This window comes from Juglans regia, chromosome 12, assembly GCF_001411555.2.
Source record: "Juglans regia cultivar Chandler chromosome 12, Walnut 2.0, whole genome shotgun sequence".
Classification (NCBI taxonomy): domain Eukaryota; kingdom Viridiplantae; phylum Streptophyta; class Magnoliopsida; order Fagales; family Juglandaceae; genus Juglans; species Juglans regia.
In genome coordinates, this window is record NC_049912.1 from 25,162,822 (window position 1) to 25,395,254 (window position 232,433).

The window sequence follows — 232,433 nt, forward strand, 5'->3', positions numbered from 1 at the left end:
TTTATATTAAATATATAATATATAGATAATTAATAAAATAATTTAATTAATTTAAAAAGAATAAAACTATTTTTTTAATAAAAAGAATGTAGTATGTGATGTATATAAATAATGAATAGCAAAATTCTTATGATTGTATAAATATCATGCATTTATTTTAAAAAATAATAATATCTATTATTAAAATTTAATTTTTTAATATGAATTTATTTATCTTAAAAAGAGTTCGTAACGTTTATATTTGATGATTATAAATACCATTTATCAGGATGAAGATTTGGCCTGATACATAAATGTACATAAAAAATAAGATTTCATGACATATTATTTACTGTTTATAAAGGAAATTATAACTCTTTTACGACTGTCTTTTTAATATAAAGTAACAAAGACCTGCCAGGAATTATAATAACTATTCCCTGAAAATTAGGGTTAATCTGCAAAGTCTCAATTAGAAACAGTACTGGTAATTTTCCTATCAAACAAACAAGAAAATAATGCTGCAATGTAAAGATAGATTCGTTTTTTTTTCTTTTTTTGTTTGTATTAATGATCATCATCTGTCATGGCATCAGATGCGTGAAACATAAAAGGTCGACATGATCTGACACATTTGCAAAATGACAGAGGTCGTGATCTTTCAATCTTATCAACCCCTTTTGTTCTTGTTCTTTTATGGATGGCTTATTGACTGGTTGCTGTGGTGTGGGGTCTCTCTATCTCCACCCTCCAAAGTCCAAAGATTCTTGTGTCCCATTTGCCTAGCCACACCTCTGGCAAAATTTAGGTACAGTACAAAAGTATTCTGAGGGCTTCTAGAAGATTATTTTATTTTGCTCCACCAAATGGTCTTTTTCGTCCATGTGGGTATATATGAAAATTTTATTAATAAAAATAAAGAATAAATTAATTCTCAATCATTGTCCACTACTATAGAGCTCATCATCTTGATGCGTAACAATATTGGTATTGGATTAGTTAAATATTTTTTTATCTTTAAATTTAACAAATATCATTCATATTTACTCCACATTGAATTGGCTAAATTGTTTTCATCCAAACTATAAGCTATAGTAAATTCATTCTTCTTTTCAAATATGAAAAGAACTATAACTAGTCTAAAAGTATTTTTTTAGATTATTATATTATAAATATAAGATTTTTATTCATATGAGATTTTACCATCTATATACATATGAGATTATTATATTATAAATTGTTAAATTGTGAAAATAAAAATAAATATGATTTGTTTGAGGTTATTGAAAATTATGAAAATTAATTAAAAATATAAATAATAAAATTTTATTATTATAGAGAGTGTGATGACTAATCCAATGTAGACTTCAAGTTTTGAATGATTAGTTAAAAGTAAAAAAGTTACATATTAGTCAAAATTTGAAGAATAAGATGGCCAATCCAATACTAATGCTCAGAGGCAAAAACCAGGCTACTCAGGATTATTCCTCCAAAAAAGGAAAATTGAAAAAGAAATAAGGATTATAATCGGAATCAGCATCACGAAAATGGGAAATTTTTTTTTTTTCTAGAGTTAATTGGCTTTTTTTTTTTTCCCTTTATTTTTTCTCAAGTCGAGCACTAGGCAAATGCTAGTGAAATCTAAAGTGAGAATTCCTGCAGACCGTTCTGACTGCTTCTCTTCAATAAACAAAATTTCAATAGTTAGGCGCCACCACGTAAGTCTTTTATTTTACTTAATTTGCATTTGCTTACATCCGATTAGAGACCTTATATAGCCCTACCGTGCCTCCCTCACTTATTCGTCTCCTACTTCGTCTCATTCTCAAATGAAGATCTCGACCCTCACACTTATCCCGGCAGCAACTTAATCTCCCGATGGAGCTCGAATCTCGACCCCACACTCATCCCAACGGCAACTCGACCTCCCGACAGAGCTTGACCCAAACGGTGGCACGGACGAAGCTCAATTTCCAGAAAAAAATTGTGAGATCTCCACCCCTAAACCAAACTGATTTTCACTATTTTTCTACTTTACCAGTATTTTTTTGACTTTTTGATTTTGTAATACAGTTTATTTGTTGTGAGATCTCGACCCCAAGCCATCGTCTCCTTTTTTTGGTTGTGAGATCTCAACCCCTAAACCAAAGATTAGTTTGAGATACTAAGAATAAATCTATTAAATTTGTGTCTGCAATCAGTTGTGGGTCTTACTCATCTATATCATCATCCCCCTTTCTTTGGTATTTCAAATTTATGCATACAAGCTATAATTTTTTGTTTAGGGGTCTGCTTCAACAGGTTAGGCTCCTGTAATTTTGCAAGATATGAACACAAATTAAATGCATTTAGGAAAAAATGTGAAACATAATGAACTCTTACAACTAGTATTGGATTTTGATATAGCTTGGAGAAATATTGAATATTCATTAATCATGTATTATATTTATCATAATTGTAAAAAAAAAAATATTTACTACAATATGCAGATCATGTTGATGTGTTTTATAGAAAGTAGAAGACAACAAGAATTATTGAAGTTTCTTTGAGATTTATTCAACACAAAGAAGATGCATGATCTTGAAGTTTGGTCTTGGGCGGTAGACTGAGATGGTGGCAGTGGAAGAGAGGCACAACGAGGAAGAGGAAGAGATGAAAACGCGAAGTGCTCTTAGGTGAAATCAGTGAGGGCTGCTTTTGCTTGGAAGTGTTTATGTGTGAAGGAGTCTATTTCTCTTATGGTGTATTTACTTACGTGGCAAGCACTGAATGTAGGGCTGCTATTCTCCATTTATTAGCCCGACCATTGCAAAGCGACTTGATCTAAATTTTAACTTTTTGTGAGTTAAAACTCCTACATTGGACTAGTCAAAAATATATTTATGGAACTTTTAGCTACAATAATTTAGGACCCCTGGTCATATTTTGAGGGTTACTATAGAATGACAAAATCAATATTTTATAATTTTTTCATCTAACTACCTCTCTCTCTCTCTTTGCGCTTCCATCCAATTTTTCTCTTTGGGTACGTTTCACCTCAACTTAAGCATTGTTTCCTCTGGACTTTGTTGTAATTTAGTGTTCACAAAACCGGTATTGTGTACAATGTGAATTAAATATTAAATTTTAATATTAATACAAAATATTAAATATAAAATACAAGTGCATTTATAAAATATTATATATTAATATTAATAAAAGTGTATTAACAAAATGTTAAGTTTTTTCTTAAATATTATTAAAATATATAATATTATATTACTATTTTAACTTTAGAATGGCTAGTCTAATATGAATTAACCTCTTTAAAAGTTTTGATTATTGCTAAAATCTCAAATTCTAGTCAAAATTTAGGCTGCGTTTGAATGTTGAGTTAAGTTGAATTCCTTATAAATAATAGTAAGTTGATATGGTAGAGTGATTTTTGTAGAGTCTACTTAAGACGAGTTTAAATGTGTCTGGATATTAAGATGAGTTTAAATATATTTATGAGAAGTTAAAAAATGTTATAGATCTCACGTGTAAAGATATTTTGAGTTAAAATAAATTTAATAATTTAAGAATTAAATATTTAAATATTAAATTTATTTTAAAATTAAATTAAATTAAGATGAATTTAATAATCAAATGGGACTACTCGACAATAGTTAGGTCATTTCAATACTTTTAAACTCGACAATAGGAAGGCTAGCCTTCCAGTTGGGTCCCTAAAAGGGCGGCTCCATTATAACGATGGAGAGTTATAATGACAGACACAAGAAATTAAGAACCCATTTTTCTCGTCGCATAATTTATTGACATAACAACCATTGCCTTCCGCTTAATCTTAAAATAATGACGTGTTAGTTATTGAAATAAAGCAGATATTAAATTATATTTACATATAACACTACTTGTTTTCTTTATCCTCCCTCCTACTCTCTAGAGCTACTTGGCATAACAACCATGACTGTACTGTCATGGCGGTCACATCTCATAGGTTAAGCCTATACAGAGGTAACTTAACACCTTCGGCTTCGAGGGTGCCTTGAGTCTTGACCTTAATTCTATGTAGGTAAGTTGATGAGGTATTAGGTCACATTCTCTTATAAATTTAGGATGCGACAAAAAATATCTCTGAAAGATGAATGTTTCACTGTTCACTTTTGAGAAGATCTTTTTTTATTTTGGATCATGCTACTATATGTTTGTTGGCGTGTTGTATTTTTTTTCTTTTAAATATATTTAAACATTTAAAAATATATATACAAAATCACTAATAATAACTTTCTTAATCATTAAAAAAAAAATAAAATAAACATGAGCGGTTAAATTCAGAAAAGCAAAACAGGGACAGCCTAGTATTTTACTTTTCTTTTATTCATTTAAGTTTATTTTGCTGTCATTCATTGCCTTCTAGAAGACTTGACATGATATACCCGTCGGTCGGTGGGGTTTTGCACGTTCGCTTTACTTTGTAGCCAGCCACTTAATGGGGTGGGGCACCGTATAGCGTTGGTATTCACTCATCAAAAATTTAATTAAATATAAAATATGATAAATTTTATTAAAATATAATTATATTAAATAAGTTAAAAAGATAAATAAAAAGTTTTAAATTACAGTAAAATTAAGGCTTTCTTCAATTTTGAGCTACGTACTGTCCCCTTCTGCAATTTTCTTTTATTTTCCCTGATTTATTATAATCAATATATTTGGTTAATGACAAGAATTATCTATATTTATGAAGGCGGTGCGAAATTCATCCAAAAAGAAAGAATGTCTATCTCTCTATATATATAAAGAGCTTATTAAACAGAATTTTCTTATTTTAACAGAAATTTCTTATTTTAAAGAAATATGTTAGTTTTCATTAACTTTTCATCCGTTTGTAATAATTACAGAATATAGAAATACAATTATATTTTTATTTACATTCTATTTATGACTACTTTTATGATTTCTGTTAGTTTCTATTTCACTATTAATATCTTTAAATATACTAATAAAACAGATTTATTATAATAATAATCATGGATTCAATTTCTAATTTCAAAATACATTATAATAAGAAAACAGATTTATGTAGATTTATCTTTTCGTATTCATTATAATAAGAAAATATTATAATAATTTACAAATAGTTTATCTTTCAATAACTTTTAAAATATATATTAGTAATAAAATAATAAGATATATGTACTTTATTTATATTTTAATAAAATATATTAATACTTTGAACTGCACATACGTGCCTCAGGCACGTAACATCTTACTAGTATATAAATATACTACTTATGCTAATGCTTGATGTAATTTTAATATGTGCAATTTATACATATTTTTAAAGTATATTATTAAAAAAATAAATTTTTTTTATATAAATATCATATTTATTTATTTATTTTTAAAAAATATAAAATTTATACATTTTAAAACTTAAAATATCATTCCTCTCTCTCTCTCTAAACATACTAAGGTGCAATTACAATTCTGACAAGAAGATAGATTGATTGCACCGATGGGTGCATTTTTTTTTCTTTAACGCTAGGAGATACACTGAATTGATTTTTTTCTTAAATCTTAATGTATTTCTTAATATTTTTAAAAAAAATTAAAAATACGTGCATTCTATGGATAGACCTCTTGGTCTCGGTAGAAGCACCCACAAAACAATTATGTGCAGAAGAATTAGAGGACAAATCTCTACGAACTGCCTCGTTTATTTTTAAGATGAATTAAGATTAAGATTAAAATTTAAAATTAAATAAAATATTATTATAAAATATTATTTTAATATTATTTTTATTTTAAAATTTAAAAAAATTATAATAATCAGATAAGATAAAATAGATGAATTAAAAAGAGTTGCAAAAACAAAGTAGCGCTGGTCTCACCCCCCAGTCCCCACTCATCCTCCAAGGAGAGAGACTACTTAGTAAGTTGTAAGTGTATATGCCTAATGCCCCAACCTAAAGGTCACAGTGCCCCGTCTCTCCTTCTCTCATAGTCCTTTACTAATATATATGCCTGTTCCTATCCTTAAGAATTCACTGCCTAATTGTCAATTGTTTTTGTGCCCATCCGTTTACATACAAAAACAACATTCACTCTGCAAGTTTACTAAAACTTATCCTCACTGTTTCCCTACCCTATTCTTCTTGTTAATGTATTTTTCAAACATCTTTTACTTCTTTGTGTATCTTGTTCTGCTTTAAATCTTTCTTCATCTTTTATAATAATTCAAGCAAGTTTTGTGCAATTTTATTCGTTTTTGGAAGATATCATAGTATAGGACAGGCAATGGGACAAGCAGAGAGTAGTACTGGGAAATTCAAGAAACATGATCAGCAGCAGCAACAAGAGCAGTTGATTCCGGGCCTGCCTGATGTGATAGCCATGGATTGTTTGGTTAGAGTGCCCCACCAATTCCATTCCACCATGACTTTAGTGTGCCAGAGTTGGCGAAGATTGCTCATGCATCCTTCATTCTACCAAGAAAGAAGCAGATCCGGCATGGCCGAGCATATGGTTTTCCTTATTCAACCAGTTCCATGTCTCTCACCACCAAAAACAGAGTTCTCTGTGTCCAACAACAGGGAAGATGAGGTCGATGCAAAGATCTCTAGCCCGCTTCTAACTCAATATGGCCTGAGCATCTACAACGCCACCAATCAGACTTGGCGCCGGATGATGATGAGGCAGCCTGGTGGCGGATATATTGGAATCCCCATGTTCTGCCAGTGCGTGGCACTTCCCGCATCTGGGAAGCTCCTGCTCTTGGGTGGCTGGGACCCCAACACCTTAGAACCGGTGCCTGATGTGTATGTCCTGGATTTGATCGGCTGTTCCCGGTGGAGACGTGCAGCCCCCATGTCAGTGGCACGCTCTTTCTTTGCATGTGGAATCGTGGGGCAATCGACGGTTTACGTGGCGGGGGGGCACGACAACCTGAAGAATGCGCTGCGATCGGCAGAAGTATATGATGCAGATGCGGACAAGTGGAGGACGCTGCCACCCATGGCAGAGGAGAGGGACGAGTGCCAGGGTCTCTCCTGGGAGGGGGATTCCAGGTTCTGGGTCGTCAGTGGGTACAGCACAGATAGCCAAGGACGATTCAGGTCGGATGCCGAGTGCTACGACCCAGTTACGGGATCTTGGTCAAGAATCGATGGGGTCTGGCCATATTCGAGTCTCAGTCCCAGAGGTCTCACCGCAAATGTCACCATCACCAACGAGAACAACACCAGCGGCCACCAATACCAGTGGTGGTGGTTCTTGGGAAGCCAACAACAGCCCCAAGATAATGTGGGGGTAAAGGATCAAACGGATAACTGCAATAACCTCATCTGGAAGGTGGTGAATTCCGTTCAGCTTCCCAGTGAGATAAATGGAACAACATCAGTACTCTGTGTCATCAACGCTCTTGGACTCACTCAAGATCAATGCTTTATGAACAGTCGCAATCAGCAGAGGCAGCGGATATTTTTTATGAGCAGTGGTGGCGCTGGCGGTAGAGGAACATCGTCATCATCACTAACATGCGGTGAATGCAAACGTGAAGGGGAAGGAGCATACATCTTGACCACCAAGTGGAATCATATCTGTACGTCTCATGCATTTTCAGGGTTCCCTCATTCAGCTTCATGCCTAGTTATCTGAATTTTTTTTTTTAGTCAGTTGTAATTTTCTATTCAGTTGGCTATGACTATGAGCCTATGATAACATCGGGAAGAAAATATTTCCACGAATTGTTACTCAAATTTGAGTATTTCAAATGTGAAATAAATATATTGAGTATTGCTATATATTATCCCGCCTAGTCATTCCCTCATTTTGCTTTATTCATGCGGTACTGCGAGATTTATTAAAAAGAATAAAAATTATATTTAAAATAAAATTACGTTAAAAAATGTAAAAAGATGAAAATTAAAAATTTTAAAATAACTATATGTTTGTAATTTAAATTATTTTAATAAGCCACGTGGTCACATCAATGAGATAAAATGAGGTATAACTGAAATAGCATTTCTCAAATATATTTTGTAAATATTCCAAACAGACTTATATTTATCTCTCTCCAATTTGAAGCCTTCGAATTCGAACAGTAATTTGAAACGAACGACCTTAATCCGTAACATGTTTTTGGTAAAACGAGCTACGATGTTGACTTTTCGTTTGTTTTGAGAAAAATTTCATGTAATTATTATAATTTTTTTAATTTTTAATACAAAATAAAATAAATAATTCAACTTTTTCAAATCATAAAATAAAAATAATATTAAAAAATATATTCTAACAATACTTTATTCAATTTTTTAATTTTAATATCAACTCATCTCATCTCATCTCATATTATCTCTAAAAATAAACGAACCGTTTTATCCCATGAATCACATATATATGGGAAGAGACTGAGCCATAAAACAAACTATATATCTAGGATCACTTTTATAATTGAATCTGATGCTTTAAATTATAAAGTTTCTAAGTGCCCATATTTCAGACTAGTCGAGCTAGTTACTAAGGTAAATTTCATAGGGCAAGCCACCAAGTGCCCAAACAGTTGCATGCAAAGCGGTTCAAAATTCCTACACTACAAAGAAGCAAAACCCAAGTAACATTAATAGGCAATAGCATACTCATTCGGCTCCAACCACCTCTCTATGTAGGATGGGAGGAAGGGCAGGTGGTGAAAGAACAGCATGCATGATGGTCTTTGACCTTGGAGAATATGGTCTGTTTGCTACCACTAGATCCTAACAAACAAATTATTTACAGATTTTCTCCTTTTATGTACATGTGTCCCCGCTTAACCATCTAACCAAGCAGATACCAGATAAAATCATTTATCTCATATGTTTTTTTTTTTTCCCTCAAGGTAAGCATAACATAAATTAACTAAGTGGTTACAAAGATATAAGATTCAATAAGGCGGTAGTCCCCAACAATCATCCCAAAACATACAAAAGCAACATCAGAGAAAATAAAGAAGCGGGATCTGGAGTCAAAAGTTTGACTCCCACCCATTTACCACTAAGGGAAAGCTACTTAAAGCGGTTTTAAGCATAATAACAAGCTTATCCTAGACCATTGGTATTTTCGAGGTTCTGTTTTCGACTTCATTGGCTATCACATTAAGTCTAGTAGCATTTCTTCATTTCATTGACCCACTAAATTTTCATTGACAGTGTCCCCCTTCAATCTTTCCTCAATAAGCTCAAACAGAATTCAGAAAGGAGGGGGGGAGCAGGGAGGGTTAAGAACAGTTTTTGGAGTAATTTATTTTTAAGTACTTGATCGATGCTCAACTTTCAATTTACTAATTCATCCATGATTGTCCGGATACAATATGTAATTACCACGTATATAGCAGCATATAGATAGGAAGTAATCAATTCAGAGAGTAAATTATACTGGCTTGCGAATCAAGGTCGAAAGCTTTTGAGAACTTGCTGCTGCTGGATCCAGGCTCTGAGCAAACAGTGGTGGACTTCTATTGTGGTATCAGTTAAACTTTTAGAAGAACATTTTGTAGCAACAGCCCCTTTACAAAACCGTTCATTATCCAGTAACAAAGCAGCTAGCATAGAGTAGTGTGCTTAGCTCATATAATAAGCAACCCAGAATTTAAGTTTTGCCCTGCAATTCTGATGTAAAGATAGCAATAAGTTCTAAACAGAAACCAGAATGTCAGAGTAGCAAATCATTGTGCTTTCAGAGTGGCAAAACTGATGAGAGAGTGCAAGAATTTGGAACAAGTGAAATCAAGGTTGAAGGTTGTATACGTAAATCAATAGAATACAACCTTTGTTCATATCCTGGTCTCTTGTCATTCAGACATCTTCATCGTGATATGCATAAACTTCTCGAAAGATTTCATAAATTCAAGATGTTCCAAAGAGGAGGATCCTTCCTCGTTTTCATTTGGAAATTTTTCGTTTTTAGAAGTAAACAAGAATCTCTCCTTATCTTTAAATGATTTGGAGAACCTTAATCCGAACAAGATGGAGTTCACTTGAATAAGTTCCTCGCCATTCATGATCTCAACCTAAAGACTAAAGCTTCGTTTGGTTTCCAAATTCATCTCAACTCATCTCAACTCATCATTACAATTTTTTCAAATCTCAATACAAAATATAATAAATAATTCATCTTTTTCAAATTTCAAAATAATAATAATATTAAAAAATAATATTCTAATAATATTTTATCATCTCAACTCAACTCAACTCAACTCTCTTCAACATCCAAACACTACCTAAAGTCGTATCCTTTTTCAAAATTTCATACAATGTATAGAGAGTTTGTACACCACCGCAGACATGACACCCCAGAACTCCAATAAAAAGAGCATGATTCCACATTGCAATTAGCATTGCAAGGATAATGGAATGATTAAGCAATGGTACATAGCAAAACTCATATTACCATGAATGTAGTAAGAAGAGTGCGAGAAAATAATTGTAAGGAAAATAAAAGAAGAGGAGGGCTTACGTGAATCGAATGAGAGACATTGTGGTTGATGATGTTTTTTGAATGAGTCTATGCTATACAAAAGTCTCATAGATCACTTAAAAATATGTAATTTTATTTTTTTGAATACTTTGTGGTTGATGATGCTTTTGAAATAAGTTTGTGCTATACAGAAGTCTTACACACTACTCAAAAAAATAAAATTACATATTTGTAAGTGGTGTACAAAAAATTGAGACTTATGCTTAGAAATTTTCTTTTGGGTTGGCGATAGTGCTGAAAGGTTATAATTGATTGTTAAAATGATCTTAATCTATTTCAAATCAATTATTGATAGAATCATTATTAATTTTTAATAAATAAAATAAGTTAAATCAATATCAACATATTTTATACTTTTAAAAAATATTATTATCTATAAATTAAGTCACGATGTAGCAGTTAGCATCACCCGTTGCCGACACAAACAAACGAGTCTGTCTACGTACGTAACTGCCCCCATTTGGGGGCTGCCTACTCACTCCTGGACATTTTTGACATTTGATTACGAATTTATTTAAATTACAATAATGCCCCTACATCTGTTTTTTTTTTTTTTTTTTTTTCCACAAATTTGTAATATGTAATATACGGTAATTCGAGGAGCCAAGTCCCTCCACAACTCAACTTGTATGAACTTCTGAATTAAGAATATTGCAGAAATAAATACAAGTACAAAGTAACTGAAATGGACTCCACGAGCACGAACCATAGTGGCCCATCGTGACCCACGTGACACTGATAACTCTCCAATTGGCTCAGTGTAATACAACTGCAACCCAGCTCGCTACTTGAACATAAAAGACGAAAATAACTTTGGAGTTTGGACAATATAATTAAATACACAATACATAAATATCCTAAACAAACCCTAGATTCAGACATCACCCTACAAACGGACCCATTTTTATTAGTTTTGGCTATTTAAGTTATTTGCCGAAAAATCATTTCAACACGCCATGCGGTCTTACACATGCTACATATAGTAAAAAAGTAATTTGGAACCACCTTTATTTTTTTGTCATACTATACTATACACACCACGTAAATAAAATCAGAGCCCAATATTCGGGCTTAGCCCACCAAGTTAGTAGCTAGGGAGAGGCATGAGGTGTTAGGGGAGTCAGAAAGTGAGGCATGAGGCTGTCAGAAGGCTCAGGGGAGTCAGGAGGCGCGGAGACTTGGCCTTACCTGCAGGTAATTTCCTTCAATCTATCTTTCAATCCTGCAGGTAAGTTGAGGCTGTCATTAAAAAAATGATCTTCTTCTTCTTCCTCAACAGTCGGCTCCTTCGATCTCAAAACAAGCGCTCCAACAAAGGCCTTTTCTTCCATAAATTTATATTCAACATTATTATTATACAGTAAAATATAAAAAATTATAAAAGATTATAAACAATAATATTATGGTTAGTTTCTCTTCTCTAAATCTCTATAGATATAAGTATGATATCGAACCACGTAAATCTTGATGTCGTCTTTTTTTACTTTCTCTATACTTATTTTTCATTCACCATTATGAATATACATACCGTTACTGTATAGCTACACCAAAACATTGTTGGGAGCTCCATACAATATCAATTGAGGCCCAAGTCGCCTTAATGGCCGGGAATGACTATTTTCTCCTTCCTGCTTGTAGAACGATTTTTACAGCATCAACAAATTGAATAAAAAGTATCGATTACTTCTAACAAATATCATTTTTACTAATTCTTTAAATAAAAAAAAAATATTGTTGATGATTTCATTAACCCTTTGAACCAATAGTTGAATTATTATAATTCATATAATCACAATTTATCCTTTTAAATCTTGGCATGAGTCAAATGCTACTTATTTTTTTCACACACTACATACTACATTTTTTTAAAAATTTTATTCATCTTAAACTAATTGAATTATTTTACTCATAATCTATATACCACATATTTGATAAGAGAAAAAAAAATATATAGTATGTGGTGTATAAAAATGATGAATATAATTTTTCTTTATCTTTTTGTTAATAATCTAAGAAAGATTCAAACTATTTCAGACTTATATTTTTAAATGACTAGTTAATAATATAATTTGAGTTATTTAAAATCATTATGATACCTATGATACATAAAATTTTATTTTTGTCAAGTAACATAAGATAACATAAACCAAATTTCTATCTCGCATAGCATAGAGGATATCATACAACCTACATGCAATCTTCCCCTCTTTCAAGTAAAGTAATAATTTGGGTGAATGGCTAACGGGGTGTGACCTGATAGCACAAGACTCACATATTTAAAATAGAGATTATGGATTCGACCCTCCTTTTCCAAATGTTCAAAAAAAAAAAAAAAAAATCTTGGGTCAATGAGTACGAGTTAAAAATTTCATCTAAACATAATTCTATTAATTCTCGATAGTGTATGGATGCAATGTTTAAGATGGACTAAAATTATAATACGATCTCAACACAATAATACTAATAAATCCATGGACAACATAAATTTTATAGTCCAGTAACATCCATATTTGGTATCATGAAAAAAAATATATATATATATTTTGTATATTTTGAATTTTATTATTTTTCCTTATGGTGATAACACTTTTTAAAATATCAAAACCTAAATTATTTTAGATTTTTTCAAAATTTTGTCCGAGTTTGATGATCTAACGTGTGTGTGAGAGACCTATAAAATAGACTATACAATATTTATTACTTTATATATAAATAATTTGGACAACATTAGTTGAATAATAAATAATATAAAATATATTTCATGTGTCTTCTTTCTCACTCGAGATTTTCAAATTTGGAGAATAATTTTTTGAGAAATGACAAGGGTAATTCACAAACTTAATATTATTAGGGTTCGTTTGGATTTAGATAATGTTTTATCTTATATCGTCTCATCATTATAATTTTTTTAAAATTTTATACAAAATATAATAAATAAATCAATTTTTTAAATTCCAATTAAACTTTTTTAAATCTTAAAATAATAATAATATTAAAAAATTATATTTTATTTAACTTTCATCTAAAATCATCTTATCTCATATTACTATTTAAACCATCATAATATAATACATTAGATTCTAAATATAATTTTATTATAAAATAAAGATAATATATTATATAAAATCATATCAATTTATATAATTATTTTTTATGAGATACCTTTTACTTCTGTAGGATATTTTTTCCGAAGAATCTAACCAAGGGAGATCACAGTAGTATAAAAGTTATAACAGCAAAACTTGTAGTTAGTTCTATGGTTCCAACTTCCGTAACGCATTTGTGCTCGTTTGACATTTGTTCGTTATGGGTAAAAGAAAAAAAGAAAAAGAAAATACATAAATACGAGCAAACGGGCAAAAAAAATAAACGAGCGCGCCTAGGTTTTTGTAAGAGTAAATCTGTGTGGGATTAGGTCGGGCGCTGGTGGAGACTGCCGTGCCACACTGGTCGCGGTTAGCGGATTCCTTGTCTCCGGTGAGCCTCAAACACTCCCTACTACTTCCCATTTCTTATTTTTCTTCTTCTTCTTCTCCTGGTGCTGCTACTATGGTCGAATTACCAACCAAGCATGAAATCCACTCTTATTCTACGGTTCATTCTCTTCGTATTTCCATTCCGGGGCTTTGATGCCGTGAAATTAGGTCTTAAGCAGGCTTCTACTGCCTCTTATTTATTTTCAACCTGGCATATCTTGACGGTCCTGCTCTGAGTTTTCTTCGTCGATTCTATGAGCACATTTCTTTATCTGTTTCTATTTTCCAGGTAAAACATAGTACTTCCAGATGTTTGACTTTCCCTATCTATTTTGTAGGCCTTTGTTTTCTCGGGTTTCATGCGGTTTCGTTGCTATTTGATTCCATGCCTGCTACAAAGAAGGTTCTCTGAAGTTTGGATGCTTTGGCATTAATACTCTTTTTCTTATCAATCATATTCTATGCCCCCGTTATGCTTTGCTATACCTCTGATGTACACACCAAAAAGAAAAAAAGGGGATTCTGACGTCTTCCTTTTTCTTTCCCTCCAATTGTGGTGTCTTTGCTAAAAACAAGTGTATGAATTGTGTGAGATCACATCCATTCTTCTATTTTCTTTTTCAAGTCTTTCTTGGCATCTTGCCTAAGTAGTGTTTATGAGTTTGTTTCATTCAGGTTTGTTTCAGGATACAATATTGTCTGTAATTGTAATTGAATTATATTTCTTGTTATTAAGTTCCTGCTTCTTGCCGTTCTGTTTATATCAGAATCTTGAGCATATTCACGTTGGAGGTGTATTCAACAATTTGATGAAGCAGATTGGAAATCCTGTTGATTTTGAACTTCCAGATTGGTTTAACAAATGGAAGCCGACGCCCTACACTTTTATAAAGCGCAGTATCCTTTTAAAATGTATTATCAAAATCTTGTCTATGTACACGTGCTATACTTGTGTAAGTTGTTAATGTGAAGTTTATGAAGAGTTTTCATGACAAGTTTACTGACCAAATTGGTTGGGGCTCCAGCATATGTAGCATTGCTGCAATTTTAATCAGTTCTTTTGTCTATTAAGTCATCGTTTTTTTTTTGGGTCACACTCATTTATAGTTTATATGTATCACCAATTTGAATTGCCCAATTTCAGTCATTTTTTGTTTGGCTCAGCTGAGACACCAGTTTGATTTGTAATTTAATATGTTCTGAAGTGTTTGGTTCTCTCTCTCTCTCTCATCTGTCTATTTAGCTTCTATGGTTTCCTTTTTGTTGATATTGACAAATTCAAGATATATATCTCACAAAGAGGATTAAAAGACGCCTCGAGGATGATGGTATATTCTGTTCCTGCAGTGTTTCACCTGGATCTTCTAGTGTGTGTGGTAGAGATTGCCATTGTGGGTAAGGAATGTCTTGGTGAATCACAGTTTTATTGCCTTATATGTCTATAGTTTGAGTTGGTTACAGTTCTAATCAGATCATCATGTAATTATATTTCACTCTGAAACATCTGATGATTTTAACATTAAGCTTTTGTTTCAATGGATGAGCAGTTAAAGATTTATTTGAACAATATTGGTTCAAACATCAATGGTGTTCGAATTTCCTATTGTCTTCTTATTTTATCAAACGCAAGGTCACTCATGCATTTAGACAGTATTCCGATTTATAATGCTGTTTTATGAGGACATTGTATGTGTCAGAGCCCACTTCTCGTGCGTGTGGCTGTGCCAACACTTACTTCATCTAAGCACAGATTCTTGATACAATAAGGCCTTTCCATCTGATTATTTGACAATTTCTTCCTATAGGATGCTTCTCTCTAGTTGCTCCACTGGATGTAAATGTGGGAGTTCATGCCTTAACAAACCATTCCAGAACCGACCTGTGAAGAAGATGAAACTGGTGAAGGTATAAGTTCTGACTTCTCTTTGAGATTCTTCTATGCATGCATTCTGTGCAGCTAATTTTTCTTTGTTGCCAATTATAGAAAACGAAAAAAAAAAAATAATTAAAAGGGAGGGTAGGAGATGCCTTCAAGGATAAAAAAGAAGCCTAAAAGCTATAGAACTGCAATCCCCAACAACCAAGCATTAAAAAGTTGAAATTCCATACGAATGTAATAGCCTAGGCACCATGTAGTCCCCAAATATTTGTCAAGGCAAAGAAGGGGCACTGCATTTGGAGAGATTGAGATATTTACCAGGTCTTCGCAAAATATTTGAGATAATTACCTGCCATCTTACCGGTTTGACTGATTTCCATGAGATTTTTCTCTTTCTAAGAACTGAATCACTGAAAGCAAGTTGTATTTTTTTAATAAGTGAAAGCAAGTTGTAATTGAAAAATTAGTAATTTAAAAAAAAAATTAAACAAGTAAGGTGAAAGTCAATCTGGTTCTGCTGTTTGAACTAATGGTTTTTGTTTTGTTTTGTTTTGTTTGAAGAGTGTCGGATTTTTTTTTTTTGGCACCGGGTGTCCGAGAACAAAGTCCACTAACCCCGGGGGTGCACAAGAAGAGTGTTGGATTGTTATTATCAACTTTCTCCTGTTAGTCTATAGGGTTCATTTTTTTTTGATAAGTTAGTCTATAGGGTTCATTATGGCTATCGTTTCTATATTATTGGTTTGATAAAACTCTCTCTCCTTCGCATACACATGCACTTATGCAACACATAGCCAAACATTTTAATTGTTTTGATAAACATGCAAACATTTTTTTTTTCCATAATCAAAATTGAAGAGTGCCAAATAGTTATTATCAACTTTCTCATGTTCTGGAGTATTCGTTATGGCTATCAATTCTCATTATTGGTAAAGCTCTCTCTCTCTCTCTCAGAGACAGACACGCTATGCTCGTGGTTGCACATGCACACACACAACACGCTGGCAGATATATTCAGTGTTTTTGATACTGTCATTCGAGTTGATTGATTGGTACTCCTTTATCTTCTATTCTGAGAGTTCGTGTTTGTTTTGATTGATCTTATTTTTTATCATAACATTCTCACGTTGTCACTTTGAACACTCAAAATAAAATGAATTTGCATGTAAAAATACCTATTTAAATTAAGGCGTTGCTTGCAGACTGAGAAATGTGGTTCTGGAATAGTGGCAGATGAAGATATCAAACAAGGAGAGTTTGTGATAGAATATGTTGGAGAAGGTGGTCTCTTCACCATTTATGTCTATCATGCTCAGTTACTTTAGATGCTGATTCATTGATGCTGCTGCTTTATATGCAGTTATTGATGACAAGACGTGTGAGGAAAGGCTTTGGAATATGAAACACCGTGGAGAGACAAACTTTTACTTGTGTGAAATTAATCGAGATATGGTAATTGATGCGACATACAAGGGAAACAAGTCAAGATATATAAACCATAGTTGTTGTCCAAATACCGAGATGCAAAAATGGTTCTCCACTGACCCTTGATGTTGTTTTTGTGCTTGATAGTTTTATTTAATCTTATATGCACTACTTTTCTCTTAAAGGATAATTGATGGGGAAACAAGAATTGGCATATTTGCAACCCGCAACATAAAAAAGGGCGAACATCTGACCTATGATTATCAGTATGAGCCCTCACACAACTTTTTAGTTGCATCCCTTCACTTGCAATACTTTTGAAATAACTTTATAAACTATTGTGTTATCGTAGTCCAGTCTAACAGTTTTAGCAGGTTTGTTCAGTTTGGTGCAGATCAAGATTGCCATTGTGGTGCTGCTGGCTGCAGGAGAAAGTTAGGGGTCAGACCTACCAAGCCTAAGATGTCTTCAGATGCCGCATTGAAACTAGTAGCATACCAGGTGGCTGTTTCATATCTCTAATTGAAAGCAGTTCTGTCTGGAAAAGATTTAAGTATAGGATGGCTGTTTGATACGAAACTCCAATTCCATTTTCCAATTTATATTTCCATTATTGAATATTCTAGACATTTTTTTTATAAGTAAAGATATTTATATTAATAAGAATAGGCATAGCCCAAGTACACAGGGGATATACAAGAGTTTACACCTAGCTAAGAGGAAGAGATAGAAACAAGAAAATTATGAAAATTTAGGCCATTACAATCTACAACACTCGCCCATAGGAACAAAGTTTTAACAAGGAACACTCTAATCTCCTCCAATGTTAGTCCGATCATTTTGTTCCTTCCATAGGCACCAAAGAGTACATATAGGAACCAACCATCTGCCACAGCTGAGATTTGTGGAATTCCGTCCAAATTCTTCCAATTGACCAGGAGCTTAACCACCGTAGCAGGCATTACCCAGGCTAACTTCAATCTTCTAAAGACATCATCCCATAGTGATCTAGTGACCTCACAGTGCAATAGAAGATGATCCACAGTCTCACAATTCTTTCTGTACACACACCAACAACCACCTGGCATTTACTTATCCAAAAAAAAAACAACCACCCGGCATTTTCGTAGGTTATTCATAGTCAAAATCTTGCCTAGAGAAGTTGTCCCAGAGAAAATGTTCGCCTTAAGAGGCGCCTTGTTTCTCCAAATACTTCTCCATGGAAAGCTATTATGCTGCGAATTGGTGAGGGTCTTATAAAAGGAGCAAACAGAGAAAGCACATTTTCTAGCGGGTGTCCACCACAACTTATCAGTTCCCTTAGTGCTTAATCTCATGGCATACAAGGTTCTGAAAAAATCAGCAAAGCTGTCAACTTGCCAATCATGAGCCGCCCTTGGAAAATTCACATTCAATTGGATTGAGCCACTGGACATCTCCTTAAGATTCGCCACTGATGCTTCTTGTTCTCACATAATCCTGAAAACTGTATGGAATGTGTCATTAAGAGTTTCAATCTCCACACCATAAATCATGCTAGGATTTTATTCTAGATCCGTCACCCATCACAATTCTAGTGTGTCACTCATGTTATATCGCCACAACCATTTCCCAAGAAGAGTCACAGGTTGAATACCCTACAGTTTTTAATTCCCAACCCACTAGTAGAGATTGGAGTGGGTTGGAGGATGAGTTTAAGTTCCACCTGGTCAAGTGGGTAAGGTTTTCTAGACATGCATGTGTGTATAAATTTTCTAGACATACACATGCACACATTTGTGTACATATGCATGTGTGTATAAAGTGTCTGCAAGTTATTTAACATCCCAAATACTTGGGGGTGGATTGGGTATTCATAACTTGACGAAGTTCAACCAAGCTTTATTGGGTAATTGGTTGTGTCGGTACCAACAAGAACGGGGGGCTTTTGGAAGTCTGTCATTGATGCACAGGTTGGGGAAGCATGGGGTGGTTGGTGCTCGAATGAGGTACGCGGCTCACATGGGGTAGGGTTGTGGAAAAACATTAGGAAGGGTTGGGAGACTTTCAGGAGACATACACATACTGTTGTGGGCGATGGATCTCGCGTCTGATTTTGGCATGATAAATGGTGTGGTGAACGTTGTCTCAAAGACACATTCCCCGCCATATTTGAATTAGCATGACGAGTAAATGATGCAGTGATGGCAGACCTTCTGGCTTTTTCTAGTAGCCCCTCAATGGAATGTGGACTTCACTAGGGCAGCCCAAGATTGGGAGTTAGAGGTTATTTCAAATTTCTATGTGGCTCTGTATTCCGTACGTATGACCGAGGCTACGATGGATAGGATGTTTTGGAGCCCCTCCGAAAAAGGTAAATTCATGGTTATATCATTTCACAAAGTTTTATCAAACCCGGGCAGGCTCTCATTCCCATGGAAGAGCATCTGGCAGACCAAAGCTCCTTCAAAAACAGTTTTGTTTTTGTTTGGACAGCAGCTTTGGACAAAATTCTCACCACAGATAATCTAAGGAGACGTCGATTAATGGCATTGGCATTGGATTGGTGTTACATGTGTAAGAAAGATGGCGAATCTGTTGATCATTTGTTTCTACATTGCGAGGTGGCTAGGACCCTGTGGGCTGGTTTTTTTACAGGACTTGGTTTATCATGGGCCATGCACGGCAGATTGGTGGACTTTCTAGAATGCTGGAGAGGCCTTCGAGGAAATACACAAGTCGCAGCAATATGGAAAATGGTCCCTATATGTATGTGTTGGTGTATTTGGCGGGAGCGGAATGATAGAAGTTTCGAAAACTAAGAGAGAACAATGGAGGAGCTGAAAGTTTTTTTTATTTAAAACATTGTTTTCTTGGGCGGGGGCTATTGTTAGTAATGGACTCAATGTCCATGACTTTCTTCTTTCAGTTGTAAATTATAGTTAGGTATTTCTCATGTATACTCTATGTGTACTTGGGCTTTGCCTATTATTATGAATAAAACTTATTGATTACTTATAAAAAAAAAAAAAAAAAACATCTCAAATACTAATTGGGAAGTTGGTGTCCTTATTTGGGGGAATGCTTAGGGTTCTATTTCAAACATCAAAATTCTTTATCACATCACATTAATTAGGCTGGCGAGTATCTAGGTTTGAGTAGTGATTCAGACTAGGTTTAAAGCATTACTCCTCTTTTCATACCAAATTTAAGAATAGGATCACTAAAATAGTAAAATATGAATACTCTGGCTTCTGCAATCCTCTAGATAGTGGACTTAAGCAGGAGTTGCCTTGTATAGCATATGACCATTGAAATCCCCCAACTGCTGGATCTGTGAATATTAATTTGATTGTGATTCATTGCATCTTGGTTTTGTAAATGTCTAGCTGCATCAATGACTGCTTATGTTATTCCTGTGTGTCTTGCATGCTTAATTTCAAAGTTCAGAATAAAAAAAGACTAATTATTGGATTTTTGTGTGGGAAGGTTTATCGGAATGGAGGATTACATGTAGGTAAGGATTTTTTTCCTGCATATCTTCACATTTTAATAATTTTTCTTCATGTTGTCTTGATTTCTATGATTGGTTTATTCGAAGGTTTTCCTTGATTTTCATATTTGTAACTTTCTCGTTCAGGGAGTTCGCATATTCGTAACCAGCAAAGAACAAGCTCCCGTAATTGCATTGGTGAAGTTATTAGGATAACTCGCCCCATGAACGAGAGGTATTTTCGGAATGTCGAAAATATTATCTTGTTCAAACATTTGATATTGATTTAATTCAGTTAATTTTTTTAATTTAGTTTAATCAATCTTATTTGCTTATTGTTCCGTGTTATCCTCGATGACCTCTTATTTTACTCAAGTCTGTAGAGTGCCATTTACTACAATTTAAGTGATAAGTTGTAACAGAAAATGTTTCATGTCATTTCTTTGCTTTATTTGCTCCAGGTCCTTTGGGATTATTAAACGTTTTGATAAATTTTCCAAAAGACACTCGGTAAGAGACTGCTCTCCGTTAGTTGATGTTGATTAGATGAGCATAATGAGCTTATGGGAATATATGCATGTTATTGCAGATTATGTTTGAAGATGGAGCTGTTGAATTTCTTGACATGACAAAAGAAGATTGGGATTTTGTGAGATCGTGATTTAATTGTGGGGGTATGTACAAGTTTTGGTTACTTGGCTTTCCTGTTAAGTAATATCATCTATATCTTCCAAGAGTTTTTCCTAACTCTTTGCGATTATGACTTAACAACGTTGAGGAATAAAATAAGAAACTAAGTTCTAGTATTTTAATAACCCAGATAGAAGGAAGAATTTACAGGGGAATGGCTTGCGAACTTTCAGTGGGGGTAACGGTGAGCTTTGCTTGTGGTTTATGTTTTGATCGAGGGTGATAATGGAAGTAACTTAAGTGGGTTCTCTCCATTGTGGTAGGTTTAACATACGCAATGGAAAAATAATGAAGTATATGTATCAGGGATGAGGAGGCTCATAGTGTTGAATTTAAGATGTTTTGTGTGTTAAAAGTTGCCATTGGTCTGGACAGGGAACTGCCCCAGGGGGAGGGGGGAACTCTCTCTCTCTCTCTCTATTTTGTTTATTATTGTCTAAGATGCATGATGGTTTATTAAGCCTCGGTATCACTTGTTGCCCTACCTGTTGCTTTTGTTTTTATTTTATATTCAGAGAGCTCGTCAATCTGGATGTTTGTTCTTTCAAATGTAGTTGTAGTTGTTTGGTATAGAATGGATGACTTGTGTATCTTTTATTATCTCTATTGCCTTCCTAGTTTAGCATAGCACGCATGACGTTTGATGATTTTCCCTTCTTATTTTGATTGAATTTTCATGGCTGAAGGATTTTGTTCAAGCAAAGATCGCACATATGGTCGCAAGCAATTGGAACGTGTTTCACTGTATGTGCTTATTCCATTTTTGCGCTTGGGCAATGGCCGTGAAATATGAATATGAATTAGGTCAAACATGAATAAAATGGTTTATTTTATTTTAGGTATCAATTAATTGCTGCTTGATTTGAGTGTTGCTCTCGTAAAACATGGATCCAGCTGCCCTGCACATGGCGGACGAGAATGTTGTATACCAAATGGAAGGACCATCGTTGTGCTCTGATAAAATAAGGATTCTGACGTTCCCCCGTGCAGAGAGTTCACAAGAATGTTGTACCATCTATATTTTTTTCCTCTCTAATAAGGAGTTTTTAAACCGATTCCATTGATGCTTAAGGTACTGCTGTTATGTAGAAGGGAAAAAAATGGCCGGTAAGGCACCCTTTCTGGATATGAGTCCATTGGCATTGCTTGTTGACGTTCCCAAATCCCAAAAGGGGTTTTTTATACACTCGTATCCAATAAATGAACTGTTGTCGTAGGCCGTGATTTCAAAGCCCAAAACGTCCGCCGAAGTTGGTAAATGGCCCGAGTCCAAAAATGTCACTTTCTTATTACTATTATTATCACACGCCACTTACGTATGATTTGTAATTTGGGCATGGGAACTTGATAAATGCATTCAATGGTGCACGTGTGAATTTTTAGCCATCGTGCGACGAGGAATTAGCGAGGATATGAATTGGGGTGGGGGTAGGTGCAGTAGGCCCACCGCAGCCACCAACCCATGATCCTACAGTACTCTGTAAATTCTGGGTGCTGGTGAGGGTGTGGGGACAGTAGGAGTAGGAAAATGATGGTGATAGGTGGCCCCACCATTCACAAATTGAGAGATCTAAACCTGAAGCCGTCTTCACACGGTTATTATACGTCTCTATTTTTTTTTTTTTTTTTAATTTTTTGTAGTAGGTTATCTTTTGGTTGGTAAAGAAAGTGTTAGGGAAGAGCAAGAGGAGAGGAATTCCTCTAGCTTCGTTAAACATTGAGCTGCTCGCATTCTTAAATTTGATTTTTGGGGGGGGGGAGAGATCTTATTTCCTCAAGTGACCACTAACTTTAACTACTTTAGGATAACTATTTGGCAAGTCGAATTTGGTAAAGTAGATGTCTCTTATCTCATATCTCTCTATAAGGCTCGTTTGGATCTTAGAAGTAGTTCAGCTCAGCTTATTTTGAGATTCCATCTACCATCAAAATGCACTTTGCCCTGAGTTTATATTTGTAAAAGCATTCAACTCGTTTTATATTGTAGACCGATGTAATTCATCCCTGACTTTGTAAAGATTGTTGACTTCGTCTACTAGTGATTTATATGAAAAAAAACAAACGAAAGGAATGGATAACAGAATTAAAGAAAAAGTAATATGAAACAAAAATATTTGAAAGAAAACGGAATTGTAAATATTATGAAAATGAAAAAAAAACCAATGGCTACTCCAGCTCTACGTTTTGAGTCTTTGACCATTGTTTTCGTTGACGCGAATGGCTGTAGGACATGCAAATGCAAAGTTTTTTTCTTTGTTGTATTTGGCGTCAGAGGAGCAGATTATTTCAATTTTTCTTGTCAGGTGAACAATATAAAATAATCGTATGACTCATTTTTTTTTACAACTTTCTATAAATATATATACACTCATCTTAATATTCAAACATATTTTAAACTCATTTTAAGTAAACCCTACCAAACTCATTCAACTCACCACTACTTATAAATAACTCGACTTAACTCAGCTTAGTTCGACATCCAAACGCAACTTAAATCTGGATACACACTAATGTTCAATTACTTACCACTATGTCCTTGTGGTTAGAATCAACCATGATTCTAGTTGTCTCGAAGGAGTGGCTATGAAGTTCCTATCCAATAGGAAGTGGAAAAAAAAAAAAAAAAAGGGGTCCTAAAGTCACTCTGGGAAAGAGGCTTAGGATTGAACAATCTTAAAAAAGTGCAACGCGAGTCACTTGTGGCCCGGGACATGTCTCATGACCAAGACTCCTGAGATCTAGCCATGATAACCACTGCCTTCAATTTGCACAAATTTGTGACATAATTTGGCATTAACTTACGAGCTCATTTTGATGAACTTGATATAGTAAACCCAAATTTAATGCTATAAGGATAAATTTGACGTGATAAATACCCAATATAAAGAGAAGCAACTTGCACCACACACACATGACTTAAGTCTTTGCATCAATTGCCCAAACAGAGATATGTCTTGATATGAATATCGACTCAAGTTTACATGAAAGATTAAAACCATAACACCGTGTGATGGAATCAAGCTCACCGTGAGGGAAACTCGTGATAGCGGATTGGAGCAATACTGGGTGGATGTCGACAGAGGCGCAATTGGGAGTAGCGATAAGGCACTGTAAAAAGGGAGGGATATAGTGATGAGAGAGAGAGAACTAACATGAGATGAGAATCAAGAGGGGTGGAGGGCTGGTCATGATGGTTGGCCCTTGATAAGCTCAATTCAAGGACAAACCACATTATGGAACACATAACTCATCGTTCATGTTTTAATGTAAAATTGATAAGTGAAATGTTTGAAATAAATGTTTGCATTAAAATTGATACTATTTAAGCTTAGTTTGTTTTGTATATAAGATAAAATAAAAATAGAAAGTTGAAAAATAATATTGTTAGAATATATATTTTTAATATTATTTTTATTTTAAGATTTAAAAAGTTAAATTATTTATTTTATTTTATGTGAAAATTTAAAAAAATTATAATAATTAGATAAAATGAAATAATATGAGATGCAACACAATAACGAAATAATAATTATATTTTATTGCACATTGTTATCGTTGTTGGTGTTTTATTTTATTGTTATAAAATATTAAATTAAAATAAAAGACAAAACAAAAGGAAGAAAGGGTGAAATGATCGGGTAGGGGTGTAGAGTAGCATTTCCTCGTCTCCTACTTCGCAGATCAGACTTCAGAGTCCCGGGGTTGTTGGTGCAAACTTTTGAGTCTCTCTCTCTCTCTCTCTCTCAGCGTGTCTATAAAAATGGGAAGCGCAGACTGCTTACTGCGCGACAACAACCACACATTCCCTTCCATGTGTTGTGTTTAACTTGTGCCGCCCCACTTCTCTCCCTCCATCCCACTTCTCACATTTATTTTCTACTAAATCTAAATCTGAATCTGGATCTGAATAAATTAAGCTTAAGGTATCAGTTGTGAGTAAACCAAATCACTACTACATAAAGCTGAAGGATATCTGTTGTCGGTTCAAATCAGAAGCGGACAAAGATGAAGGTGATTGAGAAGATCCAGGAAGGTCTTGGGGACGACGGGAAGGTGGTTTTCTCCTTCGAGTTCTTCCCGCCCAAGACCGAAGATGGTGTCGACAACCTCTTTGAGAGAATGGACCGTATGGTCGCCCACAATCCCACTTTCTGCGACATCACCTGGGGCGCCGGTGGCTCCACCGCCGATCTTACCCTCGACATCGCCAACCGTATGCAGAACATCATCTGCGTCGAGACCATGATGCATCTCACGTGCACAAACATGCCCGTCGAGAAGATCGACCACGCTCTCGCCACCATCAAATCCAAGGGCCTCCAGAACGTCCTTGCTCTCCGTGGTGACCCCCCTCATGGCCAGGGAAAGTTCGTCCAGATCGAGGGCGGCTTTGCCTGCGCCCTCGACCTCGTACATCTCTCTCTACCTGCTAAATTGCACTTTCAAGTTCATTTTGTCTGATCTGTTTGTTCCTCTCTATGCTCTGTATATCGATATACCCGATTGTTTACATCACATTCTTTTCAATGGTGAAATAGTGTCTCTGTTTCTTTTTTCTTTTTTCCCTTTTAGGTGAAACATATCAGAGCTACCTACGGTGACTACTTCGGCATTACAGTTGCCGGTTATCCAGGTTTCTTTATTTTTGCTATTGTCTTTTTTAGTTCTATTATAGCTGAAGTTTGATCTTTATTGAATTTTTCCGGTCTATCTATTCCTTCAAAGTATTCACCCACCACACTCCATGCTCTTACAATCTTTTTGGGTTCTCCTTTATCTGCTCAGAGGCACATCCCGATGCAATAGGAAGTGATGGCTTGGCTACGGAGGAAGCTTATCAAAACGATCTTGCTTATCTCAAGAGAAAGGTTCTGCTACTGTTATACAATAACTCTTCTTTTAATCCTTCCATACATTTGTGCAACGTTGGCATTCCAACTGAGCACGCACTCAAAATTCCCCTCATTTGTGTACACAAACATATGCCTTTCGCCATTGTAGTAAAATATATTCAATAATTTTCAAAAGAAAAGTAGAAATTTTTTATATTGTATTCGTACTTATAAAAAAATTGTAATGGAGTACTCTGCTGGAGTAATTGACTATAGAATTTCCTCTTTTAGAAGGAGATAAAATCTGAATAATTAGCATTTCTTGCTCATTCCACCGAGTGATCATAAAATTTAGTCTTGTTAAGAATTTAGTTCCCGTTTGGGAACACAATTGGTCTCAAGTATTCTCAATATTCTCAAATATTTCATTTCCAAACATCACTCAAACACAAAATACTTTTCAATTTCAAATCTTCTACTTTTTAATCTAATAATTACCTAATCATTACAATTTTTCCAAACTTACAAACAAAACACAAAAAACAATATAACTTTTTCAAATTTCAAAATAAAAATAATATTAAAAAATAATATTCAAACAATTTTTTAACTTTATAATATTCTTATTCAACTTTTTTTCTCTTTTCCCAAAACTCAATAAAACATCTTAATTCAAACTATTTCACTACTATTCAGAGATAATATCAGATATTCTTAGTATCCAAACGAGCTCTTACAAAAACACGCTGGAGCATACAAGTTATCTTCCTGAATTGACCACCCTGTTGTTTCATTTTCTTCTGGTCATATTTTGTCCTTTTGTTCTGATTTTATGCTTTCTTTTATAGGTTGATGCAGGAGCAGATCTAATTGTTACTCAACTGTTCTATGATACTGATAATTTCCTCAAATTTGTGAATGATTGTCGCCAAATTGGGATAACCTGCCCCATTGTTCCTGGAATTATGCCCATTAATAACTATAAGGGATTCATCCGCATGACTGGTTTTTGTAAAACAAGGGTACGTAATCTCATTCAAAACATGTACTTGCAGCAGTGCGTGCTACCTGTAAAAAAAATGTGTAGCTCTGTGTGTGTGTGACTGGACAGATGAAATGTCAGATGTATTGGATGCTCGTGCCGCTTTGAATGAATTGCAGCTTATCTATCATGATGAAGCATGCGTTGAATGTCTGATAGGAAGCATTAGACTAATATGAGTATAATAGTACTGAAGGCCCTTTATTTATAGGTAGTTTTTTTTTTTTTTTCACTCATCAAATAAAGTTCATAGGTAGTTTCTTGAAATACCATACAACCAGAGTTATGCAAAAGTTTTATTAGTACATGGTTTGGGGTTAGAATAGCATTATGGAATAAAATGAACGAGGTCAAATTTGGAGATGACATGGTCCTTATCCTTCCAATTGGCCCACTGGATAGAAGTTTGGTTCCGTCAAGACTCAAAATCACTAGCTAAGAGACTGGAAGGTTAATTACCCTTAAAATCATGCAGTAACTTCTGACCTTGAAATCACACTGTTGATAGCACCAACAGTGTGTGAGTTAGCATGCACATGCATGTACGCTTGGAACAGGGGAGGGGGTGTTTGTGTGTGTTTATATCCTTCTAACGGTGAAGCTTTTTGGGATGCTTTACTTTCTCTTTGATCATTTGAGTACAGATTTAGAAGATGTGAGATCCCATGCAATAATATTGTGGGCATTTTCATTCCCCAAAGCTCTTAAATGATGTCGAACTTAATATTTGTAGCTGAATTGGTGCTACACTGGATGGTATAATCAATGTCTAATAGTGTTTTAGGAAACAGACACAAATCTTGGAGCAGGTAGTGAGGTGAAAAATCTGTCATTGGACATGTTTGCTAAATGTGCCCTCTTTGTTGTTATGGTGTGTTATGTTGATAAGATGTTCTGGTGGTTATGCTATTTACAACCGGATTTAATGTCTGCATTTATTGACATACCGTAGATACCTGCTGAAATTACTGCTGCCTTGGAGCCTATCAAGGACAATGAAGAAGCTGTCAGATCATATGGAGTTCATCTTGGGACTGAAATGTGCAAGAAGATTTTAGCTCATGGGATTAAGACATTGCATCTTTATACATTAAACATGGAGAAGTCAGCCCTAGCTATATTAATGGTTATTTCTCATAACCTAATCAGTTGTTCTGGCTTGAGATGTGGATGATATCACTTGCATGATTAATAATCATCACAAAATGTAGGCACTAATAGAAGTGTACTTCGCAGAATCTTGGTTTGCTTGAAGAGACCAAAATATCGAGGTCTTTGCCTTGGAGACGCCCGGCAAATGTTTTCCGTGTCAAGGAAGATGTTCGTCCAATTTTTTGGTATGCAACATATGGAACTGCTATAATTTGGACTAAAATTCAGTATCAGTTGGGTACACAGTTAAAATGTGGTGCAGTTTTCAAGAGATCTAATCTTCCTAGCCAATTATGACAGGGCTAATCGTCCAAAGAGCTACATAACAAGGACTATAGGCTGGGACCAATACCCACATGGGCGATGGGGTGATTCTCGTAATCCATCATATGGAGCATTAGCTGACTATCAGGTGTGCATGATCATACAACTTGCCTCTTTTTTTTTTTTCTCTGAACCTAACATATATTTCATCAAATTGAACCTTTCACTAGACTAGATTTCTCTGATGGGAAAATTAAGTGTATCCTCTACTTTATTCAACGTAAGTGTTTTTGACAATCTTGTATTGCATGATAACAAGTTTACTTTAAAAAAAAAAACAGTTATGCTTGCACTTTGTGTCATATGATTTCATTGATATGAATAATAATTATGCATCAATTCAAATCCTGTGGTACAAGTTTAATGGTTTCTTCTCACTATTGTGCTTTTTTTTTTTTAATAAGTAACGCAATTAGCTTCAGTGTTGGCTTGTACTAATAAAGAGGTTTTTCCTGATTGGAGTTGCATTTGTACCCGTTTTTCTTCGTTCATACGTGTCATAAGTGTATCGATTGTCAGCCTTTAGAACAGTGGCAATGCATTTTTCTTACTTGGGTTGAGAAGATTAGTTACACGTTAATGGTGAAGGAAAAGTGATGCTGTTTACAGAAAGTGGAGGTCATCTGTGAAGGCTCTTTATTGAATCAATAAATAAATGACTGGGTTGTGGTATGTCGTGTATATAGGCACCGTCATCATATTCTGACACTTCAAATGGTGGTATCTGGGTTGTTGGTTTTAGAAATTTATTTATCTGGATCCTTAAAGAACCCTTGCCCAACTATAGAATGCAAAACCTTGGGCTCTGTCCTGATGAAACTATTTATGTGGCTGTTTCATTCTTCAAGTTGTTTCTTCCTGCAACTCCAGGACGTTTCTTTCCATGTGTTTAGCACTTCTATAACTGCCTGCTTGGGTGGATGATATTCCTCCATTAATTTAGTTTTTTTTTTTTTAAAGAAGTAGATTAATTAATTATTGATGTGTTAAAATTGACTTTGATGGGAGACATGCCCTGGTAAATCTCTTTTCTTCAGCATTGGCTATCTGTGACCTGTGTCATAAATTTTTGAACAGTTCATGCGGCCACGTGCACGTGACAAGAAACTTCATGATGAATGGGCTACACCTTTGAGTAATATTGAAGATATTCACGAGGTACAGTTTCCATTTCAAGTCTGTTAGTCTTGTCTCATTGTGAGATAGTTGATTATGATTTCATGTTGGATTATTTACATGTCAGAAATTTAAGAAATTCTGCCTCGGAAAATTGAGAAGTAGTCCCTGGTCAGAATTAGACGGGCTTCAGCCAGAAACACGAATCATAAATGAACAGCTAGGGAAGATTAATACGAAGGGCTTCCTTACCATCAATAGCCAACCAGCGGTCAACGGCGAAAAATCTTCTTCCCCATCTGTTGGTGAGTAAAAGCTCTAGTGTGTGTGTGTGTGTGATCATAACAATTTTTCAAATAACCCAGTTTTCTTTTGTGTATAGGTTGGCTAGATTAGTTTGGTTTTCTTTCGAGTCCTAATACGAAGAATCTTAATTGAATGGGGCCCCTTGATGCTATAAGCTAATATTGAACTTTGATGCCTGCGAAATTCCGAAAGTAATTTGGCATTTGTCCACGTTCATGATAAGAATAATGGTTACTTTATATTGGGCTCTCATTCCATTTAGTTCAGAGATAGAACAGGGAATTCTGAATTTAACCACGCTTTGATTTACCAAGATTGCGTTGCTGAGATTTCATGTTCTAGTATCTGGAAGTACCTTTTAATAAATAAATGTAGTAAATGATAATTTGCATTGTTCCATGTGATAAGTCCTATAAGTCTGTTCTGTACTTTTTCGCTATAAATTGTGTGCTTAGGGTTGTACGTTTGTACTAAAAAAAGTCTTGTTGCCAAAGTCTAGCAGTACTACCTACTGTAGGGGAAATCGTCTGTGTTTTCTTACTTTGAAAGGTATCTGATTAAACCTTTTGTAGTCCTCTGAAAAAAGATTTGCATCGATGTGAACCAAATTTGATGCCCCACTGATATATGTTGCCACGATTGATGTAATTCAGGATGGGGTGGGCCTGGAGGGTATGTTTATCAGAAGGCCTATGTAGAGTTTTTTTGCTCAAGGGAGAAGTTGGATGCACTTGTTGGCAAGTGCAAGGATTTCCCATCTCTAACTTACATGGCCGTAAACAAAGAAGGGAGCTGGATATCTAACTCTGGCCAGACAGATGTAAATGCTGTAACATGGGGAGTCTTCCCAGCAAAGGAGATCATCCAACCAACTGTTGTGGATCCTACCAGCTTCATGGTGTGGAAGGATGAGGCCTTTGAAATCTGGTCAAGGGGATGGGCTGGCTTGTACCCAGAGGGTGACGCTTCCAGAAAATTGCTTGAAGAGGTTTGGCTCTTTTCCTTAATTGTCAAATTCAGGTGTTCTTAACACGACTGACACACACACAAGCAGACATAATATATATAAATATTCTTCATAACTTTTGCAGGTCCAGAGCAGCTATTTCTTGGTCAGCTTGGTAGACAACGATTACATCCACGGTGATCTTTTTGCCGTTTTTGCCGACTTCTGAGACGAGCAGCATTTATTCCCCTCTTCCTCAAAGCCCACACAACCCGACTTCAAAGTGGTGCTTTTCTTGAGTCGGATTATATAATTTTATTGTTGGAATGTATCAAGTTGTATTCTAATTGCTTTCTAATAATAAATTCATTGGGGGGAGGGGGATTTGAATACCTCCCCTGCTTTGGTACTGCAAATTATACACTTATGGAAGTAAACTAGCAATTCATTCTTCATTCGTCAATAACAAAGGTAGACGTAGACCCCGAATATTCAATTACTTTGCATTCTCTATTGGGTTCTACAGAGAAGGCAATCTGCAATTCATAGACAAAAGGAGAACTGACCATGGATTGGAAGCCAACTTATTTATGCCATAAGCACGATATCCTTAATAATTGGCTTTCAGTTATGATTTTTCCTGTGGAATTTCTGGTCTTCCATCATAAAGAGAGAGTTTCATCTTTGTGCGCGCCCTCTACTGAGGCAGCCCTGCCTTTACACCCCGGTTTGAATTAAAAATTTATCTCAACTCATCATTACAATTTTTCTAAATATCCATACAAAATATAATATAATAAATAATTAAATTTTTTTAAATACTTAAATAATAATAATATTCTAATAATATTTTATTTTACTATTCACAAACTATCTCAATTCATCTTTAAATCCAAACGAGGTCGTCTATTTTTGGTCTCTCGTTTGTGTCCGTCTGCGACTACAGCGGTTTGTTTGAGGCAGGAGGCATCCCCGCTCTGGATTCAATCAAACAAGTCAAGCCTGAGTGTATTTGTGAACAGAATGAGTGGGTAGGACTGATTTAGAATCTTGCGATTCCTTCCCCCTACCCAAAAATAATAAAAAATTAAAAATAAAAATAAAAAATCGTAGTATCTAACTTATACGTTGAGATGCAAAACATCCAAATATTTTATTAACAATAATAGTTAAGATTGAAGAACTTCGTTGTAGAGTTACCAGAAGACATGTAGACAATCCTGATCTCCCGACTGCAAGTAAACATTCCCTGCCTTTCAGCTGGGATGCTGGTCCACTACAGCACCCCCAAGAACTCATCAGTTGCAGTCAACCTGAAACACCTTGCACCTGCCTATCAGTACCTTTTAAAAGAATCTGACGTGAAATGCAAAATTTTCTAGTGCTTGCTTCAATGCTTTCCTCAAATCCATTTTAGAAACATGAGGACACTTCATTGATAAAAAAACGTCAAGAGGACAAACAAACAGTGACTACTGGTATCTGAAACAAGGTTAAGCCATCACAACAGCATCACAAACTGTGACATATATAAAGCAATTGAAAGGAACTTAAACCTCTAATTGCTAGCAATACATGATTACCAACTAGAAATTACATTAGTCCAAAAAAATAGTCAAAAATACATCTTCTGGTGTCTAGGATACTTTGGTCCTAGACACCACCACTGTTAGAGAAGCATGAAGTTGCCCATCTGATCAGGATATATTTGCATTCTTCAAAGATGTGGACACCACCACACCTGCAGATGTCCGCATGACATGCACCCCAAGCATAGCAGTACAAGAAGCATCAGTCTTAAGATGAGGCTGCACCAACTCCCATATTTTTTTCTTTTGGATCTACGTATTATTGTAAAAAAGAAAAAAATTAGTGTCTGAACATACATATAGAAATGGAGAATAAACTGTATAAAGTTAATTATCAATTATTAAAAAAAGCTTAAGCTGGAACTTTCTATGACACCATCTCTCTGTGTAAAAACAGTGGGCGCACTCCTTAACAATTTTGTAGATTTCAGTGTTTATTTTGTGGAATCTATATGGCATGTCAAACTGAAGCAAGAGTCCTGTTTTAAAGTCTGTGCCCTTAGGAGTCTAGGGTTCAAAACAAATTTTAACTTCGGTCATCAGTTTAGGAGTTGTAGATATCTTTATGTGCAGAAGCAGATCAGAAATTGCTGCAAAATTTCTGGAAACTAGAGAACAAGACAAAATTTCTGCGAATTTTATAGAAACTAGAGAACAAGACCATAATTGCTGCGAAATTCTTATTTATATAAAAAATAAGACTAAAACTAATCTAATAAAGCTTGGAGTCAATAGACTTCGACTAAAAGCCCAATTAAATAGCTAATACAACCCACAAATAAAATTCCAAAAAACATAGGACAGTCCCAGATAAGACCTAATAAACCAAAGTACAGCCCATGAGAATTTATAGATATACCATTGACTCCTAAAATTAAATAAAACCAAATTAAAATAAAGTAGGCTTCTTGCTGCCAACAGCATCTGGACTTCTGGAGTATTGTGAAAGATCTAACAGAATTAAAGAGTTCTTTATTAGATTTTATTATGTCTTCATTCTAACTAAATTAGGAATCCTATCACAGCATGTGAAGTAAAGAGTCAATAACTCTGCACTTGTTTATTTACTTTATTTGCTATGCAATTTGAGGGGCATTTATGTGATTAGTACTCAAGAGTTTTGGACTTTGATGATGTCGTATTTGAGTTTTGAGGGCTGGGGCAAGAGTGCCTAATTCTTTAGTGATTCAATTACAGCTTTATTCTAACTTCTTTAGTGATCCTAATTCAAGCTCTTTCCCTTTTCCTGTAAACCCGACAAGCCCTCAGGGAGAATGGATAGTTCATCTTCTTAGGGGATCCAATTTATCTTTATGCAAGTAAAAGGTTTTCAAGCCACCGTCTTCAAGTGAGTTGGGGGTCCTGATTCAAGCCAGGGCTCTTAGTTAGTTAATATATCTAGATACGACACCTCATCCTACTCCCAACCTCACTTCAAAACAAAGAAATTATTGAAAACGTCATCTAGCAACAAAGGGGCTCACTGGATAATTGGAAGCATTTGGGAATATTTTTGCTAATTTTGGTAAAGGATTGTGCATCAACTGATTGAAATTCAAGCAAAATACTTACCGAAACTTCTTTCCCCCTTTTTATTTTATCTTATGGGTTTAATTGGCTTGAATTTTTTGAAGCAAAGAACTGACCTGGTTAGGTGTGGCAGCAGCAGGTTGATTTTCCTTTTCTTCTTCTGAACCAAACCATATTCTTTCACCAGGAAGTGAACCCTCCGGAGGCACAAGAAGCTCAACGTTCTCATGCGATGCATCAGAAGCAGCCATAAGCATTCCAGATGACTTGACACCACGCATGTTCCTGGGCTTCAGATTTGCAAGAACGATTACTCTCTTATCCTGCATGAAGATTCTTATCAAACATGCTCCAATGAATATGATCTAGAAGCTTCAACTGAAAATATATGCATGCAGTTTCATTGTATATACCGAAACAATTAACTTCGGCTCCCACAAATGTGAGTGACGTGACAATCCAACCGAAAGATAATCATGTTGATCCTCAAACCTAATTAGGAGTCTTCCTGTTTGGACGAAACTAGTTATTATCAAATTTCGTGGTTGGATTGTATCCCCACGAAAGATTTACTCCTATCACAAGATAGAGTACCTTTATAAGAAATTATTGAATAGTCTTTTTTTTCTTTTTGCTAAGTAGAGTCCCAATTTATTTTTTCCTTTTCTTATCTCCAGGTAAAAACTCCCATTAAACATGAAGTCCAAGATAGGAGGAAAAAATGAAGTGAAAAATGGGAAAAATACCTGGAGGTGTTGAAGGGGTATATAATTGACGAGGCCGCTGCAGATGATTCTGGGCTGAGGCTCGCCAACATCCACCTCTTCCACGTAAAGGGAGTCGGCCTCCTCATGCCTCCACGCCCTAAGGATACGCCCAACCCTTATGTCCAGCATTTCAGCCGCTTCCTTTATCATCCTCTCCTTCTTCTCATCGTCAACATCAGCATTTCCATCGTCACCGGTGGCCACGGTCACTGCCTCCGCCGCAGAAGCATCGGAGGTAGAAGCCGTGCAAAACGAGGGAATCCAGTGCCTGCTGCTGCTTCGTCTGCTTCCCGCGGATGTCTCATTAGCTTTACCTATTGAGAAAAGGGGAAGAGAGGCGGTGGAGGAACGTATGGGTTGCAGGGGACGACGATGACGATAAATTTGCAACGGGTGACTGCATTTTGAAAAGGAAGAAAACAATAGCGCGCCGCCGCCTCTCAAAACGTTTGCAGAAGAAGCAAAAGCATTTGTCGGCAACGGCATCGCTACTACCATCACTACTCGCTCCTCCTCTCAACTTCCCACCCGTTTAGCACTGCCACACTCGTTGCCTCTTCAATGGAGTCCTTGCGGTTGCGGATATATCATTTGTCTACATACGATACACGCGACAAAAAGAAAAGAAAATTGAGAGTAATGACCATTTTTTTTATAAAAATTAATTTAGCACTCAATTTTATCAATAAATAAATAAATTATTAAATATGCTCTACACATCAATTTAAAAATAATTTTTTTTAAATGTAGTATATATTTATATAAGATAAAACTGTAAGAGTATTAATATTTTATAAAAATATCTCTAATCTAAAAATTATGGTGAAAATTTAATTTTGAAAAAATGTCTTTGCCACTACTTTAAAAAAATATCTTAAAAAATGAAGTGATTTTATACAATATGTTAAACTATAGTTTTTTTTTTTTATTGTAGAATATATTAAACGTAATAAATCATTTCAATTTATGGGATAATTCTTTCATTATACTTAACAAGTCTCTTATTTTATTCATAAACCAAATACAAATTTAAACTGTTTTGCACATTTATTGCTTTCAAACAAATTTATTTACAATACGTTTAAACCAACAAACTAACTACAACTAATAAATAGGACTACTGCCCAACTTATATCATGTCATCTACTTTTAATCATGTTAGAAGATGGATCTTCACTAAGGAGATCTTGGTAAGAAATATAATAGTTTGTGAATAGTAATAAGATGAAATAAGATAAAAATTTGTGAATAGTTTGTGCAAGCTAATTTGGAGAGTGAGATGAGATAAAAATTTTATAAATAGTAGTAACATAGTTTGTAAATAGTAGTGATATAACTTGAGTTGAATATTTTTTGAGTTTTGAAAAATAAGAGAGAAAAAATTGAATAAAAATAATTATAAACTTAAAATATTGTAAGAATATAGTTTTATAATATTATTTTTATTTGAAGATTTGAAAAGTTGAAATTATTTTTTATTTTTTATTTAAAAATTTGAAAAAGTTGTAATGATTAGTTTGGTTATAATGATTAATTTGAAAATTTTGTATTTGAATTATATTTGAAAATAAAATGAGATGAGATGAAATGAGAATTTTGTATCTCATATGAGGCACCAAACAAGTCGTTCAGTGTTTATATATCTTTTCATTTTTTTATTTTTTTAGTTGACACGGGGGGCAAGCTATGTTTATATTTTAAACATAGAGATTGTGTTTAAATGCTAAAAACAAGAAAGCAGTCGAATAGGTTGTGTTGTGGATGTTTCAGTGGACAGTGCATGGAGTTGGAGCATGCAACTCCCACCTCAAGTGTAAATATATCATTTGTATCCTTTCCGAATAAATATACACTTTTTTCTCAATCAAATCTACAATCTCGCCCAAGGGCTTGTTTACTTCATCCCCGGAAATGAATATTCACTACTGATGGCTGCAAGAACAAAGTCTGCTGAACAGAGAGTGCCAGAGGTAAAAATGGATGGAACAAGAATGATGCGATCTTTTTTGTCCGACCATCCGCACTGCCTGCTTCAGGACCTATTTAGAAAAGAAAACCAGCCAGGGCATATCATATCCAAATTTTGATTACAGAACAGAAATATGATAAATAAACAAATGATTCCCTGTATGAAAAAAATATGATCAGTGAAAAAGCTTTGCATTTTGATTCAAACACCACTCTCTAAAGATTCAAACACCACTCTATAAAGCTTTGTATTTTGGACTTTTTTATAATTGCCTTAGTCCCACAGTAAGCTGTGTGTTTACACGATGACTTGTAAGTTATGAAACTAGTGCAAAGCAAAGATATATACCTAGTTTGATCTTAAATTTGAGGGAACATGGTTGCCTTCTTAAAATGAACTTGATGGGATGGTCTGTTGACTGTCTAGGCCGGTCGCTTGCAGAAATCAGCTGAAAAAGCATATAAAATAAAATGGAGAAAAGCATGGTAAAGGGTTTCAGATGGCATAACCAAAGATTGCATGATAGCAACTTAGAGAGAGAAACAGAAAATATGTTGGTAGCTTTGCGTTCAGCTTTCAGTTACTGTTTATATTGTCATAATGCAAGCCACAAGAACATGCCAATGCAACAGAAATACTGGGTACTGAAGAGCACGTCGAAAGGGAAAAAATTTGCAATATGTTTTGATCTAACCTTTTCGTCAAACCGAAAGAGAGATTGGTCAAAATAGGGAGAAGGACTCAGTGACTGACAACTGTAAGGCAAAGATCCCAGCATCTTTTTCATAAACTGCAGAATTAATTAGCTGATGAGATGTGAAGTTATGGGATAAAGCAATATAGACTCTGAGGCCAACAAAGCCACAGATCATACTAGTTCTCATATCCTATACAAAGAAAAAAGTTTCCTGAAGTCTACAGAATAAGATAAGAACATTTTTACATGTAGCAAGTGCTAATAATAAAACTTCACCTGGGAACTTGCTTTATTTTTTACGGATCTTATTTGCTCCAGAGCATGAATGTTATTTGAGTGAGATGATATGAAATTCATATACACAGAATTTTTAGATGCCGTGTGGAAGTGGTCACAGAAACGCTCAAACAAGAGATAAAGCTCCTCCGCAGAATTCTGTAAAAAGTAAAATATTACAGAGATAGAAAAAAGGGGGAAATAAATTTGCACCCTCTAATTAATTAACAAGGGCCTTGTAATACACACTCTAAACTCTCAAAACTGACACATTGCATATTCCAACCACTGCCGTTTCTCAAATAACACCCTTTGTTCAAAGAAAAATGCTAGGTAGACCGAATGGTGTACCTATGAAATGCACTGAATGGTGCATTTCTTCAGTACACCATTCGGTACCCGTAGAAGGCCCCTTGTTCAAATATAACAGTTTTTTTTTTTAGTAAGTAGATAAAGAGGGAAAGTTCAAATATAACAGTTAAGACGAAGAAAAAAGGTGATGTGACACAATTTTGACAGTCTGATCTTAAAGCATAGTGCTATTTGACAGTCAACGGTAGTTAGAGGATACAATGTGTTGATTTTGGTAGTTTACGGTGCAAATTACAAACCACATGTTAGTTAGATGGTGGAAAGGTTATTTCCCAAAAAGCAGAAAGCAACTTTTACTTGATAAGCACTAGACTCGGTCATAGAATTATTATTATTATTATTATTGGACAATGTATTAGTCGGTCAAAGAGTTAACCTGATAAAATGCAACAATTTCAGTTGTCTCCATGTTATATACTGCTAAAAAAGCTGGGTGTTGATCGGCATTTCGTGACACCTGAAGGTTCAGACAAGTACAATCACCATAAATTAACAGTTTCCAATAAAGAAAAAAAATGCTAATTCTTATCAAGAAAGAATTCAATAACCCAATTTATATATTATGAATCCGCAACAAGATAATAAGCTTCACCACCCTTCAATTTAAGTAGGTATCACTTGAAAGCTCCTCGAACCACCACAAACATCATAAGCTGAACTGACCGGTGATTGGGCTAAAGACTGGATGACTCGGGAACCAAAAGAAACTGATCGGCATTCCTTAAATCAATATCAACTTTTCCACAAAATCCAAAAATTCTTTGGAGTGGTGCTATAAGTCGTTTGATATATGGTTTGACTTGAGATGGTAAAAAGCATCCACAAGTAGAGATTTGAAGTGAAATCAGCAACAAAAGCTTGAAGTGAACTACTTACTCATAAAGAAATTGCCGGTACAAATTTAAGTAGCAGGCAAAATGTTAATTTTCAAATAATTTAGATGCACCCAAACTACCAATAAAGAAAAGGCTGGAATTGATATGTTAAAATGGAACTTTCAACAAAAATCAAAATACCAAACATCAATAAGATCTAACATACACTTAACAGTAAATTCCCAAATGCCATATATACTCAAACTCCTTCAATTATCAAAGTCAGGTTTGAAAAGCATTTATCTGTACATACTGCATCACAGGATCTATGCTAAGGATGGCATGCATGTAGTAAGAAACTTTAATTACTTCGGAATCTTGCACTCTGCTATATTTCTCAGTCACAGCCTTCTACATATAATCCATGGTACTCAGTTTCTGTGATCTGGGACAAAGGCACTGATACCAAATGGACGCAGGAACTGCAGCAACGGAGGACTCTTAGGCTAATTTCTTGATATATTTTGGTGGCCCAAAGGTCAGAAAAGATATGATGATTAGGTTTAGAGATTGGAAACATTGATTTGAACTTGAAAAGATCAATCTTGGTGGGTTTTAAGTTGCTGGAAAAAAATGAATTATTGAACAATTTTCTTGCAGCAGTTTATCATAGGGCTTAGGGATTCTAGGGTTATGTTTTATGGTAAAAAAGGCTGGAAAGAAAGTAGGCCAAAGGCTTGTTGATGGTGACCAAAAAAGCGTATGGTTGCAGAGGTATAAAGTTGCTGAAGAGATCAAGGCAGGATCAGCAACCCACTACTACATATTAAAAATCCAAAGACTTCCAAAGGCCAAGAATGATGTGAATTAGCATCACAGAAACACATATCAAAAGTAATATATTATATCTGAGATGTGATCAGATCTAGTGAATTCACAGTAGCATCCAACTAAAGGGTTCAAACCCCAGAGCAGTCCTGTTTTGTATTCCAAAGTGAGTAGTCATCAGTGTTTAAAGCCCCATAAGGGAAAGGCAGGGTTAACGTGATATGAACCAGAATACTAGAAGGAAGAAACCTCACCCCGCCATCCACACTACCAAACTTGATCAGCAGGTGCTGCCGGTCCAAGAATTGAACCTGTCAGAGAGTTGTGTAGAAATGACTTGTCATGTTACATAATTGGTGTGAAATGTGCAAGTGATGTTCACATTTAATTAATGCTGCAAATGACCCAAACGGTCATGTGTACCATAACCCTTAAGGACCTACCTTCCAGATAATCAAGTCCACATAATCTTGAAAATGAAAGTAAAACTTCTTCTTCAACCACTGGGCTCTCTGTGGAAGCCAAGAGACAGTGCAATCAAAGCAACGACATAGACATACAAATATGAGTAAAACTGTAGAATTATTGGATATCTGTCAGTCTTTATTAGGGGCTGATCTTTAGGAGATTTACAGCTAAAGTTGATTTGTTAGCCATTTTGGTTCCACGATTTTAGGGGATTCAGGTAGCATGTTACCCGATCCTTTAGATGGTATTTTCCTATTTTACCGTTTTCTGTTTTAAATAGGATTGATCCTATTTTCATTAAGTTGTAAATATCCGAGTAATTAGATGAGCATTATCATCTATTTTAAGGGAATGTAATCTTTTTCATAGGCAAGTGGAATTTTCAGTTTTTCCTTCCACAACCACATCGTATCAGAGCATCCTATGAACTCTAATTCTCCCATATGACCAAATACAGTATGGTCACCGAGAGACGCGACTCCACCTCTTCAGTTTCCGAAGTCACCACCAGTCAGGAAGCCATGGTTTCAGGCAACAGCAGCAGTTCAGATAGCAGCCTCATGCCCATTACAGGACACAAACTTAATGGGAATAACTATCTCCAATGGTGCCATTCCGTGATGATGTTTATATGCGGGAAGGGAAAGGATGATTATCTCTCAGGAGTTGCAGCCCAACCAAGCAAGGATGATGCGAAGTTCAAAACATGGAATTCGGAAAATAACATGGTCATGTTATGGCTCATTAATTCCATGACAAATGACATTGGAGAAAATTTTCTTCTCTACAGAACAACAAAGGAGATTTGGGAAGCTGCCAAGGAAACATATTCTAACAATGAGAATACATCTGAATTATTCGAGGTGGAAAGTGTTCTCCATGACTTACATCAAGGAGATTTGACAGTGACCCAATACTTCAACACACTCAACCGCTATTAGCAACAACTGGACTTATTCGAGAAGCACAATTGGAGCTGTCCCGAAGATGGAATCAGGTATAAAAAAATTGTTGAAAAGAAAAGAATATACAAATTTCTGATTGGATTAAATAAAAATCTCGATGAAGTACGAGGAGGAATCCTAGGATCCAAACCACTGCCAAACATCTGAGAAGCATTTTCAGAAGTTCGCAGAGAGGAGAGTCGAAAGAAGATAATGATAGGCCCTCAAGATTCTACGACAAACCCTGAGAGTTCAGCCCTTGCGGTTCGAGGAAATCCATACAACAACAGTGACAGTAGACCGAAGAAAGGGCGGCCGTGGTGTGACCATTGTTGACGTCCTGGTCACTCCAAGGACACCTGCTGGAAAATCCACGGTAAACCCGCAGATTGGAAGCCTTCCCGCTTTGCCAACAACAGAGAAGGACGGGGCAATTTCGTCTCGGTAGATGAAAAACCGACGCCACCCGAGCCTAGTCTCTTCAGCAAGGAGCAACTAGAATTATTGCAAAAAATGTTCAACCAATCGTCAGCAGCCCCTGCCACCACTGTGGTTGGTACCGGTTCTTTGGCACACAAAGGTAATTTTTTAAGCACTCTTAATGTGAAAAAGGAGAAGATAGGTCCATGGATTGTAGACTCGGGAGCATTGGACCATATGACCGGAGATGGAAATTGTTTTTCTACTTACAATCCCTGTTATGAAAATTTAACAGTCAAGATAGCAGATGGTTCAGTCACAAAGGTGGCTGGTAGAGGTTCTGTTAAAATTTCAGAGAACCTAACACACAACTCAATTCTCTTAGTGCCAAATTTGGATTGCAATTTACTGTCTATTAGTAAACTCACTCGGGATCTCAATTGTGTTACTAAATTTTTCCCAAATATGTGTGAATTTCAGGTCTTGGATTCGGGGAAGACAATTGGCAATGCTAAGATGTGTTCAGGGCTCTATCTTCTCGAGGTTAATGATCCTCCTCAAGGAACAACTCACAACTCCGATTGTTTAGTGTATAGAAGTCAAAGTTCCTTTTCTATCATTCATTCTAATAATGATAGTGCAATTATGTTGTGGCACTATAGGTTAGGACATCCAAATTTCTTGCATCTCGAGAAGCTTTTTCTTTCATTATTCAATAATAAAAATCCAAATGATTTTCAGTGTGAGATTTGTCAATTTCAAAACATGTTCGCAACTCTTATCCCAACCGACCCTACAAAGCATCTCAACCCTTTTCAATGATTCATAGCGATGTGTGGGGGCCATCGAGGATCAAGAATATTACTGGATCTCGCTGGTTTATATCTTTTATAGATGATCACACTAGACTTACTTGGGTATTCCTCATGAAAGAAAAGTCAGAGGCAGGTCGGATTTTCAAAATTTTTAACACCATGATCCAAACACAATTCTGAGCAAAAATACAGATTATGAAACCTCTTAATGCCAAAGAATATTTCAAATCCATTCTTGATGATTATCTCTTGAGTCAAGGTATAGTACACCAAAGTTCCTGTGTCGACACTCCGCAGCAAAATGGAATTGTCGAAAGGAAAAATTGGCACCTACTTGATGTTGCCCGCTCCCTCATGTTCTCTACACATGTACCGAAACACTTTTGGGGTGAAGCCATTCTTACTACAGCCTACCTCATAAATAGGATGCCCTCTCGCGTTCTCAAATTCCAAACTCCCTGTCAAACTCTATTTCGGTCCTTTCCCTATACTCGACTCATCTCCACTATTCCCTTCAAAGTATTCGGGTGCTTAGCTTTTGTTCATATTCATCATCAACACCGGGGGTAAACTTGATCCTAGAGCCCTTAAGTGCATTTTTCTCGGGTACTCTCCAAATCAAAAGGGGTATACGTGTTATTCACCAGTCACTAAAAGATATTATCACTCCATGGATGTCACATTTTTTGAGCAACAACAATATTACCCCAAATCTGATATTCAAGGGGAGAGCAATCTTACACAGGGATACCAACTTTGGGATATTGAAGAGTTATCTCACCCTTTTTCTGATTCTGCATTTCACCCATCACAAACTCTTGAGTCCATTACTCCTCTACATCTCTTCTTAGAATCTCCTGTGAGACATCAAACTACTGATCTGCCAGTTCCTACAAATCCACCTCAGCATCTGGACACTATTCAACCAACAAACAATGATGAGTTGATTACCTATTCACGGAGGAGAAGGAACCAAAAGGAGATAGAACAACGAGCATCTCTTGAGCAAATCTAAGAGACTAATCCAAGTCCTAGATCAAGTGAAGATCCACCAGGTAACTCTAATCCCGAGACTTCCCATAGTGATTGTCCTATTGCTATGAGAAAAGGTGTGAGATCATGCACAAAACGCCCAATATACACATTTGTGTCATATTAGGGATTGTCATCAAATTTCAGAACCTTTGTTGCCAACCTTGACAAAATCCAGGTCCCTAATAACATACAAGAAGCTCTCGATACACCTGAATGAAAGTCTGCAGTTTGTGAAGAAATCTGTGCACTAGAAAAGAATGGAACATGGGAGATCACAGAATTACCAACTGGAAAATGACTAGTAGGTTGCAAATGGACATTCATTGTGAAATACAATGAAGATGGAAGTGTTAACCAATTCAAGGCTCGGCTGGTCGCAAAGGGATTCACTCAATCATATGGAATCGACTACGAGGGGAAATTTGCCCCTGTAGCCAAGTTAAACACAGTGCGGGTCCTCCTATCTTTGGCTGCAAATTTAGACTGGCCTATTCACCAACTAGATGTCAAGAATGCATTCCTCAATGAAGACCTAGCTGAAGAAGTCTACATGGAAATTCCTCCTAGATTCGAGACACAAGCTACACACAACAAAGTCTGCAAACTCATAAGATCCTTATATGGGCTCAAGCAATCCCCAAGAGCCTGGTTTGAGAGATTCACAAAGGTAGTCAAGAGGCATGGCTATTCTCAATGTCAAACAGATCATACATTATTTGTTAAATACTCTCCTGAAGGAAAACTTGCTATCCTCGTTGTATATGCGGACGATATCATTCTAATAGGAGATTATGAGGAGGAAATGAGTAGTCTCAAAAGTCTTCTAGCTAAAGAATTCGAAATCAAGGACCTTGGGAATCTCAAATACTTCCTAGGCATGGAAGTAGCACAGTCAAGAAAGGGAATCCTTGTCTCCCAAAGGAAATACGTTCTGGATCTCTTAAAAGAGACTGGGATGCTCGGATGCAAGCCAGCAGATACTCCTATGGATTCAACAACCAAACTAGGAGCCAAAGAAGACAGTGCACCAGTGGATAAAGGCAGATATCAAAGACTAGTTGGGAAACTTATATACTTGTCTCACACCCAACCTGATATTGGCTTCTCTGTCAGTATGGTGAGTCAATTCAAGAACAATCCCAATGAAGAACATAAGGAGGCAGCTTATAGAATCCTACGATACCTAAAGCTAACACCAGGTAAAGGATTATTTTTCGAGAAAACTCAAAGAAGAGATATTGAGGTATTCAATGATGCGGATTGGGCAAGATCAATACATGATCGAAGGTCAACTTCTGGGTACTGCACATATGTATGGGGAAACCTAGTTACATGGCGAAGTAAGAAGCAATCAATTGTGTCAAGAAGCAGTGCAGAAGCTGAATTCAGGGCAATGGCACACGACATCTATGAAGGAATATGGCTAAGAAGGCTTTTGAAGGAATTAAAGATTTCAAGTGAAGAACCTATGAAGATGTTCTGTGACAATCAGTCAGCCATCAGCATTGCAAAGAAACCAGTGCATCATGATAGAACAAAACACGTGGAGATTGATCGAAATTTCATAAAGGAAAAAATAGAAGAAGGGATAATCAAGATGTTGTACGTGCCTACATGTCTCCAAACAGCCGATATCCTTGCCAAGGCTCTGCCAAGAAAGAATTTTGATGATCTGATTCCAAGTTGGGCCTAATCAAAATTTACTGCCTAGCTTGAGGGGGAGTGTAGAATTATTGGATATCTGTCAGTCAGTTGATTTGTTAGCCATTTTGGTTCCATGATTTTAGGGGATTCAGGTAGCATGTTTCTTGATCCTTTAGATAGTATTTTCTTATATTACTGTTTTCTATTTTAAATAGGATTGATTCTATTTTTAGTAAGTTGTCAATATCCCGAGTAATTAGATTAGAATTATCATCTATTTAAAGGGAATGCAATCTTTTTCATAAGCAAGTGGAATATTCAGTTTTTCCTTCCACAAAAACTTTTAAAGTTTTTAACATGGAACATTGACTATTATCTTGCAAAAAAAAAAAAAAAATGTACTAAAAGCAATAAGGCTTTAAACTATAAATACCTGATAATAGAGCCAAAAGCCCCAGCTTTCCCCAGATAATATCCATACCAAAACAGTCTGACTTCTATTAGATCCACTCTCACCCTTTCATAATCATAAGCCTGCCCTAGAATTCCAGTGAACCTAACTCGCCATAAATTCACTCATTAATCAAGTACACTCGGATCCAGATTCTTAAACTTTTTACCTTTCTGCTTATTTATACTACGAGAATAACACACTAATAGACCCTAAGCAGCATATCATACCCCATACTGCCTTTTCTAACAATTGTCATGATTTTCTACATCAAGCTGCTTTTTTTTGGTTTAGGTTAATTAAAACTTGTAACAAGAAGTTTGGTAAAAAACCTCACCCTTGAGCCTCAGCACTAGTCTACACAGCAAATACACAACTGGTTCTTTCCGTTGAAGCAACAAAAAGTGCATTTAACGACATTCCTGAACCTTTCTTCTCAGTTTTTTTTTTTCCCTTTTTCCCCTACAGTGTTGCTTCTCAGCTGGCTCTTGTGGCATTGCAAGGTTATCCCAACATACGGTTGGAACCAGCTGGCTTTTCTTCTTTCTTTTTTTTCAAATCTAAGCTATGCCCTCTTTCTAGGTGAAACATCTCTTTGAATCTTACAGTCGGTCTAATAGCAAATGGAATGCATTCCTTATCAGAGTAGGTCATGATAGTGTTTGCCAATTGATAACTCAGTCAAACATTTATGAGGAATCTTTATACATGTCCTTATCAAACCAGCCCACATAATAAGGTTTAAAATGCAAACCAGGTGAACAACTGTTAAGAAACAAAAATAACGCTGCTATCAAAATCAATGATTATGAAAAGAAAAAAGGTCAAATTGTCAGGTAGGATAAGATATGATTTTTTTACACTGCATGGTCAGATGACAAAAAGAAGTAAAAATAGAGAAGATTTCGAAATAGCCTTTCTTGTTCACAGATAACTGAAACAATGCCAAAAGAAAGATTATCCAAATAAGATATTCTGAAAAATGAAGAATAAAAAAACACAAAGTTAGAAAACCAACCAAGGCTGGGTCTTTTTCTTCATTTGATATTCCTTGGAATATGAATGAAAGAAGGCGTTGTTTGATGCCACTCAGGAGAGAATCTTCTTGATTAGGTTGGCTAAGATGTGTACCATTCTGAACATTATTCCCAGGCAACTGATGCAGTTTACTTTTGTCAGGAAATGCCATGCACTGCCATCAATAGCTGAATTGTCAATTCAAAGATCAGAACATAACATGTGAGAAAAAGCTCTTATTCACCAAACTGTGTTGATTGAAATAACAATGATATGGAGGACAATACCTAGAAACTAATAAATGTCCAGATGAATAAATGACTATATTAATATTTTGTAAACCATTATAGAAAGCATGTTGATGAAACCAACCCACCATGAAATGATACAACCACTGAGAACAAAGACATAATAAAACAAAATAGACCACTGTAGGCATAATATGAAATTAGTAGTTGTTGTGCAAGGGTATCATTCTATCTGTCCTACTGCCATCAAATTATCTTTACGCTCAACAAAAACTAACTAAACATTCTTGTTTCTGGTATAACATGACAAATGGAACAAGAAGAGAACAACCTTTTATGATGAGCTGACAAAAGTAAACATTTACGGACATTTATGATCATTCTTTTACAAGTCAGTCAATTTGGTACCCTTCTATCTCTAACAAACAATGTTAAAAGAACTTGGTATAAAGATTTAGCAGAAGAAAAAACTTGTTTACCCTATTTTTCTAAAGATAACACAAAAGTTTATGTTAAAAACTTATCAAAAAAAGTTTTTGTTGGTCTATCCAAACAGAAGAAAAAAAAGAAAAGAATATTTCTTTTTTTATTGAAGCAGACAAACTGAAGTAGAGATTTGTCATTTTTTACCCTACCAAAGGTACTGATGCTTTTCCAATTTTCAAGGAAGTCTGAATTGTCAAGCTAAAGCTAATCATTAGAATTCTAATTGAACTTTAGTGAAGTCACATCAAAAGCTTAAAAATAAATGCCACTTGCCTGAGCATTTGAATTGAGAAAAAGTTCATCATCTTCACGACAAAATGCCCCAATAGCTCGTACATCTACAAGGTTCCCAGAGTCTCTAATTTGGATAATATGTATTGTTTGATTGCGAAGTGACGCAATTGCCAATAAATCATCATACAAGAAGACGCCCATGTTATGGGTCAGATTAACAAAATCATTGTGAAAGACCTTCGCGTCCAGTATGACTCCATCTTCCAACCTATTTGTATAAGAAAATATAGAACAAAAAACAAGGCATAAAGCAACCTCCACAAATGAGTTAGAACTTTTACAAAGAAATCTCTTGAAAATTTTCAAACCAGTAATTAGAAATCAAGAGCACATACCTTATTAAATGGAATGTCAACTTTTCTATATACGGGACACCCTGAGTTGCACCACCATTAGCAGCTGCATCATGAATTGGTGGCGTAGAAGTAGCAAATATTCCATATTGGTTACTCTCCATGTAAAGGAAGAAGTCTTTGCATATGAGCTCATTGCAGGAAGCAAGCGACACACTATATAAATGAGTGAAGAAACTTTCAAATCTCTTTGCTTTTGGAGGGAGATCATGAGCATCACAATCTTCTTCTTTGCATGAAAATGAAAGCCATGTTGGTCTGTAAACAACCAGATCTTGTTGATTTCTGCTGAAACTTATTAGGTATTGCCCATCATCAGTAAATTTGCGGAATGATTGGTCTGGGCATTCAACATCATAAATGGTACAACTTGGGACTAAATTTTCATAAAATCGCCTAGCGCAATAAACCTGCAAGCAGAAAAGTATGACTTGGTTTTCTTAGTAGTGTAATTGAAATAATTTCCCAGCTATCTCTTTCATTGACAAATAACAAATACAATTCTAAAAAATGACAAACATATATGTTTCTGGCCTGAGATGCAGGACTAGAAGAGTTTTTTTTTCCTCTTCCAGACATTTTTTTTCCTTCAGCAATCATGTTTATTTTATGTTCTGATTAACATATGTAGAACAAGATGAGAAGGAGATGGAAAATAAAAGAAAAGCATGGGATCTTCTTCAAGAAGAAAAAACAAATGTTGATGTTTAATGTCTCAATGAGCTTGATATAATTACTTGTAGAGACCCAAGGAAAAGCCCAAGTTATGTATAAGCTTATACTTCAAAAAAGCCATTCAAGGTAACAATTAGACCTTATTGGAATCATTATAAAGTCCAGTTCTACCTAATAAGGAACCGGTGTGGAACTTGACATTCACTACAACTTTATCATACTCATTTATCTCTATCATACTTCTTCCACCCAATTTGGGATTTAGCGAAGCAGCACAGTCTCCTCAACTCAAATCCCTAACATTCTCATCGGGGTCCACATTGCACTGAGTGTCCAATGCCACATGGAATTATTAGTCTGGCTCTAATACCACTTGTAACAAACAAAAGAGAAGGTCAAACCACATTTAGGCTTACACTCCAAAAGGACTAGTCAATAGTACAATTGGAACTCCTTAGTATTATTATCAAACCCAGTTCTACCTAGTAAGGAACCAACATGGGACTTGACACGTAATACGACTTTACCATACTCAATCACACTTCTCCCACACAATGTGAGACTTATTGAGGCATCATATTGCTGGCCTATATTCTAATAGGTTAAGGTTTTGATCGGATGCTTAATTGGTATAGTCTCATTTTTTTCTTGAACTCCATGGGCCAGGCATAATTTTCCTTTGTATTGGTTGCATTTTCTAAAGCAAAAAAAGATTGTAAGTTCACAGGAGACCATCTTTAATCCTCCATTATGCATCCCAATCATTAAGTAGTCACTTCAGCTAGTCGATTATAGTAAGAACACAAAGTAGTAGAAGTTCACAAAATAGCAAATGGCCAAGTAAGAAGAAAATACACTAGTTCCGGGAGCAGGAGTGTAGATTTGGCGCTGAAAAATCCTTGAAGCAATGTTGTTTCTTCTAAACATTACTGCTGATGCACAATTGATATCTCCCCTGGAAACCAGATTATGAAAGTGCTATAAGTTAACCATCAATAGGAACCATCATTTTGAGAGTAGATATGGATAGTCAGGATCCACTGTCGATATACATTTCTTTTTTAGGGACTGAACTCAGTTTGCAGTCCAATTATTGGATTTGGATAGGAAATGAGGATTCTAATGAGTTTTCTCAACTGTGAGATGATACCAAGATTTATCATAATATGAATCACAAAACAAATATTTGCTCATATACAGCATGGAAGAAATATACCCTACTTAATAGAAAAAAGGCCACTTAATGGCATCCTTCTGAGAAATAGATTAAAAAAAAAAATTTGAAATTGACTAGATTTAAATTCAATTGAACGAAACAAATTCCTACTAAAAAAACAATTACTTGATTCAAAGCAGTAGCCTCACAAACAGCCATCCAATGGCTCCATTAGTACTTAAACATACCAGATGCTTGAGTTTTCTTTCTTTTCAGAGCACGAGAGAACCGCTTGATTGTTGCCGCCATCTGGATAATAAACAAACAGCTAAAACAAGGGAAGTGGTGCCCACCGTGATCCAGTGGTAACCATGGAAGAAAAAATTTACAAAAAACAAAAAGGATTTACATTAAAGGATAAGTGGGTTACAAGAATGTAAATCAAAAGGGTAAAGGGACAAAACGGATAACCCTCTTCGACACCAGAGAATTATTACATCGACAAGAATGCCGGGCTCTTTTCTTTTTTGTTTTTTTGTTTTTTATGAAAATACTATATAAAACAAATAACAATGAAGTCTTCCAAGAAAAAAATTTGATCTTCACCGCACAAGTATACTCTTTCTCATTCTAGTCTTCTTCTCCTTTCCCAAGGGGCTCGAAACATCGCAACAAATTCCTTATGTTAAACAAAAAGCGAATGAGCACAGACCCAGTACGAAAACCAAACTGTACTGAGTGAGCAAAGGAAAGCAAAAGACGAGCGTTGTATGCATGAAGGGCTCCAAGCTTTTGCCATTGCTTTCCAATGCGTGTGTACGAGTAATTAACATGATAACATGATAAAAGGGTTTGAAAGTCTAATCCTCGGCTGACCCATAAAAGTTATTGTGCGAGAGAGAGGGTTCCTCACCCGTCGGAGGCAGCGAGGAAGTGAGGGAGAACGCAGGGGGAGGAGAGAGAAGAGGCGGAGGAGGAGGTGGTGCCTTCGCAAACGCAGGGTGTGTTTAGACCACAAGGTTGGCAACTGACGTGGGACTTTAGGAAGCCATCACCTTATGGTCACGTTCGATTATACAATTAGCTGAGTTTGAATGTTGAATTTAATTTAATTTTTATGAATAATAATGAATTGAATAGTAAAAAAAATTATGTGAAATTTATTTAAATTAAGTTTAAAGTGTATTTGAATATTAAGATAAATTTAATATTTTTTATAAAAAATTAAAAAATATTATAAGTCTCACGTATAAGAAGATTTTGAGTTAAGATAAGTTTAATAATTTGAGAGTTGAATATTTAGATATTAAATTCAATTTATAATTAGATTGAATTCAACTGAATTTTAAAACTAAGCACAGTCGATTTAACTTATAAAGAGGTCGAGACTCGACAACATAAGATTTAATTTGTAAAAATTTAAATTATAAACTTCTTATGTAAATCAAGTTTAACCATGTTAACAGTATAATATATTTAGCACTATGTACTCTATTTTTTTTTCTTTAAATAAAAGAGGACAACGTCCAGACCCACAACATACCATTGTATTTTTTCCTTTTTCAACTAATATTAAATATAGTCTTAAAGATTTCGTGTACTACAAACAGAATTCTTTCATTATTATTAAAAAAAAAAAATAGAACAAATATTAATCATTTCTTCAAGATAATCTACGAAAAAGGGGTACATAGCATAGTTTTTTTCCAATGCAATAGAGTTATACAGTGTCTATTTTTCGTTGAGAAATGGGTATTTCCATGGATTTACCTTGGTATCGTGTTCATACCGTCGTATTGAATGATCCGGATCGTTTGCTTTCTGTCCATATAATGCATACAACTCTAGTTGTTGGTTGGGCCGGTTCGATGGCTCTATACGAATTATCGGTTTTTGATCCCTTTGATCCTATTTTTGATCCAATGTGGAGACAAGGTATGTTTGTTATACCCTTCATGTCTCGTTTAGGAATAACCAATTCGTGGGGCGGTTGGAGTATCACAGGAGGTACTATAACAAATCCGGGTATTTGGAGTTACGAAGGTATGGTCGGTGCACATATTGTGTTTTCTGACTTGTGCTTTTTGGAAACTATTTGGCATTGAGTATATTGGGATCTATAAATATTTTGTGATGAACGCACAAGAAAACCTTCTTTAGATTTACCTAAGATTTTTGGAATTCATTTATTTCTTTCAGGACTGGCTTGTTTTGGGTTTGATGCATTTCATGTAACGGGGTTGTATGATCCTGGAATATGGGTGTCCGATCCTTATGGACTAACCGGAAAGGTACAATATGTAAATCCAGCATGGGGTGTGGAAGGTTTTGATCCTTTTGTTCTGGGAGAAATAGCCTCTCATCATATTGCAGCAGGTACATTGGGCATATTAGCAGGTCTATTCCATCTTAGTGTCTGTCCGCCCCAGCATCTATATAAAGGATTACGTACGGGAAATATTGAAACCGTCATTTCTAGTAGTATCGTTGCTTTTTTTTTTGCCGCTTTTGTTGTTGCTGGAACTATGTTGTATTATGGTTTAGCAACTACCCCCATTGAATTATTTGGTCCCATTTGTTATCAATGGGATTAGGGATACTTCCAACAAGAAATATATCGAAGAGTTGGCGCTGGGCTAGCCGAAAACCAAAACTTATCAGAAGCTTGGTCTAAAATTCCTAAAAAATTAGCTTTTTATGATTACATTGGCAATAATCCAGCAAAAGGGGGATGATTCCGAACGGGCTCAATGGACAACGGGGATGGAATAGCTGTTGGGTGGTTAGGACACCCTATCTTTAGAGATAAAGAAGGTCGTGAACTTTTTGTACATCGTATGCTTACTTTTTTTGAAACATTTCCGGTTGTTTTGGTAGAAGGAGACGTAATAGTTTTAAAATAAAATAAAATAAAATCTACTATTAAACAAATTATTTTTTTATATAAATCTTATTTTTATTCACTTTTTTCAAATCGGATGTGAGAAAATAAATACAAAGCAAAACTATAATTATCGCATATCCTGTTGGTAATGAGTAACAAAAAAATATTTGTAATCTTAGAATGTGCAAGACTCATGTATTTCCTTAGAAAAAAAATGAATACATATGATATACATATGACAAAATTAATTTTTTAAAAGTAGACTTCACTTATTTTTAAAAGAAGTACATGGAACTTGCTAACCTTAAAATTTCATATGATCTTATCTCATCTCATCTTATCATTATAACTTTATCAAATTTCCACACAAAATATAATAAATAATTCAACTTTTTCAAATCTCAAAATAATAATAATATTAAAAAATAATATTCTAACAATATTTTATTCAATTTTCAACTTTTAACTAAAACCATCTTATTTCATCTCACTATCCAAACGAGCCCCACTTTTTTTAAAACGATTGCACGACGCTTGTTCACATCATGGCTGCATTTAACATTACTTTGCTAGGGTTATGAGCTAAAGGGCATGGAAGCTGAGTTCAGTTTTGAAGACAATGATCGAAGTGATGGTTACAAGATAATAAAGCATCTTGCAACGGTGCCATTTCTGCCAAGGAGGAACGACGCCGTTTTCAATTCAGAGAAGATGCCTGCTACGCTGCTGTTTGGAATGCAGCTCTCAACATTGCCGTTTAGTTTAATTCTTTTTAAGTATTTTACGTTGTCGTTTTGTATTGCATTTTAGTTATAGAACACTCTGAATTTTGTTCCAAGTTAGTGGGTGTAAAAAGGGAACGAGAGCAACGACAGTACTATCAATAATATTGTGTAAGAACTTATTTCCTAGAAGAAGGGTCTGCCTCGAACAAGATCCTGTGTGACACTACTATCCGCATTTATCCATTATGTTTCTCCTTCATTCATTCTTACAGTTTCTTCTTTACATTCATACAATCCCAAATACACTACCATTTTACATAACTCCAAGCAGCATCATAGCAATTGGTACCAGAGACCTCGGTTCTGATGGTTGATGGAACAAGATTCAAGCAACTGCAGGAGACTTTCCAACACCAGATTGATGGCCATGAAGAAGCACTGCAAGAAGTAAGTGGAAGGTTAGATCAGTTAACTGATATGTTAAGAACTATTATTGCTCAGCAGAATGTAGGAGGTGATAATCCTGAAATGCATGATAATAGAAGAAATGCAACTAGAGGAGTGAGATTAGATTTTCCCCACTTTGATGGCCAAAATCCTACTGGGTGGGTTTTTAAGGCTAACTAGTATTTTGATTACCACCAAACACCTCCTGCACAGATGTTACTTATGGCATCTTATTACATGGAAGGGGAGGCTTTAATATGGTATCAAGATACCATTGAAGGGGGACATATCCTAAATTGGGAGGCTTTCACTTGTGCTATTCAACTCAGGTTTGGACCTACTACCTATGATGACCCGATGGAGGCCCTTACTAGACTAAAACAGACCAACATTGTAGCAAGTTACAAGGCCTAGTTTGAAACTCTCTCTAATAGATTGAGAGGCTTGTCTGAAACTCACAAACTTAGTTGTTTCCTTAGTGGCTTAAAAGATGAAATACGTTTACCTGTGAAAATGTTAAACCTTATTAATTTAAGTGCAGCCTTTGGGCTGGCTAAGATGTAAGAAGAATATTTGGTTAGCTCAAAGAGGGGTAGCAAAACCCTGGGAAAGAAAAGTACAAACCAACTAGGAAACTCATCTAATCCATGGGGATATAAAATTTTTGTAAGAAACCCAAGAGTGACTTCTTTCAAATGGAGGAGAGAAGAAAAAGTTTTTGTAAGACACCTAAGAGTGACTTCTTTCAAATGGAGGAGAGAAGAAAAAAGGGTATGTGCTATAATTGTGAAGAGAAATGGAACCCAGGGCATGCCTGTAAAATTCCCAGAATGTATGTGCTACAGGCTGTGGAAGACCTGGAAAATGTTTCAGGTGGTGAAGGCAGTGAGGAACTTAAGCTGATTGAAGAGGAAGAAGCACTAGTGGGATCCAAGGTGGAACCCAAGATCTCCCTAAACGCCATTACTAGTACTCCTAGCTCCAATACAATGAGGATAGTGGGGAAAGTGGTTGAGGAAAGAGTAGTGGTACTGGTGGATTCAGGAAGCACTCATAACTTATTGGATCCCTCAGTTTTGCAGCAATGCAGAGGCACAACGGATAGATCCAAAAAAATCACTTTCAAGGTGGCAAATGGAGAGATCATCACCAGTGAAGGTTTTGTACAGCTGGAACTAAGAATGCAAGGTATCAAATTGTGTCCTACCTTGTGCTTTCCTTGGGGGTTCTGATGCAGTCTTAGGGATCCAGTGGCTTGAGAGGCTAGGACCCATTACTTGGGATATTGCAAAGCTAACAATAGAGTTTGGGTGGGAAGGAAAAATGGTTCAATTGAAAGGACTCAAAACGAAGGGTTTGTCATTTGAAGGGGATAACAAGTTAATGTTGGGGTCAATTTGTAAAGGGAAAGGGTTGCTGGTCCAGTTGTTGTCTATGGAAGGTCAGTTGGTAGAAGAACCTAGTAGTAAATGGGTGGCTGACTTGTTGAGTGAATTTTCTGAGGTGTTCTCAGAACCTTAAGGCCTTCCTCCTGTGAGGACTCATGACTATAGGATCCTCCTCAAAGAAGGTACCACCCCAATCTCCACAAGGCCTTATCGATACCTACATTATAAAAAAACCGAGATAGAAAAAATAGTTTCAGAGTTACTTAGCTCTTGAGTAATAAGACCTAGCACTAGTCCATTTTTAGCTCCTGTGTTGTTAGTGAGAAAAGCTGATGGAGGGTGGAGACTCTGTGTTGATTACAGAGTCTTAAATCAGGAGACTATTAAGGATAGGTTTCTCATATTTATCATAGATGAGCTACATTGGGTTCGAATTTTCTCTAAGTTGGACTTAAGGTCAGTATACCACCAAATTAGAGTGGTATCAGAATATGTGCCCAAAACAGCATTTAGGACCCATGAGGGGCACTATGAATTTTTGGTGATGCCCTTTAGACTTACCAATGCCCCTTTACTTTCCAAGGGTTGATGAATACTGTTTTTAAGCCTCTTTTAAGAAAGTTCATACTGGTTTTCTTTTATAACATACTGGTCTACGGTAAAAGGGGAGATAAACATGAGGGACACTTAAGGCAAGTCTTACAAACCTTAGTGAACCACCAGTTATATGCAAAGAGGACCAAATGTCAATTTACTGTAAGTGATGTGGGGTATTTGGGGCACTTGATAGATGCAGAAGGGGTAAGAGCATACCCTACAAAAATTGAGGCCATCTTGGACTAGCCAAGCCTTAAAAATCCCAGAGCTATGAGGTGTTTTTTAGGGTTAACAAGGCATTATAGAAAATTTATCAAGAACTATGGATTGCTTGCTGCCCCTCTAACTAGTTTACTAAAGAAGAATGCTTTTAAATGGGATAGTGGAGCTAATGAGGCTTTCATTGAATTGAAAAGAGCTATAACCCAGCCCCCTGTTTTGAGACTACCCGATTTCACTCAGCCTTTTACAATAGAGTGCGATGCTAGTGGGGGAGGAGTTGGGGCTGTTTTGATGCAAGGTGGGCAACCTATAGCTTACCTTAGTGAGGCTTTGAAAGGGAGGGCATTGCTACTATCCACCTATGAAAAAGAGATTTTTGCTCTAGTCATTGCAGTACAGAAATGGAGACCCTACGTGTTAGGGTAGTCTTTTGTGGTAAAGACTGATCAACATGCTCTAAAATTTCTTTTAGAGCAAAAGATTGGAATCGTGGCCCAACAAAAATGGATAGCTAAGCTAATGGGGTATAATTTTGTGATTGAATAAAAGAAGGGAAAGGAGAATTGTGTAGCATATGCTCTTTCTAGGAAGGAAGAACCTACTGAATTACCACAAGGGGGTTTGGCAGTTATCATCTTCTCAACTCCACAATGGGTTGAAGAATTAAAGGAGAGTTATTTTGATTCTCCTGAGATTTTAAATCTGTGGACCAGGCTTAAAAACCAGTTGGAAGTTCCCAAGGGATACACCTTGAGACATGATTTGTTACTTAAAAAGGAGAGATTACTATTAATTCCAGGGAGCCCATTCAAAGGTAAGGTGCTAAGTTTTGTCCATAGTGATCCCCAAGCTGGACATCCTGGGTATCTCAGAACTTATCAAAGGGCAAAAAATGACTTTTTCTGGGTAGACATGAAGAGGGACATCAAGGCATTTGTAAGGGAGTGTGGTGTATGCCAAGTGACCAAAAATGAAACCATACCCCCAGCTGGTCTACTTCAGCCTCTCCCTGTTCCTTAGTAAGCTTGGGAAGATATTTCACTTGATTTTGTTGAAGGGCTACCCAATTCCTATGGGTACAATGTCATATTGGTGGTGATAGACAGATACTCGAAGTATGGACACTTTCTGGCCCTCTCTCACCCTTATACAACTTAGAAGGTGGCTCAGCTATTCTTTGATGAGGTGTTTAAACTACATGGAATGCCTAAAACCATCACTTCTGACAGAGACACTGTTTTCTTAAGTTCCTTCTGGAAGGCAGTGTTTGGGTTACAAGGATCTAGCCTCAACTACAGTCCAGCTTACCATCCCTAGACATATGGCCAAACTGAAGTGTTGAACAAATGTCTTGAAGGGTACCTCAGGAGCTATGTAGGTGATAAACCTAAGGTTTGGTCTAAGTGGTTATCTATTGCAGAGTAGAGCTACAACACTTCCTTCCAAACTTCCCTAAAACTCTCACCATTCGAGGTATTGTACGGGTATCCCTCTCCTAAGTTGGTCTCATATATACTGGGTACAACATCAAACGAGCTAGCACATTAAGAGCTAAAAATGATGGATTAAATCAGAGAACTTGTACTACACAATCTAACAAAGGCCCAAAGCATAATGAAACACTTCGAAGATAGAAAAAGAACAGAGAGGTAGTTTATTGAAAGGGATTGGGTCTACCTTCGTTTTCAACCCTACTGGCAGAAGACAGTGGTCATGCGGCACAATTTGAAACTTGCCCCAAGGTTCTACGGCCCCTTCCAGGTGACTCAAAGGTTGGCGATGGTGGCATACCATTTGGATCTATTGGCATCTTCAAAAATTCATCCCGTGTTTTATGTTTCCAGTCTCAAGAAGAAGCCGGGTGCTCAAATACTGCCATTTCCCACTCTACCTCCAGTGACTGACCTCGGGGAGGTGATGCTAGAACCAGAAATGATTGTGGACGAAAGGCTCAAGAAATTAGGAAATAAAGTTGTAACGGAGGTTCTGGTAAAATGGGTTGGGGCTTCGGTTGAAGGTAACACTTGGGAAGTTTTGGATAGGCTAAGAGGGCTTTACCCTCACCTTGTGGGCAAGGTCCTCCAAGTGGACGAGATTGCGAGGGTTACGAGCTGAAGGGCATGGAAGCTGAGTTTGGTTTCGAAGACAATGATCGAAGTGAAGGTTACAAGATAATAAAGCATCTTGCAACTGTGTCGTTTTTGCTAGGGAGGAACAACATTGTTTTCAATCCAAAGAAGGTGCCTGCTGCGCTACAATTTGGAATGTAGCTCTCAACGCTGCCATTTTGTTTAACTCTTTTTAAGTCTTTTACGCTGTCGTTTTGTATTGCATTTTAGTTCTAGAACACTCTGAATTTTGTTATGCTCCTTCTAGTAATTGTTTGACACATGTAAGAATATTCGAAGTTAGTGGGTGTAAAAGGGGAACGAGAGCAACGGCAGTACTATCAAGAATATTGTGTAAGAACTTATTTCTTGGAGGAAAGGTCTGCCTCGAACAAGACCCTGCATGACACTACTGTCCGCATTTATCCATTATGTTTCTCCTTCATTCATTCTTACAATTTCTTCTTTACATTCATACAATCTCAAATACACTACCATTTTACATAACTCCAAGCAGTGTCGTAGTATACTCATAAATTTTATACATTACAAATCGGAGAGATTTGGATTGTTAAAATGAAAATGAGTTGAAAATTCCAGAGTGCCACGTCAGAGCGTAAAAAGCAATGCATAAAAGTCTTCGTCCATGTAGCAGCGCTCTTTTTCAAAAGAGAAACAAAAGGTTTAAAATAATGAGTATTTTTTTAAAAAAAAAATCAATGAATGAGTAATTTAAAATTTAAATCCAAGGTTAAAAGGGACAAATGTAAATACAACTTGGTTCCTTGGGCTTGGCCTCGGGTGATGAAATTATGAAAGGGGATACTAAATTTTAGATGATAAATGATATTTATAATTTTAGAATCTTCAAACTTAGCGCATTATTTTTTAAAAGAATGGATAATTCAGATATCCACAAGAAAAAATTATTTTTTAATATTAAATCATACTTTTTTTAAAAGGAATGTGCAAAACTTACACACTATAAGACTATATCTAATTTAAAATTTATATAGACTAAAATTGTTCTATAAATATCGTGCGTCTAGTTTAAATGGACGTGTCATATTAAACAAGTAACAGCTCGAGATCAATTATAATAAAAAATAAAAAGATCGTATCAATTCACTTTTTAATAGATAACAATCCAATAGTCATCTATGTTAGGGGATTCTTTGTTCTTTGCACTCTGACCACTTGATTTACATTTATTATAGTAATGCTACGTATTACGCCATTATCTCATATTTAATCTGTAAATATGATGATGCGGATGGCTGATATCTCTTGATTTTTGAAAAACAAAATAAAAAATTGATAGACAACGACAGCTCATTATAGTAAGATAAGAACGAGATTATGCTATGATAACATATTTAGATAAAGAAAAATTCTTCTCATCAGTTACTATTTATCACTTCCCACACCATACTCTATAAAAAATACCTCATCTCTTATAAAATATATCCAAAAACACCCCCACACTCTATTAAAAAGCTATAAATATAAAATGTGAAGTGTGTACAATGACTGATACGTAAAATTACTCTTTAGATAATAAGATTTATAACTTATTTCATAAAGTAGGCTAGTTTAACGATCTGAAGGCTGAAGCCATCAAGTTGGGTTAATTTATAACTTATTTCATAAAGTAGGCTAGTTTAACGATCTGAAGGCTGAAGCCATCAAGTTGGGTTAATTATGGGCTATCAGAGTAAATATATAGACCATTCATGGTCGATTAACGCAAAAACATGGAACAGATGTCCCACCCGTTTGGATTAAGTGTTTCATCTCATCATTACAACTTTTTAAAATTTTCATACAAAATATAATAAATAATTCAACTTTTTCAAATCTCAAAACAATTATAATATTAAAAAATAATATTTTAACAATATTTTATTCAACTTTCAACTCAACTCAACTCATCTTATCTCATCTCAACTCACTATCCAAACGGCACCTAAAAACCTTGAAATTGTCATTATCTCATGGAAGAAAAATTTTATTCTTAAGCCTCATACACAACAAACCATCATTTTTATGATTTTTTTAATTTTATTCTCTTATTAAATATGTGGTATATAAATTATGAATAAAATAATTCAATTATTTTAAGAATAATAAAACCAAAAAAAACTTTAAAAAAATAAAAAAAATAAAAAAAATTATAGTGTGTGGTGTATGAGCTTATGAATAGCAATGCTCCTCATGGAAATATGGTTGTTTCTGGTGGCGATATATAAATCTGACTTTTTTTTTTAGCACCTAAAACATATAAAACTGAGAAGGCTGTTCTTGAATATCAAACAATTATCTTCCAAAACTGTTAAAATTATCTACCAAATAACATCTGCCAACAAAAGATGAACTGGAAAATTAAAATCATCCCATATTTGCAAGGCACGAACCGTCGAAAGTTCTACATTAGTGACTAGAACTCAAAGCCAGCTTTGAGGGGGCTGCTACCAGGTGTTGGGCAAGACGAAACTCTCAAGTCTCCAGTCTCCCCCCAACCGCCAAGAGAGGCTTAGGTCTCCAAATGTCAACCCATGCTTTTTTTCAACGAAAAAATAATCCTAGCCCCAATTCCTTTCATAAATCCTCAAGACAGCCATGAAGGCAATAAAAAATGCAAAGACCCACAAGTAGATTTTCTCTCATCATATGGGTTTGTCACCAACATAAGGGGCAGCGATGCCTTCAACTCTTCCACAATATTCACATAATTAGGCCTTTTCTACCGATTCTGCAACGAGGCCAAGATGTATCGGTTGCTCCACTAACAATAATAGCAATAAATAAACCCACAGATGCCCTCTACGAAGGAAACTGCTGCGAATTTATGCACTCAGAAAATGAGACTTGCCTTCAACTGGGCACTGAGTGTCAGAATGCATCCTTTGCTCCCTAACGTCCAATTTTTTAGCGTGTCCAGATAGTCACCAAAATTGGCCGCAACTTTTTAATGGGCAGCAGAAGGCACATCATCTGAATCCACCCTTAGCTGAAAAGGCCAAAAAAGAAAAAAAGACAGAAAATGATGACAGGCAAATCACAAAGAGAAGCTGAATTTATACAATGAAAAACTGGATATTGAGCATACCAGCTGAAGATGCTTCAGCAACGCTCCATGTAAGAGCCTTTTGAGCTTATCACAATGGTCTACCATGCGACCGGAACTGATGAATTCCTCAAGTTTGCACCATAGGTGCTCAATTGCTGTGTATGGAAACCAAACTGCAAGAGGTTTTTTCCGATTGATTATGTCTGCCGGCCTCTGCAGAAGGGAAGAAAGTAATTAATTTAATATCCTTGATATACACCTAGCAGAAGGCTAAGAAAAGTATTTCACAGGTTGGTGGTAACAAAGGTCCAGATGTCAGTGTTCTCCATATTTGGCATCTAATGGGTGGTGCCAAGCATGTGATTAAGGTGCCTGAAAGTTGTTTCAATGAGTATAATAATCTGAATGATATTCTTCTTCTGTGTGACGTGGAAAAAAAATCTGCAGAGGAAGAACAGTATGACATTTGATGATAGGCTTTCCTTGTCATGTTATCAAGTCTTCACTTTAGAAAATTGTTGCATGATTGCTTTCACCGGCATCCATTCCCCATTTATTTTTAAAGGTCTAGACATTACATTTTAATTCTTTTAGAAGTACCTTTCCTATACTCCTTGTGCGTTTGAGCTTTCTGCCTTATTTAATAAAGTTACTTGACTCATGTTTGGGATTGCGGTGGGTAATAAAGCCTTTAGCTTAAAGCTTAAAGATGTAGAGCTTAAGTAAGAAGCTCTACTATTAAAACGCTATTTAATGTTTGGTAACCATGTCTAAAACACAAACATGTTACATTTGCTATTATTGTTTGGAAACAATATAAAAGTGTTTTTTGAGGTAGAAATGACATAAAGGTCATTTGAAAGTTGTAGTGTTGTACATATGATAAGATCAAAGGGCAAAGCTGTAATTATCTGAAAATTGTATGAATATTTTTTCCATGAACAGTCTTTTTAAAATTGGAACTACATTCCGCATTATCCGAAAAAACACGTTTGAGGAAAAACATCATTTAACCATCAAAATGATGTTTTTTCTCAAACGTAATTTTTAGCTTATTTGAGATTAAAAAGTACTTTAATATGTAACATTCAAACAATCTAATGTTATCATTAAAGAGATTTTAAGGATATTTAAGCACTTTTTAAGACCCCTAACGCAACCCCAAACAGATCCTTATTATCAAAAGAAGAGAATAAGCAAACTAATAGGTTGATTCAGCAATTTATGGTTCACCAAGCGATATGTAAATTTTATCTCCGTACAATTTTTTTCTCCGTAAACTCGTTCCGATGGTGATCTTAGGCGTTTGATTGTGAGATTTTGCTTGTACGGGAAGGAATATGGGTCTTTTGAAAGCTGTTGTTATTTAAAGCCATTTGAGGTGTCAAGGGATGGTCGTAGGGTGTTCCTTATTGAAAGAGGGTGGAAGTTTGTGAAAAATATGAGCTTGGAGTTAGCCACGGCACGCTGGTTCACTAAAACTTTGAAAGATTGTTTGAAGGTTAGGAGAAATGAGTTATATACAGCACATCGGGAAGGTGATAGGGGGCTTCATAGCATAGAGGTGCTCAAACTTCCAAGGCGCTTTCATGCCACTGGTGGAGTACGGAATGGGTGGTCGCCGTAACTACATCTTTATACCTGAAGAGAGGGATGAAATGGGATGGAGGAAGCTGGCAGAGGTTTTGAGGGAGGCTGGACAAGAAGGTTGTTCCTATGGGTCGGCATCGCCAGCGATGACGGTAGCTCATTCTTCTACCCGGTCATACATGGAGGCTCTCCAACAAACGAGGGCTTTGGACCTATCTCATCAACCTGTCAAGCTGGATGCCAGGTCTAACACTTCGGCTCGATTGAGAGAAGCTGCAATGCTACAACAGTCAGGAAGCGCCGCCGCTTTTGTAAGGGCCCATAGACTTGGTCACTTGAGGGTGGTGGCAAGGGAGCTGTTGGTCTAAATAAGGAATTGATCCTTTGGGTTGTGATGAAGATGCAGAGTCAAGTGGGGGAATTGCAGCATAATATAAGCTGTTTGATACGATGCGTTGACGAGGAAAAACGGGTGGGAGTAAAAATAGGGGAGCCCCTTCAGGCGCTGGCTGTGTTTAGCCGTATGGGCTGTTTGTTCTAATGGGCCAGGATAAGCCAAATGGGCTGTCTGTGGTGAGTAAAGGGAAAGAAAAGATAGAGATGGGCCCAGGAGCTGGGCCTCAACTCATGGGCAAATAGAACACCCATCATCTATTGGGGCCCGTTTGGAGGAGACACAACCCGAATGCCTTAGGTCCATCGACGGGTGGGTCTTAGCCACCATTGCCAGCAAAGAGCCAGGGGGCCCTGGCGAAGGCTGTGGAACCACCGACGAGGGCTATGCAGCCAGAGACCACACCCGCAGAGCATCAAGGCGCCGGATCTAACCCTTTTCGAGCCCCCCTTGCCTATGACGTGCTGGGTCCATCACATATCAGTTTGAGGGAGGATGTCGGTGCTTTGATTGCAACATCACTGCCGTCTAGATAGCCGGCGGTCGCACTCCCAACAGTGGGGGTATCGAGAATCGAGGCCTCTCCCATCTCCTTGGTCAAAGAGATGCTTGAGATGGGTGGGCTCCCAGAAAACACACGGGAAGAGGATATGGTGGGCTCTCAGGGCAATCTAGTGGAGATGGTGATGATCGACAATGGAACTTTGACTAGTGAGGGATCCATTCAAGCTCCCATTTCAGACTCGAATATGAGGGAGTCAGACTCAAATTTGCTATTGGCTATTTGTTACAGTGAGTGCTCTTGTTTTTTTTTTTTTTTTTGGGGGGGGGGGGGGGGGGTTGAACCAATCCCTTTATGCACACTCCCACCTAGTCTAAATCCATAGAGTATTATCTCGGAGTGGGAGTTCAAGAAGGTAGAGGAGATGCAAGCTTGCATTGGGATTTCTTGTGTAGGCTTTTAAGAACAGTTTAGGGCCCTTCTTTGTAGCCATTGAAGATGGTCGAGCGAAGTAGGTTACAAAGCGAGATAGGAAACTCAAAAGGCTCACATGTACTATTAATTATGAAGTGAAGGAGGGGAGTGGCGGAAGGGATAGATTGAAAGGGAGGGGCACTTTTTGTACTCATGAAGCCTAAGATTCTTTCTTGGAATGTGAGGCTTAATGATCGCAATAAGCACCTTCGCATAAAATCTTTATTGCGGATGTGGAAGGTTGATGTGGTGTGTCTTCAAGAAACAAAATTGCGGGTCACCGATAGAAGAATCATCCGTAGTTTGTGGGGGTGTTCGTATTTGGGTTGGTCCTACTTTGCCTCTTTGGGAGCTTCGGGCGGCATTCTTTTAATGTGGGATAAAAAAGTGGTGGAGGCGGTAGAGGAATGTGTTGGACACTTCTTAATCGCTAGTTTATTTAAAAGTACGGTTAATGGATGGGAATGGGCTTATGTAGGCACATATGGGCCTAACTTGGATAGAGATAGGAGAAGGCTATGGGAAGAGTTGGCGGGTTTATATTATTTATGGGATGTGCCGTGGTCTATGGGTGGAGATTTCAATATTACTCGCTTTCCTAGCGAGCGATCAAGGAATTATCTCAGCTCCTTGGCCATGGAGTTCTCTGAGTTCATTTTTGAGTTGGACCTCAAGGATCTCCATCTCGTCGGGGGCGAGTTCACATGATCAAATAGCCGGAGTTGGTCAAGATTGGATAGGTTCTTTGTCTCTCCTTCATGGGAGGCCCACTTTCCGGTGGGGGAGGAAACGAAAGTCCATCTTGTTAACTGGAATAAAGTTTGTTCTCCAATTACTAATGGTGGCTTGGGAGTGTGCAACTTGAGGACTTTCAATAAAGCTTTATTGGAGAAATGGTTATGGAGGTACCACTAGGGGGGGCTTGCTGTGGAAGGAAATTATTAACTCTAGACATGGAAGTGCTTGGGGGAGTTGGTACTCTAATGGGGGGGGGGGGGGGGGGGGGTTGTAATGGAGTGGGCTTATGAAAATTTCTTAGGAGGGGATGGCTGAGTTTTGTTCACATGATGTTTGGTGTGGAGATCGCACTCTTGATAGGGCCTTTCCAGCTCTCCATCGTATTGCAACTAACATGGATGCTTTTGTTTTCAGCCATTGTGCTTAATGGAAACAATGCTCATGACTTCCTGTCCTTAATCTTTTTTTTTTTATAAGTAAACAAGTATTATTGATCCAAGAATGGGCAAAAGCTGCCAATTACAAAGTCATATGCCCTATCTAAGTAGGCCCATTAGAAACTAAGAAATCATGAAGGTCCATGCCATTAAAATCCACAGCAATGGCCCAAGTACAAAGAGTTCTAAAAAAGAAAACTTTTAGCTCCGCCATCGATCGCTCTTTGTCCTCAAACGTCAGCTTGTTGCGCTCCTACCACAAGCACCACATAATACAAATAGGAATCATCTTCTAAATCACTTTGATCTGTTGCATGCCTCGAATAGACGTCCAGCACACCAATGTTTCCACCATGGTTTCTGGCATAACCAACGCTAAGTCCGTTCTTTTGAACACCTCATTCCAAAGAGTCCTGGCTACCTCACAATGTAAAAGAAGAAGATTCACCAACTCACCCCCTTTTTTACACATACAACACTAATCTGAAATGATTACCATCATCTTTCTCAGATTATCCGTGGTAAGAATCTTGCCTAAGGAGACTGTCTACACAAAAAATGAAGCTTTGTGGGGGGGCTTTGCCGCCAAAGCCTTCTCCAAGAAAATTGTATATCAGGTTCTTGTGTGAGGGAGGACCTTATAAAAGGACCGAACGGTGAACATCCCTCTCCCCGCAGGAATCCACCACAAACCATCTTCACGCTGAATATTCGGACGAAAGGAATATAAGAGACTATGAAAATCTACAAAACTCTCCATCTCCCAATCCTATGCCGTCCGGTAGAAATTGATATTCCAGTGAATACTCCCTCCCTAGATTCCCATGACCTCAGACACTGTGGCATCTTTGACACTTGCAATTTGGAACTGTAAAGGAAACAAATCTTATAGAGCACTGTTACCACACCAAGCATCTTTCCAAAATCTGATCCTAGAACCTGTACCCAATTGGAACCTAGTATGATGATGGAAGACCTCCCACCCTCTTCTTATATGCTTCCATAGCCCCACTCCATACGCCCCTCTAACTTCTCTAGCACACCAACCCCCCCTAAACCACCATATTTGTTTTCGATCACAGTTTTCCATAAGGCTTCTGGTTCCTGTTATATCTCCACAGCTATTTGCCAAGTAACGCCCGATTAAACAACCTCAAATTTCTAATACCCAACCCACCACTAGAGATAGGACGACACACCATCTCTCACTTGACTAATTGGAAGTTAAACTCCTCCCCTAAGCCGCCCCACAGAAAATCTCGCTACAACTTCTCGAGTCGACCCGCCACACTTGCTCTATAGGAAATAAAGATAAGAAATAAGTGGGTAGATTAGAAAGTGTACTCTTGATCAAAGTAATCCGACCCCCTTTTGACAAGTATATTCTCTTCCAACTTACCAATCTCCTCTCTATTTTTTCAATCACCGTATCCCAAATCGAGCACGCTCTTGATGCTGTCCCCAACGGAAGTCCCAAGTATGTCATAGGAAAAGAACCTATCTTGCAACCCAAAGGAGTATGTTCTGAACACCCACAATCGGCACCAACTCGGATTTGTCATAATTCACTTTTAAGCCAAACACTGCTTCAAAACATAGAAGCAATGCCTTCACAGCACGCAATTGTTCTCGATCGGCCTCGCACATAATAAGTGTCATCTGCAAACAACAAATGAGAAATAGTAATACCCTTGCTCAGAGATCCAATCTGGAAACCACTTACAAACCATTATCCATCAAAGCCGAGATCATCCTGCTTAGCGCCTCCATAACTATAACGAAAAGTAAATAAGATATCAGATTCCCTTGTCTCAAACCACGGGAACTCGGAAAGAAACCCTCTAGGTTGCCATTGATCAACGCAGAGAACCTTGTCGTTGATATACACCAACTGATCCAAGTCCTCCACATTTCCCCAAAACCACACATACCCAGTAGATATAGAAGGAAATCTCAATTAACATGATCATACGCCTTCTCCATATCTAACTTGCACATAATACCTCACTTAGCCGATTAGCAAGCACTTTTGAAATAATCTTGTAAACTCCATTCACTAAACTAATAGGCTGAAAATCCGTGATCTCAATAGCCCCCACTTTTTTGGGAATTAATGCAAGGAAAATGGTGTTAAGACTTTTCTCAAATTTTCCAACCAAGAACAACTCCTGAAACACCTTCAAAAGATCTTCTTTAATCACCTCCCAACATTCTTGAAAGAAGTCCATAGAGAAGCCATCGGGTCCGAGAGCCTTATCTTTTACAATTTTCCTTACTACATCATACACATCTTCCTCCTCAAAAGCACTCTCCATCCTAGCTACTTCCCCCGACCCAATGGTATCAAAAACCAGTCCATCTAGAGTAGGCCTCCACCCCACCTGCTCAGTAAGAAGCTTTTCAACGAAATCAACATGATGATTTTGAATTACATCCTCATCTCTGCACTCCACCCCCTCAATTTTCAACACCTCAATGTTATTATTTCTTCTATGAGAGTTTGCAATTCTATGGAAAAATTTTGTACTTCAATCCCCTTCCTTTAACCATAGTGCTCTTGACTTTTGGCGTCCTGACATTTCTTCTTGTAAAATTATCCTCTCCAGATCTGCGACCAGCACAGTTTTCTGCACTTGCTCTTCCTCAGGAAGCGGCCACCCCTGTTGAAGTCTTTCTAATTCCTGGATTTCCATCCACTTGATATTCTTGTTTTCCCCTACATTTCCGAAAGACTCTATATTCCACTCCTTCAAGTCACTTTTTAAAGCTTTCAATTTATTCGCAAAAATGAAGCTAGGTGTACCATCGAACTGGGTACAAAATCCACTACTGTTCAACCCTTTCCACAAAACCCTATAATTTCAACCACATATTCTTGAACTTAAAGTACCGTCTACCACTATGAAGGCCTCCACAATCAAGCAAAATAGGCCAATGGTCCGAAACTAAGCGTACCAAACACTTTTGCCATACGTCCGGAGAATGGCTTTCTCATTTTGGTGAAATTAAGAAACGATCCAATTGAGATCAAATCTGATTATTCGACCATGTGACTGGACCCCTGCGAGTGGAAGATCCACCAAGTTCAAGTCAAAGATACACTCCGAGAACTCCAAGCTTGCGGGCCTCACTCTTCTACTTCCAAAATTTTCACTTTAGAATCTAACAACATTGAAATCACCCCCAATACATCAAGGAAGATCCCACCAACTATGTACCCCTGCTAGTTCATTCCACAATAATCTTCTATCGGCATCTAAGTTTGGCCTATAAACACCAGCAAAAGCCCACAAGAAATTATCAAACACATTTGAAAGAATATGCTACCGTATATCTCCCTATATAGTCCTCTATTTTCTCCACCACCCGCCTATCTCACATCACCAAAACTCCTCACGAGGCCCCTAAAAAGGCCATGTATACCCAATCCACATGATTGCCTCTCCATAAACTTCGCACAATCTTCCTATTGATCATCTTCAGATTCGTCTCTTGTAAGCATATAATGTTCGCTTTATACTCACGAAGCAAGTGCCGAATCCGGAGACGCTTATTTGCCTCGTTAAGTCCACAAACATTCCAAGATACAATCTTGGGTTTCATTGGGGAACAGCCAGCCCCTTCCCTTTTATCCTACCCCTGCTGGAACTACCCTCCAAATTCATCAACCATGTCAATCTCTTAAGCTCCCGTATTTCCTTCGAGTCCCCTTTCATTTTTTGTTGATGTCCTACTTTAATTGCAGTTAACAAAGACATGAACTGCTCTTCATACCCCCCACACTCAATCCCCACATAATGTTGGATCCCTTTCACCTTATGCATTACCCAATCAGTGGCTTGATCTGGAAAACAATAGTTCAATGGGATAGGATTCCCCATCCTATTGTTCTGAAAGTCCTGTCCATAATCTATCGATCCTAGAATATATTTAGGTGTTCTTTTGTACACTTATGAGTACACGGGCTATGCCTATTTCATTTGTATCAATAAAATTTACCTCTTATAAAAAGTTTTTTAACAAAAAAAAAAAAGGAAACTGATAGACTATCATTTATTTGAACTTGCAGGATGAACACACTTAGGCCTGGTTTGTTTTTTGTGATGAGATGAGTTGAGTTGAGATAAAAGTTGAAAGTTGAATAAAATATTATTAAAATATATTTTTTAAATATTATTTTTATTTTGGGATTTGAAAAAGTTGAATTGTTTATTTTATTTTGTGTGGGAATTTGAAAAAGTTGTAATTATGAGATGAGTTGAGTTGAGTTGAGATAAACTCTAAAAACAAACGAGGCATTAATATTAAATTCAGTGATAGATTTGAGATAAAAATCACTTATTAAAAAAAAGATTTGAGATAAATATGAATTTGCATGTCAGAACATTGACGTCAGTTACAGCCATTTCTCAACACATTCATAAACACGCATGCATGCCATATATAAAGTTATGTTCATATACAGGTTTTATTTAACTAATGTTAACAGCCATCCAAAGTAATTACTGCAGAGCAATTGCATCTTAATTTTTCTCCTAAAATGTTTTCAACCTTTTGCCATTCAACTCTCCATCAGCATTGGTAGTGTTAATGGCTTTATCTGATGGACCCTTTTTATTTCTTCGTTTCATTTTTTATCCTTTTGATTTTTCTGTAAAACATGCTACAGCTTGATTTGATAAAAAAAAAAATTGAAGAAATTACCCAAATATGGTATATTGAAGTTGTAACAAACTTCTGACATAGCTTACTTTTTTATGTTATTACTAGGTAACAAACGCTGTCTTGGTTTATTAATTTTTTTAGTTGTTGAAAAAAGAAAATTAATTGAGTTTGTAATGAAATGTAATGCCATAAAAATTCTACAAAACTTCAGAGATGAGTATCCAGGAAGAAATGAATAGACCAGCAAGAATGCATAAAAAGTAGTTTAAACAAGAAGCTTAAACAAGCAATGAAAAGAAATAGAATTTACCACTGATGCAAATGATTCTATGTAATCAAGCAACAGATTTGTAGCCTCTGTATATCGACCATAATCAACATAGAGCCGAAACAAGGATGCAGGATTTGATTCTTTACCAGTCATCCCCCATGTCCTCTCTCGTCGACCACCCTGTCACAGCTCATGTGAATGTAATTAGAGGGGTGTAAATAAATTCATATCTAATCTAGGAACCCCATCCATCTGATTAAAAAGTGAAAGAAAATAGCACTAACACAAAAAATTGTGCTCCATAGTGCATGCAAAAAGGGGTGTTAGATCCGCATATGATAGAGGTCCAGAATAATCGCCCAAGAATGCAGTCTATTACAAATTTCTAGAGGTTTTCAACATGTTCAACATACATTTAGAAGGATACATATACAGAGGAAAAAGAGTGCCTTAATCAAGTCTTATGTGATGCTGATGTGAAGCAGAGAACTGTTTCTGTTTGCATATATATAATAAGGTTGATATTCGAACAATAATCTCAGCCTGAATATATCAACTCTATAAACTAATTGCCAAAAAAAGGGACAAATGGACTATGGAAAACATCTTTGAGATGAAACGTAACATGTACTTTCATCAGACCAACGAATGGGAACAACGATAGGCCACTCAATGAAATAGGGCTTTTTGACTTCTCATCTGATACACACTAGTGTACTAGCGATAAGGCTATTTATGATGTACCATGCTTTTTAATCCATATTTAACTTCTAAGCTCATCAAATCATGCTCCTAAAAAGTTGGCCCTATGTTAAAAAGGAGAAACTAAAGACAACCCCATATAATTTGTCTAATGGAAAAGGTAAAACAAGTTTAAAGCTAGAAGATGGTTCCACTTATTCTACAATTATTCTGGCTAGAGAAAGTACCTTAAACATTTGAACCAGCCAAAGAGGCAATTCAATCTCAGGATCTGCAGAAAGAAGAGTTTCAGCAACAATTACTGGTAACTTGGCATGAAAACCCCTATATTTTTCCTGCAATTTATAAGTATTTCACAAGGTTAAATAAGGTGGAGACCAATATTAAAAATTCAAGGATCAAGAGGATATAAAAATGAAAAGATCAAGAAAATGTATACCAGATAAATCTCAAGAGTTTCCCATTCACTATTCCCCTTATATTGTTGAGTTGCCGGAACCAGATTGGCTGAACCATGGATAACCACTTCATTCTTAGATGACGTCAACAAAAGACCCTGTGTCCTGAGATCATCCCTGAAAGTCATCATAGCACATACTGTTACATTCACTCTCATAACAAGGAGATTAAATTTACATTCACTTTCACCTATGTGTAACTCAAAGTATACAAAGTGAATCCATAACAAGGAGATCAATTGTACCGAATAGATGAAGAATCTACTTTATTTGGACAGCATTTCAATGACATAGCAGAAAAAACTCTTTCCAATTCCCTGTGCAAGAAAGATCCCAAGTCAAATTTACAGGCATCCCAAAGGAAAACTTCATAATGGTAGTGATATTAAACTTCAAATATGCACAGTAAGTACACCTTTTTAACGCTGAACCCCTGAAGAATCTTAAGAGAACCGTAAAAGACATATCGTATAAATTTCTCTGGACTAGAAGATCAACCAAATCCGATGGAGCTCTATGAACTTCTGGAAGTAAATAGAAATGCAAACAACTTATGAAGAATATAAAGAAAATACAAGAAAGCTAACACTGAAACTTCTTTAGATCAATTCCCCTGAAAATCATTTCGCATGGAGGTGTTTAAACATCCATTTGACAAAATATCACAAACCTTTACCAGTAAATGTCCATCTGATGTTTGCCAATGAAAGCAAATATTCTGCTGACGTTAGCACAAACTCATTCTCAAGTTTCTCAATATCAATATAATACTGCTGCCTTTGAGGCAGAACATCATTGCCAGCTGCCGCTGCAAAGAAAAAACATTTATTGACTCAAAGTAGTATAACTAAAAAGTTTAAAGTTCTATATCCAATATAAATATTAAACACAAACAAATCTCTTAGGTGTATTGTTTACTCTGTTCCTCCATTGTTCTAGCCTTTTTACGAGGAAAATGCTCGTTTTGAAGAGAGTTTCCCTCAAGCAAAGGATCAATCCAAGCATATGCAGGATGAACAAGATGCAACGCGTTGATAGCAGCAGAGAGCCCATTCAGCCTCTCTTGCAGCACCAGGGAAGTGTTCAGGTAATCTTTCAGAACTGCTTCATTTCTCAAACGAGCTGAATATAGGTACATGTAGCCGGCTGCTCTTCGCCAGTTATGTCGATGCATTTCAAATGCATATAGCAACTTAAATAAGTTTGGCTTCACCAAAATATCAGAACGCTCTGCCTACATATTTCGGGAAAAAAAATGCCATCAACGTTAATCTGCAGATTACTACATTGAGAAAAAGAAGAGAGTGTTTCCAACTAGGACATACCTTCCAGGCAAGCTCTTGTTCCACTTTATCACTTAAGCCAATGAAGGGTAGTTGACCACCACAAAGAATCTGCAATCAATAAAGAATAAATGAAAATTTTCTAGGAACAGTCTGGTTGGAAAACTAACTTCATAATTATCCATATGTATCCACCACTCGCAACCACATACAACAAATCAGCTTCCTACCTCCCCCACCCCCCGCGCGGCTCAAGGCTCCCTAAACTACTAATGGCATAAAGTAGAAAATAATATCAGAAACAAATGCAAAGGGAACCTTCATGGCACCGCATTCGTAAAGAACGATTATGAAACGCCTCAGGCAGATGTATTTGCTCTCCTCATCTGGATTTGTAATTATTGCACAGTATGCATCATAAAAGCGATTGAGATCTAAAGTAAACTTAAAGACATTAGCCCAAAGTCGTCCTTTAATAGTGGCAGCCGATTCACACAATGGATCTCTATCATAATTGCAATCTTTAGTAATTAGAGATTCATCAACTTGTTCAAGTGCAGCAAGTGCAAACTGGCAAGCCCCTTCACCAATATTATATTGCTCAAATATCTGCATTGCCCACTGGTAGTAATGTAACTTCCATGCGGCATCTGATGCACCAGCTGGAACAGAAAAGGAAGGAAAGATCAAGAAATATTTTTTATGACAACAATAATAATAAGAAAATTATTACAAAAGCTGGAGACATAAATTGGATGTCATCTAATGGTAGAGTGTATTAAAGAAGAAAATTACTTATGTAACTGTAAAGAGTCACAATTATTTCTGAATAAACTTACAGAAACCAAGATGTGGAAATCCTAGTTCATCAGACAGACTCTGCAAAGCCTGGGAAGCGCCTTTTCCAGATGAAGCACTAAACAGAACAACCCCAATGACAATCAGAACCTCCAGAGAGGCATAAGGAAACAAGCATTTAAAACCATAGAATTTGAGCACTATTAAATAAAAGATTCATGTCCAAGTCTAATTAGACTAAAAAACAGAGCTTTTATCCAAAAAAAAAATGATTATCTGACATTTATGTCGCAGAGATTTCACCTATTAATGATATTTTTTTATCAGTGCAATTCTCTTTCTATCGATAATATTACGAATTTGATATTCTATATCAGCTCTGGACTTGGCCATCTTGGCAAAAGGTGAGAAAATACAGTGAAAGACTACTTTTAAATGCATTGGATAAGGTCACAAATATTTTACATTTTTACTTGATTGAAAATGTGATATATTAGATCTTCACATGCACATTTCTTCTCTTTCCGGGTCTTCGAAGTAAACAGTTTTTAATTTGTACAGAGCACTAAGAAAATAAAATAATTCAATACAGGTTGCTAATTGGATCAGGAACAGTCAATCAAATGGGTAAATTATGCATTCTAGAGTAAGAGGCAAAATTTTGATCTATATTAGCTAAGTACCTGCTTAAGTTACGTATGGAAATCACTATTCTGCTCTGTATAAAATCATGAGGAACTAGTGAAACATCAATAGAAAGTCATGATTAATATGGATATTTTAAGTCAGAGCCTAAGACTCCATAGTGTGTACTGCCCAAAATAGTGGAAAATTGATTATCCTTTTCTTTCTGATTGGTAAGTTAAACATGCAATATGGTGGGTGTTGAATGCATGATTTAAATTTTTTGCATCTCTAAAATGTTCAACTATGCCATTAGAAGAGTATTGGTCCAGGAGGAGCACCAAAACCGAAATTATTATCCAAATGACATTCTTTTAAGAGTAAAAGCATAAAGAAGTTTCAAACTTTTGAATCTTGGACGAGTATTGAGATTCCTTCGGACGAGTTTTAGAGATATTGAGTACCAGAAGAAACATCGAACAGCTTCATTGACTTTCTTCTCTTTCACCACCCCATGTGCCACAGATTGTGCCTGAGCAAGGAGGCAACATCCTAGAAGATGATGAAGAACGCACCATCGGCCATCAGTGTCTTGAATACTTTGAGATGTCTTCTCTTTTCTTAAATGTGACTCCACAGTTGTGAGTAGATACTTAATGAAAATTTAGGGGAGCAGAAACAGAAAAGGTTCAGCCAAAATTTTCCCGAAATATAGCACAAATGCTTTCATTGTAGAAAAGGCAGTTCTTAACTACATAAAAAAATCATAGAAAAGATGGAGGAATGACCTCAACAGCATCATATTGGCCATGCCTAAGCAGGATCAGTGCAAGCTCAGTGGAATGGCTCAAGAAAGCAGAAGATTCTCCAGACTTGCCCCAAATGATCCAGCTACTAAAGTCTCGCATTGAATTCATAATATCAAGCGAATTAGGGAGACTTTTTGAAGAAAGGTGATTATGCTGTACTGAGGAACTTTGAATACTTAGTACGAGTATAAAAGCCAAGGTGAAGTGACATTTTCCAAGCTTCTCATCCCATGATCTTCTACACACGTTGCTGTCTGGACAAGGAAAAAACAGGATGATTACTTACAAAATCCTCAAGTAACACGACCTACATAGCATACAACTCACTGAATCCAAACGCACCTATTGCTATGTACAACAGGGAGACTTGTGTGTCATTTGTCAACAAGGATCAATAACGCAGAGAAGGCTAAACTCACTGTACGTTCATGTTACCAAGTAACCAGTGGTTTGCTAAGCATTTAAATTTTGCAAAAGTATATGCGACACAGCTATTACAACTAAATCTCAACTCTTTAAAATGAAAGTGTAACGTCCCAATGGAAAGCCCAAACCACATGGTGTATACTCCAAAGGGACTAGTCAATGATACAATTGAAGCCCCATTGGAACATAATAAAGAGCAAGAACTTCTTCCCAAGCAATGTGGGATCCCACACACCACCTACCTTATCCTCTCATCATATGGTATCACAGAAAGGAAAAAAAGATCTTTCCTCTAAAATTAATAGTGTTATTCCATGTCTTGAGAGAACTGGATATCAATAACAAAGCTATAGAAACCATAGCATAAACTTACCAATTTGTAGTGATGAAAGCTGAGAACTGAAGTCTTCAATTGCAGCAAGTTGAGATGGTGTGGTAGCAAAGAAATGAATGATGACCCATTCAGAAACAATTTCCTCTATCATTGGGACCAGCTCATGTTGTATTCTAGATATATCATCATGCGGCATATGGATCTGCATGCAGATTAAAAGAACTTTCTAGATATAAATGATACTTAATTTTTTATGGATCAGAAATTCTTAAAAGATAATTAAAAAACCCTTATCCTGGGAATAAGGTTGTAAGAATAGTTTGCATGTGCCAAAAAGAGAAAGAAATGCAATAACTAACAGGTAAAATTAAAGAAACTAAGTATCAAAGCAAATGTTTGCAATAATAACAAATTATTTCTTTTTATAAGTGCAATAATAACCAATTATCCTATAACCAAAAGCATGATACAAGCAAATTCCTTTTTCTTCGTGTATATTGTCATTGTTTTGCTTTATTAAACATAGCCATGCTGTATTTAAAAATTAAAGGTAAAGACAAACTTTGCAACTCATGCACTGGTATGAGATTCAGCTGATAAATGTCACATTCCACCTTTGTTTAAGAAAAGGGGGAGGGGGGATGCCATTTGATCCAAAGGCACGGAGAATTAGAAAACAGGTCCAAAAAAAGGATATAAAGCAAGAAAACTGCTGCTGTATGCCAACCCAGTTTCTCAGGTCTCGCCATAGGCTGTGAAGTAAATGTCAAAAAAACATGTAACTTTTCAGAAATATTTTCACAAGAACCAAAGTTTTTAGAAAACTGGACCGTTCATGGATCCATAAACATATATTTAAAGTACTAATCATAACACTACATTATAGAACAGGGTACCTGCAAACAAAAGTTTAAAACCAGAAACATAGAGAAATTGAATCGCAACATCATGGCTATATCTATATATCAGAGCAATTTTCTTGTGTATATTTTCTCCAATTTTTGACATGTAACGTCTCAAAGAAGGCCCAGGCCACATTTGGGCCTATTTTCCAAAAGGACTAGTTAATGATACAATTGAAGCCCCATTGAACCCATTATAAAGAGTAAGAACTTCTCATTCACAAGCAATATGGGATCTCATACACCACCTACCCTTATCACTCAATATGGGGTATCACAATCTCCCCCCTCAAATTCCCAATATCCTCGTCAGGCCAATCCATTGTAGATGGCATGGCTCAAGTCCCACATTTCCGGTTGGAATATGCTCTGATACCATTGTAACGTCCCATGGGAGGCCCAAGCCACATCTGGGACTATATTCCAAAAGGACAAGTCAATGATACAATTGGAGCCCCATTGAACCCATTATAAAGAGCAAGAACTACTCATTCTCAAGCAATGTAGGATCTCATATACCACCTATACACCACCTACCCTTATCACTCAAATGGGGTATCACACATAACCTCACACAAGCAAGGATGGCATAAAGATGTGGGGATAGCAATCTAAGAATTGCAACCTCAGTGGAGTTTGAATCATGAATAGCCTATTAAAGCCCAAACCTTTTGTACTGTATGATAAGAACTATGACAGAACAATTTTCCCTTTTAACATTGTCAAAACTCCAGGGACATCTTCCCAGATTGCCTAGTCACGGTTTACTACCCTTTTTTAAACGACACATTTGAGACCTACTTCACAAATCGTTCCTAGGCTCCTCTCTAATCCTCTTCATCCTCACAAGAGATTTCATTTGTTCCAGGTTTATGGAAAAGGTGGTACTGATAGTAAGAAGGCACCAAGTGCTGAGAGGCTTCTATATAAAAGTAAAAAATAATAACTAAAAAAAAAACCTTACCAGTTAGAGCTTTATCATGTTTTCTGAGCACCGAAAGCCACATTGGACATCCAAATTCAATATCATTACTGCTGTTTATATATAATCAAATCTAATAATAGGTCAACGGCACCCCTCATGTATCATATTAAGGAAAGATGAACTGATTTTGAGTAAATCCGCCATCTATATCACATATTTAGCAGAAAATAAGTAAAAAGAAATTCCAAGCATGCATAGATTGATTAAGACAAAATAATTACACTTGCTTTTTTTTTTTGGCCTTGAGTTTTCTGGATTAAGTCCTCAAAAGAGATCATGTAAATAATTCAGCTGTTAGAGTGACAATGTATCTTTGGGTCATTTTATGATTTTAATCTTGGAGGAAATTTATACACTCACACTATCAGGCACTTATAAATAATAAATGAACAGGAGAACCCCTAGTTTTATTGTTCTCTTCTCACGCATGCCATCCTTTCTGTCTTCTTCTTCTTCCCCTCTCTCTAGCTCTCTCTCCATCTCATTTTATTATATCTCAAACCTTATCTTTGGAAAAACGAAAAATTCAAAATACAGACGCACAAACACAGACATAGTAGGCATTGATTATGCTCTTTATACAAAAACTTTTGAGCAGAGCAAGACTACTGGCAAAAGAAAAATTAATTTTGCTTTTGGACTACAAAGCAGATGAGAATGCATGACAAAATCAGTATATGAGATACCAAATTGCTATTAAATTTCATTAAACCTCTATCGCTAGAACCAAAAGAAAGCCTGCTGATAACAAAAACTAAAAGGAGAAAAAACAGACCTGCCCACTGATTTTCACCAGATAATTTAGAAACAGAAGCATATCCAGTGCAGACTCAAACATCACCTTCGAAATTTGAGTAGTAGCCTGGACCAAGACGGAGGCATTTACACTTGATAATATTTCAGCATCAAAATTATGTGTGATCTTGCGAGGTACAAGAAATTTTAGAAAGCTCTCTATGACATTCAAAACTTTGCCCCAAGTGGCAGCTTTATGGCACAATGTATGAAGTGATACCAGCATGTCAATAGAGAATTTCCGAAGAGTTTTGTGGTCTGCCAGTTTCTTCTCCCAAGCAATATCAGCTCCAATATCTGACATATGGAGCTTCGATACTGATGAACCATATCCAGTCACAAGCATCTTCAGCAGGCAAGGAAGAACTTCTTCAGACGATATAAGTGATGTACTAACAAGCGACTCAAAAAATACAGCAGAAGCGGTTTTGCTCAATCGTCGACTGATGCTAATAACACATCTGAGCATGTCACTAAGAATCACATATTCAAGATCATCATCAAATAAATCCAACCCAAAGCTTGCAAGATCACCAAGCTCATCAGAAGAACCTAGCAGGATAAAAAAATGAAAAAATACACAATTAGGGGAGACAGGGAATGACTAAAAGTTGTTATTTCTAATCGTTACTCGTAACTGTCAAAAAGAAAGAAGAAATTCGGATTTAATTCTACTTCATATTAAGCTATGACCTCTGGCATACCATTGATAAGCCGCTCAATATCCTCCAGACCACGAAAAAGAGAGAATGAATTCTTTCTGATTAAACCAACAGCACCTGATAAAGAGTCAAGATGCAAACTGCATGGTGCATTGTAATTGCACCAGTTATGGAAGTATCGTGTACAGAAATTTTTCCAGCAGTAAGATATTGTCAGACTTTCTGTCGAACCCTAGCATACAGTGCTTAGTTTATCAGTTTTCACATAAAACCATTACTTCCAACTCATGAACAAAAGGAAAGAGAATTATATGGAACAAAAAAAAGTGAACCTCATATTCAATAAGTGAAAGAATTTCCTTTCTCAATCCATCAGCAGTTAAGGACTGGAATTCTGAATCAGTCCAGTGCCTATTGTAATCCAGCAAAGTTGCACGCAAAGAAATATTATGATAAATCCCAGGGCAAAGCAGCTTGCGTAAGAAAATTGAAGACACAAATGGCACCATATGATCCTGCAAAAGTTTACATGGAGGAAAGCACTGTGAGCAACACATTTAACATATGAGAACTTCCTGCAAGGCACTGGTGAGCATTTCATACATAAAATACAGCCAAAATAATACAGGGAGACCAAGGATTTTTCTTTTTCATTAGGAGTGGTAGTTTGGAGAGAGATGAAATTTAGGGAGCGGGGGGTAAAGTTGTAGCAACTTGAACTTAACAACTTAATTCTAGAGTAGGGATCTTTTTGTAGAGCCGAAAAGTTAGTTGAAAATAACAGATAATGCGAGAATAAAAAGTTCAGATTTTAGAGATCTTTGTTTTTATTTTTCTTTTCTTTTTTTTTATATGATCTTTGTTAATTAGTGCAAAAGCGCAACCGAGTACCCAAGAATTATACAAGAGAGACACCTAACTAGCATAAGAAAAAGATTATAGAAAATCGTGTAAACCTTTCTTTTGATGAGTAAGATAAATTTTATCACTGCATAAGATAACCCAAGTCCATTAAAGTTTATGGATGCAGTCCATGGGAGAATATTATATATAAGTCTTGAGTTCCTTAGTCATCTGTTAGCGGTCCTGAAATATTCTATCATTTCGTTCATTCCATACACACAAAACAAAGCATATAGGGACCATCTTCCACACTGCTACAACTTGTGGACTGCCAACGATCCTTTGTCTGCCAAAGGCCCTTTCACGGGAATGGGTAGTTATCACGAGGGTAGAGAATATTCTAGAAAGAATGTTACTTTGAACAACCCCTTCTTTGATTGACCTTAACAAATCTTATCCTCTCTTTCTTCTCGATCTAGTAGAGCATATCAGATGACAGAACTCACTAGATGCATCCATCTCCGAATCTTGTGCTCTCTTATGAAGCTAACACGCCAATGAGCAGCATTACCGAAAATATCCAAATTGTCCCCCATAGAAGCCTCCTTTGCACAAGCAACACGATACACATACGGCAACACTTCCTTGAGCACCCTATCCCCACACCATCTATCATGCCACAATCTAATCCTAGATCCATCTCCCACCTCAAGTCTGATATGAGCAAAGAACTTCCCCCAACCTGTCCTTATGAAGCTAGCACGCCAATGAGTAGAGCATTACCCAAAATCTCCAAATCTTCCCCCATAGAATGCTCCTTTGCATGAGCAACAGGATACACATCCAGAAACACTTCCTTGTGCACCCCATCCCCACACCAAGTATCATGCCACAATCTAATCTTAGATCCATCTCCCACCTCAAATCTGATACGAGCAAAGAACTTCCCCCAACCTCTCCTTATATTCTTCCATAGACCTACCCCATACAGCCCTTGTACCTCATTTGTACTCCATTTACCCAACAACCATCCATATTTGGAATCTACTATCTTCCTCCACAGAGCATTGTCTCATTTTGATATCGCCACAACCACTTCCCATAAATGCACGGTTGAACAGCAGCACATTACAAAACCCCAACCCACCCTCCGAAATTGGAGCACAAATCTTGGCCCAACAAGCCAAACGGAATTCTGCTTCTTCCCCTAATCCACCAAATAGGAAGTCTCGATGTATTTTCTCAATGTGCATAGCAACACTAGAAGGAAGTGAAAAAAGAGAAATGAAATATGTAGGTAGACTAGAAAGGGTGCTCTTAAACAAAGCGACCCTACCACCTTTAGAGAGCTTTGCTACTGTATAAGTCTTTCAATATTTATGTACCTAAAAACTTCAAATGTCAAATGAAAAACTTTGTAAATCATGCTAAATGCCAAAATTCAAATTTCAATTTGTAAATAAATCATAATTTGTTGCTTCTAAAGCAATGAAGTTGGGTTTTGTTGAAAACAACAGCAGCAACTGTACACATTTGTCCACTCGTGTGAGAATGTGTTGCTTCTAAAAGCAACAATGTGTTCATCCAAAAAAAACTCTACCAAGAAAAATTATTTTTCCTCATTATGCAACCAGGAAAAGGTGATCTCATTCTGGTTTAAAACCTTTACTTGTCCATTAGAAACTTAAAAGTCACGCAAATAACAGCCAGTTAAGAAAAATAGGATTAAAAATGGCAGATGCAGTACCTTTGCAGATGAAAATACTGAATGCGTTATCCAAAGAAGGTCATCCAAAGATTGTTCAGGACTTTGAAATAGCTGATCAGCAACAAATTCTTCCTGCAAAGCAAAACATTGCTCTTCTTCCCTACCAACAGAGTTTCAGAACAAATTAAGCTTGAATAGTCATATATAAGCACAGGTTACATACAAAAAAGAAACAAATACAATATTAGATAAGTAAATGAACATCAAAATTAAATATCATTGATATGCATGAAAAAATTTACAAAAAGATATGTATGCACAAAGAAACAATGCTGCCTATGAAACCCCAAGAAACTCTGGTTTAACTCATCACTTTACTGCAGTTTTGAGAACAAAGATATACTTGGTGCTTCCTTTTGTAAAAGCAAAAACACATGCATGTAAGACTAAAATATTAACAGGAACAGAAAAGGTTTGTTTTATGAGTAGGACTAGAAAAGGATGCGTTTTAAAGAAATCATCAGTTCTAAAAGGACGAGAAAAGGTAGCATAGAAGTATTTGTCTAATTTTCAATGGGACAGAATAAGCCTAAAGCATCAAGATAGCCATAATGATTTGCAAATCTATGGCATATGTTAGCATTAGAAAGAAACATGGCCAAATTGTGAAATACAAACAAATAATAGGCCAAATTGACTTACACATTAACAGTTGGAAACAAACTTTGAAACACCAATCCAGTATCTTTCAGTATCCATATCTTGTCTGAGGTAAGTTTGACATCAATGCATCTCCCCTTGACAAAATCAGAACAGTACCAAATTTCATGTGACTGATCTCTTCAGGTTAGATAGATAGAAAAAGCAATGTATGCAAGACCAATTGTTTACCTCCTCCAAACGCATATGTTGAACAGAAGGCTCTAGTGATATTACAGTCCTGTCACCGAAATTACAATGCAGACCATATACATCAATCATCTCCGAGCTGACTTCCTAGGTAGCAGAGCCATCAAAACCATTAACATTATGACTACATAGGCACTGTAGGCAAAATATAAATCCAAGCTTGTATCACTAATTATTTATTAAAAAAAATTGTGACTTATGCTAGCAATCAGTCTACAGTCTTTTAAGTGTTGCATAGGATTGTTACTCCTGCAAGCTTGAGTGCTGGTAAACCATAATACAAGACTGCCTCCTTTTTTTTGATAAGTACAAAAAAAAAAAAAAAAGATTACAAGCTACAGATTTATCTCAGAAACAAAGATAATCAGTTATAAGGACTTGCTGCAAAAATGGTCCAAATGAATGGACTTGCTTGCACATCATCAATTGCAGTTTAAAAAAAGTCATGATGCTAAAAGATCTAATTCAATTCCACCAGATGTATCTTTCTCTGACTTCACTCTTATGAAGGCAAGATTATGGATTAGATATGGAAGAATACTTTAGCAAATCTGTTTCTCTAACTCAACCCAGAGCAGCAAATCAAATAGGAAATCAGTCATATGATTGTATACATAAATAAAAGATAGCATCGCTTCATAAAATAATTAAAACATGTGTCAATCTAAACTTAAACTTGATGGTGAAGATTTTGATAAGAAAGACAATCCTATCAAAGCATGAAGGGGCATGATCCAAGTATGCATGGAGAATACATGAGAGAGCACCCATTAGGGGTAAGAAGAAAACAAATAGACATGATTTCTAGATAATTTGAGAAGCAAGAATTGTTATGGCCCTTCATTCAAGTGAATAGGGTGTTGAGCATAACAAAACCACCCTTAGTTCACTTCATCCTCTCACAATCTTAAAACTTTCGAGCGCTGCAAACTTTTTACATACACCGCAAAAAAAATTATAATTTGTATGTTAATGATCCCACATACGAGCAACAATATATTGTAGTCTACTTTGTTAGGATACTCAACTCTCACCCGAGAGACCCAGATTTGATTCTTGAAAATGAATAGTTTCTTTTTGTTTGTTAAAATACTTTTCATAGATTGACTCGTTGCCTGTTTTGTGATAGCTAGCTAGATCCATTGTCAAATTAAATGCATGACCCATGCTATCCCAAACACGTGAAATACTGATGCCCACAAAGCTCTAGCCACTTCATGGTGCAACAAACAAACCTCTTTCAAAAAAATATCCGTAGTTAGAAACTTCCTTAATGTCGATGTCGATACAAAGAAAGTCAACCTCTGTGGAGCAGTTTCCCCAAATACCTTTCCAAGGGAAAGGAGGCCCTTGAGAGGAACGTAAGTCAGGGTGTGATAAAAAATTTAAAGATCAAACTCCCCTCTTTTGGAGGGGGTTCACTATATTTTATCCTCCCCACCTCCTCCTACCATGAGGGAGTACAAGAGGTTGAAATTGAAGAAACCAACTCAAATCCCCACTCATGTACTGATCTAATGAAAGTGGTGTTCCATTGTTTTTTTTTATGAGTAAAAAGAGATTTTATTAATCCACGTAATTAGGCAATGCTCAAGTACACAAGAAGTATACAAGAATGAGCCTAATTACAAACTACGTGCTACGGAAAATAGCATAAAACTCATTAAAACTCATTCCATTCAATACAATAGATGAAGCCCAAAGCAACAATGTATGAAAGAAAAAGGCCCTAAAACCATCCGGAGAGCATTCCCTACTGTCAAAACAACGACCATTTCTTTCATTCCATGTGCACCACATTAAGCATAGAGGCACCAACTTCCATACGGCTGCAATGTGACAATTTCCCCGAATCCCTCTCCAACATAGCAATAAATCTATCACCCTCCTAGGCATTACCCATGCGATACCGAGCCTAGTGAAGATTTCATCCCACAAAGCCTTGACTACTTCACAATGAAGAAGTAGGTGGTCTGTTGATTCACTATTGTGTTTGCACATGAAGCACCAATCTATTATGTAGATACCACGCTTTTTCAGCTTGTCGATAGTCAATATTTTCCCATGGGATGCCAACCAGCCGAAGAAGGCAACCTTGAGGGGAACATTGCTCCTCCAAATGTTCTTCCAAGGGAAGGCATTGGAAGAGTGAGTCGTCAATGCCTTGTAATATGATCGGACTGAAAATTTCTTTTTCCCTACAAGTGTCCAAAGTAATATGTCCTCCCCTCCTGCCTGTAGTTTCAGCGCATATAACACACTATAAAATTCAGCAATGTCTCCCACCTCCCAATCTTGTACAGCTCTAGTAAATCTCAGGGACCATTGAAGGGAATAAGTGGAGATGCTCATATTATCGGCGACAAAGGCAACCTTTTCTGACGCAATCCTATAAGGAGAGGGGAAAGCGTTTTTCAAAGCAACGTCACCACATCAAATATCATGCCAAAACCTGATTTGCGTGCCCTTTCCCACCTCAAATATGAAATTACTGAGTAAATCTTCTCCTCCATTCCAGATAAATTTCCAAACTCCCACATCGTAAGCTCCTCTTACTTCATTAGAGCACCAATCTCCCCAAATGCTCTCATATTTAACATCAATGATGTTCCTCCAAAGAGCATCCCCTCCTTGATGATACCGCCATAACCATTTTCCAAGAAGGGCCTGTTGAAGGTTCTCAATTTCCTTACCCCCAACCCACCACAAGACAAAGGGGTGCAAACTTTATCCCATTTAATCAAATGGAATTTTTATCTTTATTTCCTTTGCCACCCCTGCAAGCAAAGGAAATAAAGATAAAAAGTACGTTGGGAGATTAGATAACGTACGCTTGATTAGTGTGATTCTACCGCCTTTAGACAAGTAAATTCTCTTCCAACCCGCCAGTTTGCGTTTGATTTTCTCAACAATCCCACCCACATTGCCTTGGATTTATGAGGAGCCCCCAAAGGAAGTCCAAGGTACTTCATAAGCAAAGATGACACCTTGCAGCCCAAGATGGCAGCCACTTCGCTTAAATTATTAACTAAGCCAACGGGAACTATTTCAGATTTTGATAAATTCACCTTAAGATCGGAGACAACTTCGAAGCAAAGTAGAAGGGCTTTCAAGGAGCAAATCTAATCGGGATCCGAATCACAAAAAATCAACGTATCATCGGCGAAAAGGAGATGAGAAACTGATAAGCTACCATGTGGAGAACCACCCACCGAGAAACCTGAGATGAAACCCCTGTCCACCACCCCCTCCAACTCTACTCAGCACATCCATCTAAAATGAAAAAAAGTGGGAGATAATGGGTCCCCTTGTCTCAAGTCCCGAGAACAGTTGAAGAAGCCTTTAGGAATGCCATTAACCAAAATTGAGAATCTGACGGTTGTAATGCAATGTTTTATCCACTAACACCGTCTTTCCCCAAAGCCATACCTACCAAGTATATACAACAAGAAATCTCAATTCACATGATCAAAAGCCTTCTCCATATCCAATTTACATAATATAACTGGGGTGCCGGCTCTGACTCTACTCTCCACAATAAGGACAGAGTCTAGAATTTGTCTTCATTTAACAAAGGCATTGTGACTTCAAGATGATCTTCCCCATAACTTCACTCAACCGCTTAGATAGAACTTTTGAGATGACCTTGTAAACCCCACTCACCCAATTTTTTTGTTTTTTTTTATAAGAAAACTATATTGCTCAAAGAATAGGCCTAGCCCAGTATATACAATAGAAAGCCCTGACTAAGAGAGCGCTAGAGAGACTAGAAAATCATGAAGGGCCATGCCATTAAAATCAACAGCAATGGCCCAAATACAAAGTGTGCTATAAAATAATGCACACTCACCGAACTTATGGGACGGAAGTCTTGCACCTCCACCGATCTCGCCCTTTTTGGAATAAGAGCAATGAAAAAGGCATTTAGGCTTTTCTCAAATTTCATTAATGAGTGAAATTCAATAAAAACCTTCATGAGATCCTCCTTGACAATGTCCCAACAAGCCAGAAAGAAAGCCATTGTAAAGCCATCTAGGCCCTGTGCTTTGTATTTGTCCAGCCCTTTTAGAACGCTAAGCACCGCATCCTTTTCAAATGACCTCTCCAACCAAGTAGCACTTGATTGGTCAATCGAATCGAAAACCAGCCCGTCTACCTTGGGCCTCCATTGGTGTTGCTCCGTTAGAAGTTTGTCATAAAAGTGGACAGTGTGATCCTTAATAGCGATTGTGTCCCAAAAAACCATGCCTTCTGAATGAAGAACCTCAATGGCGTTGTTTCTTCGATGGGAATTAGCTACTCTGTGGAAAAACTTTGTACTCGTATCCCCTTCTTTCAACCAAAGGGCCCGAGATTTTTGTCTCCAAGAAATCCTCCATAAGAGTGATTTTTTTCAGCTCAGCTACTACAATCATTTTCCTTGCCTTATCATCAGCCGAAAGAGCCTCATCCGCCTCTTATTCATCAAATTGATGCAGCTCCTGAAACAAATTGTTCCACTGGTCATTAATGTTCCACTGGTCAGTAAAAGGGCACCACGATCTAACTTTATCTATAAACCCGTCAACCTTCAACCACATGTTCTTGAATTTAAAGTATTTTCGTCCCTCATTAAGACCCCCGCAATCAAATAAGAGGGGAAAGTGATCAGGGCAAAGCCTAAGGAGTCGTTTTGGCATAGGTTGGGAAAGTGGGCCTCCAAAGAAGGAGAGACAATGAACATGTCCAACCTACACCAAGCCCTCCCGTTAGACCAAGTGAAGTCTCCCCCCGCTAAAGGTAGATCAACCAAGTCCAGCTCGAAAATTAAAGCTGAGAAGTCAGCCATGGCTGAACCCATGCTAGAATCCTCCGACCTTTCGCTCAAAAACCGAGTGATGTTGAAATCTCCTCCAATACACCACGGGACATCCCACCAACTACACAAGCCAGCAATCTCATCCCAAAGAAGTTTTCTATTGTTGTCATCATTAGGCATGTAAACTCCTATGAACCCCCAACTGAAACCATCTTCCACATTCAAGAAAGAACAAGCTACCAAAAATTCGCCGACGTATTCCTCCACCAAATTAACTAATCTCTTATCCCATGTCACTATAATGCCCACTAAAGCACCCTTGGAAGCAAGGGTGGTTCATCCCGCGTAAAAGCAATTCCCCAAACTTCTTATTCAGTGCCTGTCAATAGACTTCAACTTAGTCTCCTACAAACAAATCACGCCTGCCTTCCATTCACGTATTAAATTCTTCACTCTGAGGAGCTTGCTCGGGTCATTCAATGGCCGAACATTCCATGAAAGAATCTTGGGCTTCATGGAACGCCGAGGTTCACCCTATCATTGTGTCTCCCCCTGCTCGCACTTCCTTCCCTTGCATCATAATTTATGGAGCAAGCAAGCCTCTTAAGCTCCCTATCTCTTTTAGAGACAGACTTGGCTAGGAGGGGCTGTCCTGCTTCTATGGCGGTGAGTAGAACTTTAAATTGGTCCTCAAATCCTTCACAGGAAATCCCGATGCAATAACAAATTTCGTTTACCTTTTGTAGGACCCAATTTGATTGTAAGTCAGCCCATGAAGGCGCTGGTGCCAAGGAACAGATAGGACTAGGCACGTCCCCGGAATCCCCTAGTTCATTTAACTGAGCATTTCCATTGTTATTGCATTGTTGAGAGTTATTTGACATATACAAGTAAATAAAATTTTGTTTACCTATCAAAAAAAGGTAATTTGCCCACCATGGCCCCCTTTATTATAGCTAACCTAAAATTACACCATGGATCTTCATGGTAGTTCTTTTTTCCCTTGGAAGAAAATTTGGAGGAATACAACTCTGTTGAGAGTCATGCTCTTTGTTTGCACTGTAGCTCTTAGGAAGGTCCTCACCGATGAGAATATTAAGAAGAGGCACATTATTATGGCAGATTGGTGTTGCTTCAGTAAGAAGAGTGGGGAGACAGCCATCTATTGCTTTATTGCGAGGTAGCAATGCCTTGCAGAACCCAACTTCCAGTTTGTTTAGGCTTAATTGGATTGTCATATAGAATGGTAGACCTTTTGGCATGTTGAAGAGACTGTCAGTTCGCTTTGAAAGGGCTGCTTTATAAAAGCCAATCCCATCTCGTGTTATGCGATACATTTGGAGGGAAAGGAATGACCAAACTTTTGAGGATAGATGAAGGTATGTAACATCTAGACCCAAATTTTTTAGGTTTTATAAGTTTGGACCACGGGCCCAATTGTTTTAGGCTTTATTATTTGAGGATATAGTATCGAGGAGATAGGATTGGATATGAAATTATGAACCTAGATTCAAAATGGAGTCAGTTCGGCCCACAAGGGCAATATATGGATGGATAAGCCCAAGTATTTTTTATCCAAAGCCCATTTGATTTTTGGCTGTTAAATTTGTGATAATTGGAAACTAGCCCATTTATGACTCCTAGATGGATCCAAAGAAAAACATATTTACCCTAGAACTCCTAGCCGTTAGGATTCCAAGAACCCCTTTTCAAAACAAACTGAGTTAAATTCGTACAGCCCTATTACTAGGTTTTTCATGTCTCACTAAAAGGATTGCATGGCTTGAAAACTAGAAAATATAGAGACTGCTGTGAGTCTGAAAAGTTTTTATAGCAATCCCATGTGATTTTCTTCAAGAAAACCAATCCCTAACCCTAGATAACTGCTGCAATTTCAGGAGATTGAAAAAAGAACCAGCCTCACCCTATCAAGTCCAACCCTTTTCTAGCAACTTCAAGTATGTGATTGTTGACACGTTTGTTATCGAAGGAAGCAAAGAGGTAAAGTAGCATAAACATGCCCTTACATGTATGGTAAATAATTTTTTTAAAAGTATTATGTGTATGGCCCTTTATTTAAAGTTCCATTTTACGTACCAAGTTATTATACGATGAAAGTGAGTTTCAATGTCATGGTATTATATGTTTACATGCATTGATATGTTTTCATTTATGATTACGATCAGCTGTCATTATGTCTTCTACATGCATCATGGTAAGAAAGATAAAAGACAAGTTATCAAAAAAACTTTATGAATGGTTATAAGAGATGCATGGCACCAATGCAATTATGGGTGGATGTGCAAGCCACAAACCTAAACATGGTCCAACATAGTATGTTATGATAAGTTAAGCGATTCCCCTTGTGGCACAAGCAATGGAACCGGTACACAACCCTGCACACGGGAGTTAAGGTTTACTAGCCATTAAAGAAAGGGAAATGCAAGTTTAATGAGTTATGCATAGTACGTTACATGTTTATGTTAGTATAAGTATTAAGTATGCAGTATCCAGAGTAAAGAGCCTAAGAAACTTTCTGAATACATTTGATTATTCCTCTTGTTAACCTTCAACCCTTCAAGCTTCCACCGCTTTTCTTTTGACGGTCTTGCTCAGGTAAGATCGTTGCAGATCCCCACCACTGCCATAGACAAGACCAACAGGCTCCGGCGACTCCTCTGAGGGCACTCTGGCTGTGGTCCTCCCTCTGGCGACCGGGATTTTCTCAGGAAACCTTTCTCTTGGTTTCGTCGGCACAGATTTGGTGTAGTTTAAGCTTAATAAGCATCAAACCTAGACACCTCCCTCTCTCTTTCTCTCGTGCCCTAGCCTTCAACCCTTCAAGCTTCCACCGCCATTCTTTCGGCGGTTTTGCTCAGGTAAGACAATTGCATATCTCCGCCACCGCCACAAAGAAGACCGATGGGCTCCGGTGACTCCACTGAGGGCACTCCAGAGCCGGTGCTCCCTCCAACGATCAAGATTCTCTCAAGAAACCATTCCTTTGGTTTCGTCGGCGCAGATATGGTGTAATTTAAGCTTAATAAGCATCAAACCTACATCAGATCTGCATTTTATTCTCGTATAACATTTTTTCTCCTTGAGATGACAACGCGAGATGATACTGGGAGATGATCCTGTGATTTGGGATCAGAGGATGACGATACGCGAGGCGGAATCATCTCAGAAGGAAGGTGAGAGGTGGTTAAAGGTGGAATAAAAAACTTTCGTTTTTACAAAAGGAGGAAATAGCTTTCGCAACTTTGAACATAGCAAAAGGATGGCTAAGTTCACGTGTCTATGTGGGTCGTCAGCTTTATGGATTGCTAAAGGGATAAAGGATTGCTTAGAACTCATCTGTCATGACAGATTCTTCAGGGAGCTAAGGATGGGCAATGGAGTTCTAACTTCTCATCATTCAACACCATATTAACGCAAGGGGCAGTTTTCTGCAACTCTCGGAATTTCATAATGGAAGAAGGATAGGTTTGTTGGTGATCCCTGAAGGCGCAAATGGCATCGGATGGAAAAGTTTTGTGCATTCCATTCAAAGCATCACTGGGTTCAAAGCCCCTATTCTAGAGCATGCAAACATAAGGGAGTTCGTTGATGGAAAGATTGTGGGAAGGCCTTTCTCGGTCAAAGGTGCCTCGTACACCTTGGTGTTGAGGTCACCAGCGCGTATTCCGGCAAAGAATAGCTACGCAACAGAAGGAAAGGGTAAGGCACTTGTAGGAGACAAAGGATGTCAAGTGAAATTGGGAGAAGTGGAGGGTACGCATGCTCCTCATGTGTTGCATGGTGGAATGGGTGCCTCTGTAGCGTGTTTGAGGGTGGGAGAAGTGGAGGGGGTCTTGTGGGCTGTCAAAGCTCAATCGATAGGAGTTATGGAGTATATGAGAGATCTTATATTAAAGTGGTTAAAGGGATAGATCTGGTCATGGGTTGTGGTTGTGGGTCGAAAGCAGACGAGGGGGGGCAAGGGGTCGATCCTACGGGTTTGAAGGCCTCAAGTTCGCCGACCAAGGGCACCTCAACCTCGTCACATATAGGGTCATTGGACGCCAGCATCACTATTCACGCCGGTGTCACCCAGATCATCAACAACTTGCCGTCTAACTACCCTTAGTCACCACTTGCAAATGGGGTTGGTACTTTTGTCTAGAGTTCACTTTCAATTGAAGATGGAGTCCTTCTAGGGTTTTGAGGACTTTGGAAGAAGCGAACTAGTCTCTTTCAGAAGATGAAAATGGTATAACAGAAGGTAGTGCTTCCCCTATCTATTCTATGCATCTTGAGGGAGCAGTAGGGTCTGATGAAGTGGCACAAAAAAGGGGGGGCGCACCTACAAGCAATGTTCTCGTCGATGGAACGGAGACACCTACATTAGAGGTGAAGGAATCTCCAATGGCGACAACAACAATATAGTTGTTGAGGAGGTTCGGGATTTGAATGCAGAAGATGGTGGGAAGGAAATTATGGGTTTGTTGTTGGTGCCTTGAGCGGATGAATGTTTAGGGTTGGGAGTGCAGTTGGGAGCAATGTCTAGGGAAAATGTTGTTCCCCTAGTATCTCTTCCTCTGATAAACAATATAGTGGGTTCATCATCAGATTGGTTTCTGCATAAGGTTGACGAGGTTCAGCAATGTTTGGGGATTTCACATGAAGGATGTGACAACCAATTTACAGCACTACTCACTACGATTGAGGCAGGTCACTCGCTTGAAACCAAATCAATATTTAAGGAAAGCAGGGAGTTAAAGCGTCTTTTTTGGGCAAACAACTACAACACTAAGTGAGGTAGTTCAAGTCGAGGGAAGTCTAAACGGAGAGCATTATGAAGTCGTCCTCGTAGAGAGAGTTTCACCTGGAGTATTAGTCTTACGGGAAACAAGGGGTTGGGGTTGAGGAGGTGTGTTCTATTCCCATTCGAGGTTTTTGTATTTTGGATAGATTTCTAATTTTCACGGGTTTATTGGTCAATAGGGGCTCTCTAGTATGGGCTAGGTGTTTCTTGTATACTCCCAGTGTACTTGATTATTCCTATTGATATTAATATATATAATATTTTTACTTATAAAAATAAAGTATCAAGTATGCACGCTTTCAAGAAAACCCTATCTTTGTTATGTGATGTACTATTTATTGAGTATTCGACTCATTTTTATTGATGTTTTTAAAATGTCCAAGTAAAGAAGATAGTGTTGATGAGCTGAAGGCCAGGCATAGATCATGTGTCAAGAGATTTTCAGACTTAGTTAATAAGTGTCTTTTCTTTTTATTAAAAGATCAGTTTTAAATTTTCTTGCCTCGAGATATATGGAGTTATTTCTTCAGCAAAATGGGAATAGCTTGGGTAATGCCGGGTAGGGTGGTGGAACTGTTAGCAAGCTGGAGAGGGATCACTGGAACACCACAGATCAAGGCTGTGTGGAAGATGACTCCCATTTGTATGTTTTGGTGTATTTGGTGTGAAAGAAACGAGAGGCTTTTTGAGGATAATGAGCGCTCCATGGAAGAGTTTAGGAATTTTTTTTGCAAGACTTTATTTTTGTGGGCCATTGCTCTTTTGGATGGCCTCGGCTTCCATGATTTCCTTGTAACTATTTCTAGTTCTTAAATAGGTGTATTCACATGTATACTTCCAGTGTACCTGGGCTATGCCTACTTTCTTTATCAATGAAATAATTTATTACTTATCAAAAAAAAATTTTCTTGCTATGAGACTATTTTTGTTATTTTTTTGGAAATTTATTTTTGAATAATTAAATCTTTTTATTATGTTGGGTCTCTTTACTGGAAACAGTTACAAATGTACGTAACACTCCTAACCTATGGGAAGGGGATCTTACAGGGTGTTAGAAGTTAAGGATGTTTTCTTTATAACCGATCAAAAAAAAGTCATGGATATTTTCTCTATAACTCTTTTCCACTAGATGGTTGCCCAATCTTGTTCTTCAATTTCTAGTTATTCAGATTTTTTACTTCTTTTCCCTTTTTTTCTAGGGTGTATATTGTTTATCTGTGTACTTGGATTACAACCTTTGATTATCAATAAAGTTTAACTTACATTTTAAAAAAATTGCGTCGAAACCTCCCTACAAGTTTACAACACGAGATATGTTGAATAACTCTAGACATGCTAACCTTCATTGTTGGTCTCCAAACCATATATCATGTCAAAATATGAGTTTTGACACATCACCCAACCCGTTCGTTATATTTATCTATACCCCAGTCCCGTAAGGTCCACTTCATTAAAAACCATCTTCCCCGCATGTGGAGATACTTAATTTCCATGATCAACCACCAAAAATTCTCCCTTTTCTCTGCATACCACAAACAATTTTTCTAGTACGGTTCAGTTTTTTTTTTTTTTTTTTTTTGATAAGTTAAACATGTTTCTGACCCTTAGAAATCTTGAAGAAACCAGAGTGCATATTTTGGACCACCCAACTAGGAGGAACTTCAACTCATCATTAACTCCACATCTCCACCACACAGGAAATCCCTCAGATGATTTTTTATGCAAAGCCAACCCAACTAGAATAGGGAAAAGTGACACCTAGATTCTAGAGTAGAATGACAAATAAATGGAATCTTCTCGATTGACAGAATAACACCTCATAGAAAATGTAGCATACATTAGAAATGAAGCATAAAGTTGAGGCAAAAAGCCAAAAACATCTTCAACTTTTTGAACCAATGTTTTTAACATGGTATCAACCTGGTTGTTATGAGGTTCAGGTCTAGGTGACTTGTTGGTACCCTTATATTGTTGTTTTTTTCTAGTGCTTGTTTTGATTTTGTCTCAAATCATGATCGCCATTTCACCCCCATTAAATCAGTGGTTGTTAATGTATGATATGCTTGATGTATATTGATATCCGCTTCCTAATAGCTTTTAAGTATGTAAGTGATGTTTTCAAACAGTTCGGATATCACATAGATTCTAAAATTAAAAATGATATACATTCCATCATAGATTCATAATTAAATCGTAAGATCAGAACACCCCCCCCCCCCAAAAAAAAAAAAAAAACTCCAACCCTCAACTAAAAGGATAAAATTAGCTAGATCCCAGCATCTGCATGCTCCTAGTTCACAAATGGCATGATAAATCATACTACAGATCATAATAGTCAGCGACTGTAGTTTTATATTACGACATTCATAACCCATTAATATCTTTCCAGTTTTAAGGCCAAAATCATGATCAGTACAAGAATACAAGTTCAATAATTAAGTTCGGCAAGTTCATATTCCCTCGAATGAAAAACTAGGAAAAAAGAATATATACAAGACATCAAAGTGGCCGTAAGAACCGGAAAACATGCATCATATATAGATTAACACAAAGCAAGAGCTATTAGAGTTTGGCCACATACTTTAATCATAAAACTAGTAAGATAATTATCACCCATTGGATTTTATGAGGATCTGTATATGCCTAATGCGACTTGGTCTAATATTTATGGAAAGAACTTGTCTTGCAAATGCAAAATAAATGAAATCCTATTAGAGTTTTCAACATCCAATTGTTGAAATTATTATCCCATGAATCAAATCTAAATGCTTGGTTAATATTGTTGGCCAACTTTTTAACACTAGAATTGATAGCCTTCACCATGATATCAATCAGGGTAGGTTTGACAAACAAGTCTCCAGTTTGAATTATGGAAACTGTACTTCTCTGTCATGGTCATTCAAAAAACAATTTCAACACTTGAGATCATTTTGTGTTACATACCGAAGTTTGATTGAATAAAATTGCCAATGGAATTACACTCGTCTTATTGTCAGCTTGGCCCACCCATAACCTTCTAAAAGTAGCTCCCGAAACTACAAGATAGGAGAAAACATTGTAGAAATATATAAGTACACTAGCAACAGAAGACATTCCCCCCAATATATAAAACAAAAACGTAGATAAAAATCTGAAAGAAGAAACATGTACAAATAGTTTTCATAAACAATGTCATCTCAATAAGACATTCTGAATGCTTGCAAAATTAGTGAACAAAATATCCGTTGTTACAGGCAGCATGAATAATAATGATGCCTATCAAAAACATTTTTCATTTATTCTGGGAAAGAGTATCCATTGCAAATCTTTGATACAGTTTTGAGAGGCTTTGGTCATGTGCTAGAGATGTGCTTGTTTCATGTGTGCAATTTAGAAGGAAAGAAATGCTGGAGATTTTAATGAGATGTTCAATTATGTACGAAAAGATAAGGAGAAACTTAATTAATGATCCAATCACAGGAAAGATCACTTAATGCTGGGAAGAACAGAAATAAAATACACAATTACAGGAAGAAAAAATGAAAGGGTGAAACTAGTATAGAAATTGCCTGCCAGTCCTGGATTGCTCATTGTATGACTAAAGATCTTGCTATAACTTTTACAATCCCAAACTCGTAAGATCCCATCGGAATGAAGTACAAATAGAAGTTGTTTTCCATGCACCTCAGATATAAGTAAGTCCTGCACTGCCCCAACAATCCTACCTCTGCATGACAAATATAATATATAATTATCACCTAATAAGAAGATTGCAAATCTATATGTCAACACCCACATAAGTACACATGTATGTATGGATGTTATTGGAAATATACAAGAGATCCACCTAACTGGCAAAAGGAAAGATCTCTACAAACAAAAATCAATTATCAAAAGTATGAAATGGAATTTCTAGCTTTCAAGACAATAAATCTAAAATGAAATCCTTGTTACATATTGAAAAAGCAACAAATAAACAATCTGGCACTGCTTATGACGTATTCAATGCTTCAAGAGTAAACTTATTAAAAAATCAAAGCTTTCACGGGTATCAAAAGATGTGTAAATACATGAAGGATGTGAACACTACACTCAATGATTAATACACTTGTATTGTTGTGATATCTGAACATTTTTTTTAAGTGTGATATCTGAACATAAATTGGCATAAACCAACAAAAGTGCGTTTAGTCAAATTCTTTAAGGCCCCATTTGGATACAAGAAGAGTTTCATCTCATCTCATCATTACAGTTTTCCCAAATTTTTCCACAAAATATAATAAACAATTCAACTTTTTCAAATTCCAAAACAATAATAACATTAAAAAATAATATTCTAACAATATTTTATTTTCATCTCAATTCATCTCATCTCAACTCACTATCCAAACAACACCTAAATCTATCCTACACACGTAAATTTCCAATATCAAGGAATCAAGAGGACTAAGCATTTAAAGCACCACATCTACTCCCCAAAGGCCAACAATCACCCTTGTTGAATCACTAGCCAAAATTCTACTACAAGAAGGGAAATCTTGATGTAAGCATCTCACACTGGAAATAAACAGTTAGAAATATAATGGACACACACCGCCTAGCTTCCTTATACATATGAGGGGATCATCTTGAGAGTAAATGATTGGCTAAAGGCACTTTCGTTCAGTGATTCCACCCGTCATTGCCATTCTTCAACAGAGGTAGATATATTTTTCACAAATGCTTCTCAAAATAATACTCTCCAAGGTTAAGACAGACATTAATGTATGAAGTCATCTAAACAAGTATAAATCACACAAAATTTGTAAAATATCTGAAACTTCTGCCACAACATTTTCTAGAAAATCTTATCAACAACAAACATCAAAATATGTTTTAAAGCTAGAAACTATCTTGAATTTTTTCTTCTTTTTCTTTTTGTGATAAGTAATAAAATTTTATTCATCGAATGAAATAGGTGAAGCCCATGTACACGGGAAGTATACAAAAGAAACACCTAATTACATTCTAGAATTATGAAATGAAAACAAAAACTCATGAACAGTCCCTCCATTAAGTACAATAGCTGAAAACCATTGAAGCCACTATCTTGAATTATTTACAAGTAATTGGGTTAAAATGGATACCTCGAGATGATACCCCACAAACGGCCAATTCCTGAATCATCCTGCAGCTCATGTACAAAACCTATGGGGAAAAAATTAGGAACGATGAAAAACTGCAGAATAACATCATAAAATTACAGAAACCAGGATTATAAATAAAATTATCCCATTGTCAAAGCCAAGATCTGCATCCATTCAGCTAAATCAAAGCATTTGAAATATAATGATTAAGAGGCCAGACAAGAAGCAAGAAGGGAAGATGAGTATCATAATATGGCTTACAAAGAACTTTCTCGTGAGTTGCATGAGCCCAAACAAATTTCTCTGTCTTACAAAGAACAATAATATTTTTTTTATACAAGCGATTAAATCTTATTAATAAAAACAAGAGGTGTGACCCTAGCACACAAAAAGTATGCAAGAGATTCACCCACCTAGGAAAAGGAAAAAGTCCTATAATTTAAGAAAGGTGGAAATAGAAGACTCTACACTATTGTGGACCACTATCCAATAATTGAGAGAATTAAGAAAGGACTTGAGTTCCAACGCCCTTTTTTGGTCTTTGAGATTAAGCTCATTTCCTTCCCTCCAAATACACTACAACAAACAAGCCAATGTCATCTTCCATAATGGTGCACATTGATGGCATCTTCCAGAAAGAACAATAATATGAATATCATTTCAATCAACCATAAAAAAAAAATGATTTGAGATTCTCAAATCCATATGAAATGGATTAAAAATGGATATTTTACCTCCCCCCCCCAACAAAAAAAAGTAAGTAATAGAACAGGAAAACACATGTTAGCTGCTGTAGATACAGCCACGTAGGTGGGGCGTGAAAGTTTAATGATACCAGGAGCACTCTGGTCAAGTATGCCAAGTTGGAAGCAACTAACAGATCCATCGCTGAACCCAACTACATGACATCCCGCTGTTGCTGCTACAGTTGTTATCGCTCCATGATTGGAAAAGGCGTGAATATTAAACTCTAAAAGCTCATCTGGTGGGAAGACGGAGCTGGACGCATAAGTAGAAATGTTTCCGAGTTTGAGAAGGTAAGCGACTCCCGTGATGGTCAATGAATAGACCACGTAAGGGTGTTTGGCAGAGTAAGAAATCTGCATGTATACAAAATAAAATACACTTATTTTTTGGATAGACAACAGAATATTCACGCTACGCAGGAAATTATCAGGGAAAAGCCAAAACCACCATAGGAAACACAAAACGACCAGAGAGAGAGAACTTGTATTGTAGTGGGCAAATTAACCTCATTTCTGCAGACAAAAGCAAAGGGAGAGAGCGGTGCTGGGAAAGTTATTCGCAGTCCAATCGTGGGAAAGTCTTTATTAGCAGAGAGCTCCAGTAATTCGAGAGCATAAGGAAGGGTCTTGTGAATTCTCCTGTCGCAGTAGCAGGGGTAGTGAGTATAAACAGTTGGGTGAATGTGTTATAAAAATGATATGCAATTTGGGATATTCTACAAACACGCGCGCGCGCAGAGAGAGAGAGAGAGTACCAAATGAGATGGATAGGAGGATCTTTAATGACAGAGGAAGAGGCGTAATCCTCGGTGAGAGGAGCGAAAGGCGGTGAAGCAGCAGTGCCGTAGGAGGAAGAAGAAGAAGGGACAGACAGCTCAACCCACCTAACGGAGTCGCTGCCGATGATCGGAACTTCCATTCCCGCCAACGTCGAACGGCCTCCCATCTCCGACTTCAAAAACCCTAGAACCCCAGTTTTATTGAATCAGTCCATTCTCAGTAATTTTTGTTTCCCCTTTTTGTCTGCTTTCTCGGTTTTGTCTATTATACGATACGTCGCTCAGAGTCTGCATATTTTATTATGGCCGTAAATAATTCGGTCCGGACCAGTGAAATACGACCGGTCGGTCGGTCTCTATCTCAAAATATATAAACCGATGAAATTTGGTTTAGTTTTGGAATCTACAAATTTTGGATCCAATGAGAATGAACTTCTATATATATTTTTTTAAAATATTTTTAATAATTTTAAATATTAACTATATAAATTAATGATATAATATTTATCTAATTTATGTATGTAGATTCTGATGATTTGCCCCTACGTATGCAAGGTTTACTTCAATTGAATTTTCTTAGTTTGCCTAGCATTAAGCTTTAATGTCTAATTTGTTTGATGTTGGTTTTATGTTAGTCGGGATTTATTTGTTTAGGGTTTTCTCTTGAGGGTTTTTAATAATATTTTGGATATATATTAAAAAAAAAAAAGAAGGCATGATATGATATAAACAGTATAGTTTTGGATGGGCTAGAAACTTAGAACACTTGATGGGAAGATTGTAGGTGAGGTATGGGCATAGGGCTGAAACAATATATACAAATAAAACTTTGGAGCTTGGACCATCATGGCCTTAATTGTAACCCTCGACTATAATTGTGCTGGCTGAGTGAAGATCTGAAGCCCTTTTCAGAATGCAAACACTGATCTTATTATTATATACACATTCAAGCCCAAAACAATCAAATAAAGCTCAACTCTATCTGATAACTATGATTGTTCATTCAAGTTCCGACATGGAAATCCGAGTTTCAAAATCGAATCAGAACTCGGACCAAGTTGACCCAGGCCATAACTCAATTTTAAACTGATTTTTAAAAATCAGAAACCCGACTTCAAACTAAAAAAAAAATCAAAACATTCAAATTGAAAAAAAAAAAAAACCAGGTACCGGGTTTACCCAAATTTTTCTATGTCTATTAATATAACGAGAGGTGCTACTCTACCGTTCAGAGTATCTCACTCAAAGTGACCGTTAGGCCAAAATTATATTTTTATTTTTTTTTCATATTTTTTGTTATCATTTAAAAATATTTTTTAAAATAAAAAAAAAAATATCAATACACTAATAGTCATTTTCTTAACTATTAAGTAAAAAAAAATATTAAAAACACACGAGGTGTTAAAATGAGAGACAAGTTAATTGGGCAAAGTAGCATTTTTCTAGTACAAGATGGACAATTGGATGAGCTTGCCACCTTTACATGTTTAATTTACATCCAAAAGATCAAAAGTCACAAAGTTATATATATATAAGCTTCAAAAGATTTATCAAATATCCAAATTCCGAGTAAATATCATAGCATACTTGAAGAGAAAGCCAGACAGAGTAGTACTGGACCAGATTTTAAGCCTACATGAGTCGATCGAGCTGGATTCATATTGAAATCAAAAGAAGAAAAATAAACTTCCAATAACGAGATAATAATATTTATATATTGTCTTCGTTTTAGACGTGTTTTGAATTCGGTTTGATTTGGAATCTAAACTCAATCTTAATTTATCATTACAATTTTTTAAAATTTCAACACAAAATATAATAAACAATTCAATTTTTTTAAATCTCAAAATAATAATATTCTAATAATATTTTATCATCTTAACTTAACATCCAAATGTATCCTAACTCCAACAACCTGCAACCAAATGGTAATTAAGAGAGACTGATGGTTGTGCTGGGGATTCAAAAGTTACATTTGATATGTATTTCATCTTTTATTTATACGAACCAGGCATCGATCAAATGGTAAGACTTGCCTTCCGGCCTAATCCCCTCTAGCCCAGCTTGTTGGGTTATGGATCATTAGGGCTTTAATTCAGTTTGCAAAGTGAATGTTGTGTTGGGAGAAATTAATGTAGCGGGCGAGTACCGTGGTGAATATTACGTTGGAGACTCGCCATTAATGACAGTCGAATTTGAATTCCAGAATCCACACCACACATTTCGGCTGTTGCGACCTCGGCCTTTATTGGGCAGGCTTATGGCTCTGGGTCCATGGCCCCTGCGGTGTGACCTTAGGCCCAACTTCTTAATTTTGAGAAAATAGAAATATTCGTCCTACCTGTTTTACTCGGAAAAGCTCCCAATAAATTAGAAAGAAAAACTCATGATACCAATCATATCAGCTACCATCTACAATTATATTTTATTTTTATTTTTATTTTTTTTTCTGAGAGAGAGAACCATAATTTAACAGGGTTCAATGATGGGATTAGATTTTATGCATTAAAATCGATTTATAAAATGACTTTTTTCATTGTTGTGAAAAAATATCACAAATTCACAAATTTAATTTATTGAAGTTTTACAATTATATATTAATTATCTTCTAAATTCAAATGAAAAAAAGAACACATCAATATAATGTGAAAAAATTATATATATTCAAATTTATATGCTTATAAGGATTATGTTAAAACCCTATATATATAAAAAAAATAAAAAAAATAGGATGATCATGTTCAAACATTCAATGATTCAAGGATAGAATTGAAATATGGCTTGCATATATTATATCAGAAATGCTATTGTTACCGAGAGTTGGGTCTCGACAAATTTTTTTTTCTTACTTATTGATTAAGGAAATAATTTTTAGTGATATCGTGAATATTTTATATATATATATATATATAAGGTTTAAAAGTATAAAAAAAAAATGAAAGAAGAAAAATTAAAAAAATTAAAAAAACTTTTTGTTCTTGTTGGGTGCCGTCTCGTGCTACATGCACGGCTTATATTATATTATGCATGGGTCGATCAGAACAAAAATTAAAGTTTAAAACAAAATTAATTTAGGATAAATAATGAAACTAAAGGTACATACGTAAAAGAAATCAATTAAATACAAGCATGCATGAATTTAATTAAGCAATAATAATTGAGATGTATATAGGGTGGTTTTAGATCAAGGCTTTTCATGTTATTGATCACGATAATGCTCCAATATTAATTAGTCCTTGTCCAAAACTTTGTCCTTGATAATCTCGGCGGCATTCTTGGCTGTTCCCCATACGCCGGAGACCGTGCCCTTTGTCTTCTCTGTGATGTTTTCCGCTGTTTCAGATACTTTTTCGGTCATTTTGGTGGCCTGATCAGATCATCCCATGGCATGCACATGAATTAAGTTATATACGTACTATCAATATTTAAGTTACATAGTCCGCTAACTGAATCATATATATAAAATTTTAGATTTAAGTATTTCTGTTGTTGATCAGTAGTCGATCAAAAGGAGACGAGCAGATATTCATGACGACTCATGTTAAGCATAAAATGTTAATATTCTTTTTGGTAAAAAATAAAAATAATACTAATTCACTGCAAAAAAAAAAAAAAAAGGGATCACTTTTTGCGATCAAACACTCATCATGACGATGGTCTAATTTTGTAGAGAAAATATATATATATATATATATATATTCTCCAAACACTCACCATCCATATGCATAACTTTAAAGAGAAATGTTTGTACAGATCTAGCTAGGACGTGCAAGTTAAGTCTCGTGCAATCTCTTTTTTAAAAATAGATAAATTTAAACCGCATATAGAAAAATTATATTTACAATCTTATGGTATATAAGTATCGTATACTCATTTTTAAAAAATAGAGTAAATCTAAAAATTACATAAAAAATTAATTTTTTAATAATAGACCTATTTTTTAAAGAGAGTGAGTGAGAATTACACACCCTATAATTGTATCTAACAATACTTTTTTTAAAAAAATTAAACGATATTACACCTTTTTTTAAAAAAAAAAAAAAAGAGATTGCACAAGACTTGTACATGATCTTATCTAACATCAATCAAGTACTTTAAAAAACTAATGTGTACTGTTGCATCCACAAAATAATCACACAAACACAATCTCACAAGCTGACGTGCCTTCATATGATCTGTTAGATATGTTTTACAATAAAAGTAAATTTATAATATGATAAATCACATTAAACTATATCAGTTTGTGAGATTATTTTGTTGTAATCTCTTTGTGACTTTTGTGACTAGCTGAGTATTTCTCAAAACTAATCTAATATTCCTAACGCTCAATTTACACATCATACGAGTAATTAAGTTCAATATATATATTCTATCAAAAAATAAAAAAAACGTTCAATATATATATAGATGTAAATTGTAGAAAAGAAAATCAAAGTCCTACCAAATTTATACTGCACGATCGATATCAGAAGTACTTTCTTAAAAATTATTTTAAGTTACCCTACGTACGTATATATACTCGTATAAATGTAACGGGCTTCTTGTCCAGCATGCGCGCATGCATGGTTTTAGGTCTTACACTTTTGGCAGTAGAGCTGGCGGTGTCCCTTAAGAATTCGCAGGTCTGCCTCACTTCTCTTGCCCCTTTTGTGACTGCCTCTGCAGCTTCTATCGTCCTCTCATGTGCATCTGCATCCTCTTTATCCTTCTCAGAGTACTGCATGCGATATATATATCACAATATCATCACATATATATATACCCTATATATTATATATTCAGAAACCTAACGATGTCATGATTCGGCCTAAAGCTGTAGCCTAGCTGTATATATGATCTTTGCCCAGATCAAGAACATGAATTATAGATGAAGGAACAAACATAAACAATTTAACGTACGGGGTCCATTATATTCTAGCTAGAAACTACGGGAGCGAGCAACTTTTCGCAAAATAATTTCCTCACTCTAAACTCTCTTTTTACATATATATCTTGAATCAACGTACATCACGATGAAATGCAATCAGGGAAAGGCAGATTACGCATTTTCATGCATGACAGTTTAAAGTTTAGAGCACACGAGATTTGCATGCAATGGATTGCAACTCACTTGCAATGGTCTTGGGGCAGCACTGACAAAATTACCCCTAGCGATCCAAGTACTCCTTCTGGCTGTGGCCGCTCCGGCGGAGATCAGATATTCAGGAAGCTTTGCAGTAAACCTTAAGGTTGACATTTTCTTAATTAGCTTAGCTTTATTCTTTCCTAGCTAGTGGATGCGCGCTCTGTTCCTCGTGCAAATTAATGCTAGCTAGCAGTCAGAATCATTTTAATAAGGGTCTAATCTTAATTATGCATAAAAACAGGAGCAAAGCACTATGTGTTAATCGTGGAGCATTTTTCTGCTGCAGTTGCATTATATCTGCCTCAAACTGGGTCATCCATTCCGGGTCTGGTGGTAGATTCATTTTCAGGGATAATTGTACGTATTGACTGAAATTAATACATTAATAAATCTGAACACAAATCTTCGAGATATTATATTTAATATTTAATATGTTGATTATTTTATTAAAATTACAAAAAAAAACCTCGTTTAGATCTATTTTATTACATATTAAATTTAGAGTATTGCTATATCTATAAATGAATTATATAAAAATAATCTTATAAACTGATGTAGTTTTATCTGAGCCGTTCGATCTACTTTAAAATAAAATTAACTTTTTAATCTGACGAACTATGTTAAACAATATCAATTTGTGAAATTATTTTGTATAATCTTTTTTTGTTAGAGTATTTCTCTAAATTTATGCAGCACCCCCATTCTGGTTATATATAATATATATATATATATATATATATATTTAACAAATTCGATCCGATAATGTTCATAAAGATCGAAGCATGCATGTTATGCTGCATGAATTAATTATAATTATATATAAAGAAGCATGGTAGCTAGTAGCTAGTACCCCTTCGGATTCTGTTAATTACAGGTACCCGATCCACGAAGGCCGGTCATAAACAACGATTTAGTACAAGAATTATATGCATGCATGAGTTGCGTCGTACGTCTTAGGTACGTGTACAGTATACTGTCACCTTGAAACAATATTGTTGGAAACAGTACACAATTAGAAAGACATGATAGCTGAGTTCCTTCAATTCTCTCTTCTTTTGATACCAACTAACTGTCTGATTCGAATTCAAAGAATCTCTCTTCTCGAGATTGCTTGCAAGAGAGATCGAGCAATGTCTCATTAATCCCATTTACTCCAACCCTAATTACTCTCAACTGTCCCCCACCGTTTAATCTCTTATTTAAAGGCCCCCATGCATCACAAGTAGTCAGATGTCCTTTCGAGAGAGACAAGAGAAACAGAGCGGGAGAGAGATGCAGAAGTACTGGTGCGTGATTTTTGTTCTTTTTTCAGTGGTTGTCCATGCAAACGCACGGGAAATTCCTAGTAATGGTGGTTATGACGACCAAACACTACTTGTGCATGCTAGTGCACCAGAGGCGGCAGAGTCACCTAGCGTCACTGGCGTTGGCGACAAGAAGAATTTTATATACGGAGGTGTTGGTGGCTTTGCGGGGATGGGTGGTTTTGCGGGAGTTGGGCCGGGTGTGCTGCCAATCCTTGGTGGCGGCGTTGGGGGTGCAGCTGGTATCGGTGGTGCCGGCGGTCTCGCAGGTCTCGGAGGTGCTGGCGGTCTAGGTGGTCCTGGTGGCTTAGGTGGCGGAGTTGCCGGTGCCGGTGGCCAGGGTGGTGCTGCTGGCGGTACTGGACTTGGCGGTGGCCATGGTGGAGTTCTCCCACTTCCTTGAGTTACCAACGGCAGTTGATTTTCCAATAATTTGATAGCGATCCGTACGTAGGTTACTGGTCTTTGTCGACCAGCTTGTGTGTTTATTTTATGTTGGTTTTTAATTAGCACGTCTAAGTGTGTTCATTTTGACTGCTTCTCATGAGATGATCGGTTGCCGATGATGACAGTTCACAGTAGTAGTGTCTGGTTCTGTCCTATTTCATGTTTTAATCCGAATCGTAGCTGCAATTTTCTTTTGAGTATTGTGCTTCAAGCATTGCCAAAGGCCCAAATTAAAGCATTAAAATATGCCAGGATATTATATGTATATATATATATTTTTCTTTTAACACAAAGGAAATTTATTTACCATAAATCGACAATTGGAATCTTTATACAAACATGCATGCAATATGGAACGTTCAACTTATTCTCAAATTAAAATGTTCATGAAATTACAAATATCCTCCCGTCTACGTAGCTTAATGGCCGGAGGAAAGTATAAGTACCGAATGCGTCTGATACTGATCAACTTCTTGCGCCGGCGTTTAATCTGTGTGATCAGTACTACTGTACTACTGAGCTTCTAATTTTTGCATGCATGGTGTCCACCTGTACGGATTTCACTGTGCTAGCTGGTCTATCTTTGTTTTTAGTGTCTGACTATGCAGTCATGTCCGTTTATTAAATGCATGCATTTTTCAAAGAGTAGTGATTAACACATAATATTTTATATAATACTTTTCACAATACATATAAAATAAAAATATTTTATAAAATAATGTTAGTTTTATAAATCATTTTATAAAAATACTCTTTATTTTAAAATATTATTATATAAAATATTGTGTGTTTATATTTTTTCAAAAACCAAAATAGGAAAAACATAATTAATTAAAGAGAGACTCGCAATGAATAGTTTACAGATCTACATGCGTACAATGATTAGACATGGTTTATTATCCGACCCACTTGATCGGTCGTAACTAGGACGTATCCGCTGCCAAATTCACTTTCTAAGAAAAAGTCTCCCGCTCCATCTCCTTCAGCTGGCGGTGAAGGTGGTGGTTGTGGCAGAGGTCCTATGGCTCTGGGTTCGGAATGGATTCGGGCAGCAGCTCTGGCCAAGGTAGCAGTGGCAGAGGTGGTGGTGAAGGAGGAGGTTGTGGATCGAGGTGGTGTGAGTGGTGGCACATGTAGTGGTTGTGGCTATTGTTATATTTATCATAGATTGTGATATTAAATATGTGAATTTATTAAATGTGGGTTATTATTTATTTTAGTGAACCATTATCTCCAAAAGATACATTGGTTTAATGGTAAATGTGTGTTGTTTCAAATGAAAATATAGGAGTTCAAAATTCTACAAGTGCAATTTGATTTATAATTTTGTGAAGTATTGGACTTTGACATGCACAATGATTGGGCCAACCAAGCCTTGCACGTGGGCCAAAGAGTCATAACACTTAGGTGTTTGCACATTGGCCGAATAGGCACTTTGATAGGGTGCGATGTTTCAAAAATTAATTTAATTGAAAAGACACTTCTGGAGACTCAAACGAGTGCCCTCCCTTTCCCAAGTGAGGCGCCTGTTGACCACTGGGCTAAGGCCTAAGCCGTACCCTTTGGTCTCTAAGTGAAACATCATAACCTTTAAACCAGTAACTGCCAGTAGAAAAGTCACAAGTTAAGAGTTGTGATCTTTCACGTGGTGTCACTTCATTCTCTATAAATAGGGGATGAGACCCACGAATTTCATTCATTCCATTCTCTCATTTTCTCAGTCACTTGCACAATTTTGTAGAGAAACTCTGAAGGAAAAACTTCAGAATTACTATCTGTAGTTGGTGACTTTGTTGTATCCTAGAGGTGAATTGCCTGTAATCCGATAGCAAACTCTTTTGAATGAGGGCAATTATCACCTTAAATATAGTGATCAACATGCCTCAAAGTCGCATTTATTTTCCAGATTACTGTATCCGCACAATTTTTCTTTAACAATATATATATATATATGGCTTCAACAGTACTGGTGAACTTGGGGCCGTGTTTTCCTTCCGCTCGTGTCCCAATTAATTTTCATAAAATATATCGTATTATTTATAGAGTAACGATACATATAGTTATAAAGTGCGCAAATATCATGTGATCGCTTTAAAAAATAGTGGATTTTACTTTTAAAAAATTAATTTTATTTCATGTAGATCTTATACTTATTTATTTATTTTTAAATAATCATGTCACATTTGTATATTCACGTCTGCTATTATCATTTTTCGATTCACATCAACGCCGTGGACATGCATGTAGACTTTATTGTCCTATATATTTATAGAAAAATGCTAGGAAACCCGTTTATTTTGTCCTATATATTTATAGAAAAATGCTAGGAAACCTGTTTATTTTGTCTGATTGGTTTTTTTTTTCTTAGTGATTAGGAAAATATTATTTAATAATATTGTAAATTTTTTTAAATATTTAAAAGTATTAAAAAAATAATGTAAAAATATGCCAATTTGCTGTGAACGAATATCAGTTGGATTAAGTCTTTTATGGCAGAAAGTATGCCTGTTGTGTATATATATACACGCACACAAATTTTAAATTATGTTATCCTTATATGAATTTTCCTTGTAAATGCATAAACAGTCGAACTGATAAATCGGTGAACCTTTCACCCTTTTTTTGACAGATGACATTCGATCAGATTCACTTTCACATAATGGAGTACTACTATAAAAGAAGGAAAATTAACGAAGTAACGAATTAAAACTGTTTGCAAAAAAAAAAATAATGCTAAATACAATAATTGAATGTATAGGTCCATATTTATGATTTTAAAAAAAAATAAAGTCTATTATTAAAAAAATAATTATTTTTATGTAAATTTTAAAATTTATCTAATTTTGTAAAAGAAGTGTGCAAAACTTACGTATCCTATAATTATAAATATAATTTTTTATAATAATATATATATTTATAGATATATATAATAATATATATCTATAAATATATATATATATATATAGATAAAAAGTGCTCCGATTGATTAGCGAGATCGAGATGGAAGTCTTGCGAAAAGATAGGGCTATCACAGATTGTCGGATCAATTATATGGTTTAGGATTCCTACGTGATGCTACCGACAGTTTTGTTGGAAATGATATTCATCGATCAATGGCAGAGATTAGATCTAATTAGGAGTTAATCATGCGCCGGAATGGTAGAAATATGTCCTCATATCGTCCAACATGCATTATGGTATGCTATGGTATATATGGGAAATCTGCTCACTTCAAGTATTAATTTTTACGAAAAATGATATTTAAGATCGTGAGTATGTAAACGTCATATAATCATTTAAAAAATAAATAAATAAATAAATATAAAACTCACATAAAAAAAAATTAATTTTTTAATAATAGACTCTACTCTTTTTCAAAACGACTACACAGTATTTGTATACTCTATGACTATATACGTAGCATTACTCAATTTTTACATACCTCCCTAATCACTCGTATCAATTACAAGTTTGGTACCATGCATGCATTATTTATTTCCTTAATTAATAAATATGAAATGGGTTTCCAATTCACAAAAATACTTAATAATGCGCGTTTACTTCTCTCTAAATTAGATAATCCAACATATGCGAAGAATTTGCGCGAGATGATATTATATATCAGTTTTGTTACATATAATTGGCATGCATAAATGGGATGCAACTGGCTGTATGTGGCAAAACTTATGTGAAAGAAAAAAAAAAAGTAAAAAAAAAAAACAAAAAGTAAAAAGGTAAAAACAAAAGAAAACGATAAAGTTCTATTTCTTCTTCTTCCTTTGGTAGCAGACCACACTTTAAAGATTTTCTATTTTTATTCTTTTTCTTTGGTGGAGTAGCATACCATTGTAGCAACCAAGGTTAACACAAAATTTCTTATTCCTTTGGTGTAGCAGACCACACTTTGAAGCAAACAACATTTTTTATTTTCCTTCTTTTTCGATCAATAGTAGACCATTGCAGCAATAAAAGTTCACACATTTTTTTTTCTTCCTACGTAAACCATACTTTTCGTTTCTTTTTCAAAGGAAAAAGAGAAGCATCAAAAGCAGAGGCCATTGCCCCTTTTTATTTTTCTTCTATTTTCCTTTGCTCTTCTCAATTCAAGCTTGTCAGTCTTTCCTCTTCACACTTCCTTTCATTTCCTTTCTCCTTGTCCTTCCCCTATGGAGATATTCAAATTGTAATTAACGCATCACTTTTTATGAGTTACTGGCTCTCAGATAATTTTATTTTATCTAATTGCTCTAAATCGTGTGTGCTTCCATTTTAGATGTGGGTTTTTTTTTCTTCGAGTCATTGTTCTTCCATTTAAGATATATATATATTTTTAAAATAACCAGCCACGTGGGATGCGGTGCCCCCGCGGTTCCCCTGGCCGGTTGTAAATAGACTTTCTCATTATATATAGTTCATTTTCTTCCAAGTAATAAGTAAAGGTAGGAAGGGGCAACCATGCATATTGGAGTTTTCTACCGGGACGTAACTTTGGTAGCACTGTACTTACTGAAAACTAGATGAAAATGGACCTCGATCTATAACTAATAGTAGGTTGGTTTGGATACACAAAATCCAATTATTTCATTTCATATAATCATTACAACTTTCACAAACTTCCACATAAAATATAATAAATAAACCCTGAGGGATAGCTCAGCTGGTTCGGCCTTAGGTTTGTTCCCCAATGGTCACCAGTTCGAGTCTCTTTAGGGCCACTGGAAGTTTACCTGGTCATTAACTTCAGGGTTTCATGAGATTAGTCGAAGTGTGAGCAAGTTGGCCCGGACACCCATGGTTATAAAAAAAAATATATATATATATATAATAAATAATTCAATTTTTTAAAATCTTCAAACAAAAATTATATTAAAAAAATATTTTATTCAACCTTCAGCAAAACATCTCATCTTATTTTCTCTGAACTGCGTAACCAAACAAGGTCTTATAGTATAAGGTGAATCCCTACTCGGATTTGAATTTAAAACTTAATACATGTTAAGGTATTTGGAAATAATTGAATAACCATCGAGCCATTGTCATTGATGGTGATGAAATGGTTCATTTGCTAATAATGGTTTAAACGTAAAAAGGGACTAATCAAGCAAAAAGGAAAGAAAATTGAGGAGAACAATAGATGAGATCCCATTTAAGTAATTTCCGGTTGCGGCCCATGCCCGATAACTCTGCCGACATTAATTCCTGGAATTTCCATATCTTAAAGCATTTACCCATCTTTTTCTGGGTATCAAGAAATTAAGGCAGCATTGCATTCGTGAAATCCAAGTAAATCGATCTATAAAGGCAAGGCTATCAATTTATTTCTTGAAAGACAAATATTCGGTGTTTGTGTTTAAACTTCCAAGAAGTGAAAACACATGATCCTGTCCTGAAGATCTGCAGTACTCCGCAATTTTGCATGCAAATCTCACTGTTGCTTCACGTTTTTTTTTTTCCTTCTACCGTGAAAGGTTCCTATACTTTGGCCTTAGAATTGGGTGGTAAACTCCTTAAACCGCGGGTCACAGCCTGCATGTATTGACTTTTATTAAATAAATTTGTGGACTAGAAAGTATCTTGTGTTCATGTATAGAATTTTCGAGTATTGTGAATTGAATCTCACGCTAGGATTAAAAGTTTATTTCTTGACATTACCAAATACACTATTGATCATATAAAAAGTTAACAGCTCTTCCTTTTAAGATGCCATTTGAAGATTCTTCAAACTTCTGCTTTTGGGGACCCCTCCACGAAAGTTTGTCTTCAAGTGTACCAGAAATCAATAATGAAAAGAATTCTTATCGAAAAGTATAAAAAAGAAGGCCTACTTTGAGTGCATCCCCCACAAAGCTTGCCTTAGTGGTTTCCTTGAATGATAAAATCAGCATTGATGGTCATTTGTCGCAGGAGTAAATATATTTATAATAGTAAATTATGTAATCATTGAATAATAGTTTTGAAAAAAATAAATAAAATATAAAATTTATAAAAAAATAAATTTTTTAATAATAAATTTTATTTTTTTTTTAAATAATTATACAACATTTACGCATTTACGAACATTACCATTTAGTCCACTGATTATGGACCTACCTTCCACGAGATATGGTCACTGATAATCCCTGAGTTTCTGCAACAAGTACTGTCAAGTAATCGACTATAAATTGAAGACCAAACGACAAGGAGACCTCAAAATTAGGAAACAAAAATATATAGAAATTTAAATCCAGAACTTCACTATTTATACACACACCTTTGGCATTCCTTGTGTGCTCCATATTTCACAAAATGGCAAACAGGGGAGTCTCTCTCTTCCTAGTTCTTGCATGCATTTTTGTCAGTACAACAGCATCTGCAAAAGAGAAAGGCAATCATCATTTGCCAGCTGTTCATGTGATCAATGCTTTGCCAAAGAACTCAGAGCCGATGGATCTCCAATGCGATGGAGAGAAGATACTCAACGCTGGGGAAGATTACCAGTGGACTGTAGAAGAAAACAAGTTAGTTTACTGTGAAGCTTTCTGGGGAAAATTATTTGCTTCCTGGCATGGGTTTCAGCCCAGAAGAGATGTGGGTCATAGGGCAGTCTATTGGCTGGTAAAGGATACTGGTTTCTTTCTTAGCTGGGATAATCGTAGTTGGGTGAGAAAACATTTGTGGGAAACTGAGTGATTCCTTCATTTGGAGCTTTAATCATGATCCATACATTCTGTTCTATCTGCAAGTGTTTTTATCTGATTTTGAGAAAATAAAGAAACAGAAGGAGTTTGGTTGTTTTACAAGTCTTTTTTTTTTTTTTTTCCGTTTTAATTCTTGTTTCTCTTATCTTTTTCCTTGCCATGCTTAGTATTGTTAAATTCCAGGAAATAAATCATCGTCATACATATTTTCATCTCCCAATTCAGTTGCCATCTTTGTTCATAACCTCCATGGCTGTGCATCATCTTGCACTTTCATCCATACTACACGTCTAATCCCTACAAAGAGATTTTTCCATGGCTCTCTTCTGTGTTTTGTTTTGTTTTGTTTTGTTTTTATATCTCTGGTCACAAACTGTATTGAAGGCCTAGCTTCCTCGATTCTTTCTTCTTTATTCTTTGTCACAGTTTGACTTTGAACGGGGAATCCAAATTCCAAAATCTTATTTAAGCTGCCTGGTCTTATGCTAATGCCGAATAAAATAACCCCCCAAAATCAGCATAATCACAAACATCACGCAATTCCTTTCACGTTTCATCTCTGTCCCAACTCCAGGCTCCTTCCATCGTAGCACTTTGCGCTTTGGCAGTCGACTAATGGTGAAAACAAGTTGAAGGCTCGTTATTAAGACGCCTAGGAAGGAAAGGATAGGGCTGATAGGCCGTCTAAGCATGCCACCACTTATTGCATGGGTTCCTAAACTCCATAAAAGACGAGCACGACTTCCGGCCCGGTGGGGGTCCATAACCCCCCTATAATAACGCAATACGGCGGAAAAGGTTAAAAACGATACAATAATACAACTCTCGGGCCTCAGCAAAGTATTGCAGGTGGCCGGGAGATGAGAAAAGCTCTACAAGAGAGGCGTTGTACCGCCATTATTGATGGCTGTGTAGAAGATCAATAGTTTGGAATCGTACAGAGATTGATTATCAAAATACGTTTAGAAAATCTCGACTCAAAATCGTTATTGTTTGAATAAAGCAGATTTTCATTCTCTTTATCCCCACTGTTAAGTCTTTCCTTCATACACAGACCAAACGTGATAGCTATACATAAAAGTATGGGTTTAAGCATATGAATGATGTCTATGGCGATCCTTCTCCCTTGAAGAATAAGAGGAACTGTGGTAGTCACGATCTGAAAACGAAAATAGAGATTCAGATAACGAATTCCGGTTAAAAAAGAACCATACCATCATAAAATAACAAAGGGGAACAAGAGCATACCTCGTGATGAGTGATGTCTCGACTTCCCCGAATGCCCCCCTGAATCGACAAGATAAAGACTACAAATCAGAGAATACTCCAAAAATCAAGGACCTCCACAAAGCACAATAAAGATGGCATGAGGTTCATGAACAAAATTGGCTGCAAACATACCTGAGTCCTTTCCTCTATCCTTGGATCGATGACTGCGGTCCTTGACTTTGTCTTTGTCCCTGTCACTTTCCTCTCGGTCACGTTCCCGGTCAGAATCTCTGCCCCTATCACGATCACGGACCTTTATTCTGTCCTCCCTCTCCCTCTCTCTCTCTCTGTCCCTGTCCCTGTCCCTCTCCTTGTTCCGTTCCCTACTTGCCTCTGCTCTGTGCTCGGGATTGGATTTTAGCATGGGCTCTTCTCTTGCATCTCCCTCAACAGGCATATTCTTTGGCTCATCCTCACTTTTCTTAGACTCCTTCAGCTTGTCAATGGCTGCTCTTACCAGTACATCCTTGGATCCAACAGATTCAAGGTTAACTGCTGCTGAAGCTGGCTTGGTATTAGCTGTAGGGCTAGTCTGCAGAACTTCCTACAGTGAAGCATCGAGAGAAAAATCTGACCTTACTAAATTGTTCTTTCTCCTCGGAAGATAATATTTTCACTGAGTAACATTATATGGTCAAACAAATTTTCTTCAGACCAAACAATTGCGATCCTTTCTTTCACCAAAAATCAAGTGGTCCAAAAGCCAACTATACAGTAAGAATCTCCCGGAAAATAGATGCAGTACTTGCTAAACAATTATCCAACACTAATTAATAAATTGTTAATTGCAAAAATCATAGAAAGAATATTAGAAAAGGCTATATGTTTCCCATGCAAGAATGAGACAGTACTACCTTAGGAATGGGCTGAGACTGTGAATCCTTTGACTTGTTAGAAAATGTGAACGAGTCTCCATCCTTGCAGACTGGAATGTACTGTGCCTTAGGAAGGCTGTAAAGGTGAGCCAAAACCTTACAAACTTCATCAATCCCAGACTTGTCTGCATCAAATGCCTTCCACCATGGAGGATTCTCGGGAAGGGGTACATGGAAGCGACGAGCAGCAGCATAGATAACCCCGCAAGCCACAACCTCGCTCTTAAACCGAACACACAAAGTTGAACGCAAACTGCTCACATTTCAATGTCGAAACAAAAGTAAACAATAAAAAGGCCAATGGAAGTGTAAAACGTAGTGGAAAACAGAGAAAAATTGTGCAACAATCAGAGAGCACTGAGTGCCACATACAATTGGGGAAAGTCAACAAAAATATTGCTGCATCATTCTATTATTTTCAAATACTGGTCAGTATCTCTCTCTCTCTCTCTCTTCTCTGATCAGTGATATCCTTCACCAGCAGCTTCATAGAGTATCATAGCTACAATGTGAGGAACAAACTCCAATACTCAAAAAAAGGGGAAGAAGGCTCACACATATCAAAGTATACATAAACTGACTCAATTCTTAAACTCAAAGCACTCGAATTGCAGATGGAAAAAGTTTTCATGTTCAATGGATGACAAAATGATAAGAAATCAAGGCACATAGGTTGTGTAGTAAGTACTAGGAAATATATCCATACGGAGTTAATTGCAGAAGTTACCTATCATTTGCTAGATTCCAAGCTTCTTGCCTCAGTTCTGGAGGTGTTTCAAGGGTGGCAAGGTAGTTGGATATGAATTTATGAGGATGTTCAACATGACAAATGAATCCCATCTCTTTCAATATATGCCTTTCTGTTCGGCTCAGATCAGTCTTGAGGACATGATATTTCTGTTAGAGAAGAAACACAAAGAAGTACAACAAAACCATGATTTTAAAATAAATAAAAAAACAAGAGGGCTTTTACAGGCTCACAAACACTTAAGCAGCTAAACTAAACCAACGATGTAGAAAAAAGTTGCCATAATTGCAATAGGCCAGAAAGGAAAGGAAGACTAAGTAATGAAAAATTCACTTCCTGTGCCAAAGAAAGACAACAATAAACAATAAAAAACATAATTCAAAGCATAAAAGAAGGTGGATGATTAACCTGCGATCCAACCTCCAAATGCTCTATGGGTAAGTTCTCCCTCCTACATTCCATTCTATGGAAAACAATAAGCACTTGTCTTGCTTTCCTCGGGCTTTCCTCCAACTTTGACGCAAGCCACACACAGCTTGCAGCAACTTTCTGCAAGACATTATCAGATAGCAGATAAGTTCAAGATGAAAAACATGGGCACCAAGATCTTGCGTTGGTTAAAGTCAACAAAACAATCATTTGTTTCCAAAGAAAATGTAGGAAAATGAAAAGCCATTCTAGAAAACAAGGACCTTATTCCGATAAAACTACTTGGCCTAGCATAATATGTGGTGTTATCAATATGAGATTAAAACATCATTCATGTACTTCAAAAGACCCTTTATTTTCCTTACTCATTCTCTATGTCTGAGCAAGGAAAGAGAGAATAATGCGTGAACAAAGCTTAACCTTCACATTGAAGCGGCCGAATGATTTCTTGCAATAGAAACGATGGAATAGAACCTGGCCAGTGGCCATTACAGCTTGAGGCCTGTAAGTAATATGATCAAGGAAACGCTGAAATAACAAACAATGGCAAAAAAGAAAGCATTTATTCCCCTTCTATATCTTATATTTGTAGAATCTTTGCCCTGGGGGGTCTCTCATGAATAATTCTTCTCATCAGCCACTATTCACTACCTCATACCCCACACCTTATGAAAAACACCCCACATTCTATAAAAAAAAAACTGTTATGTGTGAGTGTGGGGGTGAATAGTGGCTGATGTATAGCAAAACCCGTCTCTCATTTACTAAGAGTCTGAAATATTGGATTACTAATTGGTGGGATACTATGGAATCCGAAATCATTACAGCTTGAGGCTAGTAAGTAATACGATCAAGGAAATGCTGAAATAACAAACAATGGCAAAAAAGAAAGAATTTATTCCCCTTCTATATCTTACATTTGTAGAATCTTTGCCCTGGTGGGTCTCTCATGAATAATTCTTCTCATCAGCCACTATTCATTACCCCATATCCCACACCTTATGAAAAACACCCCACATTCTATGAAAAAAAAACTGTTAGGTGTGGGATGTAGGGGTGAATAGTGGCTGATGTATAGCAAAACCCGTCTCTCATTTACTAAAAGTCTGAAATATAGGATTACTAATTGGTGGGATACTATGGAATCCGAAATCATTACAGCTTGAGGCCAGTAAGTAATACGATCAAGGAAACGCTGAAATAACAAACAATGGCAAAAAAGAAAGAATTTATTCCCCTTCTATATCTTACATTTGTAGAATCTTTGCCCTGGTGGGTCTCTCATGAATAATTCTTCTCATCAGCCACTATTTACTACACCATATCCCACACCTTATGAAAAACACCCCACATTTTATGAAAAAAAAACTGTTAGGTGTGGGATGTAGGGGTGAATAGTAGCTGATGTATAGCAAAACCTGTCTCTCATTTACTAAAAGTCTGAAATATTGGATTACTAATTGGTGGGATACTATGGAATCCGAAATCATTACAGCTTGAGGCCAGTAAGTAATACGATCAAGGAAGCGCTGAAATAACAAACAATGGCAAAAAAGAAAGAATTTATTCCCCTTCTATATCTTACATTTGTAGAATCTTTGTCCTGGTGGGTCTCTCATGAATAATTTTTCTCATCAACCACTATTCACTACCCCATACCCCACACCTTATAACAAACACCCCACATTCTATGAAAAAAAAACTGTTAGGTGTGAGATGTGGGGGTGAATAGTGACTGATGTATAGCAAAACCCGTCTCTCATTTACTAAATGTCTGAAATATTGGATTACTAATTGGTGGGATACTATGGAATCCGAAATCTTCTTGAACGATATTCAAGATATGAGTATGGAATTCCATAAACCAACATATATTCTACAAAGAAATCAGCAAAGGATACAGTTTAAGCAAGATGCCACTTTCTTGGACGAGATCACAACCATAGATTCGCAGAGTAGTTTCTGTCGCTTCATCTATACCGTCTTTCCTAGAAGGCGAGTCCTTTAGTTGCTCATCAGTTAAGTAGAAATTGTCCATCGCTGTGTAAATCATCCTTACGCAAAGAGCTCAACTACCTTCAATAACCTGCCACAAAATAACAAATCAAACTTTCAGTCTCCTAAATGAACATGCGGAAATCTTTTTTCTTTTTTTAGAAATGTTTTAGCTACAAAAAGATTCCACAAAAGTAAATCTACATACTGACAAGTGACATGGCTTGATATGATATGTTAGATCTACTTTACAATAAAAGTAGTTTTACAATTTAACGTATTGCATTAAGCCACGTCAGTCTATGGGTTTACTTTTGTGGAATTTCTTAGTGGCTGTAGCACTTCTCTTTCTTTTGTTTTTTGGTTGGAAGGAGGGCGGGTAGGGTGGGGAGGAGGAACTTTTTGACACGCAATTACAACTAGAGTGAAACCCAAGATTAAGTTTATTTATGTAAAATCCAAAAGGGATTCGCTTATTAAACTGTCTTTCTTTCAATGTTAGTGAATTAATGAACTATATTGAAACCAAGAAAACAAAATCAGAACTGTTTTAACTGCATTCATATAGGCAACACACGCATTAATTTGCGCATACACGTCAAAACATAAATGGAAAAGACGAAGCTAATTTAGTTTATGTGTCTTAACGTTATGGGCCAATCATAAAAATCCTCCCTGAGTTTTAGCGTGGTTTCAAATAAAGCCTAGGGTTCCTTATCAGCACCCATTGCATAAGCTCAAATATAATACACATGATGTATTTCAACTCGCTCACATAAAATCATATTGTACTTCAAGGTGTTTAAAGTATGCGATCTGTCCTTCATAGCAACTATAGCGGTTTCCAAGTCCCATTCTGGGATTCATCGTGTAGAATAGGAATCCGGCATTTAGATAGAGGAATTTAGGAAAATTACCTTAAGTTTTTTACGACTTGGCGAACCGAAAGAGACTAGTTCCTGGCTCCGAAAGCGAGCTCTCCGTAATTGCGGAGCTGGGGAGGGTGATGGTGGCGGGTAGTGGGCGATCCAAAAGGTGTCGCGTGGGCGTCAAGTTAAGAGAGGGAGGAGAATCAGAAAGAGTCGAGAGAGACTGACTATTGCGACGAATTTTGGCTGCGTTCTATTTGCTTCTTGCGACGAAATTAGTCCCTGGTACTTTTTAATTCTTTTAAAAAACTTAATAAAAAATAATAATAAAATGCTATAAGTCGTAAAAATAAACTAATATTAAGGAAAAAAAAAACTATATAACCAAAAAAACTAAATGATATTAAAATTAAAAAAATAAAATTAAGGGAAACTCTATTTGCAAATATGCTTACTAACACCCCCAAACACATTTTTGATATAGTAACTTGCTATATCGGTTAGCATAAAAAATAAATGTATTTTAAATTTCTAAGTACTAAAGTAGTTTGATATTGAGTGGTGTGCTTAGACAATATATATATATTTTTAATTATAAATGAAACGAGGGGTTTCGAAACCAAATTTTCTATTCAAAAAACTGGATCATATGCCATCAGGTCATCAGACTCTTAATAATGGTATACTTAAACATTGATTGATTTGCCAATAGCATAATTTTAAAATTAAAAAATGAAATATAAACTTGAAATATAAAAAACCTCCCACCAAAGGTGCCCTTTGTGGTGGCCATCGCTTAGGGCCTTAGGCTCCGTTTCACAACACAATATATATATATATATATATATATATATATATATATATAATTTTTAGATATTTCATTTCTAAACATCATTTTATAATTATTTAACTATTTAACCTAATAAAACATCACAATTCAAACTATTTAACTACTATTTGCAAATATATTGAAATATTCTAAATATTTAATATAGACTCAGAATATTTTACTACTATTTATTATTTTATTATTATTTTTCACTACTATTCAATATTTTATAATTATTTTTTTATGATTTTTTTATTATTATTCACAGAACATTTAAGATCAACTCACTATCCAAATGCAACCTTAAGGACCCTAGATCTGGTTTCTCTCGAGTCTAGAAGTGGTCAGTGTCCGAGCACACAATAGGCCATTCAGGGGTCCCACGACCTAGGGATGGTATATTTCAATTTATAATTTTTTCTAAAAAAAAATATTTAATTGTTTACTTGTTTTTCGAAGTTTTATTTTCCATTTTTTATTGATTTATATTATTTTTCTTGTTTTGTTGTTGGTTTTTTTAAAAAAAAAAAATTGGCGATTAAAAAAAAATTATTTACTGTTAAAAAAAATTGTTTTCATTTTACTTTATTACGTTTTCAAGAGATGAATGTGCATTTCTGGCTGTGTATGTACATAATTGATCATATGAAGTGATAAAAGACTGCCACGTCAATTACTTTCGTCATAAATTAATAAAATTTGGATGAAGCGGCCTCCCTAGCTAGCATAGTGTGTAACCTTAGAAATCGTCTTGGAGTTTGAAAAGGAGGCTGATTCAATGAGTTGGTTTTCTAAGCTTTGTGCTTTGATCTGCCCTTATGTGCACATACATCTCATGGAGTTGGAGGCAACCACATTGCAAACTGGAAACCTTACATATGGGAATGGGATCCCTTTTGAAATAAATCCACTTTTTCCAAGGGTGATGGCATGCATCAGAGTTTGTATCTAAATATCATGCATACAAGCAGTTTGTAGCTAATCTCTACTCAAGTCAAAACTTATGAGGGCATTTATATTCTGTCCGTAATATATAAATTTAAGATGTGCAAGTCTAGCGCAAACTTCTTATAAAACGTAAGACCCAATTCTACTTTTCTAGCGAGTTCCAATTATTATAAAAAGGATAGCGCCATACTTGCACGACTTAAGCCTACATAAATGACGATTTCACAGAGAAGGCTTTGCTAATCACAAATGGCGATTTCAAAAGTTTATGATTTAGAACAATATATGAGAAACAAAAGTATTTTCTATGAAAATTATCACTTGTTCTAAAAATTTAAACTGATGAGAATATGTAGATTTTATTATTTATTTTATATCTTAACATTCTCCATCATAATGAGCGAGAAATTATTCACATATTTGGGAAGTACTATACACATGAAGATAAAAAGACAATCATCTCTCAACCAATTTCATTAACTCGAGGACCTTTAAGATACATATAGAAAAGTACCGCAGCTGTACACCAGAGTGATAATGTTGTAGCAATTTCAAAAGGACTTGCGGTATTTTGAGAGAAATATCAGTCCCCCCCCCCCATAAACTAAAATCAGAAGCCAAGTAATGATATTCTTTCATGAGAAATGTACAAGAGATTGTCATTTTTGCTGTCTGTGAAAATACCTGGAAGAATCAGCATCAAGAAATAATCTCAGTTAATAGATATTGGAAATGGTCACATACGTGCAGGAGGCATCAACTTTAAGCAGAAGATCATAAGCTGGAAATAGTAAAGTTCCATTCTCACTCATTAGACTCTATAAGCATCAAGACGACTTCTCGCATTGATGGTCGGTCCAAAGGAGTCATACTCGTGCACATCAAAGCAATTTTTAAGACAGTAAGCATGTGAGCGACTGTACTCTTGTCTTCAAGGTTCAATCTGGGGTCAAGTATCTCAGATATCAATGAATGATCCCGAATGTACTTTCTCACCCACGAGACAAGATCACCCCCTTGATCTAGTGGCTGTACAGGGGTTTTCCCTGTCAGCAACTCCAATAGAACAACCCCATAGCTATAGACGTCACATTTTTCTGTAACCTTCATAGTGTATGCATATTCTGCATGCAGAAGCATAAATATCTCAGTCATTATAAATAAACTTACTCTCAATTGTAATATCCAAAAAGCATGACTCTCAATTGTCATATTGATGAATCAAAGATGCCCATGATGACTAGAACAAATAACTATTATAAACATTTCATTTTGACCTTAAAAAAGACTATTTGTATTAGCAGTATTCTTACAGAATACTGATAACATTATCTTTGAGAGTCTAAAATGGAGTCTGAAAACACTTAAAGGATGCTTACCTGGTGCAATGTACCCATATGATCCTGCAACTGCAGACATTGATTTAGATTGAGGCATGTCAACTACTTTAGCCAAACCGAAGTCACCAACATGGGCTTCGAAGCTATCATCAATTAGAATATTATTGGACTTTATATCACGGTGAATAATCCTTGGTTTGCAATCGTGATGCAAATAAGAAAGACCTTCAGCTGCTCCAAGAGCGATTGTGAACCGAGTTGGCCATTCCAAACTACAATAGGCCCCATGAAGCATTTCACCCAAGCTGCCCCTAGCCATGTACTCATATAGAAGCAGATTGGAACCATGATGACGGCAGAAACCGTATAGCTTTACAATGTTACGATGCCTAATCTTTCCAAGAGTTAAAATCTCAGCCCGAAAACTGTTCTCAATGTTGTTCCCCTCCCTGTTAGATGCTAGTTTCTTAACAGCAATAATCTGTCCAGAATGCATAACTGCTTTATAAACTGTTCCACAAGCTCCCTTTCCAACAGCATAACTGTCATGGAAATTTTCTGTGGCCTCAACCAGATCTTGGAAGGTGAACCCCTCTTTTGGAGGGAAATAGATGTCTGAATCTGGAAATGGAATGTCCTTATCTTGCAAGGAAGGATGCGTCTCAGCTGGACGTCTCATGAAATACAAAAGAATTACAATTAGAATGAGAGAAATGCCACCCACAGCAGCTGCGGTTGCTGTAATAATTTTACCCCGAGGAGCATCAACACTTTCCAGAGATGGAACAGACGGTGAGGATAGAAGTTCACCGCAATCTACAAGAAGGCCGCCACAAAGCCCTTTGTTCCCAATGAAGCTGCTGATGGCCATGTTACTAAACAGTGATCCAGAAGGTAAAGGTCCAGCAAGGTTATTGTATGAGAAATTGCAACCCAATAAACTAGACAGATTTTTAAATGTGTCTGGAATTTCACCACTCAATTGATTATTATTGAGGAATAGGTATATCAGTAAACTAAGATTGCCAAGCTCTGCTGGTATTCTCCCAGTGAGATTGTTATTACTGAGATCCAATGCAATCTGCAAGCTTGAAAGGGAGCCCAACTCAGGAGGTATTTCGCCAGAAAATGAGTTTCCACCCATCTGCAACTCTGTCAAACGGGAGAGGTTTCCCAATGCCAAAGGTATATCTCCGGAGAAATGGTTTTCAGATAATCTGAGAATCTCCAACTGCGAAAGGATTCCAAGCTCATTTGGTAATGCATCTATAAAACTATTGTTGCTGAGATCAAGCCGTTGAAGCATCTTGCAATTAACAATTTCAGGCGGAATCCTTCCCACAAGCAAGTTCGAGGAAATATTAAAAGTCACCAATCGAGACAGATTTCCTATTTCCTTAGGCAACTCTGATGTAAAGTAATTGTTGGCAATATGAAGCCTCTGCAACTTTTTGCAGTTCCCAACAGCTGGGGGAATTAGACCACTGAACCCGTTTTGATCCAATTCAACAGCTGAAAGGTTCGCTAATTTGCACAAGTCCGATGGAAAGCTCCCAGTAAGTCTGTTTCTGACCAGACGAAGTTGCACCAAAGATTGGCAATTGATGATCCCAGTAGGGATATTTCCATATAGTTTATTGGACTCCAGATTCAACAACATCAGGTAAGAATGCCGGCAAAGATGAGGAGGTATCCTTCCTGTTAGTTGGTTCTTAGAGAAATCAACCACCCAAAGTCGGCTGTAAAGACCAAGCCCTTGGGGAATGCTACCAGTAAGAGAGTTGTCAAAAAGCTGTAACTGGGTCATGTTAGTCAAATACTGAAACCCAGTTGGAATAGAACCTGTGAGGTTATTGATTGAGAGGTCAACTTTTGTCAAGTTCCTCAAGCTACTGAGCTCATTTGGTATAACACCCTTAAGCTGGTTCTGGAAAAGGTATAGTAAACTTAGGTTTGTGATCTTACTGAACTCAGAGGGAATCTCACCGGTCAAATAGTTTTCCGAGAAATCAATTTCTAATGCCAGAGAAAGATTCCCAATCTCCCTTGGAATTGTTCCATTCAGCTTATTTCTATAGAGGTACAACATCCTCAAAGATTTGAGGTTCCCAATCTCCTTAGGTATAGATCCCACAAGAGCATTCTCATACAAAGCAAGGGTAACAAGCCTTGTACAGTTCCCAAGTTCTTTTGGGATAAACCCTGAAAGCTGATTAGACTGTAGAATCAGATCTTTCAACTTCCCGAGCATCCCAATTTCTTTTGGTATTTCCCCTCCTATCTTATTTTGGGTAAGGCCAAGTAATTTTAAGCTCACGCATCCACTTATTTCAGCTGGTATGCTACCAGAAATAGCATTTTGCCCAGCTCTAAGTGAAGTTAGATGCTTAAGATTCCCAATAGAACGAGGCAATTGGCCTGTGAGATTGTTGGTGTATGCCACCAAATCAACCAATAAAGACAAGTTTCCAATCTCCTCCGGAATAGGGCCGGATAGTTTATTGTTGCATACATTCAATTTTTTCAAATTAGACAGCAAACCCAACTCAGCAGGAAGTTGCCCCTCAAAATGATTATTATTCAAATAGAGGTATTCCAACATGGAACAGTTTCCAATCTCCCTAGGTATATCTCCAGTGAACCCATTATCAGAAATATTAAGCACAGTTAGATGGACCAAACCACCAATGCTAGGGCTCAGGGTTTTAGAAAGGTTCTTTGAATTCAAGTGAAGCATGTTGACAACAGGATCATTGTCGGGAGTGCAACTCACACCAACCCATCCACATGGTGTTTGATCAGAGGGATTCCAATTTCCCAAAAGGTTAAGTTCATCATGAAGACTATTTTTCAGCACTAGAAGGTGCAGCCCCTCCAGATTTAACCCCTCTGCAATACAAAAAAGTACGGCAGTAACAAACAAGGACCCCACAAACCTCAATCCCCGAATGCTTCTTGAATTGGAATGCCCTGACATTTTAATAGCACCCGGCATGATAACAACTATGGCATAACTAGATTGTATAACACCTGCACTGCTGCACATACATAACTGCTTCAGATTGCAAACCATTGTATTAAACACAAAAACAATCATATTTCATACTTGCAAGAAGGAAACTGTATTTTGAAAGAGTTAGTCTACATACAGCCCCCATTTGGAACTGCTCATGCAAGCCCATACAGTTATGTTTAAAAAAAAATTTAAAATTACAATAATATCCTTTTTAAAATGATGATTTTTCTCCTCTTAACCCCATTCATAAATGGAACTGCACATGCAGTCCCTACTTAGGATTGCAAATAGAATTTCTGATTTTGAAAATGACGAGATACTCGCAAAAAAAAAGGGATGAATCGATCACAGGAAAGTGTATTCAAAATCAGTATTCAAATAACTAAACAAACCAAAGTGGATCCTTGAGAAATGAATCTCTCAATTCAATGCAACCGCCTAAAAGAATCAAAAGACTAGCCTAAGAGAAATTAAAATACAAAACAAAACTGTGATAAACCCATCAACTGAAAGTACCCAACAACTTAAAAATATAGACAGTTGACAAACCAAATAACCATTTTCACTTTTCAGCAACCACCCAGGAATTCAATAATCAAAAGAAGCCATCTTGTTACCAAACCAATGACAAATATGTCAAGCCAACAATTCTATAAATTAAAAAATTCCAGCAGATATCACAGAGACTATAAAACACACCTCTCAAAGCCCGAGATCACTCATCAAAAGAGAGGAGATTGAAGCTGCAAGACCACCACTGCCAATAGACTTCTCCTTGCGATGACAAACTGAAATCCGTGTAATTCATGGATCAAAGGGCGAAAAAAGAAACCCGGGTTCGCCTTTCTCGTAAATGGTGAGATCCTCGAACTATGGGCCAATATATAGTTACAAATGGAAAAGAAGAAGAAACAGTTACAAAAAAGAATCTGAAAAACTATCCTCCTTCCTGCCGATTTTCAACAAGGAAGCTCAAAGTGCAATGAATCCAAGAGAGATTTTCTGTATAATACTTAATCGAAAAAGATGGCAAAGCGGAGACTTTGTGCTACAGTCACGGTTGCTGTCGTGACTCGTGAGGGATCTTGAAGTGGATTAAGGGACGGGCAAGAGCTCTCGGTCGAAGCTCTAATGGCCGACAAGGCATGCTCTCATTTCCTCCGCAACTCGATGGCCATGGCTGAGTCTCTCTTGGAGTGGGGCTATCTGTGTACAAGTTTCTCTCCCCATTCTAGTGCTTGATAGAAGTAAAAGGAAACTGTATTTCATTTTGTAAAGAACCTCGGGATTTTGCTGATTGGGACGGCCGCTGGGTTGGGTAGGTACACTTCAATTTGTACCTCTAGTTTTGCAGAGTCCTCTGCCCTGCTCTCTAATCTTCCTGCAAAGTTATCCATGAATAAATATCATTTTTTTTCGTCTGTATAATTAAAAGGAACTAACATATTAATTTATTCTCCTTAGAAAAAAAACCAATCATACAGATTATAAAAAAAAAAAAAAAATTCAGCAACAGAGGAATCTGAGAATCTAACGTGCGCCAAGTTGGAAAAGAGAAAACGAAAACCCAGATGAATTTACTCGGTCATCCAAAGTTAGACATGACAACTCTTCACTTTCGATGGATAGAATTTGAGGAGTTAACTCGTTTATCAGACCAGGTCAGTTCGTATCCTTTATATACTTCACATATTTTATTCCCCCGTGTGCATGAATTTTTATTTTTATTTTTTTATATAATTTTATAAAAAATTCTAAACATAAACTCTATATTCATATACACTATTAAATAAAAAAATAAAATTACATATTTTTAAATACTGTACCAAAATATGAGACTTCCATCTAACTCTAATTTTATATTAAAAAGAACAGAAGTTATTATCAAATAAATAAGTTCGTTCTCTTTTTACAACAAAAAAATAGAGTTTGGTTGACCAAAAGAAATATTTTTTTTTAATTTTTCCTTGGAACTTGAAAATGAAAATGACTTACTGATAGATAAAACAACATGATTCAAACTTAGAAGTGAAAAAAAAAAAAAAAAAAGAGATTCAAAACTCCCATCAAAGTTTGGGGACTCAGAAGGAAGGAAGTGGGGCATTAAGATCAAAGACATGCCCCACCAATCTAATTTCAAAAAATCTACTCAATTTTTTACTATTTATACAACCTCCACACTTCACATTATTTTTAATTTTTATTATTTTTTTCTTTTATTAAATATTTATTATATGAATAATGAATAAAAAATTTGAAATAATTTAAAAAGAATAAACTCAAAAAAAAATTTTAAAAATTTAAAAAATTTAAAAAAATGTGAAGTGTAGAGTGTGGTGGAGGTTGTATAGCAAAGCTCATCTAATTTTCAGGGACGCGTTACTACCAACACTCGTATAATTATTTTCATCTTCAATATATATTTTTTTATTAAATAAATATCTTGTATTTGCGAAATCACTTTTTCTTTTTCCAAACCTATGAGTACTGTAGGAGGGGTGGGGCCAAGAAAGCTCCCCAAGCTGTGCAGCCACTTGCGTTTATGTCCCTATTGGACGGTCCACGTTTGGGAAGGAGATGGGTCGGACAACAAATGATGCAATCTTTGGAAAGGAAGGACTGGTGAGGGTCCCACCTTGAAGATTGTGGAAATTTAGAGCAGGAAAATGTGGAAATCCGTTGGTTGGGGGGCGCATCCTTGGACTGTGCAGTTGTGCTTGTTTGAACTGTAAAAACTGTAACACATTTTTTTTCCATCCTTGTTGCGTTTCTTTTCTGGGTTGGCTCATCTCCACTACCAAAAAAAAAAAACATCCTTTTTCCATGGCCTAGCCTAGGTGTCTTTGGATATTCATCCATGCATTTTAGTAATCCCGTGGACTTTCAAATCTTGTTCTTCTCCCAAGTATCACCACTCACGTCTGCACACCTCTTTTTTCAGCTTTTGTTTATGAGATGCTTATCCATCTTGATCTTACCTTATTTTATTTTTTTCAATGATATAAAGTGATAACCTAACATTTGATTTTTTCTGGGATATGATATGAGAAAAGATTTGTCGTTCTTTCTTGACGTAACATTAAATTATTGATATATATATATATATAAATAAAAATACTCGTTTTAGTTATTTAGCGATCATGTTCGTGGCTAATATACAGATTATCTTATAAAAATTAAATTTTATCACGTAGATGATATTTGATATAAAATTTTTTAAATAAAATTATTTATATACAGATATAATTAAAATATTTGTGATTTACATGTTTCATGCATATACGAGACCTTAATAATATGATGCATATACGAGACCTTAGTTTTATTTGATCCCACGCTTCTATTTATGGGTTGGAGTGCAATCACTGACCGTTAATTATAAAGAATTAGCTTTCTTTAATAGCTTAATATTAATTAATTAACTTTGACCCGTTAGATTAAGAAGTAAATCTGCCAAGCTTGAGTACGGTCCAGATTTTTTAAATTCATTCAAATTTATAATCCTTTTCTTTTTACCTTCAACTTCAAGTCGGTCTGATCACATTTTTAACTCTATTCCATGAAGAGAAATGATAAACTACCAACTAATTTACCACTCTTAAACTATTATTAAATAAAATAATATTTTTTTCAAATTTGATTTTACTTTTTGATTTTGATTTGATGTATCTAAAATTTTAGAAAATTATATTTTATAAGGAAATAGTAGACAAATTGTAAATAGATTGTTAGGACAGGTTTGGGGAGTGAGATGAGACACAAAATTCTCATCTCATCATTACACATTTTTCAAATCCACATACAAAATATAATAAAAAATTTAACTTTTTCAAATCCCAATTCAACTTTTTCAAATCCCAATACAATAATAATACTAAAACATAATATTTTAAACACTAAAATAAAACACAAAATTCTCATCTCACCCTCCAAACCTGCCATGTGTATCATTACTTATTGGATATATTCCAGTTGAAAAATAAATAGATAATATTATTTTAAATAATAAAATAAATTAATTTTTTTTTCTCTCAAGTTGTTATATTTTGCAGTGATATTACAGTAATATTTAGGTTATGTTTGGATACAGAAACAGTTTTATCTCATCTCGTTTCATCATTATAATTTTTTTAAATTCTCATATAAAATATAATAAATAATTTAATTTTTTCAAATAATAAAATAAGAATAATATTAAAAAATAATATTCTAATAATATTTTATTTAATTTTAATTTTTATATAAAACTATCTCATCTTATCTCACTATCAAAATGAGGCTATATTCTATGACCTGGCTCTTAAAACTCACAAATTTAGGTGTTTAATTAGAATCGAACTTCAAATTATTCAAAGAAAATAAGTTTTTTTTGACCGGATTTAATTTCTTAGAAAGTCTTAATTAGGCCACAATTATTTTATACAGCTTTTTTATTTTTCTAAACGGGACCCACAGGGCCACACTCACAAAACCTCAAGCACATCACAATTGCTAGAATGTCCAATTAAAAGGACCCACAAACCTAAAACTTCCCGATAATTGTTGAATTATTGAATATAATTATTTTTTATATTATTATTATTATTATTTATATTTTATTTAATTGTTGTCCTGTGCTGTCCTGGTTGCTTACCCAATTCTCAAGTACTTTGATTTGGGTAATCAAAGTCAATTTGCAAATAGAAAAGAAAGAAGTTGGGGCGTGGCATGATTCATGATTGCCAAACCTGACTGCCAATTCCATGGTGGGGCTCTTTTAATCCTTCTTCCTTTCACGCGTTGCTAATTAACTTTAGTTGGCACCCCTTGACAAACCAAACCTAACTCTCAGATGTAAGTAAGTCCATTGCATAATATTCTTTCAAATAAAGTTAGAAAATTTAGTTATTTCAAATATAAAAATAAGTGTAAATCAAATCATATTACGAGAGCATTAACATTGGTTTATACATATATATATATATACAAAATTACCTCTTTTATATATCTATTTTGTCATTCAAACAAAATTTTCACATTGACTTATACATGTTAGAGACAAAATAATAATAAATTATTATTATTTTATTATTATTATTTTTTTGCTAAAATCAATTTTTTTTTTATATATTTTGCAATTAACATTCATTACATACATTTGACATTAATAATACAAATGTAATAATAAAAAATATAATTTTTTAATAATAATATATTAAAAATATAATAAAATGAAAAAAAATATATAATATATTATAATAATAAAATGAATGTGCAAGTGAATGTTTGTTGTGTTGTTGAAGGAGGGAAAAAATGAAAGGATTGTGAGAGAGAGAGTGTGAGGAGAGAGAAATAATGATTAAAATATTATTTGTAGGGTGAAAAGTAGTTATTCAAATTTGGATAAGCACTGTTTATAGGTAGTCATATTATATAAATATGACTTTGCATATGCATAGACATAGACCAATTATATTCTTAGATATGGTCGGGAAGGTGTGAAAGAGTAGGCAATTATATCATGTCAACAGTATGGAGAGTATATTCTCTATGCCGACTTGTAAACATATCATCATTTAACAGTTTTAGGTATGGCCGGGAGAGAGTAGGCATAATGGAGGTTAGAACTAGTTAGGTTAGACCAACAAGGCCACCTTATGCATTAATTATTTAAGGCTCGTTTAAAACTTGTATTCAATCTAACTTTAAACTGAGTCTAACATCTAAATATCAAACTCTCAAATCATTAAACTCATCTCAACTCAAAATCTCTTTATAGGTGAGGCCCATAATTTTTTTTCAACTCAATACATATTTACACGTGGGACCCATAATATTTTTTAACTTTCTATAAATACATTTAAACTCATCTTAACATCTAAATACATCTAAACTCATATTAGGTGGGTCTCATAAAACTCACTTTATCATCTCAATCCATTACTATTTATAAAGAATTCAACTTATATTAACTTAGTTCAACATCTAAAAGTAACCTTACTGTATAGTAGTTCACATTCATTGTTTTCCTGTGATTTTAATGTCCCATTCTGGGACCTGGTGTGCAACATGTATGTATCAACCTAGCTCGACCATATATAGCTTAATTGTTCACGGACAAGTACTTACGGTTGAGACTTCTTTTCATTTTTTAATTAAAAAAATAGAAGAAAATGTTGGGCTCTGAGTGAGAAAAAAAGGTATGTACTTTGAATTGAGCCTAAGTTAAAAATGTTAGCCCAACACTAAACATAGACTAATTAACATGATCTATCTCTATGCCATTTAATTTCAGCCAACAATCTAGAGATCATCAGCGGCATATTCACTTGTTTCCCTAAGAATATCCAAAAAATTATGAAAACAAAAAACAAGAAAAAAAAAATTCAGAATTTTTCTTCGGATGGGGGGAGTTAGAAATATTTTGATATATCGAGCCTGATCAGCCCTAAGTCCACCAAGCACATGAGAATTGCGACCACACTTCTCCTTTTCCCAATAGTCAATTGTGTCATTATTAAAACCCATAAAGTGTACCAATTTTAGGTGATAACTTTGAAGATCCTTATGGACATATATAGCTACAAATGAAATTATTGAAACTTCTCTTAGGGCCGAAAGCGCTCTCAATATTCTTTATCTTATCTTTTAAAATAAATCACTAAAATTTATTTTTTTCTATTTTATATACAGACTTTTATAATATACTTTACATTAGTTTGTCTATTTTTTCTATATATCATTTAAATATTATATTTTTTAATATATTTTATTCATTTCAAGTAAAGTAAAAAGTAAAAATTAGATTAAAAAAATGAATAAAGAGCAAAAAGTAAAGAGAGAAATGAATTAAATGTTTATACAAATGTGAATAGTATTCCATAGATATAGAGATGATTATGTAGCAAACTGGATATTAGTTATAAAATACATAATCTATTGAATGGGCTATATTGAGCTATTTCCTTTAAATTTGACAAAAACATGAGTTTTACATAATTCATTGAGAATGTTCTCAAGGAATATTGATTTGCTGAAGCCTTATTACTTTGAAAACATACCAAGGGGGAGTCGGAGTCTGAGGCTGAGGCATCAATTAGGCAGAACACACTGCTGTTTGAGGCACAAGTTTGAATAATTCATATAGATCGTTGACAAAATCTACACAATCGAGAAGGTTTCATCGATTACCAAAATGAAAGCTGTGACGTAAAGTTACAAACAAAGACTCTGAAAGAATGCAGAATCGCATGTACCACCTTCACCACAGAGAGAAACAGACAAAATAAACACAGCTTTTTTTCCTTTTTCCATTAAGGTTTGCGCACAAAGTAAGAGAGCCCTTGGTGGGATTGTACAAATGGCACTGTACGTGAAATTGGGGTTCATAATATTGTCTTCCACTCTTATGCAATAATGCAAAGCTAGTCTTTTGTTTGCAGCTCTTGAACTGTGAAGTGGTTCTGTTCATAGTTTCTTATCCCTTTGACATCACACGAGTACCAATTTTATTTATTATTATTATTTTTTTTATTTTTTCACCTACTTATTATTAATATTTACTATTATTTAATATTCTATCATGATTTTTTTATTACTATTTACAGAATATTTGAGATCACCTTATTAACCAAACGTAACTAAATAGTTTAACATTAAGGATGGGAGAGGTCGAGTATCCCTTATTATTCACTTCACTATGGGTATCACGAGGGCACTCTCACGCATATTGCTTCAAGCTCTGACCTTTTTTTTTTTTTTTTTTTTGTGGGTCATGGAGTTGTCGTGAAGAGGTAGAATTAAACATGTACCACCATCGTCAAATGAGGAGTAATAAAAATCACGTTCCATTGTTTGATCCAATTAGATAGTTGACTTTTAAAAAGCGATAGACATATTATCATGTGGAATGCTGTTTATGTAAGATTTTTTAACAGTGTAGACTTCACATAAAAGTCTATCTCTTTTTGTATTAGACAGACATTTGGAGATTATCTCAATGGAATGAAAAAGTGTCCATTTACATTTTTTCCCGCAAAAGAGTGTGGAGGGGTGGCCAGTGTAGCTTTCCTCTCTAGACGTGACAATACATATCCCCACTCTTTGCAAGATGTTTGGATTGAGCCATAGCTACTGATTCTATGAAGGAAAGCCCGTCAATGCAATCCACCAAAATGCTAGCTAGCATGCAAAAGCTCCCAAGGGCCAAGACTTTGGTTCAAAAGTTTTATTAAAGCAAGCCGTTTCGAATCGGTGATCTTGGACAAGAGAGAGAAGAACAATATCCTAAGCTTTGTCAACTGGGCTGCCACCTCGATGGTAAGTGCCCATTTACTTATCTGGCAAGGTAATCCTTAATCCTTATCTCCCCCCAACTTCCATTCTAGCTAGCAGGACTACCTCCAACACATGACATGAAAGAAAGTGGAATACACATATAACGTTGACATAGCACATACCAGCTTGTCTAGAAAGGATCCCCAAATTTTATGCATGGGACTCAGTCAGTTGGGAAAAGTAGACAAAGCATGAGTCCACTTCACAATGTTGGCCAATGAATATGCCACCCCTTCACCAAAAAAAAAAAAAAAAAAAGATTCCCTCACCAATGAACAATATTCCCTTTAACTTCATCAAATAAAGATAATCAGCTCATTAATTTTAGAGAAATACTTTGGATACAAAGAGATTACACAAAAGTGAATTTACAAATTGATATGACTTGATCAACACACCTAAGCTAGCTTTATTTGAGTCTTTTTTACAAACACTTGCAATCCAAAGCCTTAGTGGATGTGATGATTGACACAATACCAACATATTGCCCAGCTTACAAGCATACTATAACAATTATAAAGTGAAAAAATCAAACCATTGAGTGGGCGATAGGAACTGTGGTGGGTGATGTCGAGTGCATAGAAAAGATAGAAACAATCTATGGTGGGCAACAGCTTGGTGGGCGATTGAGCTTGGTGGCGGGGCGACGGTTATTGTGGTGGGCAATAGCAGTGCTTTGCTTTGGCATGGACAAGTGAAGTTTTTTCATCTTAAATGGTTTAATCAGGTGAGGAGGTGCGTTCGAATGTTGAATTGAGTTGAGTTGAAATGATAAAATATTGTTAGAATATTATTTATTATTATTATTTTGAGATTTGAAAAAATTGAATTATTTATTATATTTTATGTTGAGATTTAAAAAAATTATAATGATAAGTTGAGATAAATTTAATTTCCAAACAAACCATTAGAAATTTTCTGCGTGTCTAATTCTTGTTAGGAGGCTGTTAAGCCCATAACTACATGTGGGCTGTTCCGAAGAGGAAATGAACGAACTTAAACGATGCACTCGCCTTTTCAATAGGCTTCAACGTACATGTCATAGAACCAATGGGAGTAAGACGCCTGGACATGTAGACTCTGCGAGCATCTGAATTTCGAAATCTTTGACCCGACCCCACCATAGACACTGCACGTGGCGGCGAGTGTAGTATTTGCATGATTGGAATAACTATCATTTTAAAATTAATAGAATTACTCAAATCAATAAATTAGAACAATTTTAAATATTTCTCATTTAAATAATTACTTCATAAATCATTTATAACAGAAAACTTTTGCCAAGTGCATAGCATGAGCGTAAAATATCCCATTCTTATTTCACTGTGAGGTGGTATATTCCAACAGTTTTTAAGATTTTCATTTTAAATATGGTGTACAAGACGAACATTTTTTTTAAAATAAAGTTTATTATTAAAAAATAATATTTTCATGTGAATATCAAATTTTACTTTTTTTTAAAAAAATATATATAAGTTTTGCATACTCTAAAATTTTATAAATATCATTTATCTTTTTAGACACGTGGATAAGTCCAAATTTTTATCATTTTTCTACAAGGATATCCCTTAAAAGGAAGTGTTATTAAGGGGATAAGATTTTAGGTAAAAAAAAAAAAGGTTTATCAAATATTTAAAAATATTAAAAGAAATTTATTTTATATAATTATTTTTATTTTATTTTATTTTATGTGTAAATTAAAGGTGCATGAGATATCTCCACTGTCACCTTTAATTTTTAAATATATTGGTGTGCTGAAATTGGGAATTAGGTTGGGTAGACTAATTAGGGTGGTGGGACGGTGCATGCTCTAATTGCCATGTGTAAAAGGGTCCCACCCACGGTACCCATTCAAGACTATTTACTATTTACAATGCCATGTGTAAAAGGGTCCCACCCATGCTCGAATTAGAATGCCATTATCACATCTCACGTGCTTCGAAAATAATGAACATTCTTCTATGCATAAAGCTTTTCAAAAGAGCAATTATAGACCGATAGGGTGATTAGTATCAATTTATACAAACAAATCACAATCTATCATACAGGAGATGCAATAAATTATAACATAGACTCATACATAAGTGATACATAGACTCATATATAAGTGATTTCTTTTTTACAGTTCTATCTTATCCCCACTCTCCGTCGCTCTCTTTCTCTACTTCCCTCCATCTTGTGACCTGTTCAAATCTTCGATTGTTGCTCCCCCCTCAAGGATCGAGAGAGATGTGGCCATCAATACGAGGTGAACTTGGCCACCTTTCATGCTGCCACTGCTTCTCAATCTTTGGCTCAGAGAGGAAGCAAGAGAGATATGAAATGGTTCTCTGGTATGACCTGGGCTGAGAATTGATTTGGAAAGCTTCATGGAAGAAGAGAATAGACGTGAGGTGAAACAGATGAAGAGCTCACTAGTGTTACTGCCATTTGTGCTTGTCATGCGATGGGGTCTATCTGACTCCATTCTTTCTCTCTCTCTCTCTCTCTCTCTCTCTCTCTCTCTCTCTCTCTCTCTCTCTCTCTCTGCGCGCTATTGTATTTCTTCAATTTGTGTGAGCCATTGACGGTGGAAAATGTGAGACTTTGCGTTGGGATAGTCAATATAAACTGGAGAGTATTGGGTGGATAAGATCTTTGTGTGTGGGTGGTATGTTTTGGGGCTGTGGTCGCAGAGGTATAGACTGCAGAGAGAGTGAGGGTGACGAAATGCTCTTTGTGCTTTGAAAAATATAACCCAGTGATCATAGGGTTAGGCTTGTTATTCTTCTATGCTTTGCATAAGTTTCCTCCATTCTACACAACACCAAATGATACCTTGCCTCCAAGATCACATTAGTCTCATCTTTACTTAATGGCCTAGAAGCCTTCTTCATGCTCTTGATTTGAACATGGTTTAAGCATTAATGACCCTCTGAATTTCTTCAACATGTCTTGTTTATTCCCGACGAAAACGGCTTAAGGGGAGAAGAAAGCTTCTGGGAAGAAGAGGAAAGAGAGAAGGGAGAAGGAAAAAGGGATATGGGGTTTAACTGGATGCACACCCAACGTAAGTACTATAAGTCTATTATGTGTTGAGTTTTTACTGCAGGGTATAAATGAGAAATATGCACCCGATTGTTTTGAAAGTTTTCCCTTTCAAAAATTATATTCTATCATCTTTTAGATAATCATCTTTTTATTTGATATCGAATAATTAATAAATACACAAAAACCAATTGTTTTAATTATTTAATATCGCAAAATGAGATGATAAAATGATGATATTTAGTATTATTATAATAATTAAAATTAAAATTAAAATTATTATAAGCTTTAGATAATTCAAGGCAAGAAATATGTCATCCTTTCACCTTTGACATTTCTACTCTTAAAATTAAAATTAAAAATTATTTGATCTACAAAAAGTTTTTATATAAAGTTTTAAATAATGTGATCGGATCAATTAATTTTATTCTAAATTAAATATTTTAATTTATATTTTGTTGAGTCAAGACTAACATTGCGATTATCAAATCAGCCTATAACTTGCCTTTATAAATTAAAAAACAAATTTGAAATTACCTTTAATATCCTTTAAGAAAAGAAAAAAACTTAATGATCGAACAACCTCTTTATTCATCCACTATTACGAATTTTGCTCTTCAAAAGATGGGATTGTTGCACACAAGCGATCCCACACGTTGACAATTCACCCATTGCGATGTGGGAAAAGTGAAAACACCCTCGCGATGGGCCACATAAGGAATCTCCTCTCATATAGAGTGAATTATGAGATTACTGATTACTCTCTCAGACCCACAATAAACAATGAGTAACTAGACATTATTAATTTTATTTTTTGTTGTCTTTTCTAAAGGCAATTTCAGATGTAAGAGGTTTTTAAGATCAAAAGTTAAATGATTCTGGTCTCACATAGTTTTTCTTTTTTATTAACTTTGGTCTTAAAAGTTCAAATATGTGTAAACTAATAACAGAATTGTTAGAAATACTTGATCAAAGTATACATCAGAAGCGATATTACCTCGTTAAAAAATCGTAGATCTAGTAGAGTTGTTCCATGGATTCTCCATCTTCATTGTTCATCCGAAATCTTTACATCGATTGTGGAGTATGCTACGTGGTAGAAAACTAGAGCAACACCCACATATTCCATAGCCTAAATGCCGGGATTAGAAAAAACTGTTTTGAGAGAGAAATTTTCTGTTTTGCCACACACGTATATCATCCAAAGGGGGGAGGGGCTATTTACATAGTCCCTCTAAGTGTAACCCCCAGCTAGCCATAAAGGTTCATGAAGTTCATAACCCCCAAGAGAATGGGAAGGGGTGCCTACTATGGATGCGCTCACACTCGCACATAGTGGGCAATACCCTAAGTCTACATCTCTCAATATATTCTCAATCTTATTCATACTGGCAAATAGGCTATGCGACCATCGAGCACACCTGTAAAATAAAAATGGAAGCACTATACCAAATCTCTCCGAAAGAATGCTAGTATAGCAACATCCATAAAAGTGTCTCGTTATGCTCTGACTCATTTGGTCACATCAGACTAAGCATCCCTAATCCCCCTCAAGTCCAAATGACTCAGAGTAATGTTCAATCTTCATAAAACATGATGTACTCACAGTTATGTCGCAAATCCCAATAAGCAACATAACTAGTCGGCAGTGAGTACACACCATTATCGATATGTTATTAAATAATCTTCCATTCACCCTCGTGTCATTTAATTTCAGTCCAGTCACTTTCCTGGTAATGTCTCTTTAGGCCGCATCATTCATGGTCATAGATAAAATGTTAAAGTAGCAGACATTAAAACATGAACCTCGTGACATAGTCAAATGTCTCCTAAGAGCATAAATAATTAAGATCATCAATTATGACATACAAAACTCACACAGTAAGGAAGCAAGGATTCATTTACTCACCTTTAGTGTTTATCGCAAAAGCATATGTAGTATGAAATACATGTTATGGTGGAGTTCTCTTTCCAAAGAAAGAGCGTATATCTAATCTCAACACACCGTAGAGATTTTAGTCTAATCCCTATCTCAACCCCTAACCTGGGTCCCTCAATTTATTGCTATCTGAAGCGCCATAAAGGATCTCGCATATGTTTAAACCATAGGCTATATGGATTGTGGCTAACCATACACGTTCCTTTTAAATATGATGGACCTCATCATAATTTCCACTAATGCGATATATTTTTTGTGTCTTACAACTTATCCTTGTTTGGACAAGTACCGAGTGACACATTGTCTCATCTTTACTCGCTACCCCTTCATAATGCCATTTGTAGTGTCAAAGGCGATCGCTCGTGTGAGTGAGCATATATATGCCTGTCGACATACGTTTTTCACTATAACTCCCAAATTTATGGTGAATGTGAGCGATTATAAAAAAAATACTTCCAATCACGCCACATGATCATAGAATATATTAGTATCATGTGCATGATGAGTAATATCATGACAAAGAGAAATCACATGGTCAACTAAAAATAATCAGACCGCAACTCTCAAATGGTGTTTAATGACCATATCTCTCCATGTGCAATCTCATTTGTAGTAACTTTCCAAAACATGCTTTTACCAAGAGACTATGCTTTTATGTATAAAAGATCTTTGCACAACCAAGAAGTCAACGATTCATTGCGAATCTTACTAAGGGTCAAAACAATAAACAATATAAATCTTAAATTCTAGTCAGCAATTCCTATTGGAACTTTTAAGAATCTATAAGGTGACCACAAATGTTATTCAACAAACTTAATTTGTGATTTTAGTATTTTATATGAATATCTTATACTCAACAAAAACATGTGAGATAACTCTCATTTATTTTATTTTAAGAGTAAAATAATTAAGGCCTTTGCCCCCAAGGACAATCACAATAATGTAGCCATTACTTTTGCCCAAATCACATCACAAACTCACTTTATCAAGTAAGCCATATTTATCCCTAATAAAATCACAACCTTTAACTCCCAAGAGCAAAGCATAATGGAAACACCGAATAGTATATACAAAACTATATCCTTTGGTATTTTCCAACTCATTAATTGTCTATAGATTTTAAACAAGAGCTCATAGAAACTATTTTTCTTGTAAACAGTCTCAAAAGACATGAAGTCTAAGTTACTTTTTATAAACCCATATCCATTATCTCGTAGTATGGAAAATCATTCATTAGGCGACAATTAATTATCTAAGACAATTAGATCATTATTTCTCTTAGGAGGAATTTTTCTAAGATCATCAACAGAATTCAAAGAACCTCATTTTATTTAATAGGTCGTTAATAAAAAATGACTAGGTACATTAGGTATCTTTGAATAGATGGTTCATTTTGGCTGCATATAAATAGTACCAGCAATATTAATTTGCTTTTTGTACCAAATAATACAAGCAACAATTATGTGCTCATAGTACTTTGTGCCTAAACATCACAAAAAGCTAACCATCTAATTCTCCTCCGAGAATTAACTATTTGACTCTTTCAAGAAAAATTTCAATAAATGTGTGATTAATGGTTATCTAAATACAACCCAATTAGTGTCAATAGATGGATTTATACCTCTATCAACTCCACTTTTTCTTTGTCAATCAGATCAACAACCCCACATTGGATCATATAAGTGAAGTGAATCTAAGATTCTATGTTCGAATTCATACTATGTGAATTCAGTACCTTTAGAGAAGTTATATTACAAATATTCTCTTTTAATCTCTAAATCACGAGAGAATACTAATACATATAGTTACCACGCTATTTATGAGGATCTTATATTCTGTAATTTTTTAGAGTCACTATCACTAGTGGTACACCATCACTTAAAGGTATACTCACACTAGTTGTTGAATTACTCCCACTATTTTCAGTGATTTTTTATTAAAAAAAAATTGAAAATATTAATATTAAGGCAATGTGGAATGAAACTATATTTCCAAAAAACAAGTGTTACAAAAATCCACAATATCCCACCTTCGCCGAAAATACGAGTAATTTTCTTGACTCAACAAAAAATTATCAAGCTTAGATCCTCTAGATTTTCATTTTAATTGAATTCACTTATACACAAAATAATCACTCTGTCTTACTTAAAGGTGAATGAACTATATCTAAGGACGACAAGTCATAATTAAGGCCGCAACATCGTATTACATCAACCCAAGTGTGATGTAACAACTGCTTTGCGCCATAATTCACTTATAACTAAATTCTCAGCAAGTCATAACACTGCAAGATAATTGCTCTCATCATATATTTCATACAATTGCGACTTAGAAAATATTTTATTTAAAAAAAATATTTTTCTTTTGTTTAAGAAAAATATTTGGAATCGCATTTATATGATGAAACAATATTTCTTATTTCATGTCCTTAGTGTGCATGTATAGGAACATTAACATAGAGAATGCTCACATTGTCTTTTCCTCATTGACTTTTCTAAATAAAGGAGTGGGATCTCATTAACAAGAATACTTTTAATTTCTCAAACTTCACATCCATCATCCTATGCCTCTATAACACATTTTAGTATATCATCTCTCCACCTGAGAAATAATATATCTGAGTCAATGAGTGACCATGAAACTCCTAAACCTCTAGAAATTCTCACTAACACCACTATTTTAAATTAGTCTTAAATCAAATTCGGTCTAGACTTCTTTATTATCGCATTAAAAGTGCTAATAAAAATATCGCTTTATGCAACAAATGCAGTATATGACATCTTAGCCACTAACTAGCGATATATCTCAATTTCTTGTTTACTCAATATTTTTTATATTCTCCAATCCACTATAGGATAGAAAAGAAAAACTTTGCGATAAATTATCTTAGCCTAAAACCTATATTGCATTAGTGCAACCATGAGTAAGATTTTTAGGTTTAATTAAGTCGTACCTAATTATTAGACTTTTGCCACGATTACTATGCAAACCTCCAAGGTGCTTGGTATTATATTACTCTCAAGGGTGCTCCTAACTCCTAAGTTCATATATCTGCAAGAACCTATTTGTTTTGGCTAGAGAGAAATAAAATTTGAGCAATATTACCAGTGCTAATACCACAGAGACATTGATAAAACCTTTAAATTGAATGTGCCAATTAAGAATGTCTTCAACACTCATGCACACTCAAATTCCAATGTCTTTACTTGCTAGACATATTAGCAAGTTTAAGAGAATATGTGCTTATTTGTGAGTTAATATAAATTGCTTCAAGATTATAATGTTCAAACTCAAATATAGGAGTAATGAATCTTTGTTTTACAAAATAAAGCGCAACTTCCGTTATTACCCACAAGATTCTCAAATGCAAAATAGTGGTTTAGCTGTATCTAATAATTGATCATTTCAACTTTTATGAAAATTGTAGTGCATGGGTCCCAAGCGTACTTCCAATTTTACTTTATACATTTAAGAGGTTTTTATAATAATGATGGTTTAAGACTATCTTATACTCACAATAATTTTCATTCGTTTCCAATTATTGCTCATGGGGGAGATTAATGCAACAATTAAGTCGCATACTCAATCTTTAGGTTTTCTTTTCGGTTATTTCAAAATTACTAACCTATATGCATTTAATTGCACACACATTTAAATAATTTGCTGCATCAATCTAAGTCAGAATAAAAATAATTAACACACGGCGCAAGATCGAAAACTCACTTAGCTTCCTAATCATCTCTTGCGCATCAATACCTAATTATTAATTTCTAATTTAATTTTTGTGCAAATTTATATCGTATAGGAGATTAATTCTAAATCAATCTCAACCATGCTCTCACTATGATAAGCAGTCTATTAAGTCAGTCACATGAAAGAACAATTTCCACCTAGATTGAAGAAATTCGTTTTGGGTCATTCATAAGCATAGACTAATCAAACACATACTACTTGATCATTTATTTTATCATATTCTATAAAACATTTAAAGACTAATTTCTAAAATTAGCCTAGCAAGTTCTTGTAATAAAATAAGCTCACATAATTATATGTAATGAAAATACATGTACAAAAGTTTCATCACATTTCATCCAAATAATTATTATTCACAAAAAAATAATAATAATTTAAGCAATTTATAACATAAAGTAAAATGTCTAACTGCATGTATTCAATAACCATAATCAAATGCAAAAAATAATTCAAAATTATATTTATGCGTTACAATTACATGCTGAATTAATAAGTAATTTAAAATACAATTCAGCAAATGCAATTAAAATAAGCTTTAGCCTAATGGTTAAGCTTGTTGTCTCTGTGTGTGAGGTCTTGGATTCAAAACACCACAAAAAAAATTTAGCTAAAACAAGCTTTTGAACAACCTCGAGTGTCATTGGACCTGGCCATAGTCAGTGGACCGCACCCTCTTGGGTGCCCAAATGAAGAGCAAGCCTTTGCTTGCTGGGCTCACGGCCCAATTCGCTTAAAAGCCTATTTCTTTGAAGAAAATGGAATGATTTTTTGCTTTTTTAAAAACATGAAAATGATGTGGGCTGGATTAAAAACAAAACTTATTAAAATTGCCCAAAAACGTTTCAGTCCAAATAAAAAAATTGCTTTCAATGAAAGGTGATTTTTAGTCTGGATTTCGACGTTGAATTGAATTGAGTTGAGATAATAAAATATTATTTTTTAATATTATTATTATTTTAAGATTTAAAAAAATTAAATTATTTATTATATTTTATGTTAAAAGTTTAAAAAATTATAATAATAAATTGAGATAAGTTTAATAACTAAACGTACCTATAACCTATACAGTGCCCTATTTCACATGTATAGACATATAGTGTTACTGTTCATATACTAGAAAAAAAAATTTAAAATTGCCGCCACCTCCTCCATCTTCTTCCCCCAGCACCCAACGGTTACAAAGACTGTTTGTCTGCCCAGAAATGTTTCTGCCGTAGCTCCTAGAGGAACCAAAAGACCATGGTGGGCGCTGCCTCACTCGGCGTAGCGTGCAGCTTTGAACCTCCATTGCCTGTGCTGCGGGCAGCACCCAACTGGTCCACGCAACGACATGGAAGACAACACAACTGGTACGCGCGACTCCTTATACGGCGCAGCATCCAGCCCAGATTTGTTTTCTGGCTAGTAGATCGTGCTGCACCGCCCTGGTGCTTGACTCTTTCGCACAACAGAGCCGCTGCACCGCCCTGGCTCACTGTTCTGCCGTAGAGCACTGCAGGCTGCGCCGTCCAAGTGTGCGGTAGTATGTGCAGCAGAACCTCCAGCCCTGGCCTGATGAGTGGCTCTGCGCACGGTAGAGCCCGATGCTCCATGGTGCGTAGCTCTGGTAGCACTGCACCTCGTAGTGCCGTGAGTATCTTTGTGCTCCTCTGTGCACAGCAGAGTTCGCAGCACCACCATGGTGCGCAGCAGAGGACAACGCCTCTGTCGAGGTGCGCGCAGCTCTGCTTGTAGCAGAGGCGGCCATGCGCTCCTTGGTGCTTTTTACATCTCCAGGTGCACCGCAGCCCTTGGCAAATTCATCAAAATCGTCGCGCGCTCATGGGTGCGATGCACCGCCACATCGCAGTGTACCAACTCCGTTTGATCTGCGGCATTAGCACATGGTGCCGCAGCACCTCAGGTGCATACCGCTGCCATCTGGCGTGCGCAGCACCAAGGTGCTTCCATGACCTATGGTGTTCAGTATACTGTAGTGAACACAGTGCATCCATGTGAAGCTCGTGTATTGTGTGGCCCAACACCAAGCTGCACAACCACCTCCCAAGTAGCCCAGGCATAGATCTAGTTGAGTTGTTTCACGGATTATCTCTTCACGTTGATGGTAAAGTGTACTACGTGTAGCAGGGGCATACCTATGAAGGGGCTGGGGAGGCCATGGCCCCCCAAGGTTTGAAAATAAATATATATATTAATTTTTTATGATTTAATAGGATTATGTTAATCTCATCTTATATTAGTATCCTCTCTAAAAAATTATATTGGCCTCCTTTACAAAATCATTTTGATTATATAAATTATTTTGATCTAGAAATAGAACAAAAAATATTTTATTATAGTTTTAGCTTTGTTCAGCCTCCCTACAATAAATTTTTGGTTCCGCTACTGCGTGGTAGAAAATCAGAGCAACACTCACATATTTCACAACCTAAATATTAGAGAGAACTTTTTTGAGAGAGAGATTTTCTGTTTTGCCACACACTAAGCGTAACTCTCGGATAACCATTAAGAGCAAGTCATTAAGGCTCATGAAATGGCTGCATAATCCAGAATGAGAATGGATGCTGGCTATAGGTGCCCCTTTATTACATAAATATGTCATATTTTTCTCATACAATCATATTATATTGGTTCTGATAAAAGCAATGTCATGCCACGCTGAAATTGAAAAGTTGTATAACAGTCCACCCAAAAATAGGTCGAGGTTATCGATGATCATCAATAAGAATATCTTCCATTTCTTATACAATAACATCTTGCATCAATTTACTCACATTGTATGGGTTGGGCCCATCCTGTTTCTAAATATCATTTAATTAAAATCCGTATTTTAATTAAATATGCATGTATTTCTTTGAAGCTCAGGTTCATAATAGGGATGAAGACTTGCACTTTCACGGCCAAAAGCTCAGGTCCATGATAGGATTGACTTCGTTTGGATGTTAAAGTGATCTCAGATGATCTGAATTGATATGTAAATAGTAATATTTTGTAAATCTCATGTGTTTAAATATAAATAAATTGATATATATGTTTGAATGTATAAAATCCGTTAAAATAAACTGAACTTTTTATGAAAAGTTGAAAAAGTATAATTTCTCTCTCAATAATTATAACTTTTTAATTTTGAGATGGGTTGATGTGATCTTGAAATCCAAATATAGCCCAACTACTTTCACGACCAAAGGCTCAGGTCCATAATAGCCCAGGCAGGTCCTTTTAATCCCCCGTTCTTAATTCAACAAAAAAGGGCTTTAGATTCAAACTAGAACATAATGGAAGTCGTAACCACGTAAAATCCAATAGCTTAGTGCGTATCCATACAATAAATACAAGAACTCTTCCAGTAGCTTTGTGCTTTGCAATTATATCATGGCATGGGAATCGTGCTCATAGCTAAATGTGAATTGTGACATCTTTTATGTAGTGTGTGTGTGTGTATAAGATATATATACACACACGTGTGTCACTCGTGCTTTTAAAATTCCTTAAAACAGATCTCTCTGTATCGGTATGCGGTTGTGTACAACTGATAATTAAAGAAAAAGAACAAGACCAAGAGCCTCTACCTCCCACATAAGTTCTACACAAAATAATATAAGAATCATTCAATAAAACAAGGCTAAAAGCACTGACACACATAGAATATGCAATAATAACAAAGATAAATTAGAAACCAAGTTGAAAATACATGAAGTTGGTATTATATTTCACACTAGGGCAGCAAATTCCTAACAACAGCGTTTCCTGCAAGAGCAGTCCAGTTTTATCTACCTTTACGGCGATTTTTCACCACAGCACAGTCCGAACAATACCATTTTCCTTTTGGTTGTTCTTTCAGACCAACACAACCAAAATGGAACCACTCTATTTTGCACTGTTGAAAGAGGAACGGGGCTTTCATCAGATCATAGGTAGAGAATGTAAAAGAGAAATTTAAACCCAAAAAAATTATGAAGAAGAAGGGATTACGTACATCAGGATTATCGCAAGCAACCATCTCACCATAGCTAACTTGGTTACAGAAACAATATGTGGGTTCATTTGGATCCACAGGTAGATCTAAATCCATACCGGTAGGATTTGCCGCTGTAGCTGCTGTATCCGTTGCAGCTGCTGTTGCCTGGCGGGTTCTGACAGAAATAGGTTATTTAAATCTGTATATCATGTCTTCTGCCAAGTAGGTCGAATAAATATGCCACTATACTTCACATTTTCAAATTTGGCATAGGAAGCTACCATATTTTGAATTTGAAAATTATGAATTTGTCACATGAAAGGGTTCCAGAAAGAATACTTCTCCTTCTCAGCTCTCTTTCTTGCTTTATTTGAATGTCCTGGCAACTCCTTCTATAGCTAGAGGAAAACCCCTCCATCCTTTCCAAAATATTTTTCCATATCCAATTGTATTTCAAAGCCAATGTTCTACTCATCTTTGAGGGGACAAGAATCTATAGTTCTCATTCCCCTTAATCCCATACAAATAAAGCAATATAGCAAAAGATATTAAATACAAAATTAATTCAAAAGACATTAAAAAAAAGCTTCAAGAGAAGAAATTAAAAACAACAATAGAATAAGCCAAATTAATAAGCATAAGTGGAGTAATCTAACTAAAACTGACTATGAATGAACATATATTGGCAAGATAGATACTTCTTACGCCCTCTGCCACTTTCACTTGTCCTTCCAGCTTTCATCTTACCATCATGGCTTGGAGCAGCAACTGCACTTGCAGCAGCGCTCTCTCTCTCTGTCACACACACAATTAGAAAACCTAAGGTATTCACAAAACCTTAACCCGTGAACAAGGTAAAAACGTTGATCAAAAAGGAAAATAGTGGAGTACCACGTCGAAGTTCTTCGTCAAGTTTTTTCAAATATTGATCAAGTTGCTGTATGTGTGTATCTACCTGAAGAATTATTATGAACAGACACAATCAACAAAGCCAAGTTATTTCCTTCAATAAAATGGAAAGATTATATCAGAGTAGGTGCTGTAATAAGAATTACCTAGAATTAAGGCATGCACATTTTAACTCCATCAATGAGGTCACAAAATCAGAATATAGAAGAAACTCCTGTCACTACCCCATTAGCAACTAATAGCTAATTAATCCAGGAAAGCTACCAATTTTTGTTGTATGGTATTGATTCCTGGATCTAGTTCAAGTGGCTAATAAATTGATTAGAAAGGTTCAAACTTTGAGGCTTCAAGGGTATTATTCTAAGACTATAAAACACTTTATTTTTTGATCGGTAAGACTATAAAACACTTTATAAAGTAATTAAATGTATTAAATATCAATTTTCAATAGAAATAATGACATAATATAGAACTGATAAGAAACATGGATAAAACAATGAAGCTTGGAACCATAAGTTTGATAAAAATATCACAGAAATCTCATGTTCATTTATATTATTGTGCAGCAAAGTGAGAGAAAACACCAAGTGAATATTGCTATCTTAACCATTATTCTGAGCATATGTCCAATAGACTCTTTCAAGCCACAGTCAGTCCCGGTAGGTCTAGTTCATGACCCAAAACAGATTATCAGAATATAAATGAATCAAATGGGCACATGCAATGTCTACTCTACAAGAAATGCAGAGACTTTGATTATACTAAAGATTGTATTGATAGGTAAGATTATATTAAAGATAAAGAAAGTACAGAATTAACATCAAATGCAAGACCCATTTGAATTCAAATATGCATTAAACCGTATTTAAGTCCACACATAAGATTTATTTTGTTAGTGTGTAGGCATGCCCAAAAAAAAATAAAAAATAATAATAATAATAATAAAACACACACACACACACACAAACACAGATTTTTTTATTTTATTTTATTTTTATAAAGAGTCGGTGGTCACAAACACACAGAGATATCATAATACAGATAAGCTAAGTATAAAATTAAAAATCAAAGGCAAGACCCATCTGAATCCAAAATCATTAAGCCAAATATTGGTCCTTTTTTTAATCTGCGCACAGTGCACACGCACACAGGTCCATACATAAGTTCATTTTTTTTTTGTGCGTGCACAAATAGGTCCATACATAGGTTCATTTTTTAAGCATGCGTGCGTGTCATCAGGCATAAACTTCCCTTCAGAAGTATATTCCGGATACCTTAAAAACAAACTAATATCATATTCATACTTATAACTAAACCTAATAAAATATATAAAAAAGAATTAGTAAAATATGTCCTAAGGGAACTCACAAATTCACAAACAAATTATTTTGGCAGCAAGCAATTTAACATTAAAAAGATGGAAATTCCACCTACCAAATCATATGCCTGAACAGCCAAGGCAACCTTTTCATCTGCAATCCTGATGCTATGCTTTTGCTCATCAAGTGCATCATCTGAGAATCTGATAAGTGAAGTATTGAGTGTAATATTTCCAGACCTAACTCCTTTCCTAATTTCCTCTATTTCTTGTTCACAACGCTGTTCATTTTGTCTTTGAATATCTGTTCAAATTCATAAGAACAGCACACAGTCAATATATACGTGCACAAACTTTAGGCCTTTCTTAAAACAAGAAGGTGCACATAAGTACTAAATATGAAAGAAAATTATTTAATTTAGCTAATTGGGTCAGCACAATCATAATTAATATCTAACGACTTGAACCCACAGGTTCTAAGTCATAAAACCAATAATGGTATCATTACTTGTCAAATTACACTTCCAGTGCTAACATATATAAAAAAGATCCAGCACTAACTCACGCTAACAATGGAATCGTTTGCATCTCCCCTTTTTGTGCCGCAATTAGTAGTTTGGTTGAAACAACAGAGAATTGCCATATGACTACCTTACAACTCCTAAAAATAAGTACATAACCATGACCATGGTTATAACAAGAATGGTCAAGTAGCATGGTGCTATTTTCTCCTTGTGAAGGTGGATTTATGAGGTTCAATCCACAGTGCATATAACACATTTGTAGGATTAAGTTCTTCCATCTTTTGAACCTAATCAGGGTAAATGACACCAAATTGATGGTGACCGAATTATCCCATCCATAGAGAAACCAAATTATATTTAAATTTTAGCACACCAATACATGCTATATAATTATAACTATAAAAAGACAATAAAGGTTATGACGATAATGATAACAATGATAATGATATTGTTGTAGTTACGAGCCAACCTTGCAGACTTTTATCCAGGTCACGCAACAATGCATACTTCTTTTGTAGAATGCCGGGAAGTGAATCCAAATCTGTGTAAAATACATGTTATTAAATCATTCATCATGGAAAAAATATTCTTTTGTATAATATTAACATTTTTTTATATAAAGTTCATTAGAAGCAAAAAAGGGTGTCACCCAAGTACAATCTGGAAGCATACGTAGGAGAACACCGATCTATCGCACACAAGTTGACACAATAAACACCCACAACCAAAGGTAGAAACTTATTAAGTCAATTTAGAGTAAAACTGTTATGATCCTGAGGGTTAAAGGTTTGACCAAATTAGTATTCAATAGTCCTAGGGTTTTTGGATCAATGGTTGGGTCTTTAATAATTGGTATCAGAGCAGAGACCACGTCATGAGTTCAAGTCATAGAGGTGGCGACCTATACGCTCGATTAAAATGTCTTGGTACTATGTATGGGCATAGTGTTAAGTCATTGAATAATGATAGATGAGTGAAGGCGCCAAAAGGGAAAAGGCTACCACCGGGTTAGTGTCGATAGAGTGGGCCGCCATTGATGTCGGATTCAGAAGTGTGGTGGAATATTATGATCCTGAGGGGTTTAAGGTTTAAGTTTTAACTATATTAGTATCCAAAAGTCGGATCAATTGTTGGGTTTTTAACCAAATTAATATGAAAAACAGAGATTAGCCATGAATTATGTTTTCCAAACAAGAAAAATAGCATTGATATCGAAACAGAAAAACACGTTAATGAATGAACACAAGTGTAACAAATTAACGCAGAATTATGTAAGATATATGCTGTTATGATCCTAACTGTTGGATGTTAATTTGGTTAAGCCCCTAACCCTTAGGATCATAACATATATATATATATATATATAATTTTAATTTTCAAAAACTTAAACAGAGCATTTCGTTTAATGAAAGAGAAATTGATAAATTAAAAGAGCAAATGCTACAAGATGTGATTTTATAAACATTAGAATTGTAATTAGAAAAATAACCTCAGTGAAGAGAAGAAATAGTGAAGTATTAGCATCCCGTGATTACAAGATGGAATTTTAGGGTTTATCGCGATCATGCAGCAACAACAATAATAATACTCATAATCTCGTTGGGGTTCGCTTACTGGCTTGAAACTCGTCGAGGAAGGACATGATGGGGATTTGAAGGATTGTTTAATCGTCAACTGCGGGTATTTTGGTTGATTTGGGCGGAATTTTGTGTTGTGGCGTCGGAATACTCTACCCGCCACTGATTGGTACTGATATAAACGATCTTCCTGCCCTGAAAAATCGTCATGCAATTAGGGGGAATTCGTAAAGTGAAAAGATAGATGTGGCCTTCAGAATTCCCAATAATTCCAATCCTTGTTGAGTCACGAGTTGAGTGCCATAACTAACCCGGTTCGCCCTTGGCGGTGCCTGGTGCCAACTGCCAAGAAACGCAATACGACGCCGTTTGAATGATTCCCCTTTTTGTGATCCATAAGCGCCGCACAATTATTTTAAAAAAGAATAGATCTATTATTAAAAATTAATTTTTTAATATAAATTCTATATTTACTTTTTTCAAAATAGTTATTTGCGCACTCCACAACGACAAAATATCATTTCTCATCTTAATGAATGAATATGCCATAAATATGCTCCAGATTAGGAGATAAAAGTTACAATTTTGATAGTTTATTTAATAAGAGTGATTCTCCCACATTTATTCTACTTTTTTTTTTTTTGACATCCACATTTATTCTACTTTTAATAGAGCATTCTTTAAAAAGAAATGATATTTGTAGTTTAAGAATGTGCAAATCTCACAATCCCTTTAAAAAAATGGAAAAAATCTAAGGTTCATATGAAAAAATAATTTTTTTAATAGTAATCCCTATTTTTTTCTAAGAAGTTACATAAAAATTACATTTCTTAAGATTGTATCTAACATTATTCTTTCTTTAAAATCCCGTATGAAACATTTTTTACTACAAATTGTTAAATACGATTAAAGTATTTCATGCGTCAAGGCGGCTTGCAACACCTGTTGCTGCAGTGCCCAAGTTAATTTTTTATTCATGGCTGAATGGCATGTCTTATGCCCTTTCACCTATTATATAAACTGAGAATGCAATGCATGCGCAAGTTACAACATGCTACTATGAATTACCCATTTCAAGCGTCAACTGGGAGTAATGTGCGTCTACAGGGCGGGAAAAAAGATCCCAGAAAGCTAAAACATCATTTTTTTTCCTTGCTGGAGAGAGAGAGAGAGAGAGAGAGAGAGAGTTCCTTCAGTAACTGATCCCAGAATTTATGTATTGGACTAACATCTGTTTTACATGTTTCTTATTCGATCAGCAAATTACAAGTTACCATCTGCAATCAACAACAAAAAACCGTTCAAACTCTTTCCCATACGCCCCCTTTTGGAGGGGGAAGGCGATCAAAATAGTGACAAATACACAACTGTAACCTTAATTTGTACTGCCTACCACCAATGTTCACAAAATATACCTAATCTAACAAACCTCTTGTAGCAAAAGTCATCTCTGATTACTTTTAACAAATTGATAATACTCGGGAGATGGCCAATATATAAATAGCAAATTGGAGTTCCTGTTTTTTTCTTCAAGAGTGCCACGACCGGAGGTGATCAGAACTTTTATATCACACGGAAGAAGCGTGAACATGATCAAGATGTCATTTTAATTTGGATTTCCCGGTGGACATGAACTAGAAACTCGACATATGAGGGGCCAATTGGATTCTTATCTTCTACCATATGGGAGAGGAACGATGCTCCTGGGGACAAGAAACAGTAAAAAGCTTTTGAGTAAACCAAAAAAAAAAAAAATTGCCGTCAAACAATTTAGAGAAATTTCATTTGATGCATTTAATAATGACAATACAAGGGACCATAATTTGACCACACGACAAACGAAGATAATATATACTCGAATTGTGATGTGATTCCATGCAACAAATAACAACATACTCGAATTGTGATCAAGAAGTATCCCAAATTATTTTAATATGTACATGGTGGGTGAAAATGTGTCTGAAATTCTGTTGCTGTATCAGGACAGCCACATGCAAGGCATACTATGAATGGTGCTGACTGCATTTTTCCCCAACAGATTAGTGCATTTTAATTGTCAGCTTAAAGAATTCAGTCTGGAAATCTGTGTAGTGACTGTAAAATTGTTTAACTAGGAGAGCTGATGTGGGCGTTAGTATTATATCCAAATCCCACTTTATCTCCCTCCCAAAACAAACAAAATTAAACTGATAAAACTGAATGAGACTATGGACAATGTAGCTACACGAGAAAATTCTGATGCTGTTTATTTTAATACATAGTAGCTGGCTAGCAGCACACAGAGGGGCTCAGGGCTGTACTGACCTGATGGATCTCCTTTCCTGCACAATTTTAAGCTGCAAAAAGAATAAAAAAATATTATTGAATATTGACTACATAACATATCATCATAGATTGAATTAGATAGATAATCAAAAGATACTGTTATAATTTTACTTAGGAATAAGAAAAAGTAATCTCCCCGGAGGTAGGAACATCTTTGCCGCCGTATTTCGTTTACCAAATCATTTACCTTCCGTGATAGTGGATTGTCATATTGCTGTAACACAAACTGTGCACAAAATCATAGGTTATAAGATGCCAAGTTGCTTAGCTGGGAACATATCCCAGCAAATGGATTCTGGAGATGCACCACTGATATAATATTCTCATTTTCACAATACAACCCTAATATCACCTTGAAGAATCAGGTTCGGGTGCTTAGCACCTTGGATCTGAGTCACTAAGACAAGTTGTTTCCATGTATATGGTAGACATTATATATTCCAAAAGGATAAGAAAAACTACCTGAGTAGAGATTTCTTCAGCCGAGGAGATCCCAAACAGTTGTTGCAAGATATTTGAATCCACGGAGTTCCCAACATATATCAAACAGTCCACACCATTCTCAAGAAGATATATTCCCTGTTCGTTAATATACTCGCTAGAAAGTGGAATCACAGGAGGAACAAGAGATTCATCCTCATCCTATTAATTAAGAGAAAGTTAACAGGTGGTGGTTTTAAAAGCATAATAAAAAAGCATCATGGAACTTTGGGGCATTATTCACACCTTTGAGTTAAGGTCATGGATAGCCACCATCCTGGGATACACCAGTGGAATTGCCAAAGGAGTAGAGAGGTAGGATACGCAGTTGATCCAAATAGACCTATCATCTATTCTCACATCATTTCGCAGTCCTGTGCTTTTCATTAATGCTGACCCAAAAAACAAAGAACAAGATATATGGACCAATGTACAATAGTTAGCCCAAAAAGATCACTGACATCATGCATTATATGTGGCAAGACGTTTCATGAAAACTATGTTTAACTACAAATAAGATCAGGGATTGCCAAAACCAACTAGAAACAAAAACGTACTAATCAAATGTTAAAAAAAAACAGTACAAGTGATATGGTACATGTGTAAAACAAAAGGCAAAACTTCACAGAAATTTACTAATCAGCATTCGCAATGCCTGGGTACACAAGTATAGCAATAAAGAATTTGATAGGTACTCGAGAAGTTTTATTCATAATAATAGTAGGCATAGCCACTGATAAATAAATAAATAAATAAAAAAAGGCACAGCCAAGTGCATGGGACGTATACATGAGTAATAGAATACATCTGGAGCGGTTATTCAAGTTAATTTCTCTTAATGTTTGGATGGTGGCCAACAATAACTTCCACTCCCCTACCTTTCTAGATTTCATGAAATTGTGTTCTTTTTTCTTCATCCCTTTAGTTGGGTGTTTCCTAATATATACTTCTTTGTACTTTGGTTGTTGGCTGTATGAAGTTCTACCAAAATTTGGCAGCAAAAACTGAATACGTTCGTGTAACACAGCACATATATATCAGGAAAAAGGAATGTACCAATGGTGTATAGAGGCAGGAGTTTAAGTGCCTCGGGAAGAATAAGCTGTCCAGACGATGTTACTGTAGCACAAAATTTACGATATGAAAGCAGAACGTTGATGCAAAGATTTGTCACTTGTTCCCGGACTTGCAAGAGTGGAGTGGAAGGAATTTTACTTGCCGCTACAGGAATGAAATCAAATTAATAATTAATACTGTCATTTCACATGGAACTAATAAATTTACAAAATAATAATACTAATGAAGTCATGAAACATAACATTTCAAGAATACATAAAGCAATAGTACCAACAAGGAGCCAAAGTAAGACCCCTTAAGAGGGGGAAAAAGAGCCTTTTACATTCACACACATCTATGATGATGACTAACATGAATTACAAATAATAATAGCTCTAAATACATATAAACTTCTTACAAAAAAAAAATACATATAAAGCTGCTGGGAATAAAAGGATTGTTACAGACTTAAAAAAATGCATAGAATGCAGAAGACACAAGATCAAATACCTTGTTTCAAGAGACACACATGCAAGCACGCACACATCTATGATGATGAGTAACATGAGTTACAAATAATGATAGCCCTAAATACATATAAACTTCTTACTTGCAAAAATAATACATATAAAGCTGCTGGGAATAAAAGAATTGTTACAAACTTAACAAAATGCATAGAATGCAGTAGACACAAGATCAAATACCTTGTTTCAAGAAACATGCAAATTGAGTGTCCAAGTCAGCTGAACGGAAAAGATTACTTAGCATATTGGTGCAAGGGAGAGATAAAGTTGTGACTCGAATTCGTCTTTGGCCATACACAGTGGTGTAAAGAAGGGCACACTGCACAAAAAATCAAGTCTACAAATAATACTAGTAGCACTGCTAATGGTAGAAGCTCTGCCCAAACAGATAGCAGAAACTCCATCATTAATAAAATAACAGCATAATTATTTCAAACTCTACAAAGACTGCAGAGAAATTTGTTGGTACCTGAAAAGAGCATTCTGAGCCATCCTGCAACTTATCATCATGTTTTAATGTTACCATTAAGGTTTTGTCAGAGTCAATCTGCAAAGCAAAAATGTGTTTGGCTTACATACAGAATTCCGAAACACAATTGGACCACAATAGGAGAGAGAAAACCAGAAAATAGACCATAGACCAAGGGCAAAGGAAGAATATTTTTTACTAAGGGCAAAATATGTATATTTATGTACATATTATACGGCTCTCTCCATTAGCTTACGATGGGGAAGAGAATTCCAAGACCTTCTTTTTCTTCTCTGTTTAAAGCAGAAAGTTGCATCGTTGATATGACTTTTATTCAGCCTGATGCTGAGTTCACTAAAATTATAATTATTTTTTTATAGGTAACTAAAATTATAATTATAAAACCATCTCAGGAGGATGCCTCGTTTGGACACTCAAACATTCTCAGATATTCTCAAAACTTTTTATAATTTCCTTCCCAAGCATCACTCAAACACAAAACACTTTTCAATTTCAAATCTTCAACTTTTTCATCTAATCATTATCTAAATACAAAACCTAATACAACTTCCTCAAACTTCCAAACAAAATACAAAAAAAAAAATACAACTTTTTCAAATTTTAGAACAAAAAAATATTAAAAAATTATTTTCAAACAATTTTTTAACTTTATAATATTTTTATTCAATTTGTTCTCTCTCATTTTCCAAAACCCAATAAAACATCTTAACTCAAACCATTTCATTACTATTCACAAACCATTTCACTATTAGTCACAGAATTCTGAGATATTCCAACTGTCCAATTAGCCTATATCTCACTCACACAGTTCAAAGATACAATCCAACGTATCTTTCAGATTATTACAAAAATTAAAACTATCTCAGTGTTACAACTGGACAACATAAACTGTCTTCAGTGACATTAAAGTTATGTGGAAGACACTATATAACTAGTAGGACCAACATAATCAAGCATTATGTAAATATACAAACCCCAGGTAGGTCAACATCTGTCGGGATGCGTCTGCAAAAGTTTCCATGGTATTCTTGAACTTGAATACCCTATAAATGATGAAAAGAAAATATGAACTCACTAGAATAGACCAACTATCAAGAACATAGAAGCTATAATTACTTACACGAACTCCAGTATACCAAAAAGCTTACCTGGCTGCATCTCACACGCATCACTGCCTCAAAACCTTGAGGCCTTGTGATATTCCATCTAAGATCATTGTAAAGCTTCGCAGGATCAGAAACAGCTGAGAATGGGTAATAATAATAAACCTGTAAGATGGTAGACAGAATTTAAAGATTTATCATGAAACATCCATTACACAAGGAAAAAAATAGAGTACATATATATTAGATGTCCATATGAATAAATAGTCAACAATTACATAAACTAAATGATTTTAATTTTCAGCATCTGCTTCGCTAGTTCATTTTAGCTCAAGGAGTTAAAACATCCTTCAAATGGGCACTTACTTTTTGGCATTACGGTAGTAGCTTTCAACAGACAAATTGCAATTTTAACACCAAGTATAAAGGCCATAGCTAATAATGTCTGCCACATAAAGCTTTTTAGAATATAGATGACTGCTTGGTGACATTTGATTGGGGAACAGAGTACACCTTCAAGCATCCAAATCCCTAAGAATGTGATGCAAAGGAATCTATAGGCTGGATATGTAACAAAGCCTACTTTTGGTTTGATAAGAAAGTCGAAACAATCTAGAGGATATGAGATTCCTATGGTTAGCTTATTCCTAACCTGGAGGAGTTACTCTTTTTCCAACCTAGCATAAACTCAAATAAAAGTACATTGCAAAAGCACCTTGAGATTTTAGTCTACGAAACCATTATCATGCTGAAATAAAAAATAAAAATAATATAAAAAAAAGTTCAATAAGAAATGATGTCCCCCAATACATGTACAAAGGTCAGGTGAACGAGCGAGAGAAGAGGTTGGATGAGGAAAAGAGAATTTTTTTTTTTTTTTTTGACAGGTAATCAAAGATAATATATTCATAGAAATAGGTATAGCCCAGGTACACAGGAAGTATACATGAAAACATGCCTAGCTAGCAGATACAATAGAAAGAAGAAGATCATGAACACTATGTCCGTTACAAACTATAGCCCTCGCCCATAAAAACAAAGTCTTAAAAAAGAAAACTTTAAGCTCTTCCCTTGTTCTCTCTTGATCAACAAAACATCTAGCATTTCTCTCCCTCCAAATGCACCAACACATACATATTGGTACCAATCTCCAGATTGCTGCTACCTAAGAATCTCCATGTAGTCTTGTCCAGCTTGCGAGGAAATCCACCAATCTCTAAGGCATAACCCAAGACAATCCGACTCTTGAGAAGAAATCATCCCATACAGCCTTAGCCACCTCACAGTGTAAAAACAGATGATCAACAGACTCCCTATGCTTCTTACACATACAACACTAATCTAGGACAATGACCCGCCGTTTCCTCAAATTATCTATAGTGAGGATCTTGTCCAAAGACGTTGTCCAGACAAAGAAAGCTGCTTTTGAATGAGCTTTCGTCTTCCATATGCTCTTCCATGGGAATATAGACAAATCAGAGTTCATGAGCTTTTGATAAAAAGAACTAACCGATACCTTTTTTAGAATGATTACAATGCAACTTGTCTCCAGAGCCCCTTGGAATGCTTGCGGAATATAAAACCGCAAAGAACTCCGTAAAAGACTCCAATTCCCAATCATGGGCTGCCCTAATGAATTCAATATTCCATTGAGGGGTGCCATTTTCTAAAGAATGAAGGTAGGCAATTGATGCCTCATTTACTCTTGCAAGCGCAAAGATGGCAGGGAAGGTATCTCGTAGAAAATAGTTACCACACCATATATCAAACCAAAAAGGGACACGCGAACCATCGCCTACAACAAAATGTTCATATTCTCGGAAGGTCCCCCAAAGACTCCTAATGTTTTTCCACAAACCCACTCCATAAGTGCCTCGTACCTCATTCGAGCACCATCCTCCCCAAGCTTCCCCAAACTGAGAATCTATAACCGCCTCCAAAAGGCCTCCCTTTCATTTTGGTACCTCCACAACCACTTACCCAAAAGAGCTTGATTAAATTTCAGCAAGTGGTGAATCCCCAAACCTCCCCTAGAAATTGGGGTACAAACTGTAGACCAATTAACCAGGTGGAATTTGAATTCTTCCCTCAATCCACTCCATAAGAAATCCCTTTATAGCTTCTCAATGCGGTTAGCCACCTTTGTGGGAAGCAGGAACAAAGACAAGAAATAGGTGGAGCGCAGATTGGCTGCTTGGAAGAGGCTTTACTTGTCGAAAGGTGGTAGGTTGACTTTCCCACGTATTAATCCATCATATTAATACTTGTCGAAATGGGGATAAATCCATCATATTAATAGAAAAGGAAAAAGAACTTTCCCAAGCCTAGGGAATTTGGACAGCCCAGCAGTTTCAAAGGGAGTCAGTCATTCTCACATATATGAAGTCTTAAATGGAATCTAGATACACTTGAACATCTAAATTCCCTTGAGCCATTTGCAACTGAGTAAAAGAATATATGGATTAGGATTGCTAGGAAATTTAAAACTAGTCTGAAACCAAACAACACCTGAGGTAAACGTCCATTTAAAAATTTACTAGTCACCCTTGCCACACAAGCGAGCTCTCTTCAACGCAAGGGATAAAAAATGGAAAACAGAAACACTTCGACTGTCATGTTTTTGTCAATATAGACATTGCTACAAAAGGATCACAGGCAATAATCATAATATGCAACAGAAAGTGTTCTTCTGTTAAGACAATTCGTGAAACTTCAAGGGGCTTATTGTTAACAAAAAGTTCATACACACATATGCATCCACGCAAGCACACACAGAGTGATCAGTGATCAGAAAGCCATGATACCTGTCCTCCAGTAGTTCTTGGTATGACAGAGATAGAAGCGATGTCTATATAAGTCTGGGTAGTAATAAATACATCAACACAGACCTGGAACAAATCACGATAATGACAATTAGCCCAGACACATTTTGCTCACTAGCAACTCCCCAGAAACAAGTGTCAGTTGCAATAATTTATAATCAAAATCTTTATCGCACTCGAGTGAAAAAGAATTAAAGTTAACCTGATACTCAGCAAATTCAATTGCCATTGTCTTTAAAGTTTTGTCTGCTGGTTGGAGTAATTTGTGGAACTCCTGAAATGGGGAAAAACTTTCAATTAAAAAAAACTAAATTATTCTCTTGTATCGATCAGTACTAGCACTTTCACAATGAATATTAAGTGTAAGTATTACAAATAATTATCAAAAGAACACACAGGAAAAGGCAAGAACAAGCCAAAGGACACACGATGGTGGGATAAAACATAATACAAGGTATTTATACCTTCTCCCCTGCAGAAATATTAGTCCGCCCTTCAGCCTCTCTAGCAGAAAGCGATCCAATGCCAGTTGATGGCAAGACTGCATACAAAAAAACAAGCATCAGCATTCTCTGATGCAATAAGTTTTTTGTAAGTTTTTAAAGATTTCAAGGGAGCCGCATCTTTAAATTTGATACTGAGAGCCATTTATGTATTTGGCTATGGTCATTTCTGCTTTCATAAGTCTAACATTGGCTGTGGACTTGTGCCCAAGGGGTTGTGTTTGACTTTTAACCATGCTCAGGGCTACTTATCGGGAAAAAACAAATATGCTCAGGGCTCCCTATTTAGCAAGACAAACAAAAAAATAAGGAAATTTCAATTTAATGGTATCATGAAACCATTCACAGACTACTTTTCCATTAGCACCAACAGAGGCAACTTAACAACTTTTGCAGACAATTAGATCATTAACATGTGCTACCATTGCTGTGAAGAAAAAGAACCAATAATTTCAAGTTTTCCAGCTACTAGCTATTAAGACACCAACTAATCAGACCGCATAGAAATCTTCAAGAACTGATATCCAGTTCCTAACTCCATATTACACATACATTATCATCTCCCACTTAAATATATTGTTAACACACTGCAAAATGCAAAACGAATCTGCCCCTATAATCTGCTCAATGAACCACTTGGCCTAGTTACTACAACTCAAACCATTCAATTAGAATACATGTCCATTTGTCTGACTTCAAGTTACTCACCATTTGCTTTGACCTTTTCTGATAGGTGACTTTTTTTTTTTTTTTTTAATAAGTAAACGATTTTATTAATAAGAATAAGCATAGCCCAAGTACGCAATGGGGTATACAAGAGGTAACACCTATTTAGGAAGAAGAAAGGAAACAAGAAAATCATGAAAATCTAGGTCATTGAAATCTACAGCTTTAGCCCATAGGAATAAAGTTTTAACAAAGAGTAAACTAATCTCCTTCACTGATCACTCCTTGTCTTCAAAAGTCCGATCATTTCGTTCTTGCCATAGGCACCATAGAATACAAATAGGAACCATCTTTCACACAGTTGTGATTTGTGGAATACCGCTCAGTTCGTCCAATTGGCCAGAAGCTCGACCACAGTAGCAGGCATAACCTAGGAAAGCTTTAAACTTCTAAAAATATCATCCCATAATGCTCTAGGAACCTCACAATGCAAGAGAAGATGATCCACAATCTTACCATTTGTTTTTGCACATACAACACCAATCTACTATAATCACTCCATGTTTATGTAAATTATCTATCGTCAAAATCTTATCCAAAGATGCAGTCCACGCAAAAAATGCCACCATGGGAGGCGCCTTGTTCCTCCAAATCCTTCTCCATGGAAAGTGATTGTTCTATGGCTATGTTAGTTTCTTAAGTGCTCGGTCTCATGAGTACGAGTCTGAAAAAATCCGAAAAGCTACCAACTTTCCAATCTTGGGCCGCCCCAACGAAACTCACATTCCATTGAACTAAGTCACCAGACATCTCCATGAGGTCAACCACTAATGCTTCTTTCTCATATGCAATCTTGAAAACTGTAGGGAATGAGTCCTTAAGGGCTCCGCTATCTCCACACCATAAGTCATACCAGTAATTTATTCTAGATCCATCTCCCATCACAATTCTAGTGTGGCGAGTAAAAACCTCCCACCCTTGTCTAATGTGCTTCCATACTCCCACTCCATAAACCCCACGCACCTCTCTAGTGCCCCCCCCCCCCCCCCAAAAAAAAAAACCAAAAACAAAAACCTCCATACTTGAAGTCAATCTCACCAACTTTGATAAAGCTTCCCGTTCCATATTATACCACCACAACCATTTCCCAAGAAGAGCCCAATTGAGTACTCTTATATTTCTAATTCCAATCCACCAGAAGAGATTAGGGAGCATACCTTGTCCCGCTTGACCAGATGGAATTTGAATTCATCACCTAGCTCATTCCAAAGGATCCCTTCCCTTTCACAACCTTAGGAAACAATTCTGAATTTTAACACAAATTCTAACTTAGTAAGAACAACCTTTGAATTTTTGGCTCTCTTCCCTTTCACAACTACAATTTAACATAACCAATTCTAAAAGAGTTATTTTATTATTAAGTCAGTGTGTAGAGCACACCATCCACACCACTTTAATAATAAGATTTGATTTGTAAAATTCAAATTTTAAAATTTATCTTCCAAATCAAATTATGTCATGTAAGAACTTTACTAGATGTGCTCTACACACCGGCTTGAGAATAGAATTTTTCATTCTAAAATTATTTGCTTAGAAAGAAAAGTTCTAAAAATTATACCCCTTTCCATTTTTTCCTCTTGGTATAAGCCTAAATATACCAATTCCCTAGCTATAAGCTAATTTCCTAATATCTTCAACATCGGGTTTCCCCATTGACTTGGTTGTAGATAAACAAGCAATCGTCATAGTTAGTAATGATTATACACATATCTCCACGATTTGCTTATGTGCAACATACAATATGCAACATCAGAATGCCACGGTTAAGGCTGGGCAGCGGAGCACCACCACCCGCCCCACCCAGTCCAGCATCCACCTGCATGCAGCTGGGAGTCGGGGGCGGGGTCCAAGCACTCCCGATGTTTACCCCATCCCGCCCGGCAAGCCCATATGTGTGTGTGTGTGTATAAAACAATTTTCTTTAATAAAAACGTCACTTTATCTTAGGTTTTATTTTATTTTTAAATAAAAAGATGTAAACAACGTCGTTTCAAGGTTACGTTTAACTTAAAACCTAACCCTCCCCTCCCTTCCCCCAATCTATTTCTTTCTTCTCTGCCTCTCTTCCTCCCCCCCCCCCCCCCCATCACTGCCTCTCTCTCTCTCCTCAACAGTGCCCCCGTTCTCTCCTGATTCTCCTCTCCTCTTCTTCTCCTCCTCCTCCACTTTTTCTTCTCCTTCTTGAAGCACAAATGGCCGTGGGTTTGTGAAGAGACCCACAGCCATTCAGGGGCAGTGGTTTTGTGCTCAGATATGTTGTTGTTTTGGATTTTTTTGATGTTTTCCGATTTGTTGGGGATAGATCTGTAATCTAGGCACGGTATCAAAAGCACATGAATCAAAATAGAAGCAGTGTTTGTTTTGTTCTTTTGTTTGTATTCCATCAGATTTATTGAAGAAGAAAACTGCAGCAGGGGCACCAAATAACTGACTGCATACTCCAAAGTATTATATAATATTTTCACTAACAAACATTATATAATATCAGACAATAAAGAGAAATACTATTGTATGGGATTATGAGCTTACCTGATTGAAATACCAAAAGTTTTCCTCCGCTATTCTTTATTGCCAAGAAAGTAGCCTGAATACGGACCAAAACTTGAAAATCTTGTAATGGAGAATAATCAAATATATTTTTTCATTGAATGGGGTAATTTTTATCACTAAAAAGTATAATGTGCCATGATTAAGTATCAGTTCAAGGAGATACATATGTGTCTCACTAAATTATACAAAATTCAATGTTCTTGCAATCTGCTGACACATGATAACAGCAAAAAGAATAATTTTGTTGTCTATCTTACTGACAGTAGAATAAAATAGAATAAAAGCAACAAGCTTCTAGTGTAGTAAAGAAAATAATTATTTCCTTTTCTTTAATTATTGTTCTCAGAACCAGCAACTGAGATCATGTCCCAAGTTCGAGAGCTCCTAACATTATTTTGTAAATACGCAATTGATATGTGTGCTGCAAATTATTGTAAGTATTCATATGGTGACAAATGATTAACAAAAAATACATGTTGAAGATTGGGCTATGAAGATTGTGAAAACTGGGCTATGAAGATTGTGAAAATTTGTAGGACAAAGCCCTTTATATTTAGGTGGCTGCTTATGTTTTTGCTCGTTTACCCAGCTTTGAGGGTTTTTTTTCTTCTTTATACTTTTTCTGATTAAGTGTCTCTCTTGTGTACTTCCAGTGTACATAGTTTGCACCTTTTCTTGAGTTTCAACAAAATCTTATTCATGAGAGAGAGAGAGAGAAGGAAAATAAAATTAAGAAATACATGCTAAATGCATTTTAATTGGAATCAAAACTAGAATTGGGGTCAGAATCAAGACAGAATCCATACACAAATTTGTACACCACAAAACTGTTAACAAAGTTTCATAGTATCAATGGAAACTGGATAGACACCATGAATGGACAGAACTGCCTTTTATAGAAAGCCATACCTGGACTGCAGCACCAAAGGCTGATTCAGCAGTTCTATTGTTATGAAACATGGTTGGGATGCTTTCCAGCAATAGCTCTAAATGTTGACGGCTCTAAAACACAGAACAAACAAGTAATTATTATATTAAGGCATTCGAAAATTAGTTAAATTAATACAGATAAATGAAAATGCTAGAGATCCACTTATTAGTAGAACCATCGAAAACATAAATGGAGAAGACATTTAACAGTTCAAATCCAACCTCAGAGAGCGGAACAACGACATCAGTATGCAGAGGAGTATAAACATCTTGGACATCAGGAACAATTAGCATTAGTGGCTGCAAACATATGTTGAAAACTGAAATCAGCATGGAACGTTTTCATATTATAAAGAAAGGCGGGCTAGAGTTGCCAAACTATAATTGTTAAAGCATAGTAAATTATTAATATTCACCCTTCCCATCAACATAAGCTTTTGGGAAGAGTTTGACAAACTCCCATAATGTCTTCTCTCACCAACTCATTGTGTGTCAATTCCAACATTTAATTATGTAAAAAAAAAAAAAAATCGGAAAATCTTTTCACACAGCAGCTTTCAAATGCTACGCCTTTTTCACTAAAAATCCAATACTTCACATAACACTAAATTCCCATTTCATCGAGTGTTTTTACTGAAAAAGGATGCTATCTTGGCATTTGAGATGTTACCTATCTAAGAAGTTGCTTAAAGTTTAAAGTTTTGGGTTAATTGCAAAAATCTTGGCATTTGAGATGTTACCTATCTAAGAAGTTGCTTAAAGTTAAAAAAATAAAAATAAAAATAAAAAATAGTTTTTGCATCTCTGAACGTAGTAAAAGGATGGCTAAATCCATGTGTCTATGTGGGATAGCAGCTTTATGGGTGGCTAAGGGGATAGAGGATTGCTTAGAACTCATTTGTCATGAGGGATTCTTCAAGGAGCTAAGGATGGGTAATGGAGTTATCATCATTCAACATCATATTAACGCATGGGTCAGTTTTTTGCAACACTCAGATTTTCGGAATGGAAGGAGGAAATGGTTGTTGGTGATCCCGGAAGGCACAAATGGCATCGGATGGAAAGGTTTTCTGCTTTCCATTCGAAGCATCACTAGGTCCAAAGTTGTTGTTCTGAAGCTTGCAAACAAAGGAGAGTTTGTTGATGGAAAGACAGTGGGAATGCCTCCCTCGATCAAAGGTGCCTCTTACGCCTCAGTGTTGAGGTCACCGATGGGTAGTCCGATAGAGAATAGCTTCGAGGCAGAAGGAAAGGATAAGGCAGTTGGAGGAGACAGGTTGTCAGGTGGCATTGGAAGAAGTGGAAGGTAAGCACCATGTGTTGCGAGGTGGAATGGCTGCTTCTGTCGGGTGTTTGAGGGTGGGAGAAGTGGAGGGCGTCTTGTGGGCTGTAAGAGCTCAATTGTTGGGAGTTATGGAGTATGTGAGAGATCTTATGATAGATGAGTTCTTAAGTGCGCCGTCACAGGGCATTTCAACGCCGTCACAGATAGGGTCATCGGACGTCGGCATAATAGTTCACGCTGGTATCAGTCAGGACATCCGCATCTTGTCGTCTGACTACCCTCAGTCACCAGTTGCAAATGGGGTTGGTATCTTTTTCCAGGGTTCACTTTCAGTTGAAGATGGGGGTCCTTCCAGGGTTTTGAGTACTTTGGAAGAAGCAGACAAGCCTCTTCAGAAGATGAAAATGGGGTAACATAAGGTAGTGCATCCCCTACCTGTTCATGCCTCCTGAGGGAGCAGTAGGGTCTGACAAAGTGGCACAGAAAAGATCGTCGAGGGGTGGGGCACCTACAAGCAATGTCCTCGTCAATCGAACGACTACACTTATGCCAAAGGTGAAGCAACCTTTAATGGTGACAGCAACATTGGACAACAACAATATAGCTGTTGAGGAGGTTCGGGATTTGAATGTAGGATATGGCAGGGAGGAAATTATGGGCTTGTCGTTGGTGCCTTGTGAAGAGGAATGTCTACGGTCGGGAGTGCAATTGGGAACTGTGTCTGGGAATAATATTGTTCCCTTAGTTTCTCTCCCTCTGATAAACAATATAGTGGGTTCACCATCGGATTGGGTTCTGCATAAGGTTAACGAGATTCATCATATTGTGGGGCTTTCATATAGAGGAAGTGAAGACCAATTTAAAGCACTACTCACTACGATTGAGGCAGACCACTCACTTGAAACCAAATTAAATTTTAAGAAAAGTAGGGAGTTAAAACGTCTTTCTTGGGCAATCAACTACGACATTAAGGAAAGTAGCTCAAGTCGAGGAAAGACTAAGGCTTCTTTTATTTTCGCAAATGAGATGAGATGAGTTGAATTTGAAAAAGTTGAATTGTTTATTTTATTTTGTGTGAAAATTTGAAAAAGTTATAATGATTAGATAAGATGAGATGAGAATGATTGTGAAAACAAACGAGGCCTAAATGGAGGGCTTAATGAAGACGTCCTCATAGAGAGAGTTTCGGGAGGAGTATTAGTCTTAAGGGATCTTTCTTGGGCAATCAACTACGACGCTAAGGAAGGTAGCTCAAGTCGAGAGAAGGCTAAGGCCTCGTTTGTTTTCGCAAATTAGATGAGATGAGTTGAGATAAAAGTTAAAAGTTGAATAAAATATTAGTAGAATATATTTTTTTAATATTATTTTTATTTTAGAATTTGAAAACGTTGAATTGTTTATTTTATTTTGTGTAAAAATTTGAGAAAGTTATAATAATTAGATGAGATCAGATGAGATGAAATAAGAATGGTTGTGAAAACAAACGAGGCATAAATGGAGGGCTTTTTGAAGACGTCCTCGTAGAGGGAGTTTTGGAAGGAGTATTAGTCTTAGGGGAAACAGGGGTTGGGGATGGGGAGGTGTGTTCTATTCCAATTTGGGCTTGGTGTATTTCAGATAAATTTCTAATTTTCATGGGCTTTTTGGGTCATTAGGAACTTTCTAGTATGAGCTAGGTGTTTCTTGTATACGTCTAGTGTACTTGGTTACTCCTATTGATATATATATAAAAAATTATTTTTACTTATAAAAAAAAAGTTTAAAATTTTGGGTTAATTGCAAAATCAGTACCTGAGTTTTCACGCTTGTGCAATTTGAGGCCCTAGTTTTCAAGTTTAGCAAAATTGATACCCGAATTTCAAAAAACTCACAATTAGATACCTTTGTCAATCTACTGTTTGAAAATTAATGGGAGAATTGCTACATGGCATCAGTATGCAATGTGTCAGCCTTTGATCGGCTGACAAGGATATTAATGCCATGTGTTAGCCAATCAAAAACTAATGCATGGCCTTCCGTTAGTTTTCTAACAGGAGATTGATGGAGGCACCTAATTGTAAGTTTCTTGAAGTTCAGGTATCAATTTTGCGAAAGTTGAAAATTGAAGTCTCGAATTGCAAAAACGTGAAAACCCAAGTACTGGCTTTGCAATTAACACTAAAACTTTTACCTTTTGCAAGTAATCAATTAACCCAAAAAAAGTTGATTTGATATAAGTTTTATGATTATAATGTATCACATACATACTGGCGAGTGCTTGAAGATTTTTTGTAAGGACAAAATCATATGGCACTCCTTCAGACGGATCTCTACTACATAGCAGAAATGCCTACACAGTACTATATTTCCTCCAACTGAGCAATAGACAGACCCTGTACAACTTTTCCCCAACATTCAAATGGCATACCAAGCCCATAAATGAATCTACTATCCAACCAGTGCCGATGCAAATGTTATACGCAACCAAAATTCAAGGTTCTGAATGATGCCCCAATCAAACAAAGTGAGCACTTCCTTGTTCTTTTCCCACCTTAACAATCACTTGTTTCAAATGATCTACCATTATCCAAAAGACATGACAAGTTCGCAAAAACTAGTCTAGAGTTTACCGCTATCCTCTTCCCAAGCACCCATCCATTAAAAAGATATTTCTAAGCTTCCAATAGTCTCAAGTTCTTCTTCGGATGACAACCATACATGATATATCAAATTATATAAATTAAAGCAGAAAGGTACTGCAAGACATAAGAACAAAGAGGCTTGGCTAATCCATTACCATTGTTTTTTTTTTTTAATTTAAATAGGATCATTTTATTAATGAGAATTAAGGCAAGCTAAGTACACAAGGTGTATACAATAGATATATCTAGTTAGCAAGAGTAAAAAGGTTCAAAAATTCATGAAAATTAAAGCTGGAAGAACATAGGTATGAGATGCAATGATAAAATTTTCTGCAAAATAAATTATTTAGCTCCTCTGTAATCTTCTCACAATACTCCAAGCATCTATTATTCCTCTCTCTCCATATGCACCACATTAGGCATATCGGGATCATTCTCCACAAAGCTTCACTTTGAAAATTATAAACCAACATTTCTGACATAAGAAAAAGTCCATTATCTGTTGTGGCATTACCCAATTAAATCTTAAAAAGCTATATACAGCTTGTCACAAAGCACTGACAACATCGAGATGTAGTAACAAGTGATCTATAAGGTTTTTCCATCCCTCCTACACATGCAGCATCAATTTATCATTATCGCCTGTCACCTCCTCAAATTGTCCAGCATTAAGGTTTTTCTAATGCTGCCACCCAAACAAAAAGAACCACACTTGTGGGAGTCTTACTACATATATTCTTCCAAGGGAAATGATAACTTTTGTGTGGAGTTGGCAGGACAATAAAGTGATTTTGCTTCAAAAACTCCCTTGGAAGGGAGCCATCACATCCGGTCTTCTCACCCTAATCTTAAGCTAACCGGGTACAACTAGGCAGAGAATGTGGAAAAAAGATCTAACTCCAAATCATGCACTGCAATAATAAATTCCAGTTTCCATCAAATGGAGCTGTTCGAGATTTGTACTTTGTCCACCACCAATGCATCCTTGACCAGTGCAATAGTGAAGAAAACCAAAAAGACACCATTAAGGCCTCGTTTGGGGAATGAGATGAGATGAGAAATCAGTCAATAGTGGTGAAATAGTTTGTGAACAGTAGTAAAATGGCTTGAGTTAAGATGTTTTATTGGATTTTGGAAAAGAAGAGAAAAAAAATTGAATAAAAATATTACAAAGTTAAAATATTGTTATAATATAATTTTTTAAAATTATTTTTGTTTTGAAATTTGAAAATGTTGAATTATTTTTTGTGTTTTATTTGAAAGTTCGGGAAAGTTGTATTTGAATGATATTTGAGAATGAAATAATGTGAAATTATGAGATGAGATGAGATGTTTGTGTTCCCAAACGAGGCCTAAAAGGCCGATCCCTGCATTAGATGCTGTGCCAAAATTTTATCTTGGAGCCACCTCAAATCTGGTGAATCCAGAAAACTAAACCCAACCCCTTTGAATAATCTTCCACACCTAACCCCAAAGGTCCCGTTAACCTTGTTCCTATGTACACGGGCTTCGCCTACTTCATTCGTATCAATAAAATTTTCATTCTACTTATAAAAAAAGGTCCTATTAACCTTGTTAGAGAACTAATCCCCCCATGACCTACCATATTTCATTCTTATCACCTTCTTTCAAAGGTTTTCCTTCTCATTGACATAGCATCGTAGACACTTCCCCAATAAAGCCCGATTAAAAGGAATCATAAACACTTCCCCAACCCACCTTCCCAAATGCAGAGCAAACCTTAGACCAGCTCTCAGATTGTGAAGAGACCTAGTCGTGTGAAGCTATGAAAAGAATTCATTCCCATCCCTTCCATTCCTGAAAGAGACCCATTCTTTTACAAGAATGAACCATTCGCCTCTCCTTTCCTTTTTGAAAAGATAAAAAAAGTTGTTGCTCGAGAACACAGAGTGTAGACATAAAAATAACAAAAAAAATTGAGTAAACAAGTCTCGAAAACTAGCAATAGAAAACAAAACGATTAGTCATCCAATGATAAGGGGTTTTAAAAAAGCAATTCTTAATGTTTGCCACTGTCTTTTTTTTATCCTTAAACCTCTGGTTGTTTCTCTCTCCATATGCACCACGATAAACAACCCAAAATCATCTTAAACAATGCTTCATTCCATGGACAACAAAACCTCCCCTTCCAATAAGCCAAAAGTTCCACCACGTGCAATCTAATCTGAACAAACCGAAAATAGAATGCCAAAAATTACTAGCTACCATACAAGCCAATATAGATGATTTGTAGTTTCCCCACCCCTACATATGCAACACCATTGCATCACCATAAAATTCCCCTTTCCTAGGTGCTGATTACATCCATCCCCAAATTATTTTTTTTTTCTCAAGTGATAAAAACCCATTTAAAAAAATAAAAAGAGGTGTAGTCAGTACATTGGAAATATACAAGCGAGACAAGGGTTTAAACGAAATGAACACCTATGATCAAGGAGTACAAGATTCTAGAAACAAAAGGAAAGATAGCGATGCAAAACCACATTGGTCCTCATCCCAGCGAAAAGAGAACTAAGAAATAAAGACTTTTCAATCCCGTCATTGTGAATTCATTTCTTTTGAACATACAAGCATTTATCTCCTACCAAATTGGTTATAAGACAATGTTAGATATCATTCCAAACAATATGACTCAGATCCCCACAAAACGATTTTCACAACACCACAATGGACCCACCACCAACTCTGGCAATACCATGAAATCCCAACCAAAGTGAACCATCAACCAAAACTCCCTAGAAATCGCACAATGAAGACAAAATGATCAACTGTCCCATAGCTCACTTTTCGCATACAACACCAATTGGTTATTATCTTTCCTCTTTCTAAAACTATCAACAGTTAATTTTAGTGTGAGTTGCTGTCCAAACCAAGAAACCCACCTTTGCTGGAACTTCCACCCTCCAATTGGAATGTGAAGGAAGCTCAACCCACACACCTCTCAAAACAAAATAAAATGGTTTTCATTACTGGGTTTTTAGCAAAGGCCCACACCAATCAGTAAAAAGGGCCTTAAGAGCCAACCCCCAACCCCCAACTCCCCACAACAATCCCTACTTACTCCACAGACAAAAGTAAACACATATTCTCCATAATATTAACACCATCATTGACAATTTCTTCGACAACAATTGTTGTCCGATTTTTTCTCTCTGTCCATTACATAAATTATCTCCAAAAAACTTTTCTGGTGGGTGAGGTTGTGTAGCCAGGGTTTACCACCCAAGGACCCTAACTTGATGAGGTTCCACATTATCAAAATGATAATAATAATAATAATAATAATAACAACAACAACAACAACTAGTCTCCAAACCCTAACAAAGCTTCAACCAATGGAACCAACAGCCAAGCCCAGTAGAAGATGGATCTACAAACTTTTATATCTGTCTCTAAATATGATTATAATTTCAGCTCTCTTTTCAATGTAGATAGAGCCACAAATAGAAGGCAGGATATGTATGAATGTGCCTTTTCCTCTTTAACTAATTATCCCACATTCATCCCAAAAAATTAGCTCATGAACATTTCCATACCCCAAAAGTATTGACATCTTGAACTAGAATAAAATTTATGGTGAATACAGTTCTTAAAATATTTGAAGTCCCTAAGCTAGACTTAAATTTGCTCATGTATATGTCCCGTATACTTGGGCATCCTTTGTATCACTTTTGATCAATAAAATTTTGTTTACCGATCAAAAAAAATATATATTTGAAGAACGAAAATTTTTTTGCAATTAGTAGAGACCTGTTGCAGTGCACGTTTCAAATTGTAAAAATGGATAGTGGAGTCAAATGTTGCAATTCCAACCATCGTTCGAGGACCTTCCTGCAATTATAAAATCATTAATATACCATTCACTAAGTGTACAAATGAATGCACATATTGGCTCAGCCTAAAGAGACAACAAACCAAAATATTAAAAAAATATGTTCTTGTACAACTAAAGATCTCAAATCAGGAAAAAACCTTAGATGATTAGTAAATTAATGTAGGAAGAAAAATCAATAATGGGTTCATTTTTATAAACAGGCATACTTATAAAAAAAATGAGTACATTGTTGTCTGACTTATAAAAAAAACAGGCATAATGGACAATATACAAATTAGACATTAACTTACTGGAAGATCAGAAATAACTTGACTGATTGCACTGCAAGCAGCAGCAGTTGCACCAGTTTGTATGGCATTCATGGATACATCAATGAGAAAGAAATAAACAGCTGGCATGGGATCACGCACCTGAAATAAGTCAATTGGAGCAAAAAATCAATTGGCATATCAATCGAGAGAAGACAATAACAGGGAGTTATTGTATTTAATTAATATCAGAGCCCAGCCAATTACAAAACTTAACAATGAATTTATATATGATGTATGAGTAAACAAACGATGTGGAGTTTCATAGAGAAACATTAGCTTATGCATTCACTCTGTTTTGTCATAAGTTTGTGAAATGCATTACCATAACTCAAAGTTACATACTTACAAACCACAAAAAATAACATCCAAACAGCATCATAAAGCTGTTCAACCACAGACTACACAATAATATTTGCAACACCTATATAGTGAGATACTAAATGCTTCTACCATATTTTAAATTCCTCTCATATCACACCCTAGAAACGTATAATAGAAAGGAACCCACAATTAGACAGATCCCAGACAATAAATAAGGTGTGCCAGAAGAACCATTCTTTTAACAATCCAATCCAGCTCAAGATTTCCTAGTCAATTATAAATGGTGATAAATTCTTCATCAGAAAAATGATGACTTGTATGAATAAAACTCATGTCAAGCAGACTTTTACATATTTGATTGCCAGATGGAGCTCATCTGCTGGCCATCCAGAACCTTAATGGATGAGAAAGTAAAACTTTAACACAGGTTTCCTTTGTGAAGGAGAAAAAAATAATTTCATTATTCACGAATGGAAATTTTCCGTCTAGAATAAGGTCAACTCTTTGTAAAAGTCCAATAAGTAATATGAGGTGGACTTTTACATAAGTGATGCAAAGTGGGCTTCTACACAAGTGTCCTAGATAGTTATACATGATTTGTGCCATGATCGGACCCAACAAGCTAAGGAAATATCCTAGATGGCATTAAATACAACTAAACTAGTCAAAAGAAGAAATAAACAAATTTCAATTCACGGCAGATCTTATGAATTGACAACCATGTATTCCTTGGTAGCAACAAATTCAACTGTTCCTCTACATAGCTCAGGCCTTTCATCAGCATCTCTACGCCTACCATCTGGACCCAGGTTGCAGTGGTAGTCACGGGGAGTCTCATCAGTATATCCTGCAAAAGAAATAGCCTCTTGTGTAAAGCCACCACGATATAGTAAATGTACAGCCAAATCCTCAAGATACTGATGCCAATGAATACCGAGATATAAGTAGGATCTATTTTGTGTACCTATAAGGCTATAACTACAGCAGAAATGTTAAGTTACACAACTTCCAAGAACGTATCATTAACTGCGCACTGTCATATAGCCGAGTACCTAGGGTTTTGTTTTCATATTTCCTTTAATTGGTAGGACAGGTACATATTGGGTGATGCCTAAGGAAGTTGTGGACCTTCTTGCAAGTTGGCGAGGTTTTGAGGGAAGGCAAAGTGTAGCTGCCAGATGGAAAATGATTCCTTTGTGTTTAATGTGGTGTCTTTGGCTAGAAAGGAATGGGAGATGTTTTAAAGACAAATTTATCAAATAAAAAAAATTTAAAAAAAAAAAGAATGTTTTGAAGACAGAGCTTTCTTTGGGTGAACTTCAGAATTTTTTCTTTTCTACTTTGTGTTTGTGGGCTGAGATTTTTGTAAAGAATGATGATAATGTACTGAATCTATATTAGGCTTTTTCTTGCTTTCTAGAGTGTAGTAGGTATTTCCTTTGTATACATCCTGTGTACTTGGGTTGTGCCTATTCTTGGTCATAAAATTTCTTATTAATTATCAAAAAAAAATATTTCCTTTAATTTGTGTAATTTCGCATGTCTGAAAATTTATAGAAATTCAGCTGCCCTTTTGACTATTTTCAGGTGTTGAGTTATTGTATTAATTGCTAATTGTGATATATGGAAAAGCAGGAGTCTTTTTCCAAAGGAAATTGACTCCTATTAGGACTGGTATACAAATAGGAAAGTTGTCTTAACTGGAACAGCTTTTAGACTGGAATTTAAGGGCTCTAAGAGCCCTAAAATCAGTTCTTTTGAGCCCCCCCTTAAGCATAGGAAAGTTTTCCTCGCTAAATTTGAAGAAGAGGAAGCTTCAAGGAATCCCAGAGTGCTTAAATTCCAGAGCCAATTAGGGCTGGCTGCCACGCCAGTCTGTCCTTTTTTACCTCCACAAGCGTTGCCAAAAGCACTCACCTTTCTTGCTCCCAAGTGTTCCGCCCCTCTTAGCCTATTTTGTTACGTGTATAAATAGGTCTTTCTATATTTAAATTGTATAGCAGAGAATTAGGATAAATAGACTTAACGTGTTATAGAGATATCGGCAGGCAAAAATTACGCTGAAATATCTAGCAAATGTTGTAACTCTTTTCTATAAATAATGAAAGAAACCTAATGGAAGGGGCATTCAGACCAATATTGACATATTTTACACTAGGTTCTTCATCAAGAAACTCAAGAAAAGGCTAAAGAAAAGTTTTAAGCGTTAGAAACAAACATGCAATGAATAATAGTAGTGACTATGAGTATGTGACACCCCATATGATAAGGCTAAGTGTAGGTGGTGTATGGGATTTCGCATTGCTTGGGAAGGAGAAGTTCTTGCTCTTTATAAGGTTCCAATTGGATCCAATTATATCAATGACTAGTCATTTTGGAGTATAAGTCATGTGGTTTAAGTCTTCCATTTGGGCGTTACAGGGTATGTTTCTCTAGGTTGCTAAAGAAAACGTGTTATGGTGCAAGCTAAGGAGACAAGGTAAGTAGAGATGATCACACCCTTACTTTCTGTTAAGAATCTGATAGATGAATGCTTGTAATGGAGGAAGATGGAAATGCTGAAGATGGTGGCTGTAAGAGCAAGAATAGAGTGCACGGAAGATGTTTGATGAAAATACTAGGAGAGAATGTATTGCTACGGGAGTGCTTTGAGGGCTCCCAACCTCCTTACAATTTAATTCCTTACAATTAGATTCTTCAATGCCGTTCCTCTCCACTCACCTTTCTCTTTATGCTTACAATTTCTCTCACTTGTAACTAACTCTCCAAATGATAAACTAACCTCACTGACTATGAAAATCAAAATGACAGACTGAGGCACAGGTTTTAACTCCCAACCTTGACCCCAACGCACCGTTCGAAGTTTACTAACTTAAACGGTGCATTTAACAGTTATTAAACGCAGCAACTATAACATAAAAACGCATGCACCCATGCTTAATTCAAAACGCACGCACACTGCCCTTCATTTCACTTGAAACGCACTCACCCTTCACGATTTCTCCTCCAACGCACGCACACCGACTCAGTCTTCAGGATCTTGCTACGCACCGTTTCCCCTTTATCTTGTTACGTCGTCGTTCCGAGTTAGACCTTAACACTTAATCACTTCAGCTTCCACTTCTTACTTCCAGTTCGACGCCCATCAGTTCTTTACTCTAGGGTTCTTCGCTTCTTGTCCCAAAGCCAGCCGCCGGTTCATGACACTTTCTTCAAAATGTCAATGTATATTTTCCTAAAAAAATTTCAAGTAAATGATGTAATGTAGTCTTTCATTGGTGGCTCTCCTTATGCATCCAAATGTATATATGTAAAAAGAGTTTGGATGCAAATGATTTTTTGTGCATGCTCCCGCTATAATTTATGTTACTTGATGAAAAGTAAAGGAAAAGAAAGGAAAGCAAAAGGAATTGACAGTAAATTATGTAGAAAGATTTTGGAACACTTTCTTGCCTTTATGACTAATGTGGCACTGGAACAAAAATGCGCACCGGGGGGGGAGGGCTGGGGCTCTTGCATGGTTTTTCAAGAATGGCTCATCTGAGTGCACCCTAATTTATGGAGTGATTTCCATATCCTAAACATGGTTCCACCGATGGTCACGAGAATGGAAACAGGATTCTTGAGATTGTCAACCCTTACACACCAGAACAATAAATGTGCATTGGCCACCGAGAGATTAAAGGAAAAAGGTTTATGATATGTTTGAATGAGAAGTTGAGTATTTGAATTTTTTTTACTGGCACTGGATGTCCGGGAACAACGCTCTGACTAATCCCAATGGTGCATAGGCCCTCAACAAGAAGTTTCCTACAAATGCACCTCGAGTAATTCAAGAGGAAAACCCCCAGCCCGATGGCCCCAAGAGATTGTTTCAACGTTTTTAAAATAAACTTGTTTCTGCCTTTGTTTTAAGTTTGATGCTTTCATCCCAAACACATCTGTCCTCGCTAAGGGCCGTCCGGCGTTGGCCTTCTCCGGCAAACTAGTTCTTTCGCTATTTCTCTTTGTCGAAGGTGTCAATGATTGTCGTCGTGCATTTGCCTTCACCACCGCCACAAACTTGACCGACGGACTCCGGCGACTCCATTGAGGGGCCTCCGACATCGGTCGGTCCTCCTCCGGCGACCGGCGACCTGAGCCTTTGCCTCCGCCACTGCTACAGACTTGATCAACAAACTCCGGCAACTCCATTGTGGGGCCTACAACGTCGGTCCTCCTCCGATGACTGGGAGTTTTCTTCTATTTTTCCGTTAACACAGTAGGGGTACTGTGATCTGAGCTTTTGCCTCCGCATCTGAAGTTTTCGCAGATTTTTAACTGCCTCCCAAAGCTTTATATTCAACAGAATGAAGCCCTTCAACTTGGGAAGCCCTTGCATCTAAAGTCGAAGGTTTGATATCATTATGAGTCGACTGGTGCACTTTTCGGTGGAATCGAAGGCCTTTGAGTTTTTACTAGAAACATGGAGGTCTTCATTAAAAATTGTGGAGAGGAGCAGAAGGGTTTGGAGATTTGTGGTGATGGGTCGTAGTGGTATAGAATGGCTTATGTCTACGATGGAAGTAGTATTACAGGCGGGGAGAAATTTGGATTTCACAAAACACTTGCACGAAGGAAATAGAACATTCATGGCTCAACGATGCTCCAACGAATATGGTGGAGGAGGCCGGCGGAGTGTTGTAATCATTCCTGAAGGGTATGAAGGTCTGTGTTGGGAGAAGTTTGTTGCGGATATGTTTTTTGTTGATGGCTTAAGGAAGGAAAACCAGAAGAAGAATGAGAACATTAACTTGGAGGTGAATCATAAAGACCCAAGTACATCCACAGTGGCAAGGTGATCATATGCAGCAGCTTTGAAGATGGGTCATGCTTTGGGGGTTCAGAGTGAGGGGAACGGTGAAAGTGGTCTGCAAATCACGCCTCAGAACCAGCTTATCGTAATGCACAATTCTTTGAAGGAGATGGAAACCCAACTTGTCGAGTTGAAGACAATGATAGCTTTCTTATCTACGAAAATAAACCTGCTTTCAACTTGAGGCAACAGGGCTGTAAGAAGCAAGACTAAGAAAGGCCCAAGTCCTTTAAACTTAGATAAAAGAAAAACGGAAAATCGGATTCGACTATGTCCCTATAACCAGATCCAGGAGAGTATGGTTGGTCAAAAAGAAATCTGGGTTATTTAAAGTGAGTTCTACGTCGGGTAATTGCGTAAAGACATCAGTAATGGAATGCCCTTCGCCTCAGGTAACACAGGATAGATTAGTCGGTATTACATCCTTGGTCCCTGAAGAAACTATGGCTCCCTCATCGGAGTATAAGAAAAATGGTGTACTACCGAGGTCTGAAGGAGATGTAGGATCCGCTGAAGTTGCACATAAAGGGTCACCAGAGGTGAAAGGAGTTGCTAAGGAGGTACAATATTTGAATATGGGTTTGGCGTTGGTGCCTTGTGTAGAGGAATGTCTAGAGTTGGGAGTGCAGCTGGATACTGTGTCTAGGGATAACGTTGCCCCTGGTCTCTCTTCCTCCAATAGCGGATTGGATTCTGCCTAAAGTTGACGAGATTCAGCAGTTCGTGGGAATTTCACATGGAGGATTTGAAGACCAATTTAAAGAACTAATCACTGCGATTGAGGCAAGCCAAACGCTTGAAACCAAATCAAGTTTCAAAAAAAGTAAGGAGTTACAGCGTCTTTCTGCGACAATCAACTACGACGCTAAGAGTGGTAGCTCAACTAGAGGGAAGTCTAAATGGAAGGCATTGTGAAGATGGGAAACAAGGGGTTGGGGTTGGGTTCTCAGGTAGAGTTTTAGTTCTACGGGAAACAAAGGGTTGAGGTCGGGCTCGGAGTATTTTGGGTTGTTTTTCACGGGTTTTTTAGGTCATTAGGAGCTTTCTAATATGGGCAAGGTGTTTTCTTGTAGAGTAATCTACATACAGTCATGGAGTGCGCAAGCGTCGTGCAGTCGCTTTGAAAAAGAGTGGGGTCTACTATTAAAAAATTAATTTTTTTTAATGTGAATATCGTATTTATTTACTTTTTTTAAAGTGATTGCACGGCGCTTGCACACTTACGATTGCAACTATCATTTCTCTTTCTTATATACATTCAGTGTACTTGATTACTCCTATTGATATATAAAATATTTTTACTTATAAAAATAAAAATAAAATAAAATAAATCTTATATCAACACTCAAATAGGCATAGCCCAAGTACACAGGAATCTGCCTTATTTATTATATGATGTGTTTATTTATTGAGTATTTGACTCACTTTATTTTTTATAAGTGTTCAGTACATAATGATATTTAGGATTTGATTTATGACAACATTGAGGAATTTTGTTAGTTTCAGCATATATGAGTGGGCTACATTTGATATTAAAGGGTTTTAATAATAAAATTTTCAGTTATGTTTAAGGTAATAAAATTTATGGATCTCTTTTAGTTATGTACTATTATAATGTACCATTCCTGATCCTACGAGAAAGGGGTATGATATGCACAAATGCATGCCACTCTAAAACCTTGACTAAGTTGAAACCTGCTAGTATCTTCTTCTTTTTTTCTTTTGATAAGTAATAACTCGTCCTATATTAGTATGTGCGAAAGGCGCAACTCAAGTACATGGGAAGTTTAACAAAAGAATTGCCTAGCTACTCATTACATAACAGTTTATCCATGCTTTAATTGGGGAGTGGGGAAGAAGGCAAGATGTTTAACCTTGACGGCAAACAAGCAGGTTAGCAAACACTAAATAAATAACAAAAATAGACAGCAATTGTTTTTACTGACCACAAATGTTACAGATGAACCGCCTTCCCTGATCAATGAACTTCATGAAAGGATTTATGTAGGCTTTGCAGCGAGAACATCGAACAGGACCAATATCCCCAAAATCTACAATCTATAACAACAAAAACACAGGGCATACTAACATGAAAAAATGGATGCAGTTTTCGATTGATTGACAGAGAAAATGGAATTGTTTGATCTCATCCAAAAGAAAAGTTAGAGAATATAAATGGCAGAGTTACAACCACTACCAAAGATAGGAGATGAAATCAAATTAGCTAGGATTTAAATTCTCATTTATTGCCAAATATTTTATAAGAGAGGAAAACTTAAAGTAGAAAATGAGAGTGTAACAGGAAAATGAATAAGGCACAAGCATACAGAATTAACAATTAGAAACGAAACACTAGAGGAGTTCCTTAATCAAAACAATACTTCAAAAAAATGAGCTCCACTTTGAGCAGGCGTCAAAGCTTGCTGATCTATGCTTCCGAAGTAAGACAAAACTTGAAAGGGTTAGGCAGGTCATGAACCATCCACACTATTCAAGTATCCAAAAGGACCTAATCACTAAAACAAACAAATCAAAAGAACACAGAGCCCTTTAGTAAGAACGTATATTATTTCTTGAACTCAATTTGATGATTAGTCATATTTTCCCAACTTAGTATTTTTCTGATAAGTAATATTATCCCTTCTTGTTGCCCCCTATATATTTAAAATGTTTCAATTGTTAGTCCCACCAAAGGAGCTCCAATTGTAAATTTGACTAGTCATTTTGGAGTATAGGCCCAAATGTAGTCTGACCTTCCTTCCTCGTTACACAAGGACTTTTTATCATATTTAGGAATAGGATTGTACCTTTTATTTTATGTTTTCACACTTGATATTCTCATACAAACTTAATCTATTCATCAGACAAAATAATATTCTTTTTTCGTATATTTGCTAGATAAAAACGTTAATTCCATCCAAGATTGAAAGCATAAAAACACTCCATGAAAACCAGTTTCTCCTCGTCTGAGTTCCCAAACAATGGCAAAAGGAATAAATTTTGAATTGTATTGTCCAAATTGTCCAAGGCAAAGCCATGTCAACATCCTTTATCATTCAAAATCCTATTTTTTGCATCTTGAATAACACCAATACCATTAGCAATGACAAAAGTCCATCTATTATAAGAAGTCACTAAAGCTTCTTTACTTCAAGAATTTGCAAAATAAAAAAATAAAAATATATATATATTAAAATATTTTTCTTCTAGGGACAGCACCACTTAGTTACAAACATAATTTTTACCTAAGATTATATGAGCTAATACTTAGGCTCAGTGTGGAAGCAATTATGGCATGGTAAAAGAGGGAGCTTTCTCCCAAAATATAGACTGAATATACTGGAGTATATGGAGTTTTGAGTCGCTAGCATAACCAGGAGCCAAAGAGCATGATAACGTTGTTTACTTATCAAAAGAAAAAAAAAAAAACAGCTTGATAAGGTTGTGTCTTTACATGAGTCGGGTTCATTCCTCTGAATCCTAATTTAGCTACTACAATTAATGGGTTGAAATAAAAATTCATGATAATTGACTTATCAACTCATAAACAAGAAAATAGCTATAAGAAACAAACAAAACTAAAGTAAGTTTATTTATAATAACTGAAAAGTGTAGTTTGCAACAATTAGAGAAGAAATTAATCAGGCATTACTTGGACAGGCTCCTCAGATGGATGAGAAAGGGCCAAAGGTTGGATCAACAAGGCCAACTGCATCCCTGATGTTGTCAAAAGGTCAGCAGTACAAGGAATCTGTCAAATCACCAAGAGAAATAAATATAATGTCAACAACTGCAAGATATTAAGATCTAAGAGTTCTGAACTTCATTATAAAAACTACTATCAACCAGTACATGCTAAATACTTAATCATGACCTGACTGATGGTGCACCTCATGTAACGTGGACTGCAATTCCCTGTGTCTCTGACAATGTAATCACTTGTAGCAGGCTTGATATAGTACAAGGAAGAAGTTAAAAAACAACAAAAAGTATCAGTCCCTTAACTGTCAATTAAATCACTTAGCAGCATTCGCATAAACAATGAAAATAGAAGGGAACTTGAAGGGGACAACAGAGGAAAGATGAAAGCTAAGAAGGAAAAGTAAAAAGCCATTATACTAAATGTAGAAATTTAGCATTTAGCTAAAGTGTCCTTCAGAATTCAAATTATAGATGAAAAAAACATACTGGAGGAGGATTGGCCTGATTTCCATGACGGGTTTCAAACAAGATAGCGGAGGAACTCGGAATGGGCCTTGGAATTTGATTAGGGTCAATCTTCGATGTCCCTGAGACCGGGGCTCCAGTTTGACCCAGTGCAGGTATGGCAGTCATAGATTGATTTGGAAGAGATGGTGGTGGCATTCCAAACATCCTGGGCGGTTGCACTGAACCAGTAGGTTGAGATGGACCCACCTAGTGCAATTTAAAAATTCAGAATCCAGGTTGCTGATCATACTGCGAGAAATGCATATAAGAACTCATGCAGTATTTACTTATAAAAAATAAAAATAAAAAAGAACTCATGCAGTATTTCTTTCTAATACGTAGGATGGATCTTTAAAACAACAATAGTGTTTACTATCAATTTGCGGCATGTTTAGCACCATAAATACTCTGAATCTTTGATAAGGTTCCTGGAATATGGATAATCAACAATCTATGTGTGCTCAGTCTGCTTTAGAAATTCCCTTCTCTTACATTCACTTAGGGGATGTTTGTAAACAATTTCCATCTCATCCCATGTCATCTCATTCCATTTCATTTCATTCTCAAACATCACTCAAACACAAACACTTTCAAACTAATCATTACAAATTTCCAAACAAAAAACAATTTAACTTTTTCAAATCCCAAAATAAAAAATTATATTCTAACAATATTTTAATTTTATGAAAACATTTATTCAACTTTTTCTCTCCTTTTCCAAAACCCAATAAACTATCTCACTACTATCACAAACTATCTCACTACTATTCACAAAATTATCATCTCATCTCATTCCCCAGGCATCCCCTTAGCACTCGTGTCAAAGAATTTCATCAGAGGAAGGAAAGACGGAACCAACCATGCCCAAAAGATCTGGACCAGTCAAAGTGGCCACACAAATTTTATAAACACCCAGTTTTCATGTAAAGGGCAGGGCATAAATAAAATTACTTACAAGTCTTGCGACACAGTGAGCCTGATACCTGGCTACCTGTTACTAATCCTGTTTACATTCTCTTTTTATATTATCAATATAACCATTCTTACCAAAAACAAAATTACATACACCCAGTGAAAAACTTAGTTTAAACCATTTTCTCACCAGCATCTCCAAAATCTGACACCATGCATTAAGATTTTGTATAATACATTTATGTTGACAATTGCTTGCATATTATTGATAGGGGGAAAAAAGAATAAACTTGCAACTTAAATAAATAAATCTCTGCATATAAATAAGTGGAAGAAACCAAAGAACATAAAATTTTAACACAATTTAAATGCTTAATGCCTTTGCCTGTATCAGTCAGCTTAACAACATTATGACCATCATGCAATATGGCATCACTAGTAATCAATCTTAAAATATTAACAAAATGTACTGTAAAAATACTCGTTTCTTACTTGCCCAGTCTGCATCGGCCATGCTGGTGACCCATAAGGACCTGGAGGCTGCGGAACACCCTGCGGAGGGGCTGAAAATGGTGATGTTGGCTGTACAGTAGGACCAGGAGGAGCAACAACAGTTGAACTAGCCAGAAGAGAACGCATGCTTGCAGTCTGAGGAGCAGCCCCAGCCAACCCCAATGTTGGTGGAGGTCCAATAGGTGGTTGTGGTGCATTGCCAGCTGGAGGAAACCGAGGCCCACCCTGCAAAGTCCCTGACATGAATGCTGGTGGCCCATTACTCACATAACCACTTGGTGCACTTGAATGGGGAAATGTTTGACCAGTTGTCAAAGTAGGAGAGCCAGTGATCGGGCGGGTACCCGGTGGTGGTGCTGAAACAACTGGACGGCTTGGCAAACCTGAAGATTGGAAAGCACCAGGACGAGGTGGCACATTAGTTCCCACCGACGATGGGAAAGACCCAGGAAGGGTTCTTGACCCAAAAGGTGAAGGCTGGCCGATGGGTGGCCCTGTGGGTCTTGCTGGTGGGGCCACATTGGGAGGCAATGTAGACTGTGGGGGTCCTGTTGGAGGCACTATGGGTCTTGCAAGTGCACCGGGTGGTGGACCAGGCCGGGCAAATGGTGGGGACGCAACAGGAACGCCAGGCGGAGGAGCTGATGAAGGAAAATGAGGTGGCTGGCCAAAGGGGGAAGCCCTAGGAGCCGAATTCAGCATGGAAGGTGGCCGATTGAGATTCAAACCATTCAAATTATCTGCTAGCGAACTGGGATTTGAATTAGGGTTGTAGTTATGTGGTGGAGGTTGGGATGGGTTATTGTTACCATTGCTGGGCCTAGGTGCCCCGGGAGGCACAAGAGCTGCCATTGATCCCAATCAAATCAAAACCCGTTTCCTCGACAAATCCCTATATACCACTGGAAGGACTCAACAACCCACGATCCAAATCTACACCAAGAATCAAAGAAAACCTATATTACTGGTGATAAATATAAATATGTACGTTGTAACTTTCAGAAATTAGATTCTAATCCAAAAATCGCGGATTCAAAATCCTTTTTCTTCTTTATCAAAACTCAATTATAATAATAGATTGATCACCGTATTTTGGAACAAAAAAAAAATCACGTTTATTTGAATTCACCAGTACGTTGTGAATGGATGTCAAGGAAGGTCAAAGATCTGTGAATTCCATTCACGTTAATTGAACCATGAGGATCGGTAGAATAGAAATTAAAAAGGAAGAAAAAAAGGGAGAATAGAAGGAAGAGACGAAGCACCTGAAAAGGGAGTGGGGGGGGGATGTTCTGGTTCTCACTCTGAGAGCGCAGGAGACGGAGACCGAAATAGAACAAAAATGCGCTTCTATGCATGCAGCTTGAGCTTGTTACGGAACCGGGGCGCATAGGACGCCGGATTTTAAAGCCTTTTCTTTTTCTCAACGATCTTCTCTCTCTCTTTCTTTTTCTTTTTCTTTCTCCTAATTAGGATGGAATCACTCGTCTAATTGTAAGCATACATGTCAGCATCTATGACAGTGGGTGCCATCCTCGGTAAAGTTAATCCAATACGAACACAACACAATAAAAGTAGATTAAGATTTAATCTTAACGGGTTCGGATCAAAACAGATTGACCCGTTAAGACACGATTGATTACGGGTCACTAACGGGTCAACCCGTTATGACCCGTTAAGAAAATTAAATTTATTTTTATATCCTTAGACTTAAAGGACAAAGAGAACGCTCAACTTCCTTGTTCAAGTTATAAATTTGTTTAAATCTGTATTTTTAATTTTTTATTATATTTGATATTGTAACATTAATATATTTACATTGTATGTTTTGTTTATTATATTTTAAATGTAATTTTAATAATGAATATTATTATAAATTGTGTGGATCATATTTGTTTAGATTGTAATTTTAGACTTGTAGTTAGTTTTTCATTTTTTATAGATATTATTTATATTTAAATATTTATAAAAAATCAATTAAGTCAAACGGGTCGTGTCGTGTCGTGTCGTGTCGTGTCGTATCGTGTCTGTTCAACCCATTAACGTAAACGAGTTGAAACAGAACGTGTCGTGTCGCATCGTGTCAATTTATTTCTTATTCATTAACGGGTCATATCGTATCAACCCGTTATCTTACCGTGTCGTGTTCGGGTTTGAAATTTTGACACGAAATCCTTAACGAGTCATGTTCGTGTCGACCCAGTAAGTGTAATGTACATACCTTGACACAACACGAACACGACCCGTTAACACAATTTGACACCCATACCGCATCCCACTTGACAAATTAGAAACGACGACGTTTCTAATCCATATTTGCCTAGCAGTCCTCTTGGCAAATTAAACTGTGAGTTGCGATTCATTTTCGGTATCGAATGCTGCAAAGATGTTAAAGTCATAGTCGTAGCAGCCCGAGTTCCAGCAAACCTTGTAGGCGGCCAAGCAAGCTTTGGGAGCCATGTCGGCAGCAACTCCATGCGCGTAACCAAGGGTAGAGGCCGGGAAGACATTGGTTCATTTTGTCGTTGGTGGACTCGTAGCCAAAGCATAAGTATTTTAATGCCGATGAACTTGCAATTGCATAAGGAGGAAGAGAAGTCATTGGCAGCGACACATTGGTCTTTCCACAACCGTGCCATATTATTAAATGCAAAACATGAACAAAAGTTCAATACTAACCAAAATTATAAATTAGAGAAATGGCATTGTTCTAATACTATCTACCTTGTCAAATAAAAAAAATACCATTTCCTAAACTCATCTAGGATGATGAAGATACCATATGTGAAGATAGCATACTCAGATAAGAACATAGGGTGTAGAGAATTTACAACTAAAATCATTAAAACAGTTAAATAACTTTAAAAAATTGACTAATCAGGCATCATCAACATCGCTTCCACCATCTTGAGCTTCCTGACTTGCCATGTAATTGCTTCCATTAGGACCCAACACCTTAAACCTGCTCAACGTTAGAAATAATGCGAGGGAGGGACTCAAGAGTTTTGGCTTCAGAGGGGGAAAACTTGGTAGAGAAGCCATTGAATATGTTGGAGTATGTGTGGATGAGACGGCCAGTGGTTCCGTCCTCGTTTTCCTTAATGCAGAGAGTGAAGACTCATACTAGAGCTCATGGGTAGGGAAAATGGAAGGCTTGTGGATTAGTGCAGACCCAAAATTTGAGTTTTGGAAAAGAACAAAGTCGGTCGGGTGTTTAGCTCTCTTTTACACCAACCAATAATATATCAACAAATATAAGGCTTATGTGATTTATAGTGTATACTAGTGTACTAAATCAACTCTCTTTCATTTATCTCCTCTCTCTCCCCCGTCTCCTCTTCCCTCTCCCCTCTCCTTTCGGTGAAGCTCTTCTCTTTCCCTTTTTCCCTTTATCTCGTCTCTACCCACGCCCTCTTATGGAAAGAACCCTTCTAGGAAGTTTATTTTAGCCTTTTAGGGTTCAATTTATTCATTTTCATGCAATTTGTTGGTTCGAGACAGTAGATCAAACTTAGTTTTGTGGGTTTGATTTCTGCATTTTTTTTTGGGTTACAAACAATAAATCAAACTTGATTTTGTGGGTTCGATTTCTGCAATTGTTTTGGGTTCAAGAAAGTATATCAAACTCAGTTTTGTGGGTTCAATTTATGCAAATTTTTAGGGTTCAGTTTTATTCATGGTGATGCAGGTTCTCTTTCTTGAATGCATATTTGTCGCCTTGAGAAAAAAGAATTTTTTTAGAGAGATTGTCGGGGAGTAATTTTGTTATTTGGTTGTTTCTTTTGCAATGGCAGACTTTTTTTGCATTGGCATATTGATCAATGGATAATTCATTAGAGATGTCATTATTTTTTCGATGGATAAGCCATTATGCAGGACACGAACAAAATAGTCTCTGTGAAGATTTTGAAACTGTTGAGGGGGGAGCAACAATCGGAGGAGAATGAGAGAGTTTTCGAATGAGAGATTATTTGCTTAGAGAGAGAGAGTGTGTGTGTGTGTGTGTATTTTAGAGAGAGACGGGGGATTAGGTGACGGGGGTGGAGAGAGAGAGAGAGAGAGGAGATCACATAAACAAAACAAAAAAAATTGAGGATTACCTGCATGCGGATGTAAACTTGATTTTGCTGAAATGCCTACGTGACAGCTCCTGATTAGCATGTGTAAAAGAAAACTACACACCCGACCGGCTAGGAGCTTCTCCCTTTGAGTTTTCTCTCTTCCTGATTATCTCTATTTTTTTTTTTTAATATTGACTGACGTGGCTTTATATATATATACATAAAACTCCACAGTTTCGCGCGTCGCTTGTCCCTAGCAGTTTTGAAGTTATTATCTATGCTTGTTTTAGAGTAATAAATCAGATCATATGTTAATTTTTAAACATATTTTTGTACTATTATTTATAAAAAATTATCTCAATTGTTTTTTTAGCAAATTTGCTACAGGAGGAGTGAGATTGCTAAAGGGTCAAAGGGGTGTCCATTGGAGTATCACTTTGGCGAATTGAACTAATTTAGCGTACTCAAAATATTTGTGATACACATCCAACACATTTTTATAACATATTTCATAATAATATTATAAAACGTGAATATTTTTATAAAATATTTTATAAAAATATCTATAATTAAAAACATAATTGTGTAAAGTATTGTGAAAAATATTGTGTAAGGTCCCGTTTGGATACAAAAATGATCTCATCTCATCTTATAACATCATTACAACTTTTTCAAATTTTTACATAAAATATAATAAACAATTAAACTTTTTTCAAATCTTAAAATAATAATAATATTAAAAAATAATATTTTAATAATATTTTATTCAACTTTCAACTTTAATCTAAAACTATCTCATATTATCTCACTATCCAAATGGGACCTAAATCATTTTTCTCACCAAAACTACTTGTCAGATGTATCTTTAACCTCACATGGAAACAATACTGATAGTTTTTTATGATATGCGAGCTCCTAATTCTTTTCTTTTTGATATATGGGGAGGAGGGATTCGATCCTTAGTTCTGTCAATAAAAAATTAAAGTATTGTCAATTGATCAAAAGGATCTTAGCCTCCTAGTTGAAGCAATGTGTAAAAGGTCATTATATTAGGCACGAGGCTATGAGGAAGCGAATATATATAATTATTAAATTAATCGAAGGTATCATAATTATCTCTTTTTTTTTTCAATTGTTTTAAGCAAGTTTTTGTGAGTACACATCACACATGATCCTGATTTGTGGAGATCGAATCCCTAGTGAAATCGGATTAAGGGAATTAGATAACTAGTCCATCTATTTTTCCTCAATCAACAGCCCTCCAATGGGTGACTTCCACATAGCTAACTCAGTCTCACTATCATGTGCCCCCACTGCAGGGTATCAAGTACGCATTCTCTCCTTCTCTCCCCATTCTCTCCCACATAACTCGGGAATAATTGCTCTCCATTCTCGCCCACAGCTCTCTCTCCATTCTGGTTATTTTCTCTCCCTTTCCGTTGCTATTTGCAATTATACTAAGCATTTTTTGGCCTATTTTCTTGGTCACTACATGGGTAAATATCATTCTGTATTTTATTTTTATTTTTTTGCCATTTTTCATTACCTAAGCCAGAAGGAAAATGAAAAAGATTGATACCACAACAAGTGCAGGAAAAGTGAAATTTTTGTACAAGTTTCTTGCCTTTCTTTTTTCTTTTTTGTGTGTTTACAACCAAGCAAATAATCAAAGGTTTTGAAGAAACTATGAGATTGGGTATGAGATTTGAAAACCATGGAAATGAGAATTGTATTTTGCAGTCTGGGCCCAAGGGAAGAGAAAGGGTTTGGTGTTCTGGTCGTGAGGGGCTAGAAGAGAATCTAATGGCATTCATTGTCCAGTAGTTCTGTTTTTGCCTAAAAGGAGTAAAAAGAACATGAAAGGCATAAGATTAATGGTGTGAAATTAATGGTGGGCAAAAGACTGGTGGCGGCAGAACTGATGCATGATGGAACTGGTGTCCTGCGGCAGTGCAAAGCAATGGAGATGGTGCGAATCAGCAATCTGAAATATTGGAGGGGGCTTTTGGCACAAAGCTTATCTTCGATTTATTTTCTGCTTCTGAGAGTTTACTACAATGTGATGAGGCTATTGTAATTTTTGTGAAATTGCTGACGTGGTTGAATATTAATGTGGTTGTTAAACCCATAGTTTCGGATTGACCGCTTCAAAGCATAATTGTTTTGTAAATGGTGCTCCTTTCGTTGTACAGAAGAAAGTCTGAAATTTAACGGGTGGATAGGAGTCATGGGACTATCAGAACATTGGCTAGGCCATTGCCAAGTTAAAAATTTGGTTAGAATCTTAATTTTTGACTATAGTATCAATTTTTAACTAGGTGAGCCCACACTAGACTAACCATCATAAAGTTAAAATAATAATATAATATTATATATTTTAATAATATTTGACAAAAAAAAATTTATACAACAATTATTGAAACCAACAAACTAATTTTTGCCAACATTTTCTTCTTTACAAAAAGATTTAGCAGCACAAGCTATTAACATCTTGTTTTATGCAATACTCTTGTATCACAATCAACATAAGCCGGAAAATGAAAAATGAATTGCAACATGAAGACTGCTTAACATCATCTTTCAATACAACTTATAATTCTCTCTGTCCATGCTTATGTTGTCATATCATATACTAATTCTACTATTTCTTCTCGCCGGCACTTGACAATACTTAGTTGGCCACCATCCTTGTTAGCTGCAGTGGCTGCTTTGACCTCATTGCAGTGATTAATAAACTTGCTCAGCTCCTGTTTCGATCAAGTTGAATAAGAAAACATGTTGATGAATCTAAATAAGTAAATTCTTATGGAGTGAGAAAACATAAGAAGAAAACTGGAACAGATATTTCTAAGGCTCCCCTAAGGGCAGAGATAGTAATAATAGTTTTCTAAATGCTCCTCTAAAAGGAATAGATCATGGGATCCACTCTTCTGTTCCATTCCCTCCTAAGCATTATGATCCAATTCTAAAGTGGGTGGAGGACAAGTGCAAAAAGCATTTTCAGAAACCACTTTACTGAGATATGCATGCAAAAGGTAGTTTATAGCAAAAAGCAAAATTAATTTACATGTGGTCAATGGCACACTTTAATAGTTGATTAATAAAAATGTACTTCACAGAAGGTGCCTCACAATTCTACAACTGATTATTTCTTACTTATTAAAATAAAAATAACAATAAAAGAAAGCACAATTCCACAACTAATTACTTCTTACTTCTTAAAGTTAATTCTAGAATGCATAAAAGAAAGCAAAAATGATAAACATGATATTATAGAGTCATACTTCTGGTGAGAGCTAATGTGTGTGTGTGTGTGAGTATATATATATATCAATCATACTTCTGGTAGATGTTCTTAAGAAGCTTTCATCAAAAGCAATCCTAAGACAATGACACAACAATATAATTTGTCAATATGCTCATAATAAAAAATAGAAAGGAAGTATAAGAGACATTAATACAATTGAAAATTGAATTTGAACTACTATAAATAGATTCTTATGTCCACCCTCATTTCATACTGTTAAAGATAAATCTTTTTTTTATAAGCACTGTTAAAGATAAACCTGTTTTACTGAGATGTCAAAATACTGCCCTAGCATCATTTCTAACAATCACAGAGCATAATCTTGATGGGTAATGTTTCTCTTCATCTTGAATTTGTCATTCTCTAATTTCCATAGCATCTTTTATAAACTACAACTCATTCTCATTCTCATTCCCATTTAAAACTATAATCTTGTATAACTGCATGAGAAAATCCAACAATTCTATAGCTCTCCATGTAAATCATATCCCTCAGCATTATATAATTTACTAATAATAATGGCAAAACAAGCAAAACTAGTCTGTCAAGACACCGAAAGCAACGCAAATCATTTCATTGACAAAACAAGTAGAACCATTTAAAACTATAATCATTTCATTGACAAAACACCGAAAGCAACACAAATCGCTGTGATAACCAAAGTTTTCCTAAAAAAAACCAAAGAAATCGAGATCATTGCTCCAATTAAAAAGCATCACAAGCAGATCAAACATCAACTCAAAGCAAGCCCTTCCACTTACAAGAAATATCCAAAATTTACCAACAAGATAAAAAAAGACCAAGAAATCAGAACACTCACCGACACTAGAGATCTTCCAATTGGCAATCGAGCTCGACACCGACGGGCAAGAGTCCATAGATGCAGCCTCAGCATTATCTGGCAACTTCTGGTGTTCATCCATGAACTTCTGGCTCATCGAATAGCAGGGCTCAAGTGCAGGCAAGGTGTTGCAGAGCTCAGGAATCTCATCATAACTGAATCCAAACCCAAGATCCAAGCACCCTTTAAGTTCATCGAGATCCTCATCCGTCAAGATTTTGGTAGGGAGAGAAGAGCGAGGAAGAGGGACTTATTGTTTGGCCTGGAAAATGACGGGGAAGAAGACAACCGAAGGAGAGAAAATGGACGAACGAGGAAGAGAAGAGGCCTTGCGGGTATGAAGAGAGAGAAAAGAACAAGGGAAAGAGAGAGGCGAGGTTGACGAAAATCATAAAATATTCTAATGGCCTGTGAACAATAACTCGCCAATGTTAGATAGGCTCCTTAATTTACTGTAGCTCAAGTCTTAGCTACGTTTGGGTAGTGAGAAGTGTTGAGAATATTTGTGAATAGTAGTGAAAAAATAATGAAAAAGTAATAATAAAATATTGAATAGTAGTAAAAAGTAGGTAAAAAATAATGAATAGTAGAAAAATAGATAAAAAGTAATAATAAAGTAAAGAATAGTAGTGAGACTACCTCAAGTACTCTCACTTGCCAAACGCACCCTTAAACTTTAGACTTTTAGCTAGTCCAATGTAGATCTTTTTTCTCATATATAACCAAATTATAGACTTGCATTGGCATTTGGCTAGTCCATTGCCAATGCTCTCATGCCCCGTTTGGATAGTAAGATGAGATAAGATGATTTTATATAAAAGTTGAAAGTTGAATAAAATATTTTTAATATTATTATTGTTTTGGAATTTGAAAATGTTAAATTGTTTATTATACTTTGTATAGAAATTTAAAAAAATTATAATGATAAGATAAGATGAAACCGTTTCTATATCCAAACATGCCTCAATCTTGTTGTCCGAACTGGGCACATATTGATTTTAGATTGGGTTGGCCCAAAGGCCCCAGACTTTGTACAAGTCATTCTAAATTTCTAATTTCTAGCTCACCTAATCAATCCCCCATGGGCTTTTGGGCTGAGACTGCGCCTTCTCAATGAATTAAAGAGGAAGTTGAAAAATGACAAAAAAATATAAAAATAAAATAAACATATAAATTAAAAATATTTTTTAAGATGGCAGAAAAATCATATTATAACATTAATTTCCATGGTGTTCATTGGCGAGATTATATGTTATGACATGATTTTGGAGCAGTTGTACCCATTAGAACCGGATAAACAAATGATATCTGATTAAACAAATGATATCTGATTAAAATGTATATAATGGAATGGTTCACATTCTAACAACACACACATGATCCCCAACTACTGCACCACCTTAATTACCATGATCCCAACAACTCCAATTTGATGATCTGATATTCCATCTCTATACAAATAGCATGGTTTGTAGCCCATCTCATATTCAGTTAAATTAAAAGCTAGCCGGCCGGCCTTAATCTTCTTTAATATTCATATATATATAGCAAATCAAGAAATTACACTTTCCTAGCTATACACAGATTCAAGATGTCGAAAGGATCACGGCCACCTGCCATTTTCCCCGCAATATTGCTAATTGATCTTCTGCACGTGGGGATGATCATGGCTGCTGCAGTAGTACTTGACCCCGCAGCAGCCACGGGAAAAGAACCCATTCTGGAGTTATACATGCACGACATTCTCGGGGGCAGTAACCCTACAGCCAGGCCAGTCACTGGCTTGCTAGGCAACATCTACAATGGTCAAGTGCCCTTTGCAAGGCCAATAGGGTTCATTCCCCCACAAGGTGGGGTTGCAATCCCCAATGCCAACGGCGCAGTTCCAACGTTCAACGGTCTCAATGGCATCCCACTGGGAACTGGCCTTATAGGTAACCCAAACAATCAGAACCAACTGGGACCAGATGGGTTGGGACTAGGGTTCGGAACAATCACAGTCATCGATGATGTGCTGACCTCTGCGCCTGAGTTGGGGTCACAGACAGTAGGAAAAGCTCAAGGAGTTTATGTGGCGAGCTCAGCAGATGGAGCTACACAGATGATGACGTTTACGGCCATGATTGAAGGAGGGGAGTATGGGGATAGCCTCAACTTCTATGGCGTATATAGGATAGGAAGCTCCATGTCATACTTGTCTGTGACTGGCGGTACTGGGAAGTTCAAGAATGCTTGTGGCTTTGCCGAGGTTCGCTCGCTCATACCACCTGGTCAACATGCCAGAGACGGTGCAGAAACATTGCTGAGGATTACTGTGCATCCGAGCTATTGATAAGGAGGAGGGCATGAAGATGATGATTATCTGAGAGATCAATATATATGTACGTGAACGCGCGTTTGGTTTCTAGTGGAGGGTTGCTTTTAATTGAAGTGCGTCTATTTGGTTGAAGTGAGTCGACATTAATTTTCAAGTTTCTTGAGTTGTTCATTTATATGTTGGTTATAAAAGCAGAAAACTGCATCATGCGCTGCACTGATAGTTATATATATACGCCATGTATATCTTTATTTAGTTTTTCTTTTCTTTTCTTTTCTTTTTCAAAATTAAATAAAACATTTAACTCAAATTATTTAACTATTATTCATAAATTATCTTACTATTATTTAGAAAAATAATATCAGGTACAAATTTTAAATAGACAAATTCTATTTAAAACCTTTGTAAAAAAGTAGATCCCACTTATAATAAATAATAATTTTTTTAAAACTTTTTTTTAGGTGAGATTAACTTTTTTACTAAAATTTATATGAGTTTTATCTAATAGAAACTTGTACACATCATTTTTCTATTTATAAATTCTTTATCTTATTCAAATGAGAGCTAATTAATTAATTGATGCCAAATGGCTGGTGAGGTAAATACATACATACATATATATATACTAGGTCTGGATAACGTGCAAAGCACGTTTGCCTAGTTCAGTGAAATATCGATATTTATAAAATGTTAGTTTAGAATATAACATAATCCAACACATATTTATAATATCAATAGTTTTAATAAAGTTGTTTCCAATAAGTATAATACAAAACCAACAAAAATATTGATTCAAAATATGAGTCCTTTGATATTTTTACTGTGATGCATCATTCTGTGTCATCTTGTACTGCATCAATAGAGACGACGTTGAAATTCTTGTGTTGCTGTTGGTTGAGTCGATTAGGGTCTACCAAAAGTTCAATCATCTATTTTTTCTGCGAAACTTCTGCTACAAGATTTTCTATATATGGTAGATGCTCCTGTAAAAAAAATTTTTAATAGGTTTTCATGATTAATAAAAATTTAAAGAACAAATATGCTAAAAATTGATGTCTTCTAAATTAACACAAATCTTTAAATGCAATGTTCTTAATTAAATTACTATGCATGTTATAAATAAAAATAAAATTGGCATAATAGACAAGTATATAAAAATTAATTTAAATGATTTTTGTTATAATTTGTTTTTAATAATTTTTTAATATAAAACTCAATATGCTCATAGATAATATAGTAAACATGTTAAACCGCATGCATCCACTTAATGTTTTACGTTTTTTTTTTTCTCTGTTTTTTATTCCTTATTCTTTCTTCCTTCTTCAGTTTGGACGTTTTTTTTTTTTTTTGTGAGTTTTTTTTTTTTAAACAGGCACAATTGCCTATATGCCGCTCAACCTGCAGAGCAGGAAAAGTAGATATAAAACATAAAATGTTGAACTGCACATCTGGCAAAATATAAAGTGTAAAAATAACAAACCCTAAGAAAAAGTATACAACTAAAAAGGAACTGACATAACTGTCAAAATATAAAAGGAGTAAAATAATAAACCTAAAATAACCTAATACTATGGATAAAGATGTGAAAAACTGCAAAACTGGCTAAACATGCACTGATATTCTGTTTCTACATTTTTTTAATGTTTCGCGTCTGTTTTTATTTTGTGTTTTTTTATTCTTTCTTATTCCTTTTTAATGAGGACGTTTTTTTTTTCCCTGAGTTCTGATTCAATCTGCAGAGCAGTACTGATTGAACAGCAGAAAAAGTAGACTAAACATAAAAAGAAAATATTATTCTTACCGCTTATTTCTACCGTTCTATTCTATAGTTGTGATTTTTTAATTTTTTTTACTTAATGATTAAGAAAATATTTTTTAATAATATTATAATTTTTTAATTTTTTTTAAAATATTTAAAAGTATTAAAAAATACATGTAAAAAAAATAAAAAAAAAGCCTTACGGTAGCTCCCGGAGCGGTAGGCGTAGCATCACTCCACATAAAAATGTTGAACTGAGATATCTGACAAAATATAAAAGATAAAAGTAATAAACCTTGAAAAAAAGTATATAATGAAAAAGGAACTGACATAACTGTTAAAATTTAAAAGGAGAAAAATAATAAACCTAAATAACCTATTACTCAAGGGATAAAAATGTAAAAAATTGAAAATCTGACAAAAGGATCAGAAAAAGTAGACTTCCTGACGGGCTTTTAAAAGCCTCTGAATTGAGCATGAAAGTGGTGAATCGTAGCTATCAAAACTTAAAAGCAGAAAAATAATAAACTAAATGTAACTGCTGCCAAAGCTGCATGAGGACTTAACGATGATTTAACAGAGCACTAACGGAAAACAAGAATTTCCGTTAAGCTCCGTTAAATAGCCACTTTTATATATAGAAGATATATATATATATATATATATATATATATATAATAATGTGTATATATGGATGGAAGATTAGACAATATTCTCAATCACGTGGGGACATACAAGTTTTTTAAATAAAAAATTTATGTGTAATTATTTTTATATATTTTATTAATGTGATTGACTGTATCGTCATTTTTTTAATACAAAATAATTACTTTAATCAATCATATTAATAAATAGCATAAAAAATATAAAAATAATCGTAAGAAGAACTCAGCTTGCTGTTAGAGCATTGACATTGATTTCATTAAAGTTATCTCTAAAATTTGATGAAAAGTACATGATTTCTATAAATCTAAAACTTTTCTAGTTATAACTCTACATTGAATTAGCCATTAAATTCATCAAAATAATAATATAATATTATTTTTTTAATAAAAATATTTTTATTTTTTTTCATATTTTATAATTACACTAATCATATGTTGATTAATAATTTAATTTGATTCTTACATTATTATTACAAGACAGTTGGAGATTAAACGTGAATAAAAAAGACTTTTGAATATTAAAAGTGAATAAAAAATAGATTTGATGAATGAATAGTAGACCTTTAAATTTGAAGAAATCTATAAATTTACTGTAACTCAAAATTTTATATTTATTTATTTGACTAATTCAATACAACTATATTTTGATAAAATTCATCAAATTTTATATTTAATTAAAATTTTAATGAAATCAATATTAATGCTCTTAATTATGGATAAGCAACGTCTATTTTATAGGTCGAGAAGGTTGGTGGCAATTATGGTAATAAATTAATGTTTTGTAATATCCGTAACGTGCAGTATCAAAATTGACGACGGGGACGTCAAGGTTTGCACATAAATCATCGGCCCTCAGTCCAGTGTTCGTTGTAAATCGGAATCCAACGAGGATGATCTCTAACTACGCCACCTGGCCTCATACACCTTTGAATTTTGCATCCGACCCACTTTTAGATTTGTTAACACTTAAAATATTTTTAAATTATATAAATAATAATAAAATAATTTGAGTTAAGATATTTTTTAAAATTAAAAAAAAAAGATAAAAATTTAAATAGAAATATTATAAAATTTCAAAACTATTTGAATATAATTTTTATTTTAAAATTTAAAAAAATTATATTGATTTTTAGATTTTATTTTGATGCTTGTAAAACTTATATTGATTTTTGTATTTAAATAATAATTTGATTAAAAAAATTAAAGATTTGACATTAAAAAATATTTTGTATTTGATACTTTTAAGTAAGTTGTGTTTGAAAAAGAAATTATAAAAGAAATTAATAATTTTTTTATATATTTCTTACATATTTCACTAATAAGATTGGTCAATTATATTAATAGAGTGCATAATAAATATGCAAAAGTGAGCCCAGATATTTCTTTTAAAGAGCTATGCCCAGATATCTCATTACCGGGATATTTACATCACAGACCAAATAAAAACGCATCCTCGTATGTCTCATGTGCAGCACCAAACAAACAGCTAAAAAACAATACTAGAACGCTAACATGAAAAATCACAATTCTTCTGCGTGTACCGTGATCTGTTTCCTCGTGTAACGTAAGGAGTAACATGCGTCTTTTGTAGTCCTTAATCTGGAATTTGCCAAAATCTTTGTACTGTAGTCTTTTAAATTTCGATTCTTGTCGAAGAATATATATTCATGCATTGTTTATGTATTGAACTCCCATGAAAGATCGCATTTTCTGTTTTGGTTTGAGCGTAGAGATTCTATCGAGTTAATAAGTTGAGCTAATAAGTGAAGCCATCTCTATAGGAAGTATAGTTCTTTCATATTGTTTGTAAGAGGAGGTGGAAGTTGATCAAAATTTTCCAGCAAACTCGTATCCTTCATGCACATCGTAACCGAAACTACCCCCTCTCTCTCTCCCTCCACAAAGCAGAACCGAGCAGACTCAACAACATCAACCAAGGATCAAGGTTGTTCCCATTTACCAAACCGGTCTGATCCGCAACCCAACGCCTACCCCGAGAAGAAGAAAGAGAAACAATGTAAAATCCATCGTCTCTTCCACCACAGCTACGTTTCCTAAACGCCACCACAACCGCAACCAGCAGTCCCAAAGACCCCAAAACCACACTCTATATCATCATAGCCGCCTCCCTCTTTTCCATCGTCTTCTTCATCTCCATTTCCTCCTCCTCCTTCTCCTCCTCCACCACCTCCCAAAGCGGACTGGACCCCTTTCTCTTCCCGAACCTCCAAACCTACCGCGTCGGGCTCTTCCCCGACACTGACCCATCCTCTGATCCCACCCCTCCCTCTATCGCCTACCTCATCTCCGGCTCCGCCGGCGATTGCGGTCGAATCACCCGCCTCCTTCTCGCGGCCTACCACCCCAGGAATCACTACCTCCTCCACCTTGACCTCTCCGCTCCCCAGTCCGAACGTGATGCTCTTGCCCTCATCTTACGATCCTTGCCCATTTTCAAAGCTGCCCAGAACGTCAATGTGATCGGCAAGGCCGACTTCGCGTACTCGAAAGGCTCCTCTACAATCCCATTCACTCTTCACGGCGCCTCCATACTGCTCCGACTGTCGCCGGATTGGGATTGGTTTGTCAGTCTCAATGCCGCTGATTACCCACTTGTCACACAAGATGGTACAGTGTTGTTGGAATTTTTGGCGGCATTGTGCCTCAGTATATATTGTTCTGATTCGGGGGTCTTCATTTGTGTCTTTTAATTCGTTTTCTGATGTGGGTTTTTGTGGGTTTTCAGATCTTCTTCACATTTTGTCATTTCTGCCTAAAGATTTGAAATTTTTGAATCATTCAAGTTACATTGGCTGGAGAGAGTATGATATAAATACTAAGCAGATTTGCGTAGTTTTTTTTTGTTTTTGTCAAGTTTACTGGGTTATGTAAATTCTAAGTCTGTGTGTTTTTGGTGGTTTATAGATCAAGGAAGTTGAGACCAATAATTGTTGATCCGGGCCTTTATCTTTCTAAGAAAACTGGGATGTTTTATGCTACTCAGAAAAGGGAGTTGCCAAATGCCTTCCAGTTGTTTACTGGTGTAATTTTTTATGTATATACTGCATGTGTTTGAGTGCTTTCAGTTATTAGTTTAGTGATTGTATAGAGAAATGTTGTTGCACTTTGTTGGTCTAATGCGACTATCTAGTTTTACTTGCATATGCAATGATGACTTACTGGAAAGTAGTTGGGTAGCTAATCAGCGACGATAAATAAAGGCAGAAATATGGCTGTACAAGTAATGTAGATTATTTTCCATAGTTGTCCCAGAAAGATTTTCACAAATGGAGCTTTTCATGCTTTATATTATGAATTTGGCAATGTGAAACCCCAAGGGGTTGACCCAAGTGGTGAAGGCCTTGGTCTTATGGGTATCACTCTCTTCAAGGTCCAAGGTTTAACATTTCATGGGTGCAAACAATCCTTTGGAGCCACACCCCTTGGTGAAAAACCAGCGATTTAATAAGTTTCATGTAGGGAAACTTCCGAGGGTGTGGTGCACGGGACCGAGGTTTACTCTGCAGGGGTGGGTCCGAAAGGCCCTGCCTTGAAGAGGTTTCCCGACATTAAAAAAAAAAATGGCAATGTGAATTGCAGTATCTAAGCTTCAGTTGATTGAACTATGGGATTCCCTGGTTAACCTGGACCATTTCTTTCTATTTGGGTGTGAAATGAATCAGAAGAGGGAGGCTGCACAGAGATTGGACCTTGATAGTGTGATTTCTGGAACTATGGAATTCCCTATCTAAAATTCCATGATGTATTGAGAGATAGTAGGACCTCGAAAGCATGATCGGTTAATACATAATCTGCTGTTAAATTGTAAAATTAGGAAATTAGGATGGGTTTGTCAATCCTAATTTGGTGTTTAATGGGGTTATGCACAAGGAGCTGATATTTTTTTCAAAAGAAAGTACACAAGGAAGTGAGAAGTATTGCTTGTTTTGTTGATCTGGTAACCATGTCATTTTTTGAGCTCCATTCTCTTGAAACATGTTTTCTGTAGTATGCAGGACATTTGCTCTCTGTTCAGTATTCCTAATAAGGTGTTACTTGAAATTTCAAAGTTACTTTCAAATATTTTCTGGGGAGAATCTGCTTGTAAGTCTAAAAGGAAGTGGGTTGCCTGGGATAAATCTTTTAGGCCTCTGGATGAAGGGTGTTTTTGAGGGGAAGGCGGACTTGCATGTTTAAGCTGGCTTTGACGATTTGCTATGGTGATTCGGCAATTTGCTGTGCGTAGATTTTTTGGGGCTAAGTACTTATCTCTTGGGCATCCGTTTCACATCACTCCCTCTCATGACTCAAGCCTTTGGATGGCTATTTTACCTCTTCTAAAAGAGATGATTCAGGGTTCTTGCTGGAGGGTGAAGGAATGTAGTCAAAACTTTCAGTTTGATAATTGGCTTGGCCAAGGGGTTCTTGCTGATAATGTGGAGGTTGTCACCAATTCTGGCCTGCTGCTGAAGGATGTCTTTTTGGCTAATGGCTGGAAGTTTCATCTCCTTGTGACTTTATTGCGAAGACGTGGCCAGGCAGTTTGTGACTAATAGTCTAATCCTCAGTCTTAAATCTGGTCGTGCCATTCATGTTTGAATGGCCTAAAATTATGTTTGTTTCTCTACTAAGTCAGTTTGAGGCTAATTTTGAGTTAAAAAAAAAAGAAGCTTGTGGCTAATCCTCTTCTTATTTATGCCTATTTAAAGTTCTTTGAGTGAATATAATAAATTGCTAAGCCCATTGATGATCGAACTATTGTCTGTAATTATATAGTTCAAATATGACAATCTTATGTTCTCTAAACTTGAAAAATTCACTGTTCTATACTTCCATCTAAAAATCTGGTCTCAATTTTGGGTCTACCTTTGCATTTACAACAAAAGTGAGAACACAATATTTGTAGACTAGCGACTGCTTGCTGTTGGTTAAGAAACAGAAGGAAAAAAATGCCATGATGCCAATGTCTTGACGCCATTAACCCACCCCTGAAATGTTTATAATAACTAGCTCATTAAATACTGTTGGGAGGCTAGATGTTCAATGGAACTTGTTTATTGACCCTTTCCAAATTGAAAATTTTGACAGGTTGTCTGGCACTAAGGATCATTTTTATGCAGGTTCATCTTTCTCCATTTTAAACCGCAACTTTATTGAGTTCTGGATCCTGGGTACAGACAACCTCCCAAGGACTCTGCTGATGTACTTTGCAAACACTTCATCATCCCTTTCCAATTATTTTGCTACCGTTCTATGTAATTCGCTTCAGTTCAAGAGAGCAGTCATAAACCACAACTTACTGTATGCCACCTTTGATAAGCACTCTAATAGCGAGCCCCACCTACTTAGTTCCAGTGAATACGAGGCAATGATTAAAAGTGGAGCAGCCTTTGCGACGCGATTCCAGGTAGATGATCCAGTTCTCAACCGCATTGACCAAGAGATCTTGGGGCGCAGTGCTGGAAAAGTAGTCCCTGGTGGCTGGTGCTTAGGTGAGTCTGGAAATCACTAGTGTTCAGTTTGGGGAGATGCCAATGTTTTGAGACCTGCTGGGAGCAAGAAGACTTGAAAAACGAATTGTTGAATTGCTCTCAAATGGTACATTTCAATCTCATCAATGTATAGTTGAATGATCTAGTAGTCTTGGTTCCTACTAGAAGACACCACAGATAGGTACATATCTTGAAAGAATGAGCAGCTCTGATTTTAGGACAAATTTACTTCAATCTATTCGTTTTAGCAAAATTGAGTTTCTAGCTCGTTCAAGATGAGAAAGTTGTAAAGCGTGCCGAACTAATGATCTTGCATTTGGAGTTGACCCAAAAAGCCTATTTGCAAAAGAAATGTCGTTTCCATGATATCTTTAGGAGAAATGATAGTTGCAGTTATGAGTGTATAAATATTGTATAATGACTTTAAAAAAATGAATAAATACTTGATCTATATGAAAAGAAAATTAATTTTTTAATAATAAATTTTATTTTTTTTTAAAACGATTATACGACGTTTACGTACTCTACGACTGTAGCATTATTCTTTTATTTTCTCGAGTGGAGATCTGAGGTGGCTTCAGCATGCATGCTCTTTTGGAAGACAGGTTGAGCATAGTCTGAACAACTCATGACCTTATAGAATTTTGATGTTCCTGAAGTTCAGCACTTATGCTTGGATTGAAACATTATCAATATTCACGTAGGTGAGTAAATAGAATTATACCATCCATCGTAGATTTATTCAAGCTTCACATTTCTTTTATTATTATTATTATTTAAGCCGAGTGTTTTTTTTCCTTCACCTTGAATTAATAAAAAACATCATAATCATTATAAAATACAAACCATTTCAAATCCTCCCACATGTTGATATATTTGACTTCGTACGGTTTTGTAACCCAAGCAGCACATATTAAAAATTGCATTCACTTTTATATATTTTTTATTCACTCTAATGATGTGATTGAATGTATTATTATTTTTTAATATAAAATAATTGTTTTAACCAATCATATTAGTGTAATGCACAAAGAATACGCAAAAATAATTGTACATAATAAAACTCTTTAGAGAAAGACAATAATTTATTTGCAAAAATTATTGTTCCGATACAATTTTGAATCCTCAGCGCAGCAACAATCGCAAGTTTAATCCCATGTTATCAAACTATCTAAAAGATTTGCTTTCTATGGTTACAGGAATACCTTATGACCAAAACCCAATCAAGACAGTAAGAAAAATTCTAATGTTTGCATCAGGTGTGGATGTTGGAGTGAAAACATTGGCGCTGATCGGACGAGGATCCACAACTAACCATGACATGATGTTCTTCAATAATCCATGCCACCCATGCCGCCACCCATTGCCGGAGCCTCTTTATCGTCCTTTGGAATTTCAGTCACAACAGCTTCAGTTGTTGTCATCAAAGATGACACACTGTATACGGAAGACGAAAAGCAAAATTAATAAGATACCAATAACAGAAAATTAATAACAAAAGCATTATTGTAAAACACAAAAACAGGACGATCTTTCAACTTACCTTGCCGCATCGACCAAAGCAGTCCTAATTACTTTCACTGGGTCAATTATTCCAGATTGGACCATATCAACATATTCACCTGGTTATGCAATTGAAAGGCAAAACCAAACAAGTTCATATAAATGCATACGCTAAATCGTTAGTTAAATAAGAGCCTGTGGCTGTGGCTGTAGATGAAGACTCGAGATTGACTAACCTTTGGCTGCATCATATCCTCTATTAGGGTCACTTTCTTCCCATAGCTTACCGACAACAACAGCCCCCTCAACTCCAGCATTAGAAGCAATCGTGTACACAGGTGTCTGTGTTATTAAAGAATGAGAACAAACGTCTCAGACAAACTGGATGACAATAAAATTTTACAACTTTAAACATGCCAGAAGATGCATTGCACACACAGGTGCTAAAAAGAGAATATGCAATCTTCAACATAATGTTTTGCAGAACTTGAAGGAAGAAAGAAAAGTTGATATTTCATTAGACAAAAAGAATTTCATCAACACCATACGTGACACTGTTCACCAAATCTAGGCTAAGTGCCCTTAAACAGAAAGTATAAGACAAACCTTGAGAGCATTCTGAATAATCTGAACACCAATCTTCTGATCAAAGTTGGCAGTTTCCAGCTTTTCCAACTCTTTTGATGCATAAAGAAGAGCAACACCACCACCTACAAATGGAAAACTCGTGTTAAGTTTCATCCACTGATTAAAATTTCAACCAGATAACTCAGAATAACAGAAAAGAGATTTACCTGGTACTATACCCTCCTCTACAGCTGCCTTTGTGGCATTTAAGGCATCTGTCACTCTATCCTTCTTCTCACTAACTTCAGCTTCACTGGCTCCTCCAATCTGGGGAAAAAAATCACACTTCAATCATCAGTTGTCCATTAAACCATTCCCAAGAATGTGCAAAGACAACAAAAAGTAAAGACCGCTAACCAAACCGGAAATATTGGTTGTTACGACTTGGTCACAGTACATAAAATGTTAGAATAGGCATCAGTAACAGACCTTCAACACAGCAACACCCCCAGAAAGCTTGGCCAATCTCTCTTGTAATTTCTCTTTGTCATAATCAGATGTGCTATTTTCAATTGCTGACCTTACCTGTTATCATAGTTATTGGCAACATTAATCAAGATAGGATCTGATGAGATCTGATTGGATTTGTTTTGGTGTATCTTATGTACAATAGACTGACAATTAATCAAGTGTCAAATCAAGTAATACCAAAAGGATAGTTAAGAGTGTGGAAGGTAGCAAGAAAACCTGTTCACATCTTTCCTCGATGGCCTTCTTGTCCCCAGCACCATCAAGAACAACAGTGTCATCTTTTGATATTGTGGCCTAAAACAAAAACCAAGCCATCCTCTAGAATCATTACACACGTATAAGGACTGAAATCTATACCAAGGATAAAAAGTCCAATAATCTAAACTTCTCAATCAGAATTTTACACATTAATAAAAGGTTACACCAAAGATCCATAGCTAAAGTGCCATTTACACATAAAAAATTAGAGTGATATTTAAGCTTACCTTTTTGCAACTTCCAAGCATATCAAAATCCACTTTTTCAAGATTCAAGCCAAGCTCCTCGGTGATAAGCTAATATAAAAGTAACACATATGAGGCTCATGCAGTGTCATAAAATTCTGAAGTTTCAACTTATATAGGAATGAGGACTTACTTGTCCTCCTGTAAGAATGGCAAGATCCTGCAAGAAGGCTTTCCTATTTTCACCAAAACCAGGGGCCTTGATGGCACAAACCTATAGCAATACACAGCTGAATCAGATTAGCAAATACAGCACTCCTATATCAAAGAAACAAGAAATACTGCCAACCACCATAAATCAAGACAACCTTGATTCCAGCACGAAGTTTATTCAGAATAAGAGTTGCCAAAGCTTCACTTTCCACATCCTCGGCAACAATTAGTAAGGGCCTTTGTCTCTGAACAAAAATTAGTGAGAGTAGAGCATATCAATTAGATGAAATATGAATCCAAAATTCATTGACCAAAATTAGCTCACCTTCAAAGCCAGCTCTAATAATTTAACAACAGCATTTAAACTTGAGATTTTCTTTTCATAAATTAGAATGAGAGGATCTTCCAATTCCTGTCAACACGGAGACATGAAAACTGGTTATTGGAATAAGTTGTTTAACGCTCTTCAGTCGAGTGCACCAGGGCTTTCAAGTTGTATGAACCAGGCAGTTGTGTCATGAGTAAAGGTAAAAACTTACACACATCTGGTTTTTCTGGTTAGTAATGAAATAAGGGGATATGTAACCCCTATCTAGCTTCATGCCCTCAACAACTTCCAACTCATTATACAATGTTTTCCCATCCTGCAACAGTAAAAGATAGAAAGACCCATGCTTATCAAGAACATTCAGAACCAGAAGAGAAAGAAGAAAAACCGTCGGGCGATAATGATGAAACAGTGAGAAAATAAAAGGTGTAAATTGAAGGTTAGTTACTTGAATTGTGATTACTCCCTCTTTGCCAACTCTCTCCATAGCCCTTGCAATCAATTCACCAATTTCTCTCTCTCCATTTGCAGATATTGTCCCAACCTGTCATATTTTACTTAATAAGTAATTGAAGATTTTATTAAAAATGCAAAATGCATAGCCCAAGTAGACAAGTCTATATAAGAGAAACTAAGACATATTTTATTATATAGAACATTGGATTTACAAACTTAACAACCATGATGCACCAAGGCGCTCAAGCTGTAAAGAGCTGAGTAACTAGAAAGCATAAAACAGACCTGTGCTATTTCTTCAGATGTGCTAATCATTCGTGCACTGCTTTTCAAATGTGTAACAACAGCATCGACTGCCATGGAAATACCCCGTCTTAGGTCCATTGCGTTCATCCCAGCAGCAACTGACTTGCACCCTTCGGTAAATATTGCTCGTGTAAGGACCGTAGCACAGGTGGTCCCTGAAAACACATTTAGAAGTTATCAATGCTCAACTTAACAGGGTGACGGTTTGGTTACGTAGCAATATATTAGGAACATCGATTTATCCATGAAAATTCTAAATGAATGAAAATGCATTCCAAGCCATTCTTAACCACCAAAAACAACAAACAATATGTCCATATAATTATCAAAGGAAAACAATTTCAGTTTTACTAAACCATTATGTAGAAAGAAGACCTCACCATCCCCTGCTTCATCGTTGGTGGCATTTGCAACCTGTTTCACAAGACTGGCACCAATGTTCTTGACTTTGTCCTTGAATTCAATGCTCTTTGCGACAGTTACGCCATCTTTTGTCACTTTTGGGGCACCCCAACTTTGTTCAATTACCACATTACGCCCCTTCAACAGAAAAGCACCGTGTCACCAATTATTAACCATAGACACTGACCCAATAGCAGGAAAATAAAAATGCTTGAGCACAGCAATAAGCTGCATTCAATACTTTTGAAGAAAGCAGATGCAGAGAGTTTATTTCAAAAGTTTCTCCAAAAGTCGCAATCACACGAATCCAAACAAACACCTCCAGCATCGGATCAATTAGTAAACTCAAACCCAGAGATCTAAATATAAAGCTCCAGCGAGGAATATTTTAAGGACGGGATAATTTTTTTGGGCCCAAAACAAGCAGAAACGCCATAATAAACTTTTTTAATCTATAAATCAACATAGAGATACGAGTTACATGGCAAAAGAAAGAGACGTGAACTAAGGGATGATATCGTGAGCTAGGTATGAAGTACCTTAGGACCCATTGTGACTTTGACGGCATCGGCGAGCTCTTCGACACCCTTAAGCATAAGAGCACGGGCCTCCACCCCAAATCTAATGTCTTTGGCCGCATAGTTCCTACTCCAACTCAATCTACTACCAATCTAAATCACACGCGCGCACAACACAGAGAGGTCAATTAAATCAATAACGCGGATAATCGCAGTTGTTAGTCAACAGAAATCCAACAACTACTTGTCTCACCTGCTGGCTGCCGCTCCTAGCGACCCTGCAAAACCCATAAAGAAGAGAAAAACAAAAAGGAAGAAGACCCAATAAATTCACGTTCTGTTTGTTCTCCTAGGAAGTAGAAGAAAATCAAAGAATGCTAAACTTCAAAACATATAGCTTCCTGCAAGCAAACTTATGCTTCAAAGCTGCTTGCAGGAAGCCTTTATTAAGTCTCAAGTCCAAACAAGGTATAAAAAAATCACAAAAGCCAGATATATTCCTTTCTTCTCTTTCTCTTTTCCAGTCTATTTTTCACATACTTCCTCGGGAACCAAATGAAAAAACGGAGAAATGGGGAAACCCGACTGGTTAAAAGAATGAAATGAGATAAAAATGGAGGGGGAAGGGGACGTACCGAACTTTCGAGGCAAGGTTTGTGGAGAAGCGGTACATAATTTGAACGTGAAGGCAGAAAATGCACGATGGCAGAGACTAAGCAGAGAGAGAACGGAAGACAGAGGCAGTCGGCAGAGAATACAGGAACGGGAGAAAGAAGAAAGAAGTCGTGCCTTTTAAAAAAAGGAAATGAAGGGTCTAGAAGCGGTGGCCACAGGCGGCTTCTAGTTCTAGGGTTTAAGGGTTTTTGTGTTTTTTTTTTTTCCAATATTTTAATTATAATATTGGAATGGCCAAAGGGAATGCATTTTTACCCCAGTCCACTGACTCGACGTGGTTTAAGGTTTCTCTATGACTTCCAAAACTCTGTTTGGTAGAAGAGAAAAAGAAAATCCCGAATCCGCATTGCTTTTCATAATTATTTTTGTTAATGCAAATGTTGATTGCGCCGGCTAAAGCATAAAAGATATGTGTTGCCTTCTTGCACTAATGAAATAAACACAACAAATTTCATCGAATTAGTTGTCAACAAAATTTGCATGCTTCTGTAAACGTGTCTTAACACTCGACAAATTCATTCAATAGTGTCTCAACAACCCCTGTTTTCTGGCACCAACGTGAAAGATTATGCCGCTTGATCTTGATCTTGCGTTTCGATACGGATAGAATTTAAAATCATCTCAATTCATCTCAAATTATCATTATAATTTTTTTAAATTTTAATATAAAATATAATAAACAATTTAATTTTTTTTAATTATAAAATTATACTAATATTAAAAATTAATATTCTAATAATATTTTATCATCTCATCTCAACTCAATTCAATTCGACATTCAAATGCAACTTTACAGTCGTTTCTCAATGGAGATCTCAATAAATCATGAGATAAAAAAGATGAAATAAAGTTAAAAATTAAATAAAATATTTTTTTAATATTATTTTTATTATAAAAATTAAAAATTTGAATTATTTATTATATTTTATTTAAAAATTTGAAAAAAATTATAATAATTAGATTAAATGAATTTAGATGATTTCATTATCTAAACATCTAAAAGAAATTAAACTTTATTTGGATATAATAAATGTTTCATCTCAACTGATTTTATTATTATTTTTTTAAATTCTTACACAAAATATAATAAATTTTTAAAAATTTTAAATAATAATAATATTAAAAAATAATATTTTATTTATATTTTATTTAATTTTTAACTTTTACCTTATTTCATTTTAACTATCTAAATTATCCCTAAAAATGCAACTTACTAATCCGTCCACATGTTTTTCTTGTAGCTAGATTGAAAAGTCATTGGGAGATGAAGAGACACCTGTGAATTTATGTTTAGAAAAATACTTTAGCTACGCAGACAAATATTTTATAAATTGAAATAGTTTAATATGATATATTATATTATTTTTATTATAAAATATATTTAACATATAATCCAATTAATTTATAGATTTATTTTTATAAAAAAAATTGTGATCCCAAACTTCTCGTCTAGTACATGAATGAACAAAAAAAATTAGTTTATTTTTTGGTATATTTAAACTTCTGAGGAAAATAATGGATAAAGAGATTCTAAAGAGCATAACTGAGCACAGACGCCACGTTGTTTTCACGCACGTCAATTAAAGTAAGGTGCAGTTTAGACAGTGAGATATAATATAATTTTAAATAAAAATTAAAAATTAAATAAAATATTATTAAGATATTATTTATTATTATTATTACTATTTTAAAACTTAAAAAAGTTTATAATTTTTATTATATTTTATAATAATTTAAAAAATATATAATGATGAGATAAGATGAGATAAAATATTTTTATTATCTAAACTTAGCCATATGATCCAAGTATCAATCAAAGGTTGAAAACCATGACAAGTGACTGGCACTTGAAAATCAAGTCCCCTAGAGTCCTAGACTAGGGCTGTAAGTAATTCGATCCAAATCAATCATACTGAATTATAGACCAGTCAATCTCAATCTCAAAATATGTGGACCGATGAATTCGGTCCTCTCTCATAATCTATAAATTTAGACCAGATGGGACCGAATTGGATCGAACTCATATATATATATATATATATATTGATAAGTAATAAGTTATTTTATTGATATGAAAGAGGCATAGCCCAGGTACACTAGAAGTATACATGTGAATACATCAGTTTAGTGACTCGAAACAATTACAAGGAAATCATGAAAACTAAGACCATTCAAATCAAGAGCAATGGCCCACACAAACAAGGTCTTCCAGAAAAAGCTCCTAAACTCTTCCAAAGAGCGTTCATAATCCTCAAAAAGTCTCTCATTACGTTCATTCCAAATACACCAGAAAATACATATAGGAACCATATTCCACACTGCTGCAATTTGTGCTGTTCCTGAGATCCCATTCCAGCTTGCTAACAAGTCAACCACCCTACCCGGCATCCCCCATGCTAATCCCATTCTACTGAAAAAATTAGTCCAGATATCTCGAGCAAACTCACAATGAAGAAGTAAATGGTCCACCGTTTCCCCACTTTTTCTGCACAAACAGCACCAGTCCATAATAATGAGGCCACGTCTTCTAAGATTATCAAAGGTCAGAATCTTCCCTAGAGCTGCCGTCCACACAAAAAATGCAGCCTTTGTCGGTGCTTTAGTCCTCCAGATATTCTTCCAAGGGAAAATATGTCTTTGGTGCATATTAATGGATTCATAAAAAGAGCTTACCGAAAATTTCCCTTTCCTAGAGGGGCACCAAACCATCGTATCTTCCAAAGTGGCAGTAGTGGTAATGTTGTACAGCATGCTCAGAAATCCCACCAGCTCATTCACTTCCCAATCGTGTGCATCCCGAGTGAGGTTGATAGTCCACTCCTGGGTGCCTTGGTTAAGAACCCGCAAGTTAGCCACCATAGCTTCTTTTTCCCTTGCAATTCTGAAAATCATAGGATAAGCATCCTTCAAGGCCGTGTTTCCCAACCACACATCTTGCCAAAAGCTGATCCTACTACCATCCCCCAAACGCAAACGAGTGTTACTAGCAAAAGAGTACCATCCTTTTCGAATAAACTTCCATAGCCCCACTCCATATGTCCCCCTACCCTCTTTAGAACACCAACCCCCTCTTTCACTTCCATACTTCATATCCACCACCCCTTTCCATAAAGCCCCCCTCTCATGATTATAACGCCACAACTATTTCCCTAATAGTGCCTTATTGAACGCCCTCACATTCCGGACCCCCAATCCACCGTCTCTCAAAGGGGAACATACCTTTTCCCACCCTACTAGATGGAACTTACGCTCATCTCCTAACCCACTCCACAAAAAATCCCGTTGAAGTTTCTCTATTCTAGAAGCAATACTTGCGGGGAGGGGAAATAAAGATAAGTAATATGTGGGGAGATTGGATAAGGTACTCTTCATAAGTGTGATTCGCCCCCCTTTAGAGAGATACAACCTTTTCCACTCGGCCAACCTACGCTCAAATTTTTCCAGCACCCCTTCCCAAATTGTCTTTGCTTTGAAAGAAGCCCCCAACGGTAAACCAAGGTACTTCAATGGCAACGAAGCAACCCCACATCCCAAAATATTCGCCAACCCTCTAATATTGCTGACTTCTCCAACCGCAACCATCTCCGTCTTGGCAAGATTAACCTTCAACCCGGATACCGCTTCATAACATAGTAAGATGGCCTTCAAAGATTGTATATGCCCTTCATTTGCCTCACAAAAAAGTAAAGTGTCATCTGCAAACAAAAGATGAGAAATAATAGTGGAACCATGGGTATCTCCCACTGAGAAACCTGAAAAAAAATCCTCCTTCTACTGCCGCCGACACCATACGACTTAGTGCCTCCATAACTAAGACAAATAAAAGAGGTGATAGTGGGTCACCTTGTCGCAGCCCCCTCGAACTATGAAAAAAACCCACGGGATCACCGTTTATCAGAACCGAGAAGCGAACCGATGACACACAGTATCTCATCCACTTCCTCCATTTTTCCCCAAACCCACATCTCCTCAGCATGTACATCAAAAAATCCCAATTTACATGATCATAAGCCTTCTCCATATCGAGTTTGCATAAAATACCTGGATCTCCCGACTTGAGCCTGCTGTCCAAACATTCATTAGCTATAAGAACCGAGTCCAAAATTTGTCTCCCCCTCACAAAAGCATTTTGAGACTTAGAGATAATATTCTCCATGACCGTGCTCATCCTGTTAGCAAGAGCTTTGGCAAGTATCTTATACACACGCCCACAAGACTAATAGGTCTAAAATCTTGTACCTCTCTTGCACCGGCCTTTTTAGGGACTAGTGCAATAAAAGTAGCATTTAAGCTTTTCTCAAATCTTCCATGACTGAAAAATTCCTGAAAAACCAGCATTATGTCCTCTCGCACCACCTCCCAACAAACCTGGAAAAAAGCCATTGTGAATCCATCCGGGCCTGGAGCTTTATCTTTGTTCATATTCCTGATTACTTGTTTTACCTCTTCCTCTTCAAATGGTCTCTCCACCCAATCCATACTATATTGGTCAATTACCTCAAAAGCTAGACCATCTATTGTGGGCCTCCATGCATGAGGGTCCGATAACAAATGTTCAAAATGCCCTACCACATGTTCTTTTATCTCACCCTGATCTGAAGACACATCTCCATCTATGCTCAAAGACTCAATGTAGTTAAACCTCCTATGTGCATTGGCCATGCGATGAAAGAACTTTGTGTTTTTATCCCCCTCCCGAAGCCACAAGGCCCTTGACTTTTGTCTCCATGAAATTTCCTCCATTAAAGTCAATCTTTCCAATTCAGCAACTACCTGACCTTTTCTGATATTTTCTTCCCCTACACCCTCCAGACCTTGTAACTCCTGAATCAAACTCTTCTTTTGTAAAGTTATATCACCAACTACCTGTTCATTCCAAATCTTCAAGTCCTTCTTCAAAGCTTTCAACTTTCCAGCCAGTACATAACTCGGATTGCCCTAAAAAAGGTATGAATTCCACCATTGCCTGACCATCTCCACAAATCCATCCATCTTTAACCACATATTCTCAAACTTGAACGGCCTTCTACCCCCTTGAGTACCGCCACAAGCTAACAATATAGGGAAGTGATCAGAGCATATCCTTGAAAGCCTAGTTTGACTTACATCTGAGTATTGTGTCTCCCACAAGGAAGAGATGAGAAATCTATCAAGTCTTGACCAGGTTTGATTATTAGACCAAGTGTAATCGCCTCCCATTAATGGTAAATCCATAAGGCCTACCTCAAAAATGAAATCCGAAAAATCCACCATAGCTTGGTTTTGTCGACCCGCCCCTGAACTTTCGCTGGAAAATCTTGTCACATTAAAGTCCCCACCTATACACAACGGTACCTCCCACCAAGAACATAGGCCAGCAAGCTCATCCCAAAGCAACCTCCTCTCACTGTCCAAATTGGGACCATATACCCCAATAAACGCCCATAAAAAATTATCTTCTGTGTTTTTAAAAAAACACCCAACCGAATATTCTCCCACAAACTCATCACTATTTTCCACCACCCTCTTATCCCACATAATCAAAATTCCACCCGAAGCCCCTTTCGAAGGCAAATATGACCAGCCTACATATTGACAGCTCCATAAGCTCCGAATAATACTTCTATTGATAATCTTCAACTTTGTTTCTTGTAGACAGATAATTTCCACTTTCCATTGCCTTAATAGAGCTCTTATTCGCAAACGTTTATTAACCTCATTCAGTCCCCTAACATTCCAACACAATATTCTAGGCTTCATTTAACAACTGTTCCAGCCCTCCCCTTGTTTCTTGTACGACTTGCACTCCCCTCCTTTCCATCATAATTAATAGACCACGTCAGCCTCTTTAACTCCCTATTTCTTTTTAACCCTGTACCATGTTGTCCTGCCTCAATGGCTATAATCAGTGCCTTGAACTGTTCTTCATATCCTTTACACGAAATTCCCATGCAACTTTGAAGTTCCTCTACCTTTTTCAATACCCAATCATCTGAAACATTAGGAATAATCATTCTTATTGGAGTCGGATCCGCTCCTGCATACTCCTCCCCCACTTTAGAGCATTTACTTGGCTCAATCATCTTCAACTGACTTTCCCCTACCATCTCTGATGCGCTCCCACACTCCACTGTGACTATAGCTTCTTGCCGAGCACCTTCAGAACCTTTGCTGTGTGCCAGAAGCTCGAGCCTTTCCACCGAGATTATCTGTGGCAACCCGGATGAACACAATTGATCTAGAGGTATCCCCTGACTCCCTGAGGGGTTCTGTGGTGTCCCTGAAGAAAACACACACCCATCCTCATACAAACTCAATTCCAGACCTACCCCTTCCACGATTTCTCCCACCTCCACCTCCGTCGGTTGTAGTGTCACCGCCAGACCACCCACTACGTCACCATGAGCCGTCGCTCCCTTCTGTTCCATCCCCTGTCCAAGACTCGGTCTTGATGTTCGTGTTTCGGGCCCTCCAGCGAACCCGAAACCTCGGAGGGTTTCGGGATATGCTTCTCTGCCGCCGACAAAACTTCCATCGAGGCCTCTGCTTCCTCCGTCGACGTCGACTGAGGTTGCGCCGGCGTCGGCGACCCTGGCCCACCCCCCGATGGGCCTGCTAACCCACTCCCCATTGGGCCTGCAAGATGGCCTACTTTCTTCCTCCAGAAAGAAAGCTTCTGCGGCGTGGGCTCAGTCTGGGCTTTCCCTATGGGCCCAACCCACCCCACTTCTTCATTACTCAGACCTCCTGCCCCACTTCTTCCTCTATTACCTGCCCCACTTCTTCTTTACCCAAAACGCTGCGTATAAGCCCCTTTACTTTAACACTCAACTCCTCCAATGAAGCCTGCAAATATATATCCTCCAATGAAGCATATATATATATATTTTAATAATTTAATAAATAATTTTTATATATTAATTATATAAGTTAATGATATAATTTTTATCTAATTTATTATCATTTATCATAGAAAATACAAAATAATATGTGCTATCAATTAATAATAAATAATAAATCATGTTATAGTTTATGTCATTATATGTAAATAGTTAATACATCATACATTCATATATACTCTACTATCTACAATTAATTAAACTAATTATATAATTTTCTTTAAATATCTAAGTTGTAAGTAAATATGAATAATTTATGTATAATTAAATTATTTGATATTCATTAACATTGGCTCGAGCACCCATTGAGCGAACACTAGAGTTTGTGTCTCGCTCAAATCTACTGTCGCACAAGATTCGAGCGAACTCATGGGTTTAGCTTTACTCAAACCCATTGTCTAGCGCACATTGAGCGAGCTCGTGGTTAGAGCTTTGCGTGAGCGATAGTCGAACGAACTCACTGTTTCTCGATTTTTCAACTCCAAAATCAATCTCTACCCCCAACAATTAATAATTATGATACTAAATAGTAAAGTCTAAGTTAGTATGTAATAATTATCAACATCATAAATATAATTATACTAAAATACTTTTTTAATAATTTAATTAAATAATCTATATTAATAATTCACTTAATTTTAATTTAGTAATTTAAATATATTTTTATTAATTTATTTAAAAAATAAAATAAAATAATCAAGCCAAACAGAACGGATCGAACTAGATCGATAGCTACCGGTCCGGTCCAATCAAGAAAAAATGATGACCACAAATTTATCACCGAATCAACCAAATCGATTTACACCCCTGTCCTAGACCATGACTTGGGAAAGGAAAATATTTTTTTGTTGTCTAATAATAAAAGCCCAAGTCATTTATAGATACGAAATAATTAGATAAAGTACAATGTACACTTAATGTATATTGGATAATAATATAAGATGTGATGATTTTAAATGAAAATGAAAATGAAAATTAAATATTGATAAAATATTATTTTTTAATTTTATTATTATTTTGAGATTTGAAAAAATTGAATTATTTATTATATTTTGTATGATAATTTAAAAAAATTATAATAATAAAATGAGACGAGATGAAACCGTTTCTATATCATTTGGAGCTTGTTCATAATTTAAAAGTTACCAAATGATATTATTTTCTTTGAAATAATTATTTACGGGCAACATAGAATCTAATTCATCAAACTATATCAAAATACGTAAATTTATAAAACAATTTGTATAATCTTTTATACATTTGTTTCTCAAATTTTAACCAAATGATTATAGGCAAATAGATTATGAGTGGCAATTCGTGTTTGCAGATTGTATTTGTGTTGTATCAAGTTATGATAGACTATTTAATCAATTAAAACATGACTCGTTTAATTAAATAGATCAAATCCTAAAATCACAACACAAACTAAATAAATATAGAGTGACATGACACGATTAATTTAATCTGTCCAATAATTAACTTTGGGCTAACATAAACATTATCCATTTAACATACTTTTAACCCATTTCATATAAATGTGACTTGTATATTTAATTTTTAACTCAATTAATATCATTTCATATATAATAATTATTCACAATTATAACTAGATTTATGATAAAAATATTTTATTATCAATATTTAAATCAATAAATTATAAGAAAATCAATATTTTCATAAAATTAAATTACATATTAACAAAAAATTTAATAGCTTGAGATATTAAACAGTCAAATACTAATATTAATGTTACATATTCTAAAAAGTTTATATATGACTAGGCCTTATTTAGTTACACAATTTAGATGAGATGAGATAAGATATTTTAAATATTAATAAGATGAGATGAGATGAGATAGTTTATAAAAAAATATACGTTTAGATAGTAAGATGACATGTGATAGTTTTGACTTTTTGAGATTTGATAAAGTGGTGAGTCCCACCAATAATTGGATATAATTTAATAATTATTGATTATATAATAATGAATATATTAATAAAAAAAAGTAATATTGATGAGTAATATTAAACTAATGTATAAAAATTCTAATTATGACCTGTTTATTTTTCTAAAATATAGGAAATTTAAAATTAGCGTTTCTAGTTATAAATTATTCTAATTATGATCTATTTTTCTAGAAACTCGGAGCAATGTTATTTGGACTGGGTTCGAAAATGCCGTTCGGAGTTTTCAAAATGAAAATGAGAAGGAAAAAAAAACAAAAGAATGCAAGAGGAGGACGACGGACATCAGTTTTTCACTGTTTTTAGACTTTACTTTTTATCGTTCTTATGCCAGATATTCTTTTTCTTGTTATTTATTGTGATGTATTTTTTTAAAATTATTTTTACATGTATTTTTTTAATATTTTTAAATATATATTTTTAAAAAATTCATAATATCATTAAAAAATATTTTATTAATCACAAAATTAAAAAAAATATATATAAAAAAAAGTCAACAATAACTCCCAACAGGAGCTAAGAGCGATGAGACTGTATTATTTGAAATAAAATGCCTAATATGAGTAATGCTACATACAGTTATAAAATACGCAAATGCCGTATAGTCATTTTGAAAAAAAATAGAGTCTACTATTAAAAAATTAATTTCTTTTATGTAAGTCTCATATTTATTCACTTTTTTCAAAGCGACTGCATGATACTTGCACACTCACGACTGCAAGTATCATTTCTCATTTATAAAAGGATAATACTACTCTTTTCTCTCTATTTTACCACTCAACTTTACCACTTTAATGTTTTAATTTATTTTTTTACTTAGTAATTAAGGAAGTATTTTTTAATAATATTATAATTTGTTTATATTTTTTAAAAATCTTTAAAAATGTTAATAAATAGATTTATGAAAAAAAAAAAATCTTATAACTAACGATGACAACTCCCAACGATAGCTGAGGGCAATGACTCTAGTAAAACTCTTTATAAAATTTGAAAAAATTTATTTATAGAATAAATATTCTTCACACACTACTGTGTGAAGAAGCCCCAGCACACCTAACATGTTGGGGCGAAAAAAAAAAAAAAATTATGAAGGGTGTGCTGCGGCTTCCGGCTTCCGGCTTCCGGCTGATGCGCAGCACAACCCTTATTTATATTATACGAATTGATTGCTAGTTTGGCATATTGAACCATAACTGACTTGTTTATATTTTCGATTCGTCCGTTTTAACATAAATCCATTTATATTAAACAATCTGCTAATTTCGTTCGTATAGAATTCACCAATGTGTCATATATGGCCACCCTGGGTATGTGTGACATGTTAGTGGCCTTGCAGTCTCACATCGACAATATCGTTTGGTTAGATGAGATATAAATTTTTAAACAGTAATGGAATGATATTTGTATGATAGTAAAATAATTTAAATTAAGATTTTTATTAAATTTTAAAAAATAAAATTAGAATATTATATTTTTATTTTAAAATTGAAAAAACTAAATTATTATTAATTTAAAAAAATGGTAAGGATGAAAAAAAAAATGAAAAATGAAAAATGAAAAATGAAAATATTAATATTTAAATAATATTTAAATATTAAAATGAGATGAGAGATAGCAAGTGCCCATCCAGACGGACCTAGTACTCTCGTTCGCAGACAACCAGAGTCCAGACTCCCACCGCTGCCACACAGGAATTTGCTCGGAGCGTTTTAGATTTCCTCCGAGGCCTCTTTCTCCAATTTCTACCCACGCAGCTCCTCAGGACTCCCGTGTTTCCGTTCTACCATATTCCCAGAGAGAGAGACCAAAGATGACGGAGGCAGTGATAAGGAATAAGCCAGGGATGGCGAGCGTGAAGGACATGCCAGTCCTCCAAGACGGGCCTCCTCCGGGTGGGTTCCCGCCGGTCCGATACGCTCGTAGAATTCCCAACAAGGGCCCCAGCGCCGTGGCCATCTTCCTCGCCACGTTCGGCGCTTTCTCCTGGGGCATGTACCAGGTCGGCAAGGGCAACAAGATCCGAAGGTCAGCATTTCTCAACTATTATCCTCAGTCTCTTCACTGTCATGACCATTGAAACTAGATATGATTGCTGAGGTCACACCTTAGAGTACCCATTATGTGTGTCCAGATGGTTCCTATAGAATTACGGAATTTCAACATTTTTGGTAGTTTTAGGGTTTTGATTGAAAAAAATTAAAGATTTGAGCGTTTGATTGGTTACCAAATCAAAAGTCTGAGGGGCTTATGTAAGTTCCTCAAAATGAAACATCATATGTTGCAATTCCAACAGAAGCTCCCTAAGGAAGAACCCTATGGGAAAGTCCTTATCACAATTATCCGCTATTAATAAACGGCCATATGTTATGATACTTCTGAGGGTCCACTTAGGCTTTAGTTTCAGTAAATCTCCTTGTCTTGCACAAGGAAAAACAAGTGAAGTTCCTCTTAAATTTTTTTTTTTTGATCGGTAGACAAGTTTTTTTTTTTTGGTACGTTCGGTAAACAAGATTTTATTGATCAAAAGAATAGGCAAAAACCCAAATATACGGGACATATACAAGAGCAACGCCTATGCGTGCTTAATTGCTCCATTTATATGTGTGGTGTAATCGGTACTTGGAAGAACGTAATCTGAGAACATTGGTGCACTCAATGTCATGATTAGGAGGGAGAATCAGGTCTCATCAAGTGGTAATCACAGTTACGTGGGTTGATAACGATCCAGTGATTCTCCAATTCTTTCAAGTTTGAGTGGCTCATGTTGTGTGAATTGATTTTGTTGATGGTAATGGCATGAATGTTCATGACTTCCTTGTATCCCTAGTCTAAAAACTATAGGTGTTGCTCTTGTATACGCTCCATCTACTTGACCATGCCTATTTTCTATATTCAATAAAATTATTATTTACTGATAAAAAGATTTACGTTGATGGTAATAATTTATCTACACTTTTTTATCGGTAAACAAAATTGTATTGATCATAAAAATAAACAAAGGCCCAAGTATACGGAAAATATACAAGAGCATCGCCTAGCATGCTAGTTTAGTGAATTTTAAATCTACACTTACTATTATTGAATTTTAGTGGAACCAGAGTGGTCATCGTAGTGTTAAAACAATGTCATTGGAGCTCCCTGTAAAGTCAACATTATGACTTTGTGATTTTTTTTTTTATAAGCAAACCAGAATTTTATTTGTGGGAGCAATAGTAGTCGTCCACGTACACAAGACATATACAAGAGACGTACCTAAGCATGATTAACAACTGGTAAAAGGAAGTAATGGATACACTCGGTTCAATGAAATCTATCACAATTGACTAGTGGAATAAAAGTGTTGAAGATAAAATTCTAAGCTTGTCTGTTGTATGCTTGCGATCTTTAAAGCTTCTTTCATTCCTTTCCCTCCAAAAACACCACCATTTGGCTATGGGGCCACTTCCATATTGACTTTTGTGATTTGTTCCAAGAATTCTAATTCAACCCTATCTCTTGAATAGAAGGAATCATATGAAACTCTATATTAACAAGTTATAAACAAGTAATTATTGTTATGCGTATTCGATGCCCCAATTGTGGGGTCTGCTGCTATTGTATTGCAATATAACTAAGTGAAGATTTGGATTGGATGATCATGTTTCCCTGATATTTGTTTTGCCTCTAACTTTTACTTGTGGGGAGTAACAAGCATGTACATTCTTATTGGCTATACATGGAGTTCTAGAGTTTCAACTGATTTTAGGGCATAAGACAAATAAAGGAAGGCAAGATGATTTTTTCAACTCACCTAATGGATCTTGTCGCTGGACTTGATGGAATCTGAGGGGCCAAGACTCTTGATGTTTTTAATGAAATTTCCTTGAAAATGGTGTTATATTCTTAAAATATATGCCTCTTGTAGGGCACTTAAGGAAGAAAAATATGCTTCCCGGAGAGCAATATTGCCTGTTCTTCAAGCTGAAGAAGACGAAAGGTAGTCAAGGAACATCACCCATGACATCTATATTACACCCCCCAAATTTCAGGATACTAATTCTGTCTGTTGTCTGCCATCTCTAGATTTGTCAAAGAGTGGAAGAAGTATCTCGAGTATGAGGCTGAAGTGATGAAGGACGTGCCTGGTTGGAAAGTTGGTGAAAATGTCTACAACTCTGGGAAATGGGTGCCTCCAGCGACTGGTGAACTCCGACCTGATGTCTGGTGATACTCTTCCAACTGGAGTTATTTTTGTGGTTGATGTTAATCATCGAGACTGGATTGTTTTCTCTTCAAGCAAGTTTCTTTTGTTGCTCAGAGCCCTATCGTGTGAAAATAAAAATATATTTGAAACTTTTTTATTTGTTTACCTGCCTTGCAAACACTAACAGTTTATGTTTAATAATTATCCCATTTTCGCCTACCCTTTATCTTTGCAATAAAATTAGAACCAGAAGGTATAATAGGGTAGTTTCATCATACCATGGCATTAACGTTGAAAATAGTTGTCACATATTCTTCGATATTGGAGTGGTGGCAATGAGAGTGAACAAGTGATATGCTGGGTAAAGCAAATTGGTGTGAATAGTGTGATATAATCTCGTTGTTGTATTCAAGTGGCAAGGGATGCTGAAATTAGTTCAGTGGTAAAGCTGGAATGTAGAGTTCCATCGACCCTGTTAAGTAAACCAGAGTTTTGTCTCTCATGTAATGGATCATCACGGTGAAACTGGGGGTGGCACTGTGACGATGGAAAAACTCTCAATTTTGGTGGATGTAAAGATGGAACTCTAGTCATAGTCAATGGAGGTTTGCCTGTAGTTTGGTGTTAATCACCGAGTTTGGCAGTGATGGGAGCCGCAAGGAGGCCTAAGCTAGCAGCTGCATGATTGCGTTATGGGTTGAGGTACAAAACCATCAACATCAGTTCAATCAATGTACAGAAGTTTAGAATAACCTCCACAGAAATCAGATAGATTCTATCCTCAATGCCACCACCTAATCCAAATTTGACTACTTTTGGAACAAAGGATGTATTCGACTACTCTCGGAATGAAGGAAGTTTAGATCAGTTCAATCAATGTGCACACCGAATTCACATTGTACACAGGATGAGACCAATTTGAGACGTGTGACGATTTCAATGCACGCCCTGAATTGGATTAATATACTATGCCAGATCGAGTTAGGCTATTTTTAGATGTTGAGTTGAGTTGTGAATAATAGTATTTTGTAGATCCTATTGAGTGAGTTTAACTTTTTTTAGGTTGAGATGGGTTTAAATTTTTTATGAGAAGTTGAAAAAATAATGAATTCCATCAATAATTGGTTTGAGATGATTTGAGTTTAACCTTAATGTACAATTTGGCAACCACAACTTGGAAGAATAAAAGAGGGAGAAATGTGATATTGAACATACCTAAAAAGGCTGTAACCAGCCATAACTGGGTCACCAGAGACACATTTACATTTTGGAATAATTTATTAGCTCTGCCCAAACATACATAATATTCCACAACTCAGATAACCGGCAAGCCCTAAAGGTTAATTTACAAGTAAAAAAAAAACTACACAAGTCCATATAGTGGCCCAGTGCCACCTTCCCTATCGGCATTGGGGATGCTGGAGTAAGAATAAAGGCAGTTTGATAATTCCCAGCTCCAGTCCTGCTTCCTAGACACAGACATTCGAGGCCATCGGTTTATCCTCACATAGTGTTCCCTGATTTTGTCTTCGCCAACAATGCTAGTGACAGTCGAGTAGCAGCACTCATGACCGCCCCATACCTTGTCATCAGGATCTGCGCTTTGGCTCCCGTCTGGATGGAAGTAGCGGCGCATGGGAAGGCCAGTGCCCTTCCAATAAGGATCAAGATTTCGCCAATATTCAGGTGCCCCCTAAGGGAAAAGATGGTATTTTTCAGATTAATCGATCAATTAGGCTAATCCAAAACAATGGCAACTGGACTCATATAACTATAGAAGCACAACTCACAGGGTGACAAACATCACATACGAGCCAGCCAAGGCTGGAGAGATACCAAAGTTTAAGAATTAGTGGGGGGAATATCAAATGAAACCAATATAGTAACCCTAAAATTGGTACTCACTATGGGGACGAGGATAAAGTAAATTCACGAAAAACTTGCTCAACAGGGTTTGATCTAACTATATATTTTTTATTAATGTCGGGGAACCTCTCTAAGGCAAAGCCCTTCGGACCCACCATTGCAAAGTAAACTCCGGTACCGTGCACTGCACCCTCGGAAGTTTCTCTATACAGAACTGGTTAAATTGCTGACTTTTCATTAGGAGGTGTGACCCCAAAGGATTGTTTGCACCCATGAGGTATTGAACCTTGGACCTTGAAAGGAGTGATACTCCAAAACCAAGCCTTCACCGCTTGGGCCAATCCTTTGGGGTTTTGATCTAACTAATTAAAGAGTCGAAGGAGGTAACAAGCACCAAAAAAAAAGAGTTCTCTGGCCTTGCAAAATCATTTGAGAGTAGTCATAATTAATAGAATATGAGGCCAATCCAGGCAAATGTTTTGATATGAAATTATTGTTTATGCTAGAGGGAAAAAATTGAAAATTCTTTACTTCTTACTTCATGGCATACCCAATACCTTCACAAAAGTTGCATTATTAAAATGGTTACCCGGAAAACCATACTTTGATCTTTGCACCTAGTATACCTTTATATTTTTGACATGTTAAATTTTGTTTACCGATACAAAAAAATAAAAAAACACAGAGACATGTTATGGTCAGTTTCAGCATATAAATCAACACCACAGCATACCCTTCATTAAAAGGGACTGTGTCAATGGCCAGGACCTAATTCGAAAAATCACATACCTTGTTAAAATGAAACTCCCAAACATGATCACACAAATCATCCTTCCTGATACGGTTCTGACAACAAAGGAACAGTCATTCACAAAACACCCCTTAAATAAAATAAAATAAAAAATCCGGGATGAGAAATGTGCATTTGTGTCACAGAGAGAGAGAGAGAGAGAGAGAGAGAGTTACACGCTTGCCATCCCTGACAGCTAATGAATAAGCAGTCAGTTTGGATAATCCTCGGATTTGTGACAGGCGAGGTATGTGTGCTTTCCCAACCCACAGTTCCTCCAACTGAAAAAAGATAAAAGATAAAGCGTAGCTTAGTCTTCCTTACCACGCTAAGTTTCATCACTACGGAAATGAGCTAAGTTGCTTCACTGAAAAAATTACCATTACGAATAATATATTTTGAGTGTGTGCTTGCAGCTAAACTCTCAGCAAAGAAACAAATAAACCACAATTTGTACCCCAAACAAATATTGTATGGTAGAATAGACAATAAGCAGCAAAATGTCACCATAGAAACCAGTTGGGTTCAAATGAGTTGAAGTTTTGCAGACTTATGCCTTGGTCAGTTGGCTACACTTCCCTATCATTTCTATTTAGTATGAAGTATACCATTGGAATTGCCAGGTATACATTTCGATGAGTAGCAATAGATGAGAGAATTAGAGAATCTAAGCTCAGCACGGTGCTACAGTGATCCTAAAAAGCTAAAATATGGTGCCACCTAGCTCATAAGTAATGATATGATCCTTGGCAGTTATAGCTAGGAAGAAATCACCCCTTGAGAAAAGTTTTGCAGATACTTGGGAGGATGCAGGTAAGTGTTTTTTTTAAAAGAGATGGGATCAAATTGCCCTAAGTCAATGTTTTGGGAGGTTGGACAATCTTGGGAGCACAGAGGGCTACCTTCCTAGGTGTGTACCTTACTAGGTGTAATCCTAAAAAGCTACAATATGGTGCCACCTAGCTCATAAGTAATGATCCTTGGCAGTAATAGCTAAGAAGAAATCCCCCTGAAGCAGAGTTTTGCAGATACTTGGGAGGTTGCGGGTAAGTGTTTTTTACGAAGAGACAGGATCAAATTGCCTGAAGTCAATGTTCCGTGAGGTTGGAGGATCTTGGTAGCATGGACAACTACCTTGCTAGGTGTGTGTACCTAACACACTAACCTGAAATATTAAAAAAAAAAAAAGAAGAAGAAGAAGAAGCTGCTGCAAGCGGTTATTTGCATGGTAAGTGAGTGGGTTGGAATTAAAACGGATAGTAGTAGGTCTAAAACTTTCCCGGACAAAAAATAAGGCTAAGAACTACATCATGCATCATTCAAACTTCAAACTCATTTTCTACAGTATCTTATGAATGTGAAAATGAAACTACTTCCTTAACAGGCAGACATGTTCTTATGGGTGTGATCCGACTCTTAATTTTGTACCTTCAAGTATAGGGAAACTGAATAAGAATCCAACATGACCGTCTTTCTTCCTATCCTCTACACTTTTGAGGGTACTGCAGTCCTTCTGGATATCTCATTGGTGGGAAAAAAGGATCTTTACTTGCAGAGTACACATCCAAGCATAGGATTGTGCAACCTCAATCCAATTCCAAGATCTCACCATTGTAGATTGACTTGGATGATTACCATACACATCACCTCTACTTTCCCATAATTGCTTGCCCTCTTCTTGAAAAAAGATAGCACGGGAAAAAAAAATCCTAGAAACTTTGACTAGAAAGACAGAGTGACTGACATCCAATGGTACAGTGCTTTAAAAAAACGCAATAGCCCTTGTGCTTTATTCGAAGCTCCGTTCCTTTCATTCCATATGCACCACATCAAAAAGAATATTGGATCATTTTTTCACGGGGTCTCACTACGATGGTTACCAACCTACCCCTTCTGGCAAGCTAACAGCTTACCATGATGTGCTAGCTATTACTCTCACTACAAACCCAGAGTTGAAAAAGATATCAAAAACTCATTTTCTAGGGTTAAAGTCCCAATTGTACCGGCAAAAAAAAAAAAAAAACGCCTTCATAAATAAACCAACTCTACAAGTTCTAACAAACCGAAGTTACCCCGAAAAAATGGATCTCATTGTCTATTCCAACTTCCCAGTTGGGCACAGAGCCGAACACATTAATAACATAAACAAAGGAATCATGACCCAACTCCCAAATTGTACCCAAAAAACAAAAAAAAGCACCAAAACACAAGCTTGAACCGAGAAAATTTTAAAGGGCACTGACTAACCTTGGGGCCCCATATGCGATCACTGGAAGCGACCCCGTGCCAGCCACGGGAGACGAGGAGAGACAGTGCCACGCTGCGTGCGTCGAGGTTACTCAGTATCATCGACATCATGTCCGTACCGAACACCTCGAGTGGGTCGCTTCGCAGAACCCCTTCTTCTTCTCTCATCTTTTCTTCAACATCTTTGACAATTACTCTCTTTCGCTTCCTCCTCTTTCTCTTCTTCCTATGACTTTCCATTTCCTCCCACACGATGTCGTAATTCTGAGGGGATTCCGGTGCGTTCCTTTGCTTTTCCCGCAGTTCGGTCTGTGCCATCGAAGAGAAAATGTCAGAGAGGAACGGGGGTGGGGAGGGAGCGAGGGAGAGACAGCGAGATAGCGAGAGAGGAAACGAGGAAATCAATGTGTTTGCGTCGGTGTCGTGCCAAAGAGGAGAAGAAGATGAGTGACCATATGCGATGTACCATGAATCAGGAGAGTGGCGTGAGAATTCGGGGAGCTTTTGGATTCCATTTCCATGCACTGTCAGGCGTCAACGCTCGCAATTGGAGGCTTCCCCCAATTTAGTTTTATTTTAGAGAAATCCATTCCCTGCAAAAATAAATTAAGGTTTTTTTTTTTTTTTTCCCTCTCTGTAAAATAAATATGGCTTTCTATATAAGTTACCGTCATCGTGATTTTATTTTTATATATTTAACATTTTTTTATTTTATTTTAGACAAAAATAAGTATTATTTATATAAAAGGTGTTGTATAATATGAAATATCATTTATACGAACGAAAATGCTGCATCAACCATATCAACTTTCTCACCAAGAATGAATAGAGATAGACAAGAGAGGTAGACAGTACATAAATATATATATATATATATATATTATATTACATATTTAATATAATTGTTGAAAAACTCATATGTATAATTGTGTTTATCTCTTTCTCACTCTACATCTTACTGGAAATCAACAAAGCTATAATTTAGTGGTAGATCTTCTCCCGAACGATGCTACTCAAGAGGAGTTATTAACTAATTAATGAGGATAATATTAGGTTACTATGAATGTTGTGAATTGTTATATAGAGAAATGTTACAAAGAAACTTTACTTACTCACTTCTACTTAATTAATATCATTTTTATAAAAATTTACTATTAATATAATAAATCACATATTAATTATATAATAATAACAGCGCTCAGATGCGATTCTATTTCCCATAATTCTAAGCGGAATAATTTCTTAAATAATAATTTTGGTATTTACTTGCTAATTTACACTGGATCACATGATATAAGATGCTAATTCTAGTTTGGTCAAAAATAATAAAACAGTAGTATCTCCGAATATTTTGAGGAAGTGATTGGCGGAGAAGGAAGCGCGGCGTATAACCGAGTGTGCTAGATTATCTGTTCCATCTAATACAATTGGATTAATATATTCATATTTATTTTTAAAAATACGAACACAAATATATATTCAGGATGAATGCAACTTAACACAGTATACTAATATGTGTTTTATTATTTTATTTAAATACATATATTTACACATCAATATATATATATTTAAATAAAATAGTAAAAATAAAAAATCATGTATTGATATGTGGTGTGAAGAATGATAAGCAGATTTTTTTCTTAATAAAATGGAATTTTAATTAATTAATTCTCTTCTGCAGTAGATCATGAACGTAAACCAGCTTATAAGAGACATGAGTACTGAAAAAATCGCTGGATATAATATGTCTTGTTAAATAAAAAATAAATGAGGTCAATTTATTTCTTCATCACATTAATTAATTTGATCTTCCACCATACCTTAAAACAGTGAAAAAAATCACTAGATCATATGTCGTGTTAATTAAATATTTATTTTAGATAAAATCCTGCGTATGAAATTGTGTCATCAACACGGGATTATAAATATATATAATATTTTCACATAAAAAAAATTGAAGGCCGTCCTTAAATATCTCTCTGCCTCTTCCCAACTGAGTAGCTGGCATTCAAATTAAGCAAACCTTATCGAATTAGCTAGCTAGCCAAACCTTTGGCTTTTCTTGATCTCCCCGGCCATAATTCGTTGACATGATGAATCATGATTGTAGTACGTACATGCACCATTTTCTGTTCTTGATCCTAGCTAGCTTAATTAGTCGATCATATTGATCCTGTTATTTCTTCAATGGCATCGATGAGAGAGTAAAAAACTCATGCAATCAAAAGTACTACCTTACCTTCTACTTATAATTTGTGATCGCACGGCCGCGCCGGGCATCATCTTCAGGCTGCACAAATGCTAATGGGTGCGCGCTGGGCTAGGCTTATGCGCGCACCAAGCCCTCATGCATTATTAATCTTCGCCCTCGCTCATGTCGTGATGCTATCCTTTACGGCCATGAAATCTTTTGGTGCATCAGACACGGAGATCCTCATGAAGTTCAAGGAGTCATTAGGGCATGCGAAAGCTTTCGACAACTGGGATCCTAATGTCAGCCCTTGTGAAGGAAACAGGGGACGTTGGGTGGGTGTAATTTGTTTGAATGGGAATGTACGTGGTTTGCAGCTCGAAAACGAGGGATTGATGGGTACGATAGACGTGGATTCTCTTGTTTCTTTGCGTCACTTGAGGACATTGAGCTTCATGAACAATACACTTGCAGGTCCAATGCCTGATATCAAGAAACTCAGTGCATTGAAATCTGTGTATTTGTCGTATAACCATTTCTCTGGAGAGATTCCGGATGATGCCTTTGAGGGTATGAGTTACTTGAAGAAAGTGTTTTTGTCAAATAATGAGTTTACGGGTAGGATTCCTTCATCCCTTCTTGACTTGCCTAGGCTTATGGCGCTGACACTTGATGAAAACAAATTTGAAGGCCAAATACCCAGTTTTGAACAGAAGAATTTGAAGAAGTTTAATGTCTCTAACAATGATTTGGAGGGTCCAATCCCTGTCAGCTTAAGCATGATGGACTCGAATTGTTTTTCAGGTAATTATTGCTTTAGCCATCCATCTCATGTATGCATGATTGCTAGCTTCCATTTAGAATGAAATTAGCAAAAGTTATAGTGAATATAATTTAAACAATATATACGGAATCTTATTCATATTTTAACGAAAATGTAGGTAACCAATATCTTTGCGGGCCTCCTCTGGAATCATGCAAATACCGCAGTACAAGGCTACCAGTTTCAAGATTTGCCCTTATTGTGGTCCTCACAGGGTTCCTTATAGCAGTGATTATTGGAGTACTAATTTACTTCATATTCTACATGAAAATGCAACCATCACCATTAATAGAGCGAACATCGACGTCGTTGAAAGACAAAAACAGGTTTAACGTTGCTTCCTATCGACACCAAGATCAAGTACTAGTACAGGAAGAAAGACAGCCAGAGATCAGCAGTAGTAGTACTGGGAATACGAGGAAAGTCGAGCATGCGCCGAAGTTGTCGTTTGTTAGGGATGACAGAGAGAGGTTCGATTTGCATGACTTGCTCAGAGCCTCAGCTGAAATTTTGGGTAGCACAACATATGGATCTTCATACAAGGCAAGGATAATGGGCGGGCAATCCTTGGTGGTAAAAAGGTACAAGCAAATGAACAGTGTGGGAAGGGAAGAGTTTCAAGAGCACATGAGAAGGCTGGGAAACTTGAGTCATCCAAACTTGCTGCCTCTTGTGGCACATTATTATAGGAAAGAGGAGAAGCTGTTAATTTCAGACTTTGTTGAGAACGGTAGCTTAGCTAGTGCCCTTCATGGTACGTACGTGTATATATATATATATATATATATATGCTTTTAGCAACTCATCTTTTTTCTTAATTTTTCCCAAGGAACCTGAGCAGCAGCTCAAGTACTAGATTCACACATTAATTAAGGATCTAGAAAATTTCCTTATAATATTGTGGTTATTGTCATCGATCGTGTTTAGATTCACGTACGTGCATGACATTCTTCTTTTGTTTACCCAGGCAATCATAGTGAAGACAAGCCTGCACTTGACTGGCTGACTCGTTTGAGAATAATCAAAGGCGTGGCCAGGGGTTTGGCTTACCTATATGATGCAATCCCAACCCTAGTCTTGCCCAATGGACATCTGAAATCCTCGAACGTGCTTCTAGACAGATCCTTCAATCCTGTCATGACTGATTATGCTCTAGCCCCAGTGATCAGCCTAAATCTTGCCCAACGAACCATGATAGCTTACAAATCACCAGAATACGCGAAACACGGCCGCATAACAAAGAAGACCGACGTATGGAGCTTTGGGATACTAATCCTGGAGATTTTAACGGGAAAATTTCCAGAGAACTATCTCATGCAAGCTCATGATCGTAATGCAGATTTAGCTAGTTGGGTCAACACAACGATCAAGGAAAAGAAGACGAATGAAGTGCTTGATTCAGACATGGGGGGAGTGAAGAACAGTAAGAGTGAACTTCTAAAGCTTTTGAAGATTGGATTGAGTTGTTGCGAGGAGGATGAGGAGAGAAGGTTGGATATGAAGGAGGCTGTGGAGAGGATTGAACAGTTGGAGGGAGAAAGCGCGGGTAAATATGCTTCAAGTGTTGCCATTAATGGTGGGGATGTATATAGCTTGGGTGTGTAAAACATGGAGAGTAAGTAGTCCGATCCTTCCTCTTCAACGTACGTACTGGTCATATTTGTACAGATATATATATTGACCTACGAAAGTACATAAATCTTGAAGGGACACATATATATATATATATATATATATATTTATTTATATTAGGTAAAATAAAAAATCCGTTTACTTAATTTAATTATACGATTATTTTTAAGAATTATCATTGTTTTAATTTATTAAAAATAAAATTGATTAATAATGTAATAAATTTTGAAAAAAAATTGCTTTTACCTGGTATATGCTTTTTGATTAATAATGTAATGATTAACACAAAAATTGCTTATGATGAAATTTTAAGCAAATATTGGGTGGAAAAGCATCTTTCGTATAATAGATAATAGAATACGTACAGACTAATTACTTCCCCAAAACCACAACTTCGCATAGCATTTCCCACTTTAATTACCAATTCATGATACACTTCTTTATAAGTTTGCCACACGTATTTAATTAATTAGTTCAAAGTGATCAATACAAGTTATAGAACATCAAAGTCAATCCACAGAAAATCAGAGGCACAAACTGTACAGAGATTCATTTACCTTCCCATGATCTAAAATCTCACGAAGACCAAGCATCGGATTATCCATTTTTCATCATTAAAAACAGTTGCTGTAGTATCTTATGGTAAAGCGGAATAAAAAACAGTAAGTTCTAAGACAATTAATAAACAAGCACAGATAAGCAAGATTTTGAAAGAAGCAAAACCGAGAACTATATTTATTCATTAAAATAAAGAACTTTGGACAAAATAATCACAAAAGCTAAATCACATGCACAAAAAATAATAATTTTATTTTTTGATGTATCAGAACCGAGAACCATGTGATGTATCAGAAAAGAATCTTCAAATCAAATTTAACAACAATTTTATTCCATTCTACCTACATATAGTACAAGAAGACAAACACACCATCAATCTCGAAATACATCTATTGATAAATTAAGAACAAAAAACTAATGTCGAGATTCCTAATTTCCCAAAAGTGTCATATGCTTCTCGTTGGGCTGTATCACTGATCAATACTTGGTAAGCTTCAGTACCCAAAACCCGAATCCAAATGAATGAAAGAAATATATACATATAAATATTTCCATTGGTTTGGAATCATATGAGAGTAGACGAAACATGGGAATCAGCATTGTTCCTAAAAAATTTCAGAATGCAAAAGTATCATTCCTATTGTTCTTAGTAGATTAGTGGCCAGTGATTATTTCCATATATGTTGAATATGCATGTAGAAGGGAGGGCTTTGGTCACAATTAGAAAAAAAAAAAAAAAAAAAGAGGATAGGCTCAATTATATAGAAATAATAATAATGATATTAAATTCCCTATAAATAAAATGCGAAGGCAAACACAATTTTAACATGCTCTTTCTTTTTGTTCAAACGACAATGAAGTTATTTGAATATATAAGAGAAATTGAATCGTCTTCGAATATCAATTCTTCTGAAACAAACGTCCATAACAATACATCTACTTCAATGTTGAGCGATTAGGTTTATTCATAACCACTTCATATTAAAAAACATTTACTCCATTTTTTTTCTCATTATATTCAATAAATATTTTAAAAAAAATCTTCCATAAGTTAATTATCTAAATGAAGAGGAATTCAATTTTAAAAGCATGTCAAATTTCGATTCGGGTAATGTACAAATTAACACATTCTTTCATTAGTTCCTACATCAATATTTAATACTTTATCCTCAATTATTATTATTATTTTTATATATAGGAAAACGACAAGGCAAATCTCCTTATTTTAAACAAATATTACACACTACAATTCTTGAACCAGATTATTTACCATTAGTACCATCATGTAAACATTGTGGAGCAACAAAATTTTATCATGAACCAAACGGTCTTTGTTGTGCTAATGGAACCATATCATTAGCTTTTAGTCAAATTCTTGATCAACTTTATAAGTTATTTACTTCTAGTTCAAGTGAATCTGAAAATTTTCGTACATATGTGCGTGCATACAATAATAAATTTGCCTTCACATCATTTGGAATTAAGTTCGATACAAATTTGTGTAGAAAAAATAAAGAAATTTACACATTTAGAGTTCAAGGAAAGATCTATCTTACATTAATGATTTAATTCTCAAAGATGGATGTATAATAATATATATTCTCATTAATTATAGTTGTGAGTCTATCTGGAAATAGAGGACGATACTGGATGCATATAAATTGTTGTCTTTGGACTGATGGTAGAAGAAGTACTGAATTCTATAACTGTTGATCTCTTCGAACACACAGGCGAGGTAAAATATATATTTATAAATTTATTCAAAAAAACTTATTGTATTATGTTTTTTATTTTTTTCATTATTATAGGAGCATCTACCATGCATATTTAGCAAACATTACAAGTACAGTTTCAGAAAAAAGAATAGATTATACACTTGCACACAGAAATGAATCAATATGGACGATTATGCCAAAATAAGCTCAACGTGCTCTCCACCGACTCTATAAATCAAGCTGCATCATAAACACTCTAAATCTCTTTTTGTTAAACTTCTCACTATTATAATTATATACTTAAATAAGACGCTGACTTGTATGTAAAGTTTATATTTATTTTCTTTCTTTCTATCATCTGGGCATACATGCGCGCTGCACGTATGCCCTTACTAGTGTGTGTGTATATATATATATATATATATATATATATATGTCATGTGTGTGTACTGTATGTGTTTGGATTTGCATGTCATTTTTAGTGCAATTTAAGTTATTGGCCACTCCAAAGACATGTTTTGATGAGAGTATTTTTGGTTTATCATAGAGTAATCTTAGGTGTAGAGTAAATTTTTTTTTCTGATTTTTCGTGAAATATATATGATCAAATTCCCAATTTCAATAAATTTCACTTATTCATTAGAAAT

General features: G+C 36.0%; 17 protein-coding genes and 2 pseudogenes across 31 annotated transcripts; 9 read left to right on the plus strand and 10 right to left on the minus strand.

The window, feature by feature from the left end:
- Positions 1-5,991: 5,991 nt before the first annotated feature.
- LOC109005023 (F-box/kelch-repeat protein SKIP20-like) lies at positions 5,992-7,792 on the plus strand. Its single transcript, XM_018983786.2, has one exon. It carries the CDS (start codon positions 6,262-6,264, stop codon positions 7,618-7,620), a length of 1,359 nt encoding a protein of 452 aa, XP_018839331.1. The 5' UTR covers positions 5,992-6,261; the 3' UTR covers positions 7,621-7,792.
- A 6,051-nt stretch (positions 7,793-13,843) lies between these two features.
- Positions 13,844-22,634, plus strand: LOC109005024 (histone-lysine N-methyltransferase ASHH3-like). Of its 3 annotated transcripts, XR_001998381.2 has the most exons (15): positions 13,850-13,953; positions 14,291-14,355; positions 14,720-14,849; positions 15,236-15,347; positions 15,758-15,857; positions 17,034-17,112; positions 17,192-17,363; positions 17,442-17,522; positions 17,631-17,757; positions 20,725-20,752; positions 20,876-20,963; positions 21,190-21,238; positions 21,318-21,402; positions 22,105-22,162; positions 22,258-22,634. XR_001998381.2 is itself a non-coding variant. In XM_018983787.2 (14 exons), exons 2-13 carry the CDS (start codon positions 14,338-14,340, stop codon positions 21,387-21,389), a joined length of 1,056 nt encoding a protein of 351 aa, XP_018839332.1. In that variant the 5' UTR covers positions 13,850-13,953; positions 14,291-14,337; the 3' UTR covers positions 21,390-21,402; positions 21,549-22,016. The 3 variants fall into 3 exon arrangements, 1 of the variants encoding a protein (XP_018839332.1); XR_001998384.2 differs by lacking the exon at positions 14,291-14,355 and having other exon boundaries at positions 13,844-13,953; XM_018983787.2 differs by lacking the exons at positions 22,105-22,162; positions 22,258-22,634 and adding an exon at positions 21,549-22,016.
- Positions 22,635-25,063: 2,429 nt separating this feature from the next.
- LOC109005021 (methylenetetrahydrofolate reductase 2-like) lies at positions 25,064-31,591 on the plus strand. The gene is made up of 11 exons (XM_018983784.2): positions 25,064-25,828; positions 25,991-26,051; positions 26,204-26,286; positions 27,099-27,272; positions 28,245-28,418; positions 28,529-28,629; positions 28,745-28,856; positions 29,846-29,926; positions 30,012-30,189; positions 30,844-31,178; positions 31,282-31,591. The coding sequence occupies exons 1-11, from the start codon at positions 25,424-25,426 to the stop codon at positions 31,363-31,365; spliced, it is 1,788 nt and encodes a 595-aa protein (XP_018839329.1). The 5' UTR covers positions 25,064-25,423; the 3' UTR covers positions 31,366-31,591.
- Positions 31,592-32,547: 956 nt separating this feature from the next.
- On the minus strand, positions 32,548-35,648 carry LOC109005022 (aminoacyl tRNA synthase complex-interacting multifunctional protein 1). Its single transcript, XM_018983785.2, has 3 exons — positions 35,002-35,648; positions 34,372-34,578; positions 32,548-32,977 (listed from the first exon to the last, which is right to left on the minus strand). Exons 1-3 carry the CDS (start codon positions 35,518-35,520, stop codon positions 32,834-32,836), a joined length of 870 nt encoding a protein of 289 aa, XP_018839330.1. The 5' UTR covers positions 35,521-35,648; the 3' UTR covers positions 32,548-32,833.
- Positions 35,649-36,715: 1,067 nt separating this feature from the next.
- Positions 36,716-51,028, minus strand: LOC109005020 (light-mediated development protein DET1-like). Of its 8 annotated transcripts, XM_018983780.2 has the most exons (14): positions 50,899-51,028; positions 50,592-50,664; positions 50,234-50,294; positions 49,685-49,784; positions 48,137-48,564; positions 47,781-48,009; positions 46,775-46,948; positions 40,423-40,491; positions 40,234-40,290; positions 38,713-38,793; positions 37,965-38,123; positions 37,686-37,781; positions 37,340-37,439; positions 36,716-37,061 (listed from the first exon to the last, which is right to left on the minus strand). In XM_018983780.2, the coding sequence occupies exons 4-14, from the start codon at positions 49,754-49,756 to the stop codon at positions 36,922-36,924; spliced, it is 1,605 nt and encodes a 534-aa protein (XP_018839325.1). In that variant the 5' UTR covers positions 49,757-49,784; positions 50,234-50,294; positions 50,592-50,664; positions 50,899-51,028; the 3' UTR covers positions 36,716-36,921. The 8 variants fall into 8 exon arrangements, with proteins under 8 accessions (XP_018839325.1, XP_018839321.1, XP_018839322.1 ...); XM_018983776.2 differs by lacking the exon at positions 50,592-50,664; XM_018983777.2 differs by having other exon boundaries at positions 50,592-51,028.
- A 682-nt stretch (positions 51,029-51,710) lies between these two features.
- On the plus strand, positions 51,711-55,562 carry LOC109004928 (annotated as a pseudogene).
- A 5,090-nt stretch (positions 55,563-60,652) lies between these two features.
- Positions 60,653-99,214, minus strand: LOC109005018 (nuclear pore complex protein NUP160). Of its 4 annotated transcripts, none has more exons than XM_018983775.2 (27): positions 98,947-99,214; positions 98,698-98,830; positions 98,281-98,545; positions 97,446-97,506; positions 95,889-96,046; positions 95,284-95,375; positions 82,718-82,822; positions 82,529-82,623; positions 81,866-81,986; positions 79,608-79,790; positions 79,318-79,507; positions 78,594-79,165; positions 75,971-76,133; positions 75,151-75,425; positions 74,827-75,014; positions 73,780-73,856; positions 73,259-73,602; positions 72,983-73,051; positions 72,576-72,891; positions 72,334-72,465; positions 72,073-72,178; positions 71,903-71,974; positions 71,639-71,774; positions 71,427-71,534; positions 70,537-70,677; positions 61,466-61,639; positions 60,653-61,366 (listed from the first exon to the last, which is right to left on the minus strand). In XM_018983775.2, the coding sequence occupies exons 1-27, from the start codon at positions 99,135-99,137 to the stop codon at positions 61,325-61,327; spliced, it is 4,509 nt and encodes a 1,502-aa protein (XP_018839320.1). In that variant the 5' UTR covers positions 99,138-99,214; the 3' UTR covers positions 60,653-61,324. The 4 variants fall into 4 exon arrangements, with proteins under 4 accessions (XP_018839320.1, XP_018839318.1, XP_018839319.1 ...); XM_018983773.2 differs by having other exon boundaries at positions 72,328-72,465; XM_018983774.2 differs by having other exon boundaries at positions 72,073-72,181; positions 98,947-99,213.
- Positions 99,215-102,024: 2,810 nt separating this feature from the next.
- LOC109004950 lies at positions 102,025-104,292 on the minus strand. The gene is made up of 3 exons (XM_018983651.2): positions 104,081-104,292; positions 103,550-103,687; positions 102,025-102,337 (listed from the first exon to the last, which is right to left on the minus strand). The coding sequence occupies exons 1-3, from the start codon at positions 104,204-104,206 to the stop codon at positions 102,200-102,202; spliced, it is 402 nt and encodes a 133-aa protein (XP_018839196.1). The 5' UTR covers positions 104,207-104,292; the 3' UTR covers positions 102,025-102,199.
- Positions 104,293-105,325: 1,033 nt separating this feature from the next.
- On the plus strand, positions 105,326-105,802 carry LOC109004927 (glycine-rich protein 23-like). Its single transcript, XM_018983627.1, has one exon. It carries the CDS (start codon positions 105,326-105,328, stop codon positions 105,800-105,802), a length of 477 nt encoding a protein of 158 aa, XP_018839172.1.
- A 6,820-nt stretch (positions 105,803-112,622) lies between these two features.
- On the minus strand, positions 112,623-118,956 carry LOC109005017 (cyclin-L1-1-like). Its single transcript, XM_018983769.2, has 9 exons — positions 118,757-118,956; positions 117,746-117,930; positions 116,265-116,346; positions 115,824-115,964; positions 115,395-115,564; positions 114,647-114,920; positions 113,925-114,336; positions 113,772-113,810; positions 112,623-113,682 (listed from the first exon to the last, which is right to left on the minus strand). Exons 2-9 carry the CDS (start codon positions 117,895-117,897, stop codon positions 113,612-113,614), a joined length of 1,341 nt encoding a protein of 446 aa, XP_018839314.1. The 5' UTR covers positions 117,898-117,930; positions 118,757-118,956; the 3' UTR covers positions 112,623-113,611.
- Positions 118,957-120,930: 1,974 nt separating this feature from the next.
- LOC109005016 (probable leucine-rich repeat receptor-like protein kinase At2g33170) lies at positions 120,931-126,478 on the minus strand. 2 transcript variants are annotated; one of them, XM_018983767.2, is made up of 5 exons: positions 126,377-126,478; positions 125,541-126,222; positions 121,865-124,863; positions 121,294-121,609; positions 120,931-121,169 (listed from the first exon to the last, which is right to left on the minus strand). In XM_018983767.2, the coding sequence occupies exons 3-5, from the start codon at positions 124,818-124,820 to the stop codon at positions 121,145-121,147; spliced, it is 3,297 nt and encodes a 1,098-aa protein (XP_018839312.1). In that variant the 5' UTR covers positions 124,821-124,863; positions 125,541-126,222; positions 126,377-126,478; the 3' UTR covers positions 120,931-121,144. The 2 variants fall into 2 exon arrangements, with proteins under 2 accessions (XP_018839312.1, XP_018839313.1); XM_018983768.2 differs by having other exon boundaries at positions 120,931-121,609.
- An 18,934-nt stretch (positions 126,479-145,412) lies between these two features.
- Positions 145,413-150,518, minus strand: LOC109005015 (PHD finger protein ING1-like). Its single transcript, XM_018983764.2, has 7 exons — positions 150,200-150,518; positions 149,055-149,126; positions 148,178-148,365; positions 146,726-146,789; positions 146,533-146,629; positions 145,853-146,009; positions 145,413-145,753 (listed from the first exon to the last, which is right to left on the minus strand). Exons 1-7 carry the CDS (start codon positions 150,225-150,227, stop codon positions 145,643-145,645), a joined length of 717 nt encoding a protein of 238 aa, XP_018839309.1. The 5' UTR covers positions 150,228-150,518; the 3' UTR covers positions 145,413-145,642.
- Positions 150,519-151,353: 835 nt separating this feature from the next.
- On the minus strand, positions 151,354-184,000 carry LOC109005014 (protein transport protein Sec24-like At4g32640). The gene is made up of 25 exons (XM_018983763.2): positions 183,820-184,000; positions 182,534-183,487; positions 181,109-181,336; positions 180,795-180,869; positions 180,573-180,671; positions 178,867-178,978; positions 172,785-172,912; positions 171,724-171,843; positions 171,349-171,429; positions 163,894-163,971; positions 163,651-163,743; positions 162,721-162,775; positions 159,427-159,503; positions 159,165-159,236; positions 158,945-159,028; positions 156,186-156,305; positions 156,012-156,080; positions 155,017-155,094; positions 154,728-154,866; positions 154,024-154,188; positions 153,214-153,359; positions 152,950-153,129; positions 152,625-152,713; positions 152,467-152,498; positions 151,354-151,865 (listed from the first exon to the last, which is right to left on the minus strand). Exons 2-25 carry the CDS (start codon positions 183,404-183,406, stop codon positions 151,756-151,758), a joined length of 3,303 nt encoding a protein of 1,100 aa, XP_018839308.1. The 5' UTR covers positions 183,407-183,487; positions 183,820-184,000; the 3' UTR covers positions 151,354-151,755.
- Positions 184,001-192,354: 8,354 nt separating this feature from the next.
- LOC109004946 (dirigent protein 18-like) lies at positions 192,355-193,099 on the plus strand. Its single transcript, XM_018983647.2, has one exon. The coding sequence runs from the start codon at positions 192,355-192,357 to the stop codon at positions 193,093-193,095; it is 741 nt and encodes a 246-aa protein (XP_018839192.1). The 3' UTR covers positions 193,096-193,099.
- A 4,426-nt stretch (positions 193,100-197,525) lies between these two features.
- Positions 197,526-201,166, plus strand: LOC109004925 (annotated as a pseudogene).
- Positions 201,167-202,044: 878 nt separating this feature from the next.
- On the minus strand, positions 202,045-207,162 carry LOC109005012 (chaperonin CPN60-2, mitochondrial). Its single transcript, XM_018983762.2, has 18 exons — positions 206,899-207,162; positions 206,517-206,541; positions 206,285-206,416; positions 205,724-205,883; positions 205,323-205,498; positions 205,030-205,125; positions 204,793-204,897; positions 204,579-204,665; positions 204,409-204,498; positions 204,234-204,314; positions 204,083-204,151; positions 203,814-203,891; positions 203,556-203,651; positions 203,294-203,393; positions 203,106-203,209; positions 202,736-202,841; positions 202,540-202,618; positions 202,045-202,433 (listed from the first exon to the last, which is right to left on the minus strand). Exons 1-18 carry the CDS (start codon positions 206,934-206,936, stop codon positions 202,328-202,330), a joined length of 1,728 nt encoding a protein of 575 aa, XP_018839307.1. The 5' UTR covers positions 206,937-207,162; the 3' UTR covers positions 202,045-202,327.
- A 10,238-nt stretch (positions 207,163-217,400) lies between these two features.
- On the plus strand, positions 217,401-220,183 carry LOC109005011 (NADH dehydrogenase [ubiquinone] 1 alpha subcomplex subunit 13-A). Its single transcript, XM_018983761.2, has 3 exons — positions 217,401-217,806; positions 219,686-219,757; positions 219,844-220,183. Exons 1-3 carry the CDS (start codon positions 217,592-217,594, stop codon positions 219,986-219,988), a joined length of 432 nt encoding a protein of 143 aa, XP_018839306.1. The 5' UTR covers positions 217,401-217,591; the 3' UTR covers positions 219,989-220,183.
- A 935-nt stretch (positions 220,184-221,118) lies between these two features.
- Positions 221,119-225,430, minus strand: LOC109005010. 2 transcript variants are annotated; one of them, XM_018983760.2, is made up of 5 exons: positions 225,334-225,430; positions 224,868-225,176; positions 222,797-222,901; positions 222,620-222,676; positions 221,119-221,657 (listed from the first exon to the last, which is right to left on the minus strand). In XM_018983760.2, exons 1-5 carry the CDS (start codon positions 225,334-225,336, stop codon positions 221,328-221,330), a joined length of 804 nt encoding a protein of 267 aa, XP_018839305.2. In that variant the 5' UTR covers positions 225,337-225,430; the 3' UTR covers positions 221,119-221,327. The 2 variants fall into 2 exon arrangements, with proteins under 2 accessions (XP_018839305.2, XP_018839304.2); XM_018983759.2 differs by having other exon boundaries at positions 224,868-225,419.
- A 1,463-nt stretch (positions 225,431-226,893) lies between these two features.
- On the plus strand, positions 226,894-229,609 carry LOC109004945 (pollen receptor-like kinase 4). The gene is made up of 3 exons (XM_035683813.1): positions 226,894-227,862; positions 228,000-228,635; positions 228,849-229,609. The coding sequence occupies exons 1-3, from the start codon at positions 227,166-227,168 to the stop codon at positions 229,484-229,486; spliced, it is 1,971 nt and encodes a 656-aa protein (XP_035539706.1). The 5' UTR covers positions 226,894-227,165; the 3' UTR covers positions 229,487-229,609.
- Positions 229,610-232,433: the final 2,824 nt, after the last annotated feature.

Coding starts and splice junctions, on each gene's coding strand:
- LOC109005011 (XM_018983761.2), top strand. CDS start 217,592: ATGACGGAGGCAGTGATAAGGAATAAGCCAGGGATGGCGAGCGTGAAG. Junction 217,807..219,685: donor AAGGGCAACAAGATCCGAAG/GTCAGCATTTCT, acceptor TGCCTCTTGTAG/GGCACTTAAGGAAGAAAAAT. Junction 219,758..219,843: donor CAAGCTGAAGAAGACGAAAG/GTAGTCAAGGAA, acceptor TGCCATCTCTAG/ATTTGTCAAAGAGTGGAAGA.
- LOC109005023 (XM_018983786.2), top strand. CDS start 6,262: ATGGGACAAGCAGAGAGTAGTACTGGGAAATTCAAGAAACATGATCAG.
- LOC109004945 (XM_035683813.1), top strand. CDS start 227,166: ATGCTAATGGGTGCGCGCTGGGCTAGGCTTATGCGCGCACCAAGCCCT. Junction 227,863..227,999: donor GGACTCGAATTGTTTTTCAG/GTAATTATTGCT, acceptor ACGAAAATGTAG/GTAACCAATATCTTTGCGGG. Junction 228,636..228,848: donor CTTAGCTAGTGCCCTTCATG/GTACGTACGTGT, acceptor TTGTTTACCCAG/GCAATCATAGTGAAGACAAG.
- LOC109005022 (XM_018983785.2), bottom strand. CDS start 35,520: ATGGTAGTAGCGATGCCGTTGCCGACAAATGCTTTTGCTTCTTCTGCA. Junction 34,579..35,001: donor TACCCCTTCAACACCTCCAG/GTATTTTTCCCA, acceptor ATCTTCATGCAG/GATAAGAGAGTAATCGTTCT. Junction 32,978..34,371: donor CTGCTGCCACACCTAACCAG/GTCAGTTCTTTG, acceptor AATAATACGTAG/ATCCAAAAGAAAAAAATATG.
- LOC109005012 (XM_018983762.2), bottom strand. CDS start 206,936: ATGTACCGCTTCTCCACAAACCTTGCCTCGAAAGTTCG. Junction 203,892..204,082: donor TGCTTGGAAGTTGCAAAAAG/GTAAGCTTAAAT, acceptor TTTTTGTTTTAG/GCCACAATATCAAAAGATGA. Junction 202,619..202,735: donor AGGATATGATGCAGCCAAAG/GTTAGTCAATCT, acceptor TTGCATAACCAG/GTGAATATGTTGATATGGTC.
- LOC109005020 (XM_018983776.2), bottom strand. CDS start 49,756: ATGTTTAGAAGAAACAACATTGCTTCAAGGATTTTTCAGCGCCAAATC. Junction 40,291..40,422: donor TGGACTTGATTATCTGGAAG/GTAGGTCCTTAA, acceptor ACTCTCTGACAG/GTTCAATTCTTGGACCGGCA. Junction 38,124..38,712: donor AAATTGTTGCATTTTATCAG/GTTAACTCTTTG, acceptor TACTTTTTACAG/AATTCTGCGGAGGAGCTTTA.
- LOC109005010 (XM_018983759.2), bottom strand. CDS start 225,185: ATGGCACAGACCGAACTGCGGGAAAAGCAAAGGAACGCACCGGAATCC. Junction 222,902..224,867: donor ATCGCATATGGGGCCCCAAG/GTTAGTCAGTGC, acceptor ATCTTTTTTCAG/TTGGAGGAACTGTGGGTTGG. Junction 221,658..222,619: donor GGGAGTTTCATTTTAACAAG/GTATGTGATTTT, acceptor CTTTTCCCTTAG/GGGGCACCTGAATATTGGCG.
- LOC109005015 (XM_018983764.2), bottom strand. CDS start 150,227: ATGTCCTTCCTCGACGAGTTTCAAGCCA. Junction 149,127..150,199: donor CCTCGACGAGTTTCAAGCCA/GTAAGCGAACCC, acceptor TATTTTACACAG/ATTTGGATTCACTTCCCGGC. Junction 145,754..145,852: donor TTGCTTGCGATAATCCTGAT/GTACGTAATCCC, acceptor CTCTTTCAACAG/TGCAAAATAGAGTGGTTCCA.
- LOC109005018 (XM_018983771.2), bottom strand. CDS start 99,137: ATGGGAGGCCGTTCGACGTTGGCGGGAATGGAAGTTCCGATCATCGGC. Junction 95,376..95,888: donor GAGCAATCCAGGACTGGCAG/GCAATTTCTATA, acceptor CCTATCTTGTAG/TTTCGGGAGCTACTTTTAGA. Junction 70,678..71,426: donor GGCTGGTTCAAATGTTTAAG/GTACTTTCTCTA, acceptor GAGCTGTGACAG/GGTGGTCGACGAGAGAGGAC.
- LOC109005024 (XM_018983787.2), top strand. Junction 15,348..15,757: donor GGTAGAGATTGCCATTGTGG/GTAAGGAATGTC, acceptor TTCTTCCTATAG/GATGCTTCTCTCTAGTTGCT. Junction 17,364..17,441: donor AATACCGAGATGCAAAAATG/GTTCTCCACTGA, acceptor TTTCTCTTAAAG/GATAATTGATGGGGAAACAA.
- LOC109005021 (XM_018983784.2), top strand. CDS start 25,424: ATGAAGGTGATTGAGAAGATCCAGGAAGGTCTTGGGGACGACGGGAAG. Junction 25,829..25,990: donor TTGCCTGCGCCCTCGACCTC/GTACATCTCTCT, acceptor TTTCCCTTTTAG/GTGAAACATATCAGAGCTAC. Junction 26,287..27,098: donor TTGCTTATCTCAAGAGAAAG/GTTCTGCTACTG, acceptor TTTCTTTTATAG/GTTGATGCAGGAGCAGATCT.
- LOC109005017 (XM_018983769.2), bottom strand. CDS start 117,897: ATGATTTACACAGCGATGGACAATTTCTACTTAACTGATGAGCAACTA. Junction 115,965..116,264: donor TCGGCCGCTTCAATGTGAAG/GTTAAGCTTTGT, acceptor AATGTCTTGCAG/AAAGTTGCTGCAAGCTGTGT. Junction 113,811..113,924: donor GGATAGAGGAAAGGACTCAG/GTATGTTTGCAG, acceptor TTGTCGATTCAG/GGGGGCATTCGGGGAAGTCG.
- LOC109005016 (XM_018983767.2), bottom strand. CDS start 124,820: ATGCCGGGTGCTATTAAAATGTCAGGGCATTCCAATTCAAGAAGCATT. Junction 121,610..121,864: donor ATATGGGTACATTGCACCAG/GTAAGCATCCTT, acceptor TTCTGCATGCAG/AATATGCATACACTATGAAG. Junction 121,170..121,293: donor ATGCTTATAGAGTCTAATGA/GTGAGAATGGAA, acceptor TGATTCTTCCAG/GTATTTTCACAGACAGCAAA.
- LOC109004946 (XM_018983647.2), top strand. CDS start 192,355: ATGTCGAAAGGATCACGGCCACCTGCCATTTTCCCCGCAATATTGCTA.
- LOC109004950 (XM_018983651.2), bottom strand. CDS start 104,206: ATGTCAACCTTAAGGTTTACTGCAAAGCTTCCTGAATATCTGATCTCC. Junction 103,688..104,080: donor CTGCCCCAAGACCATTGCAA/GTGAGTTGCAAT, acceptor TATCGCATGCAG/TACTCTGAGAAGGATAAAGA. Junction 102,338..103,549: donor CCAGCTCTACTGCCAAAAGT/GTAAGACCTAAA, acceptor TGATCTGATCAG/GCCACCAAAATGACCGAAAA.
- LOC109005014 (XM_018983763.2), bottom strand. CDS start 183,406: ATGGCAGCTCTTGTGCCTCCCGGGGCACCTAGGCCCAGCAATGGTAAC. Junction 172,913..178,866: donor GTTCATCTGTAACATTTGTG/GTCAGTAAAAAC, acceptor TTTCTTTTGCAG/GATATACTGATGAGACTCCC. Junction 171,844..172,784: donor TTGCTACCAAGGAATACATG/GTTGTCAATTCA, acceptor GACTTATTTCAG/GTGCGTGATCCCATGCCAGC.
- LOC109004927 (XM_018983627.1), top strand. CDS start 105,326: ATGTCCTTTCGAGAGAGACAAGAGAAACAGAGCGGGAGAGAGATGCAG.